Source organism: Phyllobates terribilis, unplaced genomic scaffold (assembly GCF_046119375.1).
Source record: "Phyllobates terribilis strain yellow unplaced genomic scaffold, ASM4611937v1 Scaffold_14__1_contigs__length_39327217, whole genome shotgun sequence".
NCBI lineage: Eukaryota > Metazoa > Chordata > Amphibia > Anura > Dendrobatidae > Phyllobates > Phyllobates terribilis.
In genome coordinates this window covers 36,639,657-36,928,014 of record NW_027362774.1, presented here as the reverse complement: position 1 = coordinate 36,928,014, position 288,358 = coordinate 36,639,657, and the positions used below count along the sequence as shown (strand labels likewise).

General features: G+C 45.0%; 2 pseudogenes; both read right to left on the bottom strand.

Moving 5' to 3' along the window:
• Positions 1-141,221: 141,221 nt before the first annotated feature.
• Positions 141,222-143,059, bottom strand: LOC141175720 (uncharacterized; annotated as a pseudogene).
• A 686-nt stretch (positions 143,060-143,745) lies between these two features.
• Positions 143,746-144,387, bottom strand: LOC141175719 (uncharacterized; annotated as a pseudogene).
• Between the last annotated feature and the right edge of the window lie 143,971 nt (positions 144,388-288,358).

Below are 288,358 nucleotides of genomic sequence, written 5' to 3'. Positions count from 1 at the left end.
CGCTCATCTTGTGTCAGTCTTACATGTATCTTGAGCTCATCTTCTGTCAGTCTTGCATGTCTCTTAAGCTCATGTTCTGTCAGTCTTGCATGTCTCTTGCGCTCATCTTGTGTCAGTCTTGCATGTCTCTTGCGCTCATCTTGTGTCAGTCTTACATGTCTCTTGCGCCCATCTTGTGTCAGTCTTGCATGTCTCTTGCGCTCATCTTGTGTCAGCCTTGCATGTCTCTTGCGCCCATCTTGTGTCAGTCTTGCATGTCTCTTGCGCTCATCTTGTGTCAGTCTTGCATGTCTCTTGCGCTCATCTTGTGTCACTCTTACATGTCTCTTGCGCTCATCTTGTGTCAGTCTTGCATGTCTCTTGCGCTCATCTTGTGTCACTCTTACATGTCTCTTGCGCTCATCTTGTGTCAGTCTTGCATGTCTCTTGCGCTCATCTTGTGTCAGTCTTGCATGTCTCTTGCGCTCATCTTGTGTCACTCTTACATGTCTCTTGCGCTCATCTTGTGTCAGTCTTGAATGTCTCTTGCGCTCATCTTATGTCAGTCTTGCATGTCTCTTGCGCTCATCTTTTGTCACTCTTACATGTCTCTTGCGCTCATCTTGTGTCAGTCTTGCATGTCTCTTGCGCTCATCTTGTGTCAGTCTTGCATGTCTCTTGCGCTCATCTTGTGTCAGTCTTGCATGTCTCTTGCGCTCATCTTCTGTCAGTCTTGCATGTCTCTTGCGCTCATCTTGTGTCAGTCTTGCATGTCTCTTGCGCTCATCTTGTGTCAGTCTTACATGTCTCTTTCGCTCATCTTGTGTCAGTCTTGCATGTCTCTTGCGCTCATCTTGTGTCAGTCTTGCATGTCTCTTGCGCTCATCTTGTGTCAGTATTACATGTCTCTTGCGCTCATCTTGTGTCAGTATTATATGTCTCTTGTGCTCATCTTGTGTCAGTCTTACATGTCTCTTACGCTCATCTTGTGTCAGTCTTGCATGTCTCATGTGCTCATCTTGTATCAGTCTTGCATGTCTCTTGCGCTCATCTTGTGTCAGTCTTGCATGTGTCTTGCGCTCATCTTGTGTCAGTCTTACATGTCTCTTGCGCTCATCTTGTGTCAGTATTACATGCCTCTTGTGCTCATCTTGTGTCAGTCTTACATGTCTCTTACGCTCATCTTGTGTCAGTCTTACATGTCTCTTGTGCTCATCTTGTGTCAGTCTTACATGTCTCTTGTGCTCATCTTGTGTCAGTCTTACATGTCTCTTACGCTCATCTTGTGTCAGTATTACTTGTCTCTTGTGCTCATCTTGTGTCAGTATTACATGTCTCTTGCGCTCATCTTGTGTCAGTCTTGCATGTCTCTTGTGCTCATCTTGTGTCAGTCTTACATGTCTCTTGCGTTCATCTTGTGTCAGTCTTGCATGTCTCTTGCGCTCATCTTGTGTCAGTCTTACATGTCTCTTGTGCTCATCTTGTGTCAGTCTTACATGTCTCTTGCGCTCATCTTCTGTCAGTCTTGATTGTCTCTTGTGCTCATCTTGTGTCAGTCTTGATTGTCTCTTGCGCTCATCTTATGTCAGTCTTGCATGTCTCTTGCGCTCATCTTGTGTCAGTCTTGCATGTCTCTTGCGCTCATCTTGTGTCAGTATTGCATGTCTCTTGCGCTCATCTTGTATCAGTCTTGCATGTCTCTTGCGCTCATCTTTTATCAGTCTTGCATGTCTCTTGCGCTCATCTTGTGTCAGTCTTGCATGTCTCTTACGCTCATCTTGTGTCAGTCTTGCATGTCTCTTGCGGTCATCTTGTGTCAGTCTTACATGTCTCTTGCGTTCATCTTGTGTCAGTCTTGCATTTCTCTTGCTCTCATCTTGTGTCAGTCTTGCTTGTCTCTTGCGCTCATCTTGTGTCAGTCTTACATGTCTCTTGCGCTCATCTTGTGTCAGTCTTGCATGTCTCTTGCGCTCATCTTCTGTCAGTCTTACATGTCTCTTGCGCTCATCTTGTGTCAGTCTTGCATGTCTCTTGCGCTCATCTTGTGTCAGTCTTACATGTCTCTTGCACTCATCTTGTGTCAGTATTACATGTCTCTTGTGCTCATCTTGTGTCAGTCTTACATGTCTCTTGTGCTCATCTTGTGTCAGTCTTGCATGTCTCTTGCGCTCATCTTGTGTCAGTATTACATGTCTCTTGCGCTCATCTTCTGTCAGTCTTACATGTCTCTTGCGCTCATCTTATGTCAATCTTGCATGTCTCTTGCGGTCATCTTGTGTCAGTCTTGCATGTCTCTTGAGCTCATCTTCTGTCAGTCTTGCATGTCTCTTGAGCTCATCTTCTGTCAGTCTTGCATGTCTCTTGCGCTCATCTTGTGTCAGTCTTGCATGTCTCTTGCGCTCATCTTGTGTCAGTCTTACATGTCTCTTGCGCCCATCTTGTGTCAGTCTTGCATGTCTCTTGCGCTCATCTTGTGTCAGCCTTGCATGTCTCTTGCGCCCATCTTGTGTCAGTCTTGCATGTCTCTTGCGCTCATCTTATGTCAGTCTTGCATGTCTCTTGCGCCCATCTTGTGTCAGTCTTGCATGTCTCTTGCGTTCATCTTGTGTCAGTCTTGCATGTCTCTTGCGCTCATCTTGTGTCAGTCTTGCATGTCTCTTGCGCTCATCTTGTGTCAGTCTTGCATGTCTCTTGCGCTCATCTTATGTCAGTCTTGCATGTCTCTTGCGCTCATCTTGTGTCAGTCTTGCATGTCTCTTGCGCTCATCTTGTGTCAGTCTTGCATGTCTCTTGCGCTCATCTTGTGTCAGTCTTACATGTCTCTTGCGCTCATCTTGTGTCAGTCTTGCATGTCTCTTGCTCTCATCTTGTGTCAGTCGTACATGTCTCTTGCGCTCATCTTGTGTCAGTCTTGCATGTCTCTTGCGTTCATCTTGCGTCACTCTTGCATGTCTCTTGCGCTCATCTTGTGTCAGTCTTGCATGTCTCTTGAGCTCATCTTCTGTCACTCTTGCATGTCTCTTGCGTTCATCTTGTGTCAGTCTTACATGTCTCTTGCGCTCATCTTGTGTCAGTCTTGCATGTCTCTTGCGCTCACATTGTGTCAGTCTTACATGTCTCTTGCGCTCATCTTGTGTCAGTCTTGCATGTCTCTTGCGCTCACATTGTGTCAGTCTTACATGTCTCTTGCGTTCATCTTGTGTCAGTCTTGCATGTCTCTTGCGCTCATCTTGTATCAGTCTTGCATGTCTCTTGCGTTCATCTTGTGTCAGTCTTACATGTCTCTTGCGCTCATCTTCTGTCAGTCTTGCATGTCTCTTGCGCTCATCTTTTGTCAGTCTTGCATGTCTCTTGCGCTCATCTTGTGTCAGTCTTGCATGTCTCTTGCGCTCATCTTGTATCAGTCTTACATGTCTCTTGCGCTCATCTTGTGTCAGTCTTGCATGTCTCTTGCGCTCATCTTGTGTCAGTCTTACATGTCTCTTGCGCTCATCTTGTGTCAGTCTTACATGTCTCTTGCGCTCATCTTCTGTCAGTCTTGCATGTCTCTTGCGCTCATCTTGTGTCAGTCTTGCATGTCTCTTGCGTTCATCTTGTGTCAGTCTTGCATGTCTCTTGCGCTCATCTTCTGTCAGTCTTGCATGTCTCTTGCGCTCATCTTGTGTCAGTCTTGCATGTCTCTTGCACTCATCTTGTGTTAGTCTTGCATGTCTCTTGCGCTCATCTTGTGTCAGTCTTGCATGTCTCTTGCGCTCATCTTCTGTCAGTCTTGCATGTCTCTTGCGCTCATCTTGTATCAGTCTTGCATGTCTCTTGCGCTCATCTTGTATCAGTCTTGCATGTGTCTTGCGCTCATCTTGTGTCAGTCTTACATATCTCTTGCGCTCATCTTGTGTCAGTATTACATGTCTCTTGTGCTCATCTTGTGTCAGTATTACATGTCTCTTGCGCTCATCTTGTGTCAGTATTACATGTCTCTTGTGCTCATCTTGTGTCAGTCTTACATGTCTCTTGTGCTCAGCTTGTGTCAGTCTTACATGTCTCTTACGCTCATCTTGTGTCAGTCTTGCATGTCTCTTGTGCTCATCTTGTGTCAGTCTTACATGTCTCTTACGCTCATCTTGTGTCAGTCTTGCATGTCTCTTGCGTTCATCTTGTGTCAGTCTTGCATGTCTCTTGCGCTCATCTTGTGTCAGTCTTACATGTCTCTTGTGCTCATCTTGTGTCAGTCTTACATGTCTCTTGCGCTCATCTTCTGTCAGTCTTGATTGTCTCTTGCGCTCATCTTGTGTCAGTCTTGATTGTCTCTTGCGCTCATCTTATGTCAGTCTTGCATGTCTCTTGCGCTCATCTTGTGTCAGTCTTGCATGTCTCTTGCGCTCATCTTGTGTCAGTCTTGCATGTCTCTTGCGCTCATCTTGTATCAGTCTTGCATGTCTCTTGCGCTCATCTTTTATCAGTCTTGCATGTCTCTTGCGCTCATCTTGTGTCAGTCTTGCATGTCTCTTACGCTTATCTTGTGTCAGTCTTGCATGTCTCTTGCGGTCATCTTGTGTCAGTCTTACATGTCTCTTGCGTTCATCTTGTGTCAGTCTTGCATTTCTCTTGCTCTCATCTTGTGTCAGTCTTGCTTGTCTCTTGCGCTCATCTTGTGTCAGTCTTACATGTCTCTTGCGCTCATCTTGTGTCAGTCTTGCATGTCTCTTGCGCTCATCTTATGTCAGTCTTGCATGTCTCTTGCGCTCATCTTGTGTCAGTCTTGCATGTCTCTTGCGTTCATCTTGTGTCAGTCTTGCATGTCTCTTGCGCTCATCTTGTGTCAGTCTTGCATGTCTTTTGCGCTCATCTTGTGTCAGTCTTGCATGCCTCTTGCGCTCATCTTATGTCAGTCTTGCATGTCTCTTGCGCTCATCTTGTGTCAGTCTTGCATGTCTCTTGCGCTCATCTTGTGTCAGTCTTGCATGTCTCTTGCGCTCATCTTGTGTCAGTCTTACATGTCTCTTGCGCTCATCTTGTGTCAGTCTTGCATGTCTCTTGCTCTCATCTTGTGTCAGTCGTACTTGTCTCTTGCGCTCATCTTGTGTCAGTCTTACATGTCTCTTGCGCTCATCTTGTGTCAGTCTTGCATGTCTCTTGCTCTCATCTTGTGTCAGTCGTACATGTCTCTTGCGCTCATCTTGTGTCAGTCTTGCATGTCTCTTGCGTTCATCTTGCGTCACTCTTGCATGTCTCTTGCGCTCATCTTGTGTCAGTCTTGCATGTCTCTTGAGCTCATCTTGTGTCACTCTTGCATGTCTCTTGCGTTCATCTTGTGTCAGTCTTACATGTCTCTTGCGCTCATCTTGTGTCAGTCTTGCATGTCTCTTGCGCTCACATTGTGTCAGTCTTACATGTCTCTTGCGCTCATCTTGTGTCAGTCTTGCATGTCTCTTGCGCTCACATTGTGTCAGTCTTACATGTCTCTTGCGTTCATCTTGTGTCAGTCTTGCATGTCTCTTGCGCTCATCTTGTATCAGTCTTGCATGTCTCTTGCGTTCATCTTGTGTCAGTCTTGCATGTCTCTTGCGCTCATCTTCTGTCATTCTTGCATGTCTCTTGCGCTCATCTTTTGTCAGTCTTGCATGTCTCTTGCGCTCATCTTGTGTCAGTCTTGCATGTCTCTTGCGCTCATCTTGTATCAGTCTTACATGTCTCTTGCGCTCATCTTGTGTCAGTCTTGCATGTCTCTTGCGCTCATCTTGTGTCAGTCTTACATGTCTCTTGCGCTCAACTTGTGTCAGTCTTACATGTCTCTTGCGCTCATCTTCTGTCAGTCTTGCATGTCTCTTGCGCTCATTTTGTGTCAGTCTTGCATGTCTCTTGCGTTCATCTTGTGTCAGTCTTGCATGTCTCTTGCGCTCATCTTCTGTCAGTCTTGCATGTCTCTTGCGCTCATCTTGTGTCAGTCTTGCATGTCTCTTGCGCTCATCTTGTGTTAGTCTTGCATGTCTCTTGCGCTCATCTTGTGTCAGTCTTGCATGTCTCTTTGCGCTCATCTTCTGTCAGTCTTGCATGTCTCTTGCGCTCATCTTGTATCAGTCTTGCATGTCTCTTGCGCTCATCTTGTGTCAGTCTTGCATGTGTCTTGCGCTCATCTTGTGTCAGTCTTACATGTCTCTTGCGCTCATCTTGTGTCAGTCTTACATGTCTCTTGCGCTCATCTTCTGTCAGTCTTGCATGTCTCTTGCGTTCATCTTGTGTCAGTCTTGCATGTCTCTTGCGCTCATCTTGTGTCAGTCTTGCATGTCTCTTGCGCTCATCTTGTGTCAGTCTTGCATGTCTCTTGCGCTCATCTTGTGTCAGTCTTGCATGTCTCTTGCGCTCATCTTGTATCAGTCTTGCATGTCTCTTGCGCTCATCTTGTGTCAGTCTTGCATGTGTCTTGCGCTCATCTTGTGTCAGTCTTACATGTCTCTTGCGCTCATCATGTGTCACTCTTGCATGTCTCTTGCGCTCATCATGTGTCAGTCTTGCATGTCTCTTGCGCTAATCTTGTGTTAGTCTTGCATGTCTCTTGCGCTCATCTTGTGTCAGTATTACATGTCTCTTGTGCTCATCTTGTGTCAGTATTACATGTCTCTTGCGCTCATCTTGTGTCAGTATTACATGTCTCTTGTGCTCATCTTGTGTCAGTCTTACATGTCTCTTGTGCTCATCATGTGTCAGTCTTACATGTCTCTTACGCTCATCTTGTGTCAGTCTTGCATGTCTCTTGTGCTCATCTTGTGTCAGTCTTACATGTCTCTTACGCTCATCTTGTGTCAGTCTTGCATGTCTCTTGCGTTCATCTTGTGTCAGTCTTGCATGTCTCTTGCGCTCATCTTGTGTCAGTCTTACATGTCTCTTGTGCTCATCTTGTGTCAGTCTTACATGTCTCTTGCGCTCATCTTCTGTCAGTCTTGATTGTCTCTTGCGCTCATCTTGTGTCAGTCTTACATGTCTCTTGCGCTCATCTTGTGTCAGTCTTGCATGTCTCTTGCGCTCATCTTATGTCAGTCTTGCATGTCTCTTGCGCTCATCTTGTGTCAGTCTTGCATGTCTCTTGCGTTCATCTTGTGTCAGTCTTGCATGTCTCTTGCGCTCATCTTGTGTCAGTCTTGCATGTCTTTTGCGCTCATCTTGTGTCAGTCTTGCATGTCTCTTGCGCTCATCTTATGTCAGTCTTGCATGTCTCTTGCGCTCATCTTGTGTCAGTCTTGCATGTCTCTTGCGCTCATCTTGTGTCAGTCTTGCATGTCTCTTGCGCTCATCTTGTGTCAGTCTTACATGTCTCTTGCGCTCATCTTGTGTCAGTCTTGCATGTCTCTTGCTCTCATCTTGTGTCAGTCGTACTTGTCTCTTGCGCTCATATTGTGTCAGTCTTACATGTCTCTTGCGCTCATCTTGTGTCAGTCTTGCATGTCTCTTGCTCTCATCTTGTGTCAGTCGTACATGTCTCTTGCGCTCATCTTGTGTCAGTCTTGCATGTCTCTTGCGTTCATCTTGCGTCACTCTTGCATGTCTCTTGCGCTCATCTTGTGTCAGTCTTGTATGTCTCTTGAGCTCATCTTGTGTCACTCTTGCATGTCTCTTGCGTTCATCTTGTGTCAGTCTTACATGTCTCTTCCGCTCATCTTGTGTCAGTCTTGCATGTCTCTTGCGCTCACATTGTGTCAGTCTTACATGTCTCTTGCGCTCATCTTGTGTCAGTCTTGCATGTCTCTTGCGCTCACATTGTGTCAGTCTTACATGTCTCTTGCGTTCATCTTGTGTCAGTCTTGCATGTCTCTTGCGCTCATCTTGTATCAGTCTTGCATGTCTCTTGCGTTCATCTTGTGTCAGTCTTGCATGTCTCTTGCGCTCATCTTCTGTCATTCTTGCATGTCTCTTGCGCTCATCTTTTGTCAGTCTTGCATGTCTCTTGCGCTCATCTTGTGTCAGTCTTGCATGTCTCTTGCGCTCATCTTGTATCAGTCTTACATGTCTCTTGCGCTCATCTTGTGTCAGTCTTGCATGTCTCTTGCGCTCATCTTGTGTCAGTCTTACATGTCTCTTGCGCTCAACTTGTGTCAGTCTTACATGTCTCTTGCGCTCATCTTCTGTCAGTCTTGCATGTCTCTTGCGCTCATCTTGTGTCAGTCTTGCATGTCTCTTGCGTTCATCTTGTGTCAGTCTTGCATGTCTCTTGCGCTCATCTTCTGTCAGTCTTGCATGTCTCTTGCGCTCATCTTGTGTCAGTCTTGCATGTCTCTTGCGCTCATCTTGTGTTAGTCTTGCATGTCTCTTGCGCTCATCTTGTGTCAGTCTTGCATGTCTCTTGCGCTCATCTTCTGTCAGTCTTGCATGTCTCTTGCGCTCATCTTGTATCAGTCTTGCATGTCTCTTGCGCTCATCTTGTGTCAGTCTTGCATGTGTCTTGCGCTCATCTTGTGTCAGTCTTACATGTCTCTTGCGCTCATCTTGTGTCAGTCTTACATGTCTCTTGCGCTCATCTTCTGTCAGTCTTGCATGTCTCTTGCGTTCATCTTGTGTCAGTCTTGCATGTCTCTTGCGCTCATCTTGTGTCAGTCTTGCATGTCTCTTGCGCTCATCTTGTGTCAGTCTTGCATGTCTCTTGCGCTCATCTTGTGTCAGTCTTGCATGTCTCTTGCGCTCATCTTGTATCAGTCTTGCATGTCTCTTGCGCTCATCTTGTGTCAGTCTTGCATGTGTCTTGCGCTCATCTTGTGTCAGTCTTACATGTCTCTTGTGCTCATCATGTGTCAGTCTTACATGTCTCTTACGCTCATCTTGTGTCAGTCTTACATGTCTCTTGCGCTCATCTTCTGTCAGTCTTGCATGTCTCTTGCGTTCATCTTGTGTCAGTCTTGCATGTCTCTTGCGCTCATCTTGTGTCAGTCTTGCATGTCTCTTGCGCTCATCTTGTGTCAGTCTTGCATGTCTCTTGCGCTCATCTTGTGTCAGTCTTGCATGTCTCTTGCGCTCATCTTGTATCAGTCTTGCATGTGTCTTGCGCTCATCTTGTGTCAGTCTTACATGTCTCTTGTGCTCATCATGTGTCAGTCTTACATGTCTCTTATGCTCATCTTGTATCAGTCTTGCATGTCTCTTGCGCTCATGTTGTGTCAGTCTTACATGTCTCTTGCGCTCATCTTGTGTCAGTATTACATGTCTCTTGTGCTCATCTTGTGTCAGTATTACATGTCTCTTGCGCTCATCTTGTGTCAGTCTTGCATGTCTCTTGTGCTCATCTTGTGTCAGTCTTACATGTCTCTTGTGCTCATCATGTGTCAGTCTTACATGTCTCTTACGCTCATCTTGTGTCAGTCTTGCATGTCTCTTGTGCTCATCTTGTGTCAGTCTTACATGTCTCTTACGCTCATCTTGTGTCAGTCTTGCATGTCTCTTGCGTTCATCTTGTGTCAGTCTTGCATGTCTCTTGCGCTCATCTTGTGTCAGTCTTACATGTCTCTTGTGCTCATCTTGTGTCAGTCTTACATGTCTCTTGCGCTCATCTTCTGTCAGTCTTGATTGTCTCTTGCGCTCATCTTGTGTCAGTCTTGATTGTCTCTTGCGCTCATCTTATGTCAGTCTTGCATGTCTCTTGCGCTCATCTTGTGTCAGTCTTGCATGTCTCTTGCGCTCATCTTGTGTCAGTCTTGCATGTCTCTTGCGCTCATCTTGTGTCAGTCTTGCATGTCTCTTGCGCTCATCTTGTGTCAGTCTTGCATGTCTCTTGCGCTCATCTTGTATCAGTCTTACATGTCTCTTGCGCTCATCTTCTGTCAGTCTTGCATGTCTCTTGCGCTCATCTTGTGTCAGTCTTGCATGTCTCTTGCGTTCATCTTGTGTCAGTCTTGCATGTCTCTTGCGCTCATCTTCTGTCAGTCTTGCATGTCTCTTGCGCTCATCTTGTGTCAGTCTTGCATGTCTCTTGCGCTCATCTTGTGTTAGTCTTGCATGTCTCTTGCGTTCATCTTGTGTCAGTCTTGCATGTCTCTTGCGCTCATCTTCTGTCAGTCTTGCATGTCTCTTGCGCTCATCTTGTATCAGTCTTGCATGTCTCTTGCGCTCATCTTGTGTCAGTCTTGCATGTGTCTTGCGCTCATCTTGTGTCAGTCTTACATGTCTCTTGCGCTCATCTTGTGTCAGTCTTACATGTCTCTTGCGCTCATCTTCTGTCAGTCTTGCATGTCTCTTGCGCTCATCTTGTGTCAGTCTTGCATGTCTCTTGCGTTCATCTTGTGTCAGTCTTGCATGTCTCTTGCGCTCATCTTGTGTCAGTCTTGCATGTCTCTTGCGCTCATCTTGTGTCAGTCTTGCATGTCTCTTGCGCTCATCTTGTGTCAGTCTTGCATGTCTCTTGCGCTCATCTTGTGTCAGTCTTGCATGTCTCTTGCGCTCATCTTGCGTCAGTCTTGCATATCTCTTGCGCTCATCTTCTATCAGTCTTGCATGTCTCTTGCGCTCATCTTGTGTCAGTCTTGCATGTGTCTTGCGCTCATCTTGTGTCAGTCTTACATGTCTCTTGTGCTCATCTTGTGTCAGTCTTGCATGTCTCTTGCGCTCATCTTGTGTCAGTATTACATGTCTCTTGTGCTCATCTTGTGTCAGTCTTGCATGTCTCTTGCGCTCATCTTGTGTCAGTATTACATGTCTCTTGTGCTCATCTTGTGTCAGTCTTACATGTCTCTTGTGCTCATCATGTGTCAGTCTTACATGTCTCTTACGCTCATCTTGTGTCAGTCTTGCATGTCTCTTGTGCTCATCTTGTGTCAGTCTTACATGTCTCTTACGCTCATCTTGTGTCAGTCTTGCATATCTCTTGCGTTCATCTTGTGTCAGTCTTGCATGTCTCTTGCGCTCATCTTGTGTCAGTCTTACATGTCTCTTGTGCTCATCTTGTGTCAGTCTTACATGTCTCTTGCGCTCATCTTCTGTCAGTCTTGATTGTCTCTTGCGCTCATCTTGTGTCAGTCTTGATTGTATCTTGCGCTCATCTTATGTCAGTCTTGCATGTCTCTTGCGCTCATCTTGTGTCAGTCTTGCATGTCTCTTGCGCTCATCTTGTGTCAGTCTTGCATGTCTCTTGCGCTCATCTTGTATCAGTCTTGCATGTCTCTTGCTATCATCTTTTATCAGTCTTGCATGTCTCTTACGCTCATCTTGTGTCAGTCTTACATGTCTTTTGCGTTCATCTTGTGTCAGTCTTGCATTTCTCTTGCTCTCATCTTGTGTCAGTCTTGCTTGTCTCTTGCGCTCATCTTGTGTCAGTCTTACATGTCTCTTGCGCTCATCTTGTGTCAGTCTTGCATGTCTCTTGCGCTCATCTTATGTCAGTCTTGCATGTCTCTTGCGCCTATCTTGTGTCAGTCTTGCATGTCTCTTGCGCTCATCTTCTGTCAGTCTTACATGTCTCTTGCGCTCATCTTGTGTCAGTCTTGCATGTCTCTTGCGCTCATCTTGTGTCAGTCTTACATGTCTCTTGCGCTCATCTTGTGTCAGTCTTACATGTCTCTTGCGTTCATCTTGTGTCAGTCTTGCATGTCTCTTGCGTTCATCTTGTATCAGTCTTACATGTCTCTTGCGCTCATCTTGTGTCAGTCTTACATGTCTCTTGCGCTCATCTTGTGTCAGTCTTACATGTCTCTTGCGCTCATCTTCTGTCAGTCTTGCATGTCTCTTGCACTCATCTTGTGTCAGTCTTACATGTCTCTTGCGCTCATCTTGTATCAGTCTTACATGTCTCTTGCGCTCATCTTGTGTCAGTCTTACATGTCTCTTGCGCTCATCTTGTGTCAGTCTTGCATGTCTCTTGCGCTCATCTTCTGTCAGTCTTGCATGTCTCTTGCGCTCATCTTGTGTCAGTCTTGCATGTCTCTTGCGCTCATCTTGTGTCAGTCTTGCATGTCTCTTGCGCTCATCTTGTGTCAGTCTTGCATGTCTCTTGCGCTCATCTTCTGTCAGTCTTGCATGTCTCTTGCGCTCATCTTGTGTCAGTCTTGCATGTCTCTTGCGCTCATCTTGTATCAGTCTTGCATGTCTCTTGCGCTCATCTTGTGTCAGTCTTGCATGTCTCTTGCGCTCATCTTGTATCAGTCTTGCATGTCTCTTGCGCTCATCTTGTGTCAGTCTTACATGTCTCTTGCGCTCATCTTGTGTCAGTCTTACATGTCTCTTGCGCTCATCTTGTGTCAGTCTTACATGTCTCTTGCGCTCATCTTCTGTCAGTCTTGCATGTCTCTTGCGTTCATCTTGTGTCAGTCTTGCATGTCTCTTGCGCTCATCTTCTGTCAGTCTTGCATGTCTCTTGCGCTCATCTTGTGTCAGTCTTGCATGTCTCTTGCGCTCATCTTGTGTCAGTCTTGCATGTCTCTTGCGCTCATCTTGTGTCAGTCTTGCATGTCTCTTGCGCTCATCTTCTGTCAGTCTTGCATGTCTCTTGCGCTCATCTTGTGTCAGTCTTACATGTCTCTTGCGCTCATCTTGTGTCAGTCTTACATGTCTCTTTCGCTCATCTTGTGTCAGTATTACATGTCTCTTGTGCTCATCTTGTGTCAGTCTTGCATGTCTCTTGCGCTCATCTTGTGTCAGTCTTATATGTCTCTTGCGCTCATCTTGTGTCAGTCTTACATGTCTCTTGCGCTCATCTTGTGTCAGTCTTACATATCTCTTGCGCTCATCTTCTGTCAGTCTTGCATGTCTCTTGCGTTCATCTTGTGTCAGTCTTGCATGTCTCTTGCGCTCATCTTGTGTCAGTCTTGCATGTCTCTTGCGTTCATCTTGTGTCAGTCTTGCATGTCTCTTGCGCTCATCTTCTGTCAGTCTTGCATGTCTCTTGCGCTCATCTTGTGTCAGTCTTACATGTCTCTTGCGCTCATCTTGTGTCAGTCTTGCATGTCTCTTGCTCTCATCTTGTGTCAGTCGTACTTGTCTCTTGCGCTCATCTTGTGTCAGTCTTACATGTCTCTTGCGCTCATCTTGTGTCAGTCTTGCATGTCTCTTGCTCTCATCTTGTGTCAGTCGTACATGTCTCTTGCGCTCATCTTGTGTCAGTCTTGCATGTCTCTTGCGTTCATCTTGCGTCACTCTTGCATGTCTCTTGCGCTCATCTTGTGTCAGTCTTGCATGTCTCTTGAGCTCATCTTGTGTCACTCTTGCATGTCTCTTGCGTTCATCTTGTGTCAGTCTTACATGTCTCTTGCGCTCATCTTGTGTCAGTCTTGCATGTCTCTTGCGCTCACATTGTGTCAGTCTTACATGTCTCTTGCGCTCATCTTGTGTCAGTCTTGCATGTCTCTTGCGCTCACATTGTGTCAGTCTTACATGTCTCTTGCGTTCATCTTGTGTCAGTCTTGCATGTCTCTTGCGCTCATCTTGTATCAGTCTTGCATGTCTCTTGCGTTCATCTTGTGTCAGTCTTGCATGTCTCTTGCGCTCATCTTCTGTCATTCTTGCATGTCTCTTGCGCTCATCTTTTGTCAGTCTTGCATGTCTCTTGCGCTCATCTTGTGTCAGTCTTGCATGTCTCTTGCGCTCATCTTGTATCAGTCTTACATGTCTCTTGCGCTCATCTTGTGTCAGTCTTGCATGTCTCTTGCGCTCATCTTGTGTCAGTCTTACATGTCTCTTGCGCTCAACTTGTGTCAGTCTTACATGTCTCTTGCGCTCATCTTCTGTCAGTCTTGCATGTCTCTTGCGCTCATTTTGTGTCAGTCTTGCATGTCTCTTGCGTTCATTTTGTGTCAGTCTTGCATGTCTCTTGCGCTCATCTTCTGTCAGTCTTGCATGTCTCTTGCGCTCATCTTGTGTCAGTCTTGCATGTCTCTTGCGCTCATCTTGTGTTAGTCTTGCATGTCTCTTGCGCTCATCTTGTGTCAGTCTTGCATGTCTCTTTGCGCTCATCTTCTGTCAGTCTTGCATGTCTCTTGCGCTCATCTTGTATCAGTCTTGCATGTCTCTTTGCGCTCATCTTCTGTCAGTCTTGCATGTCTCTTGCGCTCATCTTGTATCAGTCTTGCATGTCTCTTGCGCTCATCTTGTGTCAGTCTTGCATGTGTCTTGCGCTCATCTTGTGTCAGTCTTACATGTCTCTTGCGCTCATCTTGTGTCAGTCTTACATGTCTCTTGCGCTCATCTTCTGTCAGTCTTGCATGTCTCTTGCGTTCATCTTGTGTCAGTCTTGCATGTCTCTTGCGCTCATCTTGTGTCAGTCTTGCATGTCTCTTGCGCTCATCTTGTGTCAGTCTTGCATGTCTCTTGCGCTCATCTTGTGTCAGTCTTGCATGTCTCTTGCGCTCATCTTGTATCAGTCTTGCATGTCTCTTGCGCTCATCTTGTGTCAGTCTTGCATGTGTCTTGCGCTCATCTTGTGTCAGTCTTACATGTCTCTTGTGCTCATCTTGTGTCAGTATTACATGTCTCTTGCGCTCATCTTGTGTCAGTATTACATGTCTCTTGTGCTCATCTTGTGTCAGTCTTACATGTCTCTTGTGCTCATCATGTGTCAGTCTTACATGTCTCTTACGCTCATCTTGTGTCAGTCTTGCATGTCTCTTGTGCTCATCTTGTGTCAGTCTTACATGTCTCTTGTGCTCATCTTGTGTCAGTCTTACATGTCTCTTGTGCTCATCTTGTGTCAGTATTACATGTCTCTTGCGCTCATCTTGTGTCAGTATTACATGTCTCTTGTGCTCATCTTGTGTCAGTCTTACATGTCTCTTGTGCTCATCATGTGTCAGTCTTACATGTCTCTTACGCTCATCTTGTGTCAGTCTTGCATGTCTCTTGTGCTCATCTTGTGTCAGTCTTACATGTCTCTTACGCTCATCTTGTGTCAGTCTTGCATGTCTCTTGCGTTCATCTTGTGTCAGTCTTGCATGTCTCTTGCGCTCATCTTGTGTCAGTCTTACATGTCTCTTGTGCTCATCTTGTGTCAGTCTTACATGTCTCTTGCGCTCATCTTCTGTCAGTCTTGATTGTCTCTTGCGCTCATCTTGTGTCAGTCTTACATGTCTCTTGCGCTCATCTTGTGTCAGTCTTGCATGTCTCTTGCGCTCATCTTATGTCAGTCTTGCATGTCTCTTGCGCTCATCTTGTGTCAGTCTTGCATGTCTCTTGCGTTCATCTTGTGTCAGTCTTGCATGTCTCTTGCGCTCATCTTGTGTCAGTCTTGCATGTCTTTTGCGCTCATCTTGTGTCAGTCTTGCATGTCTCTTGCGCTCATCTTATGTCAGTCTTGCATGTCTCTTGCGCTCATCTTGTGTCAGTCTTGCATGTCTCTTGCGCTCATCTTGTGTCAGTCTTGCATGTCTCTTGCGCTCATCTTGTGTCAGTCTTACATGTCTCTTGCGCTCATCTTGTGTCAGTCTTGCATGTCTCTTGCTCTCATCTTGTGTCAGTCGTACTTGTCTCTTGCTCTCATATTGTGTCAGTCTTACATGTCTCTTGCGCTCATCTTGTGTCAGTCTTGCATGTCTCTTGCTCTCCTCTTGTGTCAGTCGTACATGTCTCTTGCGCTCATCTTGTGTCAGTCTTGCATGTCTCTTGCGTTCATCTTGCGTCACTCTTGCATGTCTCTTGCGCTCATCTTGTGTCAGTCTTGCATGTCTCTTGAGCTCATCTTGTGTCACTCTTGCATGTCTCTTGCGTTCATCTTGTGTCAGTCTTACATGTCTCTTGCGCTCATCTTGTGTCAGTCTTGCATGTCTCTTGCGCTCACATTGTGTCAGTCTTACATGTCTCTTGCGCTCATCTTGTGTCAGTCTTGCATGTCTCTTGCGCTCACATTGTGTCAGTCTTACATGTCTCTTGCGTTCATCTTGTGTCAGTCTTGCATGTCTCTTGCGCTCATCTTGTATCAGTCTTGCATGTCTCTTGCGTTCATCTTGTGTCAGTCTTGCATGTCTCTTGCGCTCATCTTCTGTCATTCTTGCATGTCTCTTGCGCTCATCTTTTGTCAGTCTTGCATGTCTCTTGCGCTCATCTTGTGTCAGTCTTGCATGTCTCTTGCGCTCATCTTGTATCAGTCTTACATGTCTCTTGCGCTCATCTTGTGTCAGTCTTGCATGTCTCTTGCGCTCATCTTGTGTCAGTCTTACATGTCTCTTGCGCTCAACTTGTGTCAGTCTTACATGTCTCTTGCGCTCATCTTCTGTCAGTCTTGCATGTCTCTTGCGCTCATCTTGTGTCAGTCTTGCATGTCTCTTGCGTTCATCTTGTGTCAGTCTTGCATGTCTCTTGCGCTCATCTTCTGTCAGTCTTGCATGTCTCTTGCGCTCATCTTGTGTCAGTCTTGCATGTCTCTTGCGCTCATCTTGTGTTAGTCTTGCATGTCTCTTGCGCTCATCTTGTGTCAGTCTTGCATGTCTCTTGCGCTCATCTTCTGTCAGTCTTGCATGTCTCTTGCGCTCATCTTGTATCAGTCTTGCATGTCTCTTGCGCTCATCTTGTGTCAGTCTTGCATGTGTCTTGCGCTCATCTTGGGTCAGTCTTACATGTCTCTTGCGCTCATCTTGTGTCAGTCTTACATGTCTCTTGCGCTCATCTTCTGTCAGTCTTGCATGTCTCTTGCGTTCATCTTGTGTCAGTCTTGCATGTCTCTTGCGCTCATCTTGTGTCAGTCTTGCATGTCTCTTGCGCTCATCTTGTGTCAGTCTTGCATGTCTCTTGCGCTCATCTTGTGTCAGTCTTGCATGTCTCTTGCGCTCATCTTGTATCAGTCTTGCATGTCTCTTGCGCTCATCTTTTGTCAGTCTTGCATGTGTCTTGCGCTCATCTTGTGTCAGTCTTACATGTCTCTTGCGCTCATCTTGTGTCAGTATTACATGTCTCTTGTGCTCATCTTGTGTCAGTATTACATGTCTCTTGCGCTCATCTTGTGTCAGTCTTGCATGTCTCTTGTGCTCATCTTATGTCAGTCTTACATGTCTCTTGTGCTCATCATGTGTCAGTCTTACATGTCTCTTACGCTCATCTTGTGTCAGTCTTGCATGTCTCTTGTGCTCATCTTGTGTCAGTCTTACATGTCTCTTACGCTCATCTTGTGTCAGTCTTGCATGTCTCTTGCGTTCATCTTGTGTCAGTCTTGCATGTCTCTTGCGCTCATCTTGTGTCAGTCTTACATGTCTCTTGTGCTCATCTTGTGTCAGTCTTACATGTCTCTTGCGCTCATCTTCTGTCAGTCTTGATTGTCTCTTGCGCTCATCTTGTGTCAGTCTTGATTGTCTCTTGCGCTCATCTTATGTCAGTCTTGCATGTCTCTTGCGCTCATCTTGTGTCAGTCTTGCATGTCTCTTGCGCTCATCTTGTGTCAGTCTTGCATGTCTCTTGCGCTCATCTTGTGTCAGTCTTGCATGTCTCTTGCGCTCATCTTGTGTCAGTCTTGCATGTCTCTTGCGCTCATCTTGTATCAGTCTTACATGTCTCTTGCGCTCATCTTCTGTCAGTCTTGCATGTCTCTTGCGCTCATCTTGTGTCAGTCTTGCATGTCTCTTGCGTTCATCTTGTGTCAGTCTTGCATGTCTATTGCGCTCATCTTCTGTCAGTCTTGCATGTCTCTTGCGCTCATCTTGTGTCAGTCTTGCATGTCTCTTGCGCTCATCTTGTGTTAGTCTTGCATGTCTCTTGCGCTCATCTTGTGTCAGTCTTGCATGTCTCTTGCGCTCATCTTCTGTCAGTCTTGCATGTCTCTTGCGCTCATCTTGTATCAGTCTTGCATGTCTCTTGCGCTCATCTTGTGTCAGTCTTGCATGTGTCTTGCGCTCATCTTGTGTCAGTCTTACATGTCTCTTGCGCTCATCTTGTGTCAGTCTTACATGTCTCTTGCGCTCATCTTCTGTCAGTCTTGCATGTCTCTTGCGCTCATCTTGTGTCAGTCTTGCATGTCTCTTGCGTTCATCTTGTGTCAGTCTTGCATGTCTCTTGCGCTCATCTTCTGTCAGTCTTGCATGTCTCTTGCGCTCATCTTGTGTCAGTCTTGCATGTCTCTTGCGCTCATCTTGTGTCAGTCTTGCATGTCTCTTGCGCTCATCTTGTGTCAGTCTTGCATGTCTCTTGCGCTCATCTTGTGTCAGTCTTGCATGTCTCTTGCGCTCATCTTCTATCAGTCTTGCATGTCTCTTGCGCTCATCTTGTGTCAGTCTTGCATGTGTCTTGCGCTCATCTTGTGTCAGTCTTACATGTCTCTTGTGCTCATCTTGTGTCAGTCTTGCATGTCTCTTGCGCTCATCTTGTGTCAGTATTACATGTCTCTTGTGCTCATCTTGTGTCAGTCTTGCATGTCTCTTGCGCTCATCTTGTGTCAGTATTACATGTCTCTTGTGCTCATCTTGTGTCAGTCTTACATGTCTCTTGTGCTCATCATGTGTCAGTCTTACATGTCTCTTACGCTCATCTTGTGTCAGTCTTGCATGTCTCTTGTGCTCATCTTGTGTCAGTCTTACATGTCTCTTACGCTCATCTTGTGTCAGTCTTGCATGTCTCTTGCGTTCATCTTGTGTCAGTCTTGCATGTCTCTTGCGCTCATCTTGTGTCAGTCTTACATGTCTCTTGTGCTCATCTTGTGTCAGTCTTACATGTCTCTTGCGCTCATCTTCTGTCAGTCTTGATTGTCTCTTGCGCTCATCTTGTGTCAGTCTTGATTGTATCTTGCGCTCATCTTATGTCAGTCTTGCATGTCTCTTGCGCTCATCTTGTGTCAGTCTTGCATGTCTCTTGCGCTCATCTTGTGTCAGTCTTGCATGTCTCTTGCGCTCATCTTGTATCAGTCTTGCGTGTCTCTTGCTCTCATCTTTTATCAGTCTTGCATGTCTCTTACGCTCATCTTGTGTCAGTCTTACATGTCTTTTGCGTTCATCTTGTGTCAGTCTTGCATTTCTCTTGCTCTCATCTTGTGTCAGTCTTGCTTGTCTCTTGCGCTCATCTTGTGTCAGTCTTACATGTCTCTTGCGCTCATCTTGTGTCAGTCTTGCATGTCTCTTGCGCTCATCTTATGTCAGTCTTGCATGTCTCTTGCGCCTATCTTGTGTCAGTCTTGCATGTCTCTTGCGCTCATCTTCTGTCAGTCTTACATGTCTCTTGCGCTCATCTTGTGTCAGTCTTGCATGTCTCTTGCGCTCATCTTGTGTCAGTCTTACATGTCTCTTGCGCTCATCTTGTGTCAGTCTTACATGTCTCTTGCGTTCATCTTGTGTCAGTCTTGCATGTCTCTTGCGTTCATCTTGTATCAGTCTTACATGTCTCTTGCGCTCATCTTGTGTCAGTCTTACATGTCTCTTGCGCTCATCTTGTGTCAGTCTTACATGTCTCTTGCGCTCATCTTCTGTCAGTCTTGCATGTCTCTTGCACTCATCTTGTGTCAGTCTTACATGTCTCTTGCGCTCATCTTGTATCAGTCTTACATGTCTCTTGCGCTCATCTTGTGTCAGTCTTACATGTCTCTTGCGCTCATCTTGTGTCAGTCTTACATGTCTCTTGCGCTCATCTTGTGTCAGTCTTGCATGTCTCTTGCGCTCATCTTCTGTCAGTCTTGCATGTCTCTTGCGCTCATCTTGTGTCAGTCTTGCATGTCTCTTGCGCTCATCTTGTGTCAGTCTTGCATGTCTCTTGCGCTCATCTTGTGTCAGTCTTGCATGTCTCTTGCGCTCATCTTCTGTCAGTCTTGCATGTCTCTTGCGCTCATCTTGTGTCAGTCTTGCATGTCTCTTGCGCTCATCTTGTATCAGTCTTGCATGTCTCTTGCGCTCATCTTGTGTCAGTCTTGCATGTCTCTTGCGCTCATCTTGTATCAGTCTTGCATGTCTCTTGCGCTCATCTTGTGTCAGTCTTACATGTCTCTTGCGCTCATCTTGTGTCAGTCTTACATGTCTCTTGCGCTCATCTTGTGTCAGTCTTACATGTCTCTTGCGCTCATCTTCTGTCAGTCTTGCATGTCTCTTGCGTTCATCTTGTGTCAGTCTTGCATGTCTCTTGCGCTCATCTTCTGTCAGTCTTGCATGTCTCTTGCGCTCATCTTGTGTCAGTCTTGCATGTCTCTTGCGCTCATCTTGTGTCAGTCTTGCATGTCTCTTGCGCTCATCTTGTGTCAGTCTTGCATGTCTCTTGCGCTCATCTTCTGTCAGTCTTGCATGTCTCTTGCGCTCATCTTGTGTCAGTCTTACATGTCTCTTGCGCTCATCTTGTGTCAGTCTTACATGTCTCTTGCGCTCATCTTGTGTCAGTATTACATGTCTCTTGTGCTCATCTTGTGTCAGTCTTGCATGTCTCTTGCGCTCATCTTGTGTCAGTCTTACATGTCTCTTGCGCTCATCTTGTGTCAGTCTTACATGTCTCTTGCGCTCATCTTGTGTCAGTCTTGCATGTGTCTTGCGCTCATCTTGTGTCAGTCTTACATGTCTCTTGCGCTCATCATGTGTCACTCTTGCATGTCTCTTGCGCTCATCATGTGTCAGTCTTGCATGTCTCTTGCGCTAATCTTGTGTTAGTCTTGCATGTCTCTTGCGCTCATCTTGTGTCAGTATTACATGTCTCTTGTGCTCATCTTGTGTCAGTATTACATGTCTCTTGCGCTCATCTTGTGTCAGTATTACATGTCTCTTGTGCTCATCTTGTGTCAGTCTTACATGTCTCTTGTGCTCATCATGTGTCAGTCTTACATGTCTCTTACGCTCATCTTGTGTCAGTCTTGCATGTCTCTTGTGCTCATCTTGTGTCAGTCTTACATGTCTCTTACGCTCATCTTGTGTCAGTCTTGCATGTCTCTTGCGTTCATCTTGTGTCAGTCTTGCATGTCTCTTGCGCTCATCTTGTGTCAGTCTTACATGTCTCTTGTGCTCATCTTGTGTCAGTCTTACATGTCTCTTGCGCTCATCTTCTGTCAGTCTTGATTGTCTCTTGCGCTCATCTTGTGTCAGTCTTACATGTCTCTTGCGCTCATCTTGTGTCAGTCTTGCATGTCTCTTGCGCTCATCTTATGTCAGTCTTGCATGTCTCTTGCGCTCATCTTGTGTCAGTCTTGCATGTCTCTTGCGTTCATCTTGTGTCAGTCTTGCATGTCTCTTGCGCTCATCTTGTGTCAGTCTTGCATGTCTTTTGCGCTCATCTTGTGTCAGTCTTGCATGTCTCTTGCGCTCATCTTATGTCAGTCTTGCATGTCTCTTGCGCTCATCTTGTGTCAGTCTTGCATGTCTCTTGCGCTCATCTTGTGTCAGTCTTGCATGTCTCTTGCGCTCATCTTGTGTCAGTCTTGCATGTGTCTTGCGCTCATCTTATGTCAGTCTTACATGTCTCTTGCGCTCATCATGTGTCACTCTTGCATGTCTCTTGCGCTCATCATGTGTCAGTCTTGCATGTCTCTTGCGCTAATCTTGTGTTAGTCTTGCATGTCTCTTGCGCTCATCTTGTGTCAGTATTACATGTCTCTTGTGCTCATCTTGTGTCAGTATTACATGTCTCTTGCGCTCATCTTGTGTCAGTATTACATGTCTCTTGTGCTCATCTTGTGTCAGTCTTACATGTCTCTTGTGCTCATCATGTGTCAGTCTTACATGTCTCTTACGCTCATCTTGTGTCAGTCTTGCATGTCTCTTGTGCTCATCTTGTGTCAGTCTTACATGTCTCTTACGCTCATCTTGTGTCAGTCTTGCATGTCTCTTGCGTTCATCTTGTGTCAGTCTTGCATGTCTCTTGCGCTCATCTTGTGTCAGTCTTACATGTCTCTTGTGCTCATCTTGTGTCAGTCTTACATGTCTCTTGCGCTCATCTTCTGTCAGTCTTGATTGTCTCTTGCGCTCATCTTGTGTCAGTCTTACATGTCTCTTGCGCTCATCTTGTGTCAGTCTTGCATGTCTCTTGCGCTCATCTTATGTCAGTCTTGCATGTCTCTTGCGCTCATCTTGTGTCAGTCTTGCATGTCTCTTGCGTTCATCTTGTGTCAGTCTTGCATGTCTCTTGCGCTCATCTTGTGTCAGTCTTGCATGTCTTTTGCGCTCATCTTGTGTCAGTCTTGCATGTCTCTTGCGCTCATCTTATGTCAGTCTTGCATGTCTCTTGCGCTCATCTTGTGTCAGTCTTGCATGTCTCTTGCGCTCATCTTGTGTCAGTCTTGCATGTCTCTTGCGCTCATCTTGTGTCAGTCTTACATGTCTCTTGCGCTCATCTTGTGTCAGTCTTGCATGTCTCTTGCTCTCATCTTGTGTCAGTCGTACTTGTCTCTTGCGCTCATATTGTGTCAGTCTTACATGTCTCTTGCGCTCACCTTGTGTCAGTCTTGCATGTCTCTTGCTCTCATCTTGTGTCAGTCGTACATGTCTCTTGCGCTCATCTTGTGTCAGTCTTGCATGTCTCTTGCGTTCATCTTGCGTCACTCTTGCATGTCTCTTGCGCTCATCTTGTGTCAGTCTTGCATGTCTCTTGAGCTCATCTTGTGTCACTCTTGCATGTCTCTTGCGTTCATCTTGTGTCAGTCTTACATGTCTCTTGCGCTCATCTTGTGTCAGTCTTGCATGTCTCTTGCGCTCACATTGTGTCAGTCTTACATGTCTCTTGCGCTCATCTTGTGTCAGTCTTGCATGTCTCTTGCGCTCACATTGTGTCAGTCTTACATGTCTCTTGCGTTCATCTTGTGTCAGTCTTGCATGTCTCTTGCGCTCATCTTGTATCAGTCTTGCATGTCTCTTGCGTTCATCTTGTGTCAGTCTTGCATGTCTCTTGCGCTCATCTTCTGTCATTCTTGCATGTCTCTTGCGCTCATCTTTTGTCAGTCTTGCATGTCTCTTGCGCTCATCTTGTGTCAGTCTTGCATGTCTCTTGCGCTCATCTTGTATCAGTCTTACATGTCTCTTGCGCTCATCTTGTGTCAGTCTTGCATGTCTCTTGCGCTCATCTTGTGTCAGTCTTACATGTCTCTTGCGCTCAACTTGTGTCAGTCTTACATGTCTCTTGCGCTCATCTTCTGTCAGTCTTGCATGTCTCTTGCGCTCATCTTGTGTCAGTCTTGCATGTCTCTTGCGTTCATCTTGTGTCAGTCTTGCATGTCTCTTGCGCTCATCTTCTGTCAGTCTTGCATGTCTCTTGCGCTCATCTTGTGTCAGTCTTGCATGTCTCTTGCGCTCATCTTGTGTTAGTCTTGCATGTCTCTTGCGCTCATCTTGTGTCAGTCTTGCATGTCTCTTGCGCTCATCTTCTGTCAGTCTTGCATGTCTCTTGCGCTCATCTTGTATCAGTCTTGCATGTCTCTTGCGCTCATCTTGTGTCAGTCTTGCATGTGTCTTGCGCTCATCTTGTGTCAGTCTTACATGTCTCTTGCGCTCATCTTGTGTCAGTCTTACATGTCTCTTGCGCTCATCTTCTGTCAGTCTTGCATGTCTCTTGCGTTCATCTTGTGTCAGTCTTGCATGTCTCTTGCGCTCATCTTCTGTCAGTCTTGCATGTCTCTTGCGCTCATCTTGTGTCAGTCTTGCATGTCTCTTGCGCTCATCTTGTGTTAGTCTTGCATGTCTCTTGCGCTCATCTTGTGTCAGTCTTGCATGTCTCTTGCGCTCATCTTCTGTCAGTCTTGCATGTCTCTTGCGCTCATCTTGTATCAGTCTTGCATGTCTCTTGCGCTCATCTTGTGTCAGTCTTGCATGTGTCTTGCGCTCATCTTGTGTCAGTCTTACATGTCTCTTGCGCTCATCTTGTGTCAGTCTTACATGTCTCTTGCGCTCATCTTCTGTCAGTCTTGCATGTCTCTTGCGCTCATCTTGTGTCAGTCTTGCATGTCTCTTGCGTTCATCTTGTGTCAGTCTTGCATGTCTCTTGCGCTCATCTTCTGTCAGTCTTGCATGTCTCTTGCGCTCATCTTGTGTCAGTCTTGCATGTCTCTTGCGCTCATCTTGTGTCAGTCTTGCATGTCTCTTGCGCTCATCTTGTGTCAGTCTTGCATGTCTCTTGCGCTCATCTTGTGTCAGTCTTGCATGTCTCTTGCGCTCATCTTCTATCAGTCTTGCATGTCTCTTGCGCTCATCTTGTGTCAGTCTTGCATGTGTCTTGCGCTCATCTTGTGTCAGTCTTACATGTCTCTTGTGCTCATCTTGTGTCAGTCTTGCATGTCTCTTGCGCTCATCTTGTGTCAGTATTACATGTCTCTTGTGCTCATCTTGTGTCAGTCTTGCATGTCTCTTGCGCTCATCTTGTGTCAGTATTACATGTCTCTTGTGCTCATCTTGTGTCAGTCTTACATGTCTCTTGTGCTCATCATGTGTCAGTCTTACATGTCTCTTACGCTCATCTTGTGTCAGTCTTGCATGTCTCTTGTGCTCATCTTGTGTCAGTCTTACATGTCTCTTACGCTCATCTTGTGTCAGTCTTTCATGTCTCTTGCGTTCATCTTGTGTCAGTCTTGCATGTCTCTTGCGCTCATCTTGTGTCAGTCTTACATGTCTCTTGTGCTCATCTTGTGTCAGTCTTACATGTCTCTTGCGCTCATCTTCTGTCAGTCTTGATTGTCTCTTGCGCTCATCTTGTGTCAGTCTTGATTGTATCTTGCGCTCATCTTATGTCAGTCTTGCATGTCTCTTGCGCTCATCTTGTGTCAGTCTTGCATGTCTCTTGCGCTCATCTTGTATCAGTCTTGCATGTCTCTTGCTCTCATCTTTTATCAGTCTTGCATGTCTCTTACGCTCATCTTGTGTCAGTCTTACATGTCTTTTGCGTTCATCTTGTGTCAGTCTTGCATTTCTCTTGCTCTCATCTTGTGTCAGTCTTGCTTGTCTCTTGCGCTCATCTTGTGTCAGTCTTACATGTCTCTTGCGCTCATCTTGTGTCAGTCTTGCATGTCTCTTGCGCTCATCTTATGTCAGTCTTGCATGTCTCTTGCGCCTATCTTGTGTCAGTCTTGCATGTCTCTTGCGCTCATCTTCTGTCAGTCTTACATGTCTCTTGCGCTCATCTTGTGTCAGTCTTGCATGTCTCTTGCGCTCATCTTGTGTCAGTCTTACATGTCTCTTGCGCTCATCTTGTGTCAGTCTTACATGTCTCTTGCGTTCATCTTGTGTCAGTCTTGCATGTCTCTTGCGTTCATCTTGTATCAGTCTTACATGTCTCTTGCGCTCATCTTGTGTCAGTCTTACATGTCTCTTGCGCTCATCTTGTGTCAGTCTTACATGTCTCTTGCGCTCATCTTCTGTCAGTCTTGCATGTCTCTTGCACTCATCTTGTGTCAGTCTTACATGTCTCTTGCGCTCATCTTGTATCAGTCTTACATGTCTCTTGCGCTCATCTTGTGTCAGTCTTACATGTCTCTTGCGCTCATCTTGTGTCAGTCTTACATGTCTCTTGCGCTCATCTTGTGTCAGTCTTGCATGTCTCTTGCGCTCATCTTCTGTCAGTCTTGCATGTCTCTTGCGCTCATCTTGTGTCAGTCTTGCATGTCTCTTGCGCTCATCTTGTGTCAGTCTTGCATGTCTCTTGCGCTCATCTTGTGTCAGTCTTGCATGTCTCTTGCGCTCATCTTCTGTCAGTCTTGCATGTCTCTTGCGCTCATCTTGTGTCAGTCTTGCATGTCTCTTGCGCTCATCTTGTATCAGTCTTGCATGTCTCTTGCGCTCATCTTGTGTCAGTCTTGCATGTCTCTTGCGCTCATCTTGTATCAGTCTTGCATGTCTCTTGCGCTCATCTTGTGTCAGTCTTACATGTCTCTTGCGCTCATCTTGTGTCAGTCTTACATGTCTCTTGCGCTCATCTTGTGTCAGTCTTACATGTCTCTTGCGCTCATCTTCTGTCAGTCTTGCATGTCTCTTGCGTTCATCTTGTGTCAGTCTTGCATGTCTCTTGCGCTCATCTTCTGTCAGTCTTGCATGTCTCTTGCGCTCATCTTGTGTCAGTCTTGCATGTCTCTTGCGCTCATCTTGTGTCAGTCTTGCATGTCTCTTGCGCTCATCTTGTGTCAGTCTTGCATGTCTCTTGCGCTCATCTTCTGTCAGTCTTGCATGTCTCTTGCGCTCATCTTGTGTCAGTCTTGCATGTCTCTTGCGCTCATCTTGTATCAGTCTTGCATGTCTCTTGCGCTCATCTTGTGTCAGTCTTGCATGTCTCTTGCGCTCATCTTGTATCAGTCTTGCATGTCTCTTGCGCTCATCTTGTGTCAGTCTTACATGTCTCTTGCGCTCATCTTGTGTCAGTCTTAAATGTCTCTTGCGCTCATCTTGTGTCAGTCTTACATGTCTCTTGCGCTCATCTTCTGTCAGTCTTGCATGTCTCTTGCGTTCATCTTGTGTCAGTCTTGCATGTCTCTTGCGCTCATCTTCTGTCAGTCTTGCATGTCTCTTGCGCTCATCTTGTGTCAGTCTTGCATGTCTCTTGCGCTCATCTTGTGTCAGTCTTGCATGTCTCTTGCGCTCATCTTGTGTCAGTCTTGCATGTCTCTTGCGCTCATCTTCTGTCAGTCTTGCATGTCTCTTGCGCTCATCTTGTGTCAGTCTTGCATGTCTCTTGCGTTCATCTTGTGTCAGTCTTGCATGTCTCTTGCGCTCATCTTCTGTCAGTCTTGCATGTCTCTTGCGCTCATCTTGTGTCAGTCTTGCATGTCTCTTGCGCTCATCTTGTGTTAGTCTTGCATGTCTCTTGCGCTCATCTTGTGTCAGTCTTGCATGTCTCTTGCGCTCATCTTCTGTCAGTCTTGCATGTCTCTTGCGCTCATCTTGTATCAGTCTTGCATGTCTCTTGCGCTCATCTTGTGTCAGTCTTTCATGTGTCTTGCGCTCATCTTGTGTCAGTCTTACATGTCTCTTGCGCTCATCTTGTGTCAGTCTTACATGTCTCTTGCGCTCATCTTCTGTCAGTCTTGCATGTCTCTTGCGCTCATCTTGTGTCAGTCTTGCATGTCTCTTGCGTTCATCTTGTGTCAGTCTTGCATGTCTCTTGCGCTCATCTTCTGTCAGTCTTGCATGTCTCTTGCGCTCATCTTGTGTCAGTCTTGCATGTCTCTTGCGCTCATCTTGTGTCAGTCTTGCATGTCTCTTGCGCTCATCTTGTGTCAGTCTTGCATGTCTCTTGCGCTCATCTTGTGTCAGTCTTGCATGTCTCTTGCGCTCATCTTCTATCAGTCTTGCATGTCTCTTGCGCTCATCTTGTGTCAGTCTTGCATGTGTCTTGCGCTCATCTTGTGTCAGTCTTACATGTCTCTTGTGCTCATCTTGTGTCAGTCTTGCATGTCTCTTGCGCTCATCTTGTGTCAGTATTACATGTCTCTTGTGCTCATCTTGTGTCAGTCTTACATGTCTCTTGTGCTCATCATGTGTCAGTCTTACATGTCTCTGACGCTCATCTTGTGTCAGTCTTGCATGTCTCTTGTGCTCATCTTGTGTCAGTCTTACATGTCTCTTACGCTCATCTTGTGTCAGTCTTGCATGTCTCTTGCGTTCATCTTGTGTCAGTCTTGCATGTCTCTTGCGCTCATCTTGTGTCAGTCTTACATGTCTCTTGTGCTCATCTTGTGTCAGTCTTACATGTCTCTTGCGCTCATCTTCTGTCAGTCTTGATTGTCTCTTGCGCTCATCTTGTGTCAGTCTTGATTGTATCTTGCGCTCATCTTATGTCAGTCTTGCATGTCTCTTGCGCTCATCTTGTGTCAGTCTTGCATGTCTCTTGCGCTCATCTTGTGTCAGTCTTGCATGTCTCTTCCGCTCATCTTGTATCAGTCTTGCATGTCTCTTGCTCTCATCTTTTATCAGTCTTGCATGTCTCTTACGCTCATCTTGTGTCAGTCTTACATGTCTTTTGCGTTCATCTTGTGTCAGTCTTGCATTTCTCTTGCTCTCATCTTGTGTCAGTCTTGCTTGTCTCTTGCGCTCATCTTGTGTCAGTCTTACATGTCTCTTGCGCTCATCTTGTGTCAGTCTTGCATGTCTCTTGCGCTCATCTTATGTCAGTCTTGCATGTCTCTTGCGCCTATCTTGTGTCAGTCTTGCATGTCTCTTGCGCTCATCTTCTGTCAGTCTTACATGTCTCTTGCGCTCATCTTGTGTCAGTCTTGCATGTCTCTTGCGCTCATCTTGTGTCAGTCTTACATGTCTCTTGCGCTCATCTTGTGTCAGTCTTACATGTCTCTTGCGTTCATCTTGTGTCAGTCTTGCATGTCTCTTGCGTTCATCTTGTATCAGTCTTACATGTCTCTTGCGCTCATCTTGTGTCAGTCTTACATGTCTCTTGCGCTCATCTTGTGTCAGTCTTACATGTCTCTTGCGCTCATCTTCTGTCAGTCTTGCATGTCTCTTGCACTCATCTTGTGTCAGTCTTACATGTCTCTTGCGCTCATCTTGTATCAGTCTTACATGTCTCTTGCGCTCATCTTGTGTCAGTCTTACATGTCTCTTGCGCTCATCTTGTGTCAGTCTTACATGTCTCTTGCGCTCATCTTGTGTCAGTCTTGCATGTCTCTTGCGCTCATCTTCTGTCAGTCTTGCATGTCTCTTGCGCTCATCTTGTGTCAGTCTTGCATGTCTCTTGCGCTCATCTTGTGTCAGTCTTGCATGTCTCTTGCGCTCATCTTGTGTCAGTCTTGCATGTCTCTTGCGCTCATCTTCTGTCAGTCTTGCATGTCTCTTGTGCTCATCTTGTGTCAGTCTTGCATGTCTCTTGCGCTCATCTTGTATCAGTCTTGCATGTCTCTTGCGCTCATCTTCTGTCAGTCTTGCATGTCTCTTGCGCTCATCTTGTATCAGTCTTGCATGTCTCTTGCGCTCATCTTGTGTCAGTCTTACATGTCTCTTGCGCTCATCTTGTGTCAGTCTTACATGTCTCTTGCGCTCATCTTGTGTCAGTCTTACATGTCTCTTGCGCTCATCTTCTGTCAGTCTTGCATGTCTCTTGCGTTCATCTTGTGTCAGTCTTGCATGTCTCTTGCGCTCATCTTCTGTCAGTCTTGCATGTCTCTTGCGCTCATCTTGTGTCAGTCTTACATGTCTCTTGCGCTCATCTTGTGTCAGTCTTACATGTCTCTTGCGCTCATCTTGTGTCAGTCTTGCATGTCTCTTGCGCTCATCTTCTGTCAGTCTTGCATGTCTCTTGCGCTCATCTTGTGTCAGTCTTGCATGTCTCTTGCGCTCATCTTCTGTCAGTCTTGCATGTCTCTTGCGCTCATCTTGTGTCAGTCTTGCATGTCTCTTGCGCTCATCTTCTGTCAGTCTTGCATGTCTCTTGCGCTCATCTTGTGTCAGTCTTGCATGTCTCTTGCGCTCATCTTGTATCAGTCTTGCATGTCTCTTGCGCTCATCTTGTGTCAGTCTTGCATGTCTCTTGCGCTCATCTTGTATCAGTCTTGCATGTCTCTTGCGCTCATCTTGTGTCAGTCTTACATGTCTCTTGCGCTCATCTTGTGTCAGTCTTACATGTCTCTTGCGCTCATCTTGTGTCAGTCTTACATGTCTCTTGCGCTCATCTTCTGTCAGTCTTGCATGTCTCTTGCGTTCATCTTGTGTCAGTCTTGCATGTCTCTTGCGCTCATCTTCTGTCAGTCTTGCATGTCTCTTGTGCTCATCTTGTGTCAGTCTTGCATGTCTCTTGCGCTCATCTTGTGTCAGTCTTGCATGTCTCTTGCGCTCATCTTGTGTCAGTCTTGCATGTCTCTTGCGCTCATCTTCTGTCAGTCTTGCATGTCTCTTGCGCTCATCTTGTGTCAGTCTTACATGTCTCTTGCGCTCATCTTGTGTCAGTCTTACATGTCTCTTGCGCTCATCTTGTGTCAGTATTACTTGTCTCTTGTGCTCATCTTGTGTCAGTCTTGCATGTCTCTTGCGCTCATCTTGTGTCAGTCTTACATGTCTCTTGCGCTCATCTTGTGTCAGTCTTACATGTCTCTTGCGCTCATCTTGTGTCAGTCTTACATGTCTCTTGCGCTCATCTTCTGTCAGTCTTGCATGTCTCTTGCGTTCATCTTGTGTCAGTCTTGCATGTCTCTTGCGCTCATCTTCTGTCAGTCTTGCATGTCTCTTGCGCTCATCTTGTGTCAGTCTTGCATGTCTCTTGCGCTCATCTTGTGTCAGTCTTACATGTCTCTTGCGCTCATCTTGTGTCAGTCTTACATGTCTCTTGCGCTCATCTTGTGTCAGTCTTACATGTCTCTTGCGCTCATCTTGTGTCAGTATTACATGTCTCTTGCGCTCATCTTCTGTCAGTCTTGCATGTCTCTTGCGCTCATCTTGTGTCAGTCTTGCATGTCTCTTGCGCTCATCTTGTATCAGTCTTTCATGTCTCTTGCGCTCATCTTGTATCAGTCTTGCATGTCTCTTGCTCTCATCTTTTATCAGTCTTGCATGTCTCTTGCGCTCATCTTGTGTCAGTCTTGCATGTCTCTTACGCTCATCTTGTGTCAGTCTTGCATGTCTCTTGCGGTCATCTTGTGTCAGTCTTACATGTCTTTTGCGTTCATCTTGTGTCAGTCTTGCATTTCTCTTGCTCTCATCTTGTGTCAGTCTTGCTTGTCTCTTGCGCTCATCTTGTGTCAGTCTTACATGTCTCTTGCGCTCATCTTGTGTCAGTCTTGCATGTCTCTTGCGCTCATCTTATGTCAGTCTTGCATGTCTCTTTCGCCCATCTTGTGTCAGTCTTGCATGTCTCTTGCGCTCATCTTCTGTCAGTCTTACATGTCTCTTGCGCTCATCTTGTGTCAGTCTTGCATGTCTCTTGCGCTCATCTTGTGTCAGTCTTACATGTCTCTTGCGCTCATCTTGTGTCAGTCTTACATGTCTCTTGCGTTCATCTTGTGTCAGTCTTGCATGTCTCTTGCGTTCATCTTGTATCAGTCTTACATGTCTCTTGCGCTCATCTTGTGTCAGTCTTACATGTCTCTTGCGCTCATTTTGTGTCAGTCTTACATGTCTCTTGCGCTCATCTTCTGTCAGTCTTGCATGTCTCTTGCACTCATCTTGTGTCAGTCTTACATGTCTCTTGCGCTCATCTTGTATCAGTCTTACATGTCTCTTGCGCTCATCTTGTGTCAGTCTTACATGTCTCTTGCGCTCATCTTGTGTCAGTCTTACATGTCTCTTGCGCTCATCTTGTGTCAGTCTTGCATGTCTCTTGCGCTCATCTTCTGTCAGTCTTGCATGTCTCTTGCGCTCATCTTGTGTCAGTCTTGCATGTCTCTTGCGCTCATTTTGTGTCAGTCTTGCATGTCTCTTGCGCTCATCTTGTGTCAGTCTTGCATGTCTCTTGCGCTCATCTTCTGTCAGTCTTGCATGTCTCTTGCGCTCATCTTGTGTCAGTCTTGCATGTCTCTTGCGCTCATCTTGTATCAGTCTTGCATGTCTCTTGCGCTCATCTTGTGTCAGTCTTGCATGTCTCTTGCGCTCATCTTGTATCAGTCTTGCATGTCTCTTGCGCTCATCTTGTGTCAGTCTTACATGTCTCTTGCGCTCATCTTGTGTCAGTCTTACATGTCTCTTGCACTCATCTTGTGTCAGTCTTACATGTCTCTTGCGCTCATCTTCTGTCAGTCTTGCATGTCTCTTGCGTTCATCTTGTGTCAGTCTTGCATGTCTCTTGCGCTCATCTTCTGTCAGTCTTGCATGTCTCTTGCGCTCATCTTGTGTCAGTCTTGCATGTCTCTTGCGCTCATCTTGTGTCAGTCTTGCATGTCTCTTGCGCTCATCTTGTGTCAGTCTTGCATGTCTCTTGCGCTCATCTTCTGTCAGTCTTGCATGTCTCTTGCGCTCATCTTGTGTCAGTCTTGCATGTCTCTTGCGCTCATCTTGTATCAGTCTTGCATGTCTCTTGCGCTCATCTTGTGTCAGTCTTGCATGTCTCTTGCGCTCATCTTGTATCAGTCTTGCATGTCTCTTGCGCTCATCTTGTGTCAGTCTTACATGTCTCTTGCGCTCATCTTGTGTCAGTATTACATGTCTCTTGCGCTCATCTTGTGTCAGTCTTGCATGTCTCTTGCGCTCATCTTGTATCAGTCTTGCATGTCTCTTGCGCTCATCTTGTGTCAGTCTTGCATGTCTCTTGCGCTCATCTTGTATCAGTCTTGCATGTCTCTTGCGCTCATCTTGTGTCAGTCTTACATGTCTCTTGCGCTCATCTTGTGTCAGTCTTACATGTCTCTTGCGCTCATTTTGTGTCAGTCGTACATGTCTCTTGCGCTCATCTTGTGTCAGTCTTACATGTCTCTTGCGCTCATCTTGTGTCAGTCTTACATGTCTCTTGCGCTCATCTTGTGTCAGTATTACATGTCTCTTGCGCTCATCTTGTGTCAGTCTTGCATGTCTCTTGCGCTCATCTTGTGTCAGTCTTACATGTCTCTTGCGCTCATCTTGTGTCAGTCTTACATGTCTCTTGCGCTCATCTTGTGTCAGTCTTGCATGTCTCTTGCGTTCATCTTGTGTCAGTCTTGCATGTCTCTTGCGCTCATCTTCTGTCAGTCTTGCATGTCTCTTGCGCTCATCTTGTGTCAGTCTTACATGTCTCTTGCGCTCATCTTGTGTCAGTCTTACATGTCTCTTGCGCTCATCTTGTGTCAGTCTTACATGTCTCTTGCGCTCATCTTGTGTCAGTCTTACATGTCTCTTGCGCTCATCTTCTGTCAGTCTTGCATGTCTCTTGCGTTCATCTTGTGTCAGTCTTGCATGTCTCTTGCGCTCATCTTCTGTCAGTCTTGCATGTCTCTTGCGCTCATCTTGTGTCAGTCTTACATGTCTCTTGCGCTCATCTTGTGTCAGTCTTACATGTCTCTTGCGCTCATCTTGTGTCAGTCTTGCATGTCTCTTGCGCTCATCTTCTGTCAGTCTTGCATGTCTCTTGCGCTCATCTTGTGTCAGTCTTGCATGTCTCTTGCGCTCATCTTGTGTCAGTCTTGCATGTCTCTTGCGCTCATCTTGTGTCAGTCTTGCATGTCTCTTGCGCTCATCTTCTGTCAGTCTTGCATGTCTCTTGCGCTCATCTTGTGTCAGTCTTGCATGTCTCTTGCGCTCATCTTGTATCAGTCTTGCATGTCTCTTGCGCTCATCTTGTGTCAGTCTTGCATGTCTCTTGCGCTCATCTTGTATCAGTCTTGCATGTCTCTTGCGCTCATCTTGTGTCAGTCTTACATGTCTCTTGCGCTCATCTTGTGTCAGTCTTACATGTCTCTTGCGCTCATCTTGTGTCAGTCTTACATGTCTCTTGCGCTCATCTTCTGTCAGTCTTGCATGTCTCTTGCGTTCATCTTGTGTCAGTCTTGCATGTCTCTTGCGCTCATCTTCTGTCAGTCTTGCATGTCTCTTGCGCTCATCTTGTGTCAGTCTTGCATGTCTCTTGCGCTCATCTTGTGTCAGTCTTGCATGTCTCTTGCGCTCATCTTGTGTCAGTCTTGCATGTCTCTTGCGCTCATCTTCTGTCAGTCTTGCATGTCTCTTGCGCTCATCTTGTGTCAGTCTTACATGTCTCTTGCGCTCATCTTGTGTCAGTCTTACATGTCTCTTGCGCTCATCTTGTGTCAGTATTACATGTCTCTTGTGCTCATCTTGTGTCAGTCTTGCATGTCTCTTGCGCTCATCTTGTGTCAGTCTTACATGTCTCTTGCGCTCATCTTGTGTCAGTCTTACATGTCTCTTGCGCTCATCTTGTGTCAGTCTTACATGTCTCTTGCGCTCATCTTCTGTCAGTCTTGCATGTCTCTTGCGTTCATCTTGTGTCAGTCTTGCATGTCTCTTGCGCTCATCTTGTGTCAGTCTTGCATGTCTCTTGCGCTCATCTTCTGTCAGTCTTGCATGTCTCTTGCGCTCATCTTGTGTCAGTCTTGCATGTCTCTTGCGCTCATCTTGTGTCAGTCTTACATGTCTCTTGCGCTCATCTTGTGTCAGTCTTACATGTCTCTTGCGCTCATCTTGTGTCAGTCTTACATGTCTCTTGCGCTCATCTTGTGTCAGTATTACATGTCTCTTGCGCTCATCTTCTGTCAGTCTTGCATGTCTCTTGCGCTCATCTTGTGTCAGTCTTGCATGTCTCTTGCGCTCATCTTGTATCAGTCTTTCATGTCTCTTGCGCTCATCTTGTATCAGTCTTGCATGTCTCTTGCTCTCATCTTTTATCAGTCTTGCATGTCTCTTGCGCTCATCTTGTGTCAGTCTTGCATGTCTCTTACGCTCATCTTGTGTCAGTCTTGCATGTCTCTTGCGGTCATCTTGTGTCAGTCTTACATGTCTTTTGCGTTCATCTTGTGTCAGTCTTGCATTTCTCTTGCTCTCATCTTGTGTCAGTCTTGCTTGTCTCTTGCGCTCATCTTGTGTCAGTCTTACATGTCTCTTGCGCTCATCTTGTGTCAGTCTTGCATGTCTCTTGCGCTCATCTTATGTCAGTCTTGCATGTCTCTTGCGCCCATCTTGTGTCAGTCTTGCATGTCTCTTGCGCTCATCTTCTGTCAGTCTTACATGTCTCTTGCGCTCATCTTGTGTCAGTCTTGCATGTCTCTTGCGCTCATCTTGTGTCAGTCTTACATGTCTCTTGCGCTCATCTTGTGTCAGTCTTACATGTCTCTTGCGTTCATCTTGTGTCAGTCTTGCATGTCTCTTGCGTTCATCTTGTATCAGTCTTACATGTCTCTTGCGCTCATCTTGTGTCAGTCTTACATGTCTCTTGCGCTCATCTTGTGTCAGTCTTACATGTCTCTTGCGCTCATCTTCTGTCAGTCTTGCATGTCTCTTGCACTCATCTTGTGTCAGTCTTACATGTCTCTTGCGCTCATCTTGTATCAGTCTTACATGTCTCTTGCGCTCATCTTGTGTCAGTCTTACATGTTTCTTGCGCTCATCTTGTGTCAGTCTTACATGTCTCTTGCGCTCATCTTGTGTCAGTCTTGCATGTCTCTTGCGCTCATCTTCTGTCAGTCTTGCATGTCTCTTGCGCTCATCTTGTGTCAGTCTTGCATGTCTCTTGCGCTCATTTTGTGTCAGTCTTGCATGTCTCTTGCGCTCATCTTGTGTCAGTCTTGCATGTCTCTTGCGCTCATCTTCTGTCAGTCTTGCATGTCTCTTGCGCTCATCTTGTGTCAGTCTTGCATGTCTCTTGCGCTCATCTTGTATCAGTCTTGCATGTCTCTTGCGCTCATCTTGTGTCAGTCTTGCATGTCTCTTGCGCTCATCTTGTATCAGTCTTGCATGTCTCTTGCGCTCATCTTGTGTCAGTCTTACATGTCTCTTGCGCTCATCTTGTGTCAGTCTTACATGTCTCTTGCGCTCATCTTGTGTCAGTCTTACATGTCTCTTGCGCTCATCTTCTGTCAGTCTTGCATGTCTCTTGCGTTCATCTTGTGTCAGTCTTGCATGTCTCTTGCGCTCATCTTCTGTCAGTCTTGCATGTCTCTTGCGCTCATCTTGTGTCAGTCTTGCATGTCTCTTGCGCTCATCTTGTGTCAGTCTTGCATGTCTCTTGCGCTCATCTTGTGTCAGTCTTGCATGTCTCTTGCGCTCATCTTCTGTCAGTCTTGCATGTCTCTTGCGCTCATCTTGTGTCAGTCTTGCATGTCTCTTGCGCTCATCTTGTATCAGTCTTGCATGTCTCTTGCGCTCATCTTGTGTCAGTCTTGCATGTCTCTTGCGCTCATCTTGTATCAGTCTTGCATGTCTCTTGCGCTCATCTTGTGTCAGTCTTACATGTCTCTTGCGCTCATCTTGTGTCAGTCTTACATGTCTCTTGCGCTCATTTTGTGTCAGTCTTACATGTCTCTTGCGCTCATCTTGTATCAGTCTTGCATGTCTCTTGCGCTCATCTTGTGTCAGTCTTACATGTCTCTTGCGCTCATCTTGTGTCAGTCTTACATGTCTCTTGCGCTCATTTTGTGTCAGTCGTACATGTCTCTTGCGCTCATCTTGTGTCAGTCTTACATGTCTCTTGCGCTCATCTTGTGTCAGTCTTACATGTCTCTTGCGCTCATCTTGTGTCAGTATTACATGTCTCTTGCGCTCATCTTGTGTCAGTCTTGCATGTCTCTTGCGCTCATCTTGTGTCAGTCTTACATGTCTCTTGCGCTCATCTTGTGTCAGTCTTACATGTCTCTTGCGCTCATCTTGTGTCAGTCTTGCATGTCTCTTGCGTTCATCTTGTGTCAGTCTTGCATGTCTCTTGCGCTCATCTTCTGTCAGTCTTGCATGTCTCTTGCGCTCATCTTGTGTCAGTCTTACATGTCTCTTGCGCTCATCTTGTGTCAGTCTTACATGTCTCTTTCGCTCATCTTGTGTCAGTCTTACATGTCTCTTGCGCTCATCTTGTGTCAGTCTTGCATGTCTCTTGCGTTCATCTTGTGTCAGTCTTGCATGTCTCTTGCGCTCATCTTCTGTCAGTCTTGCATGTCTCTTGCGCTCATCTTCTGTCAGTCTTGCATGTCTCTTGCGCTCATCTTGTGTCAGTCTTACATGTCTCTTGCGCTCATCTTGTGTCAGTCTTACATGTCTCTTGCGCTCATCTTGTGTCAGTCTTACATGTCTCTTGCGCTCATCTTCTGTCAGTCTTGCATGTCTCTTGCGTTGATCTTGTGTCAGTCTTGCATGTCTCTTGCGCTCATCTTCTGTCAGTCTTGCATGTCTCTTGCGCTCATCTTGTGTCAGTCTTGCATGTCTCTTGCGCTCATCTTGTGTCAGTCTTGCATGTCTCTTGCGCTCATCTTGTGTCAGTCTTGCATGTCTCTTGCGCTCATCTTCTGTCAGTCTTGCATGTCTCTTGCGCTCATCTTGTGTCAGTCTTGCATGTCTCTTGCGCTCATCTTGTATCAGTCTTGCATGTCTCTTGCGCTCATCTTGTGTCAGTCTTGCATGTCTCTTGCGCTCATCTTGTATCAGTCTTGCATGTCTCTTGCGCTCATCTTGTGTCAGTCTTACATGTCTCTTGCGCTCATCTTGTGTCAGTCTTACATGTCTCTTGCGCTCATCTTGTGTCAGACTTACATGTCTCTTGCGCTCATCTTGTGTCAGTCTTACATGTCTCTTGCGCTCATCTTGTGTCAGTCTTACATGTCTCTTGCGCTCATCTTATGTTAGTATTACATGTCTCTTGTTCTCATCTTGTGTCAGTATTGCATGTCTCTTGCGCTCATCTTGTGTCAGTCTTGCATGTCTCTTGCGCTCATCTTATGTCAATCTTGCATGTCTCTTGCGGTCATCTTGTGTCAGTCTTGCATGTCTCTTGAGCTCATCTTCTGTCAGTCTTGCATGTCTCTTGAGCTCATCTTCTGTCAGTCTTGCATGTCTCTTGCGCTCATCTTGTGTCAGTCTTGCATGTCTCTTGCGCTCATCTTGTGTCAGTCTTACATGTCTCTTGCGCTCATCTTCTGTCAGTCTTGCATGTCTCTTGCGCTCATCTTGTGTCAGTATTGCATGTCTCTTGAGCTCATCTTCTGTCAGTCTTGCATGTCTCTTGAGCTCATCTTCTGTCAGTCTTGCATGTCTCTTGCGCTCATCTTGTGTCAGTCTTGCATGTCTCTTGCGCTCATCTTGTGTCAGTCTTACATGTCTCTTGCGCCAATCTTGTGTCAGTCTTGCATGTCTCTTGCGCTCATCTTGTGTCAGTCTTGCATGTCTCTTGCGCTCATCTTATGTCAGTCTTGCATGTCTCTTGCGCCCATCTTGAGTCAGTCTTGCTTGTCTCTTTCGTTCATCTTGTGTCAGTCTTCCATGTCTCTTGCGCTCATCTTGTGTCAGTCTTGCATGTCTCTTGCGCTCATCTTATGTCAGTCTTGCATGTCTCTTGCGCTCATCTTGTGTCAGTCTTGCATGTCTCTTGCGCTCATCTTGTGTCAGTCTTACATGTCTCTTGTGCTCATCTTGTGTCAGTATTACATGTCTCTTGCGCTCATCTTGTGTCAGTCTTACATGTCTCTTGCGCTCATCTTGTGTCAGTCTTGTATGTCTCTTGCGCCCATCTTTTGTCAGTCTTGCATGTCTCTTTCGTTCATCTTGTGTCAGTCTTACATGTCTCTTGCGCTCATCTTGTGTCAGTCTTGCATGTCTCTTGCGCTCATCTTGTGTCAGTCTTACATGTCTCTTGCGCTCATCTTGTGTCAGTCTTGCATGTCTCTTGCGTTCATCTTCTGTCAGTCTTCCATGTCTCTTGCGCTCATCTTGTGTCAGTCTTGCATGTCTCTTGCGATCATCTTATGTCAGTCTTGCATGTCTCTTGCGCTCATCTTGTGTCAGTCTTGCATGTCTCTTGCGCTCATCTTGTGTCAGTCTTGCATGTCTCTTGCGTTCATCTTCTGTCAGTCTTCCATGTCTCTTGCGCTCATCTTGTGTCAGTCTTGCATGTCTCTTGCGATCATCTTATGTCAGTCTTGCATGTCTCTTGCGCTCATCTTGTGTCAGTCTTGCATGTCTCTTGCGCTCATCTTGTGTCAGTCTTGCATGTCTCTTGCGCTCATCTTGTGTCAGTCTTGCATGTCTCTTGCGCTCATCTTGTGTCAGTCTTACATGTCTCTTGCGCTCATCTTGTGTCAGTCTTGCATGTCTCTTGCTCTCATCTTGTGTCAGTCGTACTTGTCTCTTGCGCTCATCTTGTGTCAGTATTGCATGTCTCTTGCGTTCATCTTGCGTCACTCTTGCATGTCTCTTACGCTCATCTGTGTCAGTCTTGCATGTCTCTTGAGCTCATCTTCTGTCACTCTTGCATGTCTCTTGCGTTCATCTTGTGTCAGTCTTACATGTCTCTTGCGCTCATCTTGTGTCAGTCTTGCATGTCTCTTGCGCTCACATTGTGTCAGTCTTACATGTCTCTTGCGCTCATCTTGTGTCAGTCTTGCATGTCTCTTGCGCTCACATTGTGTCAGTCTTACATGTCTCTTGCGTTCATCTTGTGTCAGTCTTGCATGTCTCTTGCGCTCATCTTGTATCAGTCTTGCATGTCTCTTGCGTTCATCTTGTGTCAGTCTTGCATGTCTCTTGCGCTCATCTTCTGTCAGTCTTGCATGTCTCTTGCGCTCATCTTGTGTCAGTCTTGCATGTCTCTTGCGCTCATCTTGTGTCAGTCTTGCATGTCTCTTGCGCTCATCTTGTGTCAGTCTTGCATGTCTCTTGCGCTCATCTTGTGTCAGTCTTGCATGTCTCTTGCGTTCATCTTGTGTCAGTCTTGCATGTCTCTTGCGTTCATCTTGTGTCAGTCTTGCATGTCTCTTGCGCTCATCTTGTGTCAGTCTTGCATGTCTCTTGTGCTCATCTTGTGTCAATCTTGAATGTCTCTTGCGCTCATCTTGTGTCAGTCTTGCATGTTTCTTGCGTTCATCTTCTGTCAGTCTTCCATGTCTCTTGCGCTCATCTTGTGTCAGTCTTGCATGTCTCTTGCGCTCATCTTATGTCAGTCTTGCATGTCTCTTGCGCTCATCTTGTGTCAGTCTTGCATGTCTCTTGCGCTCATCTTGTGTCAGTCTTGCATGTCTCTTGCGCTCATCTTGTGTCAGTCTTGCATGTCTCTTGCGCTCATCTTGTGTCAGTCTTGCATGTCTCTTGCGTTCATCTTGTGTCAGTCTTGCATGTCTCTTGCGTTCATCTTGTGTCAGTCTTGCATGTCTCTTGCGCTCATCTTGTGTCAGTCTTGCATGTCTCTTGTGCTCATCTTGTGTCAATCTTGCATGTCTCTTGCGCTCATCTTGTGTCAGTCTTGCATGTCTCTTGCGTTCATCTTGTATCAGTCTTACACGTCTCTTGCGCTCATCTTGTGTCAGTCTTACATGTCTCTTGCGCTCATCTTGTGTCAGTCTTACATGTCTCTTGCGCTCATCTTCTGTCAGTCTTGCATGTCTTTTGCGCTCATCTTCTGTCAGTCTTGCATGTCTCTTGCGTTCATCTTGTGTCAGTCTTGCATGTCTCTTGCGCTCATCTTCTGTCAGTCTTGCATGTCTCTTGCGCTCATCTTGTGTCAGTCTTGCATGTCTCTTGCGCTCATCTTGTGTCAGTCTTGCATGTCTCTTGCGCTCATCTTGTGTCAGTCTTGCATGTCTCTTGCGCTCATCTTCTGTCAGTCTTGCATGTCTCTTGCGCTCATCTTGTGTCAGTCTTGCATGTCTCTTGCGCTCATCTTGTGTCAGTCTTGCATGTCTCTTGCGCTCATCTTGTATCAGTCTTGCATGTCTCTTGCGCTCATCTTGTGTCAGTCTTGCATGTCTCTTGCGCTCATCTTGTATCAGTCTTGCATGTCTCTTGCGCTCATCTTGTGTCAGTCTTACATGTCTCTTGCGCTCATCTTGTGTCAGTATTACATGTCTCTTGTGCTCATCTTGTGTCAGTCTTACATGTCTCTTGTGCTCATCTTGTGTCAGTCTTGCATGTCTCTTGCGCTCATCTTGTGTCAGTATTACATGTCTCTTGCGCTCATCTTCTGTCAGTCTTACATGTCTCTTGCGCTCATCTTGTGTCAGTCTTACATGTCTCTTGCGCTCATCTTGTGTCAGTCTTGTATGTCTCTTGCGCCCATCTTGTGTCAGTCTTGCATGTCTCTTGCGTTCATCTTGTGTCAGTGTTGCATGTCTCTTGCGCTCATCTTGTTTCAGTCTTGCATGTCTCTTGCGCTCATCTTGTGTCAGTCTTACATGTCTCTTGCGCTCATCTTGTGTCAGTCTAGCATGTCTCTTGCGTTCATCTTCTGTCAGTCTTCCATGTCTCTTGCGCTCATCTTGTGTCAGTCTTGCATGTCTCTTGCGCTCATCTTATGTCAGTCTTGCATGTCTCTTGCGCTCATCTTGTGTCAGTCTTGCATGTCTCTTGCGCTCATCTTGTGTTAGTCTTGCATGTCTCTTGCGCTCATCTTGTGTCAGTCTTATATGTCTCTTCCGCTCATCTTGTGTCAGTCTTCCATGTCTCTTGCTCTCATCTTGTGTCAGTCGTACTTGTCTCTTGCGCTCATCTTGTGTCAGTCTTACATGTCTCTTGCGCTCATCTTGTGTCAGTCTTGCATGTCTCTTGCTCTCATCTTGTGTCAGTCGTACATGTCTCTTGCGCTCATCTTGTGTCAGTCTTGCATGTCTCTTGCGTTCATCTTGTGTCAGTCTTGCATGTCTCTTGCGCTCATCTTGTGTCAGTCTTACATGTCTCTTGCGCTCATCTTGTGTCAGTCTTGCATGTCTCTTGCGCTCATCATTTGTCAGTCTTGCATCTCTCTTGCGTTCATCTTGTGTCAGTCTTGCATGTCTCTTGCTCTCATCTTCTGTCAGTCTTGCATGTCTCTTGCGCTCATCTTGTGTCAGTCTTGCATGTCTCTTGCGCTCATCTTGTGTCAGTCTTGCATGTCTCTTGCGCTCATCTTGTATCAGTGTTGCATGTCTCTTGCGTTCATCTTGTGTCAGTCTTGCATGTCTCTTGCGCTCATCTTCTGTCAGTCTTGCATGTCTCTTGTGCTCATCTTGTGTCAGTCTTGCATGTCTCTTGCGCTCATCTTGTGTCAGTCTTGCATGTCTCTTGCGCTCATCTTGTATCAGTCTTACATGTCTCTTGCGCTCATCTTGTGTCAGTCTTGCATGTCTCTTGCGCTCATCTTGTGTCAGTCTTACATGTCTCTTGCGCTCATCTTGTGTCAGTCTTACATGTCTCTTGCGCTTATCTTCTGTCAGTCTTGCATGTCTCTTGCGCTCATCTTGTGTCAGTCTTGCATGTCTCTTGCGTTCATCTTGTGTCAGTCTTGCATGTCTCTTGCGCTCATCTTCTGTTAGTCTTGCATGTCTCTTGCGCTCATCTTGTGTCAGTCTTGCATGTCTCTTGCGCTCATCTTGTGTCAGTCTTGCATGTTTCTTGCGCTCATCTTGTGTCAGTCTTGCATGTCTCTTGCGCTCATCTTATGTCAGTCTTGCATGTCTCTTGCGCTCATCTTGTGTCAGTCTTGCATGTCTCTTGCGCTCATCTTGTGTCAGTCTTGCATGTCTTTTGCGCTCATCTTGTGTCAGTCTTACATGTCTCTTGCGCTCATCTTGTATCAGTCTTGCATGTCTCTTGCGCTCATCTTGTGTCTGTCTTACATGTCTCTTGCGCTCATCTTGTGTCTGTCTTGCATGTCTCTTGCGCTCATCTTGTGTCAGTCTTGCATGTCTCTTGCGCTCATGTTGTATCAGTCTTGCATGTCTCTTGCGCTCATCTTGTGTCAGTCTAGCATGTCTCTTGCGCTCATCTTGTGTCAGTCTTGCATGTCTCTTGCGCTCATCTTGTGTCAGTATTGCATGTCTCTTGCGCTCATCTTGTGTCAGTTTTGCATGTCTCTTGCGCTCATCTTGTGTCAGTCTTGCATGTCTCTTGCGCTCATCTTGTGTCAGTCTTACATGTCTCTTGCGCTCATCTTGTGTCAGTCTTGCATGTCTCTTGCGCTCATCTTGTGTCAGTCTTGCATGTCTTTTGCGCTCATGTTGTGTCAGTCTTGCATTTCTCTTGCGCTCATCTTCTGTCAGTCTTGCATGTCTCTTGCGCTCATGTTTTGTCAGTCTTGCATGTCTCTTGCTCTCATCTTGTGTCAGTCGTACATGTCTCTTGCGCTCATCTTGTGTCAGTCTTGCATGTCTCTTGCGTTCATCTTGCGTCACTCTTGCATGTCTCTTGCGCTCATCTTGTGTCAGTCTTGCATGTCTCTTGAGCTCATCTTCTGTCAGTCTTGCATGTCTCTTGCGCTCATCTTGTGTCAGTCTTACATGTCTCTTGCGCTCATCTTATGTCAGTCTTGCATATCTCTTGCTCTCATCTTGTGTCAGTCTTACATGTCTCTTGCTCTCATCTTGTGTCAGTCTTGCATGTCTCTTGCGCTCATCTTGTGTCAGTCTTGCATGTCTCTTGCGCTCATCTTGTGTCAGTCTTGCATGTCTCTTGCGCTCATCTTGTGTCAGTCTTGCATGTCTCTTGCGTTCATCTTGTGTCAGTCTTGCATGTCTCTTGCGCTCATCTTGTGTCAGTCTTGCATGTCTCTTGCGCTCATCTTGTGTCAATCTTGCATGTCTCTTGCGCTCATCTTGTGTCAGTCTTGCATGTCTCTTGCGTTCATCTTGTGTCAGTCTTGCATGTCTCTTGCGCTCATCTTGTGTCAGTCTTACATGTCTCTTGCGCTCATCTTGTGTCAGTATTACATGTCTCTTGTGCTCATCTTGTGTCAGTCTTACATGTCTCTTGTGCTCATCTTGTGTCAGTCTTGCATGTCTCTTGCGCTCATCTTGTGTCAGTATTACATGTCTCTTGCGATCATCTTCTGTCAGTCTTACATGTCTCTTGCGCTCATCTTGTGTCAGTCTTACATGTCTCTTGCGCTCATCTTGTGTCAGTCTTGTATGTCTCTTGCGCCCATCTTGTGTCAGTCTTGCATGTCTCTTGCGTTCATCTTGTGTCAGTCTTGCATGTCTCTTGCGCTCATCTTGTTTCAGTCTTGCATGTCTCTTGCGCTTATCTTGTGTCAGTCTTACATGTCTCTTGCGCTCATCTTGTGTCAGTCTTGCATGTCTCTTGCTCTCATCTTGTGTCAGTCGTACATGTCTCTTGCGCTCATCTTGTGTCAGTCTTGCATGTCTCTTGCGTTCATCTTGTGTCAGTCTTGCATGTCTCTTGCGCTCATCTTGTGTCAGTCTTACATGTCTCTTGCGCTCATCTTGTGTCAGTCTTGCATGTCTCTTGCGCTCATCATTTGTCAGTCTTGCATGTCTCTTGCGTTCATCTTGTGTCAGTCTTGCATGTCTCTTGCTCTCATCTTCTGTCAGTCTTGCATGTCTCTTGCGCTCATCTTGTGTCAGTCTTGCATGTCTCTTGCGCTCATCTTGTGTCAGTCTTGCATGTCTCTTGCGCTCATCTTGTATCAGTCTTGCATGTCTCTTGCGTTCATCTTGTGTCAGTCTTGCATGTCTCTTGCGCTCATCTTCTGTCAGTCTTGCATGTCTCTTGTGCTCATCTTGTGTCAGTCTTGCATGTCTCTTGCGCTCATCTTGTGTCAGTCTTGCATGTCTCTTGCGCTCATCTTGTATCAGTCTTACATGTCTCTTGCGCTCATCTTGTGTCAGTCTTGCATGTCTCTTGCGCTCATCTTGTGTCAGTCTTACATGTCTCTTGCGCTCATCTTGTGTCAGTCTTACATGTCTCTTGCGCTTATCTTCTGTCAGTCTTGCATGTCTCTTGCGCTCATCTTGTGTCAGTCTTGCATGTCTCTTGCGTTCATCTTGTGTCAGTCTTGCATGTCTCTTGCGCTCATCTTCTGTCAGTCTTGCATGTCTCTTGCGCTCATCTTGTGTCAGTCTTGCATGTCTCTTGCGCTCATCTTGTGTCAGTCTTGCATGTTTCTTGCGCTCATCTTGTGTCAGTCTTGCATGTCTCTTGCGCTCATCTTATGTCAGTCTTGCATGTCTCTTGCGCTCATCTTGTGTCAGTCTTGCATGTCTCTTGCGCTCATCTTGTGTCAGTCTTGCATGTCTTTTGCGCTCATCTTGTGTCAGTCTTACATGTCTCTTGCGCTCATCTTGTATCAGTCTTGCATGTCTCTTGCGCTCATCTTGTGTCTGTCTTACATGTCTCTTGCGCTCATCTTGTGTCTGTCTTGCATGTCTCTTGCGCTCATCTTGTGTCATTCTTGCATGTCTCTTGCGCTCATGTTGTATCAGTCTTGCATGTCTCTTGCGCTCATCTTGTGTCAGTCTAGCATGTCTCTTGCGCTCATCTTGTGTCAGTCTTGCATGTCTCTTGCGCTCATCTTGTGTCGGTATTGCATGTCTCTTGCGCTCATCTTGTGTCAGTTTTGCATGTCTCTTGCGCTCATCTTGTGTCAGTCTTGCATGTCTCTTGCGCTCATCTTGTGTCAGTCTTACATGTCTCTTGCGCTCATCTTGTGTCAGTCTTGCATGTCTCTTGCGCTCATCTTGTGTCAGTCTTGCATGTCTCTTGCGCTCATGTTGTGTCAGTCTTGCATTTCTCTTGCGCTCATCTTCTGTCAGTCTTGCATGTCTCTTGCGCTCATCTTTTGTCAGTCTTGCATGTCTCTTGCTCTCATCTTGTGTCAGTCGTACATGTCTCTTGCGTTTATCTTGCGTCACTCTTGCATGTCTCTTGCGCTCATCTTGTGTCAGTCTTGCATGTCTCTTGAGCTCATCTTCTGTCAGTCTTGCATGTCTCTTGCGCTCATCTTGTGTCAGTCTTACATGTCTCTTGCTCTCATCTTGTGTCAGTCTTGCATGTCTCTTGCGCTCATCTTGTGTCAGTCTTGCATGTCTCTTGCGCTCATCTTGTGTCAGTCTTGCATGTCTCTTGCGCTCATCTTGTGTCAGTCTTGCATGTCTCTTGCGCTCACCTTGTGTCAGTCTTACATGTCTCTTGCGCTCATCTTATGTCAGTCTTGCATGTCTCTTGCTCTCATCTTGTGTCAGTCTTACATGTCTCTTGCGCTCATCTTATGTCAGTCTTGCATGTCTCTTGCTCTCATCTTGTGTCAGTCTTACATGTCTCTTGCTCTCATCTTGTGTCAGTCTTGCATGTCTCTTGCGCTCATCTTGTGTCAGTCTTGCATGTCTCTTGCGCTCACCTTGTGTCAGTCTTGCATGTCTCTTGCGCTCATCTTGTGTCAGTCTTGCATGTCTCTTGCGTTCATCTTGTGTCAGTCTTGCATGTCTCTTGCGCTCATCTTCTGTCAGTCTTGCATGTCTCTTGCGCTCATTTTCTGTCAGTCTTGCATGTCTCTAGCGCTCATCTTGTGTCAGTCTTGCATGTCTCTTGCGCTCATCTTATGTCAATCTTGCATGTCTCTTGCGCTCATCTTGTATCAGTCTTGCATGTCTCTTGCGCTCATCTTGTGTCAGTCTTGCATGTCTCTTGCGTTCATCTTGCGTCACTCTTGCATGTCTCTTTCGCTCATCTTGTGTCAGTCTTGCATGTCTCTTGAGCTCATCTTCTGTCAGTCTTGCATGTCTCTTGCGCTCACATTGTGTCAGTCTTACATGTCTCTTGCGCTCATCTTGTGTCAGCCTTGCATGTCTCTTGCGCTCATCTTATGTCAATCTTGCATGTCTCTTGCGGTCATCTTGTGTCAGTCTTGCATGTCTCTTGAGCTCATCTTCTGTCAGTCTTGCATGTCTCTTGAGCACATCTTCTGTCAGTCTTGCATGTCTCTTGTGCTCATCTTGTGTCAGTCTTGCATGTCTCTTGCGCTCATCTTGTGTCAGTCTTACATGTCTCTTGCGCCCATCTTGTGTCAGTCTTGCATGTCTCTTGCGCTCATCTTGTGTCAGCCTTGCATGTCTCTTGCGCCCATCTTGTGTCAGTCTTGCATGTCTCTTGCGCTCATCTTATGTCAGTCTTGCATGTCTCTTGCGCCCATCTTGTGTCAGTCTTGCATGTCTCTTGCGCTCATCTTATGTCAGTCTTGCATGTCTCTTGCGCCCATCTTGTGTCAGTCTTGCATGTCTCTTGCGCTCATCTTATGTCAGTCTTGCATGTCTCTTGCGCCCATCTTGTGTCAGTCTTGCATGTCTCTTGCGCTCATCTTGTGTCAGTCTTGCATGTCTCTTGCGCTCATCTTGTGTCAGTCTTGCATGTCTCTTGCGCTCATCTTGTGTCAGTCTTGCATGTCTCTTGCGTTCATCTTGTGTCAGTCTTGCATGTCTCTTGCGTTCATCTTGTGTCAGTCTTGCATGTCTCTTGCGCTCATCTTGTGTCAGTCTTGCATGTCTCTTGTGCTCATCTTGTGTCAATCTTGAATGTCTCTTGCGCTCATCTTGTGTCAGTCTTGCATGTTTCTTGCGTTCATCTTCTGTCAGTCTTCCATGTCTCTTGCGCTCATCTTGTGTCAGTCTTGCATGTCTCTTGCGCTCATCTTATGTCAGTCTTGCATGTCTCTTGCGCTCATCTTGTGTCAGTCTTGCATGTCTCTTGCGCTCATCTTGTGTCAGTCTTGCATGTCTCTTGCGCTCATCTTGTGTCAGTCTTGCATGTCTCTTGCGCTCATCTTGTGTCAGTCTTGCATGTCTCTTGCGTTCATCTTGTGTCAGTCTTGCATGTCTCTTGCGTTCATCTTGTGTCAGTCTTGCATGTCTCTTGCGCTCATCTTGTGTCAGTCTTGCATGTCTCTTGTGCTCATCTTGTGTCAATCTTGCATGTCTCTTGCGCTCATCTTGTGTCAGTCTTGCATGTCTCTTGCGTTCATCTTGTATCAGTCTTACACGTCTCTTGCGCTCATCTTGTGTCAGTCTTACATGTCTCTTGCGCTCATCTTGTGTCAGTCTTACATGTCTCTTGCGCTCATCTTCTGTCAGTCTTGCATGTCTTTTGCGCTCATCTTCTGTCAGTCTTGCATGTCTCTTGCGTTCATCTTGTGTCAGTCTTGCATGTCTCTTGCGCTCATCTTCTGTCAGTCTTGCATGTCTCTTGCGCTCATCTTGTGTCAGTCTTGCATGTCTCTTGCGCTCATCTTGTGTCAGTCTTGCATGTCTCTTGCGCTCATCTTGTGTCAGTCTTGCATGTCTCTTGCGCTCATCTTCTGTCAGTCTTGCATGTCTCTTGCGCTCATCTTGTGTCAGTCTTGCATGTCTCTTGCGCTCATCTTGTGTCAGTCTTGCATGTCTCTTGCGCTCATCTTGTATCAGTCTTGCATGTCTCTTGCGCTCATCTTGTGTCAGTCTTGCATGTCTCTTGCGCTCATCTTGTATCAGTCTTGCATGTCTCTTGCGCTCATCTTGTGTCAGTCTTACATGTCTCTTGCGCTCATCTTGTGTCAGTATTACATGTCTCTTGTGCTCATCTTGTGTCAGTCTTACATGTCTCTTGTGCTCATCTTGTGTCAGTCTTGCATGTCTCTTGCGCTCATCTTGTGTCAGTATTACATGTCTCTTGCGCTCATCTTCTGTCAGTCTTACATGTCTCTTGCGCTCATCTTGTGTCAGTCTTACATGTCTCTTGCGCTCATCTTGTGTCAGTCTTGTATGTCTCTTGCGCCCATCTTGTGTCAGTCTTGCATGTCTCTTGCGTTCATCTTGTGTCAGTGTTGCATGTCTCTTGCGCTCATCTTGTTTCAGTCTTGCATGTCTCTTGCGCTCATCTTGTGTCAGTCTTACATGTCTCTTGCGCTCATCTTGTGTCAGTCTAGCATGTCTCTTGCGTTCATCTTCTGTCAGTCTTCCATGTCTCTTGCGCTCATCTTGTGTCAGTCTTGCATGTCTCTTGCGCTCATCTTATGTCAGTCTTGCATGTCTCTTGCGCTCATCTTGTGTCAGTCTTGCATGTCTCTTGCGCTCATCTTGTGTTAGTCTTGCATGTCTCTTGCGCTCATCTTGTGTCAGTCTTATATGTCTCTTCCGCTCATCTTGTGTCAGTCTTCCATGTCTCTTGCTCTCATCTTGTGTCAGTCGTACTTGTCTCTTGCGCTCATCTTGTGTCAGTCTTACATGTCTCTTGCGCTCATCTTGTGTCAGTCTTGCATGTCTCTTGCTCTCATCTTGTGTCAGTCGTACATGTCTCTTGCGCTCATCTTGTGTCAGTCTTGCATGTCTCTTGCGTTCATCTTGTGTCAGTCTTGCATGTCTCTTGCGCTCATCTTGTGTCAGTCTTACATGTCTCTTGCGCTCATCTTGTGTCAGTCTTGCATGTCTCTTGCGCTCATCATTTGTCAGTCTTGCATCTCTCTTGCGTTCATCTTGTGTCAGTCTTGCATGTCTCTTGCTCTCATCTTCTGTCAGTCTTGCATGTCTCTTGCGCTCATCTTGTGTCAGTCTTGCATGTCTCTTGCGCTCATTTTGTGTCAGTCTTGCATGTCTCTTGCGCTCATCTTGTATCAGTGTTGCATGTCTCTTGCGTTCATCTTGTGTCAGTCTTGCATGTCTCTTGCGCTCATCTTCTGTCAGTCTTGCATGTCTCTTGTGCTCATCTTGTGTCAGTCTTGCATGTCTCTTGCGCTCATCTTGTGTCAGTCTTGCATGTCTCTTGCGCTCATCTTGTATCAGTCTTACATGTCTCTTGCGCTCATCTTGTGTCAGTCTTGCATGTCTCTTGCGCTCATCTTGTGTCAGTCTTACATGTCTCTTGCGCTCATCTTGTGTCAGTCTTACATGTCTCTTGCGCTTATCTTCTGTCAGTCTTGCATGTCTCTTGCGCTCATCTTGTGTCAGTCTTGCATGTCTCTTGCGTTCATCTTGTGTCAGTCTTGCATGTCTCTTGCGCTCATCTTCTGTTAGTCTTGCATGTCTCTTGCGCTCATCTTGTGTCAGTCTTGCATGTCTCTTGCGCTCATCTTGTGTCAGTCTTGCATGTTTCTTGCGCTCATCTTGTGTCAGTCTTGCATGTCTCTTGCGCTCATCTTATGTCAGTCTTGCATGTCTCTTGCGCTCATCTTGTGTCAGTCTTGCATGTCTCTTGCGCTCATCTTGTGTCAGTCTTGCATGTCTTTTGCGCTCATCTTGTGTCAGTCTTACATGTCTCTTGCGCTCATCTTGTATCAGTCTTGCATGTCTCTTGCGCTCATCTTGTGTCTGTCTTACATGTCTCTTGCGCTCATCTTGTGTCTGTCTTGCATGTCTCTTGCGCTCATCTTGTGTCAGTCTTGCATGTCTCTTGCGCTCATGTTGTATCAGTCTTGCATGTCTCTTGCGCTCATCTTGTGTCAGTCTAGCATGTCTCTTGCGCTCATCTTGTGTCAGTCTTGCATGTCTCTTGCGCTCATCTTGTGTCAGTATTGCATGTCTCTTGCGCTCATCTTGTGTCAGTTTTGCATGTCTCTTGCGCTCATCTTGTGTCAGTCTTGCATGTCTCTTGCGCTCATCTTGTGTCAGTCTTACATGTCTCTTGCGCTCATCTTGTGTCAGTCTTGCATGTCTCTTGCGCTCATCTTGTGTCAGTCTTGCATGTCTTTTGCGCTCATGTTGTGTCAGTCTTGCATTTCTCTTGCGCTCATCTTCTGTCAGTCTTGCATGTCTCTTGCGCTCATGTTTTGTCAGTCTTGCATGTCTCTTGCTCTCATCTTGTGTCAGTCGTACATGTCTCTTGCGCTCATCTTGTGTCAGTCTTGCATGTCTCTTGCGTTCATCTTGCGTCACTCTTGCATGTCTCTTGCGCTCATCTTGTGTCAGTCTTGCATGTCTCTTGAGCTCATCTTCTGTCAGTCTTGCATGTCTCTTGCGCTCATCTTGTGTCAGTCTTACATGTCTCTTGCGCTCATCTTATGTCAGTCTTGCATATCTCTTGCTCTCATCTTGTGTCAGTCTTACATGTCTCTTGCTCTCATCTTGTGTCAGTCTTGCATGTCTCTTGCGCTCATCTTGTGTCAGTCTTGCATGTCTCTTGCGCTCATCTTGTGTCAGTCTTGCATGTCTCTTGCGCTCATCTTGTGTCAGTCTTGCATGTCTCTTGCGTTCATCTTGTGTCAGTCTTGCATGTCTCTTGCGCTCATCTTGTGTCAGTCTTGCATGTCTCTTGCGCTCATCTTGTGTCAATCTTGCATGTCTCTTGCGCTCATCTTGTGTCAGTCTTGCATGTCTCTTGCGTTCATCTTGTGTCAGTCTTGCATGTCTCTTGCGCTCATCTTGTGTCAGTCTTACATGTCTCTTGCGCTCATCTTGTGTCAGTATTACATGTCTCTTGTGCTCATCTTGTGTCAGTCTTACATGTCTCTTGTGCTCATCTTGTGTCAGTCTTGCATGTCTCTTGCGCTCATCTTGTGTCAGTATTACATGTCTCTTGCGATCATCTTCTGTCAGTCTTACATGTCTCTTGCGCTCATCTTGTGTCAGTCTTACATGTCTCTTGCGCTCATCTTGTGTCAGTCTTGTATGTCTCTTGCGCCCATCTTGTGTCAGTCTTGCATGTCTCTTGCGTTCATCTTGTGTCAGTCTTGCATGTCTCTTGCGCTCATCTTGTTTCAGTCTTGCATGTCTCTTGCGCTTATCTTGTGTCAGTCTTACATGTCTCTTGCGCTCATCTTGTGTCAGTCTTGCATGTCTCTTGCTCTCATCTTGTGTCAGTCGTACATGTCTCTTGCGCTCATCTTGTGTCAGTCTTGCATGTCTCTTGCGTTCATCTTGTGTCAGTCTTGCATGTCTCTTGCGCTCATCTTGTGTCAGTCTTACATGTCTCTTGCGCTCATCTTGTGTCAGTCTTGCATGTCTCTTGCGCTCATCATTTGTCAGTCTTGCATGTCTCTTGCGTTCATCTTGTGTCAGTCTTGCATGTCTCTTGCTCTCATCTTCTGTCAGTCTTGCATGTCTCTTGCGCTCATCTTGTGTCAGTCTTGCATGTCTCTTGCGCTCATCTTGTGTCAGTCTTGCATGTCTCTTGCGCTCATCTTGTATCAGTCTTGCATGTCTCTTGCGTTCATCTTGTGTCAGTCTTGCATGTCTCTTGCGCTCATCTTCTGTCAGTCTTGCATGTCTCTTGTGCTCATCTTGTGTCAGTCTTGCATGTCTCTTGCGCTCATCTTGTGTCAGTCTTGCATGTCTCTTGCGCTCATCTTGTATCAGTCTTACATGTCTCTTGCGCTCATCTTGTGTCAGTCTTGCATGTCTCTTGCGCTCATCTTGTGTCAGTCTTACATGTCTCTTGCGCTCATCTTGTGTCAGTCTTACATGTCTCTTGCGCTTATCTTCTGTCAGTCTTGCATGTCTCTTGCGCTCATCTTGTGTCAGTCTTGCATGTCTCTTGCGTTCATCTTGTGTCAGTCTTGCATGTCTCTTGCGCTCATCTTCTGTCAGTCTTGCATGTCTCTTGCGCTCATCTTGTGTCAGTCTTGCATGTCTCTTGCGCTCATCTTGTGTCAGTCTTGCATGTTTCTTGCGCTCATCTTGTGTCAGTCTTGCATGTCTCTTGCGCTCATCTTATGTCAGTCTTGCATGTCTCTTGCGCTCATCTTGTGTCAGTCTTGCATGTCTCTTGCGCTCATCTTGTGTCAGTCTTGCATGTCTTTTGCGCTCATCTTGTGTCAGTCTTACATGTCTCTTGCGCTCATCTTGTATCAGTCTTGCATGTCTCTTGCGCTCATCTTGTGTCTGTCTTACATGTCTCTTGCGCTCATCTTGTGTCTGTCTTGCATGTCTCTTGCGCTCATCTTGTGTCATTCTTGCATGTCTCTTGCGCTCATGTTGTATCAGTCTTGCATGTCTCTTGCGCTCATCTTGTGTCAGTCTAGCATGTCTCTTGCGCTCATCTTGTGTCAGTCTTGCATGTCTCTTGCGCTCATCTTGTGTCGGTATTGCATGTCTCTTGCGCTCATCTTGTGTCAGTTTTGCATGTCTCTTGCGCTCATCTTGTGTCAGTCTTGCATGTCTCTTGCGCTCATCTTGTGTCAGTCTTACATGTCTCTTGCGCTCATCTTGTGTCAGTCTTGCATGTCTCTTGCGCTCATCTTGTGTCAGTCTTGCATGTCTCTTGCGCTCATGTTGTGTCAGTCTTGCATTTCTCTTGCGCTCATCTTCTGTCAGTCTTGCATGTCTCTTGCGCTCATCTTTTGTCAGTCTTGCATGTCTCTTGCTCTCATCTTGTGTCAGTCGTACATGTCTCTTGCGTTTATCTTGCGTCACTCTTGCATGTCTCTTGCGCTCATCTTGTGTCAGTCTTGCATGTCTCTTGAGCTCATCTTCTGTCAGTCTTGCATGTCTCTTGCGCTCATCTTGTGTCAGTCTTACATGTCTCTTGCTCTCATCTTGTGTCAGTCTTGCATGTCTCTTGCGCTCATCTTGTGTCAGTCTTGCATGTCTCTTGCGCTCATCTTGTGTCAGTCTTGCATGTCTCTTGCGCTCATCTTGTGTCAGTCTTGCATGTCTCTTGCGCTCACCTTGTGTCAGTCTTACATGTCTCTTGCGCTCATCTTATGTCAGTCTTGCATGTCTCTTGCTCTCATCTTGTGTCAGTCTTACATGTCTCTTGCGCTCATCTTATGTCAGTCTTGCATGTCTCTTGCTCTCATCTTGTGTCAGTCTTACATGTCTCTTGCTCTCATCTTGTGTCAGTCTTGCATGTCTCTTGCGCTCATCTTGTGTCAGTCTTGCATGTCTCTTGCGCTCACCTTGTGTCAGTCTTGCATGTCTCTTGCGCTCATCTTGTGTCAGTCTTGCATGTCTCTTGCGTTCATCTTGTGTCAGTCTTGCATGTCTCTTGCGCTCATCTTCTGTCAGTCTTGCATGTCTCTTGCGCTCATTTTCTGTCAGTCTTGCATGTCTCTTGCGCTCATCTTGTGTCAGTATTGCATGTCTCTTGCGCTCATCTTGTGTCAGTCTTACATGTCTCTTGCGCTCATCTTGTGTCAGTCTTGCATGTCTCTTGCGCTCATCTTATGTCAATCTTGCATGTCTCTTGCGCTCATCTTGTATCAGTCTTGCATGTCTCTTGCGCTCATCTTGTGTCAGTCTTGCATGTCTCTTGCGTTCATCTTGCGTCACTCTTGCATGTCTCTTTCGCTCATCTTGTGTCAGTCTTGCATGTCTCTTGAGCTCATCTTCTGTCAGTCTTGCATGTCTCTTGCGCTCACATTGTGTCAGTCTTACATGTCTCTTGCGCTCATCTTGTGTCAGCCTTGCATGTCTCTTGCGCTCATCTTATGTCAATCTTGCATGTCTCTTGCGGTCATCTTGTGTCAGTCTTGCATGTCTCTTGAGCTCATCTTCTGTCAGTCTTGCATGTCTCTTGAGCACATCTTCTGTCAGTCTTGCATGTCTCTTGTGCTCATCTTGTGTCAGTCTTGCATGTCTCTTGCGCTCATCTTGTGTCAGTCTTACATGTCTCTTGCGCCCATCTTGTGTCAGTCTTGCATGTCTCTTGCGCTCATCTTGTGTCAGCCTTGCATGTCTCTTGCGCCCATCTTGTGTCAGTCTTGCATGTCTCTTGCGCTCATCTTATGTCAGTCTTGCATGTCTCTTGCGCCCATCTTGTGTCAGTCTTGCATGTCTCTTGCGCTCATCTTGTGTCAGTCTTGCATGTCTCTTGCGCTCATCTTGTGTCAGTCTTGCATGTCTCTTGCGCCCATCTTGTGTCAGTCTTACATGTCTTTTGCGCTCATCTTGTGTCAGTCTTGCATGTCTCTTGCGCTCATCTTGTGTCAGTCTTACATGTCTCTTGCGCTCATCTTGTGTCAGTCTTACATGTCTCTTGTGCTCATCTTGTGTCAGTATTACATGTCTCTTGCGCTCATCTTGTGTCAGTCTTACATGTCTCTTGCGCTCATCTTGTGTCAGTCTTGTATGTCTCTTGCGCCCATCTTGTGTCAGTCTTGCATGTCTCTTGCGTTCATCTTGTGTCAGTCTTGCATGTCTCTTGCGCTCATCTTGTGTCAGTCTTACATGTCTCTTGCGCTCATCTGGTGTCAGTCTTGCATGTCTCTTGCGTTCATCTTCTGTCAGTCTTCCATGTCTCTTGCGCTCATCTTATGTCAGTCTTGCATGTCTCTTGCGCTCATCTTGTGTCAGTCTTGCATGTTTCTTGCGCTCATCTTGTGTCAGTCTTGCATGTCTCTTGCGCTCATCTTGTGTCAGTCTTACATGTCTCTTGCGCTCATCTTGTGTCAGTCTTGCATGTCTCTTGCTCTCATCTTGTGTCAGTCATACTTGTCTCTTGCGCTCATCTTGTGTCAGTCTTACATGTCTCTTGCGCTCATCTTGTGTCAGTCTTGCATGTCTCTTGCTCTCATCTTGTGTCAGTCGTGCATGTCTCTTGCGCTCATCTTGTGTCAGTCTTGCATGTCTCTTGCGTTCATCTTGCGTCACTCTTGCATGTCTCTTGCGCTCATCTTGTGTCAGTCTTGCATGTCTCTTGAGCTCATCTTCTGTCACTCTTGCATGTCTCTTGTGTTCATCTTGTGTCAGTCTTACATGTCTCTTGCGCTCATCTTGTGTCAGTCTTGCATGTCTCTTGCGCTCACATTGTGTCAGTCTTACATGTCTCTTGCGCTCATCTTGTGTCAGTCTTACATGTCTCTTGCGCTCATCTTATGTCAGTCTTGCATGTCTCTTGCTCTCATCTTGTGTCAGTCTTACATGTCTCTTGCTCTCATCTTGTGTCAGTCTTGCATGTCTCTTGCGCTCATCTTGTGTCAGTCTTGCATGTCTCTTGCGCTCATCTTGTGTCAGTCTTGCATGTCTCTTGCGCTCATCTTGTGTCAGTCTTGCATGTCTCTTGCGTTCATCTTGTGTCAGTCTTGCATGTCTCTTGCGCTCATCTTCTGTCAGTCTTGCATGTCTCTTGCGCTCATCTTGTGTCAGTCTTGCATGTCTCTTGCGCTCATTTTCTGGTAGTCTTGCATGTCTCTTGCGCTCATCTTCTGTCAGTCTTGCATGTCTCTAGCGCTCATCTTGTGTCAGTCTTGCATGTCTCTTGCGCTCATCTTGTATCAGTCTTGCATGTCTCTTGCGCTCATCTTGTGTCAGTCTTGCATGTCTCTTCCGTTCATCTTGCGTCACTCTTGCATGTCTCTTGCGCTCATCTTGTGTCAGTCTTGCATGTCTCTTGAGCTCATCTTCTGTCAGTCTTGCATGTCTCTTACGCTCATCTTCTGTCAGTCTTGCATGTCTTTTGCGCTCATCTTGTGTCAGTCTTGCATGTCTCTTGCGCTCATCTTGTATCAGTCTTGCATGTCTCTTGCGCTCATCTTGTGTCAGTCTTGCATGTCTCTTGAGCTCATCTTCTGTCAGTCTTGCATGTCTCTTGCGCTCACATTGTGTCAGTGTTACATGTCTCTTGCGCTCATCTTGTGTCAGTCTTGCATGTCTCTTGCGCTCAACTTATGTCAATCTTGCATGTCTCTTGCGGTCATCTTGTGTCAGTCTTGCATGTCTCTTGAGCTCATCTTCTGTCAGTCTTGCATGTCTCTTGAGCTCATCTTCTGTCAGTCTTGCATGTCTCTTGCGCTCATCTTGTGTCAGTCTTACATGTCTCTTGCGCTCATCTTGTGTCAGTCTTACATGTCTCTTGCGCCCATCTTGTGTCAGTCTTGCATGTCTCTTGTGCTCATCTTGTATCAGCTTTGCATGTCTCTTGCGCCCATCTTGTGTCAGTCTTGCATGTCTCTTGCGCTCATCTTATGTCAGTCTTGCATGTCTCTTGCGCCCATCTTGTGTCAGTCTTGCATGTCTCTTGCGTTCATCTTGTGTCAGTCTTGCATGTCTCTTGCGCTCATCTTGTGTCAGTCTTGCATGTCTCTTGCGCTCATCTTGTGTCAGTCTTGCATGTCTCTTGCGCTCATCTTGTGTCAGTCTTACATGTCTCTTGCGCTCATTTTGTGTCAGTCTTACATGTCTCTTGTGCTCATCTTGTGTCAGTATTACATGTCTCTTGCGCTCATCTTGTGTCAGTCTTACATGTCTCTTGCGCTCATCTTGTGTCAGTCTTGTATGTCTCTTGCGCCCATCTTGTGTCAGTCTTGCATGTCTCTTGCGTTCATCTTGTGTCAGTCTTGCATGTCTCTTGCGCTCATCTTGTGTCAGTCTTGCATGTCTCTTGCGCTCATCTTGTGTCAGTCTTACATGTCTCTTGCGCTCATCTTGTGTCAGTCTTGCATGTCTCTTGCGTTCATCTTCTGTCAGTCTTCCATGTCTCTTGCGCTCATCTTGTGTCAGTCTTGCATGTCTCTTGCGCTCATCTTATGTCAGTCTTGCATGTCTCTTGCGCTCATCTTATGTCAGTTTTGCATGTCTCTTGCGCTCATCTTGTGTCAGTCTTACATGTCTCTTGCGCTCATCTTGTGTCAGTCTTGCATGTCTCTTGCTCTCATCTTGTGTCAGTCGTACTTGTCTCTTGCGCTCATCTTGTGTCAGTCTTACATGTCTCTTGCGCTCATCTTGTGTCAGTCTTGCATGTCTTTTGCGCTCACATTGTGTCAGTCTTACATGTCTCTTGCGCTCATCTTGTGTCAGTCTTGCATGTCTCTTGCACTCATCTTGTGTCAGTCTTACATGTCTCTTGTGCTCATCTTGTGTCAGGCTTGCATGTCTCTTGCGCTCATCTTGTGTCAGTCTTGCATGTCTTTTGCGCTCACATTGTGTCAGTCTTACATGTCTCTTGCGCTCATCTTGTGTCAGTCTTGCATGTCTCTTGCGCTCATCTTGTGTCAGTCTTACATGTCTCTTGCGCTCATCTTGTGTCAGTCTTGCATGTCTCTTGCGCTCATCTTGTGTCAGTCTTGCATATCTCTTGCGCTCATCTTGTGTCAGTCTTGCATGTCTCTTGCGCTCATCTTGTGTCAGTCTTGCATGTCTCTTGCGTTCATCTTGTGTCAGTCTTGCATGTCTCTTGCGCTCATCTTCTGTCAGTCTTGCATGTCTCTTGCGCTCATCTTGTGTCAGTCTTGCATGTCTCTTGCGCTCATCTTGTGTCAGTCTTACATGTCTCTTGCGCTCATCTTCTGTCAATCTTGCATGTCTCTTGCGCTCATCTTGTGTCAGTCTTGCATGTCTCTTGCGTTCATCTTGTGTCAGTCTTGCATGTCTCTTGCGCTCATCTTCTGTCAGTCTTGCATGTCTCTTGCGCTCATCTTGTGTCAGTCTTGCATGTCTCTTGCGCTCATCTTGTGTCAGTCTTGCATGTCTCTTGCGCTCATCTTGTGTCAGTCTTGCATGTCACTTGCGTTCATCTTGTGTCAGTCTTGCATGTCTCTTGCGCTCATCTTGTATCAGTCTTGCATGTCTCTTGCGCTCATCTTGTGTCAGTCTTGCATGTGTCTTGCGCTCATCTTGTGTCAGTCTTACATGTCTCTTGCGCTCATCTTGTGTCAGTATTACATGTCTCTTGTGCTCATCTTGTGTCAGTATTATATGTCTCTTGTGCTCATCTTGTGTCAGTATTACATGTCTCTTGTGCTCATCTTGTGTCAGTCTTACATGTCTCTTACGCTCATCTTGTGTCAGTCTTGCATGTCTCTTGCGCTCATCTTGTGTCAGTCTTGCATGTCTCTTGCATTCATCTTGTGTCAGTCTTGCATGTCTCTTGCGCTCATCTTGTGTCAGTCTTGCATGTCTCTTGCGCTCATCTTGTGTCAGTCTTGCATGTCTCTTTCGCTCATCTTGTGTCAGTCTTGCATTTCTCTTGCGCTCATCTTGTGTCAGTTTTCCATGTCTCTTGCGCTCATCTTGTGTCAGTCTTACATGTCTCTTACGCTCATCTTGTGTCAGTCTTGCATGTCTCTTGCGCTCATCTTGTGTCAGTCTTGCATGTATCTTGCGCTCATCTTGTGTCAGTCTTGCATGTCTCTTGCGCTCATCTTGTGTCAGTCTTGCATGTCTCTTTCGCTCATCTTGTGTCAGTCTTGCATTTCTCTTGCACTCATCTTGTGTCAGTTTTCCATGTCTCTTGCGCTCATCTTGTGTCAGTCTTACATGTCTGTTGCGCTCATCTTCTGTCAGTCATACATGTCTCTTGCGCTCATCTTGTGTCAGTCTTGCATGTCTCTTGCGCTCATCTTGTGTCAGTCTTGCATGTCTCTTGCGCTCATCTTGTGTCAGTCTTGCATGTCTCTTGCGCTCATCTTGTGTCAGTCTTGCATGTCTCTTGTGCTCATCTTGTGTCAGTTTTCCATGTCTCTTGCGCTCATCTTGTGTCAGTCTTGCATGTCTCTTGCGTTCATCTTGTGTCAGTCTTGCATGTCTCTTGCGCTCATCTTGTGTCAGTCTTGCATGTCTCTTGCGCTCATCTTGTGTCAGTCTTGCATGTCTCTTTCGCTCATCTTGTGTCAGTCTTGCATGTCTCTTGCGCTCATCTTGTGTCAGTCTTGCATGTCTCTTGCGCTCATCTTGTGTCAGTCTTGCATGTCTCTTGTGCTCATCTTGTGTCAGTCTTGCATGTCTCTTGCGCTCATCTTGTGTCAGTTTTCCATGTCTCTTGCGCTCATCTTGTGTCAGTTTTCCATGTCTCTTGCGATCATCTTGTGTCAGTTTTCCATGTCTCTTGCGCTCATCTTGTGTCAGTCTTGCATGTCTCTGTCGCTCATCTTGTGTCAGTCATACATGTCTCTTGCGCTCATCTTGTGTCAGTCTTACATGTCTCTTGCGCTCATCTTGTGTCAGTTTTGCATGTCTCTTGCGCTCATCTTGTGTCAGTCTTGCATGTCTCTTGCGCTCATCTTGTGTCAGTCTTGCATGTCTCTTGCTCTCATCTTGTGTCGGTCTTGCATGTCTCTTGCGCTCATCTTGTGTCAGTCTTGCATGTCTCTTGCGCTCATCTTGTGTCGGTCTTGCATGTCTCTTGCGTTCATCTTGTGTCAGTCTTGCATGTCTCTTGCGCTCATCTTGTTTCAGTCTTGCATCTCTCTTGCGCTCATCTTGTGTCAGTCTTACATGTCTCTTGCGCTCATCTTGTGTCAGTCTTGCATGTCTCTTGCGCTCATCTTGTGTCAGTCTTACATGTCTCTTGCGCTCATCTTGTGTCAGTCTTGCATGTCTCTTGCGCTCATCTTGTGTCAGTCTTGCATGTCTCTTGTGCTCATCTTGTGTCAGTCTTGCATGTCTCTTGCGCTCATCTTGTGTCAGTCTTGCATGTCTCTTGCGCTCATCTTGTGTCAGTCTTGCATGTATCTTGCGCTCATCTTGTGTCAGTCTTGCATTTCTCTTGCGCTCATCTTGTGTCAGTCTTGCATGTATCTTGCGCTCATCTTGTGTCAGTCTTGCATGTATCTTGCGCTCATCTTGTGTCAGTCTTGCATGTCTCTTTCGGTCATCTTGTGTCAGTCTTGCATTTCTCTTGCGCTCATCTTGTGTCAGTTTTCCATGTCTCTTGCGTTCATCTTGTGTCAGTCTTGCATGTCTCTTGCGCTCATCTTGTTTCAGTCTTGCATCTCTCTTGCGCTCATCTTGTGTCAGTCTTACATGTCTCTTGCGCTCATCTTGTGTCAGTCTTGCATGTCTCTTGCGCTCATCTTGTGTCAGTCTTGCATGTCTCTTGCGCTCATCTTGTGTCAGTCTTGCATGTCTCTTGCGCTCATCTTGTGTCAGTCTTGCATGTCTCTTGTGCTCATCTTGTGTCAGTTTTCCATGTCTCTTGCGCTCATCTTGTGTCAGTCTTGCATGTCTCTTGCGTTCATATTGTGTCAGTCTTGCATGTCTCTTGCGCTCATCTTGTGTCAGTCTTGCATGTCTCTTGCACTCATCTTGTGTCAGTCTTGCATGTCTCTTTCGCTCATCTTGTGTCAGTCTTGCATGTCTCTTGCTCTCATCTTGTGTCAGTCTTGCATGTCTCTTGCGCTCATCTTGTGTCAGTCATACATGTCTCTTGCGCTCATCTTGTGTCAGTTTTCCATGTCTCTTGCGCTCATCTTGTGTCAGTCTTACATGTCTCTTGCGCTCATCTTGTGTCAGTTTTGCATGTCTCTTGCGCTCATCTTGTGTCAGTCTTGCATGTCTCTTGCGATCATCTTGTGTCAGTTTTCCATGTCTCTTGCGCTCATCTTGTGTCAGTCTTGCATGTCTCTTGCGCTCATCTTGTGTCAGTCATACATGTCTCTTGCGCTCATCTTGTGTCAGTTTTCCATGTCTCTTGCGCTCATCTTGTGTCAGTCTTACATGTCTCTTGCGCTCATCTTGTGTCAGTTTTGCATGTCTCTTGCGCTCATCTTGTGTCAGTCTTGCATGTCTCTTGCGGTCATCTTGTGTCAGTCGTACATGTCTCTTGCGCTCATCTTGTGTCAGTCTTGCATGTCTCTTGCGCTCATCTTGTGTCGGTCTTGCATGTCTCTTGCGCTCATCTTGTGTCAGTCTTGCATGTCTCTTGCGCTCATCTTGTGTCAGTCTTGCATGTCTCTTGCGCCCATCTTGTGTCAGTCTTGCATGTCTCTTGCGCTCATCTTGTGTCAGTCTTGCATGTCTCTTGCGCTCATCTTGTGTCAGTCTTACATGTCTCTTGCGCTCATCTTGTGTCAGTCTTGCATGTCTCTTGCGCTCATCTTGTGTCAGTCTTGCATGTCTCTTGCGCTCATGTTGTGTCAGTCTTGCATGTCTCTTGCGCTCATCTTGTGTCAGTCTTGCATGTCTCTTGCGCTCATCTTGTGTCAGTCTTACATGTCTCTTGCGCTCATCTTGTGTCAGTCTTGCATGTCTCTTGCGCTCATCTTGTGTCAGTCTTACATGTCTCTTGCGCTCATCTTGTGTCAGTCTTGCATGTCTCTTGCGCTCATCTTGTGTCAGTCTTGCATGTCTCTTGTGCTCATCTTGTGTCAGTCTTGCATGTCTCTTGCGCTCATCTTCTGACAGTCTTACATGTCTCTTACGCTCATCTTGTGTCCGTCTTGCATGTCTCTTGCGTTCATCTTGTGTCAGTCTTGCATGTCTCTTGTGGTCATCTTGTGTCAGTCTTGCATGTCTCTTGCGCTCATCTTCTGTCAGTCTTGCATGTCTCTTGCGTTCATCTTGTGTCAGTCTTGCATGTCTCTTGTGGTCATCTTGTGTCAGTCTTGCATGTCTCTTGCGGTAATCTTGTGTCAGTCATACATGTCTCTTGCGCTCATCTTGTGTCAGTCTTACATGTCTCTTGCGCTCATCTTGTGTCAGTCTTACATGTCTCTTGCGCTCATCTTGTGTCAGTCTTACATATCTCTTGCGTTCATCTTGTGTCAGTCTTGCATGTCTCTTGTGGTCATCTTGTGTCAGTCTTGCATGTCTCTTGTGGTCATCTTGTATCAGTCTTGCATGTCTCTTGCGCTCATCTTGTGTCAATCTTACATGTCTCTTGCGCTCATCTTGTGTCAGTCATACATGTCTCTTGGGCTCATCTTGTGTCAGTCTTACATGTCTCTTGCGCTCATCTTGTGTCAGTCTTACATGTCTCTTGCGTTTATCTTGTGTCAGTCTTCCATGTCTCTTGCGCTCATCTTCTGTCAGTCTTGCATGTCTCTTGCGCTCATCTTGTATCAGTCTTGCATGTCTCTTGCGCTCATCTTGTGTCAGTCTTGCATGTCTCTTGCGTTCATCTTGTGTCAGTCTTGCATGTCTCTTGCGCTCATCTTGTGTCAGTCTTGCATGTATCTTGCGCTCATCTTGTGTCAGTCTTGCATTTCTCTTGCGCTCATCTTGTGTCAGTCTTGCTTGTCTCTTGCGCTCATCTTGTGTCAGTCTTGCATGTCTCTTTCGCTCATCTTGTGTCAGTCTTGCATTTCTCTTACGCTCATCTTGTGTCAGTCTTGCATGTCTCTTGCGCTCATCTTGTGTCAGTCTTGCATTTCTCTTGCGCTCATCATGTGTCAGTCTTGCATGTCTCTTGCGCTCATCTTGTGTCAGTCTTGCATGTCTCTTGCGCTCATCTTGTGTCAGTCTTGCATGTCTCTTGCGCTCATCTTGTGTCAGTCTTGCATGTCTCTTTCGCTCATCTTGTGTCAGTCTTGCATGTCTCTTGCGCTCATCTTGTGTCAGTCTTGCATGTCTCTTGCGCTCATCTTGTGTCAGTCTTGCATGTCTCTTGTGCTCATCTTGTGTCAGTCTTGCATGTCTCTTGCGCTCATCTTGTGTCAGTTTTTCATGTCTCTTGCGCTCATCTTGTGTCAGTTTTCCATGTCTCTTGCGCTCATCTTGTGTCAGTCTTACATGTCTCTTGCGCTCATCTTGTGTCAGTCATACATGTCTCTTGCGATCATCTTGTGTCAGTTTTCCATGTCTCTTGCGCTCATCTTGTGTCAGTCTTGCATGTCTCTTGCGCTCATCTTGTGTCAGTCATACATGTCTCTTGCGCTCATCTTGTGTCAGTCTTACATGTCTCTTGCGCTCATCTTGTGTCAGTTTTGCATGTCTCTTGCGCTCATCTTGTGTCAGTCTTGCATGTCTCTTTCGGTCATCTTGTGTCAGTCGTACATGTCTCTTGCGCTCATCTTGTGTCAGTTTTGCATGTCTCTTGCGCTCATCTTGTGTCGGTCTTGCATGTCTCTTGCGCTCATCTTGTGTCAGTCTTGCATGTCTCTTGCGCTCATCTTGTGTCGGTCTTGCATGTCTCTTGCGTTCATCTTGTGTCAGTCTTGCATGTCTCTTGCGCTCATCTTGTGTCAGTCTTGCATCTCTCTTGCGCTCATCTTGTGTCAGTCTTACATGTCTCTTGCGCTCATCTTGTGTCAGTCTTGCATGTCTCTTGCGCTCATCTTGTGTCAGTCTTACATGTCTCTTGCGCTCATCTTGTGTCAGTCTTGCATGTCTCTTGCGCTCATCTTGTGTCAGTCTTTGATGTCTCTTGTGCTCATCTTGTGTCAGTCTTGCATGTCTCTTGCGCTCATCTTGTGTCAGTCTTACATGTCTCTTACGCTCATCTTGTGTCCGTCTTGCATGTCTCTTGCGCTCATCTTGTGTCAGTCTTGCATGTCTCTTATGCTCATCTTGTTTCAGTCTTGCATGTCTCTTGCGCTCATCTTGTGTCAGTCTTGCATGTCTCTTGCGCTCATCTTGTGTCAGTCTTGCATGTCTCTTGTGCTCATCTTGTGTCAGTCTTGCATGTCTCTTGCGCTCATCTTGTGTCAGTCTTACATGTCTCTTACGCTCATCTTGTGTCCGTCTTGCATGTCTCTTGCGCTCATCTTGTGTCAGTCTTACATGTCTCTTACGCTCATCTTGTTTCAGTCTTGCATGTCTCTTGCGCTCATCTTGTGTCAGTCTTGCATGTCTCTTGTGCTCATCTTGTGTCAGTCTTGCATGTCTCTTGCGCTCATCTTGTGTCAGTCTTACATGTCTCTTGCGCTCATCTTGTGTCAGTCTTGCATGTCTCTTGCGCTCATCTTGTGTCAGTCTTACATGTCTCTTGTGCTCATCTTGTGTCAGTCTTGCATGTCTCTTGCGCTCATCTTGTGTCAGTCTTACATGTCTCTTACGCTCATCTTGTGTCCGTCTTGCATGTCTCTTGCGCTCATCTTGTGTCAGTCTTGCATGTCTCTTGCGCTCATCTTCTGTCAGTCTTACATGTCTCTTGCGTTCATCTTGTGTCAGTCTTGCATGTCTCTTATGTTCATCTTGTGTCAGTCTTGCATGTCTCTTGCGCTCATCTTGTGTCAGTCTTACATGTCTCTTACGCTCATCTTGTGTCCGTCTTGCATGTCTCTTGCGCTCATCTTGTGTCAGTCTTGCATGTCTCTTACGCTCATCTTGTGTCAGTCTTACATGTCTCTTGCGCTCATCTTGTGTCAGTCTTGCATGTATCTTGCGCTCATCTTGTGTCAGTCTTGCATTTCTCTTGCGCTCATCTTGTGTCAGTCTTGCATGTATCTTGCGCTCATCTTGTGTCAGTCTTGCATGTATCTTGCGCTCATCTTGTGTCAGTCTTGCATGTCTCTTTCGGTCATCTTGTGTCAGTCTTACATGTCTCTTGCGCTCATCTTGTGTCAGTCTTACATGTCTGTTGGGCTCATCTTCTGTCAGTCATACATGTCTCTTGCGCTCATCTTGTGTCAGTCTTGCATGTCTCTTGCGCTCATCTTGTGTCAGTCTTGCATGTCTCTTGCGCTCATCTTGTGTCAGTCTTGCATGTCTCTTGCGCTCATCTTGTGTCAGTCTTGCATGTCTCTTGTGCTCATCTTGTGTCAGTTTTCCATGTCTCTTGCGCTCATCTTGTGTCAGTCTTGCATGTCTCTTGCGCTCATCTTGTGTCAGTCTTGCATGTCTCTTGCGCTCATCTTGTGTCAGTCTTGCATGTCTCTTGCGCTCATCTTGTGTCAGTCTTGCATGTCTCTTGTGCTCATCTTGTGTCAGTTTTCCATGTCTCTTGCGCTCATCTTGTGTCAGTCTTGCATGTCTCTTGCGTTCATCTTGTGTCAGTCTTGCATGTCTCTTGCGCTCATCTTGTGTCAGTCTTGCATGTCTCTTGCACTCATCTTGTGTCAGTCTTGCATGTCTCTTTCGCTCATCTTGTGTCAGTCTTGCATGTCTCTTGCTCTCATCTTGTGTCAGTCTTGCATGTCTCTTGCGCTCATCTTGTGTCAGTTTTCCATGTCTCTTGCGCTCATCTTGTGTCAGTTTTCCATGTCTCTTGCGCTCATCTTGTGTCAGTCATACATGTCTCTTGCGATCATCTTGTGTCAGTTTTCCATGTCTCTTGCGCTCATCTTGTGTCAGTCTTGCATGTCTCTTGCGCTCATCTTGTGTCAGTCATACATGTCTCTTGCGCTCATCTTGTGTCAGTTTTCCATGTCTCTTGCGCTCATCTTGTGTCAGTCTTACATGTCTCTTGCGCTCATCTTGTGTCAGTTTTGCATGTCTCTTGCGCTCATCTTGTGTCAGTCTTGCATGTCTCTTGTGCTCATCTTGTGTCAGTCGTACATGTCTCTTGCGCTCATCTTGTGTCAGTCTTGCATGTCTCTTGCGCTCATCTTGTGTCGGTCTTGCATGTCTCTTGCGCTCATCTTGTGTCAGTCTTGCATGTCTCTTGCGCAAATCTTGTGTCAGTCTTGCATGTCTCTTGCGCCCATCTTGTGTCAGTCTTGCATGTCTCTTGCGCTCATCTTGTGTCAGTCTTGCATGTCTCTTGCGCTCATCTTGTGTCAGTCTTTCATGTCTCTTGCGCTCATCTTGTGTCAGTCTTGCATGTCTCTTGCGCTCATCTTGTGTCAGTCTTGCATGTCTCTTGCGCTCATCTTGTGTCAGTCTTGCATGTCTCTTGCGCTCATCTTGTGTCAGTCTTGCATGTCTCTTGCGCTCATCTTGTGTCAGTCTTACATGTCTCTTGCGCTCATCTTGTGTCAGTCTTGCATGTCTCTTGCGCTCATCTTGTGTCAGTCTTACATGTCTCTTGCGCTCATCTTGTGTCAGTCTTGCATGTCTCTTGCGCTCATCTTGTGTCAGTCTTGCATGTCTCTTGTGCTCATCTTGTGTCAGTCTTGCATGTCTCTTGCGCTCATCTTGTAACAGTCTTACATGTCTCTTACGCTCATCTTGGTCAGTCTTGCATGTCTCTTGCGTTCATCTTGTGTCAGTCTTGCATGTCTCTTGTGGTCATCTTGTGTCAGTCTTGCATGTCTCTTGCGGTAATCTTGTGTCAGTCATACATGTCTCTTGCGCTCATCTTGTGTCAGTCTTACATGTCTCTTGCGCTCATCTTGTGTCAGTCTTACATGTCTCTTGCGCTCATCTTGTGTCAGTCTTACATGTCTCTTGCGTTCATCTTGTGTCAGTCTTGCATGTCTCTTGTGGTCATCTTGTGTCAGTCTTGCATGTCTCTTGTGGTCATCTTGTATCAGTCTTGCATGTCTCTTGCGCTCATCTTGTGTCAATCTTACATGTCTCTTGCGCTCATCTTGTGTCAGTCATACATGTCTCTTGCGCTCACCTTGTGTCAGTCTTACATGTCTCTTGCGCTCATCTTGTGTCAGTCTTACATGTCTCTTGCGTTTATCTTGTGTCAGTCTTCCATGTCTCTTGCGCTCATCTTCTGTCAGTCTTGCATGTCTCTTGCGCTCATCTTGTATCAGTCTTGCATGTCTCTTGCGCTCATCTTGTGTCAGTCTTGCATGTCTCTTGCGTTCATCTTGTGTCAGTCTTGCATGTCTCTTGCGCTCATCTTGTGTCAGTCTTGCTTGTCTCTTGCGCTCATCTTGTGTCAGTCTTGCATGTCTCTTTCGCTCATCTTGTGTCAGTCTTGCATTTCTCTTGCGCTCATCTTGTGTCAGTCTTGCATGTCTCTTGCGCTCATCTTGTGTCAGTCTTGCATGTCTCTTGCGCTCATCTTGTGTCAGTCTTGCATTTCTCTTGCGCTCATCATGTGTCAGTCTTGCATGTCTCTTGCGCTCATCTTGTGTCAGTCTTGCATGTCTCTTGCGCTCATCTTGTGTCAGTCTTGCATGTCTCTTTCGCTCATCTTGTGTCAGTCTTGCATTTCTCTTGCGCTCATCTTGTGTCAGTCTTGCATTTCTCTTGCGCTCATCTTGTGTCAGTCTTGCATGTCTCTTTCGCTCATCTTGTGTCAGTCTTGCATGTATCTTGCGCTCATCTTGTGTCAGTCTTGCATGTATCTTGCGCTCATCTTGTGTCAGTCTTGCATGTATCTTGCGCTCATCTTGTGTCAGTCTTGCATGTCTCTTGCGCTCATCTTGTGTCAGTCTTGCATGTCCCTTTCGCTCATCTTGTGTCAGTCTTGCATTTCTCTTGCGCTCATCTTGTGTCAGTTTTCTATGTCTCTTGCGCTCATCTTGTGTCAGTCTTCCATGTCTGTTGCGCTCATCTTCTGTCAGTCATACATGTCTCTTGCGCTCATCTTGTGTCAGTCTTGCATGTCTCTTGCGCTCATCTTGTGTCAGTCTTGCATGTCTCTTGCGCTCATCTTGTGTCAATCTTGCATGTCTCTTGTGCTCATCTTGTGTCAGTTTTCCATGTCTCTTGCGCTCATCTTGTGTCAGTCTTGCATGTCTCTTGCGTTCATCTTGTGTCAGTCTTGCATGTCTCTTGCGCTCATCTTGTGTCAGTCTTGCATGTCTCTTGCGCTCATCTTGTGTCAGTCTTGCATGTCTCTTTCGCTCATCTTGTGTCAGTCTTGCATGTCTCTTGCGCTCATCTTGTGTCAGTCTTGCATGTCTCTTGCGCTCATCTTGTGTCAGTCTTGCATGTCTCTTGTGCTCATCTTGTGTCAGTCTTGCATGTCTCTTGCGCTCATCTTGTGTCAGTTTTCCATGTCTCTTGCGCTCATCTTGTGTCAGTTTTCCATGTCTCTTGCGCTCATCTTGTGTCAGTCTTACATGTCTCTTGCGCTCATCTTGTGTCAGTCTTGCATGTCTCTTGCGATCATCTTGTGTCAGTTTTCCATGTCTCTTGCGCTCATCTTGTGTCAGTCTTGCATGTCTCTTGCGCTCATCTTGTGTCAGTCATACATGTCTCTTGCGCTCATCTTGTGTCAGTTTTCCATGTCTCTTGCGCTAATCTTGTGTCAGTCTTACATGTCTCTTGCGCTCATCTTGTGTCAGTCTTGCATGTCTCTTGCGCTCATCTTGTGTCAGTCTTGCATGTCTCTTGCGGTCATCTTGTGTCAGTCGCACATGTCTCTTGCGCTCATCTTGTGTCAGTCTTGCATGTCTCTTGCGCTCATCTTGTGTCGGTCTTGCATGTCTCTTGCGCTCATCTTGTGTCAGTCTTGCATGTCTCTTGCGCTCATCTTGTGTCAGTCTTGCATGTCTCTTGCGTTCATCTTGTGTCAGTCTTGCATGTCTCTTGCGCTCATCTTGTGTCAGTCTTGCATGTCTCTTGCGCTCATTTTGTGTCAGTCTTACATGTCTCTTGCGCTCATCTTGTGTCAGTCTTGCATGTCTCTTGCGCTCATCTTGTGTCAGTCTTACATGTCTCTTGCGCTCAACTTGTGTAAGTCTTGCATGTCTCTTGCGCTCATCTTGTGTCAATCTTGCATGTCTCTTGCGCTCATCTTGTGTCAGTCTTGCATATCTCTTGCGCTCATCTTGTGTCAGTCTTGCATGTCTCTTGCGCTCATCTTGTGTCAGTCTTGCATGTCTCTTGCGCAAATCTTGTGTCAGTCTTGCATGTCTCTTGCGCCCATCTTGTGTCAGTCTTGCATGTCTCTTGCGCTCATCTTGTGTCAGTCTTGCATGTCTCTTGCGCTCATCTTGTGTCAGTCTTACATGTCTCTTGCGCTCATCTTGTGTCAGTCTTGCATGTCTCTTGCGCTCATCTTGTGTCAGTCGTGCATGTCTCTTGCGCTCATCTTGTGTCAGTCTTACATGTCTCTTGCGCTCATCTTGTGTCAGTCTTGCATGTCTCTTGCGCTCATCTTGTGTCAGTCTTACATGTCTCTTGCGCTCATCTTGTGTCAGTCTTGCATGTCTCTTGCGCTCATCTTGTGTCAGTCTTGCATGTCTCTTGTGCTCATCTTGTGTCAGTCTTGCATGTCTCTTTCGCTCATCTTGTGTCAGTCTTACATGTCTCACGCTCATCTTGTGTCCGTCTTGCATGTCTCTTGTGTTCATCTTGTGTCAGTCTTGCATGTCTCTTGCGCTCATCTTGTGTCAGTCTTACATGTCTCTTGCGCTCATCTTGTGTCAGTTTTCCATGTCTTTTGCGCTCATCTTGTCTCAGTCTTGCATGTCTCTTGCGCTCATCTTGTGTCATTCTTGCATGTCTCTTGCGCTCATCTTGTGTCAGTCTTGCATGTCTCTTGCGCTCATCTTGTGTCAGTCTTGCATGTCTCTTGCGCTCATCTTGTGTCAGTCTTGCATGTCTCTTGCGCAAATCTTGTGTCAGTCTTGCATGTCTCTTGCGCCCATCTTGTGTCAGTCTTGCATGTCTCTTGCGCTCATCTTGTGTCAGTCTTGCATGTCTCTTGCGCTCATCTTGTGTCAGTCTTACATGTCTCTTGCGCTCATCTTGTGTCAGTCTTGCATGTCTCTTGCGTTCATCTTGTGTCAGTCTTGCATGTCTCTTGCGTTCATCTTTTGTCAGTCTTACATGTCTCTTGCGCTCATCTTGTGTCAGTCTTACATGTCTCTTGCGTTCATCTTGTGTCAGTCTTGCATGTCTCTTGCGCTCATCTTGTGTCAGTCTTGCATGTCTCTTGCGCTCATCTTGTGTCAGTCTTGCATGTCTCTTGCGTTCATCTTTTGTCAGTCTTACATGTCTCTTGCGCTCATCTTGTGTCAGTCTTACATGTCTCTTGCGTTCATCTTGTGTCAGTCTTACATGTCTCTTGCGCTCATCTTGTGTCAGTCTTGCATGTCTCTTGCGCTCATCTTGTGTCAGTCTTGCATGTCTCTTGCGTTCATCTTGTGTCAGTCTTGCATGTCTCTTGCGTTCATCTTTTGTCAGTCTTACATGTCTCTTGCGCTCATCTTGTGTCAGTCTTACATGTCTCTTGCGTTCATCTTGTGTCAGTCTTACATGTCTCTTGCGCTCATCTTGTGTCAGTCTTGCATGTCTCTTGCGCTCATCTTGTGTCAGTCTTGCATGTCTCTTGCGCTCATCTTGTGTCAGTCTTACATTTCTCTTGCGCTCATCTTGTGTCAGTCTTGCATGTCTCTTGCGCTCATCTTGTGTCAGTCTTGCAAGTCTCTTGCGCTCATCTTGTGTCAGTCTTGCATGTCTCTTGCGCTCATCTTGTGTCAGTCTTGCAAGTCTCTTGCGCTCATCTTGTGTCAGTCTTGCATGTCTCTTGCGCTCATCTTGTGTCAGTCTTGCATGTCTCTTGCTCTCATCTTGTGTCAGTCTTACATGTATCTTACTCTCATCTTGTGTCAGTCTTGCATGTCTCTTGCGCTCATATTCTGTCAGTCTTGCATGTCTCTTGCACTCATCTTGTGTCAGTCTTGCATGTCTCTTGCGTTCATCTTGTGTCAGTCTTACATGTCTCTTGCACTCATCTTGTGTCAGTCTTGCATGTCTCTTACGTTCATCTTGTGTCAGTCTTACATGTCTCTTGTGCTCATCTTGTGTCAGTCTTGCATGTCTCTTGCGCTCATCTTGTGTCAGTCTTGCATGTCTCTTGCGCTCATCTTGTGTCAGTCTTGCATGTCTCTTGAGCTCATCTTGTGTCAGTCTTGCATGTCTCTTGCGCTCATCTTGTGTCAGTCTTGCATGTCTCTTGCGCTCATCTTGTGTCAGTCTTGCATGTCTCTTGCGCTCATCTTGTGTCAGTCTTGCATGTCTCTTGCGGTCATCTTGTGTCAGTCGCACATGTCTCTTGCGCTCATCTTGTGTCAGTCTTGCATGTCTCTTGCGCTCATCTTGTGTCGGTCTTGCATGTCTCTTGCGCTCATCTTGTGTCAGTCTTGCATGTCTCTTGCGCTCATCTTGTGTCAGTCTTGCATGTCTCTTGCGTTCATCTTGTGTCAGTCTTGCATGTCTCTTGCGCTCATCTTGTGTCAGTCTTGCATGTCTCTTGCGCTCATTTTGTGTCAGTCTTACATGTCTCTTGCGCTCATCTTGTGTCAGTCTTGCATGTCTCTTGCGCTCATCTTGTGTCAGTCTTACATGTCTCTTGCGCTCAACTTGTGTAAGTCTTGCATGTCTCTTGCGCTCATCTTGTGTCAGTCTTGCATGTCTCTTGCGCTCATCTTGTGTCAGTCTTGCATATCTCTTGCGCTCATCTTGTGTCAGTCTTGCATGTCTCTTGCGCTCATCTTGTGTCAGTCTTGCATGTCTCTTGCGCAAATCTTGTGTCAGTCTTGCATGTCTCTTGCGCCCATCTTGTGTCAGTCTTGCATGTCTCTTGCGCTCATCTTGTGTCAGTCTTGCATGTCTCTTGCGCTCATCTTGTGTCAGTCTTACATGTCTCTTGCGCTCATCTTGTGTCAGTCTTGCATGTCTCTTGCGCTCATCTTGTGTCAGTCGTGCATGTCTCTTGCGCTCATCTTGTGTCAGTCTTACATGTCTCTTGCGCTCATCTTGTGTCAGTCTTGCATGTCTCTTGCGCTCATCTTGTGTCAGTCTTACATGTCTCTTGCGCTCATCTTGTGTCAGTCTTGCATGTCTCTTGCGCTCATCTTGTGTCAGTCTTGCATGTCTCTTGTGCTCATCTTGTGTCAGTCTTGCATGTCTCTTTCGCTCATCTTGTGTCAGTCTTACATGTCTCACGCTCATCTTGTGTCCGTCTTGCATGTCTCTTGTGTTCATCTTGTGTCAGTCTTGCATGTCTCTTGCGCTCATCTTGTGTCAGTCTTACATGTCTCTTGCGCTCATCTTGTGTCAGTTTTCCATGTCTTTTGCGCTCATCTTGTCTCAGTCTTGCATGTCTCTTGCGCTCATCTTGTGTCATTCTTGCATGTCTCTTGCGCTCATCTTGTGTCAGTCTTGCATGTCTCTTGCGCTCATCTTGTGTCAGTCTTGCATGTCTCTTGCGCTCATCTTGTGTCAGTCTTGCATGTCTCTTGCGCAAATCTTGTGTCAGTCTTGCATGTCTCTTGCGCCCATCTTGTGTCAGTCTTGCATGTCTCTTGCGCTCATCTTGTGTCAGTCTTGCATGTCTCTTGCGCTCATCTTGTGTCAGTCTTACATGTCTCTTGCGCTCATCTTGTGTCAGTCTTGCATGTCTCTTGCGTTCATCTTGTGTCAGTCTTGCATGTCTCTTGCGTTCATCTTTTGTCAGTCTTACATGTCTCTTGCGCTCATCTTGTGTCAGTCTTACATGTCTCTTGCGTTCATCTTGTGTCAGTCTTGCATGTCTCTTGCGCTCATCTTGTGTCAGTCTTGCATGTCTCTTGCGCTCATCTTGTGTCAGTCTTGCATGTCTCTTGCGTTCATCTTTTGTCAGTCTTACATGTCTCTTGCGCTCATCTTGTGTCAGTCTTACATGTCTCTTGCGTTCATCTTGTGTCAGTCTTACATGTCTCTTGCGCTCATCTTGTGTCAGTCTTGCATGTCTCTTGCGCTCATCTTGTGTCAGTCTTGCATGTCTCTTGCGTTCATCTTGTGTCAGTCTTGCATATCTCTTGCGTTCATCTTTTGTCAGTCTTACATGTCTCTTGCGCTCATCTTGTGTCAGTCTTACATGTCTCTTGCGTTCATCTTGTGTCAGTCTTACATGTCTCTTGCGCTCATCTTGTGTCAGTCTTGCATGTCTCTTGCGCTCATCTTGTGTCAGTCTTGCATGTCTCTTGCGCTCATCTTGTGTCAGTCTTACATTTCTCTTGCGCTCATCTTGTGTCAGTCTTGCATGTCTCTTGCGCTCATCTTGTGTCAGTCTTGCAAGTCTCTTGCGCTCATCTTGTGTCAGTCTTGCATGTCTCTTGCGCTCATCTTGTGTCAGTCTTGCAAGTCTCTTGCGCTCATCTTGTGTCAGTCTTGCATGTCTCTTGCGCTCATCTTGTGTCAGTCTTGCATGTCTCTTGCTCTCATCTTGTGTCAGTCTTACATGTATCTTACTCTCATCTTGTGTCAGTCTTGCATGTCTCTTGCGCTCATATTCTGTCAGTCTTGCATGTCTCTTGCACTCATCTTGTGTCAGTCTTGCATGTCTCTTGCGTTCATCTTGTGTCAGTCTTACATGTCTCTTGCACTCATCTTGTGTCAGTCTTGCATGTCTCTTACGTTCATCTTGTGTCAGTCTTACATGTCTCTTGTGCTCATCTTGTGTCAGTCTTGCATGTCTCTTGCGCTCATCTTGTGTCAGTCTTGCATGTCTCTTGCGCTCATCTTGTGTCAGTCTTGCATGTCTCTTGAGCTCATCTTGTGTCAGTCTTGCATGTCTCTTGCGCTCATCTTGTGTCAGTCTTGCATGTCTCTTGCGCTCATCTTGTGTCAGTCTTGCATGTCTCTTGCGTTCATCTTGTGTCAGTCTTACATGTCTCTTGCGTTCATCTTGTGTCAGTCTTACATGTCTCTTGCACTCATCTTGTGTCAGTCTTGCATGTCTCTTGCGTTCATCTTGTGTCAGTCTTACATGTCTCTTGCGCTCATCTTGTGTCAGTCTTGCATGTCTCTTGCGCTCATCTTGTGTCAGTCTTGCATGACTCTTGCGCTCATCTTGTGTCAGTCTTGCATGTCTCTTGCGCTCATTTTGTGTCAGTCTTCCATGTCTCTTGCGCTCATCTTGTGTCAGTCTTGCATGTCTCTTGCGCTTATCTTGAGTCAGTATTGCATGTCTCTTGCGCTCATCTTGTGTAAATCTTACATGTCTCTTGCGCTCATCTTGTGTCAGTCTTGCATGTCTCTTGCGCTTATCTTGTGTCAGTCTTGCATGTCTCTTGCGTTCGTCTTGTGTCAGTCTTGCATGTCTCTTGCGCTCATCTTGTGTCAGTCTTGCATGTCTCTTGCGCTCATCTTGTGTCAGTCTTGCATGTCTCTTGCGCTCATCTTGTGTCCGTCTTACATGTCTCTTGCACTCATCCTGTGTCAGTCGTACATGTCTCTTGCGTTCATCTTGTGTCAGTCTTACATGTCTCTTGCGCTCATCTTGTGTCAGTCTTACATGTCTCTTGCGTTCATCTTGTGTCAGTCTTGCATGTCTCTTGCGCTCATCTTGTTTCAGTCTTGCATGTCTCTTGCGCTCATCTTGTGTCAGTCTTGCATGTCTCTTGCGCTCATCTTGTGTCAGTCTTACATGTCTCTTGTGCTCATCTTGTGTCAGTCTTGCATGTCTCTTGCGCTCATCTTGTGTCAGTCTTACATGTCTCTTGCGCTCATCTTGTGTCAGTCTTACATGTCTCTTACGCTCATCTTGTGTCAGACTTACATGTCTCTTGCGCTCATCTTGTGTCAGTCTTGCATGTCTCTTGCACTCATCTTGTGTCAGACTTACATGTCTCTTGCGCTCATCTTGTGTCAGTTTGCATGTCTCTTGCACTCATCTTGTGTCAGTCTTGCATGTCTCTTGCGTTCATCTTGTGTCAGTCTTACATGTCTCTTGCGTTCATCTTGTGTCAGTCTTACATGTCTCTTGCACTCATCTTGTGTCAGTCTTGCATGTCTCTTGCATTCATCTTGTGTCAGTCTTACATGTCTCTTGCGCTCATCTTGTGTCAGTCTTGCATGTCTCTTGCGCTCATCTTGTGTCAGTCTTGCATGTCTCTTGCGCTCATCTTGTGTCAGTCTTGCATATCTCTTGCGCTCATCTTGTGTCAGTCTTGCATGTCTCTTGCGCTCATCTTGTGTCAGTCTTGCATGTCTCTTGTGCTCATCTTGTGTCAGTCTTGCATGTCTCTTGCGCTCATCTTGTGTCAGTCTTGCATGTCTCTTGCGTTCATCTTGTGTCAGTCTTACATGTCTCTTGCGTTCATCTTGTGTCAGTCTTACATGTCTCTTGCACTCATCTTGTGTCAGTCTTACATGTCTCTTGCGTTCATCTTGTGTCAGTCTTGCATGTCTCTTGCGTTCATCTTGTGTCAGTCTTGCATGTCTCTTGCGTTCATCTTGTGTCAGACTTATATGTCTCTTGCGCTCATCTTGTGTCAGTCTTGCATGTCTCTTGCGCTCATCTTGTGTCAGTCTTACATTTCTCTTGCGCTCATCTTGTGTCAGTCTTGCATGTCTCTTGCGCTCATCTTGTGTCAGTCTTGCCAGTCTCTTGCGCTCATCTTGTGTCAGTCTTGCATGTCTCTTGCGCTCATCTTGTGTCAGTCTTGCAAGTCTCTTGCGCTCATCTTGTGTCAGTCTTGCATGTCTCTTGCGCTCATCTTGTGTCAGTCTTGCATGTCTCTTGCTCTCATCTTGTGTCAGTCTTACATGTATCTTACTCTCATCTTGTGTCAGTCTTGCATGTCTCTTGCGCTCATCTTCTGTCAGTCTTGCATGTCTCTTGCACTCATCTTGTGTCAGTCTTGCATGTCTCTTGCGTTCATCTTGTGTCAGTCTTACATGTCTCTTGCACTCATCTTGTGTCAGTCTTGCATGTCTCTTACGTTCATCTTGTGTCAGTCTTACATGTCTCTTGTGCTCATCTTGTGTCAGTCTTGCATGTCTCTTGCGCTCATCTTGTGTCAGTCTTGCATGTCTCTTGCGCTCATCTTGTGTCAGTCTTGCATGTCTCTTGCGCTCATCTTGTGTCAGTCTTGCATGTCTCTTGCGCTCATCTTGTGTCAGTCTTGCATGTCTCTTGCGTTCATCTTGTGTCAGTCTTACATGTCTCTTGCGTTCATCTTGTGTCAGTCTTACATGTCTCTTGCACTCATCTTGTGTCAGTCTTGCATGTCTCTTGGGTTCATCTTGTGTCAGTCTTACATGTCTCTTGCGCTCATCTTGTGTCAGTCTTGCATGTCTCTTGCGCTCATCTTGTGTCAGTCTTGCATGTCTCTTGCGCTCATCTTGTGTCAGTCTTGCATGTCTCTTGCGCTCATCTTGTGTCAGTCTTGCATGTCTCTTGCGCTCATTTTGTGTCAGTCTTCCATGTCTTTTGCGCTCATCTTGTGTCAGTCTTGCATGTCTCTTGCGCTTATCTTGAGTCAGTATTGCATGTCTCTTGCGCTCATCTTGTGTAAATCTTACATGTCTCTTGCGCTCATCTTGTGTCAGTCTTACATGTCTCTTGCGCTTATCTTGTGTCAGTCTTGCATGTCTCTTGCGTTCGTCTTGTGTCAGTCTTGCATGTCTCTTGCGCTCATCTTATGTCAGTCTTGCATGTCTCTTGCGCTCATCTTGTGTCAGTCTTGCATGTCTCTTGCGCTCATCTTGTGTCCGTCTTACATGTCTCTTGCACTCATCCTGTGTCAGTCGTACATGTCTCTTGCGTTCATCTTGTGTCTGTCTTACATGTCTCTTGCGCTCATCTTGTGTCAGTCTTACATGTCTCTTGCGCTCATCTTGTGTCAGTCTTACATGTCTCTTACGCTCATCTTGTGTCAGACTTACATGTATCTTGCGCTCATCTTGTTTCAGTCTTGCATGTCTCTTGCGCTCATCTTGTGTCAGTCTTGCATGTCTCTTGCGCTCATCTTGTGTCAGTCTTACATGTCTCTTGTGCTCATCTTGTGTCAGTCTTGCATGTCTCTTGCGCTCATCTTGTGTCAGTCTTACATGTCTCTTGCGCTCATCTTGTGTCAGTCTTACATGTCTCTTACGCTCATCTTGTGTCAGACTTACATGTCTCTTGCGCTCATCTTGTGTCAGTCTTGCATGTCTCTTGCACTCATCTTGTGTCAGACTTACATGTCTCTTGCGCTCATCTTGTGTCAGTCTTGCATGTCTCTTGCACTCATCTTGTGTCAGTCTTACATGTCTCTTGCGCTCATCTTGTGTCAGTCTTGCATGTCTCTTGCACTCATCTTGTGTCAGTCTTACATGTCTCTTGCACTCATCTTGTGTCAGTCTTGCATGTCTCTTGCACTCATCTTGTGTCAGTCTTGCATGTCTCTTGCGCTCATCTTGTGTCAGTCTTGCATGTCTCTTGCGCTCATCTTGTGTCAGTCTTGCATGTCTCTTGCGCTCATCTTGTGTCAGTCTTGCATGTCTCTTGCGCTCATCTTGTGTCAGTCTTGCATGTCTCTTGCGCTCATCTTGTGTCAGTCTTGCATGTCTCTTGCGCTCATCTTGTGTCAGTCTTGCATGTCTCTTGCGTTCATCTTGTGTCAGTCTTGCATGTCTCTTGCGTTCATCTTGTGTCAGTCTTGCATGTCTCTTGCGTTCATCTTGTGTCAGACTTATATGTCTCTTGCGCTCATCTTGTGTCAGTCTTGCATGTCTCTTGCGTTCATCTTGTGTCAGTCTTTCATGTCTCTTGCGTTCATCTTGTGTCAGACTTATATGTCTCTTGCGCTCATCTTGTGTCAGTCTTGCATGTCTCTTGCGTTCATCTTGTGTCAGTCTTACATGTCTCTTGCGCTCATCTTATGTCAGTCTTGCATGTCTCTTGCGTTCATCTTGTGTCAGTCTTACATGTCTCTTGCGCTCATCTTGTGTCAGTCTTGCATGTCTCTTGCGTTCATCTTGTGTCAGTCTTACATGTCTCTTGCGCTCATCTTGTGTCAGTCTTGCATGTCTCTTGCGTTCATCTTGTGTCAGTCTTGCATGTCTCTTGCGTTCATCTTGTGTCAGACTTAAATGTCTCTTGCGCTCATCTTGTGTCAGTCTTACATGTCTCTTGCGCTCATCTTGTGTCAGTCTTACATGTCTCTTGCCCTCATCCTGTGTCAGTCGTACATGTCTCTTGCGTTCATCTTGTGTCAGTCTTACATGTCTCTTGCGCTCATCTTTTGTCAGTCTTACATGTCTCTTGCGTTCATCTTGTGTCAGTCTTGCATGTCTCTTGCGCTCATTTTGTTTCAGTCTTGCATGTCTCTTGCGCTCATCTTGTGTCAGTCTTGCATGTCTCTTGCGCTCATCTCGTGTCAGTCTTGCATGTCTCTTGCGCTCATCTTGTGTCAGTCTTGCATGTCTATTGCGATCATCTTGTGTCAGTCTTGCATGTCTCTTGCGCTCATCTTGTGTCAGTCTTGCATGTCTCTTGCGCTCCTCTTGTGTCAGTTTTGCATGTCTCTTGCGCTCATCTTGTGTCAGTCTTGCATGGCTCTTGCGCTCATCTTGTGTCAGTCTTGCATGTCTCTTGCGCTCATCTTGTGTCAGTCTTACATGTCTCTTGCGCTCATCTTGTGTCAGTCTTACATGTCTCTTGCGCTCATCTTGTGTCAGTCTTACATGTCTCTTGCGCTCATCTTGTGTCAGTCTTACATGTCTCTTGCGCTCATCTTGTGTCAGTCTTACATGTCTCTTGCCCTCATCCTGTGTCAGTCGTACATGTCTCTTGCGTTCATCTTGTGTCAGTCTTACATGTCTCTTGCGCTCATCTTTTGTCAGTCTTACATGTCTCTTGCGTTCATCTTGTGTCAGTCTTGCATGTCTCTTGCGCTCATTTTGTTTCAGTCTTGCATGTCTCTTGCGCTCATCTTGTGTCAGTCTTGCATGTCTCTTGCGCTCATCTCGTGTCAGTCTTGCATGTCTCTTGCGCTCATCTTGTGTCAGTCTTGCATGTCTCTTGCGATCATCTTGTGTCAGTCTTGCATGTCTCTTGCGCTCATCTTGTGTCAGTCTTGCATGTCTCTTGCGCTCCTCTTGTGTCAGTTTTGCATGTCTCTTGCGCTCATCTTGTGTCAGTCTTGCATGGCTCTTGCGCTCATCTTGTGTCAGTCTTGCATGTCTCTTGCACTCATCTTGTGTCAGTCTTACATGTCTCTTGCGCTCATCTTGTGTCAGTCTTACATGTCTCTTGCGCTCATCTTGTGTCAGTCTTACATGTCTCTTGCGCTCATCTTCTGTCAGTCTTACATGTCTCTTGCGCTCATCTTGTGTCAGTCTTGCATGTCTCTTGCGCTCATTTTGCATCAGTCTTGCATGTCTCTTGCGCTCATCTTGTGTCAATCTTGCATGTCTCTTGCGCTCATCTTGTGTCAGTCTTGCATGTCTCTTGCATTCATCTGGTGTCAGTCTTGCATGTCTCTTGCGCTCATCTTGTGTCAGTCTTACATGTCTCTTGCGCTCATCTTGTGTCAGTCTTGCATGTCTCTTGCGTTCGTCTTGTGTCAGTCTTGCATGTCTCTTGCGCTCATCTTGTGTCAGTCTTACTTGTCTCTTGCGCTCATCTTGTTTCAGTCTTGCATGTCTCTTGCGCTCATCTTGTTTCAGTCTTACATGTCTCTTGCGCTCATCTTGTGTCAGTCTTGCATGTCTCTTGCGCTCATCTTGTGTCAGTCTTGCATGTCTATTGCGCTCATCTTGTGTCAGTCTTGCATGTCTCTTACGCTCATCTTGTGTCAGTCTTGCATGTCTCTTGCGTTCATCTTGTGTCAGTCTTGCATGTCTCTTGCGCTCATCCTGTGTCAGTATTACATGTCTCTTGCGCTCATCTTCTGTCAGTCTTACATGTCTCTTGCGCTCATCTTATGTCAGTTTTCCATGTCTTTTGCGCTCATCTTTTGTCAGTCTTGCATGTCTCTTGCGCTCATATTGAGTCAGTATTGCATGTCTCTTGCGCTCATCTTGTGTCAGTCTTACATGTCTCTTGCGCCCATCTTGTGTCAGTCTTGCATGTCTCTTGCGCTCATCTTGTGTCAGTCTTGCATGTCTCTTGCGCCCATCTTGTGTCAGTCTTGCATGTCTCTTGCGCTCATCTTGTGTCAGTCTTGCATGTCTCTTGCGCTCATCTTGTGTCAGTCTTCCATGTCTCTTGCGCTCATCTTGTGTCAGTCTTGCATGTCTCTTGCGCTGATATTGAGTCAGTATTGCATGTCTCTTGCGCTCATCTTGTGTCAGTCTTACATGTCTATTGCGCTCATCTTGTGTCAGTCTTGCATGTCTCTTGCACTCATCTTGTGTCAGTCTTGCATGTCTCTTGCGCTCATCTTGTGTCAGTCTTGCATGTCTCTTGCGCTCATCTTGAGTCAGTATTGCATGTCTCTTGCACTCATCTTGTTTCAGTCTTGCATGTCTTTTGCGCTCATCTTGTGTCAGTCTTACATGTCTCTTGCGCTCATCTTGTGTCAGTCTTGCATGTCTCTTGCGCTCATCTTGTGTCAGTCTTACATGTCTCTTGCGCTCATCTTGTGTCAGTCCTCCATGTCTCTTGCGCTCATCTTGTGTCAGTCTTGCATGTCTCTTGCGTTCATCTTGTGTCAGTCTTGCATGTCTCTTGCGCTCATCTTGTGTCAGTCTTACATGTCTCTTGCGCTCATCTTGTGTCATTCTTGCATGTCTCTTGCGCTCATCTTGTGTCAGTCATACATGTCTCTTGCGCTCATCTTGTGTCAGTCTTGCATGACTCTTGCGCTCATCTTGTGTCAGTCTTGCATGTCTCTTGCGCTCATCTTGTGTCAGTCTTGCATGTCTCTTGCGCTCATCTTGTGTCAGTCTTGCATGTCTCTTGCGCTCATCTTGTGTCAGTATTGCATGTCTCTTGCGCTCATCTTGTGTCAGTCTTGCATGTCTCTTGCGATCATCTTGTGTCAGTCTTGCATGTCTCTTGCGCCCATTTTGTGTCAGTCTTGCATGTCTCTTGCGCTCATCTTGTATCAGTCTTACATGTCTCTTGCGCTCATCTTGTGTCAGTCTTACATGTCTCTTGCGCTCATCTTGTGTCAGTCTTGCATGTCTCTTGCGTTCATCTTGTGTCAGTCTTGCATGTCTCTTGCGCTCATCTTGTGTCAGTCTTGCATGTCTCTTGCGCTCATTTTGCGTCAGTCTTGCATGTCTCTTGCGCTCATCTTGTGTCAGTCTTGCATGTCTCTTGAGCTCATCTTGTGTCAGTCTTGCATGTCTCTTTCGCTCATCTTGTGTCAGTCTTGCATGTCTCTTGCGCTCATCTTGTGTCAGTCTTGCATGTCTCTTGCGCTCATCTTGTGTCAGTCTTGCATGTCTCTTGCGCTCATCTTGTGTCAGTCTTGCATGTCTCTTGCGCTCATCTTGTGTCAGTCTTGCATGTCTCTTGCATTCATCTGGTGTCAGTCTTGCATGTCTCTTACGCTCATCTTGTGTCAGTCTTTCATCTCTCTTGCGCTCATCTTGTGTCAGTCTTACATGTCTCTTGCGCTCATCTTGTGTCAGTCTTCCATGTCTCTTGCGCTCATCTTGTGTCAGTCTTACATGTCTCTTGCGTTCATCTTGTGTCAGTCTTGCATGTCTCTTGCGCTCATTTTGTTTCAGTCTTGCATGTCTCTTGCGCTCATCTTGTGTCAGTCTTGCATGTCTCTTGCGCTCATCTTGTGTCAGTCTTGCATGTCTTTTCCGCTCATCTTGTGTCAGTCTTGCATGTCTCTTGCGCTCATCTTGTGTCAGTCTTGCATGTCTCTTGCGTTCATCTTGTGTCAGTCTTACATGTCTCTTGCGTTCATCTTGTGTCAGTCTTACATGTCTCTTGCACTCATCTTGTGTCAGTCTTGCATGTCTCTTGCGTTCATCTTGTGTCAGTCTTGCATGTCTCTTGCGTTCATCTTGTGTCAGTCTTGCATGTCTCTTGCGCTCATCTTGTGTCAGACTTATATGTCTCTTGCGCTCATGTTGTGTCAGTCTTGCATGTCTCTTGCGCTCATTTTGTGTCAGTCTTCCATGTCTCTTGCGCTCATCTTGTGTCAGTCTTGCATGTCTCTTGCGCTCATCTTGAGTCAGTATTGCATGTCTCTTGCGCTCATCTTGTGTCAGTCTTACATGTCTCTTGCGCTCATCTTGTGTCAGTCTTACATGTCTCTTGCGCTTATCTTGTGTCAGTCTTGCATGTCTCTTGCGTTCGTCTTTTGTCAGTCTTGCATGTCTCTTGCGCTCATCTTGTGTCAGTCTTGCATGTCTCTTGCGCTCATCTTGTGTCAGTCTTGCATGTCTCTTGCGCTCATCCTGTGTCAGTCTTACATGTCTCTTGCACTCATCCTGTGTCAGTCGTACATGTCTCTTGCGTTCATCTTGTGTCAGTCTTACATGTCTCTTGCGCTCATCTTGTGTCACTCTTACATGTCTCTTGCGTTCATCTTGTGTCTGTCTTGCATGTCTCTTGCGCTCATTTTGTTTCAGTCTTGCATGTCTCTTGCGCTCATCTTGTGTCAGTCTTGCATGTCTCTTGCGTTCATCTCGTGTCAGTCTTGCATGTCTCTTGCGCTCATCTTGTGTCAGACTTATATGTCTCTTGCGTTCATCTTGTGTCAGTCTTGCATGTCTCTTGCGCTCATTTTGTGTCAGTCTTCCATGTCTCTTGCGCTCATCTTGTGTCAGTCTTGCATGTCTCTTGCGCTCATCTTGAGTCAGTATTGCATGTCTCTTGCGCTCATCTTGTGTCAGTCTTACATGTCTCTTGCGCTCATCTTGTGTCAGTCTTACATGTCTCTTGCGCTTATCTTGTGTCAGTCTTGCATGTCTCTTGCGTTCGTCTTTTGTCAGTCTTGCATGTCTCTTGCGCTCATCTTGTGTCAGTCTTGCATGTCTCTTGCGCTCATCTTGTGTCAGTCTTGCATGTCTCTTGCGCTCATCTTGTGTCAGTCTTACATGTCTCTTGCACTCATCCTGTGTCAGTCGTACATGTCTCTTGCGTTCATCTTGTGTCAGTCTTACATGTCTCTTGCGCTCATCTTGTGTCACTCTTACATGTCTCTTGCGTTCATCTTGTGTCTGTCTTGCATGTCTCTTGCGCTCATTTTGTTTCAGTCTTGCATGTCTCTTGCGCTCATCTTGTGTCAGTCTTGCATGTCTCTTGCGTTCATCTCGTGTCAGTCTTGCATGTCTCTTGCGCTCATCTTGTGTCAGTCTTGCATGTCTCTTGCGATCATCTTGTGTCAGTCTTGCATGTCTCTTGCGCTCATCTTGTGTCAGTCTTGCATGTCTCTTGCGCTCCTCTTGTGTCAGTTTTGCATGTCTCTTGCGCTCATCTTGTGTCAGTCTTGCATGGCTCTTGCGCTCATCTTGTGTCAGTCTTGCATGTCTCTTGCGCTCATGTTGTGTCAGTCTTACATGTCTCTTGCGCTCATCTTGTGTCAGTCTTACATGTCTCTTGCGCTCATCTTGTGTCAGTCTTACATGTCTCTTGCGCTCATCTTGTGTCAGTCTTACATGTCTCTTGCGCTCATCTTGTGTCAGTCTTGCATGTCTCTTGCGCTCATTTTGCGTCAGTCTTGCATGTCTCTTGCGCTCATCTTGTGTCAGTCTTGCATGTCTCTTGCGCTCATCTTGTGTCAGTCTTGCATGTCTCTTGCATTCATCTGGTGTCAGTCTTGCATGTCTCTTGCGCTCATCTTGTGTCAGTCTTACATGTCTCTTGCGCTCATCTTGTGTCAGTCTTGCATGTCTCTTGCGTTCGTCTTGTGTCAGTCTTGCATGTCTCTTGCGCTCATCTTGTGTCAGTCTTACTTGTCTCTTGCGCTCATCTTGTTTCAGTCTTGCATGTCTCTTGCGCTCATCTTGTTTCAGTCTTACATGTCTCTTGCGCTCATCTTGTGTCAGTCTTGCATGTCTCTTGCGCTCATCTTGTGTCAGTCTTGCATGTCTCTTGCGCTCATCTTGTGTTATTCTTGCATGTCTCTTGCGCTCATCTTGTGTCAGTCTTGCATGTCTATTGCGCTCATCTTGTGTCAGTCTGGCATGTCTCTTACGCTCATCTTGTGTCAGTCTTGCATGTCTCTTGCGTTCATCTTGTGTCAGTCTTGCATGTCTCTTGCGCTCATCTTGTGTCAGTCTTGCATGTCTCTTGCGTTCATCTTGTGTCAGTCTTGCATGTCTCTTGCGCTCATCTTGTGTTATTCTTGCATGTCTCTTGCGCTCATCTTGTGTCAGTCTTGCATGTCTATTGCGCTCATCTTGTGTCAGTCTTACATGTCTCTAGCGCTCATCTTGTGTCAGTCTTACATGTCTCTTGCGCTCATCTTGTGTCAGTCTTACATGTCTCTTGCGCTCATCTTGTGTCAGTCTTACATGTCTCTTGCGCTCATCTTGTGTCAGTCTTGCATGTCTCTTGCGCTCATTTTGCGTCAGTCTTGCATGTCTCTTGCGCTCATCTTGTGTCAGTCTTGCATGTCTCTTGCGCTCATCTTGTGTCAGTCTTGCATGTCTCTTGCATTCATCTGGTGTCAGTCTTGCATGTCTCTTGCGCTCATCTTGTGTCAGTCTTACATGTCTCTTGCGCTCATCTTGTGTCAGTCTTGCATGTCTCTTGCGTTCGTCTTGTGTCAGTCTTGCATGTCTCTTGCGCTCATCTTGTGTCAGTCTTACTTGTCTCTTGCGCTCATCTTGTTTCAGTCTTGCATGTCTCTTGCGCTCATCTTGTTTCAGTCTTACATGTCTCTTGCGCTCATCTTGTGTCAGTCTTGCATGTCTCTTGCGCTCATCTTGTGTCAGTCTTGCATGTCTCTTGCGCTCATCTTGTGTTATTCTTGCATGTCTCTTGCGCTCATCTTGTGTCAGTCTTGCATGTCTATTGCGCTCATCTTGTGTCAGTCTGGCATGTCTCTTACGCTCATCTTGTGTCAGTCTTGCATGTCTCTTGCGTTCATCTTGTGTCAGTCTTGCATGTCTCTTGCGCTCATCTTGTGTCAGTCTTGCATGTCTCTTGCGTTCATCTTGTGTCAGTCTTGCATGTCTCTTGCGCTCATCTTGTGTTATTCTTGCATGTCTCTTGCGCTCATCTTGTGTCAGTCTTGCATGTCTATTGCGCTCATCTTGTGTCAGTCTGGCATGTCTCTTACGCTCATCTTGTGTCAGTCTTGCATGTCTCTTGCGTTCATCTTGTGTCAGTCTTGCATGTCTCTTGCGCTCATCTTGTGTCAGTCTTACATGTCTCTTGCGCTCATCTTGTGTCAGTCTTACATGTCTCTTGCGCTCATCTTCTGTCAGTTTTCCATGTCTCTTGCGCTCATCTTGTGTCAGTCTTGCATGTCTCTTGCGCTCATCTTGTGTCAGTCTTGCATGTCTCTTGCGCTCATCTTGTGTCAGTCTTACATGTCTCTTGCGCTCATCTTGTGTCAGTCTTGCATGTCTCTTGCGCTCATTTTGCGTCAGTCTTGCATGTCTCTTGCGCTCATCTTGTGTCAGTCTTGCATGTCTCTTGCGCTCATCTTGTGTCAGTCTTGCATGTCTCTTTCGCTCATCTTGTGTCAGTCTTGCATGTCTCTTGCGTTCGTCTTCTGTCAGTCTTGCATGTCTCTTGCGCTCATCTTGTGTCAGTCTTGCATGTCTCTTGCGCTCATCTTGTGTCAGTCTTGCATGTCTCTTGCGCTCATCTTGTTTCAGTCTTGCATGTCTCTTGCGCTCATCTTGTGTCAGTCTTGCATGTCTCTTGCGCTCATCTTGTGTCAGTCTTACATGTCTCTTGTGCTCATCTTGTGTCAGTCTTACATGTCTCTTACGCTCATCTTGTGTCAGACTTACATGTCTCTTGCGCTCATCTTGTGTCAGTCCTGCATGTCTCTTGCGTTCATCTTGTGTCAGTCTTGCATGTCTCTTGCGCTCATCTTGTGTCAGTCTTGCATGTCTCTTGCGCTCATCTTGTGTCAGTCGTACATGTCTCTTGCGCTCATCTTGTGTCAGTCTTGCATGTCTCTTGCGCTCATCTTGTGTCAGTCTTGCATGTCTCTTGCGCTCATCTTGTGTCACTCTTGCATGTCTCTTGCGCTCATCTTGTGTCAGTATTGCATGTCTCTTGCGCTCATCTTGTGCCAGTCTTGCATGTCTCTTGCAATCATCTTGTGTCAGTCTTGCATGTCTCTTGCGCCCATCTTGTGTCAGTCTTGCATGTCTCTTGCGCTCATCTTGTATCAGTCTTACATGTCTCCTGCGCTCATCTTCTGTCAGTCTTACATGTCTCTTGCGCTCATCTTGTGTCAGTCTTGCATGTCTCTTGCGTTCATCTTGTGTCAGTCTTGCATGTCTCTTGCGCTCATCTTGTGTCAGTCTTGCATGTCTCTTGCGCTCATTTTGCGTCAGTCTTGCATGTCTCTTGCGCTCATCTTGTGTCAGTCTTGCATGTCTCTTGCGCTCATCTTGTGTCAGTCTTGCATGTCTCTTTCGCTCATCTTGTGTCAGTCTTGCATGTCTCTTGCGCTCATCTTGTGTCAGTCTTGCATGTCTCTTGCGCTCATCTTGTGTCAGTCTTGCATGTCTCTTGCGCTCATCTTGTGTCAGTCTTGCATGTCTCTTGCGCTCATCTTGTGTCAGTCTTGCATGTCTCTTGCATTCATCTGGTGTCAGTCTTGCATGTCTCTTACGCTCATCTTGTGTCAGTCTTACATGTCTCTTGCGCTCATCTTGTGTCAGTCTTGCATGTCTCTTGCGTTCGTCTTGTGTCAGTCTTGCATGTCTCTTGCGCTCATCTTGTGTCAGTCTTACTTGTCTCTTGCGCTCATCTTGTGTCAGTCTTGCATGTCTCTTACGCTCATCTTGTGTCAGACTTACATGTCTCTTGCGCTCATCTTGTGTCAGTCCTGCATGTCTCTTGCGTTCATCTTGTGTCAGTCTTGCATGTCTCTTGCGCTCATCTTGTGTCAGTCTTGCATGTCTCTTGCGCTCATCTTGTGTCAGTCGTACATGTCTCTTGCGCTCATCTTGTGTCAGTCTTGCATGTCTCTTGCGCTCATCTTGTGTCAGTCTTACATGTCTCTTGCGCTCATCTTTTGTCAGTCTTGCATGTCTCTTGCGCTCATCTTGAGTCAGTATTGCATGTCTCTTGCACTCATCTTGTGTCAGTCTTGCATGTCTTTTGCGCTCATCTTGTGTCAGTCTTACATGTCTCTTGCGCTCATCTTGTGTCAGTCTTACATGTCTCTTGCGCTCATCTTGTGTCAGTCTTGCATGTCTCTTGCGCTCATCTTGTGTCAGTCGTACATGTCTCTTGCGCTAATCTTGTGTCAGTCTTGCATGTCTCTTGCGCTCATCTTGTGTCAGTCTTGCATGACTCTTGCGCTCATCTTGTGTCAGTCTTGCATGTCTCTTGCGCTCATCTTGTGTCAGTCTTGCATGTCTCTTGCGCTCATCTTGTGTCAGTCTTGCATGTCTCTTGCGCTCATCTTGTGTCAGTATTGCATGTCTCTTGCGCTCATCTTGTGTCAGTCTTGCATGTCTCTTGCGCTCATCTTCTGTCAGTCTTGCATGTCTCTTGCGCTCATCTTGTGTCCGTCTTGCATGTCTCTTGCGATCATCTTGTGTCAGTCTTGCATGTCTCTTGCGCCCATCTTGTGTCAGTCTTGCATGTCTCTTGCGCTCATCTTGTATCAGTCTTACATGTCTCTTGCGCTCATCTTCTGTCAGTCTTACATGTCTCTTGCGCTCATCTTGTGTCAGTCTTGCATGTCTCTTGCGTTCATCTTGTGTCAGTCTTGCATGTCTCTTGCGCTCATCTTGTGTCAGTCTTGCATGTCTCTTGCGCTCATTTTGCGTTAGTCTTGCATGTCTCTTGCGCTCATCTTGTGTCAGTCTTGCATGTCTCTTGCGCTCATCTTGTGTCAGTCTTGCATGTCTCTTGCGCTCATCTTGTCTCAGTCTTGCATGTCTCTTGCGCTCATCTTGTGTCAGTCTTGCATGTCTCTTGCGCTCATCTTGTGTCAGTCTTGCATGTCTCTTGCGCTCATCTTGTGTCAGTCTTGCATGTCTCTTGCGCTCATCTTGTGTCAGTCTTGCATGTCTCTTGCATTCATCTGGTGTCAGTCTTGCATGTCTCTTTCGCTCATCTTGTGTCAGTCTTGCATGTCTCTTGCGTTCGTCTTCTGTCAGTCTTGCATGTCTCTTGCGCTCATCTTGTGTCAGTCTTGCATGTCTCTTGCGCTCATCTTGTGTCAGTCTTGCATGTCTCTTGCGCTCATCTTGTTTCAGTCTTGCATGTCTCTTGCGCTCATCTTGTGTCAGTCTTCCATGTCTCTTGCGCTCATCTTGTGTCAGTCTTACATGTCTCTTGTGCTCATCTTGTGTCAGTCTTACATGTCTCTTACGCTCATCTTGTGTCAGACTTACATGTCTCTTGCGCTCATCTTGTGTCAGTCCTGCATGTCTCTTGCGTTCATCTTGTGTCAGTCTTGCATGTCTCTTGCGCTCATCTTGTGTCAGTCTTGCATGTCTCTTGCGCTCATCTTGTGTCAGTCGTACATGTCTCTTGCGCTCATCTTGTGTCAGTCTTGCATGTCTCTTGCGCTCATCTTGTGTCAGTCTTGCATGACTCTTGCGCTCATCTTGTGTCAGTCTTGCATGTCTCTTGCGCTCATCTTGTGTCAGTCTTGCATGTCTCTTGCGCTCATCTGGTGTCACTCTTGCATGTCTCTTGCGCTCATCTTGTGTCAGTATTGCATGTCTCTTGCGCTCATCTTGTGTCAGTCTTGCATGTCTCTTCCAATCATCTTGTGTCAGTCTTGCATGTCTCTTGCGCCCATCTTGTGTCAGTCTTGCATGTCTCTTGCGCTCATCTTGTATCAGTCTTACATGTCTCCTGCGCTCATCTTCTGTCAGTCTTACATGTCTCTTGCGCTCATCTTGTGTCAGCCTTGCATGTCTCTTGCGTTCATCTTGTGTCAGTCTTGCATGTCTCTTGCGCTCATCTTGTGTCAGTCTTGCATGTCTCTTGCGCTCATTTTGCGTCAGTCTTGCATGTCTCTTGCGCTCATCTTGTGTCAGTCTTGCATGTCTCTTGCGCTCATCTTGTGTCAGTCTTGCATGTCTCTTTCGCTCATCTTGTGTCAGTCTTGCATGTCTCTTGCGCTCATCTTGTGTCAGTCTTGCATGTCTCTTGCGCTCATCTTGTGTCAGTCTTGCATGTCTCTTGCGCTCATCTTGTGTCAGTCTTGCATGTCTCTTGCGCTCATCTTGTGTCAGTCTTGCATGTCTCTTGCATTCATCTGGTGTCAGTCTTGCATGTCTCTTACGCTCATCTTGTGTCAGTCTTACATGTCTCTTGCGCTCATCTTGTGTCAGTCTTGCATGTCTCTTGCGTTCGTCTTGTGTCAGTCTTGCATGTCTCTTGCGCTCATCTTGTGTCAGTCTTACTTGTCTCTTGCGCTCATCTTGTGTCAGTCTTGCATGTCTCTTACGCTCATCTTGTGTCAGACTTACATGTCTCTTGCGCTCATCTTGTGTCAGTCCTGCATGTCTCTTGCGTTCATCTTGTGTCAGTCTTGCATGTCTCTTGCGCTGATCTTTTGTCAGTCTTGCATGTCTCTTGCGCTCATCTTGAGTCAGTATTGCATGTCTCTTGCACTCATCTTGTGTCAGTCTTGCATGTCTTTTGCGCTCATCTTGTGTCAGTCTTACATGTCTCTTGCGCTCATCTTGTGTCAGTCTTACATGTCTCTTGCGCTCATCTTGTGTCAGTCTTGCATGTCTCTTGCGCTCATCTTGTGTCAGTCGTACATGTCTCTTGCGCTAATCTTGTGTCAGTCTTGCATGTCTCTTGCGCTCATCTTGTGTCAGTCTTGCATGACTCTTGCGCTCATCTTGTGTCAGTCTTGCATGTCTCTTGCGCTCATCTTGTGTCAGTCTTGCATGTCTCTTGCGCTCATCTTGTGTCAGTCTTGCATGTCTCTTGCGCTCATCTTGTGTCAGTATTGCATGTCTCTTGCGCTCATCTTGTGTCCGTCTTGCATGTCTCTTGCGATCATCTTGTGTCAGTCTTGCATGTCTCTTGCGCCCATCTTGTGTCAGTCTTGCATGTCTCTTGCGCTCATCTTGTATCAGTCTTACATGTCTCTTGCGCTCATCTTCTGTCAGTCTTACATGTCTCTTGCGCTCATCTTGTGTCAGTCTTGCATGTCTCTTGCGTTCATCTTGTGTCAGTCTTGCATGTCTCTTGCGCTCATCTTGTGTCAGTCTTGCATGTCTCTTGCGCTCATTTTGCGTCAGTCTTGCATGTCTCTTGCGCTCATCTTGTGTCAGTCTTGCATGTCTCTTGCGCTCATCTTGTGTCAGTCTTGCATGTCTCTTGCGCTCATCTTGTGTCAGTCTTGCATGTCTCTTGCGCTCATCTTGTGTCAGTCTTGCATGTCTCTTGCGCTCATCTTGTGTCAGTCTTGCATGTCTCTTGCGCTCATCTTGTGTCAGTCTTGCATGTCTCTTGCGCTCATCTTGTGTCAGTCTTGCATGTCTCTTGCATTCATCTGGTGTCAGTCTTGCATGTCTCTTACGCTCATCTTGTGTCAGTCTTACATGTCTCTTGCGCTCATCTTGTGTCAGTCTTGCATGTCTCTTGCGTTCGTCTTGTGTCAGTTTTGCATGTCTCTTGCGCTCATCTTGTGTCAGTCTTGCATGTCTCTTGCGCTCATCTTGTGTCAGTCTTACATGTCTCTTGCGCTCATCTTGTGTCAGTCTTACATGTCTCTTGCGCTCATCTTGTGTCAGTCTTGCATGTCTTTTCCGCTCATCTTGTGTCAGTCTTGCATGTCTCTTGCGCTCATCTTGTGTCAGTCTTGCATGTCTCTTGCGCTCATCCTGTGTCAGTCGTACATGTCTCTTGCGCTCATCTTGTGTCAGTCTTGCATGTCTCTTGCGCTCATCTTGAGTCAGTATTGCATGTCTCTTGCACTCATCTTGTTTCAGTCTTGCATGTCTCTTGCGCTCATCTTGTGTCAGTCTTGCATGTCTCTTGCGCTCATCTTGTGTCAGTCTTACATGTCTCTTGCGCTCATCTTGTGTCAGTCTTGCATGTCTCTTGCGCTCATCTTGAGTCAGTATTGCATGTCTCTTGCACTCATCTTGTGTCAGTCTTGCATGTCTTTTGCGCTCATCTTGTGTCAGTCTTACATGTCTCTTGCGCTCATCTTGTGTCAGTCTTACATGTCTCTTGCGCTCATCTTGTGTCAGTCTTGCATGTCTCTTGCGCTCATCTTGTGTCAGTCTTACATGTCTCTTGCGCTCATCTTGTGTCAGTCCTCCATGTCTCTTGCGCTCATCTTGTGTCAGTCTTGCATGTCTCTTGCGCTCATCTTGTGTCAGTCTTGCATGTCTCTTGCGCTCATCTTGTGTCAGTCTTGCATGTCTCTTGCGCTCATCTTGTGTCAGGCTTGCATGTCTCTTGCGCTTATTTTGCGTCGGTCTTGCATGTCTCTTGCGCTCATCTTGTGTCAGTCTTGCATGTCTCTTGCGCTCATCTTGTGTCAGTCTTGCATGTCTCTTTCGCTCATCTTGTGTCAGTCTTGCATGTCTCTTGCGCTCATCTTGTGTCAGTCTTGCATGTCTCTTGCGCTCATCTTATGTCAGTCTTGCATGTCTCTTGCGCTCATCTTGTGTCAGTCTTGCATGTCTCTTGCGCTCATCTTGTGTCAGTCTTGCATGTCTCTTGCGCTCATCTTGTGTCAGTCTTGCATGTCTCTTGCGCTCCTCTTGTGTCAGTATTGCATGTCTCTTGCGCTCATCTTGTGTCAGTCTTGCATGTCTCTTGCGCTCATCTTGTGTCAGTCTTGCATGTCTCTTGCGCCCATCTTGTGTTAGTCTTGCATTTCTCTTGCGCTCATCTTGTGTCAGTCTTACATGTCTCTTGCGCTCATCTTGTGTCAGTCTTGCATGTCTCTTGCGCTCATCTTTTCAGTCTTGCATGTCTCTTGCGCTCATCTTGTGTCAGTCTTGCATGTCTCTTACGCTCATCTTGTGTCAGTCTTGCATGTCTCTTGCGCTCATCTTGTGTCAGTCTTGCATGACTCTTGCGCTCATCTTGTGTCAGTCTTGCATGTCTCTTGCGCTCATCTTGTGTCCGTCTTGCATGTCTCTTGCGCTCATCTTGTGTCAGTCTTGCATGTCTCTTGCGCTCATCTTGTGTCAGTATTGCATGTCTCTTGCGCTCATCTTGTGTCAGTCTTGCATGTCTCTTGCGCTCATCTTCTGTCAGTCTTGCATGTCTCTTGCGCTCATCTTGTGTCCGTCTTGCATGTCTCTTGCGATCATCTTGTGTCAGTCTTCCATGTCTCTTGCGCCCATCTTGTGTCAGTCTTGCATGTCTCTTGCGCTCATCTTGTATCAGTCTTACATGTCTCTTGCGCTCATCTTCTGTCAGTCTTACATGTCTCTTGCGCTCATCTTGTGTCAGTCTTTCATGTCTCTTGCGTTCATCTTGTGTCAGTCTTGCATGTCTCTTGCGCTCATCTTGTGTCAGTCTTGAATGTCTCTTGCGCTCATTTTGCGTCAGTCTTGCATGTCTCTTGCGCTCATCTTGTGTCAGTCTTGCATGTCTCTTGCGCTCATCTTGTGTCAGTCTTGCATGTCTCTTGCGCTCATCTTGTGTCAGTCTTGCATGTCTCTTGCGCTCATCTTGTGTCAGTCTTGCATGTCTCTTGCGCTCATCTTGTGTCAGTCTTGCATGTCTCTTGCGCTCATCTTGTGTCAGTCTTGCATGTCTCTTGCGCTCATCTTGTGTCAGTCTTGCATGTCTCTTGCGCTCATCTTGTGTCAGTCTTGCATGTCTCTTGCATTCATCTGGTGTCAGTCTTGCATGTCTCTTTCGCTCATCTTGTGTCAGTCTTCCATGTCTCTTGCGTTCGTCTTCTGTCAGTCTTGCATGTCTCTTGCGCTCATCTTGTGTCAGTCTTGCATGTCTCTTGCGCTCATCTTGTGTCAGTCTTGCATGTCTCTTGCGCTCATCTTGTTTCAGTCTTGCATGTCTCTTGCGCTCATCTTGTGTCAGTCTTCCATGTCTCTTGCGCTCATCTTGTGTCAGTCTTACATGTCTCTTGTGCTCATCTTGTGTCAGTCTTACATGTCTCTTACGCTCATCTTGTGTCAGACTTACATGTCTCTTGCGCTCATCTTGTGTCAGTCTTCCATGTCTCTTGCGCTCATCTTGTGTCAGTCTTGCATGTCTCTTGCGCTCATCTTGTATCAGTCTTACATGTCTCTTGCGCTCATCTTCTGTCAGTCTTACATGTCTCTTGCGCTCATCTTGTGTCAGTCTTGCATGTCTCTTGCGTTCATCTTGTGTCAGTCTTACATGTCTCTTGTGCTCATCTTCTGTCACTCTTGCATGTCTCTTGCGTTCATCTTGTGTCAGTCTTGCATGTCTCTTGCGCTCATCTTGTGTCAGTCTTGCATGTCTCTTGCGCTCATCTTGTGTCAGTCGTACATGTCTCTTGCGCTCATCTTGTGTCAGTCTTGCATGTCTCTTGCGCTCATCTTGTGTCAGTCTTGCATGACTCTTGCGCTCATCTTGTGTCAGTCTTGCATGTCTCTTGCGCTCATCTTGTGTCAGTCTTGCATGTCTCTTGCGCTCATCTTGTGTCACTCTTGCATGTCTCTTGCGCTCATCTTGTGTCAGTATTGCATGTCTCTTGCGCTCATCTTGTGTCAGTCTTGCATGTCTCTTCCAATCATCTTGTGTCAGTCTTGCATGTCTCTTGCGCCCATCTTGTGTCAGTCTTGCATGTCTCTTGCGTTCATCTTGTATCAGTCTTACATGTCTCCTGCGCTCATCTTCTGTCAGTCTTACATGTCTCTTGCGCTCATCTTGTGTTAGTCTTGCATGTCTCTTGCGTTCATCTTGTGTCAGTCTTGCATGTCTCTTGCGCTCATCTTGTGTCAGTCTTGCATGTCTCTTGCGCTCATTTTGCGTCAGTCTTGCATGTCTCTTGCGCTCATCTTGTGTCAGTCTTGCATGTCTCTTGCGCTCATCTTGTGTCAGTCTTGCATGTCTCTTTCGCTCATCTTGTGTCAGTCTTGCATGTCTCTTGCGCTCATCTTGTGTCAGTCTTGCATGTCTCTTGCGCTCATCTTGTGTCAGTCTTGCATGTCTCTTGCGCTCATCTTGTGTCAGTCTTGCATGTCTCTTGCGCTCATCTTGTGTCAGTCTTGCATGTCTCTTGCGCTCATCTTGTGTCAGTCTTGCATGTCTCTTGCATTCATCTGGTGTCAGTCTTGCATGTCTCTTTCGCTCATCTTGTGTCAGTCTTGCATGTCTCTTGCGTTCGTCTTCTGTCAGTCTTGCATGTCTCTTGCGCTCATCTTGTGTCAGTCTTGCATGTCTCTTGCGCTCATCTTGTGTCAGTCTTGCATGTCTCTTGCGCTCATCTTGTTTCAGTCTTGCATGTCTCTTGCGCTCATCTTGTGTCAGTCTTCCATGTCTCTTGCGCTCATCTTGTGTCAGTCTTACATGTCTCTTGTGCTCATCTTGTGTCAGTCTTACATGTCTCTTACGCTCATCTTGTGTCAGACTTACATGTCTCTTGCGCTCATCTTGTGTCAGTCCTGCATGTCTCTTGCGTTCATCTTGTGTCAGTCTTGCATGTCTCTTGCGCTCATCTTGTGTCAGTCTTGCATGTCTCTTGCGCTCATCTTGTGTCAGTCGTACATGTCTCTTGCGCTCATCTTGTGTCAGTCTTGCATGTCTCTTGCGCTCATCTTGTGTCAGTCTTGCATGACTCTTGCGCTCATCTTGTGTCAGTCTTGCATGTCTCTTGCGCTCATCTTGTGTCAGTCTTGCATGTCTCTTGCGCTCATCTTGTGTCACTCTTGCATGTCTCTTGCGCTCATCTTGTGTCAGTATTGCATGTCTCTTGCGCTCATCTTGTGTCAGTCTTGCATGTCTCTTCCAATCATCTTGTGTCAGTCTTGCATGTCTCTTGCGCCCATCTTGTGTCAGTCTTGCATGTCTCTTGCGCTCATCTTGTATCAGTCTTACATGTCTCCTGCGCTCATCTTCTGTCAGTCTTACATGTCTCTTGCGCTCATCTTGTGTCAGTCTTGCATGTCTCTTGCGTTCATCTTGTGTCAGTCTTGCATGTCTCTTGCGCTCATCTTGTGTCAGTCTTGCATGCCTCTTGCGCTCATTTTGCGTCAGTCTTGCATGTCTCTTGCGCTCATCTTGTGTCAGTCTTGCATGTCTCTTGCGCTCATCTTGTGTCAGTCTTGCATGTCTCTTTCGCTCATCTTGTGTCAGTCTTGCATGTCTCTTGCGCTCATCTTGTGTCAGTCTTGCATGTCTCTTGCGCTCATCTTGTGTCAGTCTTGCATGTCTCTTGCGCTCATCTTGTGTCAGTCTTGCATGTCTCTTGCATTCATCTGGTGTCAGTCTTGCATGTCTCTTACGCTCATCTTGTGTCAGTCTTACATGTCTCTTGCGCTCATCTTGTGTCAGTCTTGCATGTCTCTTGCGTTCGTCTTGTGTCAGTCTTGCATGTCTCTTGCGCTCATCTTGTGTCAGTCTTACTTGTCTCTTGCGCTCATCTTGTGTCAGTCTTGCATGTCTCTTACGCTCATCTTGTGTCAGACTTACATGTCTCTTGCGCTCATCTTGTGTCAGTCCTGCATGTCTCTTGCGTTCATCTTGTGTCAGTCTTGCATGTCTCTTGCGCTGATCTTTTGTCAGTCTTGCATGTCTCTTGCGCTCATCTTGAGTCAGTATTGCATGTCTCTTGCACTCATCTTGTGTCAGTCTTGCATGTCTTTTGCGCTCATCTTGTGTCAGTCTTACATGTCTCTTGCGCTCATCTTGTGTCAGTCTTACATGTCTCTTGCGCTCATCTTGTGTCAGTCTTGCATGTCTCTTGCGCTCATCTTGTGTCAGTCGTACATGTCTCTTGCGCTAATCTTGTGTCAGTCTTGCATGTTTCTTGCGCTCATCTTGTGTCAGTCTTGCATGACTCTTGCGCTCATCTTGTGTCAGTCTTGCATGTCTCTTGCGCTCATCTTGTGTCAGTCTTGCATGTCTCTTGCGCTCATCTTGTGTCAGTCTTGCATGTCTCTTGCGCTCATCTTGTGTCAGTATTGCATGTCTCTTGCGATCATCTTGTGTCAGTCTTGCATGTCTCTTGCGCCCATCTTGTGTCAGTCTTGCATGTCTCTTGCGCTCATCTTGTATCAGTCTTACATGTCTCTTGCGCTCATCTTGTGTCCGTCTTGCATGTCTCTTGCGATCATCTTGTGTCAGTCTTGCATGTCTCTTGCGCCCATCTTGTGTCAGTCTTGCATGTCTCTTGCGCTCATCTTGTATCAGTCTTACATGTCTCTTGCGCTCATCTTCTGTCAGTCTTACATGTCTCTTGCGCTCATCTTGTGTCAGTCTTGCATGTCTCTTGCGTTCATCTTGTGTCAGTCTTGCATGTCTCTTGCGCTCATCTTGTGTCAGTCTTGCATGTCTCTTGCGCTCATTTTGCGTCAGTCTTGCATGTCTCTTGCGCTCATCTTGTGTCAGTCTTGCATGTCTCTTGCGCTCATCTTGTGTCAGTCTTGCATGTCTCTTGCGCTCATCTTGTGTCAGTCTTGCATGTCTCTTGCGCTCATCTTGTGTCAGTCTTGCATGTCTCTTGCGCTCATCTTGTGTCAGTCTTGCATGTCTCTTGCGCTCATCTTGTGTCAGTCTTGCATGTCTCTTGCATTCATCTGGTGTCAGTCTTGCATGTCTCTTACGCTCATCTTGTGTCAGTCTTACATGTCTCTTGCGCTCATCTTGTGTCAGTCTTCCATGTCTCTTGCGTTCGTCTTGTGTCAGTTTTGCATGTCTCTTGCGCTCATCTTGTGTCAGTCTTGCATGTCTCTTGCGCTCATCTTGTGTCAGTCTTACATGTCTCTTGCGCTCATCTTGTGTCAGTCTTACATGTCTCTTGCGCTCATCTTGTGTCAGTCTTGCATGTCTTTTCCGCTCATCTTGTGTCAGTCTTGCATGTCTCTTGCGCTCATCTTGTGTCAGTCTTGCATGTCTCTTGCGCTCATCCTGTGTCAGTCGTACATGTCTCTTACGCTCATCTTGTGTCAGTCTTGCATGTCTCTTGCTTTCATCTTGTGTCAGTCTTGCATGTCTCTTGCGCTCATCTTGTGTCAGTCTTACATGTCTCTTGTGCTCATCTTGTGTCAGTATTACATGTCTCTTGCGCTCATCTTGTGTCAGTCTTGCATGTCTCTTGCGCTCATCTTTTGTCAGTTTTCCATGTCTTTTGCGCTCATCTTTTGTCAGTCTTGCATGTCTCTTGCGCTCATCTTGAGTCAGTATTGCATGTCTCTTGCACTCATCTTGTTTCAGTCTTACATGTCTATTGCGCTCATCTTGTGTCAGTCTTGCATGTCTCTTGCACTCATCTTGTGTCAGTCTTGCATGTCTCTTGCGCTCATCTTGTGTCAGTCTTACATGTCTCTTGCGCTCATCTTGTGTCAGTCTTGCATGTCTCTTGCGCTCATCTTGAGTCAGTATTGCATGTCTCTTGCACTCATCTTGTGTCAGTCTTGCATGTCTTTTGCGCTCATCTTGTGTCAGTCTTACATGTCTCTTGCGCTCATCTTGTGTCAGTCTTACATGTCTCTTGCGCTCATCTTGTGTCAGTCTTGCATGTCTCTTGCGCTCATCTTGTGTCAGTCTTACATGTCTCTTGCGCTCATCTTGTGTCAGTCCTCCATGTCTCTTGCGCTCATCTTGTGTCAGTCTTGCATGTCTCTTGCGCTCATCTTGTGTCAGTCTTGCATGTCTCTTGCGCTCATCTTGTGTCAGTCTTGCATGTCTCTTGCGCTCATCTTGTGTCAGTCTTGCATGTCTCTTGCGCTTATTTTGCGTCGGTCTTGCATGTCTCTTGCGCTCATCTTGTGTCAGTCTTGCATGTCTCTTGCGCTCATCTTGTGTCAGTCTTGCATGTCTCTTTCGCTCATCTTGTGTCAGTCTTGCATGTCTCTTGCGCTCATCTTGTGTCAGTCTTGCATGTCTCTTGCGCTCATCTTATGTCAGTCTTGCATGTCTCTTGCGCTCATCTTGTGTCAGTCTTGCATGTCTCTTGCGCTCATCTTGTGTCAGTCTTGCATGTCTCTTGCGCTCATCTTGTGTCAGTCTTGCATGTCTCTTGCGCTCCTCTTGTGTCAGTATTGCATGTCTCTTGCGCTCATCTTGTGTCAGTCTTGCATGTCTCTTGCGCTCATCTTGTGTCAGTCTTGCATGTCTCTTGCGCCCATCTTGTGTTAGTCTTGCATTTCTCTTGCGCTCATCTTGTGTCAGTCTTGCATGTCTCTTGCGCTCATCTTGTGTCAGTCTTACATGTCTCTTGCGCTCATCTTGTGTCAGTCTTGCATGTCTCTTGCGCTCATCTTTTCAGTCTTCCATGTCTCTTGCGCTCATCTTGTGTCAGTCTTGCATGTCTCTTACGCTCATCTTGTGTCAGTCTTGCATGTCTCTTGCGCTCATCTTGTGTCAGTCTTGCATGACTCTTGCGCTCATCTTGTGTCAGTCTTGCATGTCTCTTGCGCTCATCTTGTGTCAGTCTTGCATGTCTCTTGCGCTCATCTTGTGTCAGTCTTGCATGTCTCTTGCGCTCATCTTGTGTCAGTATTGCATGTCTCTTGCGCTCATCTTGTGTCAGTCTTGCATGTCTCTTGCGCTCATCTTCTGTCAGTCTTGCATGTCTCTTGCGCTCATCTTGTGTCCGTCTTGCATGTCTCTTGCGATCATCTTGTGTCAGTCTTGCATGTCTCTTGCGCCCATCTTGTGTCAGTCTTGCATGTCTCTTGCGCTCATCTTGTATCAGTCTTACATGTCTCTTGCGCTCATCTTCTGTCAGTCTTACATGTCTCTTGCGCTCATCTTGTGTCAGTCTTTCATGTCTCTTGCGTTCATCTTGTGTCAGTCTTGCATGTCTCTTGCGCTCATCTTGTGTCAGTCTTGCATGTCTCTTGCGCTCATTTTGCGTCAGTCTTGCATGTCTCTTGCGCTCATCTTGTGTCAGTCTTGCATGTCTCTTGCGCTCATCTTGTGTCAGTCTTGCATGTCTCTTGCGCTCATCTTGTGTCAGTCTTGCATGTCTCTTGCGCTCATCTTGTGTCAGTCTTGCATGTCTCTTGCGCTCATCTTGTGTCAGTCTTGCATGTCTCTTGCGCTCATCTTGTGTCAGTCTTGCATGTCTCTTGCGCTCATCTTGTGTCAGTCTTGCATGTCTCTTGCATTCATCTGGTGTCAGTCTTGCATGTCTCTTTCGCTCATCTTGTGTCAGTCTTCCATGTCTCTTGCGTTCGTCTTCTGTCAGTCTTGCATGTCTCTTGCGCTCATCTTGTGTCAGTCTTGCATGTCTCTTACGCTCATCTTGTGTCAGACTTACATGTCTCTTGCGCTCATCTTGTGTCAGTCTTCCATGTCTCTTGCGCTCATCTTGTGTCAGTCTTGCATGTCTCTTGCGCTCATCTTGTATCAGTCTTACATGTCTCTTGCGCTCATCTTCTGTCAGTCTTACATGTCTCTTGCGCTCATCTTGTGTCAGTCTTGCATGTCTCTTGCGTTCATCTTGTGTCAGTCTTACATGTCTCTTGTGCTCATCTTCTGTCACTCTTGCATGTCTCTTGCGTTCATCTTGTGTCAGTCTTGCATGTCTCTTGCGCTCATCTTGTGTCAGTCTTGCATGTCTCTTGCGCTCATCTTGTGTCAGTCGTACATGTCTCTTGCGCTCATCTTGTGTCAGTCTTGCATGTCTCTTGCGCTCATCTTGTGTCAGTCTTGCATGACTCTTGCGCTCATCTTGTGTCAGTCTTGCATGTCTCTTGCGCTCATCTTGTGTCAGTCTTGCATGTCTCTTGCGCTCATCTTGTGTCACTCTTGCATGTCTCTTGCGCTCATCTTGTGTCAGTATTGCATGTCTCTTGCGCTCATCTTGTGTCAGTCTTGCATGTCTCTTCCAATCATCTTGTGTCAGTCTTGCATGTCTGTTGCGCCCATCTTGTGTCAGTCTTGCATGTCTCTTGCGCTCATCTTGTATCAGTCTTACATGTCTCCTGCGCTCATCTTCTGTCAGTCTTACATGTCTCTTGCGCTCATCTTATGTCAGTCTTGCATGTCTCTTGCGCTCATCTTGTGTCAGTCTTGCATGTCTCTTGCGCTCATTTTGCGTCAGTCTTGCATGTCTCTTGCGCTCATCTTGTGTCAGTCTTGCATGTCTCTTGCGCTCATCTTGTGTCAGTCTTGCATGTCTCTTTCGCTCATCTTGTGTCAGTCTTGCATGTCTCTTGCGCTCATCTTGTGTCAGTCTTGCATGTCTCTTGCGCTCATCTTGTGTCAGTCTTGCATGTCTCTTGCGCTCATCTTGTGTCAGTCTTGCATGTCTCTTGCGCTCATCTTGTGTCAGTCTTGCATGTCTCTTGCATTCATCTGGTGTCAGTCTTGCATGTCTCTTACGCTCATCTTGTGTCAGTCTTACATGTCTCTTGCGCTCATCTTGTGTCAGTCTTGCATGTCTCTTGCATTCATCTGGTGTCAGTCTTGCATGTCTCTTACGCTCATCTTGTGTCAGTCTTACATGTCTCTTGCGCTCATCTTGTGTCAGTCTTACATGTCTCTTGCGTTCGTCTTGTGTCAGTCTTGCATGTCTCTTGCGCTCATCTTGTGTCAGTCTTACTTGTCTCTTGCGCTCATCTTGTGTCAGTCTTGCATGTCTCTTACGCTCATCTTGTGTCACACTTACATGTCTCTTGCGCTCATCTTGTGTCAGTCCTGCATGTCTCTTGCGTTCATCTTGTGTCAGTCTTGCATGTCTCTTGCGCTCATCTTGTGTCAGTCTTGCATGTCTCTTGCGCTCATCTTGTGTCAGTCGTACATGTCTCTTGCGCTCATCTTGTGTCAGTCTTGCATGTCTCTTGCGCTCATCTTGTGTCAGTCTTACATGTCTCTTGCGCTCATCTTGAGTCAGTATTGCATGTCTCTTGCACTCATCTTGTGTCAGTCTTGCATGTCTCTTGCGATCATCTTGTGTCAGTCTTGCATGTCTCTTGCGCCCATCTTGTGTCAGTCTTGCATGTCTCTTGCGCTCATCTTGTATCAGTCTTACATGTCTCTTGCGCTCATCTTCTGTCAGTCTTACATGTCTCTTGCGCTCATCTTGTGTCAGTCTTGCATGTCTCTTGCGTTCATCTTGTGTCAGTCTTGCATGTCTCTTGCGCTCATCTTGTGTCAGTCTTGCATGTCTCTTGCGCTCATTTTGCGTCAGTCTTGCATGTCTCTTGCGCTCATCTTGTGTCAGTCTTGCATGTCTCTTGCGCTCATCTTGTGTCAGTCTTGCATGTCTCTTGCGCTCATCTTGTGTCAGTCTTGCATGTCTCTTGCGCTCATCTTGTGTCAGTCTTGCATGTCTCTTGCGCTCATCTTGTGTCAGTCTTGCATGTCTCTTGCGCTCATCTTGTGTCAGTCTTGCATGTCTCTTGCGCTCATCTTGTGTCAGTCTTGCATGTCTCTTGCATTCATCTGGTGTCAGTCTTGCATGTCTCTTACGCTCATCTTGTGTCAGTCTTACATGTCTCTTGCGCTCATCTTGTGTCAGTCTTGCATGTCTCTTGCGTTCGTCTTCTGTCAGTTTTGCATGTCTCTTGCGCTCATCTTGTGTCAGTCTTGCATGTCTCTTGCGCTCATCTTGTGTCAGTCTTACATGTCTCTTGCGCTCATCTTGTGTCAGTCTTACATGTCTCTTGCGCTCATCTTGTGTCAGTCTTGCATGTCTTTTCCGCTCATCTTGTATCAGTCTTGCATGTCTCTTGCGCTCATCTTCTGTCAGTCTTGCATGTCTCTTGCGCTCATCTTGTGTCAGTCTTGCATGTCTCTTGCGCTCATCCTGTGTCAGTCGTACATGTCTCTTACGCTCATCTTGTGTCAGTCTTGCATGTCTCTTGCGTTCATCTTGTGTCAGTCTTGCATGTCTCTTGCGCTCATCTTGTGTCAGTCTTACATGTCTCTTGTGCTCATCTTGTGTCAGTATTACATGTCTCTTGCGCTCATCTTGTGTCAGTCTTGCATGTCTCTTGCGCTCATCTTTTGTCAGTTTTCCATGTCTTTTGCGCTCATCTTTTGTCAGTCTTGCATGTCTCTTGCGCTCATCTTGTGTCAGTCTTGCATGTCTCTTGCGCTCATCTTGTGTCAGTCTTCCATGTCTCTTGCGCTCATCTTGTGTAAGTCTTGCATGTCTCTTGCGCTCATCTTGAGTCAGTATTGCATGTCTCTTGCGCTCATCTTGTGTCAGTCTTGCATGTCTCTTACGCTCATCTTGTGTCAGTCTTGCATGTCTCTTGCGCTCATCTTGTCAGTCTTGCATGTCTCTTGTGCTGATCTTGTATCAGTCTTGCATGTCTCTTGCGCTCATCTTGTGTCAGTCTTGCATGTCTCTTGCGCTCATCTTGTGTCAGTCTTGCATGTCTCTTGTGCTCATCTTCTGTCAGTCTTACATGTCTCTTGCGCTCATCTTGTGTCAGTCTTACATGTCTCTTGCGTTCATCTTGTGTCAGTCTTGCATGTCTCTTGCGCTCATCTTGTGTCAGTCTTGCATGTCTCTTGCGCTCATCTTGTGTCAGTCTTACATGTCTCTTTCGCTCATCTTGTGTCAGTCTTGCATGTCTCTTGCGCTCATCTTGTGTCAGTCTTGCATGTCTCTTGCGCTCATCTTGTGTCAGTCTTACATGTCTCTTGCGCTCATCTTGTGTCATTCTTACATGTCTCTTGCGCTCATCTTCTGTCAGTCTTACATGTCTCTTGCGCTCATCTTGTGTCAGTCTTGCATGTCTCTTGTGCTCATCTTCTGTCAGTCTTACAAGTCTCTTGCGCTCATCTTGTGTCAGTCTTACATGTCTCTTGCGCTCATCTTGTGTCAGTCTTGCATGTCTCTTGCGCTCATCTTGTGTCAGTCTTCCATGTCTCTTGCGCTCATCTTGTGTCAGTCTTGCATGTCTCTTGCACTCATCTTGTGTCAGTCTTGCATGTCTCTTGCGCTCATCTTGTGTCAGTCTTGCATGTCTCTTGCGCTCATCTTGTGTCAGTCTTGCATGTCTCTTGCGCTCATCTTGTGTCAGTCTTGCATGTCTCTTGCGCTCATCTTGTGTCAGTCTTGCATGTCTCTTGCACTCATCTTGTGTCAGTCTTGCATGTCTCTTGCGCTCATCTTGTGTCAGTCTTGCATGTCTCTTGCACTCATCTTGTGTCAGTCTTCCATGTCTCTTGCGCTCATCTTGTGTCAGTCTTGCATGTCTCTTGCACTCATCTTGTGTCAGTCTTGCATGTCTCTTGCGCTCATCTTGTGTCAGTCTTGCATGTCTCTTGAGCTCATCTTTTGTCAGTCTTACATGTCTCTTGCGCTCATCTTGTGTCAGTCTTGCATGTCTCTTGCACTCATCTTGTGTCAGTCTTGCATGTCTCTTGCACTCATCTTGTGTCAGTCTTGCATGTCTCTTGCGCTCATCTTGTGTCAGTCTTGCATGTCTCTTGAGCTCATCTTTTGTCAGTCTTACATGTCTCTTGCGCTCATCTTGTGTCAGTCTTGCATGTCTCTTGCACTCATCTTGTGTCAGTCTTGCATGTCTCTTGCGCTCATCTTGTGTCAGTCTTGCATGTCTCTTGCGCTCATCTTGTGTCAGTCTTACATGTCTCTTGCGCTCATCTTATGTCAGTCTTGCATGTCTCTTGCGCCCATCTTGTGTCAGTCTTACATGTCTCTTGTGCTCATTTTGCGTCAGTCTTGCATGTCTCTTGCGCTCATCTTGTGTCAGTCTTGCATGTCTCTTGCGCTCATCTTGTGTCAGTCTTGCATGTCTTTTTCGCTCATTTTGTGTCAGTCTTGCATGTCTCTTGCGCTCATCTTGTGTCAGTCTTGCATGTCTCTTGCGCTCATCTTGTGTCAGTCTTGCATGTCTCTTGCGCTCATCTTGTGTCAGTCTTGCATGTCTCTTGCGCTCATCTTGTGTCAGTCTTGCATGTCTCTTGCGCTCATCTTGTGTCAGTCTTGCATGTCTCTTGCGCTCATCTTGTGTCAGTCTTGCATGTCTCTTGCGCTCATCTTGTGTCAGTATTGCATGTCTCTTGCGCTCATCTTGTGTCAGTCTTGCATGTCTCTTGCGCTCATCTTGTGTCAGTCTTGCATGTCTCTTGCGCCCATCTTGTGTCAGTCTTGCATGTCTCTTGCGCTCATCTTGTGTCAGTCTTGCATGTCTCTTGCGCTCATCTTGTGTCAGTCTTACATGTCTCTTGCGCTCATCTTGTGTCAGTCTTGCATGTCTCTTGCGCTCATCTTGTCAGTCTTGCATGTCTCTTGCGCTCATCTTGTGTCAGTCTTGCATGTCTCTTGCGCTCATCTTGTGTCAGTCTTGCATGTCTCTTGCGTTCATCTTGTCAGTCTTGCATGTCTCTTGCGCTCATCTTGTATCAGTCTTGCATGTCTCTTGCGCTCATCTTGTGTCAGTCTTGCATGTCTCTTGCGCTCATCTTGTGTCAGTCTTGCATGTCTCTTGTGCTCATCTTCTGTCAGTCTTACATGTCTCTTGCGGTCATCTTCTGTCAGTCTTACATGTCTCTTGCGCTCATCTTGTGTCAGTCTTGCATGTCTCTTGCGTTCATCTTGTGTCAGTCTTGCATGTCTCTTGCGCTCATCTTGTGTCAGTCTTGCATGTCTCTTGCGCTCATCTTGTGTCAGTCTAGCATGTCTCTTGCGCTCATCTTGTGTCAGTCTTACATGTCTCTTGCGCTCATCTTGTGTCATTCTTACATGTCTCTTGCGCTCATCTTCTGTCAGTCTTACATGTCTCTTGCGCTCATCTTCTGTCAGTCTTACATGTCTCTTGCGCTCATCTTGTGTCAGTCTTGCATGTCTCTTGCGCTCATCTTGTGTCAGTCTTGCATGTCTCTTGCGCTCATCTTGTGTCCGTCTTGCATGTCTCTTGCGCTCATCTTGTGTCAGTCTTGCATGTCTCTTGCGCTCATCTTGTGTCAGTATTGCATGTCTCTTGCGCTCTTCTTGTGTCAGTCTTGCATGTCTCTTGCGCTCATCTTGTGTCAGTCTTGCATGTCTCTTGCGCTCATCTTGTGTCAGTCTTACATGTCTCTTGCGCTCATCTTGTGTCAGTCTTGCATGTCTCTTGCGCTCATCTTGTCAGTGTTGCATGTCTCTTGCTCTCATCTTGTGTCAGTCTTGCATGTCTCTTGCGCTCATCTTGTGTCAGTCTTGCATGTCTCTTGCGCTCATCTTGTGTCAGTCTTACATGTCTCTTGCGCTCATCTTGTGTCAGTATTGCATGTCTCTTGCGCTCATCTTGTCAGTGTTGCATGTCTCTTGCGCTCATCTTGTCAGTCTTGCATGTCTCTTGCGCTCATCTTGTATCAGTCTTGCATGTCTCTTGCGCTCATCTTGTGTCAGTCTTGCATGTCTCTTGCGCTCATCTTGTGTCAGTCTTGCATGTCTCTTGTGCTCATCTTCTGTCAGTCTTACATGTCTCTTGCGCTCATCTTGTGTCAGTCTTACATGTCTCTTGCGCTCATCTTGTGTCAGTCTTGCATGTCTCTTGCGTTCATCTTGTGTCAGTCTTGCATGTCTCTTGCGCTCATCTTGTGTCAGTCTTGCATGTCTCTTGCGCTCATCTTGTGTCAGTCTTGCATGTCTCTTGCGCTCATCTTGTGTCAGTCTTGCATGTCTCTTGCGCTCATCTTGTGTCAGTCTTACATGTCTCTTGCGCTCATCTTGTGTCAGTCTTGCATGTCTCTTGCGCTCATCTTGTGTCAGTCTTCCATGTCTCTTGCGCTCATCTTGTGTCAGTCTTGCTTGTCTCTTGCACTCATCTTGTGTCAGTCTTGCATGTCTCTTGCACTCATCTTGTGTTAGTATTCCATGTCTCTTGCGCTCATCTTGTGTCAGTCTTGCTTGTCTCTTGCACTCATCTTGTGTCAGTCTTCCATGTCTCTTGCGCTCATCTTGTGTCAGTCGTACATGTCTCTTGCGCTCATCTTGTGTCAGTCTTACATGTCTCTTGCGGTCATCTTGTGTCAGTCTTGCATGTCTCTTGCGCTCATCTTCTGTCAGTCTTGCATGTCTCTTGCACTCATCTTGTGTCAGTCTTCCATGTCTCTTGCGCTCATCTTGTGTCAGTCTTGCATGTCTCTTGCACTCCTCTTGTGTCAGTCTTGCATATCTCTTGCGCTCATCTTGTGTCAGTCTTGCATGTCTCTTGAGCTCATCTTGTGTCAGTCTTACATGTCTCTTGCGCTCATCTTGTGTCAGCCTTGCATGTCTCTTGCACTCATCTTGTGTCAGTCTTGCATGTCTCTTGCGCTCATCTTGTGTCAGTCTTGCATGTCTCTTGTGCTCATCTTGTGTCAGTCTTACATGTCTCTTGCGCTCATCTTGTGTCAGTCTTGCATGTCTCTTGCGCTCATCTTGTGTCAGTCTTGCATGTCTCTTGCGCCCATCTTGTGTCATTCTTGCATGTCTCTTGCGCTCATCTTGTGTCAGTCTTACATGTCTCTTGCGCTCATCTTATGTCATTCTTGCATGTCTCTTGCGCTCATCTTGTGTCAGTCTTGCATGTCTCTTGCGCTCATCTTGTGTCAGTCTTGCATGTCTCTTGCGCTCATCTTGTGTCAGTCTTGCATGTCTCTTGCGCTCATCTTGTGTCAGTCTTACATGTCTCTTGCGCTCATCTTATGTCAGTCTTGCATGTCTCTTGCGCCCATCTTGTGTCATTCTTGCATGTCTCTTGCGTTCATCTTGTGTCAGTCTTGCATGTCTCTTGCGCTCATCTTGTGTCAGTCTTGCCTGTCTCTTGCGCTCATCTTGTGTCAGTCTTGCATGTCTCTTGCGCTCATCTTGTGTCAGTCGTACATGTCTCTTGCGCTCATCTTGTGTCAGTCTTCCATGTCTCTTGCGCTCATCTTGTATCAGTCTTGCATGTCTCTTGCGCTCATCTTGTGTCAGTCTTGCATGTCTCTTGCGCTCATCTTGTGTCAGTCTTGCATGTCTCTTGCGCTCATCTTGTGTCAGTCTTACATGTCTCTTGCGCTCATCTTGTGTCAGTCTTGCATGTCTCTTGCGCTCATCTTGTCAGTCTTGCATGTCTCTTGCTCTCATCTTGTGTCAGTCTTGCATGTCTCTTACGCTCATCTTGTGTCAGTCTTGCATGTCTCTTGCGCTCATCTTGTCAGTCTTGCATGTCTCTTGTGCTCATCTTGTATCAGTCTTGCATGTCTCTTGCGCTCATCTTGTGTCAGTCTTGCATGTCTCTTGCGCTCATCTTGTGTCAGTCTTGCATGTCTCTTGTGCTCATCTTGTGTCAGTCTTGCATGTCTCTTGCGCTCATCTTGTGTTAGTCTTGCATGTCTCTTGTGCTCATCTTCTGTCAGTCTTACATGTCTCTTGCGCTCATCTTGTGTCAGTCTTACATGTCTCTTGCGCTCATATTGTGTCAGTCTTGCATGTCTCTTGCGTTCATCTTGTGTCAGTCTTGCATGTCTCTTGCGCTCATCTTGTGTCAGTCTTACATGTCTCTTGCGCTCATCTTGTGTCAGTCTTGCATGTCTCTTGCACTCATCTTGTGTCAGTCTTGCATGTCTCTTGCGCTCATCTTGTGTCAGTCTTGCATGTCTCTTGTGCTCATCTTGTGTCAGTCTTACATGTCTCTTGCGCTCATCTTGTGTCAGTCTTGCATGTCTCTTGCGCTCATCTTGTGTCAGTCTTGCATGTCTCTTGCGCTCATCTTGTGTCAGTCTTACATGTCTCTTGCGCTCATCTTATGTCAGTCTTGCATGTCTCTTGCGCCCATCTTGTGTCATTCTTGCATGTCTCTTGCGTTCATCTTGTGTCAGTCTTGCATGTCTCTTGCGCTCATCTTGTGTCAGTCTTGCATGTCTCTTGCGCTCATCTTGTGTCAGTCTTGCATGTCTCTTGCGCTCATCTTGTGTCAGTCGTACATGTCTCTGGCGCTCATCTTGTGTCAGTCTTCCATGTCTCTTGTGCTCATCTTGTATCAGTCTTGCATGTCTCTTGCGCTCATCTTGTGTCAGTCTTGCATGTCTCTTGCGCTCATCTTGTGTCAGTCTTGCATGTCTCTTGCGCTCATCTTGTCAGTCTTGCATGTCTCTTGCTCTCATCTTGTGTCAGTCTTGCATGTCTCTTACGCTCATCTTGTGTCAGTCTTGCATGTCTCTTGCGCTCATCTTGTCAGTCTTGCATGTCTCTTGTGCTCATCTTGTATCAGTCTTGCATGTCTCTTGCGCTCATCTTGTGTCAGTCTTGCATGTCTCTTGCGCTCATCTTGTGTCAGTCTTACATGTCTCTTGCGCTCATCTTGTGTCAGTCTTGCATGTCTCTTGCGCTCATCTTGTCAGTCTTGCATGTCTCTTGCTCTCATCTTGTGTCAGTCTTGCATGTCTCTTACGCTCATCTTGTGTCAGTCTTGCATGTCTCTTGCGCTCATCTTGTCAGTCTTGCATGTCTCTTGTGCTCATCTTGTATCAGTCTTGCATGTCTCTTGCGCTCATCTTGTGTCAGTCTTGCATGTCTCTTGCGCTCATCTTGTGTCAGTCTTGCATGTCTCTTGTGCTCATCTTGTGTCAGTCTTGCATGTCTCTTGCGCTCATCTTGTGTCAGTCTTACATGTCTCTTGTGCTCATCTTCTGTCAGTCTTACATGTCTCTTGCACTCATCTTGTGTCAGTCTTACATGTCTCTTGCGCTCATCTTGTGTCAGTCTTGCATGTCTCTTGCGTTCATCTTGTGTCAGTCTTGCATGTCTCTTGCGCTCATCTTGTGTCAGTCTTGCATGTCTCTTGCGCTCATCTTGTGTCAGTCTTACATGTCTCTTGCGCTCATCTTGTGTCATTCTTACATGTCTCTTGCGCTCATCTTCTGTCAGTATTACATGTCTCTTGCGCTCATCTTGTGTCAGTCTTACATGTCTCTTGCGCTCATCTTCTGTCAGTCTTACAAGTCTCTTGAGCTCAACTTCTGTCAGTCTTACATGTCTCTTGCGCTCATCTTTTGTCAGTCTTGCATGTCTATTGCGCTCATCTTGTGTCAGTCTTCCATGTCTCTTGCGCTCATCTTGTGTCAGTCTTGCATGTCTCTTGCGCTCATCTTGTGTCAGTCTTGCATGTCTCTTGCGCTCATCTTGTGTCAGTCTTGCATGTCTCTTGCGCTCATCTTGTGTCAGTCTTGCATGTCTCTTGCACTCATCTTGTGTCAGTCTTCCATGTCTCTTGCGCTCATCTTGTGTCAGTCTTGCATGTCTCTTGCACTCCTCTTGTGTCAGTCTTACATGTCTCTTGCGCTCATCTTGTGTCAGTCTTGCATGTCTCTTGCACTCATCTTGTGTCAGTCTTGCATGTCTCTTGCGCTCATCTTGTGTCAGTCTTGCATGTCTCTTGTGCTCATCTTGTGTCAGTCTTACATGTCTCTTGCGCTCATCTTGTGTCAGTCTTGCATGTCTCTTGCGCTCATCTTGTGTCAGTCTTGCATGTCTCTTGCGCTCATCTTGTGTCAGTCTTACATGTCTCTTGCGCTCATCTTATGTCAGTCTTGCATGTCTCTTGCGCCCATCTTGTGTCAGTCTTGCATGTCTCTTGCGCTCATCTTGTGTCAGTCTTGCATGTCTCTTGCGCTCATCTTGTGTCAGTCGTGCATGTCTCTTGCGCTCATCTTGTGTCAGTCGTACATGTCTCTTGCGCTCATCTTGTGTCAGTCTTGCATGTCTCTTGCGCTCATCTTGTATCAGTCTTGCATGTCTATTGCGTTCATCTTGCGTCACTCTTGCTTGTCTCTTGCGCTCATCTTGTGTCAGTCTTGCATGTCTCTTGCGCTCATCTTGTGTCAGTCTTGCATGTCTCTTGCGCTCATCTTGTGTCAGTCTTACATGTCTCTTGCGTTCATCTTGCGTCACTCTTGCTTGTCTCTTGCGCTCATCTTGTGTCAGTCTTGCATGTCTCTTGCGCTCATCTTCTGTCAGTCTTGCATGTCTCTTGCGCTCACATTGTGTCAGTCTTGCATGTCTCTTGCGCTCATCTTGTGTAAGTCTTACATGTCTCTTGCGCTCATCTTGTGTCAGTCTTACATGTCTCTTGCGTTCATCTTGCGTCACTCTTGCTTGTCTCTTGCGCTCATCTTGTGTCAGTCTTGCATGTCTCTTGCGCTCATCTTCTGTCAGTCTTGCATGTCTCTTGCGCTCATCTTGTGTCAGTCTTGCATGTCTCTTTCGCTCATCTTGTGTCAGTCTTGCATGGCTCTTGCACTCATCTTGTGTCAGTCTTGCATGTCTCTTGCGCTCATCTTGTGTCAGTCTTGCATGTCTCTTGCGCTCATCTTGTGTCAGTCTTGCATGTCTCTTGCGCTCATCTTGTGTCAGTCTTGCATGTCTCTTGCGCTCATCTTGTGTCAGTCTTGCATGTCTCTTTCGCTCATCTTGTGTCAGTCTTGCATGTCTCTTGCGTTCATCTTGTGTCAGTCTTGCATGTCTCTTTCGCTCATCTTGTGTCAGTCTTGCATGTCTCTTGCACTCATCTTGTGTCAGTCTTGCATGTCTCTTGCGCTCATCTTCTGTCAGTCTTGCATGTCTCTTGCGCTCATCTTGTGTCAGTCTTGAATGTCTCTTGCGCTCATCTTGTGTCAGTCTTGCATGTCTCTTGCGCTCATCTTGTGTCAGTCTTGCATGTCTCTTGCGTTCATCTTGTGTCAGTCTTGCATGTCTCTTGCGCTCATCTTGTGTCAGTCTTGCATGTCTCTTGCGCTCATCTTGTGTCAGTCTTACATGTCTATTGCGCTCATCTTGTGTCAGTCTTGCATGTCTCTTGCGCTCATCTTGTGTCAGTCTTACATGTCTCTTGCGTTCATCTTGTGTCAGTCTTGCATGTCTCTTGCGCTCATCTTGTGTCAGTCTTGCATGTCTCTTGCACTCATCTTGTGTCAGTCTTGCATGTCTCTTGCGCTCATCTTGTGTCAGTCTTGCATGTCTCTTGCGCTCATCTTGTGTCAGTCTTGCATGTCTCTTGCACTTATCTTGTGTCAGTCTTACATGTCTCTTGCGCTCATCTTGTGTCAGTCTTGCATGTCTCTTGCGCTCATCTTGTATCAGTCTTGCATGTCTCTTGCGTTCATCTTGCGTCACTCTTGCTTGTCTCTTGCGCTCATCTTGTGTCAGTCTTGCATGTCTCTTGCGCTCATCTTGTGTCAGTCTTGCATGTCTCTTGCGCTCATCTTGTGTCAGTCTTACATGTCTCTTGCGTTCATCTTGCGTCACTCTTGCTTGTCTCTTGCGCTCATCTTGTGTCAGTCTTGCATGTCTCTTGCGCTCATCTTCTGTCAGTCTTGCATGTCTCTTGCGCTCACATTGTGTCAGTCTTGCATGTCTCTTGCGCTCATCTTGTGTAAGTCTTACATGTCTCTTGCGCTCATCTTGTGTCAGTCTTACATGTCTCTTGCGTTCATCTTGCGTCACTCTTGCTTGTCTCTTGCGCTCATCTTGTGTCAGTCTTGCATGTCTCTTGCGCTCATCTTCTGTCAGTCTTGCATGTCTCTTGCGCTCATCTTGTGTCAGTCTTGCATGTCTCTTTCGCTCATCTTGTGTCAGTCTTGCATGTCTCTTGCGCTCATCTTGTGTCAGTCTTGCATGTCTCTTGCGCTCATCTTGTGTCAGTCTTGCATGTCTCTTGCGCTCATCTTGTGTCAGTCTTGCATGTCTCTTGCGCTCATCTTGTGTCAGTCTTGCATGTCTCTTGCGTTCATCTTGTGTCAGTCTTGCATGTCTCTTGCGCTCATCTTGTGTCAGTCTTGCATGTCTCTTGCGCTCATCTTGTGTCAGTCTTACATGTCTATTGCGCTCATCTTGTGTCAGTCTTGCATGTCTCTTGCGCTCATCTTGTGTCAGTCTTACATGTCTCTTGCGTTCATCTTGTGTCAGTCTTGCATGTCTCTTGCGCTCATCTTGTGTCAGTCTTGCATGTCTCTTGCACTCATCTTGTGTCAGTCTTGCATGTCTCTTGCGCTCATCTTGTGTCAGTCTTGCATGTCTCTTGCGCTCATCTTGTATCAGTCTTGCATGTCTCTTGCGCTCATCTTGTGTCAGTCTTCCATGTCTCTTGCGCTCATCTTGTGTCAATCTTGCATGTCTCTTACGCTCATCTTGTGTCAGTCTTGCATGTCCCTTGCGTTCATCTTGTCAGTCTTGCATGTCTCTTGCGCTCATCTTGTATCAGTCTTGCATGTCTCTTGCGCTCATCTTGTGTCAGTCTTGCATGTCTCTTGCGCTCATCTTGTGTCAGTCTTGCATGTCTCTTGTGCTCATCTTCTGTCAGTCTTACATGTCTCTTGCGCTCATCTTCTGTCAGTCTTACATGTCTCTTGCGCTCATCTGGTGTCAGTCTTGCATGTCTCTTGCGCTCATCTTGTGTCAGTCTTCCATGTCTCTTGCGCTCATCTTGTGTCAGTCTTGCATGTCTCTTGCGCTCATCTTGTGTCAGTCTTGCATGTCTCTTGCGCTCATCTTGTGTCAGTCTTGCATGTCTCTTGTGCTCATCTTCTGTCAGTCTTACATGTCTCTTGCGCTCATCTTCTGTCAGTCTTACATGTCTCTTGCGCTCATCTTGTGTCAGTCTTGCATGTCTCTTGCGCTCATCTTGTGTCAGTCTTCCATGTCTCTTGCGCTCATCTTGTGTCAGTCTTGCATGTCTCTTGCGCTCATCTTGTGTCAGTCTTGCATGTCTCTTGCACTTATCTTGTGTCAGTCTTACATGTCTCTTGCGCTCATCTTGTGTCAGTCTTGCATGTCTCTTGCACTCATCTTGTGTCAGTCTTGCATGTCTCTTGCGCTCATCTTGTGTCAGTCTTGCATGTCTCTTGCGCTCATCTTGTGTCAGTCTTGCATGTCTCTTGCACTCATCTTGTGTCAGTCTTCCATGTCTCTTGCGCTCATCTTGTGTCAGTCTTGCATGTCTCTTGCACTCATCTTGTGTCAGTCTTGCATGTCTCTTGCGCTCATCTTGTGTCAGTCTTGCATGTCTCTTGAGCTCATCTTGTGTCAGTCTTCCATGTCTCTTGCGCTCATCTTGTGTCAGTCTTGCATGTCTCTTGCACTCATCTTGTGTCAGTCTTGCATGTCTCTTGCGCTCATCTTGTGTCAGTCTTGCATGTCTCTTGCGCTCATCTTGTGTCAGTCTTACATGTCTCTTGCGCTCATCTTGTGTCAGTCTTGCATGTCTCTTGCGCTCATCTTGTATCAGTCTTGCATGTCTCTTGCGTTCATCTTGCGTCACTCTTGCTTGTCTCTTGCGCTCATCTTGTGTCAGTCTTGCATGTCTCTTGCGCTCATCTTGTGTCAGTCTTGCATGTCTCTTGCGCTCATCTTGTGTCAGTCTTACATGTCTCTTGCGTTCATCTTGCGTCACTCTTGCTTGTCTCTTGCGCTCATCTTGTGTCAGTCTTGCATGTCTCTTGCGCTCATCTTCTGTCAGTCTTGCATGTCTCTTGCGCTCACATTGTGTCAGTCTTGCATGTCTCTTGCGCTCATCTTGTGTAAGTCTTACATGTCTCTTGCGCTCATCTTGTGTCAGTCTTACATGTCTCTTGCGTTCATCTTGCGTCACTCTTGCTTGTCTCTTGCGCTCATCTTGTGTCAGTCTTGCATGTCTCTTGCGCTCATCTTCTGTCAGTCTTGCATGTCTCTTGCGCTCATCTTGTGTCAGTCTTGCATGTCTCTTTCGCTCATCTTGTGTCAGTCTTGCATGTCTCTTGCGCTCATCTTGTGTCAGTCTTGCATGTCTCTTGCGCTCATCTTCTGTCAGTCTTGCATGTCTCTTGCGCTCATCTTGTGTCAGTCTTGCATGTCTCTTGCGCTCATCTTGTGTCAGTCTTGCATGTCTCTTGCGTTCATCTTGTGTCAGTCTTGCATGTCTCTTGCGCTCATCTTGTGTCAGTCTTGCATGTCTCTTGCGCTCATCTTGTGTCAGTCTTACATGTCTATTGCGCTCATCTTGTGTCAGTCTTGCATGTCTCTTGCGCTCATCTTGTGTCAGTCTTACATGTCTCTTGCGTTCATCTTGTGTCAGTCTTGCATGTCTCTTGCGCTCATCTTGTGTCAGTCTTGCATGTCTCTTGCACTCATCTTGTGTCAGTCTTGCATGTCTCTTGCGCTCATCTTGTGTCAGTCTTGCATGTCTCTTGCGCTCATCTTGTGTCAGTCTTGCATGTCTCTTGCACTTATCTTGTGTCAGTCTTACATGTCTCTTGCGCTCATCTTGTGTCAGTCTTGCATGTCTCTTGCACTCATCTTTTGTCAGTCTTGCATGTCTCTTGCGCTCATCTTGTGTCAGTCTTGCATGTCTCTTGCGCTCATCTTGTGTCAGTCTTGCATGTCTCTTGCACTCATCTTGTGTCAGTCTTCCATGTCTCTTGCGCTCATCTTGTGTCAGTCTTGCATGTCTCTTGCACTCATCTTGTGTCAGTCTTGCATGTCTCTTGCGCTCATCTTGTGTCAGTCTTGCATGTCTCTTGAGCTCATCTTGTGTCAGTCTTCCATGTCTCTTGCGCTCATCTTGTGTCAGTCTTGCATGTCTCTTGCACTCATCTTGTGTCAGTTTTCCATGTCTCTTGCGCTCATCTTGTGTCAGTCTTGCATGTCTCTTGAGCTCATCTTGTGTCAGTCTTACATGTCTCTTGCGCTCATCTTGTGTCAGTCTTGCATGTCTCTTGCACTCATCTTGTGTCAGTCTTGCATGTCTCTTGCGCTCATCTTGTGTCAGTCTTGCATGTCTCTTGCGCTCATCTTGTGTCAGTCTTGCATGTCTCTTTCGCTCATCTTGTGTCAGTCTTGCATGTCTCTTGCGCTCATCTTGTGTCAGTCTTGCATGTCTCTTGCGCTCATCTTGTGTCAGTCTTGCATGTCTCTTGCGCTCATGTTGTGTCAGTCTTGCATGTCTCTTGCGCTCATCTTGTGTCAGTCTTGCATGTCTCTTGCGCTCATCTTGTGTCAGTCTTGCATGTCTCTTGCGCTCATCTTGTGTCAGTCTTGCATGTCTCTTGCGCTCATCTTGTGTCAGTCTTGCATGTCTCTTGCGCTCATCTTGTGTCAGTCTTGCATGTCTCTTGCGCTCATCTTGTGTCAGTATTGCATGTCTCTTGCGCTCATCTTGTGTCAGTCTTGCATGTCTCTTGCGCTCATCTTGTGTCAGTATTGCATGTCTCTTGCGCTCATCTTGTGTCAGTATTGCATGTCTCTTGCGCTCATCTTGTGTCAGTCTTGCATGTCTCTTGCGCTCATCTTGTGTCAGTCTTGCATGTCTCTTGCGCTCATCTTGTGTCAGTCTTGCATGTCTCTTGCGCTCATCTTGTGTCAGTCTTGCATGTCTCTTGCGCTCATCTTGTGTCAGTCTTACATGTCTCTTGCGCTCATCTTGTGTCAGTCTTGCATGTCTCTTGCGCTCATCTTGTCAGTCTTGCATGTCTCTTGCGCTCATCTTGTGTCAATCTTGCATGTCTCTTACGCTCATCTTGTGTCAGTCTTGCATGTCCCTTGCGTTCATCTTGTCAGTCTTGCATGTCTCTTGCGCTCATCTTGTATCAGTCTTGCATGTCTCTTGCGCTCATCTTGTGTCAGTCTTGCATGTCTCTTGCGCTCATCTTGTGTCAGTCTTGCATGTCTCTTGTGCTCATCTTCTGTCAGTCTTACATGTCTCTTGCGCTCATCTTCTGTCAGTCTTACATGTCTCTTGCGCTCATCTGGTGTCAGTCTTGCATGTCTCTTGCGTTCATCTTGTGTCAGTCTTGCATGTCTCTTGCGCTCATCTTGTGTCAGTCTTGCATGTCTCTTGCGCTCATCTTGTGTCAGTCTTGCTTGTCTCTTGCGCTCATCTTGTGTCAGTCTTGCATGTCTCTTGCGCTCATCTTGTGTCAGTCTTACATGTCTCTTGCGCTCATCTTGTGTCATTCTTACATGTCTCTTGCGCTCATCTTCTGTCAGTCTTACATGTCTCTTGCGCTCATCTTCTGTCAGTCTTACATGTCTCTTGCGCTCATCTTGTGTCAGTCTTACATGTCTCTTGCGCTCATCTTGTGTCAGTCTTGCATGTCTCTTGCGCTCATCTTGTGTCAGTCTTGCATGTCTCTTGCGCTCATCTTGTGTCAGTATTGCATGTCTCTTGCGCTCATCTTGTGTCAGTCTTGCATGTCTCTTGCGCTCATCTTGTGTCAGTATTGCATGTCTCTTGCGCTCATCTTGTGTCAGTATTGCATGTCTCTTGCGCTCATCTTGTGTCAGTCTTGCATGTCTCTTGCGCTCATCTTGTGTCAGTCTTGCATGTCTCTTGCGCTCATCTTGTGTCAGTCTTGCATGTCTCTTGCGCTCATCTTGTGTCAGTCTTGCATGTCTCTTGCGCTCATCTTGTGTCAGTCTTACATGTCTCTTGCGCTCATCTTGTGTCAGTCTTGCATGTCTCTTGCGCTCATCTTGTCAGTCTTGCATGTCTCTTGCGCTCATCTTGTGTCAATCTTGCATGTCTCTTACGCTCATCTTGTGTCAGTCTTGCATGTCTCTTGCGTTCATCTTGTCAGTCTTGCATGTCTCTTGCGCTCATCTTGTATCAGTCTTGCATGTCTCTTGCGCTCATCTTGTGTCAGTCTTGCATGTCTCTTGCGCTCATCTTGTGTCAGTCTTGCATGTCTCTTGTGCTCATCTTCTGTCAGTCTTACATGTCTCTTGCGCTCATCTTCTGTCAGTCTTACATGTCTCTTGCGCTCATCTGGTGTCAGTCTTGCATGTCTCTTGCGTTCATCTTGTGTCAGTCTTGCATGTCTCTTGCGCTCATCTTGTGTCAGTCTTGCATGTCTCTTGCGCTCATCTTGTGTCAGTCTTGCTTGTCTCTTGCGCTCATCTTGTGTCAGTCTTGCATGTCTCTTGCGCTCATCTTGTGTCAGTCTTACATGTCTCTTGCGCTCATCTTGTGTCATTCTTACATGTCTCTTGCGCTCATCTTCTGTCAGTCTTACATGTCTCTTGCGCTCATCTTGTGTCAGTCTTACATGTCTCTTGCGCTCATCTTGTGTCAGTCTTGCATGTCTCTTGCGCTCATCTTGTGTCAGTCTTGCATGTCTCTTGCGCTCATCTTGTGTCAGTCTTGCATGTCTCTTGCGCTCATCTTGTGTCAGTCTTGCATGTCTCTTGCGCTCATCTTGTGTCAGTCTTGCATGTCTCTTGCGCTCATCTTGTGTCAGTCTTGCATGTCTCTTGCGCTCATCTTGTGTCAATCTTGCATGTCTCTTGCGCTCATCTTGTGTCAGTATTGCATGTCTCTTGCGCTAATCTTGTGTCAGTCTTGCATGTCTCTTGCGCTCATCTTGTGTCAGTCTTGCATGTCTCTTGCGCCCATCTTGTGTCAGTCTTGCATGTCTCTTGCGCTCATCTTGTGTCAGTCTTGCATGTCTCTTGCGCCCATCTTGTGTCAGTCTTGCATGTCTCTTGCGCTCATCTTGTGTCAGTCTTGCATGTCTCTTGCGCTCATCTTGTGTCAGTCTTACATGTCTCTTGCGCTCATCTTGTGTCAGTCTTGCATGTCTCTTGCGCTCATCTTGTCAGTCTTGCATGTCTCTTGCGCTCATCTTGTGTCAGTCTTGCATGTCTCTTACGCTCATCTTGTGTCAGTCTTGCATGTCTCTTGCGCTCACATTGTGTCAGTCTTGCATGTCTCTTGCGCTCATCTTGTGTCAGTCTTACATGTCTCTTGCGCTCATCTTGTGTCAGTATTACATGTCTCTTGCGCTCATCTTGTGTCAGTCTTGCATGTCTCTTGTGCTCATCTTGTGTCAGTCTTGTATGTCTCTTGCTCTCATCTTGTGTCAGTCTTACATGTCTCTTGCGCTCATCTTGTGTCAGTCTTGCATGTCTCTTGCGCTCATCTTGTGTCAGTCTTGCATGTCTCTTGCTCTCATCTTGTGTCAGTCTTACATGTCTCTTGCGCTCATCTTGTGTCAGTCTTACATGTCTCTTGCGCTCATCTTGTGTCAGTCTTGCATGTCTCTTGCGTTCATCTTGTGTCAGTCTTGCATGTCTCTTGTGCTCATCTTGTGTCAGTCCTGCATGTCTCTTGTGCTCATCTTGTGTCAGTCTTACATGTCTCTTGCGCTCATCTTGTGTCAGTCTTGCATGTCTCTTGCGTTCATCTTGTGTCAGTCTTACATGTCTCTTGCGCTCATCTTGTGTCAGTCTTGCATGTCTCTTGCGTTCATCTTGTGTCAGTCTTGCATGTCTCTTGTGCTCATCTTGTGTCAGTCTTCCATGTCTCTTGCGCTCATCTTGTGTCAGTCTTGCATGTCTCTTGCACTCATCTTGTGTCAGTCTTGCATGTCTCTTGCGCTCATCTTGTGTCAGTCTTGCATGTCTCTTGAGCTCATCTTGTGTCAGTCTTACATGTCTCTTGCGCTCATCTTGTGTCAGTCTTGCATGTCTCTTGCACTCATCTTGTGTCAGTCTTGCATGTCTCTTGCGCTCATCTTGTGTCAGTCTTGCATGTCTCTTGCGCTCATCTTGTGTCAGTCTTGCATGTCTCTTTCGCTCATCTTGTGTCAGTCTTGCATGTCTCTTGCGCTCATCTTGTGTCAGTCTTGCATGTCTCTTCCACTCATCTTGTGTCAGTCTTCCATATCTCTTGCGCTCATCTTGTGTCAGTCTTGCATGTCTCTTGCACTCATCTTGTGTCAGTCTTGCATGTCTCTTGCGCTCATCTTGTGTCAGTCTTGCATGTCTCTTGCACTCATCTTGTGTCAGTCTTCCATGTCTCTTGCGCTCATCTTGTGTCAGTCTTGCATGTCTCTTGCACTCATCTTGTGTCAGTCTTGCATGTCTCTTGCGCTCATCTTGTGTCAGTCTTGCATGTCTCTAGAGCTCATCTTGTGTCAGTCTTACATGTCTCTTGCGCTCATCTTGTGTCAGTCTTGCATGTCTCTTGCACTCATCTTGTGTCAGTCTTGCATGTCTGTTGCGCTCATCTTGTGTCAGTCTTGCATGTCTCTTGCGCTCATCTTGTGTCAGTCTTGCATGTCTCTTTCGCTCATCTTGTGTCAGTCTTGCATGTCTCTTGCGCTCATCTTGTGTCAGTCTTACATATCTCTTGCGTTCATCTTGTGTCAGTCTTGCATGTCTCTTGCGCTCATCTTGTGTCAGTCTTGCATGTCTCTTGCACTCATCTTGTGTCAGTCTTGCATGTCTCTTGCGCTCATCTTGTATCAGTCTTGCATGTCTCTTGCGCTCATCTTGTATCAGTCTTGCATGTCTCTTGCACTCATCTTGTGTCAGTCTTACATGTCTCTTGCGCTCATCTTGTGTCAGTCTTGCATGTCTCTTGCACTCATCTTGTGTCAGTCTTGCATGTCTCTTGCGCTCATCTTGTGTCAGTCTTGCATGTCTCTTGCGCTCATCTTGTGTCAGTGTTGCATGTCTCTTGCACTCATCTTGTGTCAGTCTTGCATGTCTCTTGCACTCATCTTGTGTCAGTCTTGCATGTCTCTTGCGCTCATCTTGTGTCAGTCTTGCATGTCTCTTGAGCTCATCTTGTGTCAGTCTTACATGTCTCTTGCGCTCATCTTGTGTCAGTCTTGCATGTCTCTTGCACTCATCTTGTGTCAGTCTTGCATGTCTCTTGCGCTCATCTTGTGTCAGTCTTGCATGTCTCTTGCGCTCATCTTGTGTCAGTCTTGCATGTCTCTTGCGCCCATCTTGTGTCAGTCTTACATGTCTCTTGCGCTCATTTTGCGTCAGTCTTGCATGTCTCTTGCGCTCATCTTGTGTCAGTCTTGCATGTCTCTTGCGCTCATCTTGTGTCAGTCTTGCATGTCTCTTTCGCTCATCTTGCGTCAGTCTTGCATGTCTCTTGCGCTCATCTTGTGTCAGTCTTGCATGTCTCTTGCGCTCATCTTGTGTCAATCTTGCATGTCTCTTGCGCTCATCTTGTGTCAGTCTTGCATGTCTCTTGCGCTCATGTTGTGTCAGTCTTGCATGTCTCTTGCGCTCATCTTGTGTCAGTCTTGCATGTCTCTTGCGCTCATCTTGTGTCAGTCTTGCATGTCTCTTGCACTCATCTTGTGTCAGTCTTACATGTCTCTTGCGCTCATCTTGTGTCAGTCTTGCATGTCTCTTGCACTCATCTTGTGTCAGTCTTGCATGTCTCTTGCGCTCATCTTGTGTCAGTCTTGCATGTCTCTTGCGCTCATCTTGTGCCAGTCTTGCATGTCTCTTGCACTCATCTTGTGTCAGTCTTCCATGTCTCTTGCGCTCATCTTGTGTCAGTCTTGCATGTCTCTTGCACTCATCTTGTGTCAGTCTTCCATGTCTCTTGCGCTCATCTTGTGTCAGTCTTGCATGTCTCTTGCGTTCATCTTGTGTCAGTCTTGCATGTCTCTTGCGCTCATCTTGTGTCAGTCTTCCATGTCTCTTGCGCTCATCTTATGTCAGTCTTGCATGTCTCTTGCGCTCATCTTATGTCAGTCTTGCATGTCTCTTGCGCTCATCTTGTGTCAGTCTTACATGTCTCTTGCGCTCATCTTGTGTCAGTCTTACAAGTCTCTTGCGCTCATCTTGTGTCAGTCTTGCATGTCTCTTGCGCTCATCTTGTGTCAGTCTTGCATGTCTCTTGCGCTCATCTCGTGTCAGTCTTACATGTCTCTTGCGCTCATCTTGTGTCAGTCTTACATGTCTCTTGCGCTCATCTTGTGTCAGTCTTGCATGTCTCTTGCGCTCATCTCGTGTCAGTCTTGCATGTCTCTTGCGCTCATCTCGTGTCAGTCTTACATGTCTCTTGCGCTCATCTTGTGTCAGTCTTGCATGTCTCTTGCGTTCATCTTGTGTCAGTCTTGCATGTCTCTTGCGCTCATCTCGTGTCAGTCTTCCATGTCTCTTGCGCTCATCTTGTGTCAGTCTTGCATGTCTCTTGCGCTCATCTTGTGTCAGTCTTGCATGTCTCTTGCGCTCATCTTGTGTCAGTCTTGCATGTCTCTTGCGCTCATCTTGTGTCAGTCTTGCATGTCTCTTGCGCTCATCTTGTCTCAGTCTTACATGTCTCTTGCGTTCATTCTGTGTCAGTCTTACATGTCTCTTGCGCTCATCTTGTGTCAGTCTTGCATGTCTCTTGCGCTCATCTTGTCTCAGTCTTACATGTCTCTTGCGTTCATTCTGTGTCAGTCTTGCATGTCTCTTGCGTTCATCTTGTGTCAGTCTTGCATGTCTCTTGCGCTCATTTTGTGTCAGTCTTGCATGTCTCTTGCGCTCATCTTGTGTCAGTCTTGCATGTCTCTTGCGCTCATCTTGTGTCAGTGTTGCATGTCTCTTTCGTTCATCTTGTGTCAGTCTTGCATGTCTCTTGCGCTCATCTTGTGTCAGTCTTGCATGTCTCTTGCGTTCATCTTGTGTCAGTCTTGCATGTCTCTTACGCTCATCTTGTGTCAGTCTTGCATGTCTCTTACGCTCATCTTGTGTCAGTCTTGCATGTCTCTTACGCTCATCTTATATCAGTCTTGCATGTCTCTTACGCTCATCTTGTGTCAGTCTTGCATGTCTCTTGCGCTCATCTTGTGTCAGTCTTGCATGTCTCTTTCGTTCATCTTGTGTCAGTCTTGCATGTCTCTTGCGCTCATCTTGTGTCAGTCTTGCATGTCTCTTGCGTTCATCTTGTGTCAGTCTTGCATGACTCTTACGCTCATCTTGTGTCAGTCTTGCATGTCTCTTACGCTCATCTTGTGTCAGTCTTGCATGACTCTTACGCTCATCTTGTGTCAGTCTTGCATGTCTCTTACGCTCATCTTGTGTCAGTCTTGCATGTCTCTTACGCTCATCTTGTGTCAGTCTTGCATGTCTCTTGCGTTCATCTTGTGTCAGTCTTGCATGTCTCTTGCGCTCATCTTATGTCAGTCTTGCATGTCTCTTGCGTTCATCTTGTGTCAGTCTTGCATGTCTCTTACGCTCATCTTGTGTCAGTCTTGCATGTCTCTTGCGTTCATCTTGTGTCAGTCTTGCATGTCTCTTACGCTCATCTTGTGTCAGTCTTGCATGTCTCTTACGCTCATCTTTTGTCAGTCTTGCATGTCTCTTGCGTTCATCTTGTGTCAGTCTTACATGTCTCTTGCGCTCATCTTGTGTCAGTCTTGCATGTCTCTTGCGCTCATCTTGTGTCAGTCTTACATGTCTCTTGCGCTCATCTTGTGTCAGTCTTGCATGTCTCTTGCGCTCATCTTCTGTCAGTCTTACATGTCTCTTGCGCTCATCTTGTGTCAGTCTTGCATGTCTCTTGCGCTCATCTTGTGTCAGTCGTAGATGTCTCTTGCGTTCATCTTGTGTCAGTCGTACATGTCTCTTGCGTTCATCTTGTGTCAGTCTTGCATGTCTCTTACGCTCATCTTTTGTCAGTCTTGCATGTCTCTTGCGCTCATCTTGTGTTAGTCTTACATGTCTCTTGCGCTCATCTTGTGTCAGTCTTGCATGTCTCTTGCGCTCATCTTGTGTCAGTCTTACATGTCTCTTGCGCTCATCTTGTGTCAGTCTTGCATGTCTCTTGCGCTCATCTTGTGTCAGTCGTACATGTCTCTTGCGTTCATCTTGTGTCAGTCTTGCATGTCTCTTGCGTTCATCTTGTGTCAGTCTTGCATGTCTCTTGCGCTCATCTTGTGTCAGTCTTGCATGTCTCTTGCGCTCATCTTGTGTCAGTCGTACATGTCTCTTGCGTTCATCTTGTGTCAGTCTTGCATGTCTCTTGCGCTCATCTTGTGTCAGTCGTACATGTCTCTTACGCTCATCTTGTGTCAGTCTTGCATGTCTCTTACGCTCATCTTGTGTCAGTCTTGCATGTCTCTTGCGTTCATCTTGTGTCAGTCTTGCATGTCTCTTGCGCTCATCTTGTGTCAGTCTTGCATGTCTCTTACGCTCATCTTGTGTCAGTCTTGCATGTCTCTTGCGCTCATCTTGTGTCAGTCTTGCATGTCTCTTGCGCTCATCTTGTGTCAGTCGTACATGTCTCTTACGCTCATCTTGTGTCAGTCTTGCATGTCTCTTACGCTCATCTTGTGTCAGTCTTGCATGTCTCTTGCGTTCATCTTGTGTCAGTCTTGCATGTCTCTTGCGCTCATCTTATGTCAGTCTTGCATGTCTCTTGCGTTCATCTTGTGTCAGTCTTGCATGTCTCTTACGCTCATCTTGTGTCAGTCTTGCATGTCTCTTGCGTTCATCTTGTGTCAGTCTTGCATGTCTCTTACGCTCATCTTGTGTCAGTCTTGCATGTCTCTTACGCTCATCTTTTGTCAGTCTTGCATGTCTCTTGCGTTCATCTTGTGTCAGTCTTACATGTCTCTTGCGCTCATCTTGTGTCAGTCTTGCATGTCTCTTGCGCTCATCTTGTGTCAGTCTTACATGTCTCTTGCGCTCATCTTGTGTCAGTCTTGCATGTCTCTTGCGCTCATCTTGTGTCAGTCTTACATGTCTCTTGCGTTCATCTTGTGTCAGTCTTGCATGTCTCTTGCGTTCATCTTGTGTCAGTCTTACATGTCTCTTGCGCTCATCTTGTGTCAGTCTTGCATGTCTCTTGCGCTCATCTTGTGTCAGTCTTGCATGTCTCTTGCGCTCATCTTGTGTCAGTCTTGCATGTCTCTTACGCTCATCTTTTGTCAGTCTTGCATCTCTCTTGCGCTCATCTTGTGTCAGTCTTACATGTCTCTTGCGCTCATCTTGTGTCAGTCTTGCATGTCTCTTGCGCTCATCTTGTGTCAGTCTTACATGTCTCTTGCGCTCATCTTGTGTCAGTCTTGCATGTCTCTTGCGCTCATCTTCTGTCAGTCTTACATGTCTCTTGCGCTCATCTTGTGTCAGTCTTGCATGTCTCTTGCGCTCATCTTGTGTCAGTCGTAGATGTCTCTTGCGTTCATCTTGTGTCAGTCGTACATGTCTCTTGCGTTCATCTTGTGTCAGTCTTGCATGTCTCTTACGCTCATCTTTTGTCAGTCTTGCATGTCTCTTGCGCTCATCTTGTGTCAGTCTTACATGTCTCTTGCGCTCATCTTGTGTCAGTCTTGCATGTCTCTTGCGCTCATCTTGTGTCAGTCTTACATGTCTCTTGCGCTCATCTTGTGTCAGTCTTGCATGTCTCTTGCGCTCATCTTGTGTCAGTCTTACATGTCTCTTGCGCTCATCTTGTGTCAGTCTTGCATGTCTCTTGCGTTCATCTTGTGTCAGTCTTGCATGTCTCTTGCGCTCATCTTGTGTCAGTCTTGCATGTCTCTTGCGCTCATCTTGTGTCAGTCGTACATGTCTCTTGCGTTCATCTTGTGTCAGTCTTGCATGTCTCTTGCGTTCATCTTGTGTCAGTCTTGCATGTCTCTTGCGTTCATCTTGTGTCAGTCTTGCATGTCTCTTGCGTTCATCTTGTGTCAGTCGTAAATGTCTCTTGCACTCATCTTGTGTCAGTCTTGCATGTCTCTTGCGCTCATCTTGTGTCAGTCTTGCATGTCTCTTGCGCTCATCTTGTGTCATTCTTGCATGTCTCTTGCGCTCATCTTGTGTCAGTCTTGCATGTCTCTTGCGCTCATCTTGTGTCAGTCTTGCATGTCTCTTGCGCTCATCTTGTGTCAGTATTACATGTCTCTTTCGCTCATCTTGTGTCAGTCTTACATGTCTCTTGCGCTCATCTTGTGTCAGTCTTACATGTCTCTGGCGCTCATCTTGTGTCATTCTTGCATGTCTCTTGCGCTCATCTTGTGTCAGTCTTACATGTCTCTTGCGCTAATCTTGTGTCAGTCTTGCATGTCTCTTGCGCTCATCTTGTGTCAGTCTTGCATGTCTCTTGCGCTCATCTTGTGTCAGTCTTACATGTCTCTTGCGCTCATCTTGTGTCAGTCTTGCATGTCTCTTGCGCTCATCTTGTGTCAGTCGTACATGTCTCTTGCGCTCATCTTGTGTCAGTCGTACATGTCTCTTGCGTTCATCTTGTGTCAGTCTTACATGTCTCTTGCGATCATCTTGTGTCAGTCTTACATGTCTCTTGCGCTCATCTTGTGTCAGTCTTGCATGTCTCTTGCGCTCATCTTGTGTCAGTCTTGGATGTCTCTTGCGCTCATCTTGTGTCAGTCTTGCATGTCTCTTGCGCTCATCTTGTGTCAGTCTTGCATGTCTCTTGCGCTCATCTTGTGTCAGTCTTGCATGTCTCTTGCGCTCATCTTGTGTCAGTCTTGCATGTCTCTTGCGCTCATCTTGTGTCAGTCTTGCATGTCTCTTGCGCTCATCTTGTGTCAGTCTTGCATGTCTCTTGCGCTCATCTTGTGTCAGTCTTGCATGTCTCTTGCGTTCATCTTGTGTCAGTCTTGCATGTCTCTTGCGCTCATCCTGTGTCAGTCTTACATGTCTCTTGCGGTCATCTTGTGTCAGTCTTGCATGTCTCTTACGCTCATCTTGTGTCAGTCTTGCATGTCTCTTACGCTCATCTTGTGTCAGTCATACATGTCTCTTGCGCTCATCTTGTGTCAGTCTTACATATCTCTTGCGTTCATCTTGTGTCAGTCTTGCATGTCTCTTGCGCTCATCTTGTGTCAGTCTTGCATGTCTCTTGCGCTCATCTTGTGTCAGTCTTGCATGTCTCTTGCGCTCATCTTGTGTCAGTCTTACATGTCTCTTGCATTCATCTTGTTTCAGTCTTGCATGTCTCTTGCTCTCATCTTGTGTCAGTCTTACATGTCTCTTGCATTCATCTTGTTTCAGTCTTGCATGTCTCTTGCTCTCATCTTGTGTCAGTCTTGCATGTCTCTTGCGCTCATCTTGTGTCAGTCTTACATGTCTCTTGCGCTCATCTTGTGTCAGTCTTGCATGTCTCTTGCGCTCATCTTGTGTCAGTCTTCCATGTCTCTTGCGCCCATCTTGTGTCAGTCTTGCATGTCTCTTGCGCTCATCTTGTGTCAGTCTTGCATGTCTCTTCCGCTCATCTTGTGTCAGTCTTACATGTCTCTTGCACTCATCTTGTGTCAGTCTTCCATGTCTCTTTCGTTCATCTTGTGTCAGTCTTGCATGTCTCTTGCGCTCATCTTGTGTCAGTCTTGCATGTCTCTTCCGCTCATCTTGTGTCAGTCTTACATGTCTCTTGCACTCATCTTGTGTCAGTCTTCCATGTCTCTTGCTCTCATCTTGTGTCAGTCTTGCATGTCTCTTGCGCTCATCTTGTGTCAGTCTTGCATGTCTCTTGTGCTCATCTTGTGTCAGTCTTACATTTCTCTTGCGCTCATCTTGTGTCAGTCTTGCATGTCTCTTTCGTTCATCTAGTGTCAGTCTTGCATGTCTCTTGCGCTCATCTTGTGTCAGTCTTGCATGTCTCTTGCGCTCATCTTGTGTCAGTCGTACATGTCTCTTGCGCTCATCTTGTGTCAGTCTTGCATGTCTCTTGCGCTCATCTTGTGTCAGTCGTACATGTCTCTTGCTCTCATCTTGTGTCAGTCTTGCATGTCTCTTGCGCTCATCTTGTGTCAGTCGTACATGTCTCTTGCGCTCATCTTGTGTCAGTCTTGCATGTCTCTTGTGCTCATCTTGTGTCAGTCTTGCATGTCTCTTGCGCTCATCTTGCGTCAGTCTTGCATGTCTCTTGCGCTCATCTTGTGTCAGTCTTACATGTCTCTTGCGCTCATCTTGTGTCAGTCTTACATGTCTCTTGCGCTCATCTTGTGTCTGTCTTGCATGTCTCTTGCGCTCATCTTGTGTCAGTCTTACATGTCTCTTGCGCTCATCTTGTGTCAGTCTTACATGTCTCTTGCGCTCATCTTGTGTCAGTCTTACATGTCTCTGGCGCTCATCTTGTGTCATTCTTGCATGTCTCTTGCGCTCATCTTGTGTCAGTCTTACATGTCTCTTGCGCTAATCTTGTGTCAGTCTTGCATGTCTCTTGCGCTCATCTTGTGTCAGTCTTGCATGTCTCTTGCGCTCATCTTGTGTCAGTCTTACATGTCTCTTGCGCTCATCTTGTGTCAGTCTTGCATGTCTCTTGCGCTCATCTTGTGTCAGTCGTACATGTCTCTTGCGCTCATCTTGTGTCAGTCGTACATGTCTCTTGCGTTCATCTTGTGTCAGTCTTACATGTCTCTTGCGCTCATCTTGTGTCAGTCTTGCATGTCTCTTGCGCTCATCTTGTGTCAGTCTTGGATGTCTCTTGCGCTCATCTTGTGTCAGTCTTGCATGTCTCTTGCGCTCATCTTGTGTCAGTCTTGCATGTCTCTTGCGCTCATCTTGTGTCAGTCTTACATGTCTCTTGCGTTCATCTTGTGTCAGTCTTGCATGTCTCTTGCGCTCATCCTGTGTCAGTCTTACATGTCTCTTGCGGTCATCTTGTGTCAGTCTTGCATGTCTCTTACGCTCATCTTGTGTCAGTCTTGCATGTCTCTTACGCTCATCTTGTGTCAGTCATACATGTCTCTTGCGCTCATCTTGTGTCAGTCTTACATATCTCTTGCGTTCATCTTGTGTCAGTCTTGCATGTCTCTTGCGCTCATCTTGTGTCAGTCTTGCATGTCTCTTGCGCTCATCTTGTGTCAGTCTTGCATGTCTCTTGCGCTCATCTTGTGTCAGTCTTACATGTCTCTTGCATTCATCTTGTTTCAGTCTTGCATGTCTCTTGCTCTCATCTTGTGTCAGTCTTACATGTCTCTTGCATTCATCTTGTTTCAGTCTTGCATGTCTCTTGCTCTCATCTTGTGTCAGTCTTGCATGTCTCTTGCGCTCATCTTGTGTCAGTCTTACATGTCTCTTGCGCTCATCTTGTGTCAGTCTTGCATGTCTCTTGCGCTCATCTTGTGTCAGTCTTCCATGTCTCTTGCGCCCATCTTGTGTCAGTCTTGCATGTCTCTTGCGCTCATCTTGTGTCAGTCTTCCATGTCTCTTTCGTTCATCTTGTGTCAGTCTTGCATGTCTCTTGCGCTCATCTTGTGTCAGTCTTGCATGTCTCTTCCGCTCATCTTGTGTCAGTCTTACATGTCTCTTGCACTCATCTTGTGTCAGTCTTCCATGTCTCTTGCTCTCATCTTGTGTCAGTCTTGCATGTCTCTTGCGCTCATCTTGTGTCAGTCTTGCATGTCTCTTGTGCTCATCTTGTGTCAGTCTTACATTTCTCTTGCGCTCATCTTGTGTCAGTCTTGCATGTCTCTTTCGTTCATCTAGTGTCAGTCTTGCATGTCTCTTGCGCTCATCTTGTGTCAGTCTTGCATGTCTCTTGCGCTCATCTTGTGTCAGTCGTACATGTCTCTTGCGCTCATCTTGTGTCAGTCTTGCATGTCTCTTGCGCTCATCTTGTGTCAGTCGTACATGTCTCTTGCTCTCATCTTGTGTCAGTCTTGCATGTCTCTTGCGCTCATCTTGTGTCAGTCGTACATGTCTCTTGCGCTCATCTTGTGTCAGTCTTGCATGTCTCTTGTGCTCATCTTGTGTCAGTCTTGCATGTCTCTTGCGCTCATCTTGCGTCAGTCTTGCATGTCTCTTGCGCTCATCTTGTGTCAGTCTTACATGTCTCTTGCGCTCATCTTGTGTCAGTCTTACATGTCTCTTGCGCTCATCTTGTGTCTGTCTTGCATGTCTCTTGCGCTCATCCTGTGTCAGTCTTACATGTCTCTTGCGGTCATCTTGTGTCAGTCTTGCATGTCTCTTACGCTCATCTTGTGTCAGTCTTGCATGTCTCTTACGCTCATCTTGTGTCAGTCATACATGTCTCTTGCGCTCATCTTGTGTCAGTCTTACATGTCTCTTACGCTCATCTTGTGTCAGTCTTGCATGTCTCTTACGCTCATCTTGTGTCAGTCTTGCATGTCTCTTGGGCTCATCTTGTGTCAGTCTTACATGTCTCTTGCGTTCATCTTGTGTCAGTCTTGCATGTCTCTTGCGCTCATCTTGTGTCAGTCTTGCATGTCTCTTGCGCTCATCTTGTGTCAGTCTTGCATGTCTCTTGCGCTCATCTTGTGTCAGTCTTACATGTCTCTTGCATTCATCTTGTTTCAGTCTTGCATGTCTCTTGCTCTCATCTTGTGTCAGTCTTACATGTCTCTTGCATTCATCTTGTTTCAGTCTTGCATGTCTCTTGCTCTCATCTTGTGTCAGTCTTGCATGTCTCTTGCGCTCATCTTGTGTCAGTCTTACATGTCTCTTGCGCTCATCTTGTGTCAGTCTTGCATGTCTCTTGCGCTCATCTTGTGTCAGTCTTCCATGTCTCTTGCGCCCATCTTGTGTCAGTCTTGCATGTCTCTTGCGCTCATCTTGTGTCAGTCTTCCATGTCTCTTTCGTTCATCTTGTGTCAGTCTTGCATGTCTCTTGCGCTCATCTTGTGTCAGTCTTGCATGTCTCTTCCGCTCATCTTGTGTCAGTCTTACATGTCTCTTGCACTCATCTTGTGTCAGTCTTCCATGTCTCTTGCTCTCATCTTGTGTCAGTCTTGCATGTCTCTTGCGCTCATCTTGTGTCAGTCTTGCATGTCTCTTGTGCTCATCTTGTGTCAGTCTTACATTTCTCTTGCGCTCATCTTGTGTCAGTCTTGCATGTCTCTTTCGTTCATCTAGTGTCAGTCTTGCATGTCTCTTGCGCTCATCTTGTGTCAGTCTTGCATGTCTCTTCCGCTCATCTTGTGTCAGTCGTACATGTCTCTTGCGCTCATCTTGTGTCAGTCTTGCATGTCTCTTGCGCTCATCTTGTGTCAGTCGTACATGTCTCTTGCTCTCATCTTGTGTCAGTCTTGCATGTCTCTTGCGCTCATCTTGTGTCAGTCGTACATGTCTCTTGCGCTCATCTTGTGTCAGTCTTGCATGTCTCTTGTGCTCATCTTGTGTCAGTCTTGCATGTCTCTTGCGCTCATCTTGCGTCAGTCTTGCATGTCTCTTGCGCTCATCTTGTGTCAGTCGTACATGTCTCTTGCGCTCATCTTGTGTCAGTCTTGCATGTCTCTTGTGCTCATCTTGTGTCAGTCTTGCATGTCTCTTGCGCTCATCTTGTGTCAGTCTTGCATGTCTCTTGCGCTCATCTTGTGTCAGTCGTACATGTCTCTTGCTCTCATCTTGTGTCAGTCTTACATGTCTCTTACGCTCATCTTGTGTCAGTCTTACATGTCTCTTGCGCTCATCTTGTGTCTGTCTTGCATGTCTCTTGCGCTCATCTTGTGTCAGTCTTGCATGTCTCTTGCGCTCATCTTGTGTCAGTCTTGCATGTCTCTTACGCTCATCTTGTGTCAGTCTTGCATGTCTCTTACGCTCATCTTGTGTCAGTCATACATGTCTCTTGCGCTCATCTTGTGTCAGTCTTACATGTCTCTTGCGCTCATCTTGTGTCAGTCTTACATGTCTCTTACGCTCATCTTGTGTCAGTCTTACATGTCTCTTGCGTTCATCTTGTGTCAGTCTTGCATGTCTCTTACGCTCATCTTGTGTCAGTCTTACATGTCTCTTGTGCTCATCTTGTGTCAGTCTTACATGTCTCTTGCGCTCATCTTGTGTCAGTCTTGCATGTCTCTTGCGCTCATCTTATGTCAGTCTTACATGTCTCTTGCGTTCATCTTGTGTCAGTCTTGCATGTCTCTTGCGCTCATCTTGTGTCAGTCTTGCATGTCTCTTGCGCTCATCTTGTGTCAGTCTTGCATGTCTCTTGCGCTCATCTTATGTCAGTCTTACATGTCTCTTGCGCTCATCTTGTGTCAGTCTTGCATGTCTCTTGCGCTCATCTTGTGTCAGTCTTGCATGTCTCTTGCTCTCATCTTGTGTCAGTCTTACATGTCTCTTACGCTCATCTTGTGTCAGTCTTACATGTCTCTTGCGCTCATCTTGTGTCAGTCTTACATGTCTCTTGCGTTCATCTTATGTCAGTCTTACATGTCTCTTGCGTTCATCTTGTGTCAGTCTTGCATGTCTCTTGCGCTCATCTTGTGTCAGTCTTGCATGTCTCTTGCGCTCATCTTGTGTCAGTATTGCATGTCTCTTTCGTTCATCTTGTGTCAGTCTTACATGTCTCTTACGCCCATCTTGTGTCAGTCTTGTATGTCTCTTGCGCTCATCTTGTGTCAGTCTTGCATGTCTCTTGCGCTCATCTTGTGTCAGTCTTCCATGTCTCTTGCGCTCATCTTGCGTCAGTCTTGAATGTCTCTTGCGCTCATCTTGTGTCAGTCTTTCATGTCTCTTGCGCTCATCTTGTGTCAGTCTTACATGTCTCTTGCGCTCATCTTCTGTCAGTATTGCATGTCTCTTGCGCTCATCTTGTGTCAGTCTTACATGTCTCTTGCGCTCATCTTGTGTCAGTCTTGCATGTCTCTTGCGCTCATCTTGTGTCAGTCTTGCATGTCTCTTGCGCTCATCTTGTGTCAGTCTTGCATGTCTCTTGCGCTCATCTTGTGTCAGTCTTACATGTCTCTTGCGCTCATCTTGTGTCAGTCTTGCATGTCTCTTGCGCTCATCTTGTGTCAGTCTTACATGTCTCTTGTGCTCATCTTCTGTCAGTCTTGCATGTCTCTTGCGCTCATCTTGTGTCAGTCTTGCATGTCTCTTGCGCTCATCTTGTGTCAGTCTTGCATGTCTCTTGCGTTCATCTTGTGTCAGTCTTGCATGTCTCTTGCGCTCATCTTGTGTTATTCTTGCATGTCTCTTGCGTTCATCTTGTGTCAGTCTTGCATGTCTCTTGCGCTCATCTTGTGTTATTCTTGCATGTCTCTTACGCTCATCTTGTGTCAGCCTTACATGTCTCTTACGCTCATCTTGTGTCAGTCTTGCATGTCTCTTGCGCTCATCTTGTGTCAGTCTTACATGTCTCTTACGCTCATCTTGTGTCAGTCTTGCATGTCTCTTGCGCTCATCTTGTGTCAGTCTTACATGTCTCTTGCGCTCATCTTGTGTGAGTCTTGCATGTCTCTTGCGCTCATCTTGTGTCAGTCTTGCATGTCTCTTGTGCTCATCTTCTGTCAGTCTTGCATGTCTCTTGCGCTCATCTTGTGTCAGTCTTGCATGTCTCTTGCGCTCATCTTGTGTCAGTCTTGCATGTCTCTTGCGCTCATCTTATGTCAGTCTTGCATGTCTCTTGCGTTCATCTTGTGTCAGTCTTGCATGTCTCTTGCGCTCATCTTGTGTCAGTCTTGCATGTCTCTTGCGCTCATCTTGTGTCAGTCTTGCATGTCTCTTGCGCTCATCTTGTGTCAGTCTTACATGTCTCTTGCGCTCATCTTGTGTCAGTCTTGCATGTCTCTTGCGCTCATCTTCTGTCAGTCTTGCATGTCTCTTGCGCTCATCTTGTGTCAGTCTTGCATGTCTCTTGCGCTCATCTTGTGTCAGTCTTACATGTCTCTTGCGCCCATCTTGTGTCAGTCTTGCATGTCTCTTGCGCTCATCTTCTGTCAGTCTTACATGTCTCTTGCGCTCATCTTGTGTCAGTCTTGCATGTGTCTTTCGTTCATCTTGTGTCAGTCTTACATGTCTCTTGCACTCATCTTGTGTCAGTCTTCCATGTCTCTTACGCCCATCTTGTGTCAGTCTTGCATGTCTCTTGCGCTCATCTTGTGTCAGTCTTGCATGTCTCTTGCGTTCATCTTATGTCAGTCTTGCATGTCTCTTGCACTCATCTTGTGTCAGTCTTCCATGTCTCTTACGCCCATCTTGTGTCAGTCTTGCATGTCTCTTGCGCTCATCTTGTGTCAGTCTTGCATGTCTCTTGCGCTCATCTTGTGTCAGTCTTGCATGTCTCTTGCGCTCATCTTGTGTCAGTCTTGCATGTCTCTTGCGCTCATCTTGTGTCAGTCTTGCATGTCTCTTGCGGTCATCTTGTGTCAGTCTTGCATGTCTCTTGCGCTCATCTTCTGTCAGTCTAACATGTCTCTTGCGCTCATCTTGTGTCAGTCTTACATGTCTCTTGCGCTCATCTTCTGTCAGTCTTGCATGTCTCTTGCGCTCATCTTGTGTCAGTCTTACATGTCTCTTGCGCTCATCTTCTGTCAGTCTTGCATGTCTCTTGCGCTCATATTGTGTCAGTCTTACATGTCTCTTGCGCTCATCTTCTGTCAGTCTTGCATGTCTCTTGCGCTGATCTTCTGTCAGTCTAACATGTCTCTTGCGCTCATCTTGTGTCAGTCTTGTATGTCTCTTGCGCTCATCTTGTGTCAGTCTTGCATGTCTCTTGCGCTCATCTTGTGTCAGTCTTACATGTCTCTTGCGCACATCTTGTGTCAGTATTGCATGTCTCTTGCGCTCATCTTGTGTCAGTCTTACATGTCTCTTGCGCTCATCTTGTGTCAGTATTGCATGTCTCTTGCGCTCATCTTGTGTCAGTCTTGCATGTCTCTTGCGCTCATCTTGTGTCAGTCTTGCATGTCTCTTGCGCTCATCTTGTGTCAGTCTTGCATGTCTCTTGCGCTCATCTTGTGTCAGACTTGCATGTCTCTTGCGCTCATCTTGTGTCAGTCTTGCATGTCTCTTGCGGTCATCTTGTGTCAGTCTTGCATGTCTCTTGCGCTCATCTTCTGTCAGTCTAACATGTCTCTTGCGCTCATCTTGTGTCAGTCTTACATGTCTCTTGCGCTCATCTTCTGTCAGTTTTGCATGTCTCTTGCGCTCATCTTGTGTCAGTCTTGCATGTCTCTTGCGCTCTTCTTGTGTCAGTCTTGCATGTCTCTTGCGTTCATCTTGTGTCAGTCTTACATGTCTCTTGCGCTCATCTTGTGTCAGTCTTGCATGTCTCTTGCGCTCATCTTGTGTCAGTCTTGCATGTCTCTTGCGCTCATCTTGTGTCAGTCTTGCATGTCTCTTGCGTTCATCTTGTGTCAGTCTTGCATGTCTCTTGCGCTCATCTTGTGTCAGTCTTGCATGTCTCTTGCGCTCATCTTGTGTTATTCTTGCATGTCTCTTACGCTCATCTTGTGTCAGTCTTGCATGTCTCTTGCGCTCATCTTGTGTCAGTCTTACATGTCTCTTACGCTCATCTTGTGTCAGTCTTGCATGTCTCTTGCGCTCATCTTGTGTCATTCTTGCATGTCTCTTGCGCTCATCTTGTGTCAGTCTTACATGTCTCTTACGCTCATCTTGTGTCAGTCTTGCATGTCTCTTGCGCTCATCTTGTGTCAGTCTTACATGTCTCTTGCGCTCATCTTGTGTCAGTCTTGCATGTCTCTTGCGCTCATCTTGTGTCAGTCTTACATGTCTCTTACGCTCATCTTGTGTCAGTCTTGCATGTCTCTTGCGCTCATCTTGTGTCAGTCTTGCATGTCTCTTGCGCTCATCTTGTGTCATTCTTGCATGTCTCTTACGCTCATCTTGTGTCAGTCTTGCATGTCTCTTACGCTCATCTTGTGTCAGTCTTGCATGTCTCTTGCGCTCATCTTGTGTCAGTCTTACATGTCTCTTGCGCTCATCTTGTGTCAGTCTTGCATGTCTCTTGCGCTCATCTTGTGTCAGTCTTACATGTCTCTTGCGCTCATCTTGTGTGAGTCTTGCATGTCTCTTGCGCTCATCTTGTGTCAGTCTTACATGTCTCTTGCGCCCATCTTGTGTCAGTCTTGCATGTCTCTTGCGCTCATCTTGTGTCAGTCTTGCATGTCTCTTTCGTTCATCTTGTGTCAGTCTTACATGTCTCTTGCACTCATCTTGTGTCAGTCTTCCATGTCTCTTACGCCCATCTTGTGTCAGTCTTGCATGTCTCTTGCACTCATCTTGTGTCAGTCTTACATGTCTCTTGCGCCCATCTTGTGTCAGTCTTGCATGTCTCTTGCGCTCATCTTGTGTCAGTCTTGCATGTCTCTTTCGTTCATCTTGTGTCAGTCTTACATGTCTCTTGCGCTCATCTTGTGTCAGTCTTACATGTCTCTTGCGTTCATCTTATGTCAGTCTTGCATGTCTCTTGCACTCATCTTGTGTCAGTCTTGCATGTCTCTTGCGCTCATTTTGCGTCAGTCTTGCATGTCTCTTGCGCTCATCTTGTGTCAGTCTTACATGTCTCTTGAGCTCATCTTGTGTCAGTCTTGCATGTCTCTTGCGCTCATCTTGTGTCAGTCTTGCATGTCTCTTGCGCTCATCTTGTGTCAGTCTTGCATGTCTCTTGCGCTCATCTTGTGTCAGTCTTACATGTCTCTTGCGCTCATCTTGTGTCAGTCTTGCATGTCTCTTGCGCTCATCTTGTGTCAGTCTTGCATGTCTCTTGCGCTCATCTTGTGTCAGTCTTACATGTCTCTTGTGCTCATCTTCTGTCAGTCTTGCATGTCTCTTGCGCTCATCTTGTGTCAGTCTTACATGTCTCTTGCGCTCATCTTGTGTCAGTCTTGCATGTCTCTTGCGCTCATCTTGTGTCAGTCTTACATGTCTCTTGCGCCCATCTTGTGTCAGTCTTGCATGTCTCTTGCGCTCATCTTGTGTCAGTCTTGCATGTCTCTTTCGTTCATCTTGTGTCAGTCTTACATGTCTCTTGCGTTCATCTTATGTCAGTCTTACATGTCTCTTGCACTCATCTTGTGTCAGTCTTACATGTCTCTTGCGTTCATCTTGTGTCAGTCTTACATGTCTCTTGCACTCATCTTGTGTCAGTCTTACATGTCTCTTGCGTTCATCTTATGTCAGTCTTGCATGTCTCTTGCACTCATCTTGTGTCAGTCTTCCATGTCTCTTACGCCCATCTTGTGTCAGTCTTGCATGTCTCTTGCGCTCATCTTGTGTCAGTCTTGCATGTCTCTTGCACTCATCTTGTGTCAGTCTTACATGTCTCTTGCGTTCATCTTGTGTCAGTCTTACATGTCTCTTGCACTCATCTTGTGTCAGTCTTACATGTCTCTTGCGTTCATCTTATGTCAGTCTTGCATGTCTCTTGCACTCATCTTGTGTCAGTCTTCCATGTCTCTTACGCCCATCTTGTGTCAGTCTTGCATGTCTCTTGCGCTCATCTTGTGTCAGTCCTGCATGTCTCTTGCGCTCATTTTGCGTCAGTCTTGCATGTCTCTTGCGCTCATCTTGTGTCAGTCTTACATGTCTCTTGCGCTCATCTTGTGTCAGTCTTGCATGTCTCTTGCGCTCATCTTGTGTCAGTCTTACATGTCTCTTGCGCTCATCTTGTGTCAGTATTGCATGTCTCTTGCGCTCATCTTGTGTCAGTCTTGCATGTCTCTTGCGCTCATCTTGTGTCAGTCTTGCATGTCTCTTGCGCTCATCTTGTGTCAGTCTTGCATGTCTCTTGCGCTCATCTTGTGTCAGTCTTATATGTCTCTTGCGCTCATCTTGTGTCAGTATTGCATGTCTCTTGCGCTCATCTTGTGTCAGTCTTGCATGTCTCTTGCGCTCATCTTGTGTCAGTCTTGCATGTCTCTTGCGCTCATCTTGTGTCAGTCTTGCATGTCTCTTGCGCTCATCTTGCGTCAGTCTTGCATGTCTCTTGCGCTCATCTTGTGTCAGTATTGCATGTCTCTTGCGCTCATCTTGTGTCAGTCTTGCATGTCTCTTGCGCTCATCTTGTGTCAGTCTTGCATGTCTCTTGCGCTCATCGTGTGTCAGTCTTACATGTCTCTTGCGCTCATCTTGTGTCAGTCTTACATGTCTCTTGCACTCATCTTGTGTCAGTCTTACATGTCTCTTGCGCTCATCTTGTGTCAGTCTTGCATGTCTCTTGCTCTCATCTTGTGTCAGTCTTACATGTCTCTTGCGCTCATCTTGTGTCAGTCTTGCATGTCTCTTGCGCTCATCTTGTGTCAGTCTTGCATGTCTCTTGCGCTCATCTTGTGTCAGTCTTGCATGTCTCTTGCGCTCATCTTGTGTCAGTCTTGCATGTCTCTTGCGCTCATCTTGTGTCAGTCTTGCATGTCTCTTGCGCTCATCTTGTGTCAGTCTTACATGTCTCTTGCACTCATCCTGTGTCAGTCTTACATGTCTCTTGCGCTCATCTTGTGTCAGTCTTGCATGTCTCTTGCACTCATCTTGTGTCAGTCTTACATGTCTCTTGCGCTCATCTTGTGTCAGTCTTGCATGTCTCTTGCGCTCATCTTGTGTCAGTCTTGCATGTCTCTTGCGCTCATCTTGTGTCAGTCTTGCATGTCTCTTGCGCTCATCTTGTGTCAGTCTTGCATGTCTCTTGCGCTCATCTTGTGTCAGTCTTGCATGTCTCTTGCGCTCATCTTGTGTCAGTCTTACATGTCTCTTGCACTCATCCTGTCTCAGTCTTACATGTCTCTTGCACTCATCTTGTGTCAGTCTTACATGTCTCTTGCGCTCATCTTGTGTCAGTCTTGCATGTCTCTTGCGCTCATCTTGTGTCAGTCTTGCATGTCTCTTGCGCTCATCTTGTGTCAGTCTTGCATGTCTCTTGCGCTCATCTTGTGTCAGTCTTACATGTCTCTTGTGCTCATCTTCTGTCAGTCTTGCATGTCTCTTGCGCTCATCTTGTGTCAGTCTTGCATGTCTCTTGCGCTCATCTTGTGTCAGTCTTGCATGTCTCTTGCGCTCATCTTGTGTCAGTCTTGCATGTCTCTTGCGCTCATCTTGTGTCAGTCTTGCATGTCTCTTGCGCTCATCTTGTGTCAGTCTTGCATGTCTCTTGCGCTCATCTTGTGTCAGTCTTGCATGTCTCTTGCGCTCATCTTGTGTCAGTCTTACATGTCTCTTGCACTCATCCTGTGTCAGTCTTACATGTCTCTTGCGCTCATCTTGTGTCAGTCTTGCATGTCTCTTGCACTCATCTTGTGTCAGTCTTACATGTCTCTTGCGCTCATCTTGTGTCAGTCTTGCATGTCTCTTGCGCTCATCTTGTGTCAGTCTTACATGTCTCTTGCGCTCATCTTGTGTCAGTCTTGCATGTCTCTTGCGCTCATCTTGTGTCAGTCTTGCATGTCTCTTGCGCTCATCTTGTGTCAGTCTTGCATGTCTCTTGCGCTCATCTTGTGTCAGTCTTGCATGTCTCTTGCGCTCTTCTTGTGTCAGTCTTGCATGTCTCTTGCGTTCATCTTGTGTCAGTCTTACATGTCTCTTGCGCTCATCTTGTGTCAGTCTTGCATGTCTCTTGCGCTCATCTTCTGTCAGTCTTGCATGTCTCTTGCGCTCATCTTCTGTCAGTCTTACATGTCTCTTGCGCTCATCTTGTGTCAGTCTTACATGTCTCTTGCGCTCATCTTGTGTCAGTCTTGCATGTCTCTTGCGCTCATCTTCTGTCAGTCTTGCATGTCTCTTGCGCTCATCTTCTGTCAGTCTTACATGTCTCTTGCGCTCATCTTGTGTCTGTCTTGCATGTCTCTTGCGCTCATCTTCTGTCAGTCTTGCATGTCTCTTGCGCTCATCTTGTGTCAGTCTTACATGTCTCTTGCGCTCATCTTGTGTCAGTCTTGCATGTCTCTTGCGCTCATCTTGTGTCAGTCTTGCATGGCTCTTGCGCTCATCTTGTGTCAGTCTTACATGTCTCTTGCGCTCATCTTGTGTCAGTCTTGCATGTCTCTTGCGCTCATCTTCTGTCAGTCTTGCATGTCTCTTGCGCTCATCTTGTGTCAGTCTTACATGTCTCTTGCGCTCATCTTGTGTCAGTCTTGCATGTCTCTTGCGCTCATCTTGTGTCAGTCTTGCATGGCTCTTGCGCTCATCTTGTGTCAGTCTTGCATGTCTCTTGCGCTCATCTTGTGTCAGTCCTCCATGTCTCTTGCGCTCATCTTGTGTCAGTCTTGCATGTCTCTTGCGCTCATCTTGTGTCAGTCTTACATGTCTCTTGCGCTCATCTTGTGTCAGTCTTGCATGTCTCTTGCGCTCATCTTGTGTCAGTCTTGCATGTCTCTTGCGCTCATCTTGTGTCAGTCTTACATGTCTCTTGCGCTCATCTTGTGTCAGTCTTGCATGTCTCTTGCGCTCATCTTGTGTCAGTCTTACATGTCTCTTGCGCTCATCTTGTGTCAGTCTTGCATGTCTCTTGCGCTCATCTTGTGTCAGTCTTGCATGTCTCTTGCGCTCATCTTGTGTCAGTCTTACATGTCTCTTGCGCTCATCTTGTGTCAGTCTTGCATGTCTCTTGCGCTCATCTTGTGTCAGTCTTACATGTCTCTTGCGCTCATCTTGTGTCAGTCCTCCATGTCTCTTGCGCTCATCTTCTGTCAGTCTTGCATGTCTCTTGCGCTCATCTTGTGTCAGTCTTACATGTCTCTTGCGCTCATCTTGTGTCAGTCTTGCATGTCTCTTGCGCTCATCTTGTGTCAGTCTTGCATGTCTCTTGCGCTCATCTTGTGTCAGTCTTACATGTCTCTTGCGCTCATCTTGTGTCAGTCTTGCATGTCTCTTGCGCTCATCTTGTGTCAGTCTTGCATGGCTCTTGCGCTCATCTTGTGTCAGTCTTGCATGTCTCTTGCGCTCATCTTGTGTCAGTCCTCCATGTCTCTTGCGCTCATCTTGTGTCAGTCTTGCATGGCTCTTGCGCTCATCTTGTGTCAGCCTTGCATGTCTCTTGCGCTCATCTTGTGTCAGTCTTGCATGTCTCTTGCGCTCATCTTGTGTCAGTCTTACATGTCTCTTGCGCTCATCTTGTGTCAGTCTTGCATGTCTCTTGCGCTCATCTTGTGTCAGTCTTGCATGTCTCTTGCGCTCATCTTGTGTCAGTCTTACATGTCTCTTGCGCTCATCTTGTGTCAGTCTTGCATGTCTCTTGCGCTCATCTTGTGTCAGTCTTGCATGGCTCTTGCGCTCATCTTGTGTCAGTCTTGCATGTCTCTTGCGCTCATCTTGTGTCAGTCTTGCATGTCTCTTGCGCTCATCTTGTGTCAGTCTTACATGTCTCTTGCGCTCATCTTGTGTCAGTCTTGCATGTCTCTTGCGCTCATCTTGTGTCAGTCTTGCATGGCTCTTGCGCTCATCTTGTGTCAGTCTTGCATGTCTCTTGCGCTCATCTTGTGTCAGTCCTCCATGTCTCTTGCGCTCATCTTCTGTCAGTCTTGCATGTCTCTTGCGCTCATCTTGTGTCAGTCTTACATGTCTCTTGCGCTCATCTTGTGTCAGTCTTGCATGTCTCTTGCGCTCATCTTGTGTCAGCCTTGCATGTCTCTTGCGCTCATCTTGTGTCAGTCTTACATGTCTCTTGCGCTCATCTTGTGTCAGTCTTGCATGTCTCTTGCGTTCATCTTGTGTCAGTCTTGCATGTCTCTTGCGCTCATCTTGTGTCAGTCTTGCATGTCTCTTGCTCTCATCTTGTGTCAGTCGTACATGTCTCTTGCGCTCATCTTGTGTCAGTCTTGCATGTCTCTTGCGCTCATCTTGTGTCAGTCTTGCATGTCTCTTGCGCTCATCTTGTGTCAGTCTTGCATGTCTCTTGCGTTCATCTTGTGTCAGTCTTGCATGTCTCTTGCACTCATCTTGTGTCAGTCTTGCATGTCTCTTGCACTCATCTTGTGTCAGTCTTGCATGTCTCTTGCGTTCATCTTGTGTCAGTCTTCCATGTCTCTTGCGCTCATCTTGTGTCAGTCATGCATGTCTCTTGAGTTCATCCTGTATCAGTCTTGCATGTCTCTTGCGTTCATCTTGTGTCAGTCTTGCATGTCTCTTGCGCTCATCTTGTGTCAGTCTTGCATGTCTCTTGCGTTCATCTTGTGTCAGTCTTGCATGTCTCTTGCGCTCATCTTGTGTCAGTCTTGCATGTCTCTTGCGCTCATCTTGTGTCAGTCTTGCATGTCTCTTGCGCTCATCTTGTGTCAGTCTTGCATGTCTCTTGCGCTCATCTTGTGTCAGTCTTGCATGTCTCTTGCGCTCATCTTGTGTCAGTCTTGCATGTCTCTTGCGCTCATCTTGTGTCAGTCTTGCATGTCTCTTGCGCTCATCTTGTGTCAGTCTTGCATGTCTCTTGCGCTCATCTTGTGTCAGTCTTAGATGTCTCTTGCGCTCATCTTGTGTCAGTCTTGCATGTCTCTTGCGCTCATCTTCTGTCAGTCTAACATGTCTCTTGCGCTCATCTTGTGTCAGTCTTACATGTCTCTTGCGTTCATCTTGTGTCAGTCTTGCATGTCTCTTGCGTTCATCTTGTGTCAGTCTTACATGTCTCTTCCGCTCATCTTGTGTCAGTCTTACATGTCTCTTGCGCTCATCTTGTGTCAGTCTTGCATGTCTCTTGCGCTCATCTTGTGTCAGTCTTACATATCTCTTGCGTTCATCTTGTGTCAGTCTTACATGTCTCTTGCGCTCATCTTGTGTCAGTCTTGCATGTCTCTTGCGCTCATCTTGTGTCAGTCTTACATATCTCTTGCGTTCATCTTGTGTCAGTCTTACATGTCTCTTCCGCTCATCTTGTGTCAGTCTTACATGTCTCTTGCGCTCATCTTGTGTCAGTCTTACATGTCTCTTGCGTTCTTCTTTTGTCAGTCTTGCATGTCTCTTGCGCTCATCTTGTGTCAGTCTTGCATGTCTCTTGCGCTCATCTTGTGTCATTCTTACATGTCTCTTGCACTCATCTTGTGTCAGTCTTGCATGTCTCTTGCACTCATCTTGTGTCAGTCTTGCATGTCTCTTGCACTCATCTTGTGTCAGTCTTACATGTCTCTTTCGTTCATCTTGTGTCAGTCTTACATGTCTCTTGCGCTCATCTTGTGTCAGTCTTGCATGTCTCTTGCGCTCATCTTGTGTCAGTCTTACATGTCTCTTGTGCTCATTATGTGTCAGTCTTACATGTCTCTTGCGCTCATCTTGTGTCAGTCTTACATGTCTCTTGCGCTCATCTTGTGTCAGTCTTACATGTCTCTTGCGCTCATCTTGTGTCAGTCTTGCATGTCTCTTGCGCTCATCTTGTGTCAGTCTTGTATGTCTCTTGCGCTCATCTTGTGTCATTCTTGCATGTCTCTTGCGTTCGTCTTGCGTTCATCTTGCGTTCGTCTTGCGTTCATCTTGCGTTCGTCTTGCGTTCATCTTGCATTCGTCTTGCGTTCATCTTGCGTTCGTCTTGCGTTCATCTTGCATTCGTCTTGCGTTCATCTTGCATTCGTCTTGCGTTCATCTTGCGTTCATCTTGCGTTCATCTTGCATTCGTCTTGCGTTCATCTTGCGTTCGTCTTGCGTTCGTCTTGCGTTCATCTTGCATTCGTCTTGCGTTCATCTTGCGTTCATCTTGCGTTCATCTTGCATTCGTCTTGCGTTCATCTTGCGTTCGTCTTGCGTTCGTCTTGTGTTCATCTTGCGTTCATCTTGCGTTCGTCTTGTGTTCATCTTGCGTTCGTCTTGCGTTCGTCTTGCGTTCATCTTGCGTTCGTCTTGCGTTCATCTTGCGTTCGTCTTGTGTTCATCTTGCGTTCGTCTTGCGTTCGTCTTGTGTTCATCTTGCGTTCATCTTGCGTTCATCTTGCGTTCGTCTTGCGTTCGTCTTGCGTTCATCTTGCGTTCGTCTTCCGTTCATCTTGCGTTCATCTTGCATTCGTCTTGCGTTCATCTTGCGTTCGTCTTGCGTTCGTCTTGTGTTCATCTTGCGTTCATCTTGCTTTCGTCTTGTGTTCATCTTGCGTTCATCTTGCGTTCGTCTTGCGTTCATCTTGCGTTCATCTTGCTTTCGTCTTGCATTCATCTTGCGTTCATCTTGCTTTCGTCTTGCGTTCATCTTGCGTTCATCTTGCTTTCGTCTTGCGTTCATCTTGCGTTCGTCTTGCGTTCGTCTTGTGTTCATCTTGCGTTCATCTTGCTTTCGTCTTGTGTTCATCTTGCGTTCATCTTGCGTTCATCTTGCGTTCGTCTTGCGTTCATCTTGCGTTCATCTTGCGTTCGTCTTGCGTTCATCTTGCGTTCATCTTGCTTTCGTCTTGCGTTCATCTTGCGTTCATCTTGCTTTCGTCTTGCGTTCATCTTGCGTTAGTCTTCCGTTCGTCTTGCTTTCATCTTGCGTTGGTCTTGCGTTCATCTTGCGTTCATCTTGCGTTCGTCTTGCGTTCATCTTGCGTTCGTCTTGCGTTCATCTTGCGTTCATCTTGCGTTCGTCTTGCGTTCATCTTGCGTTTGTCTTGTGTTCATCTTGCGTTCATCTTGCGTTTATCTTGCATTCATTTTGCGTTTGTCTTCCGTTCGTCTTGCGTTCATCTTGCGTTCATCTTGCTTTCGTCTTGTGTTTATCTTGCTTTCATCTTGCGTTCATCTTGCGTTCGCCTTGCCTTTATCTTGCGTTTGTCTTGCGTTCATCTTGCTTTCGTCTTGCTTTTGTCTTGCATTCATCTTGCTTTTGTCTTGCGTTCATCTTGCGTTCATCTTGCTTTCGTCTTGCTTTTGTCTTGCGTTTGTCTTGCGTTCATCTTGCTTTTGTCTTGCGTTCATCTTGCGTTCATCTTGCTTTCGTCTTGCTTTTGTCTTGCGTTTGTCTTGCGTTCATCTTGCTTTTGTCTTGCGTTCATCTTGCTTTCGTCTTGCGTTTGTCTTGCGTTCATCTTGCTTTTGTCTTGCGTTCATCTTGCTTTTGTCTTGCGTTCATCTTGCTTTCGTCTTGCTTTTGTCTTGCGTTTGTCTTGCGTTCATCTTGCTTTTGTCTTGCGTTCATCTTGCGTTCATCTTGCGTTCATCTTGCTTTCGTCTTGCGATCATCTTGCTTTCGTCTTGCGTTCATCTTGCGTTCATCTTGTTTCGTCTTGCGTTCATCTTGCGTTCATCTTGTTTCGTCTTGCGTTCATCTTGTTTCGTCTTGCGTTCATCTTTCATTCATCTTGCTTTTGTCTTGCGTTCATCTTTCATTCATCTTGCTTTTGTCTTGCGTTCATCTTGCGTTCTTCTTGCGTTCATCTTGCGTTTGTCTTGCGTTCATCTTGCGTTCATCTTGCGTTCGTCTTCCGTTCATCTTGCGTTCATCTTGCGTTCGTCTTCCGTTCATCTTGCGTTCATCTTGCGTTCATCTTGTTTCGTCTTGCATTCATCTTGCGTTCATCTTGTTTCGTCTTGCGTTCATCTTGCGTTCATCTTGTTTCGTCTTGCGTTCATCTTGCGTTTGTCTTGCGTTCATCTTGCTTTTGTCTTGCGTTCATCTTGCGTTCTTCTTGCGTTCATCTTGCGTTTGTCTTGCGTTCATCTTGCGTTCATCTTGCGTTCATCTTGCGTTCGTCTTCCGTTCATCTTGCGTTCGTCTTGCGTTAATCTTGCGTTCGTCTTCCGTTCATCTTGCGTTCATCTTGCGTTCATCTTCCGTTCATCTTGCGTTCGTCTTGCGTTCATCTTGCGTTCGTCTTCCGTTCATCTTGCTTTCGTCTTGCGTTCATCTTGCGTTCGTCTTCCGTTCATCTTGCGTTCATCTTGCGTTCATCTTGCGTTTGTCTTGCGTTCATCTTGCTTTCGTCTTGCGTTCATCTTGCGTTCGTCTTCCGTTCATCTTGCGTTCGTCTTGTGTTCATCTTGCTTTCGTCTTGCATGTCTCTTGCGTTCATCTTGCGTTTGTCTTGCGTTAATCTTGCTTTCGTCTTGCGTTTATCTTGCTTTCATCTTGCGTTTGTCTTGCGTTTATCTTGCTTTCGTCTTGCGTTTATCTTGCTTTCATCTTGCGTTTATCTTGCTTTCATCTTGCGTTCATCTTGCGTTCATCTTGCGTTTATCTTGCGTTTGTCTTGCGTTCATCTTGCGTTCATCTTGCGTTCGTCTTCCATTCATCTTGCGTTCGTCTTGCGTTCATCTTGCGTTTGTCTTGCGTTCATCTTGCTTTCGTCTTGCGTTCGTCTTCCGTTCATCTTGCGCTCGTCTTGCGTTCATCTTGCGTTCGTCTTCCGTTCATCTTCCGTTCATCTTGCGTTCATCTTGCGTTCGTCTTCCGTTCATCTTGCTTTCGTCTTGCGTTCATCTTGCCTTTGTCTTCCGTTCATCTTGCGTTCATCTTGCGTTTGTCTTGCGTTCATCTTGCTTTCATCTTGCGTTCGTCTTGTGTTCATCTTGCGTTTGTCTTGCGTTCATCTTGCTTTCGTCTTGCGTTCATCTTGCGTTCGTCTTCCGTTCATCTTGCGTTCGTCTTGCGTTCATCTTGCGTTTGTCTTGCGTTCATCTTGCTTTCGTCTTGCGTTCATCTTGCGTTCGTCTTCCGTTCATCTTGCGTTCGTCTTGCGTTCATCTTGCGTTCGTCTTCCGTTCATCTTGCGTTCGTCTTGCGTTCATCTTGCGTTCGTCTTCCGTTCATCTTGCGTTCGTCTTCCATTCATCTTGCGTTTGTCTTGCGTTCATCTTGCATTCGTCTTGCGTTCGTCTTACGTTCCGCCACAGTCCTCACATTCTCTGCTTCCTCTCTGATAAGGATCTTTTCTATAATCGGATCTCTCTGATTCCTCGGATCTCACGATTCGCCGTCTACTCGGCATCCGGTTGACGTTCTCCAGCTTCGGACTCACACTGAGAAAAGCGTCTTCTGAATCTCGTCCACTTATGATGTGAGACGTGTGACGTCCGGCGCGGCGGTCAGTTGGGCGTTATTATAATGGTTCTGCGCTCACTGTAGGGACCGGCCGAGGGTCCGCAGGTCTATACACAGCTGGTCTGGTCTGATGAAGATGGATGAGGCCCCCGGTTGAGGATTCCAGTGTTCATTGGTAAGACGCAGCGTCATGGAGGAAAACAGGGGGCGTCACATCACCGGATCCTGGCATTACATGAATGGGGCCCCAGTGTCACTCCCAGTGATTGAGGGGTTAAATGACTTTGGAGATCACGGTGACACTGAATGGATGAGAGTTGTAGTCGGTGACTAATCCCCTGTACAGACCTGAGCTCGAATCCGGATCATCTAGGACGTCAGCAAGTTGTGTCCCTGCTCGGGGGTCTGGGGGGCACGACAGGGGCAGAGCAAGGGGGGAAAGTGACAATGCTCTAATAGTAAGAGGGGCGGGGCTGACAGCCCCCCACACATGGTATAAGGCAGGTTATCAGCAGTGGGGGGCGGGGCTGACAGCCCCCCACACATGGTATAAGGCAGGTTGTCAGCATTGGGGGGCGGGGCTAACAGCCCCCCACACATGGTATAAGGCAGGTTGTCAGCAGCGGGGGGCGGGGCTGACAGCCCCCCACACATGGTATAAGGCAGGTTGTCAGCAGCGGGGGGCGGGGCTGACAGCCCCCCACACATGGTATAAGGCAGGTTGTCAGCATTGGGGGGTGGGGCTGACAGCCCCCCACACATGGTATAAGGCAGGTTGTCAGCATTGGGGGGCGGGGCTAACAGCCCCCCACACATGGTATAAGGCAGGTTGTCAGCAGTGGGGGGCTGGTGGTGGTCACATTTGCGCTATAGGGCGATGTATGAGAAATGGCGGCTGTTTTCTGCTGTTTTGATCCGGTTCCAGTTCAGCCCATAGTTCGGCTCTATAGGAGGAGAGTGGGTGTGATAGCAGCAGATGCTGGGAGTCATTGGTCCGGGTGTCACTTACTACACAAATAGCGGAGGGGGCCGTAAATCTCCGCCAGTGTTTACGACTTTCACAAGCAATAAATGGCCAATTGGCCTCATCACCATTAACCCCTTGTGGGCGGAGAGGAATGCGCAGGAGGTCGGTTGGCCCCGGTTCACACAATGCGGATTGTTCTGCGCCTCCATGAGATCGGCACTTTCCTTCCCCGAGTCGTAATATCGACATCTCGCCGCAAATAATGGGCCGCAGTGTCCGAGGAAAGTGTCCGCTCAATGGCCAGCGGCGATCAGAACTGATCCTAACAGCAGAAAGTCCAATAATCCGGAAGGAACGGACCGGACGGCTGCTGGATTATCAGAGGTGAAAAGTCTAGAGGCGGAAGATGGAAGAAAATCCCGGAGGAAAACAACCACGAAATCATCACTATTGTGTCACGTGGATATTACAGGCAGCGACCGCGGCAACCAATCAGTAACTACAACATCACAGATTAGATACAATCACAGATTACATACAATCACAGTGATACAATCACAGATTAGATGCAATCACAGATTAGATACAATCACAGTGATACAATCACAGTGATACAAACACAGATTAGATACAATTACAGTGATACAATCACAGATTAGATACAATCACAGTGATACAATCACAGAGATACAATCACAGATTAGATACAATCACAGAGATACAATCACAGAGATACAATCACAGAGATACAATCACAGAGATACAATCACAGATTAGATACAAACACAGAGATACAATCACAGAGATACAATCACAGTGATACAATCACAGAGATACAATCACAGAGATACAATCACAGTGATACAATCACAAATTAGATACAAACACAGAGATACAATCACAGTGATACAATCACAGATTAGATACAATTACAGTGATACAATCACAGATTAGATACAATCACAGTGATACAATCACAGATTAGATACAATCACAGTGATACAATCACAGATTAGATACAATCACAGTGATACAATCACAGATTAGATACAATTACAGTGATACAATCACAGATTAGATACAATCACAGCGATACAATCACAGATTAGATACAATCACAGATTAGATGTAATCACATTGATTAAATCACATTGTACCAATGGGATTGTATGTACTCTGTGATTATATCAATGTGATTGTATCTAATCACTGATTGTATCAATGTGATTGTATCTAATCTGTGATTGCATCTTTGTGACTGTCAGTGATTCAATCAGTGATTATATCAATGTCTAATTAGTGATTGTACCAATGTGATTGTTTCTATTCTGTGATTGTATCAATCACTAATTAGACATATTGATACAATCACTGATTAGATACAATCACATTGATACAATGAGTGATTAGGTACAATCCCAATAATGCAGTGGTAGAGGAGCTATCTGACTGTACCCTCGGGGTCCAGGACCGGCGACTCCTCAGTGCGGACCCCCAACCCCCTCACACACTAATTGATGTGATTTTGATTCATATTTCCTGTCTGGAAAAACACGACCGTTCGGGGCTGGAGCCAAGAAGAGACCATCAGCGAGCGGAGGCGAGACCACGGCCAGCTGTGGAGCGCAGCGAGATGCCTCATTCATGGTCGCTGCGGAAATGAGCAGTTTCCATGTGGGCGGAGGTCACTGTCCCCCCGAAATCTCAGCCCTAAAGTAACTCTGCAATGTGACGGAGAAGAAGCTGTGACGCAGGAGAGATCATCTGCAGAATAAGGAATGCCACCAAATCCTCCTGCAGGGCAACGTTCTGCAGACACTGCGCTACACAGCTCAACCTCTCTGCTTGTGAATGAGAACATTCCGGGAGCTGAGGGTTTGTTACAATTGATGCACAAGGAGCCGACCAAGTATTGAGGGCAGACACTGAACAGACATGACAGATTTTAAAATCATTTTTCAAGCTGTTGTTATAAAGTATTCTAATTTACTGAGATAATGACTTCTGTGTTTTCATTGGCTGTAAGCCATAATCATCAACATTAACAGTAATAACCACGTGAAATAGATCCCTCTATGTATAATGACTATATATAATAGATCCCTCTGTGTGTAATGACTCTATATAATAGATCCCTCTGTGTGTAATGACTCTATATAATAGATCCCTCTGTGTGTAATGACTCTATATAATAGATCCCTCTGCGTGTAATGACTCTATATAATAGATCCCTCTGTGTGTAATGACTCTATATAATAGATCCCTCTGTGTGTAATGACTCTATATAATAGATCCCTCTGTGTGTAATGACTATATAATAGATCCCTCTGTGTGTAATGACTCTATATAATAGATCCCTCTGCGTGTAATGACTCTATATAATAGATCCCTCTGTGTGTAATGACTCTATATAATAGATCCCTCTGTGTGTAATGACTCTATATAATAGATTCCTCTGTGTGTAATGACTCTATATAATAGATCCCTCTGTGTGTAATGACTCTATATAATAGATCCCTCTGTGTATAATGACTCTTTATAATAGATCCCTCTGTGTGTAATGACTCTATATAATAGATCCCTCTGTGTGTAATGACTCTATATAATAGATCCCTCTGTGTGTAATGACTCTATATAATAGATCCCTCTGTGTGTAATGACTCTATATAATAGATCCCTCTGTGTGTAATGACTCTATATAATAGATCCCTCTGTGTGTAATGACTCTATATAATAGATCCCTCTGTGTGTAATGACTCTATATAATAGATCCCTCTGTGTGTAATGACTCTATATAATAGATCCCTCTGTGTGTAATGACTCTATATAATAGATCCCTCTGCGTGTAATGACTCTATATAATAGATCCCTCTGTGTGTAATGACTCTATATAATAGATCCCTCTGTGTGTAATGACTCTATATAATAGATCCCTCTGTGTGTAATGACTCTATATAATAGATCCCTCTGTGTAATGACTCTATATAATAGATCCCTCTGTGTATAATGACTCTTTATAATAGATCCCTCTGTGTGTAATGACTCTATATAATAGATCCCTCTGTGTGTAATGACTCTATATAATAGATCCCTCTGTGTGTAATGACTCTATATAATAGATCCCTCTGCGTGTAATGACTCTATATAATAGATCCCTCTGTGTGTAATGACTCTATATAATAGATCCCTCTGCGTGTAATGACTCTATATAATAGATCGCTCTGTGTGTAATGACTCTATATAATAGATCCCTCTGTGTGTAATGACTCTATATAATAGATCCCTCTGTGTGTGTAATGACTCTATATAATAGATCACTCTGTGTGTAATGACTCTATATAATAGATCCCTCTGTGTGTAATGACTCTATATAATAGATCCCTCTGTGTGTAATGACTCTATATAATAGATCCCTCTGTGTGTAATGACTATATATAATAGATCACTCTGTGTGTAATGACTCTATATAATAGATCCCTCTGCGTGTAATGACTCTATATAATAGATCCCTCTGTGTGTAATGACTCTATATAATAGATCCCTCTGTGTGTAATGACTCTATATAATAGATCCCTCTGTGTGTGTAATGACTCTATATAATAGATCGCTCTGTGTGTAATGACTCTATATAATAGATCCCTCTGCGTGTAATGACTCTATATAATAGATCCCTCTGTGTGTGTAATGACTCTATATAATAGATCACTCTGTGTGTAATGACTCTATATAATAGATCCCTCTGCGCGTAATGACTCTATATAATAGATCCCTCTGTGTGTGTAATGACTCTATATAATAGATCACTCTGTGTGTAATGACTCTATATAATAGATCCCTCTGTGTGTAATGACTCTATATAATAGATCCCTCTGTGTGTAATGACTCTATATAATAGAGATCCCTGTGTGTGTAATGACACTATATAATAGATCCCTCTGTGTGTGTAATGACTCTATATAATAGATCGCTCTGTGTGTAATGATTCTATATAATAGATCCCTCTGTGTGTAATGACTCTATATAATAGATCCGTCTGTGTGTGTAATGACTCTATATAATAGATCACTCTGTGTGTAATGACTCTATATAATAGATCACTCTGTGTGTAATGACTCTATATAATAGATCGCTCTGTGTGTAATGACTCTATATAATAGATCCCTCTGTGTGTAATGACTCTATATAATAGATCCCTCTGTGTGTAATGACTCTATATAATAGATCACTCTGTGTGTAATGACTCTATATAATAGATCCCTCTGTGTGTAATGACTCTATATAATAGATCCCTCTGTGTGTAATGACTCTATATAATAGATCCCTCTGCGTGTAATGACTCTATATAATAGATCCCTCTGTGTGTAATGACTCTATATAATAGATCCCACTGCGTGTAATGACTCTATATAATAGATCCCTCTGCGTGTAATGACTGTATATAATAGATCCCTCTGCGTGTAATGATTCTATATAATAGATCGCTCTGCGTGTAATGACTCTATATAATAGAGATCCCTGTGTGTGTAATGACTCTATATAATAGATCCCTCTGAGTGTAATGACTCTATATAATAGATCCCTCTGTGTGTGTAATGACTCTATATAATAGATCGCTCTGTGTGTAATGACTCTATATAATAGATTACTCTGTGTGTAATGACTCTATATAATAGATCACTCTGTGTGTAATGACTCTATATAATAGATCGCTCTGTGTGTAATGACTCTATATAATAGATCCCTCTGCGTGTAATGACTCTATATAATAGAGATCCCTGTGCGTGTAATGACTCTATATAATAGATCCCTCTGTGTGTAATGACTCTATATAATAGATCCCTCTGTGTGTAATGACTCTATATAATAGATCCCTCTGTGTGTAATGACTCTATATAATAGATCACTCTGTGTGTAATGACTCTATATAATAGATCCCTCTGCGTGTAATGACTCTATATAATAGATCCCTCTGTGTGTGTAATGACTCTATATAATAGATCACTCTGTGTGTAATGACTCTATATAATAGATCCCTCTGCGTGTAATGACTCTATATAATAGATCCCTCTGTGTGTGTAATGACTCTATATAATAGATCACTCTGTGTGTAATGACTCTATATAATAGATCGCTCTGTGTGTAATGACTCTATATAATAGATCCCTCTGTGTGTAATGACTCTATATAATAGATCCCTCTGTGTGTAATGACTCTATATAATAGATCACTCTGTGTGTAATGATTCTATATAATAGATCGCTCTGTGTGTAATGACTCTATATAATAGATCCCTCTGCATGTAATGACTCTATATAATAGATCCCTCTGCGTGTAATGACTCTATATAATAGAGATCCCTGTGTGTGTAATGACTCTATATAATAGATCGCTCTGCGTGTAATGACTCTATATAATAGATCCCTCTGAGTGTAATGACTCTATATAATAGATCCCTCTGTGTGTGTAATGACTCTATATAATAGATCGCTCTGTGTGTAATGACTCTATATAATAGATCCCTCTCTGTGTAATGACTCTATATAATAGATCCGTCTGTGTGTGTAATGACTCTATATAATAGATTACTCTGTGTGTAATGACTCTATATAATAGATCACTCTGTGTGTAATGACTCTATATAATAGATCGCTCTGTGTGTAATGACTCTATATAATAGATCCCTCTGTGTGTAATGACTCTATATAATAGATCCCTCTGTGTGTAATGACTCTATATAATAGATCCCTCTGTGTGTAATGACTCTATATAATAGATCCCTCTGTGTGTAATGACTCTATATAATAGATCCCTCTGTGTGTAATGACTCTATATAATAGATCCCTCTGCGTGTAATGACTCTATATAATAGATCCCTCTGTGTGTAATGACTCTATATAATAGATCCCTCTGTGTGTAATGACTCTATATAATAGATCCCTCTGTGTGTAATGACTCTATATAATAGATCCCTCTGTGTGTAATGACTCTATATAATAGATCCCTCTGTGTATAATGACTCTTTATAATAGATCCCTCTGTGTGTAATGACTCTATATAATAGATCCCTCTGTGTGTAATGACTCTATATAATAGATCCCTCTGTGTGTAATGACTCTATATAATAGATCCCTCTGTGTGTAATGACTCTATATAATAGATCCCTCTGTGTGTAATGACTCTATATAATAGATCCCTCTGTGTGTAATGACTCTATATAATAGATCCCTCTGTGTTTAATGACTCTATATAATAGATCCCTCTGTGTGTAATGACTCTATATAATAGATCCCTCTGTGTGTAATGACTCTATATAATAGATCCCTCTGCGTGTAATGACTCTATATAATAGATCCCTCTGTGTGTAATGACTCTATATAATAGATCCCTCTGTGTGTAATGACTCTATATAATAGATCCCTCTGTGTGTAATGACTCTATATAATAGATCCCTCTGTGTAATGACTCTATATAATAGATCCCTCTGTGTATAATGACTCTTTATAATAGATCCCTCTGTGTGTAATGACTCTATATAATAGATCCCTCTGTGTGTAATGACTCTATATAATAGATCCCTCTGTGTGTAATGACTCTATATAATAGATCCCTCTGCGTGTAATGACTCTATATAATAGATCCCTCTGTGTGTAATGACTCTATATAATAGATCCCTCTGCGTGTAATGACTCTATATAATAGATCGCTCTGTGTGTAATGACTCTATATAATAGATCCCTCTGTGTGTAATGACTCTATATAATAGATCCCTCTGTGTGTGTAATGACTCTATATAATAGATCACTCTGTGTGTAATGACTCTATATAATAGATCCCTCTGTGTGTAATGACTCTATATAATAGATCCCTCTGTGTGTAATGACTCTATATAATAGATCCCTCTGTGTGTAATGACTATATATAATAGATCACTCTGTGTGTAATGACTCTATATAATAGATCCCTCTGCGTGTAATGACTCTATATAATAGATCCCTCTGTGTGTAATGACTCTATATAATAGATCCCTCTGTGTGTAATGACTCTATATAATAGATCCCTCTGTGTGTGTAATGACTCTATATAATAGATCGCTCTGTGTGTAATGACTCTATATAATAGATCCCTCTGCGTGTAATGACTCTATATAATAGATCCCTCTGTGTGTGTAATGACTCTATATAATAGATCACTCTGTGTGTAATGACTCTATATAATAGATCCCTCTGCGTGTAATGACTCTATATAATAGATCCCTCTGTGTGTGTAATGACTCTATATAATAGATCACTCTGTGTGTAATGACTCTATATAATAGATCCCTCTGTGTGTAATGACTCTATATAATAGATCCCTCTGTGTGTAATGACTCTATATAATAGAGATCCCTGTGTGTGTAATGACACTATATAATAGATCCCTCTGTGTGTGTAATGACTCTATATAATAGATCGCTCTGTGTGTAATGATTCTATATAATAGATCCCTCTGTGTGTAATGACTCTATATAATAGATCCGTCTGTGTGTGTAATGACTCTATATAATAGATCACTCTGTGTGTAATGACTCTATATAATAGATCACTCTGTGTGTAATGACTCTATATAATAGATCGCTCTGTGTGTAATGACTCTATATAATAGATCCCTCTGTGTGTAATGACTCTATATAATAGATCCCTCTGTGTGTAATGACTCTATATAATAGATCACTCTGTGTGTAATGACTCTATATAATAGATCGCTCTGTGTGTAATGACTCTATATAATAGATCCCTCTGCGTGTAATGACTCTATATAATAGATCCCTCTGCGTGTAATGACTCTATATAATAGAGATCCCTGTGTGTGTAATGACTCTATATAATAGATCCCTCTGAGTGTAATGACTCTATATAATAGATCCCTCTGTGTGTGTAATGACTCTATATAATAGATCGCTCTGTGTGTAATGACTCTATATAATAGATTACTCTGTGTGTAATGACTCTATATAATAGATCACTCTGTGTGTAATGACTCTATATAATAGATCGCTCTGTGTGTAATGACTCTATATAATAGATCCCTCTGCGTGTAATGACTCTATATAATAGAGATCCCTGTGCGTGTAATGACTCTATATAATAGATCCCTCTGTGTGTAATGACTCTATATAATAGATCCCTCTGTGTGTAATGACTCTATATAATAGATCCCTCTGTGTGTAATGACTCTATATAATAGATCACTCTGTGTGTAATGACTCTATATAATAGATCCCTCTGCGTGTAATGACTCTATATAATAGATCCCTCTGTGTGTGTAATGACTCTATATAATAGATCACTCTGTGTGTAATGACTCTATATAATAGATCCCTCTGCGTGTAATGACTCTATATAATAGATCCCTCTGTGTGTGTAATGACTCTATATAATAGATCACTCTGTGTGTAATGACTCTATATAATAGATCGCTCTGTGTGTAATGACTCTATATAATAGATCCCTCTGTGTGTAATGACTCTATATAATAGATCCCTCTGTGTGTAATGACTCTATATAATAGATCACTCTGTGTGTAATGATTCTATATAATAGATCGCTCTGTGTGTAATGACTCTATATAATAGATCCCTCTGCATGTAATGACTCTATATAATAGATCCCTCTGCGTGTAATGACTCTATATAATAGAGATCCCTGTGTGTGTAATGACTCTATATAATAGATCGCTCTGCGTGTAATGACTCTATATAATAGATCCCTCTGAGTGTAATGACTCTATATAATAGATCCCTCTGTGTGTGTAATGACTCTATATAATAGATCGCTCTGTGTGTAATGACTCTATATAATAGATCCCTCTCTGTGTAATGACTCTATATAATAGATCCGTCTGTGTGTGTAATGACTCTATATAATAGATTACTCTGTGTGTAATGACTCTATATAATAGATCACTCTGTGTGTAATGACTCTATATAATAGATCGCTCTGTGTGTAATGACTCTATATAATAGATCCCTCTGTGTGTAATGACTCTATATAATAGATCCCTCTGTGTGTAATGACTCTATATAATAGATCGCTCTGTGTGTAATGACTCTATATAATAGATCCCTCTGCGTGTAATGACTCTATATAATAGATCCCTCTGCGTGTAATGACTCTATATAATAGAGATCCCTGTGTGTGTAATGACTCTATATAATAGATCACTCTGTGTGCAATGACTCTATATAATAGATCCCTCTGTGTGTAATGACTCAATATAATAGATCGCTCTGTGTGTAATGACTCTATATAATAGATCCCTCTGTGTGTAATGACTCTATATAATAGATCCCTCTGTGTGTGTAATGACTCTATATAATAGATCGCTCTGTGTGTAATGACTCTATATAATAGATCACTCTGTGTGTAATGACTCTATATAATAGATCCCTCTGTGTGTAATGACTCTATATAATAGATCCCTCTGTGTGTAATGACTCTATATAATAGATCCCTCTGTGTGTAATGACTCTATATAATAGATCCCTCTGTGTGTAATGACTCTATATAATAGATCCCTCTGTGTGTAATGACTCTATATAATAGATCACTCTGTGTGTAATGACTCTGTATAATAGATCACTCTGTGTGTAATGACTCTATATAATAGATCCCTCTGTGTGTGATGACTCTATATAATAGATCCCTCTGTGTGTAATGACTCTATATAATAGATCCCTCTGTGTGTAATGACTCTATATAATAGATCGCTCTGTGTGTAATGACTATAAAATAGATCGCTCTGTGTGTAATGACTCTATATAATAGATCACTCTGCGTGTAATGACTCTATATAATAGATCCCTCTGCGTGTAATGACTCTATATAATAGATCCCTCTGTGTGTAATGACTCTATATAATAGATCGCTCTGTGTGTAATGACTCTATATAATAGATCGCTCTGTGTGTGATGACTCTATATAATAGATCCCTCTGTGTGTAATGACTCTATATAATAGATCCCTCTGTGTGTAATGACTCTATATAATAGATCCCTCTGTGTGTAATGACTCTATATAATAGATCACTCTGTGTGCAATGACTCTATATAATAGATCCCTCTGTGTGTAATGGTTCTATATAATAGATCCCTCTGCGTGTAATGACTCTATATAATAGATCCCTCTGTGTGTAATGACTCTATATATTAGATCCCTCTGCGTGTAATGACTCTATATAATAGATCGCTCTGTGTGTAATGACTCTATATAATAGATCCCTCTGCGTGTAATGACTCTATATAATAGATCCCTCTGCGTGTAATGACTCTATATAATAGAGATCCCTGTGCGTGTAATGACTCTATATAATAGATCGCTCTGTGTGTAATGACTCTATATAATAGATCGCTCTGCGTTTAATGACTCTATATAATAGATCCCTCTGCGTGTAATGACTCTATATAATAGATCCCTCTGTGTGTAATGACTTTATATAATAGATCCCACTGTGTGTAATGACTCTATATAATAGATCCCTCTGTGTGTGTAATGACTCTATATAATAGATCGCTCTGTGTGTAATGACTCTATATAATAGATCCTTCTGTGTGTAATGACTCTATATAATAGATCCCTCTGTGTGTGTAATGACTCTATATAATAGATCACTCTGTGTGTAATGACTCTATATAATAGATCACTCTGTGTGTAATGACTCTATATAATAGATCCCTCTGTGTGTAATGACTCTATATAATAGATCCCTCTGCGTGTAATGACTCTATATAATAGATCCCTCTGTGTGTAATGACTCTATATAATAGATCGCTCTGTGTGTAATGACTCTATATAATAGATCACTCTGTGTGTAATGACTCTATATAATAGATCCCTCTGTGTGTAATGACTCTATATAATAGATCCCTCTGTCTGTAATGACTCTATATAATAGATCCCTCTGTGTGTAATGACTCTATATAATAGATCGCTCTGTGTGTAATGACTCTATATAATAGATCCCTCTGTGTGTAATGACTCTATATAATAGATCTCTCTGTGTGTAATGACTCTATATAATAGATCCCTCTGTGTGTAATGACTCTATATAATAGATCACTCTGTGTGTAATGACTCTATATAATAGATCCCTCTGTGTATAATGACTCTATATAATAGATCCCTCTGTGTATAATGACTCTATATAATAGATCCATCTGTGTGTAATGACTCTATATAATAGATCCCTCTGTGTGTAATGACTCTATATAATAGATCCCTCTGTCTGTAATGACTCTATATAATAGATCCCTCTGTGTGTAATGACTCTATATAATAGATCCTTCTGTGTGTAATGACTCTATATAATAGATCACTCTGTGTGTAATGACTCTATATAATAGATCGCTCTGTGTGTAATGACTCTATATAATAGATCGCTCTGTGTGTAATGACTCTATATAATAGATCCCTCTGTGTGTAATGACTCTATATAATAGATCGCTCTGTGTGTAATGACTCTATATAATAGATCGCTCTGTGTGTAATGACTCTATATAATAGATCCCTCTGTGTGTAATGACTCTATATAATAGATCCCTCTGTGTGCAATGACTCTATATAATAGATCACTCTGTGTGTAATAACTCTATATAATAGATCGCTCTGTGTTTAATGACTCTATATAATAGATCCCTCTGCGTGTAATGACTCTATATAATAGATCCCTCTGCGTGTAATGACTCTATATAATAGAGATCCCTGTGCGTGTAATGACTCTATATAATAGATCCCTCTGTGTGTAATGACTCTATATAATAGATCCCTCTGTGTGTAATGACTCTATATAATAGATCCCTCTGTGTGTAATGACTCTATATAATAGATCGCTCTGTGTGTAATGACTCTATATAATAGATCCCTCTGTGTGTAATGACTCTATATAATAGATCCCTCTGTGTGTGTAATGACTTTATATAATAGATCACTCTGTGTGTAATGACTCTATATAATAGATCCCTCTGCGTGTAATGACTCTATATAATAGATCCCTCTGTGTGTGTAATGACTCTATATAATAGATCACTCTGTGTGTAATGACTCTATATAATAGATCCCTCTGCGTGTAATGACTCTATATAATAGATCCCTCTGTGAGTGTAATGACTCTATATAATAGATCCCTCTGTGTGTAATGACTCTATATAATAGATCCGTCTGTGTGTGTAATGACTCTATATAATAGATCCCTCTGTGTGTAATGACTCTATATAATAGATCCCTCTGTGTGTAATGACTCTATATAATAGAGATCCCTGTGTGTGTAATGACTCTATATAATAGATCCCTCTGTGTGTGTAATGACTCTATATAATAGATCGCTCTGTGTGTAATGACTCTATATAATAGATCTGTCTGTGTGTGTAATGACTCTATATAATAGATCACTCTGTGTGTAATAACTCTATATAATAGATCCCTCTGTGTGTATTGACTCTATATAATAGATCCCTCTGCGTGTAATGACTCTATATAATAGATCACTCTATGTGTAATGACTCTATATAATAGATCGCTCTGTGTGTAATGACTCTATATAATAGATCAGACTTCAAGGTTAGATTTTAGAAAGGCAGATTTTAAGAGACTCGGAAAGAGAATAGGAGGGATCCAATGGCTGGATGTCCTTAAGGACAAAAATGTCCAGGAAGGATGGGAAATTTTTAAAAATGAGATTCTCAAAGCACAATCGTTAACAATCCCGAAAAGTAGGAAGAATGGGAAGCATTTAAGGAAACCAGGATGGATGAACACAGATCTTAAACACATGCTAAAAAGAAAGAAAGAAATGTTTATTAAATGGAAAGAGGGAGGCATATCTAAAGAAGATTATAATGCAGTCTGCAGATCCTGCAGGGCACGTATCAGGTTAGCTAAAGCTGACAATGAATTAAGGCTTGCAAGAGATGTCAAAAGCAATAAAAAAGGATTTTGGGGGTATGTCAAAAGTAAAAGAAAAGTCAAAGATGCTATAGGATTTTTACAGGATGAAAATGGAGAAATGGTAAGAGAGGATGTTGAGAAGGCCGAACTTTTTAATTCCTATTTTGCATCTGTTTTCTCTCAGAAAGAAAATGTAACATCAACTGATCTTCACTGTCCTTTTAAAGGAATAGAGGAATCCAAGTTATCTGTAAACAGAAAGATTGTGAGGGAATATTTAGCTAACATAAATGAGTTCAAGTCTCCAGGTCCAGATGAATTACACCCCAGAGTACTGAAGGAGATCGTAGAAGAAATTTTAGAACCACTCTCCATAATCTTTGAAAATTCTTGGAGAACAGGAGAAGTCCCAGAAGACTGGAGAAGAGCAAATGTTGTTCCTATCTTCAAAAAGGGGAAGAAGGTGGACCCAGGGAACTATAGGCCGGTGAGTCTGACTTCTATACCAGGAAAGATCTTTGAACAAATTATTAAATAACATGTATGTAAGTACATGGATAAGAATGAAGTGATTAACCAGAGTCAGCATGGGTTTGTAACTAACAAGTCATGTCAGACTAACTTAATTTCCTTCTATGACAGAATCACTGACTGGGTGGATCAGGGAAATGCTGTAGATATAGTATATCTTGACTTCAGCAAAGCATTTGACAAAGTATCTCACACCATCCTTATTGAAAAAATGACCAAGTATGCAATGGACCAGGCAACTGTTAGGTGGATTCATAACTGGCTTAGTGATCGGACTCAAAGGGTGGTTGTAAATGGCTTCACATCCAGCTGGATGAATGTCTCAAGTGGGGTACCACAGGGCTCCGTCCTGGGACCTGTATTGTTCAACATCTTTATCAATGATTTAGATGAAGGAATTGAGGGTAAACTGATTAAATTTGGTGATGACACAACGCTGGGAGGGATAGCTAATACTAGAGAAGAGAGAGAGAGGATTCAAAAAGACCTAAATAAACTGGAGCAGTGGGCAGCAACCAACAGAATGGTTTTTAACAGGGAAAAATGCAAAGTACTACATCTGGGCAATAAAAATGAAAAAAGCATATACAGAATGGGAGGAATAGAGCTAAGCAACAGTACATGTGAAAAAGACTTAGGTATACTAATAGATCATAGACTGAACATGAGTCAACAGTGTGATGCAGCAGCAAAAAAGGCAAATACAATTCTGGGATGTATTAACAGAAGCATACAGTCTAGATCACGTGAAGTCATTATCGGTCTTTACTCCTCTTTGGTCAGACCTCATCTGGAATACTGTGTACAGTTTTGGGCACCACATTTTAAAAAAGACATAGACAAACTGGAGCAAGTTCAGAGAAGAGCACCAGAATGGTGACTGGTCTGCAAACCATGTCCTATGAGGAACGGTTGCAGGATTTGGGAATGTTTAGCTGCAAAAAAGAAGACTGAGAGGAGACTTAATAGCTGTCTACAAATATGTCAAGGGCTGTCACATTGTAGAAGGATCATCTTTATTCTCATTTGCACAAGGAAAGACTAGAAGCAATGGGATGAAACTAAATGGGAGGAGACACAGATTAGATATTAGAAAAAACTTTTTGACAGTTAGGGTGATTAATGAGTGGAACAGGCTGCCACGAGAGGTGGTGAGTTCCCCTTCAATGGACGTTTTCAAACAGAGGCTGGACAGACATCTGTCTGAGATGATCTAGTGAATCCTGCTTTGAGCAGGGGGTTGGACCAGATGACCCAGGAGGTCCCTTCCAACTCTACCATTCTATGATTCTATGATTCTATCCCTCTGCGTGTAATGACTCTATATAATAGATCCCTCTGCGTGTAATGACTCTATATAATAGATCGTTCTGTGTGTAATGACTCTATATAATAGATCCCTCTGCGTTTAATGACTCTATATAATAGATCCCTCTGCGTGTAATGACTCTATATAATAGATCCCTCTGTGTGTAATGACTCTATATAATAGATCCCTCTGCGTGTAATGACTCTATATAATAGATCCCTCTGTGTGTAATGACTCTATATAATAGATCCCTCTGCGTTTAATGACTCTATATAATAGATCCCTCTGCGTGTAATGACTCTATATAATAGATCCCTCTGTGTGTAATGACTCTATATAATAGATCCCTCTGCGTGTAATGACTCTATATAATAGATCGCTCTGTGTGTAATGACTCTATATAATAGATCCCTCTGCGTTTAATGACTCTATATAATAGATCCCTCTGCGTGTAATGACTCTATATAATAGATCCCTCTGTGTGTAATGACTCTATATAATAGATCCCTCTGCGTGTAATGACTCTATATAATAGATCCCTCTGTGTGTAATGACTCTATATAATAGATCCCTCTGCGTTTAATGACTCTATATAATAGATCCCTCTGCGTGTAATGACTCTATATAATAGATCCCTCTGTGTGTAATGACTCTATATAATAGATCCCTCTGCGTGTAATGACTCTATATAATAGATCCCTCTGTGTGTAATGACTCTATATAATAGATCCCTCAGTGTGTAATGACTCTATATAATAGATCCCTCTGTGTGTAATGACTCTATATAATAGATCCCTCTGCGTGTAATGACTCTATATAATAGATCCCTCTGTGTGTAATGACTCTATATAATAGATCCCTCTGTGTGTGTAATGACTCTATATAATAGATCGCTCTGTGTGTAATGACTCTATATAATAGATCCCTCTGTGTGTAATGACTCTATATAATAGATCCCTCTGTGTGTGTAATGACTCTATATAATAGATCACTCTGTGTGTAATGACTCTATATAATAGATCCCTCTGTGTGTGTAATGACTCTATATAATAGATCCCTCTGCGTGTAATGACTCTATATAATAGATCCCTCTGTGTGTAATGACTCTATATAATAGATCGCTCTGTGTGTAATGACTCTATATAATAGATCCCTCTGTGTGTAATGACTCTATATAATAGATCCCTCTGTGTGTAATGACTCTATATAATAGACCCCTCTGTCTGTAATGACTCTATATAATAGATCCCTCTGTGTGTAATGACTCTATATAATAGATCCCTCTGTGTGTAATGACTCTATATAATAGATCGCTCTGTGTGTAATGACTCTATATAATAGATCCCTCTGTGTGTAATGACTCTATATAATAGATCCCTCTGTGTGTAATGACTCTATATAATAGATCCCTCTGTGTGTAATGACTCTATATAATAGATCACTCTGTGTGTAATGACTCTATATAATAGATCCATCTGTGTGTAATGACTCTATATAATAGATCCCTCTGTGTAATGACTCTATATAATAGATCCCTCTGTGTGTAATGACTCTATATAATAGATCCCTCTGTGTGTAATGACTCTATATAATAGATCCCTCTGTGTGTAATGACTCTATATAATAGATCCCTCTGTGTGTAATGACTCTATATAATAGATCCCTCTGTGTGTGTAATGACTCTATATAATAGATCCCTCTGTGTGTAATGACTCTATATAATAGATCCCTCTGTGTGTAATGACTCTATATAATAGATCCCTCTGCGTGTAATGACTCTATATAATAGATCCCTCTGTGTGTAATGACTCTATATAATAGATCCCTCTGTGTGTGTAATGACTCTATATAATAGATCGCTCTGTGTGTAATGACTCTATATAATAGATCCCTCTGTGTGTAATAACTCTATATAATAGATCCCTCTGTGTGTGTAATGACTTTATATAATAGATCGCTCTGTGTGTAATGACTCTATATAATAGATCCCTCTGCGTGTAATGACTCTATATAATAGATCCCTCTGTGAGTGTAATGACTCTATATAATAGATCACTCTGTGTGTAATGACTCTATATAATAGATCCCTCTGCGTGTAATGACTCTATATAATAGATCCCTCTGTGTGTGTAATGACTCTATATAATAGATCACTCTGTGTGTAATGACTCTATATAATAGATCCCTCTGTGTGTAATGACTCTATATAATAGATCCCTCTGTGTGTAATGACTCTATATAATAGAGATCCCTGTGTGTGTAATGACTCTATATAATAGATCCCTCTGTGTGTGTAATGACTCTATATAATAGATCCCTCTGTGTGTAATGACTCTATATAATAGATCCGTCTGTGTGTGTAATGACTCTATATAATAGATCACTCTGTGTGTAATGACTCTATATAATAGATCACTCTGTGTGTAATGACTCTATATAATAGATCGCTCTGTGTGTAATGACTCTATATAATAGATCACTCTGTGTGTAATGACTCTATATAATAGATCACTCTGTGTGTAATGACTCTATATAATAGATCGCTCTGTGTGTAATGACTCTATATAATAGATCCCTCTGCGTGTAATGACTCTATATAATAGATCCCTCTGTGTGTAATGACTCTATATAATAGATCACTCTGTGTGTAATGACTCTATATAATAGATCCCTCTGTGTGTAATGACTCTATATAATAGATCATTCTGTGTGTAATGACTCTATATAATAGATCACTCTGTGTGTAATGACTCTATATAATAGATCCCTCTGTGTGTAATGACTCTATATAATAGATCATTCTGTGTGTAATGACTCTATATAATAGATCACTCTGTGTGTAATGACTCTATATAATAGATCCCTCTGTGTGTAATGACTCTATATAATAGATCGCTCTGTGTGTAATGACTCTATATAATAGATCCCTCTGTGTGTAATGACTCTATATAATAGATCCCTCTGTGTGTAATGACTCTATATAATAGATCCCTCTGTGTGTAATGACTCTATATAATAGATCCGTCTGTGTGTGTAATGACTCTATATAATAGATCGCTGTGTGTGTAATGACTCTATATAATAGATCACTCTGTGTGTAATGACTCTATATAATAGATCGCTCTGTGTGTAATGACTCTATATAATAGATCCCTCTGAGTGTAATGACTCTATATAATAGATCCCTCTGTGTGTGTAATGACTCTATATAATAGATCGCTCTGTGTGTAATGACTCTATATAATAGATCCCTCTGTGTGTAATGACTCTATATAATAGATCCGTCTGTGTGTAATGACTCTATATAATAGATTCCTCTGCGTGTAATGATTCTATATAATAGATCACTCTGTGTGTAATGACTCTATATAATAGATCACTCTGTGTGTAATGACTCTATATAATAGATCGCTCTGTGTGTAATGACTCTATATAATAGATCCCTCTGTGTGTAATGACTCTATATAATAGATCCCTCTGTGTGTAATGACTCTATATAATAGATCGCTCTGTGTGTAATGACTCTATATAATAGATCCCTCTGCGTGTAATGACTCTATATAATAGAGATCCCTGTGCGTGTAACGACTCTATATAATAGATCCCTCTGTGTCTAATGACTCTATATAATAGATCCCTCTGTGTGTGTAATGACTCTATATAATAGATCGCTCTGTGTGTAATGACTGTATATAATAGATCCCTCTGTGTGTAATGACTCTATATAATAGATCCCTCTGTGTGTAATGACTCTATATAATAGATCACTCTGTGTGTAATGACTGTATATAATAGATCACTCTGTGTGTAATGACTCTATATAATAGATCCCTCTGTGTGTAATGACTCTATATAATAGATCCCTCTGTGTGTAATGACTCTATATAATAGATCGCTCTGTGTGTAATGACTCTATATAATAGATCACTCTGCGTGTAATGACTCCATATAATAGATCCCTCTGCGTGTAATGACTCTATATAATAGATCCCTCTGTGTGTAATGACTCTATATAATAGATCACTCTGTGTGTAATGACTCTATATAATAGATCACTCTGTGTGTAATGACTCTATATAATAGATCCCTCTGTGTGTAATGACTCTATATAATAGATCCCTCTGTGTGTAATGACTCTATATAATAGATCCCTCTGTGTGTAATGACTCTATATAATAGATCCCTCTGTGTGTAATGACTCTATATAATAGATCACTCTGTGTGTAATGACTCTATATAATAGATCCATCTGTGTGTAATGACTCTCTATAATAGATCACTCTGTGTGCAATGACTCTATATAATAGATCCCTCTGTGTGTAATGGTTCTATATAATAGATCCCTCTGCGTGTAATGACTCTATATAATAGATCTCTCTGTGTGTAATGACTCTATATATTAGATCCCTCTGCGTGTAATGACTCTATATAATAGATCCCTCTGTGTGTAATGACTCTATATAATAGATCGCTCTGTGTGTAATGACTCTATATAATAGATCCCTCTGTGTGTAATGACTCTATATAATAGATCACTCTGTGTGTAATGACTCTATATAATAGATCCCTCTGCGTGTAATGACTCTATATAATAGATCCCTCTGTGTGTGTAATGACTCTATATAATAGATCACTCTGTGTGTAATGACTCTATATAATAGATCCCTCTGTGTGTAATGACTCTATATAATAGATCCCTCTGTGTGTAATGACTCTATATAATAGAGATCCCTGTGTGTGTAATGACTCTATATAATAGATCCCTCTGTGTGTGTAATGACTCTATATAATAGATCGCTCTGTGTGTAATGACTCTATATAATAGATCCCTCTGTGTGTAATGACTCTATATAATAGATCCGTCTGTGTGTGTAATGACTCTATATAATAGATCACTCTGTGTGTAATGACTCTATATAATAGATCACTCTGTGTGTAATGACTCTATATAATAGATCGCTCTGTGTGTAATGACTCTATATAATAGATCACTCTGTGTGTAATGACTCTATATAATAGATCACTCTGTGTGTAATGACTCTATATAATAGATCGCTCTGTGTGTAATGACTCTATATAATAGATCCCTCTGCGTGTAATGACTCTATATAATAGATCCCTCTGTGTGTAATGACTCTATATAATAGATCACTCTGTGTGTAATGACTCTATATAATAGATCCCTCTGTGTGTAATGACTCTATATAATAGATCACTCTGTGTGTAATGACTCTATATAATAGATCACTCTGTGTGTAATGACTCTATATAATAGATCCCTCTGTGTGTAATGACTCTATATAATAGATCGCTCTGTGTGTAATGACTCTATATAATAGATCCCTCTGTGTGTAATGACTCTATATAATAGATCCGTCTGTGTGTGTAATGACTCTATATAATAGATCCCTCTGTGTGTAATGACTCTATATAATAGATCACTCTGTGTGTAATGACTCTATATAATAGATCACTCTGTGTGTAATGACTCTATATAATAGATCCCTCTGTGTGTAATGACTCTATATAATAGATCGCTCTGTGTGTAATGACTCTATATAATAGATCCCTCTGTGTGTAATGACTCTATATAATAGATCCGTCTGTGTGTGTAATGACTCTATATAATAGATCACTCTGTGTGTAATGACTCTATATAATAGATCCCTCTGTGTGTAATGACTCTATATAATAGATCCGTCTGTGTGTGTAATGACTCTATATAATAGATCGCTGTGTGTGTAATGACTCTATATAATAGATCACTCTGTGTGTAATGACTCTATATAATAGATCGCTCTGTGTGTAATGACTCTATATAATAGATCCCTCTGAGTGTAATGACTCTATATAATAGATCCCTCTGTGTGTGTAATGACTCTATATAATAGATCGCTCTGTGTGTAATGACTCTATATAATAGATCCCTCTGTGTGTAATGACTCTATATAATAGATCCGTCTGTGTGTAATGACTCTATATAATAGATCACTCTGTGTGTAATGACTCTATATAATAGATCACTCTGTGTGTAATGACTCTATATAATAGATCGCTCTGTGTGTAATGACTCTATATAATAGATCCCTCTGTGTGTAATGACTCTATATAATAGATCCCTCTGTGTGTAATGACTCTATATAATAGATCGCTCTGTGTGTAATGACTCTATATAATAGATCCCTCTGTGTGTAATGACTCTATATAATAGATCCCTCTGCGTGTAATGACTCTATATAATAGAGATCCCTGTGCGTGTAATGACTCTATATAATAGATCCCTCTGTGTGTAATGACTCTATATAATAGATCCCTCTGTGTGTGTAATGACTCTATATAATAGATCGCTCTGTGTGTAATGACTGTATATAATAGATCCCTCTGTGTGTAATGACTCTATATAATAGATCCCTCTGTGTGTAATGACTCTATATAATAGATCACTCTGTGTGTAATGACTGTATATAATAGATCACTCTGTGTGTAATGACTCTATATAATAGATCCCTCTGTGTGTAATGACTCTATATAATAGATCCCTCTGTGTGTAATGACTCTATATAATAGATCGCTCTGTGTGTAATGACTCTATATAATAGATCACTCTGCGTGTAATGACTCCATATAATAGATCCCTCTGCGTGTAATGACTCTATATAATAGATCCCTCTGTGTGTAATGACTCTATATAATAGATCACTCTGTGTGTAATGACTCTATATAATAGATCCCTCTGTGTGTAATGACTCTATATAATAGATCCCTCTATGTGTAATGACTCTATATAATAGATCCCTCTGTGTGTAATGACTCTATATAATAGATCCCTCTGTGTGTAATGACTCTATATAATAGATCACTCTGTGTGTAATGACTCTATATAATAGATCCATCTGTGTGTAATGACTCTCTATAATAGATCACTCTGTGTGCAATGACTCTATATAATAGATCCCTCTGTGTGTAATGGTTCTATATAATAGATCCCTCTGCGTGTAATGACTCTATATAATAGATCCCTCTGTGTGTAATGACTCTATATATTAGATCCCTCTGCGTGTAATGACTCTATATAATAGATCCCTCTGTGTGTAATGACTCTATATAATAGATCGCTCTGTGTGTAATGACTCTATATAATAGATCCCTCTGTGTGTAATGACTCTATATAATAGATCACTCTGTGTGTAATGACTCTATATAATAGATCCCTCTGCGTGTAATGACTCTATATAATAGATCCCTCTGTGTGTGTAATGACTCTATATAATAGAACACTCTGTGTGTAATGACTCTATATAATAGATCCCTCTGTGTGTAATGACTCTATATAATAGATCCCTCTGTGTGTAATGACTCTATATAATAGAGATCCCTGTGTGTGTAATGACTCTATATAATAGATCCCTCTGTGTGTGTAATGACTCTATATAATAGATCGCTCTGTGTGTAATGACTCTATATAATAGATCCCTCTGTGTGTAATGACTCTATATAATAGATCCGTCTGTGTGTGTAATGACTCTATATAATAGATCACTCTGTGTGTAATGACTCTATATAATAGATCACTCTGTGTGTAATGACTCTATATAATAGATCGCTCTGTGTGTAATGACTCTATATAATAGATCACTCTGTGTGTAATGACTCTATATAATAGATCACTCTGTGTGTAATGACTCTATATAATAGATCGCTCTGTGTGTAATGACTCTATATAATAGATCCCTCTGCGTGTAATGACTCTATATAATAGATCCCTCTGTGTGTAATGACTCTATATAATAGATCACTCTGTGTGTAATGACTCTATATAATAGATCCCTCTGTGTGTAATGACTCTATATAATAGATCACTCTGTGTGTAATGACTCTATATAATAGATCACTCTGTGTGTAATGACTCTATATAATAGATCCCTCTGTGTGTAATGACTCTATATAATAGATCGCTCTGTGTGTAATGACTCTATATAATAGATCCCTCTGTGTGTAATGACTCTATATAATAGATCCGTCTGTGTGTGTAATGACTCTATATAATAGATCCCTCTGTGTGTAATGACTCTATATAATAGATCACTCTGTGTGTAATGACTCTATATAATAGATCACTCTGTGTGTAATGACTCTATATAATAGATCCCTCTGTGTGTAATGACTCTATATAATAGATCGCTCTGTGTATAATGACTCTATATAATAGATCCCTCTGTGTGTAATGACTCTATATAATAGATCCGTCTGTGTGTGTAATGACTCTATATAATAGATCACTCTGTGTGTAATGACTCTATATAATAGATCCCTCTGTGTGTAATGACTCTATATAATAGATCCGTCTGTGTGTGTAATGACTCTATATAATAGATCGCTGTGTGTGTAATGACTCTATATAATAGATCACTCTGTGTGTAATGACTCTATATAATAGATCGCTCTGTGTGTAATGACTCTATATAATAGATCCCTCTGAGTGTAATGACTCTATATAATAGATCCCTCTGTGTGTGTAATGACTCTATATAATAGATCGCTCTGTGTGTAATGACTCTATATAATAGATCCCTCTGTGTGTAATGACTCTATATAATAGATCCGTCTGTGTGTAATGACTCTATATAATAGATCACTCTGTGTGTAATGACTCTATATAATAGATCACTCTGTGTGTAATGACTCTATATAATAGATCGCTCTGTGTGTAATGACTCTATATAATAGATCCCTCTGTGTGTAATGACTCTATATAATAGATCCCTCTGTGTGTAATGACTCTATATAATAGATCGCTCTGTGTGTAATGATTCTATATAATAGATCCCTCTGTGTGTAATGACTCTATATAATAGATCCCTCTGCGTGTAATGACTCTATATAATAGAGATCCCTGTGCGTGTAATGACTCTATATAATAGATCCCTCTGTGTGTAATGACTCTATATAATAGATCCCTCTGTGTGTGTAATGACTCTATATAATAGATCGCTCTGTGTGTAATGACTGTATATAATAGATCCCTCTGTGTGTAATGACTCTATATAATAGATCCCTCTGTGTGTAATGACTCTATATAATAGATCACTCTGTGTGTAATGACTGTATATAATAGATCACTCTGTGTGTAATGACTCTATATAATAGATCCCTCTGTGTGTAATGACTCTATATAATAGATCCCTCTGTGTGTAATGACTCTATATAATAGATCGCTCTGTGTGTAATGACTCTATATAATAGATCACTCTGCGTGTAATGACTCCATATAATAGATCCCTCTGCGTGTAATGACTCTATATAATAGATCCCTCTGTGTGTAATGACTCTATATAATAGATCACTCTGTGTGTAATGACTCTATATAATAGATCACTCTGTGTGTAATGACTCTATATAATATATCCCTCTGTGTGTAATGACTCTATATAATAGATCCCTCTGTGTGTAATGACTCTATATAATAGATCCCTCTGTGTGTAATGACTCTATATAATAGATCCCTCTGTGTGTAATGACTCTATATAATAGATCACTCTGTGTGTAATGACTCTATATAATAGATCCATCTGTGTGTAATGACTCTATATAATAGATCACTCTGTGTGCAATGACTCTATATAATAGATCCCTCTGTGTGTAATGGTTCTATATAATAGATCCCTCTGCGTGTAATGACTCTATATAATAGATCCCTCTGTGTGTAATGACTCTATATATTAGATCCCTCTGCGTGTAATGACTCTATATAATAGATCCCTCTGTGTGTAATGACTCTATATAATAGATCGCTCTGTGTGTAATGACTCTATATAATAGATCCCTCTGCGTGTAATGACCCTATATAATAGATCCCTCTGTGTGTAATGACTCTATATAATAGATCCCTCTGTGTGTAATGACTCTATATAATAGATCACTCTGTGTGTAATGACTCTATATAATAGATCCATCTGTGTGTAATGACTCTATATAATAGATCCCTCTGTGTGTAATGACTCTATATAATAGATCCCTCTGTGTGTAATGACTCTATATAATAGATCCCTCTGCGTGTAATGACTCTATATAATAGATCCCTCTGTGTGTAATGACTCTATATAATAGATCCCTCTGTGTGTAATGACTCTATATAATAGATCCCTCTGTGTGTGTAATGACTCTATATAATAGATCGCTCTGTGTGTAATGACTGTATATAATAGATCCCTCTGTGTGTAATGACTCTATATAATAGATCCCTCTGTGTGTAATGACTCTATATAATAGATCACTCTGTGTGTAATGACTGTATATAATAGATCACTCTGTGTGTAATGACTCTATATAATAGATCCCTCTGTGTGTAATGACTCTATATAATAGATCCCTCTGTGTGTAATGACTCTATATAATAGATCGCTCTGTGTGTAATGACTCTATATAATAGAACACTCTGCGTGTAATGACTCCATATAATAGATCCCTCTGCGTGTAATGACTCTATATAATAGATCCCTCTGTGTGTAATGACTCTATATAATAGATCACTCTGTGTGTAATGACTCTATATAATAGATCACTCTGTGTGTAATGACTCTATATAATAGATCCCTCTGTGTGTAATGACTCTATATAATAGATCCCTCTGTGTGCAATGACTCTATATAATAGATCACTCTGTGTGTAATGACTCTATATAATAGATCCCTCTGTGTGTAATGACTCTATATAATAGATCCCTCTGTGTGTAATGACTCTATATAATAGATCCCTCTGTGTGTAATGACTCTATATAATAGATCACTCTGTGTGTAATGACTCTATATAATAGATCCATCTGTGTGTAATGACTCTATATAATAGATCACTCTGTGTGCAATGACTCTATATAATAGATCCCTCTGTGTGTAATGGTTCTATATAATAGATCCCTCTGCGTGTAATGACTCTATATAATAGATCCCTCTGTGTGTAATGACTCTATATATTAGATCCCTCTGCATGTAATGACTCTATATAATAGATCCCTCTGTGTGTAATGACTCTATATAATAGATCGCTCTGTGTGTAATGACTCTATATAATAGATCCCTCTGTGTGTAATGACTCTATATAATAGATCCCTCTGTGTGTAATGACTCTATATAATAGATCCCTCTGTGTGTAATGACTCTATATAATAGATCACTCTGTGTGTAATGACTCTATATAATAGATCCATCTGTGTGTAAGGACTCTATATAATGGATCCCTCTGTGTGTAATGACTCTATATAATAGATCCCTCTGTGTGTAATGACTCTATATAATAGATCCCTCTGCATGTAATGACTCTATATAATAGATCCCTCTGTGTGTAATGACTCTATATAATAGATCCCTCTGTGTGTAATGACTCTATATAATAGATCACTCTGTGTGTAATGACTCTATATAATAGATCCATCTGTGTGTAATGACTCTATATAATAGATCCCTCTGTGTGTAATGACTCTATATAATAGATCCCTCTGTGTGTAATGACTCTATATAATAGATCCCTCTGCGTGTAATGACTCTATATAATAGATCCCTCTACGTGTAAATGTGGCACCTCAGGGGTCTGGTTTCCACAGTAATAGCAATATTACGTCTGAGAGCAGGTGGGAGGTCTCCTGGCCAGGGATCCTATGCATGCCACACCTCCTGCCCAGTCCTGGGAGGGGAAGAACTTCCCCTATATAAACTGGGGCTGAGGCAGGGTTAGAGAAGAGAGAAAGAGAAGAAGAGGAGTCCCAGACAGAGACACAGTCTGGTCTGGAGTGAGGCAGCTATAGGGAAAGAGAGATCAGGAGCTCAGTGGGAGCTGTGCTAAAAGAGGTCAGGGGCTGGAAGCTGTAGAGCTCGCCCTGATTGAAGAGTTCTCACCGGACCCGGAGTCCGAGGCTGTGGGGACTAATCCTTACCCAGCAGCAGAAACCGACCGGCAGAGGATTTCAGGTCCTCTGGCCAAGAAACCCGAAGGCACGGTCACACGCAAGGGACCAGCACCGCCGTCGTGAAGCGGAAGCTACCAGAAGGCCCCGAGTCACCGGCCATACGGGTGAGCACCACACGGTACACTCAGGGACGTGGGCTACTTTTACCCGCCTCTAGCAAGGTAGCCAGAAGAGTACAATTAGTTGGGGAGGCCTACAACTCCGCCTGGCCAGGGGAGATCCCATCTGCTCACGGACTGACCAGGCCCCGATCGCTAGCCAGTACTCCGCGAGGGTCTATCTTTGCCACCAGTAAAGACCCTGAATTACACCGCACCGTCTCTGAGTGTTTCATCATCCACGTCCGCTGCCCTGAGGCCATACCCCTCCCGTTGGGGGTTATACCATCCACGCTGCACGACCGTACCACCGGCCTCAGCGGTCTGCCCTGCAGCGGCGGTTTCGTAACCGCATTCAACGGGTGGCGTAGTCGAACAATATCACATCTGCCACTAAAAACATCGCCACTTAGTTTGACACCCTGGGCACGGACCGGGTCACCGCCACGAGGACTACTATCCCCAACAGATCCGGCTCCGGGTATTCCCCTAACATGGCCCAGGGGGCGCGTCAACTTTTGGCGTAGTCGGCAGGATTACGTGCCCGCAACCACCGGGTACTGCGTGCCTGAAAAAGACTTTTGAACTTACCTGTGGTGAAGATTCCCGCCATCCGACGCCATCTTCTGCCTTCTTCCCGCCATCCGTGGAGTTTTCCCGCCATCCGACGCCATCTTCTGCCTTCTTCCCGCCATCCGTGGAGTTTTCCCGCCATTGGACGCCATCTTGAGGACGCCGCGCGGGAAGAAGAGGGGCGTGGACTCCGAAAGCGCGCGAGAACTGAAGCTCCGCCTCACGTCCGGACGTTGCGTAAGGTCCTGGAAGGAGCCCAGCAGAAGCCGACGTCACAGGAGCGCGACGGAAGGTCCTCAACCCTGACGATCCACTGCGGAGCCGCGGCCTACGGAAGAGGATCATCGCAAGGTAGGCCACGGTCCACTAGGGGGGAGAAGGATGTCGGATACAGAGGAGAGCTTCACTGCCACAGCCACCGCCAGCGCCACCGCTGCTGCGGTCATGCCTTTCACTATGCCCTATATCCCGGGGGCAGCCTGGCTACCCCAGTACTCAGGGGAGTCACATACCCTAACTGACTTCAGAGAAAAGCTGGATAGCCTCTTCCAGGTGTACCCCCTCACAGAAGAGCAAAAAGTGAGCATCCTGGTGGCTCAATTAACAGGGGCAGCCCAAAGGGAGGTAAAGTCCTGGCCACTTGGGAGGAGGAGGACTGTCGCAGAGATACTAGCCCGGCTGAAGGACACCTTTGATACCCGTACCTCAGCCGAGATCAAGCTTAGATTCTACGGGTGCAAGCAGCGAGCACATGAGAATATAAGGGACTATGCACTAAACCTACAAGAGGCCCTGAGAGCCATTAAGCAGACCGACCCTGACGGCGTGGGAAACGAGGACAGGCTGTTAACTGAACAATTTATAGAGGGTTTATATTGCAATGCCCACCGAACCCAGTTGCGGGCAATGGCCTTACAGGACCCTCATCTGGACTTTGCACAGTTCAAGGACAGAGCCATCCGGGTGCTCCGAGAACCGGCACCAGGTGGCGCTGTGACCCACAGATGCCCTACTACCACTTACCACCAGGAGACGGCTCCCTTGTCGGCAGGGCCTGTGGGGGCTGATGCGCAGGCTTTAAACAATGACCCGGCTACAGACCTGCACCATCAGGTCCAAGAGCTAACTAAAAGCGTTGCTGCGCTAACCCGAACTGTGCAGTCTTTACAGGTTTCCACTCCAGGGAAGATTCAGCTGGCATCCGGACCGGAGGAAATCCCGTGGCGACGACCAAGGAGGACCCCACCGGCCAGAGGAAAACCCAGCGACCGATACAACGAGGACGGACAACCCATCTGCCGCCGCTGCAATCAACCCGGACATATGGCAAGGTACTGTCCTTTAAACTGGCACAACCTGGGGTAGAGGGCCAACCCCTAGGAATAAGATCACCAGGCCCATCGAACTGGCGTGACAAATACGTGGGAGGACGTCCAGTCTTGCCTGTGGTACTGGATGGCATTCCTATGAGTGCCCTACTGGACACCGGGTCACAGGTCACCACCATCCCGTACGTGCTCTTCAAGCAGTACTGGAATGACTCGGATATAACCCGCTACCCTGACGACGACTTGAGTATCATCGCCAGCAATGGTCAGCCCGTGCCACAGATTGGATTTAAAGAGGTGACCATTAAAATCGGTAAAGTCGAACTGGCAGCACAGGGACTGATCATTGTAGATATTGACAAGCGCGAGAGTCACCCAAAGATAACTCTAGGAACTAATGTGATTGAAAATTGTCTTGCAGAGGTGATTCTCATTTTACAGCAGGTTGCCAAGAACGCCAGCTCCGGCCAGCAGCGGGTGCTCCAGAAAGAGATCCGGGCACTGATGCAACGGCAACAAGTGGAACTCTCCGGCGGTGAGATTGGTAGCGTGAGAATGTGTGACCCTTTCCCTATTGCCATACCCCCGAAAAGTGAAATGATGATTTGGTGCCGGGCAGCTATTGGTCTGAGAGGTAGAGATTACCAGGCAATGGTAGAACCAGTCTACTCAGATAGTAGGCCCACCATTTTGACGGCACGGGGGGTGGTTGATGTACGCCATGGGAGGGTGCCCGTTCGCATAATAAATATCGGGAAGAGGGAAGTGTACCTGCCCCGGTATGCTACGCTAGCCAAATTGTATACCATCAACCAAAATTCTGTACAGTTCGTGGAACCCTTGCCTCCATCTCACCCAGAGGAAGGTAACGGCTCTAAGCAACAAATGGAGGACTGGTGTCAGCAACTACATTTGGGTACTGACTCCACACCCGCTCACCAAAAGCAGGGAGTCTACCGGGTGATCCAGGAATACGAGAGAGTGTTCAGTAAACACCCGCTAGACTTCGGGCGAGTAAAGGGGGTAGAACACCACATCCCCACGGGAGACCATCCTCCCATAAAGGAGAGATACCGACCCGTACCCCCTGCACACTACCAACACGCCAAGGGGATGCTTAGAGACATGAAGGAGGCTGGGGTGATCAGGGATAGCTGTAGCCCCTGGGCAGCTCCATTAGTCTTGGTTAAAAAGAAAGACAACACCATGAGAATGTGTGTAGATTACCGGAAAATCAACCGTATCACACACAAAGATGCGTACCCCTTACCAAGGATAGAGGAGTCTTTGGCTGCTTTAAAATCTGCTAACTTCTTCTCCACTTTGGATCTCACTAGCGGGTACTGGCAGGTTCCTGTAGCAGAGGCGGACCGGGAGAAGACCGCATTCACCACCCCGATGGGACTTAGCGAGTTTACCTGCATGCCGTTCGGACTCTGCAACGCACCAGGAACCTTCCAACGATTGATGGAATGCTGTCTGGGACACCGGAACTTTGAGACGGTCCTGCTGTACCTGGACGATGTTATAGTTTATTCCAAAACCTACGAGGACCACCTGAAACACCTGGCGGAAGTGTTTGAAGCCCTGGCAAACTATGGTCTGAAGGTGAAACCGTCGAAGTGTCACCTGCTAAAACCAAAAGTGCAGTACCTGGGACACGTGGTGAGTGCTGACGGAGTGGCTCCCGACCCTGATAAGATCACCGCGATTAAGGAATGGCCAAGACCCTCCAGCGTAAAGGAAGTGCGGCAGTTCCTCGGGTTGGTAGGCTACTACCGAAGATTCATTCCCGGTTTCACCAAAAAGGCAGCTCCTATGCAGGACCTCCTGATAGGCCAGTCCAGGAAGGCCAAGAACCAGAAGCCGCCCTTCAGATGGGAGAAGCTGGAAGAAGAGTCCTTCCGCCAGCTGAAGATGGCCCTCACGGGGGATGAAATCCTGGCGTACCCTGATTACAGCCAGCCCTTTATCCTCTACACCGACGCAAGTAACATCAGGCTAGGAGCCGTACTGTCCCAGATCCAGCAGGGGAAAGAACGGGTAATTGCTTACGCCAGCCGAAAACTACGACCCACCGAAAGAAACCCTGAGAATTACAGCTCATTCAAGCTAGAGTTCCTGGCAGTGGTGTGGGCAGTCACCGAACGCTTTAGGCACTACCTCGCCTCTTCCCGGTTCACCGTGTACACGGATAACAACCCGTTGACACATCTGGACACTGCAAGACTCGGTGCCCTGGAGCAGAGATGGATGGCCCGTCTGTCCAACTATGAATTTACGATCAAATACCGGGCAGGACGCTCCAATACCAACGCGGATGCCTTGTCCAGAATGCCAAACCTACCGGACGTAGGGGAAGATCCAGAGGAACTGGAAGAAGTTGAACTCCCCGCGTTCTACCGTCATGGGACTATCCAGTATTCCCACCGTGTAAGGAGTAAGCAATCCGCTACGTTTAACCCCTTACCTCATTACAACTGGGCGGAAGCGCAGGACAGTGACCCCGCTGTCCGACTGGTGAAGGAGATGCTGACTCAGCCAGATGCCCGCCTTGACCCAGACGCTCCGGAGGAAACCAAGCAACTGTGGGTTGAGAAGAGTCGACTGTTCCTTTACAGGGGGAAGTTGTGCCGCAGAATGGTTAACTCCCGGACGCATGAACTGATCTGGCAAGTGGTGGTGCCGAGAAGAGACGCGGCTATGGTACTGGAGGCATACCATGACGGAGCTGGGCACTTCGGATGGAAGAAGCTGGAGTTCCTGCTGTGCGGGCGGTTCCACTGGGTAGGCATGAGAGGAACCATCGAGAGGTGGTGCAGAGACTGTGGCCCATGCAACCTCAGAAGGAAGGACCGTGCCAGCCAGAAGACTCCCCTGCAGTCCATCGTCACCAGGCAGCCGTTGGAACTGGTAGCCTTGGACCATGTAAAACTGACCCCCAGCAGAAGTGGCTACGTCTATGCGTTAACCATCGTGGATCACTACTCCCGGTTCTTGGTTGTAGTCCCCGTCAAGGACTTAACGGCTCAAACAGCAGCTAGAGCCTTCCAGCAGCACTTCTGCCGTCCACACGGATACCCAGAGCAGGTGCTGACGGACCAAGGACCTGCCTTTGAAGCGGAAGTCTTCCAGGAGTTCTGCACTCTGTATGGCTGCCGGAAGATAAGAACAACACCCTATCATCCGCAAACCAATGGACTCTGCGAGAAGATGAACCAGGTGGTGATAGACCTTCTGAAAACATTGCCCCTGGAAGAACGCAGTCTGTGGCCTGAGAAACTGCCTGATCTGGTGGACCTATACAACCACATCCCTGTAGGTTCTACCAACTGTACCCCGGCTTACCTAATGAGAGCAAGACCTGGTAAGCTGCCTGTTGATCTGGATATGGGAGTCCTGACACCCGAGGACACTTCACCAGAAGCAGACTGGGACACAGAGAGGCAGCAGCAGTACCAGAAAGTACAGGAGAGCGTTGAGCGAAGTCTCCGTCAAGCAAGAGAAAGACAGGAGAAGACTTACAACCAGTATGCTCCCGCTGTTCCCCTGGTACCTGGAGAGCAGGTCTTGAAGAGGAAAAGACGGCTCCACAAGTTGGACGACCAGTGGGAGAAGGACCCGTACACCGTACTGCCATCAAGCCATGAAAACCCGAAAGTCTGCACAATCAGTAAGGATGGAGGAGAAACCACAGCCATTGTCTCCCGAGATCACCTGAAGAAGTGTCCCGAGCAGCTACGAAACCCTGAAGAAGATCAAGAAAACCCTCGACCCGCAGAGAAAAGGGAAGAGATGGTCAGTACTGTACTCGGAGACTTCCCTCGGTCTTGGACACAAGTAAATGGCGCTGTTGTGGTACCCGTCCTCACCTTCCTCCAGCCAGAATCCCAAGTGCCTACGGAAAAACAGGTAGAGCTGGAAGAGCAGCCGGTCCAGGAGGCAGAAGACTCCACACAAGCAGACCAGGAGAATCGACCCTCTGCTTATAGTGAGCCTGCCGTGCCCCTAGTGAGCCAAAGAACTCGTAGACAGCTGCCCAGCTTACCTTTGACAGCTCCTACACCCTGTAGCTTAGGACCAGTCAGTCAGCTCCGTAGGTCTACTAGGGCCACTAAAGGCCAGTTGCCCGTACGTTGGAGGATCTAAAGTGTTTAGACTGTTTTATTTGTATGTACCTGTTTATAGTTGCTTGTAAATAATTATGTATTTCTAGTTATTTCATAGGTGTCTTTAATGGATTATCCGGAATCCTTTGTATATATGTTTGGAGCGTAACCCAGGAAAGGACTAAGACTGTTAAAGACTCGGGGTAGGACAAACCCCTACCTGGTTACGGCTCCCTGTTCCTTGGTGAAATGGACACCCTTGTTTTCTTCAAAAACTGCACCCGGTTGCGGACAAGCCGTGACCATCCTAATGTGGTTTTCTTTATTGTACTGTTTCTGTTTATAACTTGCTATGTTTAAAAAAAAAATATGTTTAGTCCCGGAGTACTAAATTTTACTAGGGGGGAATGTGGCACCCCAGGGGTCTGGTTTCCACAGTAATAGCAATATTACGTCTGAGAGCAGGTGGGAGGTCTCCTGGTCAGGAATCCTAAGCATGCCACACCTCCTGCCCAGTCCTGGGAGGGGAAGAACTTCCCCTATATAAACTGGGGCTGAGGCAGGGTTAGAGAAGAGAGAAAGAGAAGAAGAGGAGTCCCAGACAGAGACACAGTCTGGTCTGGAGTGAGGCAGCTATAGGGAAAGAGAGATCAGGAGCTCTGTGGGAGCCGTGCTAAAAGAGGTCAGGGGCTGGAAGCTGTAGAGCTCGCCCTGATTGAAGAGTTCTCACCGGACCCGGAGTCCGAGGCTGTGGGGACTAATCCTTACCCAGCAGCAGAAACCGACCGGCAGGGGATTTCAGGTCCTCTGGCCAAGAAACCCGAAGGCACGGTCACACGCAAGGGACCAGCACTGCCGTCGTGAAGCGGAAGCTACCAGAAGGCCCCGAGTCACCGGCCATACGGGTGAGCACCACACGGTACACTCAGGGACGTGGGCTACTTTTACCCGCCTCTAGCAAGGTAGCCAGAAGAGTACAATTAGTTGGGGAGGCCTACAACTCCGCCTGGCCAGGGGAGATCCCATCTGCTCACGGACTGACCAGGCCCCGATCGCTAGCCAGTACTCCGGGAGGGTCTACCTTTGTCATCAGTAAAGACCCTGAACTAGACCGCACCGTCTCTGAGTGTTTCATCATTCACGTCCGCTGCCCTGAGGCCATACCTCTCCCGTTGGGGGTTATACCATCCACACTGCACGACCGTACCACCGGCCTCAGCGGTCTGCCCTGCAGCGGCGGTTTCGTAACCGCATTCAACGGGTGGCGTAGTCGAACAATATCACATCTGCCACTAAAAACATCGCCACTTAGTTTGACACCCTGGGCACGGAGGGGGTCACCGCCACGAGGACTACTATCCCCAACAGATCCGGCTCCGGGTATTCCCCTAACATGGCCCAGGGGGCGCGTCATAATGACTCTATAGAATTGATCCCTCTGCGTGTAATGACTCTATAAAATAGATCCCTCTGCGTGTAATGACTCTGTAGAATAGATCCCTCTGCGTGTAATGACTCTATAAAATAGATCGCTCTGCGTGTAATGACTCTATAGAATAGATCCCTCTGCGTGTAATGACTCTATAGAATAGATCCCTCTCTGTGTAATGACTCTATAGAATAGATCGCTCTGTGTGTAATGACTCTATAGAATAGATCCCTCTGCGTGTAATGACTCTATATAATAGATCCCTCTGCGTGTAATGACTCTATATAATAGATCCCTCTGCGTGTAATGGCTCTATATAATAGATCCCTCTGCGTGTAATGACTCTATATAATAGATCCCTCTGTGTGTAATGACTATATAATAGATCCCTCTGCGTGTAATGACTCTATAGAATAGATCCCTCTGCGTGCAATGACTCTATATAATAGATCCCTCTGCATGTAATGACTCTATATAATAGATCCCTCTGCGTGTAATGGCTCTATATAATAGATCCCTCTGCGTGTAATGACTCTTTATAATAGATCCCTCTGTGTGTAATGACTCTATATAATAGATCCCTCTGCGTGTAATGACTATATAATAGATCACTCTGCGTGTAATGACTCTATAGAATAGATCCCTCTGCGTGTAATGACTCTATATAATAGATCCCTCTGCGTGTAATGACTCTATATAATAGATCCCTCCGTGTGTAATGGCTCTATATAATAGATCCCTCTGAGTGTAATGACTATATAATAGATCCCTCTGCGTGTAATGACTCTATATAATAGATCCCTCTGCGTGTAATGACTCTATAGAATTGATCCCTCTGCGTGTAATGACTCTATAAAATAGATCCCTCTGCGTGTAATGACTCTGTAGAATAGATCCCTCTGCGTGTAATGACTCTATAAAATAGATCGCCCTGCGTGTAATGACTCTATAGAATAGATCCCTCTGCGTGTAATGACTCTATATAATAGATCGCTCTGCGAGTAATGACTCTATATAATAGATCCCTCTGAGTGTAATGACTCTATATAATAGATCCCTCTGTGTGTAATGACTCTATATAATAGATCCCTCTGTGTGTAATGGCTCTATATAATAGATCCCTCTGCGTGTAATGACTCTATATAATAGATCCCTCTGTGTGTAATGACTCTATATAATAGATCCCTCTGTGTGTAATGACTCTATATAATAGATCCCTCTGCGTGTAATGGCTCTATATAATAGATCCCTCTGCGTGTAATGACTCTATATAATAGATCCCTCTGTGTGTAATGACTCTATATAATAGATCCCTCTGCGTGTAATGACTATATAATAGATCCCTCTGCGTGTAATGACTCTATAGAATAGATCCCTCTGCGTGTAATGACTCTATAGAATAGATCCCTCTGCGTGTAATGACTCTATATAATAGATCCCTCTGCGTGTAATGACTCTATATAATAGATCCCTCTGCGTGTAATGGCTCTATATAATAGATCCCTCTGCGTGTAATGACTCTATATAATAGATCCCTCTATGTGTAATGACTCTATATAATAGATCCCTCTGCATGTAATGACTATATAATAGATACCTCTGCGTGTAATGACTCTATAGAATAGATCCCTCTGAGTGTAATGACTCTATATAATAGATCCCTCTGCGTGTAATGACTCTATATAATAGATCCCTCTGTGTGTAATGGCTCTATATAATAGAACCCTGTGTGTGATGACTCTATATAATAGATCCCTCTGAGTGTAATGACTATATAATAGATCACTCTGCGTGTAATGACTCTATAGAATAGATCCCTCTGCGTGTAATGACTCTATATAATAGATCCCTCTGCGTGTAATGACTCTATATAATAGATCCCTCCGTGTGTAATGGCTCTATATAATAGATCCCTCTGAGTGTAATGACTATATAATAGATCCCTCTGCGTGTAATGACTCTATATAATAGATCCCTCTGCGTGTAATGACTCTATAGAATTGATCCCTCTGCGTGTAATGACTCTATAAAATAGATCCCTCTGCGTGTAATGACTCTGTAGAATAGATCCCTCTGCGTGTAATGACTCTATAAAATAGATCACCCTGCGTGTAATGACTCTATAGAATAGATCCCTCTGCGTGTAATGACTCTATATAATAGATCGCTCTGCGAGTAATGACTCTATATAATAGATCCCTCTGAGTGTAATGACTCTATATAATAGATCCCTCTGTGTGTAATGACTCTATATAATAGATCCCTCTGTGTGTAATGGCTCTATATAATAGATCCCTCTGCGTGTAATGACTCTATATAATAGATCCCTCTGTGTGTAATGACTCTATATAATAGATCCCTCTGTGTGTAATGACTCTATATAATAGATCCCTCTGCGTGTAATGGCTCTATATAATAGATCCCTCTGCGTGTAATGACTCTATATAATAGATCCCTCTGTGTGTAATGACTCTATATAATAGATCCCTCTGCGTGTAATGACTATATAATAGATCCCTCTGCGTGTAATGACTCTATAGAATAGATCCCTCTGCGTGTAATGACTCTATAGAATAGATCCCTCTGCGTGTAATGACTCTATATAATAGATCCCTCTGCGTGTAATGACTCTATATAATAGATCCCTCTGCGTGTAATGGCTCTATATAATAGATCCCTCTGCGTGTAATGACTCTATATAATAGATCCCTCTATGTGTAATGACTCTATATAATAGATCCCTCTGCATGTAATGACTATATAATAGATACCTCTGCGTGTAATGACTCTATAGAATAGATCCCTCTGAGTGTAATGACTCTATATAATAGATCCCTCTGCGTGTAATGACTCTATATAATAGATCCCTCTGTGTGTAATGGCTCTATATAATAGAACCCTGTGTGTGATGACTCTATATAATAGATCCCTCTGCGTGTAATGACTCTATATAATAGATCCCTCTGCGTGTAATAACTCTATATAATAGATCCCTCTGCGTGTAATGACTCTATATAATAGATCCCTCTGTGTGTAATGACTCTATAAAATAGATCCCTCTGTGTGTAATGACTCTATATAATAGATCCCTCTGTGTGTAATGACTCTATATAATAGATCCCTCTGTGTGTAATGACTCTATATAATAGATCCCTCTGCGTGTAATGACTCTATATAATAGAGATCCCTGTGTGTGTAATGACTCTATATAATAGATCCCTCTGTGTGTAATGACTCTATATAATAGATCCCTCTGTGTGTGTAATGACTCTATATAATAGATCGCTCTGTGTGTAATGACTCTATATAATAGATCGCTCTGTGTGTAATGACTCTATATAATAGATCCCTCTGTGTGTAATGACTCTATATAATAGATCACTCTGTGTGTAATGACTCTATATAATAGATCCCTCTGTGTGTAATGACTCTATAAAATAGATCCCTCTGCGTGTAATGACTCTATATAATAGATCCCTCTGTGTGTAATGACTATATAATAGATCCCTCTGTGTGTAATGACTCTATATAATAGATCACTCTGTGTGTAATGACTCTATATAATAGATCCCTCTGTGTGTAATGACTCTATATAATAGATCCCTCTGCGTGTAATGACTCTATATAATAGAGATCCCTGTGTGTGTAATGACTCTATATAATAGATCCCTCTGTGTGTAATGACTCTATATAATAAATCCCTCTGTGTGTGTAATGACTCTATATAATACATCGCTCTGTGTGTAATGACTCTATATAATAGATCCCTCTGTGTGTGTAATGACTCTATATAATAGATCGCTCTGTGTGTAATGACTCTATATAATAGATCGCTCTGTGTGTAATGACTCTATATAATAGATCCCTCTGCGTGTAATGACTCTATATAATAGATCCCTCTGTGTGTAATGACTCTATATAATAGATCCCTCTGTGTGTAATGACTCTATATAATAGATCCGTCTGTGTGTGTAATGACTCTATATAATAGATCCCTCTGCGTGTAATGACTCTATATAATAGATCCCTCTGTGTGTGTAATGACTCTATATAATAGATCACTCTGTGTGTAATGACTCTATATAATAGATCGCTCTGTGTGTAATGACTCTATATAATAGATCCCTCTGTGTGTAATGACTCTATATAATAGATCGCTCTGTGTGTAATGACTCTATATAATAGATCCCTCTGCGTGTAATGACTCTATATAATAGATCCCTCTGCGTGTAATGACTCTATATAATAGATCCCTCTGTGTGTGTAATGACTCTATATAATAGATCCCTCTGTGTGTAATGACTCTATATAATAGATCCCTCTGTGTGTGTAATGACTCTATATAATAGATCACTCTGTGTGTAATGACTCTATATAATAGATCGCTCTGTGTGTAATGACTCTATATAATAGATCCCTCTGCGTGTAATGACTCAATATAATAGATCCCTCTGCGTGTAATGACTCTATATAATAGATCGCTCTGTGTGTAATGACTCTATGTAATAGATACCTCTGTGTGTAATGACTATATAATAGATCCCTCTGTGTGTAATGACTCTATATAATAGAGATCCCTGTGCGTGTAATGACTCTATATAATAGATCCCTCTGCGTGTAATGACTCTATATAATAGATCGCTCTGTGTGCAATGACTCTATGTAATAGATCCCTCTGTGTGTAATGACTATATAATAGATCCCTCTGTGTGTAATGACTCTATATAATAGATCCCTCTGTGTGTGTAATGACTCTATATAATAGATCACTCTGTGTGTAATGACTTTATATAATAGATCACTCTGTGTGTAATGACTCTATATAATAGATCGCTCTGTGTGTAATGACTCTATATAATAGATCCTTCTGTGTGTAATGACTCTATATAATAGATCACTCTGTGTGTAATGACTCTATATAATAGATCCCTCTGCGTGTAATGACTCTATATAATAGATCCCTCTGTGTGTGTAATGACTCTTTATAATAGATCACTCGGTGTGTAATGACTCTATATAATAGATCGCTCTGTGTGTAATGACTATATAATAGATCCCTCTGTGTGTAATGACTCTATATAATAGATCGCTCTGTGTGTAATGACTCTATATAATAGATCACTCTGTGTGTAATGACTCTATATAATAGATCCCTCTGTGTGTAATGACTCTATATAATAGATCCCTCTGTGTGTGTAATGACTCTATATAATAGATCACTCTGTGTGTAATGACTCTATATAATAGATCGCTCTGTGTGTAATGACTCTATATAATAGATCCCTCTGTGTGTAATGACTCTATATAATAGATCGCTCTGTGTGTAATGACTCTATGTAATAGATCCCTCTGTGTGTAATGACTATATAATAGATCCCTCTGTGTGTAATGACTCTATATAATAGAGATCCCTGTGCGTGTAATGACTCTATATAATAGATCCCTCTGTGTGTAATGACTCTATATAATAGATCCCTCTGTGTGTGTAATGACTCTATATAATAGATCACTCTGTGTGTAATGACTCTATATAATAGATCGCTCTGTGTGTAATGACTCTATATAATAGATCCCTCTGCGTGTAATGACTCTATATAATAGATCCCTCTGCGTGTAATGACTCTATATAATAGATCGCTCTGTGTGTAATGACTCTATGTAATAGATCCCTCTGCGTGTAATGACTCTATATAATAGATCCCTCTGCGTGTAATGACTCTATATAATAGATCGCTCTGTGTGTAATGACTATATAATAGATCCCTCTGTGTGTAATGACTCTATATAATAGAGATCCCTGTGCGTGTAATGACTCTATATAATAGATCCCTCTGCGTGTAATGACTCTATATAATAGATCCCTCTGTGTGTAATGACTCTATATAATAGATCGCTCTGTGTGTAATGACTCTATATAATAGATCCCTCTGCGTGTAATGACTCTATATAATAGATCCCTCTGTGTGTAATGACTCTATATAATAGATCGCTCTGTGTGTAATGACTATATAATAGATCCCTCTGTGTGTAATGACTCTATATAATAGAGATCCCTGTGCGTGTAATGACTCTATATAATAGATCCCTCTGCGTGTAATGACTCTATATAATAGATCGCTCTGTGTGTAATGACTCTATGTAATAGATCCCTCTGTGTGTAATGACTATATAATAGATCCCTCTGTGTGTAATGACTCTATATAATAGATCCCTCTGTGTGTGTAATGACTCTATATAATAGATCACTCTGTGTGTAATGACTCTATATAATAGATCCCTCTGTGTGTAATGACTCTATATAATAGATCTCTCTGTGTGTAATGACTCTATATAATAGATCCGTCTGTATGTGTAATGACTCTATATAATAGATCGCTCTGTGTGTAATGACTCTATATAATAGATCCCTCTGCGTGTAATGACTCTATATAATAGATCCCTCTGCGTGTAATGACTCTATATAATAGATTGCTCTGTGTGTAATGACTCTATGTATTAGATCCCTCTGTGTGTAATGACTATATAATAGATCCCTCTGCGTGTAATGACTCTATATAATAGAGATCCCTGTGCGTGTAATGACTCTATATAATAGATCCCTCTGTGTGTAATGACTCTATATAATAGATCCCTCTGTGTGTAATGACTCTATATAATAGATCCCTCTGTGTGTGTAATGACTCTATATAATAGATCGCTCTGTGTGTAATGACTCTATATAATAGATCCCTCTGTGTGTAATGACTCTATAAAATAGATCGCTCTGTGTGTAATGACTCTATAATAGATCACTCTGCGTGTAAAGACTCTATATAATAGATCCCTCTGCGTGTAATGAGTCTATATAATAGATCCCTCTGTGTGTAATGACTCTATATAATAGATCGCTCTGTGTGTAATGACTCTATATAATAGATCACTCTGTGTGTAATGACTCTATATAATAGATCCCTCTGTGTGTAATGACTCTATATAATAGATCCCTCTGTGTGTAATGACTCTATATAATAGACCCCTCTGTGTGTAATGACTCTATATAATAGATCCCTCTGTGTGTAATGATTCTATATAATAGATCACTCTGTCTGTAATGACTCTATATAATAGATCCCTCTGTGTGTAATGACTCTATATAATAGATCCCTCTGTGTGTAATGACTCTATCTAATAGATCGCTCTGTGTGTAATGACTCTATATAATATATCCCTCTGTGTGTAATTACTCTATATAATAGATCCCTCTGTGTGTAATGACTCTATATAATAGATCCATCTGTGTGTAATGACTCTATATAATAGATCCCTCTGTGTGTAATGACTCTATATAATAGATCCCTCTGCGTGTAAAGACTCTATATAATAGATCCCTCTACGTGTAATGACTCTATAGAATTGATCCCTCTGCGTGTAATGACTCTATAAAATAGATCCCTCTGCGTGTAATGACTCTGTAGAATAGATTCCTCTGCGTGTAATGACTCTATAAAATAGATCGATCTGCGTGTAATGACTCTATAGAATAGATCCCTCTGCGTGTAATGACTTTATAGAATAGATCCCTCTCTGTGTAAAGACTCTATAGAATAGATCGCTCTGTGTGTAATGACTCTATAGAATAGATCCATCTGCGTGTAATGACTCTATAGAATAGATCCCTCTGCGTGTAATGACTCTATATAATAGATCCCTCTGCGTGTAATGACTCTATATAATAGATCCCTCTGTGTGTAATGGCTTTATATAATAGATCCCTCTGAGTGTAATGACTCTATATAATAGATCCCTCTGAGTGTAATGACTATATAATAGATCCCTCTGCGTGTAATGACTCTATATAATAGATCCCTCTGCGTTTAATGACTCTATATAATAGATCCCTCTGCGTGTAATGACTCTATATAATAGATCCCTCTGTGTGTAATGACTCTATATAATAGATCCCTCTGTGTGTAATGACTCTATAAAATAGATCCCTCTGCGTGTAATGACTCTATATAATAGATCGCTCTGTGTTTAATGACTCTATATAATAGATCCCTCTGCATGTAATGACTCTATATAATAGATCCCTCTGTGTGTAATGACTCTATATAATAGATCCCTCTGTGTGTGTAATGACTCTATATAATAGATCACTCTGTGTGTAATGACTCTATATAATAGATCGCTCTGTGTGTAATGACTCTATATAATAGATCGCTCTGTGTGTAATGACTCTAAGTAATAGATCCCTCTGTGTGTAATGACTATATAATAGATCCCTCTGTGTGTAATGACTCTATATAATGGAGATCCCTGTCTGTGTAATGACTCTATATAATAGATCTCTCTGTGTGTGATGACTCTATATAATAGTTCCCTCTGTGTGTAATGACTCTATAATAGATCCCTCTGTGTGTAATGACTCTATATAATAGATCGCTCTGTGTGTAATGACTCTATATAATAGATCCCTCTGCGTGTAATGACTCTATATAATAGATCCCTCTGCGTGTAATGACTCTATATAATAGATCGCTCTGTGTATAATGACTCTATGTAATAGATCCCTCTGTGTGTAATGACTATATAATAGATCCCTCTGTGTGTAATGACTCTATATAATAGATCCCTCTGTGTGTAATGACTCTATATAATAGATCCCTCTGTGTGTAATGACTCTATATAATAGATCCCTCTGTGTGTAATGACTCTATATAATAGATCCCTCTGTGTGTAATGACTCTATATAATAGATCCCTCTGCGTGTAATGACTCTGTATAATAGATCTCTCTGTGTGTAATGACTCTATATAATAGATCCCTCTGTGTGTAATGACTCTATATAATAGATCCCTCTGCGTGTAATGACTCTGTATAATAGATCCCTCTGTGTGTAATGACTCTATATAATAGATCCCTCTGTGTGTAATGACTCTATATAATAGATCCCTCTGTGTGTAATGACTCTATATAATAGATCCCTCTGTGTGTAATGACTCTATATAATAGAGATCCCTGTGCGTGTAATGACTCTATATAATATATCCCTCTGTGTGTGTAATGACTCTATATAATAGATCACTCTGTGTGTAATGACTCTATATAATAGATCCCTCTGTGTGTAATGACTCTATATAATAGATCACTCTGTGTGTAATGACTCTATATAATAGATCCCTCTGTGTGTGTAATGACTCTATATAATAGATCGCTCTGTGTGTAATGACTCTATATAATAGATCGCTCTGTGTGTAATGACTCTATATAATAGATCTCTCTGTGTGTAATGACTCTATATAATAGATCCGTCTGTATGTGTAATGACTCTATATAATAGATGACTCTGTGTGTAATGACTCTATATAATAGATCGCTCTGTGTGTAATGACTCTATATAATAGATCCCTCTGTGTGTGTAATGACTCTATATAATAGATCACTCTGTGTGTAATGACTCTATATAATAGATCCCTCTGTGTATAATGACTCTATATAATAGATCACTCTGTGTGTAATGACTCTATATAATAGATCCCTCTGTGCGTGTAATGACTCTATATAATAGATCGCTCTGTGTGTAATGACTCCATATAATAGATCCCTCTGCGTGTAATGACTCTATATAATAGATCCCTCTGTGTGTAATGACTCTATATAATAGATCCCTCTGTGTGTAATGACTCTATATAATAGATCCGTCTGTGTGTGTAATGACTCTATATAATAGATCCCTCTGCGTGTAATGACTCTATATAATAGATCCCTCTGTGTGTGTAATGACTCTATATAATAGATCACTCTGTGTGTAATGACTCTATATAATAGATCGCTCTGTGTGTAATGACTCTATATAATAGATCCCTCTGTGTGTAATGACTCTATATAATAGATCGCTCTGTGTGTAATGACTCTATATAATAGATCCCTCTGCGAGTAATGACTCTATATAATAGATCCCTCTGCGTGTAATGACTCTATATAATAGATCCCTCTGTGTGTGTAATGACTCTATATAATAGATCCCTCTGTGTGTGTAATGACTTTATATAATAGATCACTCTGTGTGTAATGACTCTATATAATAGATCGCTCTGTGTGTAATGACTCTATATAATAGATCCCTCTGCGTGTAATGACTCAATATAATAGATCCCTCTGCGTGTAATGACTCTATATAATAGATCGCTCTGTGTGTAATGACTCTATGTAATAGATACCTCTGTGTGTAATGACTATATAATAGATCCCTCTGTGTGTAATGACTCTATATAATAGAGATCCCTGTGCGTGTAATGACTCTATATAATAGATCCCTCTGCGTGTAATGACTCTATATAATAGATCGCTCTGTGTGTAATGACTCTATGTAATAGATCCCTCTGTGTGTAATGACTATATAATAGATCCCTCTGTGTGTAATGACTCTATATAACAGAGATCCCTGTGCGTGTAATGACTCTATATAATATATCCCTCTGTGTGTGTAATGACTCTATATAATAGATCACTCTGTGTGTAATGACTTTATATAATAGATCACTCTGTGTGTAATGACTCTATATAATAGATCGCTCTGTGTGTAATGACTCTATATAATAGATCCTTCTGTGTGTAATGACTCTATATAATAGATCACTCTGTGTGTAATGACTCTATATAATAGATCCCTCTGCGTGTAATGACTCTATATAATAGATCCCTCTGTGTGTGTAATGACTCTTTATAATAGATCACTCTGTGTGTAATGACTCTATATAATAGATCGCTCTGTGTGTAATGACTATATAATAGATCCCTCTGTGTGTAATGACTCTATATAATAGATCGCTCTGTGTGTAATGACTCTATATAATAGATCACTCTGTGTGTAATGACTCTATATAATAGATCCCTCTGTGTGTAATGACTCTATATAATAGATCCCTCTGTGTGTGTAATGACTCTATATAATAGATCACTCTGTGTGTAATGACTCTATATAATAGATCCCTCTTTGTGTAATGACTCTATATAATAGATCGCTCTGTGTGTAATGACTCTATGTAATAGATCCCTCTGTGTGTAATGACTATATAATAGATCCCTCTGTGTGTAATGACTCTATATAATAGAGATCCCTGTGCGTGTAATGACTCTATATAATAGATCCCTCTGTGTGTAAGGACTCTATATAATAGATCCCTCTGTGTGTGTAATGACTCTATATAATAGATCACTCTGTGTGTAATGACTCTATATAATAGATCGCTCTGTGTGTAATGACTCTATATAATAGATCCCTCTGCGTGTAATGACTCTATATAATAGATCCCTCTGCGTGTAATGACTCTATATAATAGATCGCTCTGTGTGTAATGACTCTATGTAATAGATCCCTCTGCGTGTAATGACTCTATATAATAGATCCCTCTGCGTGTAATGACTCTATATAATAGATCGCTCTGTGTGTAATGACTATATAATAGATCCCTCTGTGTGTAATGACTCTATATAATAGAGATCCCTGTGCGTGTAATGACTCTATATAATAGATCCCTCTGCGTGTAATGACTCTATATAATAGATCCCTCTGTGTGTAATGACTCTATATAATAGATCGCTCTGTGTGTAATGACTCTATATCATAGATCCCTCTGCGTGTAATGACTCTATATAATAGATCCCTCTGCGTGTAATGACTCTATATAATAGATCGCTCTGTGTGTAATGACTCTATGTAATAGATCCCTCTGTGTGTAATGACTATATAATAGATCCCTCTGTGTGTAATGACTCTATATAATAGAGATCCCTGTGCGTGTAATGACTCTCTATAATATATCCCTCTGTGTGTGTAATGACTCTATATAATAGATCCCTCTGTGTGTAATGACTCTATATAATAGATCTCTCTGTGTCTAATGACTCTATATAATAGATCCGTCTGTATGTGTAATGACTCTATATAATAGATCACTCTGTGTGTAATGACTCTATATAATAGATCGCTCTGTGTGTAATGACTCTATATAATAGATCCCTCTGCGTGTAATGACTCTATATAATAGATTGCTCTGTGTGTAATGACTCTATGTATTAGATCCCTCTGTGTGTAATGACTATATAATAGATCCCTCTGCGTGTAATGACTCTATATAATAGAGATCCCTGTGCGTGTAATGACTCTATATAATAGATCCCTCTGTGTGTAATGACTCTATATAATAGATCGCTCTGTGTGTAATGACTATAAAATAGATCGCTCTGTGTGTAATGACTCTATAATAGATCACTCTGCGTGTAAAGACTCTATATAATAGATCCCTCTGCGTGTAATGAGTCTATATAATAGATCCCTCTGTGTGTAATGACTCTATATAATAGATCGCTCTGTGTGTAATGACTCTATATAATAGATCACTCTGTGTGTAATGACTCTATATAATAGATCCCTCTGTGTGTAATGACTCTATATAATAGATCCCTCTGTGTGTAATGACTCTATATAATAGATCCCTCTGTGTGTAATGATTCTATATAATAGATCACTCTGTCTGTAATGACTCTATATAATAGATCCCTCTGTGTGTAATGACTCTATATAATAGATCCCTCTGTGTGTAATGACTCTATCTAATAGATCGCTCTGTGTGTAATGACTCTATATAATATATCCCTCTGTGTGTAATTACTCTATATAATAGATCCCTCTGTGTGTAATGACTCTATATAATAGATCCATCTGTGTGTAATGACTCTATATAATAGATCCCTCTGTGTGTAATGACTCAATATAATAAATCCCTCTGCGTGTAAAGACTCTATATAATAGATCCCTCTACGTGTAATGACTCTATAGAATTGATCCCTCTGCGTGTAATCACTCTATAAAATAGATCCCTCTGCGTGTAATGACTCTGTAGAATAGATTCCTCTGCGTGTAATGACTCTATAAAATAGATCGATCTGCGTGTAATGACTCTATAGAATAGATCCCTCTGCGTGTAATGACTCTATAGAATAGATCCCTCTCTGTGTAAAGACTCTATAGAATAGATCGCTCTGTGTGTAATGACTCTATAGAATAGATCCCTCTGCGTGTAATGACTCTATAGAATAGATCCCTCTGCGTGTAATGACTCTATATAATAGATCCCTCTGCGTGTAATGACTCTATATAATAGATCCCTCTGTGTGTAATGGCTTTATATAATAGATCCCTCTGAGTGTAATGACTCTATATAATAGATCCCTCTGAGTGTAATGACTATATAATAGATCCCTCTGCGTGTAATGACTCTATATAATAGATCCCTCTGCGTTTAATGGCTCTATATAATAGATCCCTCTGCGTGTAATGACTCTATATAATAGATCCCTCTGTGTGTAATGACTCTATATAATAGATCCCTCTGTGTGTAATGACTCTATAAAATAGATCCCTCTGCGTGTAATGACTCTATATAATAGATCGCTCTGTGTTTAATGACTCTATATAATAGATCCCTCTGCATGTAATGACTCTATATAATAGATCCCTCTGTGTGTAATGACTCTATATAATAGATCCCTCTGTGTGTGTAATGACTCTATATAATAGATCACTCTGTGTGTAATGACTCTATATAATAGATCGCTCTGTGTGTAATGACTCTATATAATAGATCGCTCTGTGTGTAATGACTCTAAGTAATAGATCCCTCTGTGTGTAATGACTATATAATAGATCCCTCTGTGTGTAATGACTCTATATAATAGAGATCCCTGTCTGTGTAATGACTCTATATAATAGATCCCTCTGTGTGTGATGACTCTATATAATAGTTCCCTCTGTGTGTAATGACTCTATAATAGATCACTCTCTGTGTAATGACTCTATATAATAGATCGCTCTGTGTGTAATGACTCTATATAATAGATCCCTCTGCGTGTAATGACTCTATATAATAGATCCCTCTGCGTGTAATGACTCTATATAATAGATCGCTCTGTGTATAATGACTCTATGTAATAGATCCCTCTGTGTGTAATGACTATATAATAGATCCCTCTGTGTGTAATGACTCTATATAATAGAGATCCCTGTGCGTGTCATGACTCTATATAATATATCCCTCTGTGTGTGTAATGACTCTATATAATAGATCACTCTGTGTGTAATGACTCTATATAATAGATCCCTCTGTGTGTAATGACTCTATATAATAGATCACTCTGTGTGTAATGACTCTATATAATAGATCCCTCTGTGTGTGTAATGACTCTATATAATAGATCGCTCTGTGTGTAATGACTCTATATAATAGATCGCTCTGTGTGTAATGACTCTATATAATAGATCTCTCTGTGTGTAATGACTCTATATAATAGATCCGTCTGTATGTGTAATGACTCTATATAATAGATGACTCTGTGTGTAATGACTCTATATAATAGATCGCTCTGTGTGTAATGACTCTATATAATAGATCCCTCTGCGTGTAATGACTCTATATAATAGATCCCTCTGCGTGTAATGACTCTATATAATAGATCCCTCTGCGTGTAATGACTCTATATAATAGATCACTCTGTGTGTAATGCCTCTATATAATAGATCCCTCTGTGTGTAATGACTCTATATAATAGATCACTCTGTGTGTAATGACTCTATATAATAGATCTCTCTGTGTGTAATGACTCTATATAATAGATCCGTCTGTATGTGTAATGACTCTATATAATAGATCACTCTGTGTGTAATGACTCTATATAATAGATCACTCTGTGTGTAATGACTCTATATAATAGATCCCTCTGTGTGTAATGACTCTATGTAATAGATCCCTCTGTGTGTAATGACTATATAATGGATCCCTCTGCGTGTAATGACTCTATATAATAGAGATCCCTGTGCGTGTAATGACTCTATATAATAGATCACTCTGTGTGTAATGACTCTATGTAATAGATCCCTCTGTGTGTAATGACTATATAATGGATCCCTCTGCGTGTAATGACTCTATATAATAGAGATCCCTGTGCGTGTAATGACTCTATATAATAGATCCCTCTTTGTGTAATGACTCTATATAATAGATCCCTCTGTGTGTAATGACTCTATATAATAGATCCCTCTGTGTGTGTAATGACTCTATATAATAGATCGCTCTGTGTGTAATGACTCTATATAATAGATCCCTCTGTGTGTAATGACTCTATATAATAGATCCCTCTGTGTGTGTAATGACTCTATATAATAGATCACTCTGTGTGTAATGACTCTATATAATAGATCACTCTGTGTGTAATGACTCTATATAATAGATCGCTCTGTGTGTAATGACTATAAAATAGATCGCTCTGTGTGTAATGACTCTATAATAGATCACTCTGCGTGTAAAGACTATATAATAGATCCCTCTGCGTCTAATGAGTCTATATAATAGATCCCTCTGTGTGTAATGACTCTATATAATAGATCGCTCTGTGTGTAATGACTCTATATAATAGATCGCTCTGTCTGTAATGACTCTATATAATAGATCCCTCTGTGTGTAATGACTCTATATAATAGATCCCTCTGTGTGTAATGACTCTATATAATAGATCCCTCTGTGTGTAATGACTCTATATAATACATCCCTCTGTGTGTAATGACTCTATATAATAGATCGCTCTGTCTGTAATGACTCTATATAATAGATCCCTCTGTGTGTAATGACTCTATATAATAGATCGCTCTGTGTGTAATGACTCTATATAATAGATAACTCTGTGTGTAATGACTCTATATAATAGATCCCTCTGTGTGTAATGACTCTATATAATAGATCACTCTGTGTGTAATGACTCTATATAATAGATCCCTCTGTGTGTAATGACTCTATATAATAGAGATCCCTGTGCGTGTCATGACTCTATATAATATATCCCTCTGTGTGTGTAATGACTCTATATAATAGATCACTCTGTGTGTAATGACTCTATATAATAGATCCCTCTGTGTGTAATGACTCTATATAATAGATCACTCTGTGTGTAATGACTCTATATAATAGATCCCTCTGTGTGTGTAATGACTCTATATAATAGATCGCTCTGTGTGTAATGACTCTATATAATAGATCGCTCTGTGTGTAATGACTCTATATAATAGATCTCTCTGTGTGTAATGACTCTATATAATAGATCCGTCTGTATGTGTAATGACTCTATATAATAGATGACTCTGTGTGTAATGACTCTATATAATAGATCGCTCTGTGTGTAATGACTCTATATAATAGATCCCTCTGCGTGTAATGACTCTATATAATAGATCCCTCTGCGTGTAATGACTCTATATAATAGATCCCTCTGCGTGTAATGACTCTATATAATAGATCACTCTGTGTGTAATGCCTCTATATAATAGATCCCTCTGTGTGTAATGACTCTATATAATAGATCACTCTGTGTGTAATGACTCTATATAATAGATCTCTCTGTGTGTAATGACTCTATATAATAGATCCGTCTGTATGTGTAATGACTCTATATAATAGATCACTCTGTGTGTAATGACTCTATATAATAGATCACTCTGTGTGTAATGACTCTATATAATAGATCCCTCTGTGTGTAATGACTCTATGTAATAGATCCCTCTGTGTGTAATGACTATATAATGGATCCCTCTGCGTGTAATGACTCTATATAATAGAGATCCCTGTGCGTGTAATGACTCTATATAATAGATCACTCTGTGTGTAATGACTCTATGTAATAGATCCCTCTGTGTGTAATGACTATATAATGGATCCCTCTGCGTGTAATGACTCTATATAATAGAGATCCCTGTGCGTGTAATGACTCTATATAATAGATCCCTCTTTGTGTAATGACTCTATATAATAGATCCCTCTGTGTGTAATGACTCTATATAATAGATCCCTCTGTGTGTGTAATGACTCTATATAATAGATCGCTCTGTGTGTAATGACTCTATATAATAGATCCCTCTGTGTGTAATGACTCTATATAATAGATCCCTCTGTGTGTGTAATGACTCTATATAATAGATCACTCTGTGTGTAATGACTCTATATAATAGATCACTCTGTGTGTAATGACTCTATATAATAGATCGCTCTGTGTGTAATGACTATAAAATAGATCGCTCTGTGTGTAATGACTCTATAATAGATCACTCTGCGTGTAAAGACTATATAATAGATCCCTCTGCGTCTAATGAGTCTATATAATAGATCCCTCTGTGTGTAATGACTCTATATAATAGATCGCTCTGTGTGTAATGACTCTATATAATAGATCGCTCTGTCTGTAATGACTCTATATAATAGATCCCTCTGTGTGTAATGACTCTATATAATAGATCCCTCTGTGTGTAATGACTCTATATAATAGATCCCTCTGTGTGTAATGACTCTATATAATACATCCCTCTGTGTGTAATGACTCTATATAATAGATCGCTCTGTCTGTAATGACTCTATATAATAGATCCCTCTGTGTGTAATGACTCTATATAATAGATCGCTCTGTGTGTAATGACTCTATATAATAGATAACTCTGTGTGTAATGACTCTATATAATAGATCCCTCTGTGTGTAATGACTCTATATAATAGATCACTCTGTGTGTAATGACTCTATATAATAGATCCCTCTGTGTGTAATGACTCTATATAATAGATCCCTCTGTGTGTAGTGACTCTATATAATAGATCCCTCTGTGTTTAATGACTCTATATAATAGATCGCTCTGTGTGTAATGACTCTATAATAGATCCCTCTGTGTGTAATGACGCTATGTAATAGATCCCTCTGTATGTAGTGACTCTATATAATAGATCCCTCTGTGTTTAATGACTCTATATAATAGATCCCTCTGTGTGTAATGACTCTATAATAGATCCCTCTGTGTGTAATGACTCTATATAATAGATCCCTCTGTGTGAAATGACTCTATAATAGATCCCTCTGTGTGTAATGACTCTATATAATAGATTCCTCTGTGTGAAATGACTCTATAAAGATTCCACTGTGTGTAATGACTGTATATAATAGATCTCTCTGCGTGTATTGACTCTATATAATAGATCCCTCTGTGTGTAATGACTCTATATAATAGATCCCTCTGTGTGTAATGACTCTATATAATAGATCGCTCTGTCTGTAATGACTCTATATAATAGATCCCTCTGTGTGTAATGACTCTATATAATAGATCCCTCTGTGTGTAATGACTCTATCTAATAGATCGCTCTGTGTGTAATGACTCTATATAATATATCCCTCTGTGTGTAATTACTCTATATAATAGATCCCTCTGTGTGTAATGACTCTATATAATAGATCCATCTGTGTGTAATGACTCTATATAATAGATCCCTCTGTGTGTAATGACTCTATATAATAGATCCCTCTGCGTGTAAAGACTCTATATAATAGATCCCTCTACGTGTAATGACTCTATAGAATTGATCCCTCTGCGTGTAATGACTCTATAAAATAGATCCCTCTGCGTGTAATGACTCTGTAGAATAGATTCCTCTGCGTGTAATGACTCTATAAAATAGATCGATCTGCGTGTAATGACTCTATAGAATAGATCCCTCTGCGTGTAATGACTCTATAGAATAGATCCCTCTCTGTGTAATGACTCTATAGAATAGATCGCTCTGTGTGTAATGACTCTATAGAATAGATCCCTCTGCGTGTAATGACTCTATAGAATAGATCCCTCTGCGTGTAATGACTCTATATAATAGATCCCTCTGCGTGTAATGACTCTATATAATAGATCCCTCTGTGTGTAATGGCTTTATATAATAGATCCCTCTGTGTGTAATGACTCTATATAATAGATCCCTCTGAGTGTAATGACTATATAATAGATCCCTCTGCGTGTAATGACTCTATATAATACATCCCTCTGCGTGTAATGACTCTATATAATAGATCCCTCTGCGTGTAATGACTCTATATAATAGATCCCTCTGCGTGTAATGACTCTATATAATAGATCCCTCTGTGTGTAATGACTCTATAAAATAGATCCCTCTGCGTGTAATGACTCTATATAATAGATCGCTCTGTGTTTAATGACTCTATATAATAGATCCCTCTGCATGTAATGACTCTATATAATAGATCCCTCTGTGTGTAATGACTCTATAGAATAGATCCCTCTGCGTGTAATGACTCTATATAATAGATCCCTCTGTGTGTAATGACTCTATAGAATAGATCCCTCTGCGTGTAATGACTCTATATAATAGATCCCTCTGTGTGTAATGACTCTATATAATAGATCCCTCTGTGTGTAATGACTCTATATAATAGATCGCTCTGTGTGTAATGACTCTATATAATAGATAACTCTGTGTGTAATGACTCTATATAATAGATCCCTCTGTGTGTAATGACTCTATATAATAGATCACTCTGTGTGTAATGACTCTATATAATAGATCCCTCTGTGTGTAATGACTCTATATAATAGATCCCTCTGTGTGTAGTGACTCTATATAATAGATCCCTCTGTGTTTAATGACTCTATATAATAGATCGCTCTGTGTGTAATGACTCTATAATAGATCCCTCTGTGTGTAATGACGCTATGTAATAGATCCCTCTGTGTGTAGTGACTCTATATAATAGATCCCTCTGTGTTTAATGACTCTATATAATAGATCCCTCTGTGTGTAATGACTCTATAATAGATCCCTCTATGTGTAATGACTCTATATAATAGATCCCTCTGTGTGAAATGACTCTATAATAGATCCCTCTGTGTGTAATGACTCTATATAATAGATTCCTCTGTGTGAAATGACTCTATAAAGATTCCACTGTGTGTAATGACTGTATATAATAGATCTCTCTGCGTGTATTGACTCTATATAATAGATCCATCTGCGTGTAATGACTCTATATAATAGATCCCTCTGTGTGTAATGACTCTATATAATAGATCCCTCTGTGTGTAATGACTCTATATAATAGATCGCTCTGTGTGTAATGACTCTATAGAATAGATCCCTCTGTTTGTAATGTCTCTATACAATAGATCGCTCTGTGTGTAATGACTCTATATAATAGATCCCTCTGTGTGTAATGACTCTATATAATAGATCCCTCTGTGTGTAATGACTCTATATAATAGATCCCTCTGTGTGTAATGACTCTATATAATAGATCACTCTGTGTGTAATGACTCTATATAATAGGTCCCTCTGTGTGTAATGACTCTATATAATAGATCTCTCTGCGTGTAATGACTCTATATAATAGATCCCTCTGCGTGTAATGACTCTATATAATAGATCCCTCTGCGTGTAATGACTCTATATAATAGATCGCTCTGTGTTTAATAACTCTATATAATAGAACCCTCTGCATGTAATGACTCTATATAATAGATCCCTCTGTGTGTAATGACTCTATAGAATAGATCCCTCTGCGTGTAATGACTCTATATAATAGATCCCTCTGCGTGTAATGACTCTATATAATAGATCCCTCTGTGTGTAATGACTCTATAAAATAGATCCCTCTGCGTGTAATGACTCTATATAATAGATCCCTCTGTGTGTAATGACTCTATATAATAGAGATCCCTGTGCGTGTAATGACTCTATATAATAGATCCCTCTGTGTGTAATGACTCTATATAATAGATCCCTCTGTGTGTAATGACTCTATAAAATAGAACCCTCTGCATGTAATGACTCTATATAATAGATCCCTCTGTGTGTAATGACTCTATAGAATAGATCCCTCTGCGTGTAATGACTCTATAAAATAGATCCCTCTGCGTGTAATGACTCTATATAATAGATCCCTCTGTGTATAATGACTCTATAAAATAGATCCCTCTGCGTGTAATGACTCTATATAATAGATCGCTCTGTGTTTAATGACTCTATATAATAGAACCCTCTGTGTGTAATGACTCTATATAATAGATAACTCTGTGTGTAATGACTCTATATAATAGATCCCTCTGCGTGTAATGACTCTATATAATAGATCACTCTGTGTGTAATGACTGTATATAATAGATCCCTCTGTGTGTAATGACTCTATATAATAGATCCCTCTGTGTTTAATGACTCTATATAATAGATCGCTCTGTGTGTAATGACTCTATAATAGATCCCTCTGTGTGTAATGACGCTATGTAATAGATCCCTCTTTGTGTAGTGACTCTATATAATAGATCCCTCTGTGTTTAATGACTCTATATAATAGATCCCTCTGTGTGTAATGACTCTATAATAGATCCCTCTGTGTGTAATAACTCTATATAATAGATCCCTCTGTGTTTAATGACTCTATATAATAGATCGCTCTGTGTGTAATGACTCTATAATAGATCCCTCTGTGTGTAATGACGCTATGTAATAGATCCCTCTGTGTGTAGTGACTCTATATAATAGATCCCTCTGTGTTTAATGACTCTATATAATAGATCCCTCTGTGTGTAATGACTCTATATAATAGATCCCTCTGTGTGTAATGACTCTATATAATAGATCCCTCTGTGTGTAATGACTCTATATAATAGATCGCTCTGTGTGTAATGACTCTATATAATAGATCCCTCTGCGTGTAATGACTCTATATAATAGATCGCTCTGTGTGTAATGACTCTATAGAATAGATCCCTCTGTTTGTAATGTCTCTATACAATAGATCCCTCTGTGTGTAATGACTCTATATAATAGATCCCTCTGTGTGTAATGACTCTATATAATAGAACCCTCTGTGTGTAATGACTCTATATAATAGATCCCTCTGTGTGTAATGACTCTATATAATAGATCGCTCTGTGTAATGACTCTATATAATAGATCCCTCTGCGTGCAATGACTCTATATAATAGGTCCCTCTGTGTGTAATGACCCTATAGAATAGATCCCTGTGCGTGTAATGACTCTATAGAATAGATCCCTCTGCGTGTAATGACCCTATAGAATAGAGCCCTCTGCGTGTAATGACTCTATAGAATAGAGCCCTCTGTGTGTAATGACTCTATAGAATAGATCCCTCTGCGTGTAATGACTCTATAGAATAGAGCCCTCTGTGTGTAATGACTCTATAGAATAGATCCCTCTGCTTGTAATGACTCTATAGAATAGATCCCTCTGCGTGTAATGACTCTATAGCATACATCCCTCTGTGTGTAATGACTCTATAGAATAGATCCCTCTGCGCGTAATAACTCTATAGAATAGACCCTCTGTGTGTAATGACTCTATAGAATAGATCCTTCTGCGTGTAATGACTCTATAGAATAGATCCCTCTGTGTGTAATGACTCTATGGAATAGATCCCTCTGTGTGTAATTACTCTATAGAATATATCCCTCCTTGTGTAATGACTCTATAGAATAGATCCCTCTGTGTGTAATGACCCTACAGAATAGATCCCTCTGTGTGTAATGACTCTATAGAATTAATCCCTCTGTGTGTATTGACTCTATATAATAGATCGCTCCGTGTGTAATGACTCTATGTAATAGATCCCTCTGTGTCTAATGACTCTATATAATAGATCGCTCTGTGTGTAATGACTCTATGTAATAGATCCCTCTGCGTGTAATGACTCTATATAATAGATCCCTCTGCGTGTAATGACTATATATAATAGATCCCTCTGCGTGTAATGACTCTATATAATAGATCCCTCTGTGTGCAATGATCTATATAGTAGATCCCTCTGTGTGTAATGACTCTATATAATAGATCCCTCTGTGTGTAATGACTCTATATAGTAGATCGCTCTGTGTGTAATGACTCTATATAATAGATCGCTCTGTGTGTAATGACTCTATATAATAGATCGCTCTGTTTGTAATGACTCTATATAATAGATCGCTCTGTGTGTAATGACTCTATATAATAGATCCCTCTGTGTGTAATGACTCTATATAATAGATCCCTCTGCGTGTAATGACTCTATATAATACATCCCTCTGTGTGTAATGACTCTATATAATAGATCGCTCTGTGTGTAATGACTCTATATAATAGATCCCTCTGTGTGTAATGACTCTATATAATAGATCCCTCTGTGTGTAATGACTCTATATAATAGATCCCTCTGTGTGTAATGACTCTATATAATAGATCCCTCTCTGTGTAATGACTCTATATAATAGATCCCTCTGTGTGTAATGACTCTATAGAATAGATCCCTCTGCGTACAATGACTCTATATAATAGATCCCTCTGCGTGTAATGACCCTATGGAATAGATCCCTCTGTGTGTAATGACCCTATAGAATAGATCCCTCTGCGTGTAATGACTCTATAGAATAGATCCCTCTGTGTGTAATGACTCTATATAATAGATCGCTCTGTGTGTAATGACTCTATGTAATAGATTCCTCTGTGTGTAATGACTCTATATAATAGATCGCTCTGTGTATAATGACTCTATATAATAGATCCCTCTGCGTGTAATGACTCTATGTAATAGATCCCTCTGCGTGTAATGACTCTATATAATAGATCCCTCTGCGTGTAATGACTCTATATAATAGATCCCTCTGCGTGTAATGACTCTATATAATAGATCCCTCCATGTGTAATGACTCTATATAATAGATCCCTCCATGTGAATGACTCTATATAATAGATCTCTCTGTTTGTAATGACTCTATATAATAGATCCCTCTGTGTATAATGGCTCTATATAATAGATCGCTCTGTGTGTAATAACTCTATATAATAGATCCTTCTGTGTGTGTAATGACTCTATATAATAGATCCCTCTGTTTGTAATGACTCTATATTATAGATCACTCTTTGGGTAATGACTATATAATAGATCCCTCTGCGTGTAATGACTCTATATAATAGATCCCTCTGCGTGTAATGACTCTATATAATAGATCCCTCTGCGTGTAATGACTCTATATAATAGATCCCTCTGTGTGTAATGACTCTATATAATAGATCCCTCTGCGTGTAATGACTCTATATAATAGATCGCTGTGTGTGTAATGACTCTATATAATAGATCCCTCTGTGTGTAATGACTCTATATAATAGATCCTTCTGTGTGTGTAATGACTCTATATAATAGATCACTCTGTGTGTAATGACTCTATATAATAGATCCCTCTGTGTGTAATGACTCTATATAATAGATCCCTCTGTGTGTGTAATGACTCTATATAATAGATCACTCTGTGTGTAATGACTCTATATAATAGATCACTCTGTGTGTAATGACTCTATATAATAGATCCCTCTGTGTGTGTAATGACTCTATATAATAGATCCCTCTGTGTGTAATGACTCTATATAATAGATCCCTCAGTGTGTGTAATGACTCTATATAATAGATCACTCTGCGTGTAATGACTCTATGTAATAGATCACTCTGTGTGTAATGACTCTATATAATAGATCCCTATGTTTGTAATGACTCTATATAATAGAACCCTCTGCGTGTAATGACTCTATATAATAGATCCCTCTGCGTGTAATGACTCTATATAATAGATCCCTCTGTGTGTAATGACTCTATATAATAGATCACTCTGTGTGTAATGACTCTATATAATAGATCGCTCTGTGTGTAATGACTATAAAATAGATCGCTCTGTGTGTAATGACTCTATATAATAGATCACTCTGCGTGTAATGACTCTATATAATAGATCCCTCTGCGTGTAATGAGTCTATATAATAGATCCCTCTGCGTATAATGACTCTATGTAATAGATCTCTCTGTGTGTAATGACTCTATATAACAGATCCCTCTGCGTGTAATGACTCTATATAATAGATCCCTCTGTCTGTAATGACTCTATATAATAGATCCCTCTGTGTGTAATTACTCTATATAATAGATCCCTCTGTGTGTAATGACTCTATATAATAGATCCCTCTGTGTGTAATGACTCTATATAATAGATCCCTCTGTGTGTAATGACTCTATATAATAGATCCCTCTGTGTGTAATGACTCTATATAATAGATCCCTCTGTGTGTAATGACTCTATATAATAGATCCATCTGTGTGTAATGACTCTGTATAATAGATCGCTCTGTGTGTAATGACTCTATATAATAGATCCCTCTGTGTGTAATGACTCTATATAATAGATCGCTCTGTGTGTAATGACTCTATATAATAGATACCTCTGTGTGTAATGACTCTATATAACAGATCCCTCTGTGTGTAATGACTCTATATAATAGATCCCTCTGTGTGTAATGACTCTATATAATAGATCCCTCTGTGTGTAATGACTCTATATAATAGATCCCTCTGTGTGTAATGACTCTATATAATAGATCCCTCTGTGTGTAATGACTCTATATAATAGATCCCTCTGTGTGTAATGACTATATAATAGATCCCTCTGTGTGTAATGACTCTATATAATAGATCCCTCTGTGTGTAATGACTCTATATAATAGATCCCTCTGTGTGTAATGACTCTATATAATAGATCGCTCTGCGTGTAATGACTCTATATAATAGATCCCTCTGCGTGTAATGACTCTATATAATAGATGGCTCTGTGTGTAATGACTCTATATAATAGATCCCTCTGCGTGTAATGACTCTATATAATAGAACCCTCTGTGTGTAATGACTCTATATAATAGATACCTCTGTTTGTAATGACTCTATATAATAGATCGCTCTGTGTGTAATGACTCTATATAATAGATCCCTCTGCGTGTAATGACTCTATATAATAGATCCCTCTGCGTGTAATGACTCTATATAATAGATCCCTCTGCGTGTAATGACTCTATAGAAAAGATCCCTCTGTGTGTAATGACTCTATATAATAGATCCCTCTGCGTGTAATGACTCTATAGAATAGATCGCTCTGCGTGTAATGACTCTATATAATAGATCCCTCTGTGTGTAATGACTCTATATAATAGAGCCCTCTGCGTGTAATGACTCTTTATAATAGATCCCTCTGTGTGTAATGACTCTATATAATAGATCGCTCTATGTGTAATGACTCTATATAATAGATCCCTCTGTGTGTAATGACTCTATATAATAGATCGCTCTGTGTGTAATGACTCTATATAATAGATCCCTCTGTGTGTAATGACTCTATATAATAGATCCCCCTGTGTGTAATGACTCTATATAATAGATCCCTCTGTGTGTAATGACTCTATATAATAGATCGCTCTGTGTAATGACTCTATATAATAGATCCCTCTGTGTGTAATGACTCTATATAATAGATCCCTCTGTGTGTAATGACTCTATATAATAGATCCCTCTGTGTGTAATGACTCTATATAATAGATCCCTCTGTGTGTAATGACTCTATATAATAGATCCCTCTGTGTGTAATGACTCTATATAATAGATCGCTCTATGTGTAATGACTCTATATAATAGATCCCTCTGTGTGTAATGACTCTATATAATAGATCGCTCTGTGTGTAATGACTCTATATAATAGATCCCTCTGTGTGTAATGACTCTATATAATAGATTCCTCTGTGTGTAATGACTCTATATAATAGATCGCTCTGTGTGTAATGACTCTATATAATAGATCCCTCTGTGTGTATTGACTCTATATAATAGATCCCTCTGTGTGTAATGACTCTATATAATAGATCCCTCTGTGTGTAATGACTCTACATAATAGATCCCTCTGTGTGTAATGACTCTATATAATAGATCGCTCTGTGTGTGATGACTCTATATAATAGATCCCTCTGTGTGTAATGACTCTATATAATAGATCGCTCTGCGTGTAATGACTCTATATAATAGATCCCTCTGTGTGTAATGACTCTATATAATAGATCCCTCTGCGTGTAATGACTCTATATAATAGATCCCTCTGCGTGTAATGACTCTATAGAATAGATCCCTCTGCGTGTAATGACTCTATATAATAGATCGCACTGCGTGTAATGGCTCTATAGAATAGATCCCTCTGCGTGTAATGACTCTATATAATAGATCCCTCTGTGTGTAATGACTCTATATAATAGATCCCTCTGTGTGTAATGTCTCTATATAATAGATCCCTCTGCGTGTAATGACTCTATATAATAGATCGCTGTGTGTAATGACTCTATATAATAGATCCCTCTGTGTGTAATGACTCTATATAATAGATCCCTCTGTGTGTAATGACTCTATATAATAGATCCCTCTGCGTGTAATGACTCTATATAATAGATCCCTCTGTGAGTAATGACTCTATATAATAGATCCCTCTGCGTGTAATGACTCTATATAATAGATCCCTCTGTGTGTAATGACTCTATATAATAGATCCCTCTGTGTGTAATGTCTCTATATAATAGATCCCTCTGTGTGTAATGACTCTATATAATAGATCCCTCTGTGTGTAATGACTCTATATAATAGATCCCTCTGTGTGTAATGATGCTATATAATAGATCCCTCTGTGTGTAATGACTCTATATAATAGATCCCTCTGCGTGTAATGACTCTATATAATAGATCCCTCTGTGTGTAATGACTCTATATAATAGATCCCTCTGTGTGTAATGACTCTATATAATAGATCCCTCTGTGTGTAATGACTCTATATAATAGATCCCTCTGCGTGTAATGACTCTATATAATAGATCCCTCTGTGTGTAATGACTCTATATAATAGATCCCTCTGTGTGTAATGACTCTATATAATAGATCCCTCTGTGTGTAATGACTCTATATAATAGATCCCTCTGTGTGTAATGACTCTATATAATAGATCCCTCTGCGTGTAATGACTCTATATAATAGATCCCTCTGCGTGTAATGACTCTATATAATAGATCCCTCTGCGTGTAATGACTCTATATAATAGATCCCTCTGCGTGTAATGACTCTATATAATAGATCCCTCTGTGTGTAATGACTCTATATAATAGATCCCTCTGTGTGTAATGACTCTATATAATAGATCCCTCTGTGTGTAATGACTCTATATAATAGATCCCTCTGCGTGTAATGACTCTATATAATAGATCCCTCTGCGTGTAATGACTCTATATAATAGATCCCTCTGTGTGTAATGACTCTATATAATAGATCCCTCTGTGTGTAATGACTCTATATAATAGATCCCTCTGCGTGTAATGACTCTATATAATAGATCACTCTGCGTGGAATGACTCTATATAATATAGGAGCTTCACTGTTTGTATTGAAGAACTGATATAAATTAACGTTATGATGATATTCGAATTTAGTGAGAAGCACCTGTAACTAATGAGGGTCTATAACAGGGGGTCTCGCTGCGGGATGGGGGGTCTCTATGAGGGTCACATTTCTGCTGGTCCCCAATAAATGAGAAATGAACTTTGTATGAGCGAATACCTGAAATCCTGAACGGCTCAGATTTAATTAAGTTTCATGTCCCGGCCGGACGCGGTAATGATATTAATAGAGGTCTGCAGACCCTCAGGAACAGGGCTCAATTCTGAGGCTCCGATCAGGGGCCCCAAGAGTCATAGGTCAGTTACCAGTCTGCTGTGTGTGTCAGAGGGACCCCTGCAGTACCCAGGTGGGACAGCGACCTCTGAGCCCCCTGAGTAAGTGACACAGGAAGGAGGCAGAGGATCTGGGTGATTAGCAGGGGCCCTCACCTGGAGAGGGAAAACCAGGCAGTAGATTGTAGAACTAGGTGATGTCAAAATAATACCGCCATACAGTGCCCATATAATAATACCGCCATACAGTGCCCATATAATAATACTGCCATACAGTGCCCATATAATAATACTGCCATACAGTGCCCATATAATAATACCACCATACAGTGCCCATATAATAATACCGCCATACTGTGCCCATATAATAATACCGCCATACAGTGCCCATATAATAATACTGCCATACAGTGCCCATATAATAATACCACCATACTGTGCCCATATAATAATACCGCCATACAGTGCCCATATAATAATACTGCCATACAGTGCCCATATAATAATACTGCCATACAGTGCCCATATAATAATACCGCCATACAGTGCCCATATAATAATACCACCATACAGTGCCCATATAATAATACCGCCATACAGTGACGATATAATAATACCGCCATACTGTGCCCATATAATAATACCGCCATACAGTGCCCATATAATAATACCACCATACAGTGCCCATATAATAATACCGCCATACAGTGCCCATATAATAATACCGCCATACAGTGCCCATATAATAATACCACCATACAGTGCCCATATAATAATACCGCCATACTGTGCCCATATAATACCGCCATACAGTGCCCATATAATAATACCGCCATACAGTGCCTATATAATAATACCGCCATACAGTGCCCATATAATAATACTGCCATACAGTGCCCATATAATAATACTGTCATACAGTGCCTATATAATAATACCGCCATACAGTGCCCATATAATAATACTGCTATACAGTGCCTATATAATAATACCGCTATACAGTGCCCATATAATAATACTGCCATACAGTGCCCATATAATAATACCACCATACAGTGCCCATATAATAATACTGCCATACAGTGCCCATATAATAATACTGTCATACAGTGCCTATATAATAATACCGCCATACAGTGCCCATATAATAATACTGCTATACAGTGCCTATATAATAATACCACCATACAGTGCCCATATAATAATACCGCCATACTGTGCCCATATAATACCGCCATACAGTGCCCATATAATAATACCGCCATACAGTGCCTATATAATAATACCGCCATACAGTGCCCATATAATAATACTGCCATACAGTGCCCATATAATAATACTGTCATACAGTGCCTATATAATAATACCGCCATACAGTGCCCATATAATAATACTGCTATACAGTGCCTATATAATAATACCGCTATACAGTGCCCATATAATAATACTGCCATACAGTGCCCATATAATAATACCACCATACAGTGCCCATATAATAATACTGCCATACAGTGCCCATATAATAATACTGCCATACAGTGCCCATATAATAATACCACCATACAGTGCCCATATAATAATACCGCCATACAGTGCCCATATAATAATACCACCATACAGTGCCCATATAATAATACCGCCATACAGTGCCCATATAATAATACTGCCATACAGTGCCCATATAATAATACCACCATACAGTGCCCATATAATAATACCGCCATACAGTGCCCATATAATAATGCTACATACTGTAAGTACTTAATAATACTGGCATACAGTGCTATAATAATACTGCCATATAATTCCCTAATAACACCGCCATACAGTGATATAATAATACAGATATACAGTGCCCTAATGAAACCACTGTATAATGGATTAATAATAGTGACCTGATAATACCGCCATATAGTGTCCTAATGATACTGCCTCCTCCTGATGTGACAGTGCTGGTGCCCCCTAACCCTGCTGTCCCGGGGTAGTTGCCCCCTGTATGCGGTTTCCATTAGTCGGGTGAATTCTTGGCGTCATTCGATGTCGTGGAGACGTCTCCGCAGTTGCGGCGCCTGTAAGGGCCCATTGATTCTGCGGCAGGAGGGGCCCCTGGAGGAGATGAGCGGTCCTGAATACGGGGAAGCTCGGGGTGCACAGAGAATGTGGAAACCACTACTCCGGTACCTCCGATATGAATCACATTTACAAAGAAAATTTCCCGTTTTGTGCCTCCAGCTCCACTGCAGAACTATGTGTTTCCATGGTAACAAATCTGACCCAATCGACACAATCCCGCAGGCTCAGGTCTGGGAAGATTTTTGGGATAATTGAGATTTCATCGCTGCCTATAAAATTCCCGAGCTCCCAGACTCCGGGGTCACGACCTCTCCGGCCCATTGGGAAAATGTGACCTGAGAACAAATTCCAGAGGTTTTTGACCTTGTGACCATTTGCCTCTTCCAGCAACTAATAAAGAAGTCACATCATGTCCCCGGCGCAAACGCTGCAAGGGCCCATAGACAAGGGAAGGAGCCCTGCACTGCTCTGTCCCTCCCCCATGATTTACACTGCAGCTCTGCTCCATTAGCATACACCAGTTATTTGGCTCCCCCATACTTTACACTGCATCTCTGCTCCATTAGCACACACCAGTTATTTGGCTCCCCTATGCTTTACACTGCAGCTCTGCTCCATTAGCACACATCAGTTATTTATCTCCCCCATGCTTTACACTGCAGCTCTGCTCCATTAGCACACATCAGTTACTTATCTACCCCATGCTTTACACTGCAGCTCTGCTCCATTAGCACACATCAGTTATTTATCTCCCGCATGCTTTACACTGCAGCTCTGCTCCATTAACACACATCAGTTATTTGGCTCCCCCATGCTTTACACTGCAGCTCTGCTCCATTAGCACACATCAGTTATTTATCTCCCCCATGCTTTACACTGCAGCTCTGCTCCATTAGCACACATCAGTTACTTATCTCCCGCATGCTTTACACTGCAGCTCTGCTCCATTAGCACACATCAGTTATTTATCTCCCCCATGCTTTACACTGCAGCTCTGCTCCATTAGCACACATCAGTTATTTATTTCCCCCATGCTTTACACTGCAGCTCTGCTCCATTAGCACACATCAGTTACTTATCTCCCCCATGCTTTACACTGCAGCTCTGCTCCATTAGCACACATCAGTTATTTATCTCCCCCATGCTTTACACTGCAGCTCTGCTCCATTAGCACACATCAGTTACTTATCTCCCCCATGCTTTACACTGCAGCTCTGCTCCATTAGCACACATCAGTTATTTATCTCCCGCATGCTTTACACTGCAGCTCTGCTCCATTAGCACACATCAGTTATTTATCTCCCCCATGCTTTACACTGCAGCTCTGCTCCATTAGCACACATCAGTTACTTATCTCCCGCATGCTTTACACTGCAGCTCTGCTCCATTAGCACACATCAGTTATTTATCTCCCCCATGCTTTACACTGCAGCTCTGCTCCATTAGCACACATCAGTTATTTATCTCCCCCATGCTTTACACTGCAGCTCTGCTCCATTAGCACACATCAGTTACTTATCTCCCCCATGCTTTACACTGCAGCTCTGCTCCATTAGCACGCATCAGTTATTTATCTCCCGCATGCTTTACACTGCAGCTCTGCTCCATTAGCACACATCAGTTATTTATCTCCCCCATGCTTTACACTGCAGCTCTGTTCCATTAGCACACATCAGTTACTTATCTCCCGCATGCTTTACACTGCAGCTCTGCTCCATTAGCACACATCAGTTATTTATCTCCCCCATGCTTTACACTGCAGCTCTGCTCCATTAGCACACATCAGTTATTTATTTCCCCCATGCTTTACACTGCAGCTCTGCTCCATTAGCACACATCAGTTACTTATCTCCCCCATGCTTTACACTGCAGCTCTGCTCCATTAGCACACATCAGTTATTTATCTCCCCCATGCTTTACCCTGTAGCTCTGCTCCATTAGCATACACCAGTTATTTATCTCCTCCATGCTTTACACTGCAGCTCTTCTCCATTAGCACACATCAGTTATTTGGCTCCCCCATGCTTTACCCTGCAGCTCTGCTCCATTAGCACACATCAGTTATTTTCCCCTCACTAATCTGCCTCTGACATTTGCCAGTTTCATTCTCCACATTTGTGGCTCGGGTTTCCACGATATTAGCAGCTCCGGCTTTGTAACATCATTGTTGGCGGGGTCCGCGCTGCTTTCTGGTGGTCTCATAATTTCCCAGCAGCAAACTTTGAAATCATACACCCAAAGCTAGAAGAAGAAGGATTTGTCTATTTCTCTTTCCTGCAGCCTCATTTCCCATTGTGATCTTCTGTTCTAGGCTGTGTTCTAGCAGCGAGGGGCAAATTCCACCCTGCGGGGTAGAAAACCTTCCCTAAAATGAATGATGGCCCCGGCAAGATGCTGCATAGATGCAAAAACATTCCCAGCTCATCTCGGGTTCTCGCCGTCGTCTTTGAAGTCCTGTAAATTGTAGAACACGCTGTTATCACAATCACATCAAGATCTGCAGATGTGGGAGGAAGACTCTGCTGAACGTGGTCTATACAGAGGAAATGATAGTAACCACAATTAATAAAATGTGTCGTGTAATTAGCACTAAACTCCTCAAGGACCCTGCTCATGGTAACCACCACCCTCTTGTGCTTAGGGAGCTGAGAGTAGGAGGAGTTAACTTACCAGCAGATTCAATATCGAGACAGTATATGTTATAAGAAAGTAACAATTATAGTCAAAGCCTCAAATATGATAAAGACTGTGCACATCTCCGAATAGAATTTTTTTGTTCACTTGGTTCCTAAATGCAAAGTTAAGCAACTTTTTAAATAGTCTTCATTAAAAATGGTCTATCATTTTGTTAATGCCATGTCTGTATGTCTTTATCTAGCTGGATTCTCTGCAAAAAGATACAAATCTGTCAGAGCAGCGGCTCCTGGTTTTGAACGTTCTCTCTTTGTTGTACACAGATCTGCAGTGGAAAGGGGGAATAGTATCTAAAGCTTTAAGGAGAGCAGAGAAAATAACCAGAGACACAGAGACAAAGAACATGGAGAGGAGATAAGTGCTACATTAGAGCTGTGCTAATATACAAAAGCAAGATGAGACAGCAGCACCTGGAAACCCACAGACCTCACATCCAGCCTATATTACTGGGAGAGAAACTCAGACCTCACATCCAACCTATATTACTGGGAGAGACGCACAGACCTCATATCCAACCTATATTACTGGGAGAGCCAATCAGACCTCACATCCAGCCTATATTACTGGGAGAGACACTCAGACCTCACATCCAACCTATATTACTGGGAGAGACACACAGACCTCATATCCAACCTATATTACTGGGAGAGCCAATCAGACCTCACATACAGACAATAATACTGGGAGAGAAACTCAGACCTCACATCCAACCTATATTACTGGGAGAGACACACAGACCTCATATCCAACCTATATTACTGGGAGAGACACACAGACCTCATATCCAACCTATATTACTGGGAGAGCCAATCAGACCTCACATACAGACAATAATACTGGGAGAGAAACTCAGACCTCACATCCAACCTATATTACTGGGAGAGACACACAGACCTCATATCCAACCTATATTACTGGGAGAAACACACAGACCTCACATCCAGCCTATATTACTCGGAGAGACACTCAGACCTCACATCCAGCCTATATTACTGGGAGAGACACACAGATCTCACATTCAACCTATATTACTGGAAGAGACACACAGATCTCACATCCAGCCTATATTACTGGGAGAGACATATAAAGCTCACATCTAGTCTATAATACTGGAAGAGACACTCCAAGAGAAAAATCTGAAACTTCAGGCTGTAAATGGTATGTCAGGGGTTCTGAAAATGTATGAAGAAATTAAGATTGCAAACTGAAGTTTAGTATCATTTTATTAACTACAGGTAACCACTAGTTAAGTAAAATTCTTTATTTTTTATTTCGAAGGGATCCATTGCCTTTAATTGTATTATAGCATACATATTTTTGTAAGAATATTCCATTAAAAATAATCTTTATAAATATAAAAAGAAGCTAGCTATATAAAGATCCCATAATAAAAAAAATAGAACATTTTATAGCATATTCAATAATGCATATATTTAGGCTTCTGGTGACTGCCACCCACGTGTGCTGGGGGAGCTGAGATTAGGAGCAACTAAATCGCTGTTTATTGCTTGTAAATAGAATCTGAGTCCTAAGTAAACTAATACTGGAGCGGACACAGAAGTGAGGGAAGCCCATAGCAACACTTGAATGGGACTGATTATAAATCAGGGAAGTGCGGTTCATGGATTTTGAGTCGTTAATCTTTATTAATCTGACGTAATTTATTACATATTTAACCAAAATGGAAAAAAAGTTATTTTCACTTCCATAAAACACTAAGACCTTAATCCAGGGCAGAGTGACTCGGGATTGTAGGAGCGCGATCCTCAGAGCTCAGATCTCATCTCACCAGGAGTCACAGCTGGAAGGATTTTATAACACATATAAATACACTGCTATATAGACACATAGTATATATTATAAAGTCCATAAATCCCATAATAAAGCCAGCGCCGTACATTCTTTATTATTCTAAAACCACCTAAAATTAATAATGAAGCAACTTTGCAAACAGCCTTGAATGCAAATCTTCTCGCTTTGTGTTTACAGCTGCTGTGCAAACATATGCATCGCCATAGTAACGCGCTGCGAAAACGCCTAAGCAGTCTGTAGAACACAGACTATTAATAGTGGTCTGTAATTAAGAGAAAACTGTAATATACAGGGAAGGATCACGTCTGCAGGTACAACGTATAGGGGTAAGGGCAGAATGTAATAAGGCTGGGTAAAATAAGTAAAATGTGGCATGATGAAGAAAAGATCTACCCATGAGAATGGAACAGGTAAGAAAGCGATGTAGCAGGGTGAAGACAATGAAGCAGGGTGAAGATACAATGTATTAGGGTGAAGATACAATGTAGCAGGGTGAAGACAATGAAGCAGGGTGAAGATAATGAAGCAGGGTGAAGATACAATGTATTAGGGTGAAGACAATGAAGCAGGGTGAAGATACAATGTATTAGGGTGAAGATACAATGTAGCAGGGTGAAAACAATGAAGCAGGGTGAAGATACAATGTATTAGGGTGAAGATACAATGTAGCAGGGTGAAGACAATGAAGCAGGGTGAAGATACAATGTATTAGGGTGAAGATACAATGTAGCAGGGTGAAGACAATGAAGCAGGGTGAAGATAATGAAGCAGGGTGAAGATACAATGTACTAGGGTGAAGACAATGAAGCAGGGTGAAGATACAATGTATTAGGGTGAAGATACAATGTAGCAGGGTGAAAACAATGAAGCAGGGTGAAGATACAATGTATTAGGGTGAAGACAATGAAGCAGGGTGAAGATACAATGTAGTAGGGTGAAGACAATGAAGCAGGGTGAAGATACAATGTAGTAGGGTGAAGACAATGAAGCAGGGTGAAGATACAATGTATTAGGGTGAAGACAATGAAGCAGGGTGAAGATACAATGTAGTAGGGTGAAGACAATGAAGCAGGATGAAGATACAATGTAGCAGGTGGAGATAAAATGTAACAGTGAAGATACAATATAGTAGGGTGAAGACAATGTAGCAGGGTGAAGATACAATGTAGCAGGGTGAAGATACAATGTAGTAGGGTGAAGATACAATGTAGTAGGGTGAAGACAATGAAGCAGGGTAAAGATACAATGTGGCAGGTGGAGATAAAATGTAACAGTGAAGATACAATGTTAGTGATTGAAGACACAATGGACCATGCAAAGATACAATGTAACAGGGTGACGATACCATGTAGTGGGTGAAGATGCAAAGAGGCAGAGAATAGTTACAATATAGGAGTTGAATATACAATGTAAAAGGATAGGATAAAATGAAGCACAGGAGATTTTTTAAAAAATATGTAACAGTTAAAGATACAATGTAGCAATTGAAGATACAATGTGACAGGGTGATGATACAATATGTAATGGGAGATTAAATGTAACGGTGAAGATACAATGTGTCAGGGGGACATATTATATACCAGGGTGACAACACAATGTATCAGGGTGTAGATACAATGAAGCAGGGAGATAAAGTATTATAGGGTGAAGATACAATGGCAGAAGGTAAAGACAATGTAGCAGGAGAATACACAATTTGTGAGGATGAAGATACAATGTAACAGGTGAAGATACCATGTGTCAGGAAGAAGATACAATGAAGCACGGGAGATAGAATGCAATGATGAATATGTAATGTAGCAGGTGAAGATACAATGGACTGTGGGATGATACAATATAGCAGAGTGACGGTAGAATGAGTCTGGGTAAAGATACAATGTAGATGGGGACGATACTATGTAATTGGGTAACAACACAATGTTTCAGGGTGTAGATACAATGTAGAAGGGTGAAAATGCAATGAAGTAGGAGAGAGAAAATGTAACAAGGTGAAGATAGAATGGCACAGAGTAAAGGCAATGTAGCGGGTCTCATGCTGCACATAACACATCTGCATCTCTGGCTGCTATGGGCATAAAAGGGGACAAACTTATGGTGTGACCCCCATGCTCCCCTGACCTCAACCTCATTGAGAACCTCTGGAGCATCATCAAAAGGAGTGCCTATGATGGCGGGAGGCAGTTCACATCTAAGCAACAGCTCTGGGAGGGTATTCTGTCCTCATGCAAAACAATTGACGCAGAAACCATCCAAAACCTGACAAATTCAATGGACGAGAGAGTTCAGAAGCTCCTTTCCAACAAGCGGTCCTATGTGCAAATGTAACATCACCTAGAATAAAGCTTTGAGGTGAAAACTGTTTGATTTCAGTGTGTAATAACCGGCTAATGCTTAGAATTTCACAAATGACCATTTTTTTGTTCTTTATTAAAATGAAAAGGTTGAAACCTCTGCTGTGCATAATAATTTGGAACATGCATTTTGAGTGCAGTTTGAGTATTTTATTTTTTAAAAAATATCCTGTTATCATCGGCAGTTTATACAAAAACCTTTCAATTGTACTCGAATAGTTATTTGACTGGAAAATTACAATGACTGCAATTCATATAGGGAATTTGGGAAAATCTGAGAAAATATTATTTGCATAATAATTTGGAACACAGTGTAATGTAGCAGAGTGAAAATATAATGCAGCAGAGTGAAGATATAATGTAGCAGAGTGAAGATATAATGTAGCAGAGTGAAGACAGTGTAGCAGAGTGAAAATATAATGCAGCAGAGTGAAGAAATAATGTAGCAGAGTGAAGATACATTGTAGCAGAGCGAAGATATAATGTAGCAGAGTGAAGATATAATGTAGCAGAGTCAAGATACAGTGTAGCAGAGTAAAGGCACAGTGTAGCAGAGTGAATATATAATGTAGCAGAGTGAATATATAATGTAGCAGAGTGAAGACACAGTGTAGCAGAGTGAAGATATAATGCAGCAGAGTGAAAATATAATGCAGCAGAGTGAAGATATAATGTAGCAGAGTGAAGATATAATGTAGCAGAGTGAAGACACAGTGTAGCAGAGTGAAGATATAATGTAGCAGAGTCAAGACACAGTGTAGCAGAGTGAAAATATAATGCAGCAGTGAAGATATAATGTAGCAGAGTGAATATATAATGTAGCAGAGTGAAGACACAGTGTAGCATAGTGAAAATATAATGTAGCAGAGTGAAGATATAATGTAGCAGAGTCAAGATAGTGTAGCAGAGTGAAGACAGTGTAGCAGAGTGAATATATAATGTAGCACAGAAGAGGAGAAGAATAAATGCACATGGCTGGAGGTTATTGTGTTGGGTTCAGGTGCGCGTTCACATGGCGCACACTGAGGATAAACTGTAACTGACTAACCACACAATGTAACAGCAGAATAGCGTCAGGGAGACCGCTGAGGCTGCATTCTCATGTACTTCCGGGGGTGCGTTCGGTGCCCCCGTTACTTTCCAGATTTGGGGAGTTTATTAACACTGATCTAATCCTGCCCTCATTGGACATTTGCACCATTTGTTCTTAGGTTAAATCAAGTGACTGGTCATAAAGCTTAATATCTCCTGGGAGAAATGGGCTGTAAATCCGAACTGAGGCCGCGCCTGGGAACGAGAACACAATGGCTGGATTTATACTAAAGTGGGAACCAAGGACTTGTAACTACACCAAGAATGATGCAGAATATCATCGATGGGGGAGGGGAGTTGTGGGAGCGACGCGGCTGTATCCGCACATCCTGCTAATATGTAATAATGTCATTTATATGGCTCCAGCCTACTCCATAGTGATGTACAATCACAGAGCGGGAAACAGGCAGAATAATGAGTAAGTCCGCTATCCCAGACTGCGTCATGTATCTCGCATGTACAACGCTCTGGACGCTCACGGCGCTCTGGAATCTTTAAGGTCTGCTCCATTGTATGAGATCTGAAGCCCCTGCAACAAATCAACCTGTAAGCGGGCTCCCCGACACGAAGGAAACGGGGTCACCATTCCAAGACGGGGGTCTCAGGATAAGGAAACCTTCCTACAGGATGAGATGAGGCTGCACAGGAGCCATCAGGCCGCGGCCGGCGCGGGCACCAGAGGAAGCCGCGTCCAGACAGAAGAATCAGTGCGATAAGTGGAAGAGGAAGTGGAAGCTCGAGGAGGGCTTCCTGCAGGGGCCACCGACTCCGCGGACCCCCTGCCCCCTCGTCTATGAATTATCCTATGTGAAGGTGTCCGCAGACGGGAAGAAGAGAAATCTCCGGGAAATGGGAAATTCCGACTCTTTACTTAAGAAAACATTGGCGGCCACGTCTGATGCCAGGGGGCGCACAACTGCATTGTAGGGGCCGGCTCCTGCAAAAGTGGCAACCAACATGGCGGCCATGTTGAGGGGGATAAAAATAAGATAAAAGTGCCCAAATAATAGAACAGGACAGACTGTGCCAGCGCCACCAGGGGCCGAGTTCAGGCTGCTGGAAATGGAGCCCCCTGAGGGCAGAAGGCAGGAATTGCTAGAATTAGCACATAAGGGAATTGCCTTTTAGGTAAATCCCTCCCGTCCAGCACAGTACCATTAACCCTTCACTACGAGGTCCCTTCTTCGCACTTGATATCAGACCCTGGGGAGATTGCGCAATCATCTAATGCGAGATCTTATCACGGATCTCATCACGGGTCAGCACCTACACTATGGGGACAGGATTAATACCGCGCTCGCTGGGATGGAAAATAATGGGAATTTCCAAAGAAGATAAGAAAAAGCATCAAAGAAAGCGACGAGTCTCCGTCAGACGACAGAACGCGGCAGCGGGAAGGGGGCGACGTCCTGAAGGAAACGTTCACATCGGAGCAGATTCCCAGGGAAGGGATAGAGCAAGTATTGTGCGAGCTCCACACCCGGCCCATCTGCTGCGTGACCCACAGCGGGCTCACACCGCGGCCGCAGGATGAGGGGCCTCATGTGCTTGTGATTAGACCCTCCTGGACGCGGCCATCGCAGCTTCCAGGGATATTTATTACTGCGGCTGCAGATTTTCCCGTAAAAACAGTAACCGGTGATGGAAAGATAAAGGGAGAGGGAGCGAAGAGGACGCTTCTTACAGGTGCAGGGAGCGTTCGGGGGTCACCGACCTCGGGCTCAGGGGTTCACATCCCAGCAGCCAGTGCACCCTGATAATGGGATTTACCAGCCTTACGTTTAAACACTTTATGTCTGCCCTCCCTCAGAGGCTGGACAATGCTCTGTGAGCGGCACAAAGCTCTGCCATTGGCTACAATGTATCAGGCCGGACAATGCTCTGTGAGCGGCACAAAGCTCTGCCATTGGCTACAATGTATCAGGCTGGACAATGCTCTGTGAGCTGCACAAAGCTCTGCCATTGGCTACAATGTATCAGGCCGGACAATGCTCTGTGAGCGGCACAAAGCTCTGCCATTGGCTACAATGTATCAGGCTGGACAATGCTCTGTGAGCGGCACAAAGCTCTGCCACTGGCTACATTGTATCAGGCCGGACAATGCTCTGTGAGCGGCACAAAGCTCTGCCACTGGCTACAATGTATCAGGCTGGACAATGCTCTGTGAGCGGCACAAAGCTCTGCCATTGGCTACAATGTATGAGGCCGGACAATGCTCTGTGAGCGGCACAAAGCTCTGCCATTGGCTACAATGTATCAGGCTGGACAATGCTCTGTGAGCGGCACAAAGCTCTGCCATTGGCTACAATGTATCAGGCCGGACAATGCTCTGTGAGCTGCACAAAGCTCTGCCATTGGCTACAATGTATCAGGCTGGACAATGCTCTGTGAGCGGCACAAAGCTCTGCCATTGGCTACAATGTATCAGGCTGGACAATGCTCTGTGAGCAGCACAAAGCTCTGCCATTGGCTACAATGTATCAGGCTGGACAATGCTCTGTGAGCGGCACAAAGCTCTGCCATTGGCTACTATGTACCAGGCTGGACAATGCTCTGTGAGCGGCACAAAGCTCTGCCATTGGCTACAATGTATCAGGCTGGACAATGCTCTGTGAGCGGCACAAAGCTCTGCCATTGGCTACAATGTATCAGGCTGGACAATGCTCTGTGAGCGGCACAAAGCTCTGCCATTGGCTACAATGAATAAGGCTGGACAATGCTCTGTGAGCGACACAAAGCTCTGCCATTGGCTACAATGTATCAGGCCGGACAATGCTCTGTGAGCGGCACAAAGCTCTGCCATTGGCTACAATGTATCAGGCTGGACAATGCTCTGTGAGCGACACAAAGCTCTGCCATTGGCTACAATGTATCAGGCCGGACAATGCTCTGTGAGCGACACAAAGCTCTGCCACTGGCTACAATGTATCAGGCTGGACAATGCTCTGTGAGCGACACAAAGCTCTGCCATTGGCTACAATGTATCAGGCCGGACAATGCTCTGTGAGCGGCACAAAGCTCTGCCACTGGCTACAATGTATCAGGCCGGACAATGCTCTGTGAGCGGCACAAAGCTCTGCCATTGGCTACAATGTATCAGGCTGGACAATGCTCTGTGAGCGGCACAAAGCTCTGCCATTGGCTACAATGAATAAGGCTGGACAATGCTCTGTGAGCGGCACAAAGCTCTGCCATTGGCTACAATGTATCAGGCCGGACAATGCTCTGTGAGCGGCACAAAGCTCTGCCATTGGCTACAATGTATCAGGCCGGACAATGCTCTGTGAGCGGCACAAAGCTCTGCCATTGGCTACAATGTATCAGGCCGGACAATGCTCTGTGAGCGACACAAAGCTCTGCCATTGGCTACAATGTATCAGGCTGGACAATGCTCTGTGAGCGGCACAAAGCTCTGCCATTGGCTACAATGTATCAGGCTGGACAATGCTCTGTGAGCGACACAAAGCTCTGCCATTGGCTACAATGTATCAGGCTGGACAATGCTCTGTGAGCGGCACAAAGCTCTGCCATTGGCTACAATGTATCAGGCTGGACAATGCTCTGTGAGCGGCACAAAGCTCTGCCATTGGCTACAATGTATCAGGCTGGACAATGCTCTGTGAGCGGCACAAAGCTCTGCCATTGGCTACAAGGTATCAGGCCGGACAATGCTCTGTGAGCGACACAAAGCTCTGCCATTGGCTACAATGTATCAGGCTGGACAATGCTCTGTGAGCGGCACAAAGCTCTGCCATTGGCTACAATGTATCAGGCTGGACAATGCTCTGTGAGCGGCACAAAGCTCTGCCATTGGCTACAATGTATCAGGCTGGACAATGCTCTGTGAGCAGCACAAAGCGCTGCCATTGGCTACAATGTATCAGGCTGGACAATGCTCTGTGAGCGGCACAAAGCTCTGCCATTGGCTACAATGTATCAGGCTGGACAATGCTCTGTGAGCGACACAAAGCTCTGCCATTGGCTACAATGTATCAGGCTGGACAATGCTCTGTGAGCGGCACAAAGCTCTGCCATTGGCTACAATGTATCAGGCTGGATAATGCTCTGTGAGCAGCACAAAGCGCTGCCATTGGCTACAATGTATCAGGCTGGACAATGCTCTGTGAGCGGCACAAAGCTCTGCCATTGGCTACAATGTATCAGGCTGGACAATGCTCTGTGAGCGGCACAAAGCTCTGCCATTGGCTACAATGTATCAGGCTGGACAATGCTCTGTGAGCGGCACAAAGCTCTGCCATTGGCTACAATGTATCAGGCTGGACAATGCTCTGTGAGCGGCACAAAGCTCTGCCATTGGCTACAATGTATCAGGCCGGACAATGCTCTGTGAGCGGCACAAAGCTCTGCCATTGGCTACAATGTATCAGGCTGGACAATGCTCTGTGAGCGGCACAAAGCTCTGCCATTGGCTACAATGAATAAGGCTGGACAATGCTCTGTGAGCGGCACAAAGCTCTGCCATTGGCTACAATGTATCAGGCTGGACAATGCTCTGTGAGCGGCACAAAGCTCTGCCATTGGCTACAATGTATCAGGCTGGACAATGCTCTGTGAGCGACACAAAGCTCTGCCATTGGCTACAATGTATCAGGCTGGATAATGCTCTGTGAGCAGCACAAAGCGCTGCCATTGGCTACAATGTATCAGGCTGGACAATGCTCTGTGAGCGGCACAAAGCTCTGCCATTGGCTACAATGTATCAGGCTGGACAATGCTCTGTGAGCGGCACAAAGCTCTGCCATTGGCTACAATGTATCAGGCCGGACAATGCTCTGTGAGCGGCACAAAGCTCTGCCATTGGCTACAATGTATCAGGCTGGACAATGCTCTGTGAGCGGCACAAAGCTCTGCCATTGGCTACAATGTATCAGGCTGGACAATGCTCTGTGAGCGGCACAAAGCTCTGCCATTGGCTACAATGTATCAGGCTGGACAATGCTCTGTGAGCTGCACAAAGCTCTGCCATTGGCTACAATGTATCAGGCTGGACAATGCTCTGTGAGCGGCACAAAGCTCTGCCATTGGCTACAATGTATCAGGCTGGACAATGCTCTGTGAGCGGCACAAAGCTCTGCCATTGGCTACAATGTATCAGGCCGGACAATGCTCTATGAGCGGCACAAAGCTCTGCCATTGGCTACAATGTATCAGGCTGGATAATGCTCTGAAGCGGCACAAAGCTCTGCCACTGGCTACAATGTATCAGGCCGGACAATGCTCTGTGAGCAGCACAAAGCTCTGCCATTGGCTACAATGTATCAGGCCGGACAATGCTCTGTAAGCGGCACAAAGCTCTGCCATTGGCTACAATGTATCAGGCTGGACAATGCTCTGTGAGCGACACAAAGCTCTGCCATTGGCTACAATGTATCAGGCTGGACAATGCTCTGTGAGCGGCACAAAGCTCTGCCATTGGCTACAATGTATCAGACTGGACAATGCTCTGTGAGCGGCACAAAGCTCTGCCATTGGCTACAATGTATCAGGCCGGACAATGCTCTGTGAGCGGCACAAAGCTCTGCCACTGGCTACAATGTATCAGGCTGGATAATGCTCTGTGAGCGGCACAAAGCTCTGCCATTGGCTACAATGTATCAGGCTGGACAATGCTCTGTGAGCGGCACAAAGCTCTGCCATTGGCTACAATGTATCAGGCTGGACAATGCTCTGTGAGCGGCACAAAGCTCTGCCATTGGCTACAATGTATCAGGCTGGACAATGCTCTGTGAGCGGCACAAAGCTCTGCCGCTGGCTACAATGTATCAGGCTGGACAATGCTCTGTGAGCGGCACAAAGCTCTGCCATTGGCTACAATGTATGAGGCCGGACAATGCTCTGTGAGCGGCACAAAGCTCTGCCATTGGCTACAATGTATCAGGCTGGACAATGCTCTGTGAGCGGCACAAAGCTCTGCCATTGGCTACATTGTATCAGGCCGGACAATGCTCTGTGAGCGGCACAAAGCTCTGCCATTGGCTACAATGTATCAGGCTGGACAATGCTCTGTGAGCGGCACAAAGCTCTGCCATTGGCTACAATGTATCAGGCTGGACAATGCTCTGTGAGCGGCACAAAGCTCTGCCATTGGCTACAATGTATCAGGCTGGATAATGCTCTGTGAGCGACACAAAGCTCTGCCATTGGCTACAATGTATGAGGCCGGACAATGCTCTGTGAGCGGCACAAAGCTCTGCCATTGGCTACAATGTATCAGGCCGGACAATGCTCTGTGAGCGGCACAAAGCTCTGCCATTGGCTACAATGTATGAGGCCGGACAATGCTCTGTGAGCGGCACAAAGCTCTGCCATTGGCTACAATGTATCAGGCCGGACAATGCTCTGTGAGCGGCACAAAGCTCTGCCATTGGCTACATTGTATCAGGCCGGACAATGCTCTGTGAGAGGCACAAAGCTCTGCCATTGGCTACAATGTATCAGGCTGGACAATGCTCTGTGAGCGGCACAAAGCTCTGCCATTGGCTACAATGTATCAGGCTGGACAATGCTCTGTGAGCGGCACAAAGCTCTGCCATTGGCTACAATGTATCAGGCCGGACAATGCTCTGTGAGCTGCACAAAGCTCTGCCATTGGCTACAATGTATCAGGCTGGACAATGCTCTGTGAGCGGCACAAAGCTCTGCCATTGGCTACAATGTATCAGGCTGGACAATGCTCTGTGAGCGGCACAAAGCTCTGCCATTGGCTACTATGTATCAGGCTGGACAATGCTCTGTGAGCGGCACAAAGCTCTGCCATTGGCTACAATGTATCAGGCCGGACAATGCTCTGTGAGCGGCACAAAGCTCTGCCATTGGCTACAATGTATCAGGCTGGACAATGCTCTGTGAGCGGCACAAAGCTCTGCCATTGGCTACAATGTATCAGGCTGGACAATGCTCTGTGAGCGGCACAAAGCTCTGCCATTGGCTACAATGTATCAGGCTGGACAATGCTCTGTGAGCGACACAAAGCTCTGCCATTGGCTACAATGTATCAGGCTGGACAATGCTCTGTGAGCGGCACAAAGCTCTGCCATTGGCTACAATGAATAAGGCTGGACAATGCTCTGTGAGCGGCACAAAGCTCTGCCATTGGCTACAATGTATCAGGCTGGACAATGCTCTGTGAGCGGCACAAAGCTCTGCCATTGGCTACAATGTATCAGGCTGGACAATGCTCTGTGAGCGGTACAAAGCTCTGCCATTGGCTACAATGTATCAGACTGGACAATGCTCTGTGAGCGGCACAAAGCTCTGCCATTGGCTACAATGTATCAGGCCGGACAATGCTCTGTGAGCGACACAAAGCTCTGCCATTGGCTACAATGTATCAGGCCGGACAATGCTCTGTGAGCGGCACAAAGCTCTGCCATTGGCTACAATGTATCAGGCCGGACAATGCTCTGTGAGCGGCACAAAGCTCTGCCATTGGCTACAATGTACCAGACTGGACAATCCTCTGTGAGCGGCACAAAGCTCTGCCATTGGCTACAATGTATCAGGCTGGACAATGCTCTGTGAGCGGCACAAAGCTCTGCAATTGGCTACAATGTATCAGGCTGGACAATGCTCTGTGAGCGGCACAAAGCTCTGCCATTGGCTACAATGTATCAGGCTGGACAATGCTCTGTGAGCGGCACAAAGCTCTGCCATTGGCTACAATGTATCAGGCCGGACAATGCTCTGTGAGCGACACAAAGCTCTGCCATTGGCTACAATGTATCAGGCCGGACAATGCTCTGTGAGCGACACAAAGCTCTGCCATTGGCTACAATGTATCAGACTGGACAATGCTCTGTGAGCGGCACAAAGCTCTGCCATTGGCTACAATGTATCAGGCCGGACAATGCTCTGTGAGCGGCACAAAGCTCTGCCATTGGCTACAATGTATCAGGCCGGACAATGCTCTGTGAGCGGCACAAAGCTCTGCCATTGGCTACAATGTATCAGGCCGTACAATGCTCTGTGAGCGGCACAAAGCTCTGCCATTGGCTACAATGTATCAGGCCGGACAATGCTCTGTGAGCGACACAAAGCTCTGCCATTGGCTACAATGTATCAGGCCGGACAATGCTCTGTGAGCGACACAAAGCTCTGCCATTGGCTACAATGTATCAGGCCGGACAATGCTCTGTGAGCGACACAAAGCTCTGCCATTGGCTACAATGTATCAGACTGGACAATGCTCTGTGAGCGGCACAAAGCTCTGCCATTGGCTACAATGTATCAGGCCGGACAATGCTCTGTGAGCGGCACAAAGCTCTGCCATTGGCTACAATGTATCAGGCCGGACAATGCTCTGTGAGCGGCACAAAGCTCTGCCATTGGCTACAATGTATCAGGCCGGACAATGCTCTGTGAGCGGCACAAAGCTCTGCCATTGGCTACAATGTATCAGGCTGGACAATGCTCTGTGAGCGGCACAAAGCTCTGCCATTGGCTACAATGTATCAGACTGGACAATGCTCTGTGAGCGGCACAAAGCTCTGCCATTGGCTACAATGTATCAGACTGGACAATGCTCTGTGAGCGACACAAAGCTCTGCCATTGGCTACAATGTATCAGGCTGGACAATGCTCTGTGAGCTGCACAAAGCGCTGCCATTGGCTACAATGTATCAGGCTGGACAATGCTCTGTGAGCGGCACAAAGCGCTGCCATTGGCTACAATGTATCAGGCCGGACAATGCACTGTGAGCGGCACAAAGCTCTGCCATTGGCTACAATGTATCAGGCCGGACAATGCTCTGTGAGCGACACAAAGCTCTGCCATTGGCTACAATGTATCAGGCCGGACAATGCTCTGTGAGCGGCACAAAGCTCTGCCATTGGCTACAATGTATCAGGCCGGACAATGCTCTGTGAGCGGCACAAAGCTCTGCCATTGGCTACAATGTATCAGACTGGACAATGCTCTGTGAGCGACACAAAGCTCTGCCATTGGCTACAATGTATCAGGCTGGACAATGCTCTGTGAGCTGCACAAAGCGCTGCCATTGGCTACAATGTATCAGGCTGGACAATGCTCTGTGAGCGGCACAAAGCGCTGCCATTGGCTACAATGTATCAGGCCGGACAATGCACTGTGAGCGGCACAAAGCTCTGCCATTGGCTACAATGTATCAGGCCGGACAATGCTCTGTGAGCGACACAAAGCTCTGCCATTGGCTACAATGTATCAGGCTGGACAATGCTCTGTGAGCGGCACAAAGCTCTGCCATTGGCTACAATGTATCAGGCCGGACAATGCTCTGTGAGCGGCACAAAGCTCTGCCATTGGCTACATTGTATCGTCTGCAGTCGTTCAGTTCTCCAGGTATTAAAGGAATCTGTGTCCAGGTTTTTCCTGCCCTGAGAGCAGCACAATGTAGGAACAGAGATCCTGATTCCAGCGTCCTGTCACTTATGTCACTTGCTGGGCTGCTTGTTGTAGCTTTGATAAAATTAGTGTTTGCTCTACTGCAGATCTACGAGTTCTCTGAATTCTGAGCACTGTTTAACTCTCCACACACCCCTGATTGACCGATCTGTGCATGAAATGATCTTGCTGCGGAATGCACGGTTCTTCTTCTTGAACCATGGAAGGAAGTGCTGTTTGAGAAACTCAACATACATTATGGAGTTCATCTTTACCCCTTCAGGGATCCTAAAAGGGCCGACAATCTCTCTCCCCATGATTCCAGCCCAAAACATTACTCCACCTCCTCCTTGTTAGCGCCGTAGCCATGTTTGCATGGGGTGTCCATCAACCAGACATCCTCCACTCCATCCATCTGGACCATCGAGATCATTTCACGCATGATAATGCCCCGTCTCATGCTGCACATAACACATCTGCATCTCTGGCTGCTATGGGCATAAAAGGGGACAAACTTATGGTGTGGCCCCCATGCTCCCCTGACCTCTACCCCATTGAGAACCTCTGGAGCATCATCAAAAGGAGTGTCTATGATGGTGGGAGGCAGTTCACATCTAAGCAACAGCTCTGGGAGGGTATTCTGTCCTCATGCAAAACAATTGAAGCAGAAACCATCCAAAACCTGACAAATTCAATGGACGAGAGAGTTCAGAAGCTCCTTTCCAACAAGGGGTCCTATGTGCAAATGTAACATCACCTAGAATAAAGTTTTGAGATGAAAACTGTTTGATTTCAGTGTGTAATAACCGGCTAATGCTTAGAATTTCACAAATGACCATTTTTTTGTTCTTTATTAAAATGAAAAGGTTGAAAACTCTGCTGTGCATAATAATTTGGAACATGCATTTTGAGTGCAGTTTGAGTTTTTTATTTTTTTTTTTTAAATCTCCTGTTATCATCGTCAGTTTATACAGAAACCTTTCAATTGTACTCGAATAGTTAATTGACTGGAAAATTACAATGACTGCAATTCATATAGGGAATGTGGGAAAATCTGAGAAAATATTATTTGCATAATAATTTGGAACACAGTGTAATGTCACATATCCAGGCAGTGGGGTACAGTAATGGGTCTGTATTGTGTTTCTCCTTCTCGGTATCTGGTTTTCAATCTCTTTCTTATTTCATTCATCACATTACACAATTAAAGATGTGTTTTTATTTCATGTCTTCTAGGATTTCTGTCCTTTTCTCCGTCCAGCCTGGTCGCTCCACAATCCTTACAGGTAATGCCTGTAGTTTCCGGGTCATTGTCCGCTGAGTGCTGGGATAAGCCGCCTCAGTCACCGGATCGCTCACCTGGTGGAACCAAGAAGATGTGAGCTGTGTGGAGTTATCCCAGGACAATGCGTCCGCCGACAGGTCACTGACTCCTGACAGCACTAATGGAGCGAGTGTCAGTCACAGGCGCAGCCCAGAACACCGGCGGAGATCACTCCCATCATCCACTGAACAATACCCTTCTCCATAGATGAGAGCCGGAGATAATGTGACTGGGGATTTAGAGAGTTGAGTGGGCTCGGACCCCATTAGCCCCCTGTCCTTCCTGTCCCCCGCCTCTCGCAGCAGTCGCTTTATGACATATTTACATTATTAGTGAAAATAATACACAATGTAACAGAACATCATAAACATGGAGACATGACAATAATACACAATGTAACAGAACATCATAAACATGGAGACAAGCGCACAGCCGGCGCCATCTCTGGGGTGACCGGGGTACTGTGCACCCCACTATCTCCCCCTACCTATGAGAACTACTACTCCTCAGGAGTCACCAGACCTCTGATAGGACCCCCAGACCTCTGATAGGACCCCCAGACCCAGAGGATGACCATTAATAGGGCAGAGAAGAGGAGGACAGATCCCAGGAGGGGAGCAGGAAGAAAAGAAAATCCACTGGATTCAGGAGATCAGCGGCATCTACACCAGGTAATGAAGTGACGCATTTATGGCCGCTCCCCGCAGTGAGTGTCAGCAGGATTTCACCTCCATAGATGTACAAATGGCTATGGCAGATCTGAAGCCTCCGTCACTCCAGCTCTATTCTCCGCGCAGCGCCGCCTCCTTGACTGACAGCCTCTGTGCTGCGTGACTTCAGGAAAAGGAGCCGTCAGTCAAGCAGCAGCAGCAGCAGGAGCAGACGCTGTGCGGGGAATAGAGCTGGAGTGACAGAGGCTGCAGATCTACCATAGCCATTTTCACATCTAGTGAAACGCTGATTTCTCAGTAACGGAGGAACAGAGCGGCCGTATATTGCTGGACTTGTCTATGACAGATCTAGTAACATCTGCGGGGTGAAATCCAGCAGACAGATTCCCTATAAGTGCCGGGAGCATTTAGCTGGCTACGATGGGTGATAAGGGGGGTGTCGTACAGTATTATGGGGTGTCATGCAGTGATGTGGGGGTGTCATGCAGTGATGTGGGGGTGTCATGCAGTGATGTGGGGGTGTCATGCAGTGATATGGGGAGTGTAATGCATATCCATATACCCAAGTCATTGCATGACAACCCCCATATCACTGCACGGCATCCCCATATCACTGCACGACACCCCCCATAACACTGTACGACACCCCCATATCACTGCACAACACCCCCCATATCACTGCACAACACCCCCCATATTACTGCACAACACCGACCATACCACTGCACGACACCCCCACAACACTGTACGAAACCACCCATATCACTGCACAACAACCCCCGATAACACTGTAGGAAACCCCCATATGAGTGCACGACACCCCCCATATCACTGCACGACACCCATCATATCACTGCACGACACCCCCCATATCACTGCACGACACCCCCCCCATATCACTGTACAAAACCCCCCATATCACTGCACGACACCCCCGATAACACTGTAAGAAACCCTCCATATCACTGCACAACACCCCCCATATCATTGCACGACACCCCACCATAACACTGTACAAAACCCCCCATATCACTGCATGACACCCCCGATAACACTGTAGGAAACCATCCATATCACTGCACAACACCCCCCATATCACTGCACGACACCCCACCATAACACTGTACAAAACCCCCATATCACTGCACGACACCCCCCATATCACTGCACGACACCCCCCATATCGCTGCACGACACCCCCCCATATCACTGCACGACACCCCCCCATAACACTGTACGAAACCACCATATAACTGGGGGGTGTCGTGCAGTGATATGGGGGGTGTTGTGCAGTGATATGGGGGGTGTCGTGCAGTGATATAGGGGGGTGTCGTGCAGTGATATAGGGGGTGTTGTGCAGTGATATGAGGGGTGTCGTGCAGTGATATGGGGGGGTGTCGTGCATTGATATGGGGGGTGTCGTGCAGTGATATGGGGGGTGTTGTGCAGTGATATGGGGGGTGTCGTGCAGTGATATGGGGGGTGTTGTGCAGTGATATGGGGGGTGTCGTGCAGTGATATGGGGGGTGTCGTGCAGTGATATGGGGGGTGTTCTGCAGTGATGTGAGGGGGAGTTGTGCAGTGATATGGGGGTGTCGTGCATTGATATGGGGGTGTCGTGCATTGATATGGGGGGGTGTCGTGCAGTGGTATGGTCGGTGTCGTGCAGTGATCTGGGGGTGTCATGCAGTAATATGGGGGGTGTCGTGCAGTGATATGGGGGGGCATTGATATGGGGGGTGTCGTGCAGTGGTATGGTCGGTGTCGTGCAGTGATCTGGGGGTGTCGTGCAGTAATATGGGTGGTGTCGTGCAGTGATATGGGGGGTGTCGTGCAGTGATATGGTGGGGTGTCGTGCAGTAATATGGGGGTGTCGTGCAGTGATCTGGGGGTGTCGTGCAGTAATATGGGGGGTGTCGTGCAGTGATATGGGGGGTGTCGTGCAGTGATCTGGGGGTGTCATGCAGTAATATGGGGAATGTCGTGCAGTAATATGGGGGGTGTCGTGCAGTGATATGGGGAATGTTGTGCAGTAATATGGGGGGTGTTGTACAGTGATATGGGGGGATGTCGTGTAGTAATATGGGGAATGTCGTGCAGTAATATGGGGGGTGTCGTGCAGTGATATGGTGGGGTGTCGTGCAGTAATATGGGGAATGTCGTGCAGTGATATGGGGGGTGTCGTCCATTATTGATGGGTGATTGACGCTTCTTATTTATTGACTTATTTATTCACAATTATTTTCCTTCCTGTGTTTCACTAATGAGACGTCTCCTTCCCATGAAGCCGAGTGGGAGATTTCCTGGGAATGTGCGGAGACGCTGGGGGTCCCGTGTCATCTGCCCGCTGGAATCCTTCATCAACCCAAGTTCAGGGATAGGACTCATCATTTACTTCCAAAAGATGCAGCATGACCTGTGCGGAGCGCTGCGCATAGAGGCCGCGGGGTCCAGAGAGCGGCTGCAACTGATACAGTTCTGTGTGTAACAATGTATCAGCTCAGAACAGGCTGCACTGGATGATGGGGGTTATCTGCCAGCAGTGACCGGTCCCAGGGGGGTCAGGGAGCTAAAAGGGGCCGTGTCCTTCTGTGTCCATCATATTGTTTTCATACAATCGTCCTGCGGCTCGGACTGTGCGCTCGCCGCTGTAGGACAGTGTTTGGTCTGTGCCGTGCTCTGCACTATGCTCTGCACTATGCTCTGCGCTATGCTCTGCACTATGCTCTGCGCTATGCTCTGCACTATGCTCTGCGCTATGCTCTGCACTATGCTCTGCGCTATGCTCTGTGCTATGCTCTGCGCTCGCCGCTGTAGGACAGTGTTTGGTCTGTGCCGTGCTCTGCTCTATGCTCTGCACTATGCTCTGCGCTATGCTCTGTGCTATGCTCTGCGCTCGCGGCTGTAGGACATTTTTGGTCCGCGCTGTGTTCTGCGCTCGCAAATGTAGGACAGTGTGAAGATCCGGGGTTTTCCGTGGGGGTAACGCTACTCAGACAACACAGGGTGCGGGTAACACAGCGTGACAATACTTTACTGACGCACAAAGCGGACAATAAACACATAGAACAGTCCCAGCAAATACCCAAGATGGTGGAACATCACACAGTCTCACCCTTCTGCTGACCCAACTTTGGGACTTCCAGGGCCGACTACCTCAACCACTGGCCCCCCGCTTCTGGCGGACTCCCACAGAGAGAAGATAGAGGCAAGCTTAGGAAGCTGACAATCCATCGAGTTACAAGGCCAGGAGACCCAAGGGTCCCAACCTGGCCTTTCCGAGAGTTTCCATGGGGCCAGATGACTGTCTGGTCCCAATCTAGCTTCTCTGAATGTCTCCATGGGTTCCAGGAGACCGGAGGGCCTACCTGGCAACCCCAAACAACATATCCATGGGGCCAGATGATCTCATTGTCCCAACCTGGGCTCCCCAAATGTATCAATGGGTTCTCTGATGGTCAATGGAGCAGATCCGTATCTTTCCAGTCTGGAAAGTACCCTTAGACCAGAATCATGTAGAATCCAAATCTGTGTCTCTTTGGTTAAAGCCATACTTCCAAGTTGATGGTCAGAAGAGAGTCTGATCTTTGATTCTCCTTGTAAAGTCTGTCTCAAATCTCTCTGCTACATAAGCATATGTTCCTTAAAATAGTTACAGTTGTCCTTTCAAGTACACATTCACAGGTAAGAGGTTAGGGAGGGCATTACTCACAGCCCTCAGGTCTCATTGTTTGAGCTAATCTATTTACGTAGTTTGTCCTCCTGTTTTGTGAGTCAACAAGTCACAGGGTCCACACAATGGTTAATCAACATATTTAGCAAACATCATTGTTCACAGACCAATAGAAGACAACAATCAGGGTTATACAAATAATCAAATGTCATTCTTGACCAGCCACAGAAATACACATACATTTACAAACCAACATAAACACAATAGTGTATTTCTCTTTGATTAACAAATCTAAACGTCTGGCTGTTTAAGATTATAAGCTGTATCGTCACAGACAGTTTTTGTTCTGTGCCATGCTCTGCGCTCGCGGCTGTAGGACAGTTTCGCTCTGCGCTGTGCGGGTGTAGGACAGTTGTGCTCTGCGCTGTGTTCTGCACTCGGCCCTGTAGGACAGTTTTGCTCTGCGCTGTGCTCTGCGCTATGCTCTGTGCTCTGCACTATGCTCTGCGCTGTGCTCTGCGGTCGCAGCTGTAGGACAGTTTTGCTCTGCGCTGTGCGGGTGTAGGACAGTTGTGCTCTGCGCTGTGTTCTGCACTCGGCCCTGTAGGACAGTTTTGCTCTGCGCTGTGCTCTGCGCTGTGCTCTGCACTACGCTCTGCGCTCGCCCCTGTAGGACTTTCGCTGTCACTTTCTTTAGAATGAATTGAACTGAAATAATTTGTTTCCTGTCAGAATTTGTTGAATGATTTGGAATTTCCAGTGAACTTGTCGGTGAATCCAGAGCGCTGTGACGTGTGAGCGGCGGCGTTACAATGTGTCAGTGTGATGTCCACATTCCTGGACAGTGACAGCACTCTGAGCTGGGGGTCGGGGGGCCAGGTGATGTGCCCCGGTTGTGGGGGTCTGTGGTTAGGGTGTTTGGGTGGTCTGTCTTGTCCACGATTTGGGGGTTGGGGGTCTGTGTGGTGCAGGTGTTGGGGGTAGACATGAATTGGAATATTTGGGGGTTTATCCTGTAGGTTTTGGAGGGGAGGTTGCAGGACTGTGTCTCCATGTGCTGTAGTTGGGGGTCTGAGCTCTGTCTGCTGTAGTTGGGGGTCTGAGCTCTGCCTGCTGTAGTTGGGGGTCTGAGCTCTGCCTGCTGTAGTTGGGGGTCTGAGGTCCGTTTGATGTAGTTGGGGGTCTGAGCTCCACCTGCTGTAGTTGGGGGTCTGAGCTCTGCCTGCTGTAGTTGGGGGTCTGAGCTCTGCCTGCTGTAGTTGGGGGTCTGAGCTCTACCTGCTGTAGTTGGGGGTCTGAGCTCTGCCTGCTGTAGTTGGGGGTCTGAGGTCCGTTTGATGTAGTTGGGGGTCTGAGCTCCACCTGCTGTAGTTGGGGGTCTGAGCTCTGCCTGCTGTAGTTGGGGGTCTGAGCTCTGCCTGCTGTAGTTGGGGGTCTGAGCTCTACCTGCTGTAGTTGGGGGTCTGAGCTCTGCCTGCTGTAGTTGGGGGTCTGAGCTCTGCCTGCTGTAGTTGGGGGTCTGAGCTCTGTCTGCTGTAGTTGGGGGTCTGAGCTCTGCCTGCTGTAGTTGGGGGTCTGAGGTCCGTTTGATGTAGTTGGGGGTCTGAGCTCCACCTGCTGTAGTTGGGGGTCTGAGCTCTGCCTGCTGTAGTTGGGGGTCTGAGATCTGCCTGCTGTAGTTGGGGGTCTGAGCTCTACCTGCTGTAGTTGGGGGTCTGAGCTCTGCGTGCTGTAGTTGGGGGTCTGAGCTCTGCCTGCTGTAGTTGGGGGTCTGAGCTCTGCCTGCTGTAGTTGGGGGTCTGAGCTCTGCCTGCTGTAGTTGTGGGTCTGAGCTCTACCTGCTGTAGTTGGGGGTCTGAGCTCTACCTGCTGTAGTTGGGGGTCTGAGCTCTGCGTGCTGTAGTTGGGGGTCTGAGCTCTGCCTGCTGTAGTTGGGGGTCTGAGCTCTGCCTGCTGTAGTTGGGGGTCTGAGCTCTGCCTGCTGTAGTTGTGGGTCTGAGCTCTGCCTGCTGTAGTTGGGGGTCTGAGCTCTGTCTGCTGTAGTTGGGGGTCTGAGCTCTGCCTGCTGTAGTTGGGGGTCTGAGCTCTGCCTGCTGTAGTTGGGGGTCTGAGCTCTGCCTGCTGTAGTTGGGGGTCTGAGCTCTGCCTGCTGTAGTTGTGGGTCTGAGCTCTGCCTGCTGTAGTTGGGGGTCTGAGCTCTGCCTGCTGTAGTTGGGGGTCTGAGCTCTGCCTGCTGTAGTTGGGGGTCTGAGCTCTGCCTGCTGTAGTTGGGGGTCTGAGGTCCGTTTGATGTAGTTGGGGGTCTGAGCTCTGTCTACTGTAGTTGGGGGTCTGAGGTCCGTTTGATGTAGTTGGGGGTCTGAGCTCCACCTGCTGTAGTTGGGGGTCTGAGCTCTGCCTGCTGTAGTTGGGGGTCTGAGCTCTGCGTGCTGTAGTTGGGGGTCTGAGCTCTGCCTGCTGTAGTTGGGGGTCTGAGCTCTGCCTGCTGTAGTTGGGGGTCTGAGCTCTGCCTGCTGTAGTTGTGGGTCTGAGCTCTACCTGCTGTAGTTGGGGGTCTGAGCTCTGCGTGCTGTAGTTGGGAGTCTGAGCTCTGCCTGCTATAGTTGGGGGTCTGAGCTCTGCCTGCTGTAGTTGGGGGTCTGAGCTCTGCCTGCTGTAGTTGTGGGTCTGAGCTCTACCTGCTGTAGTTGGGGGTCTGAGCTCTGCGTGCTGTAGTTGGGAGTCTGAGCTCTGTCTGCTGTAGTTGGGGGTCTGAGCTCTGCCTGCTGTAGTTGGGGGTCTGAGCTCTGCCTGCTGTAGTTGTGGGTCTGAGCTCTACCTGCTGTAGTTGGGGGTCTGAGCTCTGCGTGCTGTAGTTGGGAGTCTGAGCTCTGCCTGCTATAGTTGGGGGTCTGAGCTCTGCCTGCTGTAGTTGGGGGTCTGAGCTCTAACTGCTGTATTGTGGGTCTAAGCTCTGCCTGCTGTAGTTGGGGGTCTGAGCTCTGCCTGCTGTAGTTGGGGGTCTGAGCTCTAACTGCTGTATTGTAGGTCTAAGCTCTGCCTGCTGTAGTTGGGAGTCTGAGCTCTGCCTGCTATAGTTGGGGGTCTGAGCTCTGCCTGCTGTATTGTGGGTCTAAGCTCTGCCTGCTGTAGTTGGGGGTCTGAGCTCTACCTGCTGTAGTTGGGGGTCTGAGCTCTGCCTGCTGTAGTTGGGGGTCTGAGCTCTGCCTGCTGTAGTTGGGAGTCTGAGCTCTGCCTGCTGTAGTTGGGGGTCTGAGCTCTGCCTGCTGTGGTTGGGAGTCTGAGCTCTGCCTGCTGTAGTTGGGGGTCTGTGCTCCACCTGCTGTAGTTGGGGGTCTGTACCCTGTCTGCTGTAGTTGAGGGTCTGAGCTCTGTCTGCTGTAGTTGGGGGTCTCTGCTCTGCCTGCTGTAGTTGGGGGTCTGAGCTCTGCCTGCTGTAGTTGTGGGTCTGAGCTCTGCCTCCTGTAGTTGGGGGTCTGAGCTCTGCCTGCTGTAGTTGGGGGGTCTGAGGTCCGTTTGATGTAGTTGGGGGTCTGAGCTCTGTCTGCTGTAGTTGGGGGTCTGAGCTCTGCCTGCTGTAGTTGGGGGTCTGAGCTCTACCTGCTGTAGTTGGGGGTCTGAGCTCTACCTGCTGTAGTTGGGGGTCTGAGCTCTGCCTGCTGTAGTTGGGGGTCTGAGCTCTGCCTGCTGTAGTTGGGAGTCTGAGCTCTGCCTGCTGTAGTTGGGGGTCTGAGCTCTGCCTGTTGTGGTTGGGAGTCTGAGCTCTGCCTGCTGTAGTTGGGGGTCTGAGCTCTACCTGCTGTAGTTGGGGGTCTGAGCTCTACCTGCTGTAGTTGGGGGTCTGAGCTCTGCCTGCTGTAGTTGGGGGTCTGAGCTCTACCTGCTGTAGTTGGGAGTCTGAGCTCTGCCTGCTGTAGTTGGGGGTCTGAGCTCTACCTGCTGTAGTTGGGGGTCTGAGCTCTACCTGCTGTAGTTGGGGGTCTGAGCTCTACCTGCTGTAGTTGGAGGGTCTGTGCTCTATCTGCTGTAGTTGGGGGTCTGAGCACTGTCTGCTGTAGTTGGGGGTCTGAGCTCTACCTGCTGTAGTTGGGGTCTGAGCTCTAACTGCTGTAGTTGGGGGTCTGAGCTCTACCTGCTGTAGTTGGGGGTCTGAGCTCTACCTGCTGTAGTTGGAGGGTCTGTGCTCTATCTGCTGTAGTTGGGGGTCTGAGCTCTGTCTGCTGTAGTTGGGGGTCTGAGCTCTACCTGCTGTAGTTGGGGGTCTGAGCTCTAACTGCTGTAGTTGGGGGTCTGAGCTCTACCTGCTGTAGTTGGGGGTCTGAGCTCTACCTGCTGTAGTTGGAGGGTCTGAGCTCTGCCCGCTGTAGTTGGGGGGTCTGCACTGTAGGTGTCGGGGGTAATTGTACAAGACTAGTAATTCCTTCAGGAATGTGGGGAGGACACGGCGAAGGTGCTGGGGTTCAGGGAGTTGATTAGAACCATTTGTGGCCGAGTAAATGAGACTTTCAGGAGTTTCCCGGAGACAATCCGCGTTCTGTTCTGTTCTGAGCTACAAAAACCAGATCTGCAGAATACAAACCTGAGCGCCTGAAGCCGACGAGGACCCTCCGCGCCAAGGAACGGGTTAAATAAACAGTAACAATAAATACAAGAACGAGCCCGACTACCCATGATGTCCTGAGCCCGAACCGACAACCCGTGATGTCCTGAGCCCGAGCCGACAACCCATGATGTCCTGAGCCCGAACCGACAACCCATGATGTCCTGAGCCCGAACCGACAACCCATGATGTCCTGAGCCCGAGCCGACAACCCATGATGACCTGAGCCCGAACCGACACCCCAGGATGTCCTGAGCCCGAGCCGACAACCCATGATGTCCTGAGCCCGAACCGTCAACCCATGATGTCCTGAGCCCGAGCCGACAACCCATGATGTCCTGAGCCCGAACCGACAACCCATGATGTCCTGAGCCCGAGCCGACAACCCATGATGTCCTGAGCCCGAGCCGACAACCCATGATGTCCTGAGCCCGAGCCGACAACCCATGATGTCCTGAGCCCGAGCCGACAACCCATGATGTCCTGAGCCCGAACCGACAACCCATGATGTCCTGAGCCCGAACCGACAACCCATGATGTCCTGAGCCCGAAACGACAACCCATGATGTCCTGAGCCCGAACCGACAACCCATGATGTCCTGAGCCCGAGCCGACAACCCATGATGCCCTGAGCCCGAGCCGACAACCCATGATGTCCTGAGCCCAAACCGACAACCCATGATGTCCTGAGCCCGAACCGACAATCGATGATGTCCTGAGCCCGAAACGACACCCCGTGATGTCCTGAGCCCGAACCGACAATCCATGATGTCCTGAGCCTGAACCGACAATCCATGATGTCCTGAGCCTGAACCGACAACCCATGATGTCCTGAGCCCCAACCGACAACCCATGATGTACTGAGCCCGAGCCGACAACCCATGATGTCCTGAGCCCAAGCCGACAACCCATGATGTCCTGAGCCCGACCAGACAACCCATGATGTCCTGAGCCCCAACCGACAACCCATGATGTACTGAGCCCGAGCCGACAACCCATGATGTCCTGAGCCCAAGCCGACACCCCGTGATGTCCTGAGCCCGAACCGACAACCCATGATATCCTGAGCCCGAACCGACAACCCATGATGTCCTGAGCCCCAACCGACAACCCATGATGACCTGAGCCCGAGCCGACAACCCATGAGCCCGAGCCGACAACCCATGATGTCCTGAGCCCGAACCGACAACCCATGATGTCCTGAGCCCGAGCCGACAACCCATGATGTCCTGAGCCCGAGCCGACAACCCATGATGTCCTGAGCCCGAGCCGACAACCCATGATGTCCTGAGCCCGAGCCGACAACCCATGATGTCCTGAGCCCGAACCGACAACCCATGATGTCCTGAGCCCGAACCGACAACCCATGATGTCCTGAGCCCGAAACGACAACCCATGATGTCCTGAGCCCGAACCGACAACCCATGATGTCCTGAGCCCGAGCCGACAACCCATGATGCCCTGAGCCCGAGCCGACAACCCATGATGTCCTGAGCCCAAACCGACAACCCATGATGTCCTGAGCCCGAACCGACAATCGATGATGTCCTGAGCCCGAAACGACACCCCGTGATGTCCTGAGCCCGAACCGACAATCCATGATGTCCTGAGCCTGAACCGACAATCCATGATGTCCTGAGCCTGAACCGACAACCCATGATGTCCTGAGCCCCAACCGACAACCCATGATGTACTGAGCCCGAGCCGACAACCCATGATGTCCTGAGCCCAAGCCGACAACCCATGATGTCCTGAGCCCGACCAGACAACCCATGATGTCCTGAGCCCCAACCGACAACCCATGATGTACTGAGCCCGAGCCGACAACCCATGATGTCCTGAGCCCAAGCCGACACCCCGTGATGTCCTGAGCCCGAACCGACAACCCATGATGTCCTGAGCCCGAACCAACAACCCATGATGTCCTGAGCCCCAACCGACAACCCATGATGACCTGAGCCCGAGCCGACAACCCATGAGCCCGAGCCGACAACCCATGATGTCCTGAGCCCAAATCGACAACCCATGATGTCCTGAGCCCGAGCCGACAACCCATGATGTCCTGAGCCCAAGCCGACAACCCATGATGTCCTGAGCCTGACCCGACAGCCCATGATGACCTGAGCCCGAGCCGACAACCCATGAGCCCGAGCCGACAACCCATGATGTCCTGAGCCCAAATCGACAACCCATGATGTCCTGAGCCCCAACCGACAACCCATGATGTCCTGAGCCCGAACCGTCAACCCATGATGTCCTGAGCCCGAGCCGACAACCCATGATGTCCTGAGCCCGAACCGACAACCCATGATGTCCTGAGCCCGAACCGACAACCCATGATGCCCTGAGCCCGACCCGACAACCCATGATGTCCTCAGCCCGACCCGACAACCCATGATGTCCTGAGCCCGAGCCGACAACCCATGATGTCCTGAGCCCGAGCCGACAACCCATGATGTCCTGAGCCCGAACCGACAACCCATGATGTCCTGAGCCCGAACCAACAACCCATGAAGTCCTGAGCCCGAACCGACAACCCATGATGCCCTGAGCCCGACCCGACAACCCATGATGTCCTCAGCCCGACCCGACAACCCATGATGTCCTGAGCCCGAACCGACAACCCATGATGTACTGAGCCCGAACCGACAACCCATGATGTGCTGAGCCCGTGCTGACAACCCATGATGTCCTGAGCCCGAACCGACAATCCATGATGTACTGAATCCGAGCCGACAACCCATGATGTCCTGAGCCCAAGCCGACAACCCATGAAGTCCTGAGCCCGAACTGACAACCCATGATGTGCTGAGCCTGACAACCCATGATGTCCTGAGCCCGAACCGACAACCCATGATGTGCTGAGCCTGACAACCCATGATGTCCTGAGCCCGAACCGACAACCCATGATGTCCTGAGCCTGACAACCCATGATGTCCTGAGCCTGAACCGACAACCCATGATGTCCTGAGCCTGACAACCCATGATGTCCTGAGCCTGAACCGTCAACCCATGATGTCCTGAGCCTGAGCCGACAACCCATGATGTCCTGAGCCCGAACTGACAACCCATGATATCCAGAGCCCGAACCGACAACCCATGATGTCCTGAGCCCGACCCGACAACCCGTGATGTCCTGAGCCCGAGCCGACAACCCATGATGTCCTGAGCCCGACTCGACAACCTGTGATGTCCTGAGCCCGAACCGACAACCCATGATGTCGTGAGCCTGAACCGACAACCCATGATATCCTGAGCCTGACAACCCATGATGTCCTGAGCCTGAACCGACAACCCATGATGTCCTGAACCTGACAACCCATGATGTCGTGAGCCCGAGCCGACAACACATGATGTCCTGAGCCCAAGCTAACAACCCATGATGTCCTGAGCCTGAGCCGACAACCCATGATGTCCTGAGCCTGACAACCCATGATGTCCTGAGCCTGAACCGACAACCCATGATGTCCTGAGCCTGACAACCCATGATGTCCTGAGCCTGAACCGTCAACCCATGATGTCCTGAGCCAGAGCCGACAACCCATGATGTCCTGAGCCCGAACTGACAACCCATGATATCCAGAGCCCGAACCGACAACCCATGATATCCTGAGCCCGACCCGACAACCCGTGATGTCCTGAGCCCGAGCCGACAACCCATGATGTCCTGAGCCCGACTTGACAACCTGTGATGTCCTGAGCCCGAACCGACAACCCATGATGTCCTGAGCCTGAACCGACAACCCATGATATCCTGAGCCTGACAACCCATGATGTCCTGAGCCTGAACCGACAACCCATGATGTCCTGAACCTGACAACCCATGATGTCGTGAGCCCGAGCCGACAACACATGATGTCCTGAGCCCGAGCTAACAACCCATGATGTCCTGAGCCTGAGCCGAAAACCCATGATGTCCTGAGCCCGAACCGTCAACCCGTGATGTCCTGAGCCTGAACCGTCAACCCATGATGTCCTGAGCCCGAGCCGACAACCCATGATGTCCTGAGCTCGAGCCGACAACCCGTGATGTCCTGAGCCTGAACCAACAACCCATGATGTCCTGAGCCCGAACCGACAATCCATGATGTCCTGAGCCCGAGCCGACAACCCATGATGTCCTGAGCCCGAGCCGACAACCCATGATGTCCTGAGCCTGAACCGACAACACATGATGTCCTGAGCCCAAACGGTCAACCCATGATGTCCTGAGCCCGAGCCGACAACCCATGATGTCCTGAGCCTGACAACCCATGATGTCCTGAGCCTGAACCAACAACCCATGATGTCCTGAGCCCGAATCGACAATCCATGATGTCCTGAGCCTGAACCGACAACCCATGATGTCCTGAGCCCAAACCGTCAACCCATGATGTCCTGAGCCCAAACCGACAATCCATGATGTCCTGAGCCTGAACCGACAACCCATGATGTCCTGAGCCCGAACCAACAACCCATGATGTCCTGAGCCCAAACCGTCAACCCATGATGTCCTGAGCCCGAGCCGACAACCCATGATGTCCTGAGCCCAAATCGTCAACCCATGATGTGCTGAGCCCGAGCCGTCAATCCATGATGTCCTGAGCCCAAGCCGACAACCCATGATGTCCTGAGCCTGAACCGACAACCCATGAAGTCCTGAGCCCAAGCCGACAACCCATGATGTCCTGAGCCCGAACCAACAACCCATGATGTCCTGAGCCCAAACCGTTAACCCATGATGTGCTGAGCCCGAACCGACAACCCATGATGTCCTGAGCCCGAACCGACAACCCATGATGTCCTGAGCCCAAGCCGACAACCCATGATGTCCTGAGCCTGAACCGACAACCCATGATGTCCTGAGCCTGAGCCGACACCCCATGATGTCCTGAGCCCGAACCAACAACCCATGATGTCCTGAGCCCGAACCAACAACCCATGATGTCCTGAGCCTGAACCGTCAACCGATGATGTGCTGAGCCCGAGCCGACAACCCATGATGTCCTGAGCCCGAGCCGACAACCCATGATGTCCTGAGCCCGAACCAACAATCTATGATGTCCTGAGTCTGAGCCAACACCCCATGATGTGCTGAGCCCGAACCGACAACACATGATGTCCTGAGCCCGAAACAACAACCCATGATGTCCTGAGCCCGAACCAACAACCCGTGATGTCCTGAGCCCGAACCGACAACCCATGATGTCCTGAGCCCGAGCCGACAACCCATGATGTCCTGAGCCCAAACCGTCAACCCATGATGTCCTGAGCCCGAGCCGACAACCCATGATGTCCTGAGCCCAAACCGTCAACTCATGATGTGCTGAGCCCGAGCCGACAACCCATGATGTCCTGAGCCCGAACCGACAACCCGTGATGTCCTGAGCCCGAGCCGACAACCCATGATGTCCTGAGCCCGAACCGACAACCCATGATGTCCTGAGCCCAAACCGACAACCCATGATGTCCTGAGCAGGATCTGACAACCAATATTGTTCTGAGCAGGAGCTGACGACCCATAAATTCCATCACAACTTTTCACCATAGGATCATGATGCATATAGCACCACCTGGTGGACCACAAGACTCACTGCACCACATGAATACTGGAGAAGTTATCATTTACAACAATTTTGCTGGAAACTTTTATTATGAAAAATGTTATGCAAAAAATATAATAATAATGATATGATAAATTAATAGGACCGTCATCAGCCTCTGCTAATCAGCACTATGTAGGGATATCCGCAGGGTGCAGACAATATCACTATGTGGGGTTTTTTTGGACACTATAGGGATATTGTTGTCTGAAGAGATATTAGATGGCGGTATTAATTGGATGTTGTATAGGGGTATTATTTGGACATTTTATGACCATGTTATTTGGACTCTATATGGGGGTATTATATGATTATTATATGGAGGTATTGTTTGGACATTGTGGGGGGATATGGGGGTATCTAATGGACACTATATAGGGTATATTGTAGTAATATTTGGGCATTATATTGCAGTATATGGATATAATTCTACATACATGGTTTAGAGAATAGCTGTCTTAACCCTTTATTGGGGGTCCCGACATAGTCCGTTGCTTAGAGCCACGTTTAAAATAAAAACAACAACCTGGCTTCATCCCAGATCGCGATCACATGACCCGGCCGCCACGATTCAGCGACATCACATGACCTGTTGGCGTCAGCCGAGCCGTGGACCTCTGCTCATTGTCTGCCGCCCACATCTGGCCACAAGTCTAATATGTAGGAGGCACGTGGTGCCAGTCCCATGGCGAGCGCAGGATTGTGGTGGTCCGTCTGTGTTTGTTTGAAATTGGGCCCCGAGAAGCTGACTTGGAGCAAAGACTCCTTGGAATGTGAGCTACGGCCTACCCAGACGGCTCTGTCAGCAAGCTCAGGAAACGGGCTGACAAATACTGGGAAGAGGCCCAAGTCCTGCAACAACCTGCGCCGCTCTCATGAGAACCAGCGCGCAGGATTCCTGCGTTACACGTACACTCAGCTGCGCTAATGAGCCTGGAAACAGATAGTAGTGAGTGAGCCCAGAGAGCACAGCTCCCAATCTGAGCAATCACTTCCAGATGTGGAGGGGGCACAGGCGTCGCTGCCCCCCAGGAAGGAAAATGAGGTTTACACTTCATAATAATTACAGTCATTAAACATCGCCTGCTCATTTGTAACCAAGGAGGATTATGGTGCAATCAGGAGGCCATAATAATTACCAATAATAATGCGGCAGATGATGATAATGATCTTTTTATTTCTATAGCGCCAACATATTCCGCAGCGCTTGACAATTTACAGACATTATCGGCACTTTCCCCATTGGGGCTCACAATCTACATTCCCTATCACTATATCTTTGGATGATGGCATGTATGTTATAAAATTATAATAATAATAATACCCCCCGCCGGGTGCGAGATATTATTAATATCATACAAATAATACAAGCAAAAATGCAGAATAATAAAATACTAATCATGCTAAGGATGATATAATATAAAGTAATAGTACAATAATAATAATACATAAATCATAGGAGCAGAATAACATGATAACAATGAATACTAATAGCAATGGGGCAAACGATCTAATATATGTTATTAAAATATAATAAGAAAAATGCAGAATAACATAGCAAATGTATTAATATAACTCTAATACTAAATTAAGATTCAATTGTAATTAATATTATAAATAATAATCCTTATCAGACCACTAAACACAGACTTAGAATACAGTCAGTTACAGTGATACATTGTATCATTCCGTTTCCTTGACAACAGTTTGTCATTCTTCCCGTCACCTGCACCTGCTAGGACATGCAGGAAGTGCTCTGATCTGATGAAGTTGGAGGTTCTGGGTTGGAAACTGCTGGAAACCAAAAATCCAGAACTATCCTCCTTAGGCTGTGTGCCCACGTAGCATTTTTCAAGCGTATATGCTGCGGAATTTCCGCAGCGTAAACGCTTGAAAAACGCATGTATATCTGCACCCCATGGTCCCCAATGGCATTCCGCAATGTCAATGCCCATGCTGCGGATTTTTCCGCAGCGTATATGCTGCGGTCAAAAATCCGCAGCATGTTCATTAATTTTGCGGAAGCGCTGCGGAATCAATGTGCGGATGGTACCCAAGTCTGGATGAGAGGAGACTCTCCTCCAGACCTGGGTACCAAAGAACCTGTAAAAAAAAGAATAAAATAAAGTTTATACTTATCTTCTGATGTTTTCCCTCCGTCGCGCTGTTGTCTGAAGGACCTGCCACGTCATTGAGTCATGTGACCCACCACATGACTCAATGACGTCACCGCAGGTCCTGCACACAACAGCGTGAGCCGCTCAAGCCTCCGGACGGGGCAGAGAATGCATCAGAAGGTGAGTATAAAGTTTATTTTTTTATTTTTTACCATTCTGAACAAGTTGTCAAGCACTTTTCCAAGTGATGCTTGGAGAAGTGCTTGATAACCCGCATGCGGAAATGCATGCAAAGACGCCTCACAAACGCTTCTACCTGGCGGGAAAACCGCATGTAATATCCGCATGCGATTTTCCCGCCAGGGAGAAGCGTAAAAAATATGTTTCAGGTCCGCAACGTGGGCACATAGCCTAAATATCTACAAGATCAATCTGCAGATAGGTAACCATGATGGAAGAACGAACGCAAAATCTACATACAGTTTTTTTTTATAGACCTGATGTAACAGCAGAATAGTGACTGCAGCTCTGGAGGTGACTGGAGAATAAGACGCGATGTAACAGCAGAGTACTGACTGCAGCTCTGGAGGTGACTGGAGGATAAGACATGATGTAACAGCAGAATAGTGACTGCAGCTCTGGAAGTGACTGGAGGATAAGACAAGATGTAACAGCAGAATAGTGAGTGCAGCTCTGGAGGTGACTGGAGGATAAGACACGATGTAACAGCAGAATAGTGACTGCAGCTCTGGAGGTGACTGGAGAATAAGACACAATGTAACAGCAGAATAGTGACTGCAGCTCTGGAGGTGACTGGAGGGTAAAACACGATGTAACAGCAGAATAGTGACTGCAGCTCTGGAGGTGACTGGAGGGTAAAACACAATGTAACAGCAGAATAGTGACCGCAGCTCTGGAGGTGTCTGGAGGATAAGACATGATGTAACAGTACAATAGGGACTGCTGCTCTGGAGGTGACTGGAGGACAAGATGTGATGTAACAGCAGAATGGTGATTGCAGCTCTGGAGGTGACTAGAGGATAAGATGTGATGTAACAGCAGAATAGTGACTGCAGCTCTGGAGGTGACTGGAGGATAAGTTGTGATGTAACAGCAGAAGAGTGACCGCAGCTCTGGAGGTGACTGGAGTATAAGACATGATGTAACTGCAGAATAGCAACCGCAGCTCTGGAGGTGACTGGAGGATAAGACATGATGTAACAGCAGAATAGGGACTGCAGCTCTGGAGGTGACTGGAGGACAAGATGTGATGTAACAGCAGAATAGTGACTACAGCTCTGGAGGTGACTAGAGGATAAGATGTGATGTAACAGCAGAATAGTGACTGCAGCTCTGGAGGTGACTGGAGGACAAGATGTGATGTAACAGCAGAATAGTGACTGCAGCTCTGGAGGTGACTGGAGTATAAGACACGATGTAACAGCAGAATAGTGAGCGCAGCTCTGGAGGTGAGTGGAGGATAATACATGATCTATCAGCAGAATAGTGACTGCAGCTCTGGAGGTGACTGGAGGATAAGACACGATGTAACAGCAGAATAGAGACTGCAGCTCTGGAGGTGACTGGAGGAAAAGACATGATGTAACAGTAGAATAGTGACTGCAGCTCTGGAGGTGACTGGAGGATAAGATGTGATGTAACAGTAGAATAGTGACTGCAGCTCTGGAGGTGACTGGAGGATAAGACATGATGTAACAGCAGAATAGTGACTGCAGCTCTGGAGGTGACTGGAGGATAAGACATAATGTAACAGCAGAATAGTGGCTGCAGCTCTGGAGGTGACAGGAGGATAAGATATGACGTAACAGCAAAATAGTGACTGCAGCTCTGGAGGTGACTGGAGGATAAGACCTGATGTAACAGCGGAATAGTGACTGCAGCTCTGGAGGTGACTGGAGGATAAGACCTGGTGTAACAGCAGAATAGTGACTGCTGCTCTGGAGGTGACTGGAGGATAAGACCTGATGTAACAGCAGAATAGTGACTGCAGCTCTGGAGGATAAGACATAATGTAACAGCAGAATAGTGACTACAGCTCTGGAGGTGACTGGAGGATAAGACATGATGTAACAGCAGAATAGTTACCGCAGCTCTAGAGGTGACTGGAGGATAAGATGTGATGTAGCAGTAGAATAGTGACTGCAGCTCTGGAGGTGACTATAGGATAAGACACCATGTAACAGCAGAATAGTGACTGCAGCTCTGGAGGTAACTGGAGAATAAGACACAATGTAACAGTAGAATAGTGACCGCTGCTCTGGAGGTGACTGGAGGTTAATACACGATGTAACAGCAGAATAGTGAATGCAGCTCTGGAGGTGACTGGAGGATAAAACACGATGTAACAGCAGAATAGTGACCGCAGCTCTGGAGGTGTCTGGAGGATAAGTCATGATGTAACAGCAGAATAGAGACTGCAGCTCTGGAGGTGACTGGAGGACAAGATGTGATGTAACAGCAGAATAGTGACTGCAGCTCTGGGGGTGACTGGAGGATAAGACCTGAAGTAACAGCAGAATAGTGACTGCAGCTCTGGAGGTGACTGGAGGATAAGACCCAATATAACAGCAGAGTAGTGACTGTAGCTCTGGATGTGACTGGAGGATAAGATATGACGTAACAGCAAAATAGTGACCGCAGCTCTGGAGGTTACTGGAGGATAAGATGTGACGTAACAGCAGAATAGAGACTGCAGCTCTGGCGGTGACTGGAGGATAAGACATGATGTAACAGCAGAATAGTGACCGCAGCTCTAGAGGTGACTGGAGGATAAGATGTGATGTAGCAGCAGAATAGTGACTGCAGCTCTGGAGGTGACTGGAGGATAAGACACCATGTAACAGCAGAATAGTGAGTGCAGCTCTGGAGGAGACTGGAGGATAAGATGTGATGTAACAGCAGAATAGAGACTGCAGCTCTGGAGGTGACTGGAGGATAAGACACAATGTAACAGCAGAATAGTGACTGCAGCTCTGGAGGTGACTGGAAGACAAGATGTGATGTAACAACAGAATAGTGACTGCAGCTCTGGAGGTGACTGGAGGATAAGATGTTTTGTAATAGCAGATTAGTGACTGCAGCTCTGGAGGTGACTGGTGGATCAGACACAATGTAACAGCAGAATAGAGAGTGCAGCTCTGGAGGTGACTGGAGGATAAGACCTGATGTAACAGCGGAATAGTGACTGCAGCTCTGGAGGTGACTGGAGGATAAGACCTGGTGTAACAGCAGAATAGTGACTGCTGCTCTGGAGGTGACTGGAGGATAAGACCTGATGTAACAGCAGAATAGTGACTGCAGCTCTGGAGGATAAGACATAATGTAACAGCAGAATAGTGACTACAGCTCTGGAGGTGACTGGAGGATAAGACATGATGTAACAGCAGAATAGTTACCGCAGCTCTAGAGGTGACTGGAGGATAAGATGTGATGTAGCAGTAGAATAGTGACTGCAGCTCTGGAGGTGACTATAGGATAAGACACCATGTAACAGCAGAATAGTGACTGCAGCTCTGGAGGTAACTGGAGAATAAGACACAATGTAACAGTAGAATAGTGACCGCTGCTCTGGAGGTGACTGGAGGTTAATACACGATGTAACAGCAGAATAGTGAATGCAGCTCTGGAGGTGACTGGAGGATAAAACACGATGTAACAGCAGAATAGTGACCGCAGCTCTGGAGGTGTCTGGAGGATAAGTCATGATGTAACAGCAGAATAGAGACTGCAGCTCTGGAGGTGACTGGAGGACAAGATGTGATGTAACAGCAGAATAGTGACTGCAGCTCTGGGGGTGACTGGAGGATAAGACCTGAAGTAACAGCAGAATAGTGACTGCAGCTCTGGAGGTGACTGGAGGATAAGACCCAATATAACAGCAGAGTAGTGACTGTAGCTCTGGATGTGACTGGAGGATAAGATATGACGTAACAGCAAAATAGTGACCGCAGCTCTGGAGGTTACTGGAGGATAAGATGTGACGTAACAGCAGAATAGAGACTGCAGCTCTGGCGGTGACTGGAGGATAAGACATGATGTAACAGCAGAATAGTGACCGCAGCTCTAGAGGTGACTGGAGGATAAGATGTGATGTAGCAGCAGAATAGTGACTGCAGCTCTGGAGGTGACTGGAGGATAAGACACCATGTAACAGCAGAATAGTGATTGCAGCTCTGGAGGAGACTGGAGGATAAGATGTGATGTAACAGCAGAATAGAGACTGCAGCTCTGGAGGTGACTGGAGGATAAGACACAATGTAACAGCAGAATAGTGACTGCAGCTCTGGAGGTGACTGGAAGACAAGATGTGATGTAACAACAGAATAGTGACTGCAGCTCTGGAGGTGACTGGAGGATAAGATGTTTTGTAATAGCAGATTAGTGACTGCAGCTCTGGAGGTGACTGGTGGATCAGACACAATGTAACAGCAGAATAGAGAGTGCAGCTCTGGAGGTGACTGGTGGATCAGACACAATGTAACAGCAGAATAGTGACTGCAGCTCTGGAGGTGAATGGAGGATAAGATTTGATGTAACAGCAGAATAGTGACCGCAGCTCTGGAGGTGACTGGAGGATAAGACATGATGTAACAGCAGAATAGTGACTGCAGCTCTGGAGGTGACTGGAGAATCAGACATGTTGTAACAGCAGAATAGTGACCGCAGCTCTGGAGGTGACTGGAGGATAAGGCATAATGTAACAGCAGAATAGTGAGTGCAGCTCTGGAGGTGACTGGAGGATAAGACACGATGTAACAGCAGAATGGTGACTGCAGCTCTGGAGGTGACTGGAGGATGAGACATGATGTAACAGCAGAATGCGTGCCCGCAGCTCTGGAGGTGACTGGAGAATAAGACACAATGTAACAGCAGAATAGTGACTGCAGCTCTGGAGGTTAATACACGATGTCACAGCAGAATAGTGACTGCAGCTCTGGAGGTGACTGGAGGATAAGACACGATGTAACAGCAGAATAGTGACCGCAGCTCTGGAGGTGACTGGAGGATAAGACATGATCTAACAGCAGAATAGTGACTGCAGCTCTGGAGGTGACAGAGGATAAGATACAATGTAACAGCAGAATAGTGACTGCAGCTCTGTAGGTGACTGGAGGATAAGACATGATGTAACAGCAAAATAGTGACCGCAGCTCTGGAGGTGACTGGAGGATAAGATGTGATGTAACAGCAGAATAGAGACTGCAGCTCTGGAGGTGACTGGAGGATAAGACATGATGTAACAGCAGAATAGTGACCGCAGCTCTAGAGGTGACTAGAGGATAAGTTGTGATGTAGCAGCAGAATAGTTACTGCAGCTCTGGAGGTGACTGGGGGATAAGATGTGATGTAACAGCAGAATAGAGACTGCAGCTCTGGAGGTGACTGGAGGATAAGACATGCTGTAACAGCAGAATAGTGACCGCAGCTCTGGAGGTGACTGGAGGATAAGACACCATGTAACAGCAGAATAGTGTGTTCAGCTCTGGAGGTGACTGGAGGATAAGATGTGATGTAACAGCAGAATAGAGACTGCAGTTCTGGAGGTGACTGGAGGATAAGACACGCTGTAACAGCAGAATAGTGATCACAGCTCTGGAGGTGACTGGAGGATAAGACATGATGTAACAGCAGAATAGTGACTGCAGCTCTAGAGGTGACTGGAGGATAAGATGTGATGTAACAGCAGAACAGTGACTGCAGCTCTGGAGGTGAATGGAGGATAAGACACCATGTAACAGCAGAATAGTGAGTGCAGCTCTGGAGGTGACTGGAGGATAAGATGTGATGTAACAGCAGAATAGAGACTGCAGCTCTGGAGATGACTGGAGGACAAGATGTGATGTATCAGCAAAATAGAGACTGCAGCTCTGGAGATGACTGGAGGACAAGATATGATGTAACAGCAGAATAGAGACTGCAGCTCTGAAGGTGACTGGAGGATAAGACACGATGTAACAGCAGAATAGTGACTGCAGCACCGGAGGTGACTGGAGGATAAGACATGATGTAACAGCAGAATAGTGACTGCAGCTCTGGAGGTGACTGGAGAATCAGACATGATGTAACAGCAGAATAGTGACTGCAGCTCTAGAGGTGAATGGAGGATAAGATGTGATGTAACAGCAGAATAGTGACCGCAGCTCTGGAGGTGTCTGGAGGATAAGACATGATGTAACAACCGAATAGTGAGTGCAGCTCTGGAGGAGACTGGAGAATCAGACATGATGTAACAGCAGAATTGTGACTGCAGCTCTGGAGATGACTGGAGGATAAGACATGATGTAAGAGCAGAACAGTGACTGCAGCTCTAGAGGTGAATGGAGGATAAGATGTGATGTAAGAGCAGAACAGTGACTGCAGCTCTAGAGGTGAATGGAGGATAAGATGTGATGTAACAGCAGAATAGTGACCGCAGCTCTGGAGGTTTCTGGAGGATAAGACATGATGTAACAGCAGAATAGTGACTGCAGCTCTGGAGGTGACTGGAGAATCAGACATGATGTAACATCAGAATTGTGACCGCAGCTCTGGAGATGACTGGAGGATAAGGCATAATGTAACAGCAGAATAGTGAGTGCAGCTCTGGAGGTGACTGGAGGATAAGACACGATGTAACAGCAGAATGGTGACTGCAGCTCTGGAGGTGACTGGAGAATAAGACACAGTGTAACAGTAGAATAGTGACTGCAGCTCTGGAGGTGACTGGAGGATAAGACATGATGTAACAGCAGAATAGTGACTGCAGCTCTGGAGGTGACTGGAGGATAAGACATGATGTAACAGCAGAATAGGGACTGCAGCTCTGGAGGTGACTGGAGGATAAGACATGATGTAACAGCAGAATAGGGACTGCAGCTCTGGAGGTGACTGGAGGATAAGACATGATGTAACAGCAGAATAGGGACTGCAGCTCTGGAGGTGACTGGAGGATAAGACATAATGTAACAGCAGAATAGTGACTGCAGCTCTGGAGGTGACAGGAGGATAAGATACGATGTAACAGCAGAATAGTGACCGCAGCTCTAGAAGTGACTGGAGGATAAGATGTGATGTAGCAGCATAATAGTTACTGCAGCTCTGGAGATGACTGGAGGACAAGATGTGATGTAACAGCAGAATATTGATTGCAGCTCTGGAGGTGACTGGAGGATAAGATGTGATATAACAGCAGAATAGAGACTGCAGCTCTGGAGGTGACTGGAGGATAAGACATGCTGTAACAGCAGAATAGTGACCGCAGCTCTGGAGGTGACTGGAGGATAAGACACCATGTAACAGCAGAATAGTGTGTGCAGCTCTAGAGGTGACTGGAGGATAAGATGTGATGTAACAGCAGAATAGAGACTGCAGCTCTGGAGGTGACTGGAGGATAAGACATGCTGTAACAGCAGAATAGTGACTGCAGCTCTAGAGGTGACTGGAGGATAAGATGTGATGTAACAGCAGAACAGTGACTGCAGCTCTGGAGGTGAATGGAGGATAAGACACCATGTAACAGCAGAATAGTGAGTGCAGCTCTGGAGGTGACTGGAGGATAAGATGTGATGTAACAGCAGAATAGAGACTGCAGCTCTGGAGATGACTGGAGGACAAGATGTGATGTAACAGCAGAATAGTGACTGCAGCTCTGGAGGTGACTGGAGGATAAGATGTGTTGTAACAGCAGAATAGTGACTGCAGCTATGGAGGTGACTTGTGGATAAGACATGATGTAACAGCAGAATAGAGACTGCAGCTCTGAAAGTGACTGGAGGATAATACACGATGTAACAGCAGAATAGTGACTGCAGCTCTGGAGGTGACTGGAGGATAAGACATGATGTAAGAGCAGAACAGTGACTGCAGCTCTGGAGGTGAATGGAGGATAAGATGTGATTTAACAGCAGAATAGTGACCGCAGCTCTGGAGGTGTCTGGAGGATAAGACATGATGTAACAGCAGAATAGTGACTGCAGCTCTGGAGGTGACTGGAGGATAAGACATGATGTAACAGCAGAATAGTGACCGCAGCTCTAGAGGTGACTAGAGGATAAGTTGTGATGTAGCAGCAGAATAGTTACTGAAGCTCTGGAGGTGACTGGAGGGTAAGACATGCTGTAACAGCAGAATAGTGACCGCAGCTCTAGAGGTGACTGGAGGATAAGACACCATGTAACAGCAGAATAGTGTGTGCAGCTCTGGAGGTGACTGGAGGATAAGATATGATGTAACAGCAGAATAGAGACTGCAGCTCTGGAGGTGACTGGAGGATAAGACATGCTGTAACAGCAGAATAGTGATCACAGCTCTGGAGGTGACTGGAGGATAAGACATGATGTAACAGCAGAATAGTGACTGCAGCTCTAGAGGTGACTGGAGGATAAGATGTGATGTAACAGCAGAACAGTGACTGAAGCTCTGGAGGTGAATGGAGGATAAGACACCATGCAACAGCAGAATAGTGAGTGCAGCTCTGGAGGAGACTGGAGAATCAGACATGATGTAACAGCAGAATTGTGACCGCAGCTCTGGAGATGACTGGAGGATAAGACATGATGTAAGAGCAAAACAGTGACTGCAGCTCTAGAGGTGAATGGAGGATAAGATGTGATGTAAGAGCAGAACAGTGACTGCAGCTCTAGAGGTGAATGGAGGATAAGATGTGATGTAACAGCAGAATAGTGACCGCAGCTCTGGAGGTGTCTGGAGGATAAGACATGATGTAACAGCACAATAGTGACTGCAGCTCTGGAGGTGACTGGAGAATCAGACATGATGTAACATCAGAATTGTGACCGCAGCTCTGGAGATGACTGGAGGATAAGGCATAATGTAACAGCAGAATAGTGAGTGCAGCTCTGGAGGTGACTGGAGGATAAGACACGATGTAACAGCAGAATGGTGACTGCAGCTCTGGAGGTGACTGGAGAATAAGACACAGTGTAACAGTAGAATAGTGACTGCAGCTCTGGAGGTGACTGGAGGATAAGACATGATGTAACAGAAGAATAGTGACTGCAGCTCTGGAGGTGACTGGAGGATAAGACATGATGTAACAGCAGAATAGGGACTGCAGCTCTGGAGGTGACTGGAGGATAAGACATGATGTAATAGCAGAATAGTGAGGGCAGCTCTGGAGGTGACTGGAGGACAAGATGTGATGTAACAGCAGAAAAGTGACTGCAGCTCTGGAGGTGACTAGAGGATAAAATGTGATGTAACAGCAGAATAGTGAGTGCAGCTCTCCAGGTGACTGGAGGATAAAATGTGATGTAACAGCATAATGTTGACTGCAGCTCTGGAGGTGACTGGAGGATAAGACATAATGTAACAGCAGAATAGTGACTGCAGCTCTGGAGGTGACAGGAGGATAAGATACGATGTAACAGCAGAATAGTGACCGCAGCTCTAGAAGTGACTGGAGGATAAGATGTGATGTAGCAGCATAATAGTTACTGCAGCTCTGGAGATGACTGGAGGACAAGATGTGATGTAACAGCAGAATATTGACTGCAGCTCTGGAGGTGACTGGAGGATAAGATGTGATATAACAGCAGAATAGAGACTGCAGCTCTGGAGGTGACTGGAGGATAAGACATGCTGTAACAGCAGAATAGTGACCGCAGCTCTGGAGGTGACTGGAGGATAAGACACCATGTAACAGCAGAATAGTGAGTGCAGCTCTGGAGGTGACTGGAGGATAAGATGTGATGTAACAGCAGAATAGAGACTGCAGCTCTGGAGATGACTGGAGGACAAGATGTGATGTAACAGCAGAATAGTGACTGCAGCTCTGGAGGTGACTGGAGGATAAGATGTGTTGTAACAGCAGAATAGTGACTGCAGCTATGGAGGTGACTTGTGGATAAGACACAATGTAACAGCAGAATAGAGACTGCAGCTCTGAAAGTGACTGGAGGATAATACACGATGTAACAGCAGAATAGTGACTGCAGCTCTGGAGGTGACTAGAGGATAAGACATGATGTAAGAGCAGAACAGTGACTGCAGCTCTGGAGGTGAATGGAGGATAAGATGTGATGTAACAACAGAATAGTGACTGCAGCTCTGGAGGTGACTGGAGGATAAGATGTTTTGTAATAGCAGATTAGTGACTGCAGCTCTGGAGGTGACTGGTGGATCAGACACAATGTAACAGCAGAATAGAGAGTGCAGCTCTGGAGGTGACTGGTGGATCAGACACAATGTAACAGCAGAATAGTGACTGCAGCTCTGGAGGTGAATGGAGGATAAGATTTGATGTAACAGCAGAATAGTGACCGCAGCTCTGGAGGTGACTGGAGGATAAGACATGATGTAACAGCAGAATAGTGACTGCAGCTCTGGAGGTGACTGGAGAATCAGACATGTTGTAACAGCAGAATAGTGACCGCAGCTCTGGAGGTGACTGGAGGATAAGGCATAATGTAACAGCAGAATAGTGAGTGCAGCTCTGGAGGTGACTGGAGGATAAGACACGATGTAACAGCAGAATGGTGACTGCAGCTCTGGAGGTGACTGGAGGATGAGACATGATGTAACAGCAGAATGCGTGCCCGCAGCTCTGGAGGTGACTGGAGAATAAGACACAATGTAACAGCAGAATAGTGACTGCAGCTCTGGAGGTTAATACACGATGTCACAGCAGAATAGTGACTGCAGCTCTGGAGGTGACTGGAGGATAAGACACGATGTAACAGCAGAATAGTGACCGCAGCTCTGGAGGTGACTGGAGGATAAGACATGATCTAACAGCAGAATAGTGACTGCAGCTCTGGAGGTGACAGAGGATAAGATACAATGTAACAGCAGAATAGTGACTGCAGCTCTGTAGGTGACTGGAGGATAAGACATGATGTAACAGCAAAATAGTGACCGCAGCTCTGGAGGTGACTGGAGGATAAGACACCATGTAACAGCAGAATAGTGTGTTCAGCTCTGGAGGTGACTGGAGGATAAGATGTGATGTAACAGCAGAATAGAGACTGCAGTTCTGGAGGTGACTGGAGGATAAGACACGCTGTAACAGCAGAATAGTGATCACAGCTCTGGAGGTGACTGGAGGATAAGACATGATGTAACAGCAGAATAGTGACTGCAGCTCTAGAGGTGACTGGAGGATAAGATGTGATGTAACAGCAGAACAGTGACTGCAGCTCTGGAGGTGAATGGAGGATAAGACACCATGTAACAGCAGAATAGTGAGTGCAGCTCTGGAGGTGACTGGAGGATAAGATGTGATGTAACAGCAGAATAGAGACTGCAGCTCTGGAGATGACTGGAGGACAAGATGTGATGTATCAGCAAAATAGAGACTGCAGCTCTGGAGATGACTGGAGGACAAGATATGATGTAACAGCAGAATAGAGACTGCAGCTCTGAAGGTGACTGGAGGATAAGACACGATGTAACAGCAGAATAGTGACTGCAGCACCGGAGGTGACTGGAGGATAAGACATGATGTAACAGCAGAATAGTGACTGCAGCTCTGAAGGTGACTGGAGAATCAGACATGATGTAACAGCAGAATAGTGACTGCAGCTCTAGAGGTGAATGGAGGATAAGATGTGATGTAACAGCAGAATAGTGACCGCAGCTCTGGAGGTGTCTGGAGGATAAGACATGATGTAACAACCGAATAGTGAGTGCAGCTCTGGAGGAGACTGGAGAATCAGACATGATGTAACAGCAGAATTGTGACTGCAGCTCTGGAGATGACTGGAGGATAAGACATGATGTAAGAGCAGAACAGTGACTGCAGCTCTAGAGGTGAATGGAGGATAAGATGTGATGTAAGAGCAGAACAGTGACTGCAGCTCTAGAGGTGAATGGAGGATAAGATGTGATGTAACAGCAGAATAGTGACCGCAGCTCTGGAGGTTTCTGGAGGATAAGACATGATGTAACAGCAGAATAGTGAGTGCAGCTCTGGAGGTGACTGGAGGATAAGACACGATGTAACAGCAGAATGGTGACTGCAGCTCTGGAGGTGACTGGAGAATAAGACACAGTGTAACAGTAGAATAGTGACTGCAGCTCTGGAGGTGACTGGAGGATAAGACATGATGTAACAGCAGAATAGTGACTGCAGCTCTGGAGGTGACTGGAGGATAAGACATGATGTAACAGCAGAATAGGGACTGCAGCTCTGGAGGTGACTGGAGGATAAGACATGATGTAACAGCAGAATAGGGACTGCAGCTCTGGAGGTGACTGGAGGATAAGACATGATGTAACAGCAGAATAGGGACTGCAGCTCTGGAGGTGACTGGAGGATAAGACATAATGTAACAGCAGAATAGTGACTGCAGCTCTGGAGGTGACAGGAGGATAAGATACGATGTAACAGCAGAATAGTGACCGCAGCTCTAGAAGTGACTGGAGGATAAGATGTGATGTAGCAGCATAATAGTTACTGCAGCTCTGGAGATGACTGGAGGACAAGATGTGATGTAACAGCAGAATATTGATTGCAGCTCTGGAGGTGACTGGAGGATAAGATGTGATATAACAGCAGAATAGAGACTGCAGCTCTGGAGGTGACTGGAGGATAAGACATGCTGTAACAGCAGAATAGTGACCGCAGCTCTGGAGGTGACTGGAGGATAAGACACCATGTAACAGCAGAATAGTGTGTGCAGCTCTAGAGGTGACTGGAGGATAAGATGTGATGTAACAGCAGAATAGAGACTGCAGCTCTGGAGGTGACTGGAGGATAAGACATGCTGTAACAGCAGAATAGTGACTGCAGCTCTAGAGGTGACTGGAGGATAAGATGTGATGTAACAGCAGAACAGTGACTGCAGCTCTGGAGGTGAATGGAGGATAAGACACCATGTAACAGCAGAATAGTGAGTGCAGCTCTGGAGGTGACTGGAGGATAAGATGTGATGTAACAGCAGAATAGAGACTGCAGCTCTGGAGATGACTGGAGGACAAGATGTGATGTAACAGCAGAATAGTGACTGCAGCTCTGGAGGTGACTGGAGGATAAGATGTGTTGTAACAGCAGAATAGTGACTGCAGCTATGGAGGTGACTTGTGGATAAGACATGATGTAACAGCAGAATAGAGACTGCAGCTCTGAAAGTGACTGGAGGATAATACACGATGTAACAGCAGAATAGTGACTGCAGCTCTGGAGGTGACTGGAGGATAAGACATGATGTAAGAGCAGAACAGTGACTGCAGCTCTGGAGGTGAATGGAGGATAAGATGTGATTTAACAGCAGAATAGTGACCGCAGCTCTGGAGGTGTCTGGAGGATAAGACATGATGTAACAGCAGAATAGTGACTGCAGCTCTGGAGGTGACTGGAGGATAAGACATGATGTAACAGCAGAATAGTGACCGCAGCTCTAGAGGTGACTAGAGGATAAGTTGTGATGTAGCAGCAGAATAGTTACTGAAGCTCTGGAGGTGACTGGAGGGTAAGACATGCTGTAACAGCAGAATAGTGACCGCAGCTCTAGAGGTGACTGGAGGATAAGACACCATGTAACAGCAGAATAGTGTGTGCAGCTCTGGAGGTGACTGGAGGATAAGATATAATGTAACAGCAGAATAGAGACTGCAGCTCTGGAGGTGACTGGAGGATAAGACATGCTGTAACAGCAGAATAGTGATCACAGCTCTGGAGGTGACTGGAGGATAAGACATGATGTAACAGCAGAATAGTGACTGCAGCTCTAGAGGTGACTGGAGGATAAGATGTGATGTAACAGCAGAACAGTGACTGAAGCTCTGGAGGTGAATGGAGGATAAGACACCATGCAACAGCAGAATAGTGAGTGCAGCTCTGGAGGAGACTGGAGAATCAGACATGATGTAACAGCAGAATTGTGACCGCAGCTCTGGAGATGACTGGAGGATAAGACATGATGTAAGAGCAAAACAGTGACTGCAGCTCTAGAGGTGAATGGAGGATAAGATGTGATGTAAGAGCAGAACAGTGACTGCAGCTCTAGAGGTGAATGGAGGATAAGATGTGATGTAACAGCAGAATAGTGACCGCAGCTCTGGAGGTGTCTGGAGGATAAGACATGATGTAACAGCACAATAGTGACTGCAGCTCTGGAGGTGACTGGAGAATCAGACATGATGTAACATCAGAATTGTGACCGCAGCTCTGGAGATGACTGGAGGATAAGGCATAATGTAACAGCAGAATAGTGAGTGCAGCTCTGGAGGTGACTGGAGGATAAGACACGATGTAACAGCAGAATGGTGACTGCAGCTCTGGAGGTGACTGGAGAATAAGACACAGTGTAACAGTAGAATAGTGACTGCAGCTCTGGAGGTGACTGGAGGATAAGACATGATGTAACAGAAGAATAGTGACTGCAGCTCTGGAGGTGACTGGAGGATAAGACATGATGTAACAGCAGAATAGGGACTGCAGCTCTGGAGGTGACTGGAGGATAAGACATGATGTAATAGCAGAATAGTGAGTGCAGCTCTGGAGGTGACTGGAGGACAAGATGTGATGTAACAGCAGAAAAGTGACTGCAGCTCTGGAGGTGACTAGAGGATAAAATGTGATGTAACAGCAGAATAGTGAGTGCAGCTCTCCAGGTGACTGGAGGATAAAATGTGATGTAACAGCATAATGTTGACTGCAGCTCTGGAGGTGACTGGAGGATAAGACATAATGTAACAGCAGAATAGTGACTGCAGCTCTGGAGGTGACAGGAGGATAAGATACGATGTAACAGCAGAATAGTGACCGCAGCTCTAGAAGTGACTGGAGGATAAGATGTGATGTAGCAGCATAATAGTTACTGCAGCTCTGGAGATGACTGGAGGACAAGATGTGATGTAACAGCAGAATATTGACTGCAGCTCTGGAGGTGACTGGAGGATAAGATGTGATATAACAGCAGAATAGAGACTGCAGCTCTGGAGGTGACTGGAGGATAAGACATGCTGTAACAGCAGAATAGTGACCGCAGCTCTGGAGGTGACTGGAGGATAAGACACCATGTAACAGCAGAATAGTGAGTGCAGCTCTGGAGGTGACTGGAGGATAAGATGTGATGTAACAGCAGAATAGAGACTGCAGCTCTGGAGATGACTGGAGGACAAGATGTGATGTAACAGCAGAATAGTGACTGCAGCTCTGGAGGTGACTGGAGGATAAGATGTGTTGTAACAGCAGAATAGTGACTGCAGCTATGGAGGTGACTTGTGGATAAGACACAATGTAACAGCAGAATAGAGACTGCAGCTCTGAAAGTGACTGGAGGATAATACACGATGTAACAGCAGAATAGTGACTGCAGCTCTGGAGGTGACTAGAGGATAAGACATGATGTAAGAGCAGAACAGTGACTGCAGCTCTGGAGGTGAATGGAGGATAAGATGTGATTTAACAGCAGAATAGTGACCGCAGCTCTGGAGGTGTCTGGAGGATAAGACATGATGTAACAGCAGAATAGTGACTGCAGCTCTGGAGGTGACTGGAGGATAAGACATGATGTAACAGCAGAATAGTGACCGCAGCTCTAGAGGTGACTAGAGGATAAGTTGTGATGTAGCAGCAGAATAGTTACTGAAGCTCTGGAGGTGACTGGAGGATAAGACAGCATGTAACAGCAGAATAGTGAGTGCAGCTCTGGAGGTGACTGGAGGATAAGATGTGATGTAACAGCAGAATAGAGACTGCAGCTCTGGAGTTGACTGGAGGATAAGACATGCTGTAACAGCAGAATAGTGACCGCAGCTCTAGAGGTGACTGGAGGATAAGACACCATGTAACAGCAGAATAGTGTGTGCAGCTCTGGAGGTGACTGGAGGATAAGATATGATGTAACAGCAGAATAGAGACTGCAGCTCTGGAGGTGACTGGAGGATAAGACATGCTGTAACAGCAGAATAGTGATCACAGCTCTGGAGGTGACTGGAGGATAAGACATGATGTAACAGCAGAATAGTGACTGCAGCTCTAGAGATGACTGGAGGATAAGATGTGATGTAACAGCAGAACAGTGACTGAAGCTCTGGAGGTGAATGGAGGATAAGACACCATGCAACAGCAGAATAGTGAGTGCAGCTCTGGAGGTGACTGGAGGACAAGATGTGATGTAACAGCAGAATAGTGACTGCAGCTCTGGAGGTGACTGGAGGATAAGATGTGATGTAACAGCAGAATAGAGACTGCAGCTCTGGAGATGACTGGAGGACAAGATGTGATGTAACAGCAGAATAGAGACTGCAGCTCTGGAGGTGACTGGAGGACAAGATGTGATGTAACAGCAGAATAGTGACTGCAGCTCTGGAGGTGACTGGAGAATCAGACATGATGTAACAGCAGAATTGTGACCGCAGCTCTGGAGATGACTGGAGGATAAGGCATAATGTAACAGCAGAATAGTGAGTGCAGCTCTGGAGGTGACTGGAGGATAAGACACGATGTAACAGCAGAATGGTGACTGCAGCTCTGGAGGTGACTGCAGAATAAGACACAGTGTAACAGTAGAACAGTGACTGCAGCTCTGGAGGTGACTGGAGGATAAGACATAATGTAACAGCAGAATAGTGACTGCAGCTCTGGAGGTGACTGGAGGATAAGACATGATGTAACAGCAGAATAGGGACTGCTGCTCTGGAGGTGACTGGAGGATAAGACATGATGTAATAGCAGAATAGTGAGTGCAGCTCTGGAGGTGACTGGAGGATAAGACATGATGTAACAGCAGAATAGGGACTGCAGCTCTGGAGGTGACTGGAGGACAAGATGTGATGTAACAGCATAAAAGTGACTGCAGCTCTGGAGGTGACTAGAGGATAAAATGTGATGTAACAGCAGAATAGTGAGTGCAGCTCTCCAGGTGACTGGAGGATAAAATGTGATGCAACAGCAGAATTGAGACTGCAGCTCTGGAGGTGACTAGAGGATAAAATGTGATGTAACAGCAGAATAGTGACTGCAGCTCTCCAGGTGACTGGAGGATAAGACATAATGTAACAGCAGAATAGTGACCGCTGCTCTGGAAGTGACTGGAGGATAAGACATGTTGTAACAGCAGAATAGTGACTGCAGCTCTGGAGGTGACAGAGGATTAGGAACAATATAACAGCAGAGTAGTGACTGCAGCTCTGGATGTGACTGGAGGATACGACATGATGTAACAGCAGAATAGTGACTGCAGCTCTGGAGGTGACAGGAGGATAAGATATGATGTAACAGCAGAATAGAGACTGCAGCTCTGGAGGTGACTGGAAGATAAGACATGATGTAACAGCAGAATAGGGACTGCAGCTCTGGAGGTGACTGGAGGACAAGATGTGATGTAACAGCAGAAAAGTGACTGCAGCTCTGGAGGTGACTAGAGGATAAAATGTGATGTAACAGCAGAATAGTGACTGCAGCTCTCCAGGTGACTGGAGGATAAAATGTGATGTAACAGCAGAATAGTGACTGCAGCTCTGGAGGTGACTGGAGGATAAGACATGATGTAACAGCAGAATAGGGACTGCAGCTCTGGAGGTGACTGGAGGACAAGATGTGATGTAACAGCAGAATAGTGACTGCAGCTCTCCAGGTGACTGGAGGATAAAATGTGATATAACAGCAGAATAATGACTGCAGCTCTGGAGGTGACTGGAAGATAAGACATGATGTAACAGCAGAATAGGGACTGCAGCTCTGGAGGTGACTGGAGGACAAGATGTGATGTAACAGCAGAAAAGTGACTGCAGCTCTGGAGGTGACTAGAGGATAAAATGTGATGTAACAGCAGAATAGTGACTGCAGCTCTCCAGGTGACTGGAGGATAAAATGTGATGTAACAGCAGAATAGTGACTGCAGCTCTGGAGGTGACTGGAGGATAAGACATGATGTAACAGCAGAATAGTGACTGCAGCTCTGGAGGTGACCGAGGATAAGGAACAATATAACAGCAGAATAGTGACTGCAGCTCTGTATGTGACTGGAGGATAAGACATGATGTAAGAGCAGAACAGTGACTGCAGCTCTAGAAGTGACTGGAGGATAAGATGTGATGTAGCAGCGGAATAGTGAGTGCAGCTCTGGAGATGACTGGAGGACAAGATGTGATGTAACAGCAGGATAGTGACTGCAGCTCTGGACGTGACTGGAGCATAAGATGTATTGTAACAGCAGAATAGTGACTGCAGCTCTGGAGGTGACTGGAGGATAAGACACGATGTAACAGCAGAATAGTGACTGCAGCTCTGGAGGTGACTGGAGGATAAGACACGATGTAACAGCAGAATAGTGACTGCAGCTCTGGAGGTGACTGGAGGATAAGACACGATGTAACAGCAGAACAGTGACTGCAGCTCTGGAGGCGAATGGAGGATAAGACATGATGTAACAGCAGAATAGTGAGTGCAGCTCTGGAGGTGACAGGAGGATAAGATATGATGTAACAGCAGAATAGTAACTGCAGCTCTGGAGGTGACTGGAGGACAAGATGTGATGTAACAGCAGAAAAGTGACTGCAGCTCTGGAGGTGACTAGAGGATAAAATGTGATGTAACAGCAGAACAGTGACTGCATCTCTGGAGGTGACTGGAGAATCAGACATGATGTAACAGCAGAATAGTGAGTGCAGCTCTGGAGGTGACAGGAGGATAAGATATGATGTAACAGCAGAATAGTAACTGCAGCTCTGGAGGTGACTGGAGGACAAGATGTGATGTAACAGCAGAAAAGTGACTGCAGCTCTGGAGGTGACTGGAGGATAAAATGTGATGTAACAGCAGAATAGTGACTGCAGCTCTCCAGGTGACTGGAGGATAAAATGTGATGTAACAGCATAATGTTGACTGCAGCTCTGGAGGTGACTGGAGGATAAGACATAATGTAACAGCAGAATAGTGACCGCTGCTCTGGAGGTGACTGGAGGTTAATACATGATGTCACAGCAGAATAGTGACTGCAGCTCTGGAGGTGACTGGAGGATAAGACACGATGTAACAGCAGAATAGTGACTGCAGCTCTGGAGGTGACAGAGGATAAGGAACAATATAACAGCAGAGTAGTGACTGCAGCTCTGGATGTGGCTGGAGTATAAGACATAATGTAACAGCAGGATAATGGCTGCAGCTCTGGAGGTGACAGGAGGATAAGACAGGATGTAACAGCAGAATAGTGACTGCAGCTCTAGAAGTGACTGGAGGATAAGATGTGATGTAACAGCAGAATATTGACTGCAGCTCTGGAGGTGACTGGTGGATAAGACACAATGTAACAGCAGGATAGTGAGTGCAGCTCTGGAGGTGACTGGAGGATAATACATGATGTAACAGCAGAATAGTGACTGCAGCTCTAGAAGTGACTGGAGGATAAGATGTGATGTAACAGCAGAATATTGACCGCAGCTCTAGAAGTGACTGGAGGATAAGATGTGATGTAACAGCAGAATATTGACTGCAGCTCTGGAGGTGACTGGTGGATAAGACACAATGTAACAGCAGGATAGTGAGTGCAGCTCTGGAGGTGACTGGAGGATAATACATGATGTAACAGCAGAATAGTGACTGCAGCTCTGGAGGTGACTGGAGGATAACACACGATGTAACAGCAGAATAGTCACAGCAGCTCTGGAGGTGACTGGAGGATAAGACATGATGTAACAGCAGAATAGTGAGTGCAGCTCTGGAGGTGACTGGTGGATAAGACACAATGTAACAGCAGAATAGAGACTGCAGCTCTGGAGGTGACTGGAGGATAAGACACGATGTAACAGCAGAATAGTGACTGCAGCTCTGGAGGTGACTGGAGGATAAGTCATGATGTAACAGCAGAACAGTGACTGCAGCTCTGGAGGTGAATGGAGGATAAGATGTGATGTAACAGCAGAATAGTGGCCGCAGCTCTGGAGGTGACTGGAGGATAAGACATGATGTAACAGCAGAATAGTGACTGCAGCTCTGGAGGTGACTGGAGAATCAGACATGATGTAACAGCAGAATAGTGAGTGCAGCTCTGGAGGTGACTGGAGGATAAGACACGATGTAACAGCAGAATGGTGACTGCAGCTCTGGAGGTGACTGGAGGATAAGACATAATGTAACAGCAGAATAGTGACCGCAGCTCTGGAGGTGACTGGAGAATAAGACACAATGTAACAGCAGAATAGTGACCGCTGCTCTGGAGGTGACTGGAGGATAAGACACAATGTAACAGCAGAATAGTGACCGCAGCTCTGGAGGTGACTGGAGGATAAGACATGATGTAACAGCAGAATAGTGAATGCAGCTCTGGAGGTGACTGGAGGATAAGACACAATGTAACACCAGAGTAGTGACTGCAGCTCTGGAAGTGACAGAGGATAAGACACGATGTAACAGCAGAGTAGTGGCTGCAGCTCTGGAGGTGACTGGAGGATAAGATGTGACGTAACAGAAGAATATAGACTGCAGCTCTGGAGGTGACTGGAGGATTAGACATGATGTAGCAGCAGAATAGTGACCACAGCTCTGGAGGTGACTGGAGGATAAGACATGATGCAACAGCAGAATAGTGACTGCAGCTCTGGAGGTGAGTGGAGGATAAGACACGATGTAACAACAGAATAGTGAGTGCAGCTCTGGAGGTGACTGGAGGATAAGACATAATGTAACAGCAGAATAGTGGCTGCAGCTCTGGAGGTGACAGAGGATAAGACACGATGTAACAGCAGAGTAGTGACTGCAGCTCTGGATGTGACTGGAGGATAAGACATGATTTAACAGCAAAATAGTGACCGCAGCTCTGGAGGTGACTGGAGGATAAGATGTGACGTAACAGCAGAATAGAGACTGCAGCTCTGGAGGTGACTGGACGATAAGACATGATGTAAGTGAAGAATAGTGACTGCAGCTCTGGAGGTGATTGGAGGATAAGACACAATGTAACACCAGAGTAGTGACTGCAGCTCTGGATGTGACTGGAGGATAAGACATGATGTAACAGCAGAATAGTGACTGCAGCTCTGGAGGTGACTGGAGGATAAGATGTGATGTAACAGCAGAATAGTGACTGCAGCTCTGGATGTGACTGGACGATTAGACACTATGTAACAGCAGAATAGTGACTGCAGCTCTGGAGGTGACTGGAGGATAAGACATGATGTAACAGCAGAATAGTGGCTGCAGCTCTGGATGTGACTGGAGCATAAGACATGATGTAACAGCAAAATAGTGACCGCAGCTCTGGAGGTGACTGGAGGATAAGATGTGACGTAACAGAAGAATATAGACTGCAGCTCTGGAGGTGACTGGAGGATTAGACATGATGTAGCAGCAGAATAGTGACCGCAGCTCTGGAGGTGACTGGAGGATAAGACATGATGTAACAACAGAATAGTGAGTGCAGCTCTGGAGGTGACTGGAGGATAAGACATAATGTAACAGCAGAATAGTGGCTGCAGCTCTGGAGGTGACAGAGGATAAGACACGATGTAACAGCAGAGTAGTGACTGCAGCTCTGGATGTGACTGGAGGATAAGACATGATTTAACAGCAAAATAGTGACCGCAGCTCTGGAGGTGACTGGAGGATAAGAGGTGACGTAACAACAGAATAGAGACTGCAGCTCTGGAGGTGACTGGAGGATAAGACATGATGTAAGTGAAGAATAGTGACTGCAGCTCTGGAGGTGATTGGAGGATAAGACACAATGTAACACCAGAGTAGTGACTGCAGCTCTGGATGTGACTGGAGGATAAGATGTGACGTAACAGCAGAATAGAGACTGCAGCTCTGGAGGTGACAGAGGATAAGACACGATGTAACAGCAGAATAGTGACTGCAGCTTTGGAGGTGACTGGAGGATAAGACACCCATTTGGACTTAACAAAAGTTAACTCATTCAGTGCCAAGTACTTTGATTGTTAATATCTCCGCGACATAGAGGCAAAATTAAAAAATAATAAAGCATGATGTTTTGATCCTCTCTGCTGCCGCTATTACAGTAGTGTTCAAATCACCAGCAGTCCAATATGGCTGACCGGATTAATCACTGGTTTTGGTGTAAATTCTATCACCACATGTCAGACAATTTACCAGTCGGTGCAGTAGATTGTAAGAAAACCCCCAGACTCCGCATTCATGATCTGCAGGTTTCTGACTCTGTGTATGTGAATAATTAATTGTACGGGGGGTGTTCAATATAATATCAGTGTGGAGGTCAATCAGTGAGGTCAATCATTCTGTGAAGAAACAGGTGTGAATCAGGTGGCCCTTATATAGAGGTGAAGCAGCACATGTTGGACATGCATTTCTCCTTGAAAGCCTGAGAAATATGGGTCGTTGGAGACATTGTTCAGAAGAGCAGCGGACTTTGATACTTTGATTAAAAAGTTGATTGGAGAGGGTAAAACTTATAAAGAAGTGCAGACAATGATCGTCTGTTCAGCTAAATGATCTCCAATGCTTTATAATGGAAAGAAAAACCAGAGAGACGCGGAAGAAAATGGAAGACTACCATCCGAATGGATGGAAGAATAGCCAGAATGGCAAAGGCTCGGCCAATGATCAGCTCCAGGATGATCACAGACAGTCTCCAGTTACCTGTGAGGACTGTGACAGAAGACACCTGTGTGAAGCTAATCTCTGAGCAAGAAGTCCCAATGTTAAAAAAAATATATTGTACTGAAGCGGATACAATTTGCCAAAGAACACAATAACTGGCCTAAAGAGAAATGGAGAAACATGTTGTGGACTGATGAAAGTAAAATTGTTCATTTTGGGTCCAAGGGCCGCAGGCAGTTCATCAGACGATCCCCAAACTCTGCATTTAGCCATAATACACCCTACAGACAGTGAAGCATGGTGGAAGCATCAGGATATGGGTATGTTTCTCTTACTATGGTGCCGGACCAATTTACCGCATACCAGGGATCATGGACCAGTCTGCAGATATTAAAATACTTGAAGAGGTCATGTTGCCTTACGCTGAAGAGGAGATGCCCCTGAAATGGGTGTTTCACCAAGACAACGACCCTAAACACACCGGTAAACGAGCAAAATCTTTGTTCCAGTCCAACAAAATTGAGGTTCTGGACTGGCCCGCCCAATCCCCAGACCTTAATCCGATAGGACACTTGTGGGGGTGTGATGAACCTGTAGCCGCCATCTTGGTAATGATAAATCATATCCAGGGATGGCCACACTTCAGCAGCCCCCACCCTTGGGACCTTCTGTTAAAACGTCAACTAGATAGTTTCCCCCCATCCAGGCTCCTGTAAGATAAGAAGCCTACTTAACACTTGAATGCTAGGAGCTTCAAAGACTTCGAGAGGAAACACAGCCAGCAGGGGGGGGTGCTTCGTCTATCTGTACCTGACCATTTGTCCCATAGGACTAGTTTCTTTGTCTGTCACAAGCATGGAGGCATAAGATATAGAAACATGAAAAGTACACGCATGTTGCGTGGGATGGGCCAATAAAAAAATATCACGGCGTCCCGGAGCCATTGCGCACACAAGCCTCCGCGGTAGACGTTTGTACGTGCTCTGGAAGCCAAGATATAGCGCTGAGCCATTCCTGAGGACCGTATGGTATCATAATTGATATCAAAAGGTCGGTTACGGCGGCCCGAATCCGTGGGAACCCCTGTGGGTATCCTGAGACCATCCCAGAAGAAGTTATTGGGTTCCTTAGAATTTGGGCTTCTGATCGAAGTTAGACCTGAGGGTGGAGACTGAGCCAGCTGACCTCACCAGCAGTGGGCGGGACGGGGCAGGTAAGATAGCAGGACAGACAAGAGACAAGCCAGTCTTGACCCAAGAGTGGTGTGCTGAACATCTGAGCACCAGCTGAGGCCACCAAGGGGAGGAGCAGTTTGACCATGCGGTGGTAGGCCTCAGCCTGTAACAAAGAACCGTGCCTGCGACCGCAGAATCCTCTCCCTGCGTCACAAGAAAATCAAGAAACCGGTAACCGATATGCTGTGGTGATTCTGTGTGTTGTATTCCATTGTTGTATAGTTTAGCCTGACCTTATACCTGTGTATATTTAGTTGTATATCGTGTATCTAGTGTATTATTATAATCAATTACCTCAAGTAATTGTGGGCCTGCCTTTTATTCTGCATAACGAACGCACGTCCGTGTGAGCTCGGCTCAAGCCAAAACGCTACCCAGGGTTGGTTCCTGACCCGATATAGGCCCATTCACGGACTGGACGTATATCTAAAATAGGGACTGGTGGCAGCATACCAACTGGGGATTGGGGAAGGCTGGTAGTGACGGTCGGAGGTTCAGATATATATATTCCTGGCGCGGCCAAGGAAGATATATATACCGCCCTCACTACAGAGGGCCCCGATACCCAGTAGGTTACAGGACAGTCTCTCTGGCGACCGCTTATCCTAGGTGCAGTTCCTTGACTGACCTGAGGCTAAGAGGGCGCTAGCGAGTTGTGCTGTGTAGTGACGTTGAAGGGATAACACACTACCGTGTTCCCTGCGCTGGTTGCAGCTACCTGGCACTACTTTCTCTAGGTGCAGTACCTTGACTGACCTGAGAGGTAAGGGGGCGCCAGAGAGCTGCACCCACCGGCCGGCTTTCATCACAGGGGGGACATCAAAAATGCCGTTTCTGAGGCAAAACCAACAAATGCCAAAAAAATGTGAGATGTAGTGAAATAATCCTGGGCTGGAATAACAGTGACAGGGGCCAGAATTGGATTGACTCTATGCAACATACAGTGCCTACAAGTAGTATTCAACCCCCTGCAGATTTAGCTGGTTGACACATGCGGAATTAACTTGGCATTGTGACATTTGTACTGTAGATCAGCCTGGAAGTGGGAAATGCTCTGCAGCAAATTTTGTTGTTTTTTTTTTTTTTTTTTTAAAAACGATAAAAGTTAATTCAGAGTGTCATTTATTATTCAACCCCTCAAACCACAAGAATTCTGTTTGGTCCCCCTAAAGTATTAAGAAGTAGTTCAGGCACCAAGAATAATGAGCTTCACATGTGTGGATTAAAGATCTCTTTTGCCAGCCTTTTCTGACTATTTAAGACCCTCCCCAAACTTGTGAACAGCACTCAGACATGGTCAACATGGGAAAGACAAAGGAGCATTCCAAGGCCATCAGAGACAAGATCGCGGAGGGTCACAAGGCTGGCAAGGAGTACAAAACCCTTTCCAAGGAGTTAGGCCTACCTGTCTCCACTGTTGGGAGCATCATCCGTAAGTGGAAGGCTTATGGAACTACTGTTAGCCTTCCACGGCCTGGACAGCCTTTGAAAGTGTCCTCCCGTGCCGAGGCCAGGCTTGTCCGAAGAGTCAAGGCTAACCCAAGGACAACAAGGAAGGAGCTCCGAGAAGATCTCATGGCAGTGGGGACATTGGTTTCAGTCAATACCATAAGTAACGTACTCCACCGCAATGGTCTCCGTTCCAGACGAGCCCGTAAGGTACCTTTACTTTCAAAGCGTCATGTCAAGGCTCGTCTACAGTTTGCTCATGATCACTTGGAGGACTCTGAGACAGACTGGTTCAAGGTTCTATGGTCTGATGAGACCAAGATCGAGATCTTTGGTGCCAACCACACACGTGACGTTTAGAGACTGGATGGCACTGCATACGACCCCAAGAATACCATCCCTACAGTCAAGCATGGTGGTGGCAGCATCATGCTGTGGGGCTGTTTCTCTTCCAAGGGGCCTGGCCATCTGGTCCGCATCCATGGGAAGATGGATAGCACGGCCTACCTGGAGATTTTGGCCAAGAACCTCCGCTCCTCCATCAAGGATCTTAAGATGGGTCGTAATTTCATCTTCCAACAAGACAACGACCCAAAGCACACAGCCAAGAAAACCAAGGCCTGGTTCAAGAGGGAAAAAGTCAAGGTGTTGGAGTGGCCTAGTCAGTCTCCTGACCTTAACCCAATTGAAAACTTGTGGAAGGATCTCAAGAATAAAGTCCACATGAGACACCCAAAGAACCTAGATAACTTGGAGAAGATCTGCATGGAGGAGTGGGCCAAGATAACTCCACAGACCTGTGCCGGCCTGATCAGGTCTTATAAAAGACGATTATTAGCTGTAATTGCAAACAAGGGTTATTCCACAAAATATTAAACATAGGGGTTGAATAATAATTGACCCACACTTTTATGTTTAAAATGTAATAAAATTCAACTGAGCAACATAACTTTTTGGTTTGTAAGATTTATGCTTCTGTTCATAAAACCTACTCTCGTTTGCAGTTTGAAGGCTCTAACTTATTTGCATCTTATCAAACCAGCTAAATCTGCAGGGGGTTGAATACTACTTGTAGGCACTGTAGATGTGAAGCAGTTCTAAAAAACTGTGGATATATAAGTAAATATCAGGATAGTGATTCACAGGATGCTAAATCCTCAAAGAAGAGACATATTGTGAGTTTGTAAAGACAAATGCAGACACTGCTATATTGTAGAACAGAACAATGGTCATTTTTTGTTATTTTCTGTAAAGTCATTACAAATTATCTACATTTCTCTTCCTGTTGTGAATTAGAACTTACAAGTTAGTGACCCCCAGCAATGAGGACGAGCCGCAGACGAGCCTCCCCCCCCGTCTCACAGCCGCTCGGCTTCTATTCTGGATCACGACTCTTCTACTATTTAATTGACCGTGAAATATATATATAAAAAAAAAGTAGATTCTAAAAAAAAGACCCAAAGTTAGAATGAAACTAATCCCGGAGCGGAGGGAGAGCGCGGTCCTGGCAGCACGGTGACTCGCGGAAGATCAGAAGGTTCCTGCGCCTCGGCTCCGCCGAGAACACTGAGCCCTTTGACGAGGCTGGATTTACACTGGCTCTGGAGCGCGGCTCGTAAAGGGGGCGACGGGCTGCGAGATTAGGGGGAGGCTGCAAAATTAATTTGGTTTCTTTGGAGAATTACATGGAGTCGTGGATTTTCTTGTATTTTTTTTTCCTCCTTTCCTCTATTAATGGGGGTCTCCAGCAGCAATCACCGAGCAGCGCGTTTCGAGTCACGACCCAGGGTTTACAAGGTGAAATGTTGGGGCGCAGCCAGCTCGGCCGCGGTACAGAGGGAGCAGCAGGTCCAGGCCCATGGAAAGTGGCGCTAAGCTAACAGAACCTGCTGGTGTTGGCAGCAGCGTCACCTCCGCTGGGGGCCACGATGAGGCTCTTTCTGGTATTTTAGGGCAGGTTCTAGACCCCCCCCCACATAATAATCTGTAATAACCACAAACGTTTCCTATCTACTAAGTTTCTTTTTGTCCCTTTTATTTCCTCAGCTCTGATGTTCGAAGCAATCAGAAAATCCTTGCTGCAGCTTTGGATGTGACTGGAGTATAAGATAAGGTTATTATGAATGGTTTCATCCCTAGTTCTGGACTTTTGCAGGCGACCAGTCTATAGGGGGAGGCCACCTATAGGTCCTTATGTGGGGCCAGTGGCGGGTGACTGAGCTGCTCCTCCACCTCTTGTAAACCATTGATTTTGGATGTCCATGAGAAGGTCATAAAACGCCTCATTTCCTGGTTGTTTGGCGGCCGGGCCGCGACATTTTAGGAAAACGTTGCAGAGGATATGGCGTTTTCTGCAGTGAAGGTGTGAGATTTGGCGCCTGCTCCGAGCCCCAGTAATTAGTAATCCCGTCACTTCCAAAGTAAATATGGCAGAAACGCGGCGTCTCCTCCATATTTACCGGAAACATGGAGCGCGGTGACAGTCACTGGGGAATTAACCCTCTCACGTATTAACCCTTCACACCCCACCTGCATTATTATTTGCGCCCCTGCGGATGATTCTGGCGGCACTTCCACTGCTCCATCTCTACTCACTGTCATGTCACTGACTCCCCCCAATGCTACATCTTAGTTTTATAATAAGGTGGGTGGGTTCCCCGAAGCCCCTTGGTCCGGATGAGCTGTTATTATGCCGCACGGACAGACGACGCTGGTGCAGCAGGGAGATCCAGGTAGTACAATGGAAGCTGTAGTGGCTGAAAAGTAAATGGAAAGCACCGGATACAATGTAGAAGATTATGCTCAGTGATGGAGCAGAGCTATGGAGCACAGCTCTGTGGCGGAGCTGAGTTTGTCACAGAGTCCAATGCAGAGCTGGCAGCAGTGCTGCAGGGTGGAGCCAGTGATATAGTACAGCAAAAGATATCACAGAGTTCAAGGCAGCACTGGCCGGCGATGTAGCAGAGCTAGCTAAACGATATAGCAGAGCTAGCTAAACAATGTAGCAGAGCTAGCTAAACAATGTAGCAGAGCTAGCTAAACGATATAGCAGAGCTAGCTAAACGATGTAGCAGAGCTAGCTAAACGATATAGCAGAGCTAGCTAAACAATGTAGCAGAGCTAGCTAAACGATGTAGCAGAGCTAGCTAAACGATATAGCAGAGCTAGCTAAACGATGTAGCAGAGCTAGCTAAACAATGTAGCAGAGCTAGCTAAATGATGTAGTAGAGCTAGCTAAACGACGTAGCAGAGCTAGCTAAACGACGTAGCAGAGCTAGCTAAACAATGTAGCAGAGCTAGCTAAATGATGCAGCAGAGCTAGCTAAATGATGTAGCATAGCTAGCTAAACGATATAGCAGAGCTAGCTAAATGATGTAGCATAGCTAGCTAAACGATATAGCAGAGCTAGCTAAACGATATAGCAGAGCTAGCTAAACGATATAGCAGAGCTAGCTAAATGATGTAGCAGAGCTAGCTAAACAATGTAGCAGAGCTAGCTAAATGATGTAGCAGAGCTAGCTAAACAATGTAGCAGAGCTAGCTAAACAATGTAGCAGAGCTAGCTAAACAATGTAGCAGAGCTAGCTAAACGATATAGCAGAGCTAGCTAAACGATATAGCAGAGCTAGCTAAACAATGTAGCAGAGGTAGCTAAACGATGTAGCAGAGCTAGCTAAACGATATAGCAGAGCTAGCTAAACGATGTAGCAGAGCTAGCTAAACAATGTAGCAGAGCTAGCTAAATGATGTAGTAGAGCTAGCTAAACGACGTAGCAGAGCTAGCTAAATGACGTAGCAGAGCTAGCTAAACAATGTAGCAGAGCTAGCTAAACGATATAGCAGAGCTAGCTAAACGATATAGCAGAGCTAGCTAAATGATGTAGCAGAGCTAGCTAAACAATGTAGCAGAGCTAGCTAAACGATATAGCAGAGCTAGCTAAATGATGTAGCAGAGCTAGCTAAACAATGTAGCAGAGCTAGCTAAATGATGTAGCAGAGCTAGCTAAACAATGTAGCAGAGCTAGCTAAACAATGTAGCAGAGCTAGCTAAACAATGTAGCAGAGCTAGCTAAACGATATAGCAGAGCTAGCTAAACGATGTAGCAGAGCTAGCTAAACGATATAGCAGAGCTAGCTAAACAATGTAGCAGAGGTAGCTAAACGATGTAGCAGAGCTAGCTAAACGATATAGCAGAGCTAGCTAAACGATGTAGCAGAGCTAGCTAAACAATGTAGCAGAGCTAGCTAAATGATGTAGTAGAGCTAGCTAAACGACGTAGCAGAGCTAGCTAAACGACGTAGCAGAGCTAGCTAAACAATGTAGCAGAGCTAGCTAAATGATGCAGCAGAGCTAGCTAAATGATGTAGCATAGCTAGCTAAACGATATAGCAGAGCTAGCTAAACGATATAGCAGAGCTAGCTAAATGATGTAGCATAGCTAGCTAAACGATATAGCGGAGCTAGCTAAACGATATAGCAGAGCTAGCTAAACGATATAGCAGAGCTAGCTAAATGATGTAGCAGAGCTAGCTAAACAATGTAGCAGAGCTAGCTAAATGATGTAGCAGAGCTAGCTAAACAATGTAGCAGAGCTAGCTAAAAAATGTAGCAGAGCTAGCTAAACAATGTAGCAGAGCTAGCTAAACAATGTAGCAGAGCTAGCTAAATGATGTAGCAGAGCTAGCTAAACGATGTAGCAGAGCTAGCTAAATGATGTAGCAGAACTAGTTAAATGATGTACAGACAACCAAAAGAGAAAATATTAGACCCCTAAAAATTAACTTTTATTTAGCACTCTAAAAGAATAAAAGGACTAGACAATCCATATAACATACAAAAATACCATAGGTTATTATAAAAAAATATTTAGAGTTAAATAACACATCAGCCAGCAGATAGTACGGACTTATCCTATCCCTATTTGTCCCTTAAATCTCTCCCTTCCTGGCAGCGGAGGTTGTCCCCCTCATTTGTACTGTGTGGCGCCTCGCTCAACGTCGGTGTCCCTTATATCCCTATTAATACGCTATCCTAATACACAGAAATAACACAATCGTGAGAAAGGTAGAGAAGGTGTATACGTATAGATCCAGGTGCCGACAGATAGATTTTGACCTTATTAATGCTCATTAGATCTGTCGGCATCTGGATCTATACGTATACACCTTTTCTACCTTTCTGTCATAGGAGCGTGTTGGTTGCCATGGCAACCTGATGCGCAGAAGAGCACAGAGGCCGCCAAGGACAAGTGAAGGCATACAGTCCAGCTCAGGGTTAAAACCTAAAGCCGCGGTCACTGGTATCGGCGCCTTTACATTAATTTACTATGGAAACACATTTTGACTCGCCTGTGGTAAATCACAAAAGAGATTCACCTGTGATTAATTGTCGGTGCCCATGTGACATGAATTAGCCAATGAATGATGACTTCAGTGTTTTAAAAAGCCACATGGTAGGCCCTGCTCCTTTGTCACAATGGTGAAGACAAAGGAGCTGTCTGAGGACATCAGAACTGTTATTATTAGCAAACACAAGACTTCCAGAGGGTATAAGGCCATCTCCAAACACCTTGGTATCCCAGTTTCAAAAGTGCACAATGTTATTAAGAAGTTTACCAAACATGGAACCATCAAGAACCTCCCTGGACGTGGGGGAAAGAGGAAAATTGACAAGAGATGTGTCCGAAGGTTGGTGCGAATGGTGGAAAAAACACCACATCAAACATCCAAAGACCTGAAGGTCAACCTGGAACTGTCTGGGGTCATGGCTTCAACAAGAACCATACGCCGCACCCTAAACCAAGCAGAGCTTTATGGGTGAAGGCCAAGGAAGAAACCATTGCTGAAGAAAAGACCTAAAAAGGAACGACTGATCTTTGCCATAGAGTACCTTGACAAACCACAATCCTTCTGGGAAAATGTTCTGTGGACAGATGAAACAAAAATAGAGCTTTTTGGCAATGGAAAGCAACAGTTTATTTACAGATGGCGCAATGAAGCTTATAAGGAAAAGAACACCTTACCAACAGTTAAGCATGGTGAAGGATCCATAATGCTGCGGGGTTGCTTTGCTGCGTCTGGTACTGGAGGCCTTGACCGTATCACAGGAATCATGAAATCAGAGAATTATCAAGAGATTGTAAAGCGAAATGTCCTACCCAGTGTAAGAGAACTTGGTTTGAATCTAAGAGCATGGATCCTCCAGCAAGACAATGACCCAAAGCAGACCTCCAAAAGTACACAGGAATGGTTGAAAAAGAAAAAATGGAGTGTTTTAAAATGTCCAGCAATGAGTCCTGACCTCAATCCCATTGAAAATCTTTGGGATGAGCTGAAATCTGCCATTGGGAAAAAAGAACCTGCAAACATTCAAGAACCTGAACAAACCGCAAAGGATGATGGGAGAAAACTGCAGCTGAGAAGAGCAAGAAGCTTATAGATGGCGACAAGAAACGTGTGGAGGCTGCCAGCAATGACAAAGGGGGGGCAACCAAGTATTAATTAGGGGGGCAACCAAGTATTAATTAAGGGGGCAACCAAGTATTAATTAGGGGGGCAATCAAGTATTAATTAAGGGGGCAACCAAGTATTAATTAGGGGGGCAATCAAGTATTAATTAGGGGGGCACCCAAGTATTAATTAGGGGGGCAACCAAGTATTAATTAGGGGATAACCAAGTATTAATTAGGGGGGCAACCAAGTATTAATTAAGGGGGCAACCAAGTATTAATTAGGGGGGCAACCAAGTATTAATTAAGGGGGCAACCAAGTATTAATTAGGGGGGCAACCAAGTATTAATTAGGGGGGCAACCAAGTATTAATTAGGGGGGCAACCAAGTATTAATTAGGGGGGCAACCAAGTATTAATTAGGGGGGCAATCAAGTATTAATTAGGGGGGCACCCAAGTATTAATTAGGGGGGCAACCAAGTATTAATTAGGGGATAACCAAGTATTAATTAGGGGGGCAACCAAGTATTAATTAGGGGGGTAACCAAGTATTAATTAGGGGGATAACCAAGTATTAATTAGGGGGGCAACCAAGTATTAATTAGGGGGATAACCAAGTATTAATTAGGGGGCAACCAAGTATTAATTAGGGGGGCAACCAAGTATTAATTAGGGGGGCAATCAAGTATTAATTAGGGGGGCACCCAAGTATTAATTAGGGGGGCAACCAAGTATTAATTAGGGGATAACCAAGTATTAATTAGGGGGGCAACCAAGTATTAATTAGGGGGGTAACCAAGTATTAATTAGGGGGATAACCAAGTATTAATTAGGGGGGCAACCAAGTATTAATTAGGGGGATAACCAAGTATTAATTAGGGGGGCAACCAAGTATTAATTAGGGGGGCAACCAAGTATTAATTAGGGGGGCAATCAAGTATTAATTAGGGGGCAACCAAGTATTAATTAGGGGGCAACTAAGTATTAATTAGGGGGGTAACCAAGTATTAATTAGGGGGGCAACCAAGTATTAATTAGGGGGGCAATCAAGTATTAATTAGGGGGCAACCAAGTATTAATTGGGGGGGCAACTAAGTATTAATTAGGGGGCAACCAAGTATTAATTAGGGGGCAACCAAGTATTAATTAGGGGGACAACCAAGTATTAATTAGGGGCCTTTATTGCTGCACATGCTGCTTATTCTGTTCCTTCTTGGAAATTGCAACATGGAAGTAGAAAAACAATGATTTATTGTTGTATAACTTTGGGTCACTAATTAAAAAATCCTGAGGATATAACTTTGGTACATTCCCATTTATTTCTGAAGATATTTTACAGTCTATGAAAAAAATGACGGGGCCAATAATGGTGATCAGCACTGTAGAGTCTTTGCCCTGTATCTCGGAGAGGTGGTAACAATCGCTGCATATGACACATAATGAGGCAGATGAGACTCTCAGGAGTGTAGGAGAGCTGGGTGGAAACTCCTCTGACACCCGGTCTAGCAGACATAAAGAGGAAACCTCCTCCTTTTTAATACATGGATGCTCCATGTTATGAGCTTCATCTCCATCCTCCGTTCACCCCATGAGCTGTCAATCACACAGTAAACAGCCCCGGAGAATTATGGGTCTCGGCTGTAAGTGGTGCTAAGATGCTCGGCTTATCATGTTGTTTTACGCTCAGACACAGGAGAAATAATATTCCGCGTAATTAGATGCTTTATCCCAAATTCTGCAGCTATGACGGAATCAGCCACGAACCTGTAATCCCCCAAATCTTCAGAAGTAAATGAGGCCGCTCATCAGCCCTGTCACTCACTAAGTTTCCAGAATTAAAGGACATGGTCATAGAGTGCAGCTGCAAATCTACAAAAGGAACAGTAACTGCGACCTGTCTGGAAGAATTACTTTAAATGGAGATGGCTAATAAACCAGAGACGACATGGAACCAACACCCCCTGTGCACCCCCGAACGACTGAGCCAATCTGTTAATAAAAAGGTCTGATTACCAACTCTCCTCCACCTGCTTTTCTCCTCCACCAACTCTCCTCCACTATCTGCCCTGCACCAGTCTTCTACCGGCTCCCCTCCACCTGCTCTTCTCCCCCACCAGCTCCCCTCCACCAACTCTTCTTCATCTGCCCTGTACCAGACTTATACCAGCTCTCCTCCACCAGCTCTCCACCAGATCTCCTCCACCAGCTCTTCTCCACCAGCTTTCCACCAGATCTCCTCCACATTTCCTCCATCAGCACTCCTCCACCAGATCTCCACCAGATCTCCTCCACCAGCTCTCCACAACTCCTCCATCAGCACTCCTTCACCATATCTCCACCAGATCTCTACCAGCTCACCTCCACTTACTCTCTACCCTATGCCCTGCACCAGCATTCTACCACCAGCTCGCTTCCACCATATCTCCTCCACCAGCTCTCTTCCATCTGCCCTGCTCTTCTCCACCAGCCCTACACCATCTGCTCACCTCTACCTGCTCTCTACCAGCTCCTCTCCACCTGTTCCCATCCAACAGCTATCCACAAGCTCCTCTCCACCTGTACCCCTCCAACAGCTCTCCACCAGCTCCCCTCCACCAACCCCTCTTTACCTGTTTCCCTCTAACAGCTCTCCCTCAGCTCCCTTCCACCAGTTCTCCCCCACCAGCTGTTCTCCATCTTCTCTTCACCATCACCAGCTCTCCTCCACCTGCTCTTCTCCTCCACCATCTCCCCTCCACCAACACTCCTCCACCAGCACTCCTCAACCAGCTCTTCTCCTCCACCAGCTCTTCTTCTCCTCTAGCTCTCCTTCACCAGCTCTTCTCCATCTTCTCTTCTTCTCCACCAGCTCTCTTCCACCAGCTCTTCTCCATCTTCTCTTCTCCTCCACCAGCTCTCTTCCACCAGCTCGGCTCCATCAGTTCCCCTCCACTAGCTCTCTTCCACCAGCTCCCTTCCACCAGTTCCCCTCCACCAGCTGTCCTCCACCAGCTCTCCTCTGTCTTTTTTTCTCCTCCACCAGCTCTCCTTTGCCAGCTCTCCACCACCAGCTCTTCTCCATCTTCTCTCCTCCTCCACCAGCTCAGCTCCACCAGTTCCCCTCCACTAGCTCTCCTCCACTAGCTCCCTTCCACCAGCTCCCCTCCACCAGCTCTCCTCCACCAGCTCTCCTCCATTTTCTTTTCGCCTCCACCAGCTCTCCTTTGCCAGTTCTCCTCCATCAGATCTTCTCCATCTTCTCTTCTCCTCCACCAGCTCTCCTCCCTCAGCTCTTCTCCATCTTCTCTTTTCCTCCACCAGCTCTCCTCCACCAGTTCCCCTCCACCAGCTCTTCTTAATCTTCTCTTCTCCTCCACCAGCTCTCTTCCACCAGCTCAGCTCCACCAGTTCCCCTCCACCAGCTCTCCTGCACCAGCTCCCCTCCACCAGATCTCCTCCACCTGTTCTTCTCCTCCACCAGCTATTTTCCTCCAGCTCACCTCCGCCAGCCTTCTATCAACCCTTGTACATCAGATTTCTCCCAGCCCTCCTCCACAAGTGCTCCAGCAGATCTCCACCACCAGCCCTCCTCCACCAGCTCCTCTCCACCAGCCCTCCATCAGATCTCCTCCACCAGCTCCCCTCCACCAGTTCTCCTCCACCATCCCTCCTCCACCATCCCACCTCCATCATTTGTCCTCCACCAGCTCCTCTCCATCAGCTCTTCTCTACCAGCTTCCTGCCATCAGTTCTCCTCCACCTTCCCTCCTCCACCATCCTTCCTCCATCATTCATCCATCACCAGCTCTCTTCCAGCAATCCTCCACCAGCTCCTCTCCACCAGCCCTCCATCAGATCTCCTCCACCAGCTCTCATCTACCAATCCTCCCACAGCTCCACTCTACCATCTCTCCTCCACCAGCTTTCCTCCGCCAGCTCTGCTCCGCCAGCCTTCCACCAATCCTCCTACAGCTCTCCTCCACCAGCTCCCCCTCGCCATCCTTGCACCAACCCTCCTACACCAGCTTTCCCCTAGCCCTTCTCCATAAACTCTCCATTAGCCATCCACCAGATCTCCACCAACTCTCCTCCACCAGCTCTCTTCCACCAGCTGCCCTCCACCAGCACTCCTCCACAAGCTCTCCTCCACAAGCCCTCCACCAGATCTCCATCACTAGCCCTCCCCCACAAGCCCTCCAAGAGAGCTCCTCCACCAGTTATCCCGCACCATCACTCCTCCACTATCCCTCCTCCACCATGCCTCCTCCACCATCCCTCCTCCACCTGCCCTCTTCCACCAATCCTCCAACAACTCCCCTCCACCAGCTTTACACCAGCTCCCTTCCACCAACTCACCTCCACCAGCTTTACACCAGCTCCCCTCCACCAACTCCCTTCCACCAACTCCCCTCCACCAGCCCTCCTCTACTAGCTCTCCTCCATCAGTCCTCCAGCAGCTCCTCTCCACTAGCCCTCTACCAGCAGCTTTCCACTAACCCTCAACCAGCTCTCCTCCACCAGCCTTTCACCAGCATGGGATCAGAAAAATATGGCGGCTTTCTTCCAGAAACAGAGCCTCACTTGTCCATTGGTGGTGTGTGGTATTACAGCTCAACCACCTTCACTTCACTGAAGCTGCACTACTAGACACAACCTGTTAACAAATGGAGGCACTATTTCTAAAAGAAATCACCCATGTTTTTCTAATTCTGTTCAACCCTTTAATGAGACAAACATTAACCAGTCCATCCTGTGCACTAAATTGAGGCAATGGTAAACATCTGTCATGAACACATATCCTGCTTGCTGATGGTTTCCAAGCTTTGATAGAAGAATATGGGAAACTAGAGATATTGTTAATGAGCAGAAATCATACAGATGACAGGATCAGCTCATTATCCTAATTATCCCACAAATTAAGTAACTGATGAATTCACTCCTCTACTTCATTCCTTTGATTTCAGGTTGACAGATCACAGCAAATCTCAGATTAGGAGCCGCAGATCCACCATCAGTGACATAATCTTACAGAAAGTAAGAAGCCCTCACTATAAGTTATCTGGGGTGAAGAAACTTCTGTGCGTCCACTGGGGGCGACACTGCCACCTGGTGGGAAGACGCGCAATTCACACAGCAGACTGTTCTACTACCCGGGTAGTGTAGGGCTATGAACCAGCACCTGCTGGGCCACATTCTTCAATATCATAATAAACAGTAAAGAAAGGAGATTTACAAAATATTCCATTATAACCCACCACATGGAAGAGAAGGATAAAGGGTCAAGATCCAGAGAAGCACCATTACTATACATAAGAGAGCGAAAACAGTGCAGCCTATGGAAAAAGAGGAAAAAAAGGTGAATCCTATGGATAAAGAGAGACAAAAGTTCGGGATATGGAAAAGGGAGAACAGTGCAAGTGGTAGAAAAAGGGAAAACAAAGCAGGCTATGGTATAAAAGGGAGAATAATGCAAGCTATAGAAAAGGGAGAACAATGCAGGCTATGGAAAAAGAGAAAGAACAGTGCAGGCTATGGAAAAAGAGGGAGAACAGTGCAGGCTATGGAAAAGGAAGAACAGTGCAGGCTATGGAAAAGGGAGAACAGTGCAGGCTATGGAAAAGGGAGAACATTGCAGGCTATGGGAAAGAGAAAGAACGGTGCAGGCTATGGAAAAAGAGAAAGAACAGTGCAGGCTATGGAAAAAGAGAGAGAATAATGCAGGCTATAGAAAAGGGAGAACAGTGCAGGCTATGGAAAAGGAAGAACAGTGCAGGCTATGGAAAAGAGAGAGAATAATGCAGGCTATAGAAAAGGGAGAACAGTGCAGGCTATGGAAAAGGAAGAACAGTGCAGGCTATGGAAAAGGAAGAACAGTGCAGGCTATGGAAAAGAGAAAGAACGGTGCAGGCTATGGAAAAAGAGAAAGAACAGTGCAGGCTATGGAAAAAGAGAGAGAATAATGCAGGCTATGGAAAAGGGAGAACAGTGCAGGCTATGGAAAAGGAAGAACAGTGCAGGCTATGGAAAAGAGGGAGAACAGTGCAGGCTATGGAAAAGAGAGAGAATAATGCAGGCTATAGAAAAGGGAGAACAGTGCAGGCTATGGAAAAGGAAGAACAGTGCAGACTGTGGAAAAGAGGGAGAACAGTGCAGGCTATGGAAAAAGAGAGAGAATAATGCAGGCTATAGAAAAGGGAGAACAGTGCAGGCTATGGAAAAGGAAGAACAGTGCAGACTGTGGAAAAGAGGGAGAACAGTGCAGGCTATGGAAAAGAGGGAGAACAGTGCAGGCTATGGAAAAGAGAGAGAATAATGCAGGCTATAGAAAAGGGAGAACAGTGCAGGCTATGGAAAAAGAGAAAGAACAGTGCAGGCTATGGAAAAAGAGGGAGAACAGTGCAGGCTATGGAAAAAGAGGGAGAACAGTGCAGGCTATGGAAAAGAGGGAGAACAGTGCTGGATATGGAAAAGAGAGAGAATAATGCAGGCTATAGAAAAGGGAGAACAGTGCAGGCTATGGAAAAAGAGGGAGAACAGTGCAGGCTATGGAAAAGGAAGAACAGTGCAGGCTATGGAAAAGGAAGAACAGTGCAGGCTATGGAAAAAGAGAAAGAACAGTGCAGGCTATGGAAAAAGAGAAAGAACAGTGCAGGCTATGGAAAAAGAGAAAGAACAGTGCAGGCTATGGAAAAGGAAGAACAGTGCAGGTTATGGAAAAGAGAAAGAACAGTGCAGGCTATAGAAAAAGAGAAAGAACAGTGCAGGCTATAGAAAAAGAGAAAGAACAGTGCAGGCTATGGGAAAGAGAAAGAACAGTGCAGGCTATGGAAAAAGAGAGAGAATAGTGCAAGCTATGGAAAAAGAGGGAGAACAATGCAAGCTATGGAAAAGAGGGAGAACACTGCAGGTTATGGAAAAGAGAGAGAATAATGCAGGCTATAGCAAAGGGAGAACAGTGCAAGCTATGGAAAAGAGGGAGAACAGTGCAGGCTATGGAAAAGAGGGAGAACACTGCAGGTTATGGAAAAGAGAGAGAATAATGCAGGCTATAGAAAAGGGAGACCAGTGCAAGCTATGGAAAAAGAGGGAGAACAGTGCAGTCTATGGAAAAGAGGGAGAACAGTGCAGACTATGGAAAAGGGAGAGAATAATGCAGGCTATAGAAAAAGAGAAAGAACAGTGCAGGCTATGAAAAAAGAGGGAGATCAGTGCAGGCTATGGAAAAGGAAGAACAGTGCAGGCTATGGGAAAGAGAAAGAACAGTGCAGGCTATGGAAAAAGAGAGAATAATGCAGGCTATGGAAAAGAGGGAGAACAGTGCAAGCTATGGAAAAAGAGGGAGAACAATGCAAGCTATGGAAAAGAGGGAGAACACTGCAGGTTATGGAAAAGAGAGAGAATAATGCAGGCTATAGCAAAGGGAGAACAGTGCAAGCTATGGAAAAGAGGGAGAACAGTGCAGGCTATGGAAAAGAGAGAGAATAATGCAGGCTATAGAAAAGGGAGACCAGTGCAAGCTATGGAAAAAGAGGGAGAACAGTGCAGTCTATGGAAAAGAGGGAGAACAGTGCAGGCTATGGAAAAGAGAGAGAATAATGCAGGCTATAGCAAAGGGAGAACAGTGCAAGCTATGGAAAAAGAGGGAGAACAGTGCAGTCTATGGAAAAGAGGGAGAACAGTACATCTATGGAAAAGAGGGAGAACAGTACAGGCTATGGAAATGGGAGAAGAGTGCAGGCTATGGAAAAAGAGAAAGAACAGTGCAGGCTATGGAAAAGAGGGAGAACAGTGCAGGCTATGGAAAAGAGAGAATAATGCAGGCTATAGCAAAGGGAGAACAGTGCAAGCTATGGAAAAAGAGGGAGAACAGTGCAGTCTATGGAAAAGAGGGAAAACAGTACATCTATGGAAAAGAGGGAGAACAGTACAGGCTATTGAAAAAAGGGAGAACAGTGCAGACTATGGAAAAGAGGGAGAACGGTGCAGGCTATGGAAAAGGGAGATCAGTGCAGGCTATGGAAAATGGAGAACAGTGCAGGCTATGGAAAAGGAAGAACAGTGAGGGCTATGGAAAAAGAGGGAGAACAGTGCAGGCTATGGAAAAAGAGGGAGAACAGTGCAGGCTATGAAAAAGAGAGAGAATAATGCAGGCTATAGAAAAGGGAGAACAATGCAGGCTATGGAAAAAGAGGGATAACAGTACAGGCTATGGAAATGGGATAACAGTGCAGGTTATGGAAAAGAGAGAGAATAATGCAGGCTATAAAAAAGGGAGAACAATGCAGGCTATGGAAAAGGGAGAACAGTGCAGGCTATGGAAAAGAGGGAGAACAGTGAAGGCTATGGAAAAGAGAGAGAATAATGCAGGCTATAGCAAAGGGAGAACAGTGCAAGCTATGGAAAAGAGAGAGAACAGTGCAGGCTATGGAAAAGAGAGAGAATAATGCAGGCTATAGCAAATGGAGAACAGTGCAAGCTATGGAAAAGGGAGAACGGTGCAGGCTATGGAAAAGACGGAGAACAGTGCAGGCTATGGAAAAAGAGGGAGAACAGTGCAGGCTATGGAAAAGAGAGAGAATAATGCAGGCTATAGAAAAGGGAGAACAGTGCAAGCTATGGAAAAGGAAGAACAGTGCAGGCTATGGAAAAGGGAGAACAGTGCAGGCTATGGAAAAAGAGGGAGAACAGTGCAGGCTATGGAAAAGGGAGAACAGTGCAGGCTATGGAAAAAGAGGGAGAACAGTGCAGGCTATGGAAATGGGAGAACAGTGCAGGCTATGGAAATGGGAGAACAGTGCAGGCTATGGAAAAGAGGGATAACAGTGCAGGCTATGGAAAAGGGAGAACAGTGCAGGCTATGGAAAAGAGGGATAACAGTGCAGGCTATGGAAAAGGGAGAACAGTGCAGGCTATGGAAAAGAGGGAGAACAGTGCAGGCTATAGAAAAGGGAGAACAGTGCAGGCTATGGAAATGGGAGAACAGTGCAGGCTATGGAAAAGAGGGAGAACAGTGCAGGCTATGGGAAAGAGAGAGAATAATGCAGGCTATAGCAAATGGAGAACAGTGCAAGCTATGGAAAAAGAGGGAGAACAGTGCAGTCTATGGAAAAGAGGGAGAACAGTACATCTATGGAAAAGAGGGAGAACAGTACAGGCTATTGAAAAAAGGGAGAACAGTGCAGACTATGGAAAAGAGGGAGAACAGTGCAGGCTATGGAAATGGGAGAACAGTGCAGGCTATTGAAAAGAGGGAGAACGGTGCAGGCTATGGAAAATGGAGAACAGTGCAGGCTATGGAAAAAGAGAAAGAACAGTGCAGGCTATGGAAAAGAGAGAGAATAATGCAGGCCATAGAAAAGGGAGAACAGTGCAGGCTATGGAAAAGAGGGAGAATAATGCAGGCCATAGAAAAGGGAGAACAGTGCAGGCTATGGAAAAGAGGGAGAGCAGTGCAGGCTATGGAAAAGAGAGAGAATAATGCAGGCTATAGAAAAGGGAGAACAGTGCAGGCTATAGAAAAGGGAGAACAGTGCAGGCTATGGAAAAAGAGGGAGAGCAGTGCAGGCTATGGAAAAAGAGGGAGAACAGTGCAGGCTATGGAAAAGAGAGAGAATAATGCAGGCTATGGAAAAGGAAGAACAGTGCAGGCTATGGGAAAGAGAAAGAACAGTGCAGGCTATGGAAAAGAGAGAAAATAATGCAGGCTATAGAAAAGGGAGAACAGTGCAGGCTATGGAAAAAGAGAGAGAATACTGCAGGCTATAAAAAAGGAAGAACAGTGCAGGCTATGGAAAAGAGAGAGAATAATGCAGGCTATAGAAAAGGGAGAACAGTGCAGGCTATGGAAAAGAGAAAGAACGGTGCAGGCTATGGAAAAAGAGAAAGAACAGTGCAGGCTATGGAAAAAGAGAGAGAATAATGCAGGCTATGGAAAAGGGAGAACAGTGCAGGCTATGGAAAAGGAAGAACAGTGCAGGCTATGGAAAAGGAAGAACAGTGCAGGCTATGGAAAAGAGAGAGAATAATGCAGGCTATAGAAAAGGGAGAACAGTGCAGGCTATGGAAAAGAGAAAGAACGGTGCAGGCTATGGAAAAGAGGGAGAACAGTGCAGGCTATGGAAAAGAGAGAGAATAATGCAGGCTATAGAAAAGGGAGAACAGTGCAGGCTATGGAAAAGAGAGAGAACAGTACATCTATGGAAAAAGAGAGAGAATAATGCAGGCTATAGAAAAGGGAGAACAGTGCAGGCTATGGAAAAGGGAGAACAGTGCAGGCTATGGAAAAGAGAGAGAATAATGCAGGCTATAGAAAAGGGAGAACAGTGCAGGCTATGGAAAAGAGAAAGAACGGTGCAGGCTATGGAAAAAGAGAAAGAACAGTGCAGGCTATGGAAAAAGAGAGAGAATAATGCAGGCTATGGAAAAGGGAGAACAGTGCAGGCTATGGAAAAGGAAGAACAGTGCAGGCTATGGAAAAGAGGGAGAACAGTGCAGGCTATGGAAAAGAGAGAGAATAATGCAGGCTATAGAAAAGGGAGAACAGTGCAGGCTATAGAAAAGGGAGAACAGTGCAGGCTATGGAAAAGGAAGAACAGTGCAGACTGTGGAAAAGAGGGAGAACAGTGCAGGCTATGGAAAAGAGGGAGAACAGTGCAGGCTATGGAAAAAGAGGGAGAACAGTGCAGGCTATGGAAAAGAGAGAGAATAATGCAGGCTATAGAAAAGGGAGAACAGTGCAGGCTATGGAAAAGAGAGAGAATAATGCAGGCTATAGAAAAGGGAGAACAGTGCAGGCTATGGAAAAAGAGGGAGAACAGTGCAGGCTATGGAAAAGGAAGAACAGTGCAGGCTATGGAAAAGGAAGAACAGTGCAGGCTATGGAAAAAGAGAAAGAACAGTGCAGGCTATGGAAAAAGAGAAAGAACAGTGCAGGCTATGGAAAAAGAGAAAGAACAGTGCAGGCTATGGAAAAAGAGAAAGAACAGTGCAGGCTATAGAAAAAGAGAAAGAACGGTGCAGGCTATAGAAAAAGAGAAAGAACGGTGCAGGCTATAGAAAAAGAGAAAGAACAGTGCAGGCTATGGGAAAGAGAAAGAACAGTGCAGGCTATGGAAAAAGAGAGAGAATAGTGCAAGCTATGGAAAAAGAGGGAGAACAATGCAAGCTATGGAAAAGAGGGAGAACACTGCA